At 43.5% G+C, this 288,358-nt stretch overlaps 5 protein-coding genes and 1 pseudogene across 9 annotated transcripts in view; 4 read left to right on the top strand and 2 right to left on the bottom strand.

Moving 5' to 3' along the window:
- The window catches only part of UPP1 (uridine phosphorylase 1), an 18,938-nt gene extending 9,308 nt beyond the window's left edge, over positions 1-9,630 (bottom strand). The window contains exons 1-4 of one of the 3 annotated variants that reach the window (XM_080910088.1): positions 9,472-9,630; positions 9,027-9,130; positions 8,202-8,277; positions 571-636 (exon numbers count right to left, since the gene is read on the bottom strand). In XM_080910088.1, coding sequence (XP_080766214.1) covers positions 571-617 — 47 coding nt within the window. In that variant the 5' untranslated portion in view covers positions 618-636; positions 8,202-8,277; positions 9,027-9,130; positions 9,472-9,630. The remainder of the gene's footprint in view (positions 1-570; positions 637-8,201; positions 8,278-9,026; positions 9,131-9,471) is intronic. The other 2 variants (XM_080910089.1, XM_080910090.1) reach the window with 2 other exon arrangements.
- Positions 9,631-14,338: 4,708 nt separating this feature from the next.
- On the top strand, positions 14,339-14,727 carry LOC308436702 (protein LLP homolog; annotated as a pseudogene). The gene has a single exon. The product of its transcript is annotated as a protein LLP homolog (transcript).
- A 23,801-nt stretch (positions 14,728-38,528) lies between these two features.
- LOC308423573 (uncharacterized protein C7orf57 homolog) lies at positions 38,529-58,898 on the bottom strand (the record flags this gene model as incomplete). Its single annotated transcript, XM_080920326.1, has 7 exons — positions 38,529-38,575; positions 45,214-45,440; positions 46,708-46,805; positions 50,574-50,730; positions 53,025-53,133; positions 54,619-54,804; positions 58,844-58,898. 7 exons carry the CDS (start codon positions 58,896-58,898, stop codon positions 38,529-38,531), a joined length of 879 nt encoding a protein of 292 aa, XP_080776452.1.
- Positions 58,899-68,685: 9,787 nt separating this feature from the next.
- Positions 68,686-88,659, top strand: SUN3 (Sad1 and UNC84 domain containing 3; the record flags this gene model as incomplete). Its single annotated transcript, XM_080921843.1, has 9 exons — positions 68,686-68,740; positions 73,887-73,990; positions 75,192-75,232; positions 75,991-76,162; positions 77,486-77,570; positions 82,495-82,610; positions 83,735-83,902; positions 86,937-87,029; positions 88,540-88,659. Exons 3-9 carry the CDS (start codon positions 75,204-75,206, stop codon positions 88,657-88,659), a joined length of 783 nt encoding a protein of 260 aa, XP_080777969.1. The 5' UTR covers positions 68,686-68,740; positions 73,887-73,990; positions 75,192-75,203.
- Positions 88,660-95,045: 6,386 nt separating this feature from the next.
- On the top strand, positions 95,046-105,317 carry HUS1 (HUS1 checkpoint clamp component). Of its 2 annotated transcripts, none has more exons than XM_080919146.1 (8): positions 95,046-95,103; positions 95,515-95,642; positions 95,722-95,898; positions 97,752-97,859; positions 98,808-98,882; positions 102,488-102,587; positions 103,600-103,722; positions 105,205-105,317. In XM_080919146.1, the coding sequence occupies exons 1-8, from the start codon at positions 95,052-95,054 to the stop codon at positions 105,285-105,287; spliced, it is 846 nt and encodes a 281-aa protein (XP_080775272.1). In that variant the 5' UTR covers positions 95,046-95,051; the 3' UTR covers positions 105,288-105,317. The 2 variants fall into 2 exon arrangements, with proteins under 2 accessions (XP_080775272.1, XP_080775271.1); XM_080919145.1 differs by having other exon boundaries at positions 97,749-97,859.
- Positions 105,318-114,990: 9,673 nt separating this feature from the next.
- PKD1L1 (polycystin 1 like 1, transient receptor potential channel interacting) lies at positions 114,991-246,849 on the top strand (the record flags this gene model as incomplete). The annotated part of the gene is made up of 58 exons (XM_080920204.1): positions 114,991-115,057; positions 115,328-115,427; positions 117,505-117,603; positions 117,741-117,862; positions 120,229-120,353; positions 120,704-120,792; positions 124,674-124,751; positions 125,915-126,237; positions 137,868-138,038; positions 140,286-140,405; positions 140,889-141,057; positions 141,499-141,738; positions 142,085-142,217; positions 145,747-145,953; positions 148,951-149,132; positions 151,834-152,055; positions 154,076-154,236; positions 156,954-157,307; positions 158,137-158,196; positions 161,892-162,068; positions 164,325-164,402; positions 166,198-166,340; positions 167,541-167,661; positions 174,081-174,192; positions 182,254-182,452; positions 183,503-183,559; positions 185,015-185,224; positions 186,256-186,498; positions 187,634-187,696; positions 193,089-193,199; positions 193,317-193,471; positions 194,765-194,865; positions 196,857-197,049; positions 198,055-198,138; positions 204,083-204,290; positions 206,625-206,731; positions 209,553-209,769; positions 212,254-212,427; positions 213,803-213,922; positions 214,009-214,078; positions 214,626-214,669; positions 215,553-215,709; positions 216,894-217,029; positions 218,100-218,184; positions 218,604-218,780; positions 220,332-220,450; positions 222,934-223,044; positions 227,358-227,496; positions 228,201-228,284; positions 228,812-228,960; positions 229,865-230,099; positions 231,966-232,070; positions 232,640-232,780; positions 236,684-236,818; positions 238,812-239,042; positions 241,268-241,426; positions 242,220-242,390; positions 246,694-246,849. The coding sequence occupies 58 exons, from the start codon at positions 114,991-114,993 to the stop codon at positions 246,847-246,849; spliced, it is 8,499 nt and encodes a 2,832-aa protein (XP_080776330.1).
- Positions 246,850-288,358: the final 41,509 nt, after the last annotated feature.

Below are 288,358 nucleotides of genomic sequence, written 5' to 3'. Positions count from 1 at the left end.
TTACAAAGACTCAGTGGACTTCAAACCCATGCAGGCCATTTGAGATGTGTCTCAGAGTAGACTACACACTCACTACAGCATGCTGAAAACCCTGGATGGGGTGTTCAGGAACGTATACATACACACTGGAATCCGAGAAAGACACACGTTTAGCTCTTTAACAAAGCTGAAACCTAAGAAAACTCATGAAAAGCCCACACTTGAACTATGAAAAACTACAAAGCAGGGAGAAAACCATTCAAGATTCAGGGGGGAAAAAAGACTGAGCTAGGAGATACACGGTAGAATTTGTCTAAGGAAAATAAAAGTCATATATAGAAGAAAACCTGTTAAGACACATAGCTAAGCACTAAACTATCTGCTCTTCTGAGTCACATGTCCTGAAGGTTAAGGACAGAAATGCATGGACCTGAATTTGTAAGCCCTCCAAAGCCCTCATACACTATTCTGAGAATCACATGTGAAGAACTTGAAAAGGTGAGTCTATTAGAGGATGCTTAATAAAACCAGCACTGTACTGCACAGCACAGAACAGCACAGCCAGGTCAGCCCAGCCGGGCTCATTCTTACTTGTGATTGTTTTCGAGGTCCTTTGCTTCAGTTCCTGTAGCTGCCATGGTCTCACTGTAGCAGGGCCTAGGGGACAAACATACAAAATGGCATCAACTCAAAAGGAACTAGGGTAGTGAGGCATCACTTATGTGGGATATCTATAAAATAGAAGCAGAGTTCTTTACATTTATATCATGTACACTATGTAAATTGTATACATGGTGTGTGGGGGAGTGGGTGGGGAATGTGTGAAGTCCACAAGGGTAGACCTTACACTTAAGTTGTTCAGAAATAAAGATCAAGTTTCCTAGGGTCCTAGAAACAGCCAGGATTTCTTTGTCCCTACCAACCACACCCCTCTGCCTAGCCCTACTGGAGTCTTGAACATCCTTTTCCTGTTTATGGACAGCAGAGGTTTCAGAAGAGCTAGTAGCTTCCGAGGAGTCTGTTCAGAGGTCGAACGCTTGAAGCTGATATGGGCAGCTGTAAGCTTGGCTGCTGAGCCTGCAGGGGAAAGCATCATGCACAGCCAGAGCTGTTTCCTTAGGGCTCATCTGGGAGGTGAGGAAAGTGGAACCTTTGGAAAAGCTACAGGTCACAGGCCACTCAGGAAAACTGCAGGCTGTGCAGAGACATTTCCTGAACCCAAGCTGAAAGACCCCCTTCCTGCAAAATGTATTGATAACTATCATATCATAGCAGACTGATCATTTTCAGTAAGGTGAACACCAGGGTGTTAGTGTCCAACCTCGTGAGCCAAAGGAGGGATCGGGTCCTGTTGGGTTTGTTGTGGTGATGCTGGAGGAAGAACCCAGGGAGATAGGTATATGTGCCAGGCAGAAGATCCATCACTGAGCTGCATCTCTATGATGGGAATGAAGTACCATCCCTCAGCCTAAAATCCCAACATTCCCAAGTCAAGCACAGTGGAGGGAAAGAGCACTTATAACTGGCAGAGGAGCATGGGGGTGGGGTGGGGGGGAGCAAGCTTTTCCTAGAAGTGTTGCATGAAGGACAGAGCTATGGGTAGTGAGAGAAGTGGTCCCTGTGTTGTCCATCAGGACAGGACACTGGCTCGTAAGTCGACTCTTTAAATTTTTTTTTTCTTTTCATTTACTGGGGATGAGCATGCCACATTGTATATGTGGGTGTCGGAGAACAACTTATGGGAATAAGTGATCTCCTTCCATTGTGTGTTTTGGGCATCAATCTCAGGTTGTCAGGCTTGGCAGGCAACAGTGCTTTCTTTCCGAACCAACATGCTGGCCCCAGCTATATTATCTTAATGATAGAGTTTGCCTGGGTGCTTTTGGTAACATGGTTGGCATGTACCATAGTAAGAGTAGGAAGCACAACAGTGTGGCCTCAACCAAGGAGCGAAACTCTGTAAACCAGTGCCATCAGCAGTTAGTGCCTGAACCCTTGCCACATGTCTGTGGGGCCCAGCATGTGTCTAGAGTTAAAGCATCTCTAGTGTGGTGGCTTGAATGAAAAATGTCCCCCATAGTCTCAAGCATTTGAACACTTGGTCCCTAATTTATGGAGCTGTTTGGGGCTATTTAAGTACTGAAACCCAAACTAAAGAAGTGGGGGTGGGGCAGGGTCTCGGAGACTAAACACCTCATGCTGTGTGCGCTCTCTCCGCCTCTGGCTGGCCTGGGTTCCTCCCATTGTCTTTCCTCCTACCCCCTAGTATCATGAAGTTAAATAAACTCTTAAGTTAGATTCCTGGGGTCACTAATTATTTTTATCATAGCAGAGAAGTAACTAATATGCTGAGCAATAAATACTGTTGGGATTCAGAGAACCAAGTGGTCTGGTCTGAGCACGTATGATCTCATCTGGAGAGAACCAGAAAGTGTAGCTGGAATCCCTCTCTACAGTGTGAAAATGGATGCTGAAGCTCAGAAGAAATGACTAGCCCTAGATTCCTTCAAATCCCAAAAGCTTGTCTCAGCTCATTCCTCCCTCAACCATTCACAATCTGTCAAAACCGTCTTAGGTTCCTACCCTTGTGGTAATGTTAAGAAGCGGTTGGGTAAACACAAGCCTGCAATTTTTTTTTACACTGCAGTCTTCTCTTTCTGCACAGTAATAAACTTGCATGCCTTTTCTCCTGTCTAAAATTGTTGATTTTTTTTTTTTTTTTTTTTTTGAGGAGACATGAGGGTCATCTCCCTTCCCATCTACAGCATGTGTGGCTGGGAAGGGACGAGGAAAAGAAGACCCAAGACACTGTGAACCTACATGGAGTATGTGTGGCCCACCAAACAAACTAGGAGATGGCATCAAGGCAGGGCAGGGAAGGATGGGAGCCAAGAGAGCATGACCAGGAGCCAGTCTCTGTGAGGGAGTTAGTACAAAAGAGTATCGGTGCTAGAGGGGTAAATTAGCATGCTGTTAGGATATGTCTGTCTCTTAATGCATCCGAACTAGCAGCCAGCCTAGAGAAGAGGTGATACGGCTGAAACGCACAGGGACGCACAGGCAAAAAAATCATCTGAACCTGTTACCACGGACTGCATTACATCACAGTGGCTAAAAGGCCTGACTCAGGAGAAAGCACTCATTTTGGCTCACAATTCAGAGGATCCAGACCAACGCATTCTGGTAGCAAAGGGTCAAGGCATAAATGTTCACATAAAATAAAGTCAGGAAGCAGAGAAAGGGGAGACTGCAGCTTTCCCCTCTTCTGTGACATCTGGACTGCAAGTCAATGTGATAATGTCACCCATGTTCAAGGTAGTCTCAGTACTCCTGTCAGAAAACACCCTCAGGCACAGACAAATGAATGCTGTGCCTCTCCAATCTCCTAGATGATTTGAAAAACAGTTTTTAATGAAGATTAACTATCACTCCTATGAAATCAGATGGACTGGAAAACAACAGTTAGGCCATACGGTCGGAAATGTTTACAGAAGAGGAAGCACTTATAACCAAACCAAGAGACTGCGGTTCAGGGTGACCACCCAAATGACAGAGGATGAAGTATTGTTACTTAGGGAACACCCAAAAAATGCCCTCAGAAGTCTCCGGAATCACACAGGTATCAGACAACCTGTCAGTACAAGATCACAGTGTAATGTTCTAAGTTAAACTGTATGTCACCAGTCCCCACAGCAGGGTGGGATGGGGGTCACACAGACAAGCAAGATGTTCTCAGCTCCTCTCTAGCTTGCTAGAGATCAGTGGTGTGTGGGCTATGACAACATTTGCCCAATTTAGTTCGTAAACACTCAGAGCCCAATTCTACTATAAACACATTTCAGGATAGAAGCCATGACACCCGTCTTTGAAATGTGTCCTTCCCTTCAGCTGCCTTAACCCTTGGATCAAATTCTCAACTTGGGCACATGGACACATGTTACTTACAAGTGTTTTTTGGTTTTGTTTTGTTTTGTTTTGTTTTAATCCTGGGATTTAACACAGAGTTAACTAGGCCTATTGCTGGCTGGCTCAGTATTCTCTAGGTTATGCTTTCTGGGCAGCTGGATACCCAGTCCCTCAGTCTTATCAAGAGGCCCAGGCAGAATCACAAGGGCAGGACATTTATGCAAGACAATACCTCAGCAGTTCCTGGATTAACTTACCACTCATTAGCTTGTAAACCTCAAGGCAAAGATGCTGGAGCACAAGAAGGAAAACATCTTTTGAAACCACACCCCTGATCAACAGACAATTACAAACTCTAGCCCAGCCCAGACAAGAGCTGCTTCTCAAGAGCTCAGAACACTGAATGAAGGCTCATCTCCGTCCAGTCGATACTTGGGCCAGAGCTGAAGCCAGTCAGCTAGGGCTGAGACCTTTCTCGTTTCTAACAAGATTGGTTTCATGCCCCCCGTTACCATGCTGTAAGGCCAGCTGTCTGTGTCAGAGAAGGAACTCTTGAAACAGAAAACACAAAACCCATGAGACCACAGAAAAGAGATCCTCTGCTACAGACAGCCAACAGCTTAGCAACCCAAGAGGCAACCAAGACACAGACAAGAGCTGATCTCCGGACAGTTATGTCCCCTTGAACTCCTGGAGGTGGCAGGGAGAAGGACCCACAGCATTTTGTAGATAGGAATGACAGTCAGAGAGCTGCTTGTCAGATCTGTATGAAGAGGTTCACAGTAAACTACGGTAGTTGCTTTGATCTGGAGATGTCTCCTGAGGGACCATCCCCTACAACTGGCCACTCAGTTGTGGCACTATTGAAAGGTGGTAAAAATCTGAGTGAGAGTCTTGTGGAAGGAAGTCAGGCCATTGAGGATACTGGACTCCTTCCCCAAGTCTCCCCACCCAATTGTTTCCTGGCCACCATAACATGGAACTGGCCTCTTCCACTAAACATTTCCACCAAGATGAATTGTCCCAGCACAGACTCAAACAGCAGGGCCCAACAACCATAAACAAAACCCTTTTAAACAGCAAGCCAAAATCAACCTTTTCTCCCTGTAACTGCGCTTACGTTGGGGTTTTGACACAGCAACAGACAGCTGACTTACAACTTGGCATAAACACTTTGTGCATCTGAGTCTCTGAAATCCCTTTCAGTGAAAAGCAAAACCTCCCCTTACTACGTCCAAATGGCCACTCTTCTGTTTTTGTGAAATCCCACTTAGCCTTTACTATCATTTGGAGTGACAGAAAAAAACGTCATCCCAGCACTCAGGAGGCTGAGGCAGGAAGATTACTCATGTCTGGAGGTACCCTAGAGGATAGAATGACTTCAAGGTCAACCTGGGCTAAGACACAAAACCAAGACCTGTGTGTGGGACGTGCCAAGCACCGTCTAACAAAATAAGAGAACAGCAACAAACAGCAAAACTCACTAAAACACACCAAGACCTGGGGGGCAGGGAGGGGGGAAGTCTGACAAAAGAATGGCAACAACAAAACTCACTAAAACCAAGCCGAAACTATAACAGTTGAAACACATTGTTTCTCCAAAAGCACTTGTTTGTTTCCCTCTTCAGAAGCCCTCCTCCTCTCGGTCCTTCTCATCCCTGTTAAAATTGTAGAGGGTCTCCAAATTTTAACCACTTCCCGAGTCTCCTTTAAACTCCTCCATGACTTGCACAGACGGTAACAACCTGGGCTCTCTAATCAGCCCCTCTCTTCTCGTCTCATTTGCAGGTTTTGGGTGATAGGGTTTAAAAGGATATAGTTTTCTCTCTGACACTTCACTCCAATATGAATTTGAGGGCAGGCAAAGAGGGACAGAAAGAATGTGTGACAGTCACAGGAAAAGCACACTCAGAGAGAGCAGGGTAAGTTCAGCGGGAACAGGGGTGGCATCCTAAGGGCTGACTGACTTCTAGCAAAGATGACCCAAGGACAGTGTTGTTTCCCGTGTACGGGGCTAATGATGGCTCATTTGAAGTAACTTGACTCAGGAACTCGGAAATTGAATAGTGTGACCCTAGACTCACCACAAAGGAGCCTTGAGACAGGAAAGAGCGTTGTCATTGGGAAACATGAGGACTGAACACACCCAAGCTAACTTTCTTAACTCTGTTTGCCTGCCACAAAACCTGAGAACATTCACTAATAATTCTCAGGCTCTGGAACCAGCTTTCTACGAATGGGTGTAACTGGAGGAAACCAGGTGGCCTGGGTAATGATATCATAAGCTAAAAACCAGTCACAGGACACAATTCCTCAAAGGGAACAGTCACCCCTTGCAACCTAAATCAGCAGTCTGTTTGTCTGTCTCTTCTTATGACTCCTCCACCACCATCCCACTGAGAGTCAGATGTGAGTTCAGTGTTCTTGGTCTTCTTGTCATAGCATTAGCTACTTTGCACACTAGCTAATGCTTGCTTCCTAAGTAACAGGACAGGTGGGAACTGGGGTCTACAACCTTGGAAGTAACAATTAGGAAAAGCCCAGAATGAAGACCAAGATCACTGCCCAGGAGAGAGACTGGCCACAGCAAAGTCCACTGTGAAATACCAAAAGATCCAAGGAACTGGAGAGACAGCTCAGATTAAGGACGCTTCCTACGATGCTAAAGAAACCAAGTTCGGTTTTTGGCACCAAAGTCAGTAACTCTGCCTCCGGTGGACCGATCCGATGCTTTCTTCAGGCTTCTGCAGGCACACACACACACACACACACACACACACACACACACACACACAAGTGACGGGAAAAGGCAGTCTAAGATGAAGCGGCAGCAATGGGCATTGTGTGGGAGTGGGGCAGTCCCTGTGCCTCGGTCCTGACTCACAGAGTTGTCAGAACAGATGGCTACACCATCTACTCGATGGGTGAACTTTGATCTTAGTGCCCCGGGAAGACGGGCACACTGCAGCTAAGTTCAGAATGCATTTCCTCCAACACTTGCTCTCCAGTTTCATCTTTAGAGGACAGTAGTCACCTGGCCTCTTCAAGACATCCGCTGCTCCACACACTGACAGGACCTGCTGGTCTGGATTGCCCTGAGGGGCCGGCACAGAACACCAGAATGCAGCCCTAATTGTCTCTTTACATCCTCCTTCCTCTACTTGCTGCGGCCAGACCAACTCACTAATGAGATTTTAAAATTTTGACTTTACTCTTAATTTTTAAGATATTACATTAGTCGTGAGGCTGGAGAGATGACTAGGTGCTTAAGAGCACTGGCTGCTCCCTTCCAGAGGATCTGAGTTCGATTCCCAGCACCCACATGACAGCTCACAACTGTCGGTAAGTTCAGTTCCAGGGGATGCGACACCCACACACAAACATGCATGCAGGTAAACTACCAATGTACATAATAGAAAAATGAAATCCTAATAAAAAGACATAAAGTCAGAAAAATAGAATATTTAGTTCAATCCATAGATTTAGAACTCTTGGAATGGAATGTATGTTAAAAGTAAATTGTGTATTGGTGTTTGATGGAGAGAGGAGAGGAGGGGATGGAAGTTACAAAGTAACTATCCAATGCTTATCTGGAAGAGGAAAGGAAACACTTAAGCTTCTTCTCTTTTTGCTCCAAGTGGTTATTTTGCTTTCTTAAGATAATTTTTTTAAGATGCCTGTCATCAGCAAATAAACCAAAAGGCATATTTTTACAAGCTGCCAAGGTAAAAAGAAAACCTAAAACTCCTAGGGCTTACTAGTACTAAAATATAGCAGTACCAAGATTTAATTTGTGCCTAAGCAGCGCACACGGAATTAAAGATACATGCAGTGATGAGGGTTATGCTGAGACTAGAAGATCCTCTTGGCCTCTGAAGAAGGGAAGAGAAATAATCCAGACTGGCTGAGAGGTGAGGGTGGTTTCGCCCAATATGCAGATGGGGCACAAACTGCACATGCGCAGCAATGGCAGGCCCTGGGAACCCCTCCTTCCGGGCAAAGACAGCTTTACTGAGACCTCCAACCCAGGAAGTCACTGTGTTTTTATTTAAGGACTGGGTTACAGCATAGAATGGACCCAATGTTTTGCTTTCGGTTTTTTGTTTTCCTTTAAGCCCAGATAGCACAGGGGTGGGGGTGGGGGGACTAGAAACTTGAAGCAAGAATGCAAGGAAGGACAGGAAGGGGATAGAAAAGAGAAGAGAGCAGAAAAGTTAGGAGGGAAGAAGTGTGAACTAACATCTAAAAATACCCTTCATTGACTTTATGGGAAGTCTCTCGTTCTACCCCAGATTCAGTGTTAGTGGGTAACTCACTGTCAGAGACCGATGTCCACGTCGCAGGAAGGCTTCCAGAGTGCCAGGGACCACCAGTGAGTCACTTCACCAAGAACTGGGGGGAGAGAGAGGTGAGACTGAGAGGCATGGCAGAGTCCTGGAAAACCCTGCCAGGTCTGCAAGAAGGTTGTTCCAGAAAAGAACAGTAAAGTGAGACAGGTCCCGTGCAAATCAGTGACATTGAATACACCCGAGGGGAGAGTTTCCCGGTTGATCTACAGCCAAACAACTCGGAGCCAATATTTTATGCGATAACATTTAGTAAATCAATTACAAGAAAATCCATGTGAGTGTTCGAAACGAAACTTCGTCCGGTCCTTGGTGAAAAGAAGAGTGTAACAACGCCAGCCAACACCTTCAGCTCGCATTCTTTGGATGGCCAGCGCTGTGCAAGGGTTTTGGTTCTTCCTTCTATGTGTGGGACTGGATACACTGGAAGCACCAGAAGAGCCTGCGAGCAATTCACCAGCTCATCCCTCACCTGTGTTCTCCCTCACCTGTCACCAGCCCAACCTACAGGACCTTCACTGGCTTGCACCTAACTCGCTTCATCTGCGCCCTCTTTCCCTAGTCCCCTGCCCCCGCCACACACACACCGAAGGGGGGAGAGAACTCCACATCCACCCCAGAGTGGCTCCTGCATCTTCATCTCCTCAGGGGTCACCGGCGCACACCTAGCAGAGCATCCCTAGCCCGGTGCTCCCTGAGCTTTAAGCTCCGCCAACTTTCCCGCCCCCCCGACCCCCGCCCCCCAGCGGCTCCCTGCGGGGTCTTAGTAGCGATCCCCAGAGCTTCAGTCCTCACCTATAGGCAGAAAGAACCACCGAGGAGCCCGCGAAGCAAACCACTCACTGATCTGTCCCGGCCGGCCGCGCTGGAGAACTGTGAGAGGAAGCTGCGCGCCAGACCTTTTAAAGGAGGGAGCGGACCAGAAAGGAGAACCTAGCTGACCGCACGCACGCTCGCCTCCCCTGACCTGCCACCCGCAGCCCCGCCCAGGGGTCACCGTCCGGTTTTTCACTCAGCCTGAGGGCTCAGCTGATAGTAGCTAAAGCCTGGCGCCCGGGACACGCCCGGTCCACACCTTCTCCTGCTTCCATTCCCTCTACCCGAACCGGGAAAAAAATTGCCCGGGAGCCTCCACCTTCTATTTCCCTTTAGGGATAGCTGACAATTTTAAGTTATCCCGACCTATCTCTGTAGCTCCATAGCCTCTCTCACTGTGGATGAAATCAAGCTGCTAACTCACCTGTTCCACAGACGAAGAAACGATCTGGAAGCAGCTGTACGGCTACCCAAGGTCACCTCTAGTGCCCGGGCCCAGGTCCATTTGTCTGGAAATGATGAAGGAATGTACCAGAGATGAATGACACTGTGGAGGAGATGAAGAATGCAGAGCTAGGCAGTGGCAAACTGTGTCCTTTCGGGATCTCGGACTAGTTTCTGTTTTCTTTTGACTTTTATTTTCTCCCCCTCTGGGTCCTTCCTGATTCAGGGATATCCTCCGTAGTTGTGGGAAGGCCAGGGGAGCGCTTGCCCAGTAGGGGAAATGACTCATTCATTCAGAGCTATCTGGCAGAAGGCACCTCTGCCCTGCCCTGCACTGTGATTCCCCACCCCCAGCTGCCATCCGGGCCTGACAGTGCCCCCCCCCCCTTCTCACACAGTTCCTAGCTTGGCTTCCCCAGCGAGCTGGCACTCTGGCAAGAGGATAGAAAAAAAAAAAAAAAGGCTTGGGAAGGTGGGGGAGGAGCAGCGTACAGCCAGGCACAATGACTGTTTGCCTCCTCACAAGGACCTGGGTTCCTGAGAATAAGCCATAGCCTCAGGAGACTAAGATCGCTCCCATTCATGTCTAAGAATCCACAAGTGAAACCAGACTCAAAGCCTAACTTCTCAGTCATGAAACTCTGCAAAATGCTCAGAGTGGACACAAATTTGTATCCGCCAGTTTCTATGCCACGCCTGAAACCCCCATCATCAAAGTCTGAGGCAGAGAGCAAAGCTAGCACACACACACACACACACACACACACACACACACAGCCGCCACAGCTGCTCTGTGTAAGGCGGAAAAAAAAAAAAAAAAAAAAAAACAAGGCTCAAAGTTGTCAGTCAGCCAGCCTATTCCAGGGCCTTGGTGGACCTCCATTAAAGCTTTGACATAAACAAGGAAAGGGACTTATCCACGGCAAAACATCACAAGAGAATAAGTCCCCATTACTGTCAAGTTGCAAAATCAGAGAGCAATTTCCAACTACGCCTTAGTCAACGTAACGGTGTTACCGTTACCGTTTCAGACAATAACCGGGCTATCTTCCCTTAGCTGCTGCTCTTTTCCCATTCCTGGGCCAGGGGCTGTAGGCAGCTGCCTCTCCCATGAGTATAAAAGACAGGGGTGAAAAGTCTCAGCCTTTCCTGCCTTTCCCACCTCCAAATCTACATATGCACATTTTACAGGCTGCTGCATTCCCAACTGTGTTCATTGGAATTCCAGTCCCAACAAAATAGAAAGAGATAAGTCATTTTGAGCCAGTTCTGGACAGGTTAGATTATATTCAATGTAAGCTTATGGGGGGGAGGGGTGAAGCTGCTCTCTGGTGAGTTAACTGCCCCCAAGGATAGAGGCCAGATAATTTACTTGGGGGAGGGAGATGGAAAGAGAAAGTGAAAGTGGGCAGGCACAGAGAGAAGCTAAAAGTATCCAAAAGTATCTAAATTATATGGTATGGGGCAGGGAAAGCATTTGGAACAGAGTGTGCCAGGTAGTAGTGACTGCGAGAACCTAGAGGTCAGGTCTGCTGTTATTTGTAAAATATGAACTACAGTCCCTTGTCCCAGGGTCTGAAACTAAACAAAAGGGAAAGAAAAAAAAGGCCCTTCCCCTTCTATCCAACTCTGGTTCAAATGTACATAAGAACTGTTCCTTTTTTTTTTTTAACAAATTTTTGCCTCCGAGTTTATCACTAATTTAGCATACAGTGAACTAGAAATCCGGATGATACCAGTAACTCTGCAGCTTTCTAGAGCACTATTCCAGGGTAGAACAACCCCTCCCATGAGCTCCTTTCTGGGATAGCCCTCACTGAAGGCAGAAATTGGAGAAAGCTGATTTTTCAACAGCCAGGGCCACATTCAGTTGGGACCACCGTGGATAGCAGCCTGTGTTTTTATAGTGACTGTGAAGCCAAAGGAAAAGCTTCCTCTGCTTCATGTGCAGAAGGGCACGTATGTGTGTGTCACACCAAGTAACTTAGGCTGTCTACAGCTGGAGGTGAGAAGACCTTATTACTCAGAGGTCACACCCTGTCTCCTTCCCTGGCTCAGAGAGGCTCACGGCTCAGAGGAACTTTTGACCAATTTCAGGAGACAAGAAACTCCCTGGTCTCCTGTGCCTGCAGTGACTGGCCCTTCAGAGAAATCCAATTAAACTGAGTTCCAGGACTGAATGAAGGTCACCCAGAGAAAGCGGCTCCCAAAAACCGACAACAAAATTAAAATACAACTTAGTTAAGTCTCCCACCAATTCTACATAGATAATCTTCAAAGGTATGCTGATCAAAACTGTGGAATCTGTGGGTGATGATTTCCAGTTAGTTTGGTTTCCGACCCCAGGACTAGAGAAAGAGGAGCGTATTTTACATATCAAAGCAGACCTGACCTCCAGATTCTCCCAGCATTCCTCAGTCCTTCCAAGCTTACCCTGCCCCCAACCCAGAACTTTCTAGCCCAAGGGTTGAGCTGCCCTTCCCCAGAGGCCACTCCCTATATAATCCAGACATTTTAGTCTCTTCTCTTTGTTCTCATCCTCTTCCTCCTCCTCCCCCCATCCTCCTCCTCTTTCTTCTCTTCTCTTTCTTTACATAAGCCCTTTCTCTCTTTCTCCCTCTTCTACTCCCCCCCTTGTCTTCATCGCAACTTCCCTGTCCTTGGTCCTTGGGGTCAATGAACTCAACCACCCAGTAAACTTGCAGCTTCCCAATAAACCTCCCTTTAATATAATCTAATAGGGTTTAAATTGGTTCATTTCACCAGAGGCGAATAATTAATTGGTTAGGGTCAGAAAACTGCTTAGAAAAAATAATTTGTTGGGTAAACTGACTGGCAACCTGTGGCAGAGACAAGTGCTCCGAAGGCTGTTTGCCTGTTGTTGCCATCTGAACTCTTCCAAGATCCGCTTAGAAATTGTGTTAAAAACTGCATGGTACTGGGACAGAGATAGGCAGGTTGATCAATGGAACAGAATAGAAGATCCAGAAATGAACCCTCACACATATGATCACTTGAGTTTTGACAAAGGAGCTGTAAACATTCAGTGGAAAAAGGACAGCCTCTTCAACAAATGGTGTTGGCTCAACTGACACTCAGCGTGCAAAAGAATGAAAATAGACCCTTTTTTATCTCCTTGTACAAAGCTCATCACCACATTAAACCAGGTACACTAAAACTATTAGATGAGAAAGTAGGGAAAACCTTAGAACACATAGGCACAGGGGAAATTTTCCTGAACAGAACACCAATGGCTCCTGCTCTAAAGTCAAAGATTGAGAAATGGGTCTTAATGAGATTGCAAAGTTTCTGTAAGGCTAAGGACACTGTCAAGAAAACAAAACAGCAGCAAACAGAGTGGAAGAAGATCTTTACCAACACCACATCTGATAGAGGTCTAATATCCAATGTATACAAAGAACTCAAGAAGTTAGACACCAGAGAATCAAACAATCCTATTTAAAAATGGGGTACAGAGCTAAACAAAGAATTCTCAATTGAGGAATATTGAATGACTGAGAAGCATCTAAGGAAGCGCTCCACAACCCTAGTCATCAGGGAAATGCAAATCAAAACAACCCTGAGATTCCACCTCACACCAGTCAGAGTGGCTAAAATCAAAAACTCAGATGACAGCAGATACTGGAGAGGATGTAAAGAAAGAGGGACACTCCTCCACTGTTGGTGGGGTTGTAAACTGGTACACCCACTCTGTAAATCAGTCTGGCTGTTTCTCAGAAAATTGGACATAGTCCTACCTGAAGACCCAGTTATTCCACTTCTGGGCATTTACCCCAGAGATGCTCCAACATACAATAAGGGCACATGCACCACAATGTTCATAGCAGCCCTATTTATAATAGCCAGAAGCTGAAAAGAACCCAGTTGTCCTTCAGTAGATGAATGGATACAGAAATTGTGGTATATTTACACAATGGAGTACTACTCAGCTATAAGAAACAATGACTGTAATGAAATTCCTAAGAAAATGGATGCATCTAGAGAATATCATCCTGAGTGAGATAACCCAGTCACAGAAGAACAGACATTGTTGGGATTCTGTAAACCCCACCCCTCAGTTACCTAGCAACAGCCAGGTATACCCCACCCCTCAATTACCCAGCAGTGGCCAGGTATGCTCCGCCCCAGTGACCTGACACTATAAAAGGAGCTGCTTGACCCCTCCTCTCTCTCTTGGCCTCTCCTGCCCTTGTGCTCTTGCAGCCTAGCTCTCCCATTTCCCTTCCCCCCTCTCTCCCACGTGCTCATGGCCGGCCTCTACTCCTCTACTTCTCTCTCTCTGCCTCTACCACCCTCTTAACTCTCCCATGATCTGAATAAACTATTCCGTACTATACTGTTGTGTGGCTGGTCCCTCAGGGAAGGGATTCCCAACATGGACCCCTCAGAGGTATCTCCCTTGCCCTCAGGCCTCGCCGCACCTCCATGGGCCATATGCCCCCCACTCTCTTCATCCTTCCCCTAACATTGGTGCCGTGACTCGGATCGTTATCCTTTCACAACATTGGTGCCCTGTGACTTTTCCTTTCATTGGTGCCCCGTCATCTTTTCCTTACAGACATAATATGCAGTCACTGATAATTGGATACTAACCCCAAAAAGCTCTAAACACCCCAGAAACAACTCACGGGCCATATGAAGCTCAAGAAAAACAAAGGCCAAAAAAATGAAAGCCTCAGTCCTTCTTAGGAAAAAAATAGTGTATAGCACCCTCTCAGAGTGTTGTACACCTGGACTTTAAATCATTAATAATCCAAGAGCTAAAAATACAGCCTTGCCGGTTGGTATCCTACGCGTGGTGTTTGGTCGTGTTTCTCAGGCGAAGGATGGCCAAAAGCTTGCGGAGTAAGTGGAAAAGGAAGATGCACGCTGAGAAGAGAAAGAAGAAGGTGCCAAGGGAGCTCAGCAGGCTCAGAAATATTCTCAGAGTGGACGATGCTATAATGAAAAATGTTGAAGAAATAGCAATCGTGGTGGTGCCCAAACATTGCCAGGAGAAAATGCAGTGTGACTCAAAAATGCAGTGTGACGCAGATGATGAAAAGGATGGCATGAAAATGGAAACTGAAATTAAGAGAAACAGAAAGACTCTTCTAGACCAGCATGGTCAGTACCCAGTGTGGAGAACCAGAGGCAAAGAAAAAGACTAAAGGACAAGAGAGAAAAGAAATGGGGTAAAAGCAAAGCAAAGGCCGCGAAGGGCCTGGCCTGGTAGACCCTTAAAGACTGGAAAGGGAGCCTGGCGTGCTGGTGTGCCCCTTTAATTCCAGCACTCAGAGGCCAGCCTGGTCTACAGTAACTCCAAACAGAAACCGTGTACTGAAAAAGCAAGCAACAAACAAGAAACCAGAAGCTAATTGTTTGCATAGTTTAGTTTGGATTTAACTCTGTAATTCAAACGAAATGACTCATTTGTGTGGGGAACTTGAATAAAGGTCTTTGGTGATGGAAAAATAAATAAATAAATAAATATATATATATATGTATATATAGCCTTGTGGCAATTTTTGGTATTCAAAAGTCAATACTCACTAAGAAAACTGACTGTTTTCATGTTATGTTCTGTCCTACGTGTACTTTATGCTTATGGTAACTAGTGGGATTTCAATGCATGCTACCAAGCCTCTAAAATAATTAAGTATTGACAAAAATATTCATATAGTGTTGTGCCAAAATGCCTTTAAAAATCTGTATATGTATCCCTCTTATTTTAAAATAAAGTTGTAAGAGAGAAAAAAATAGAGTCTTAAAGACTAAAAAAGAAAGAAAAAAGAAAAATAAAGAAAAGAAAAGAAAGAAAACCTCTTGGAACTCATCCTGACAGGCCACCTCTAAAAGCCTCCCCTACCTGGATTTAGCTCACTACCCCACCCTAGAAATTCAAACTGTTTGCATTCCTTTGGTTTGGGGGTTTGTTTGTTTGTTCATTTGTTTGTTGAGAAAATTGTGAGGTTGTAATGAATAATGCAGAGGGGTCTCTTTCAGTCTCTCTCTATTTCTCCTAATGGAAACACCTCACAAACCTTAAGGAGCCGTCACTGGGCAGTAACCCCATCCAGGTTTGCTGAGTTTTCCTATATTCAGTGTGAGATTTCCCACTACACAATTTTGATGCATCTGGGAGGACACCAGTCAAAGATCCTAAAGAGCTCCATTTACAAAGACTCCAGACACTAAAGAGAATCTCTCAGAGCCATTCTTGATTCCCCAGCCCATTTCCTTCCAAGTCCCCTCCCCCACCACAAACCTAAACCCTGCGTTCACTTGCCTGTCCTACATTTGGACAGATCTTCTCACTGTAAACAGAGAATGATATATACGCGAAACTGTACGTAACTTGTCAGAACAGACTTCTCCCTTGTGACTTAATTGGCTAGGGCTCGTCCGCACAGCTGAGCTACGGGGCTCAGCTTCTTCTTCATTTAGGAGCAAAAAGCAACCAAGCTTTTATGCCAGTCCCTTGCTCTTAAAGAGAAGCCTTGTTAGCTTCCAGTTTTAAATTATTAAGAGCAAAGCTGACAGACAGGGCGTAATAGCATGCACCTTTAATCCCAGGCAGATCTCCATGAGTTGAAGACCAGCCAGGTCTACATAGTCAGTAAATTCCAGGACAGCCATTTCCCATTTTCCAATTGCATGTTTAAGGTGTTGTCCTTACTTTTCCTAGGGTTCCAGACTTCTTTCTATATTCTAGATGTGAATTCTACATTCAATCCATTGCTTGCAAGTAGTTCCTCCTGGTGGATGGCTTATTGTGTTATTCTCTTTTTTAGGAACCTTCACAAAGCAAAACATTTTGCCAGTGTTTGAGCTCATTTCACAAACGTTGCCCCATTATGCTTTCATTATCAAATCTAAGAACGCTTTTCCTAACTCTGAGAATTTTGCCACATATGTTCTTCTGAGATTTTAATAGCTGTATATTCTACATTTGGGTTCATGGTCCACTTTTAAGTGATGACTAGGTAAAAATGGCAGTCTGTTCGTCCATTTTGCCTGGGACAATTCAGCACCATTTGCTGGCAAAGGCTGTTCTTCCTCTGTTAAACTGTTTGGCATCTAACTCAGAATTTACTCATACTCACTTACATACGGCTAAATATGTGTATGTGTATGGGGGGCATATTTTCCTACAGTAGCGAAATTATCTACTTTTCCATTCTCAATACTGCATTCTGTCACTCTCTGTTCAGTAGACCTTAATACTGGGAGGAGAGGGGGCTTTCCTAGCTGGCTCTGGAAGAGTCAAAGTTGCATTTTAAGTTTTAATTACTGTGCTTAAGAAATGCATAAAACAAAATGCCTCTACCTGTGAAGCCCCTTGCCCAAGAACAGACACTTCCTGAATGCTGAAGACTGTTTAGGTAAGATAACAAGCCACAAGCTTTGGCTCCCCAAAGTTCAAGCCAAAAACACTGGATGTGCTTAATCACATGTAGGTGAGGTATACGTAGGCAGGAAATAGGTCAGGATGTATGCTGACCTCTGACTAGATGCAGGGAAGAGGTGTGCATACAGGAAGTACATCAGGATATATGTTTGCCCCTGATTGAACTTGGTGGAAAATATATAGCCTTATGGTTTTGCCTTTATATGACTCTACAAAATGTGATTTGTTGTTCATTATCCTGGCCAGTATTTAATTAAAGCTTTCTTCAAATTTAGGTCAAAAATTGTGATGGTGGTCTTATTCTTAACTAGGAAGAGTAAGAGTTCTTCCTTAAAGTTTGTTTTTAATCTCTTCTAGCACATGAGCCATGTAAATTGCACAATGACATTGTCAAAGTGTCAAAACCTATACTAGGGTTTTGATAGGGGCTGTGTCAAACAGGTCAATTTGAGTGGTGTCTAAGACCTCTGGTTTCTTGAGTGCTCTTTCTGAGCAGATCCAGAGCTGCCCATAATGTTCAGTTTGAGCAAGAATCCTGCAGAGTTGATGTCATGTTTAGATATGATTTGTGTCCATGCTCTGTAAGCTTAGTTGCTAGTGTAGTGATGTTGAGGTAGTGGAACTTTTGAGATGTAGAGACAAAGTGGGTAAGAATGAGGCCATGGAGCCATGCTCTTAGGAGGGATGATACTCTGCAAAGTGTTTGGTCTTCGAAGAACAAACTATTCCAAAGCTCACTGGTCCACCATGGTCTCTTGTATCTCTTCACTGTCCTTGCTCTTCTTCATGCTTTCCTACCATTGTGATGGTATTCAGCATGAGAACTTCACCGAAGCCAAGCAAATGAAGGTATCAAGCCCTTATGGGAACTTGAACAAGACAAACCTTTTTTCTTTACAAAGTGATCAGCTCTAAGTATTACTCTAGCAACATAAAATGTTCAAATGTAGTGAGTCCAGCCAAACAACCCTTGATACCTGATCAGATTCTTTATCCCTCACCTTGATATCTTGTCTCCTTGGGCTTTCCTTTAGTTCAAATCCTGTTGATCCAGTTTAGTCAGAATTCTATTACTCTTGGCATTTTCTCTTCTCTACCCTGAGCATATGCCTTGGTTATAAATTTATGATCTCCTACTCTCTTTATCTCTTTTAAACCTTACGGGACAGGTTTGTACATCTATTACAATAATTTAGATAAAGTCTCCTTACAGTAAGAAACAAGAATCATGAGTAATTTGTTAACAAATGACACCTTTGTTATGCTGAGTCTTTTGATCAGCAAATGTAGCCTGTTTGTCTATTCAAACAAATCTCTTTTGTATCTTCTTTCACTTCCCTTTGGTAATTTTCACCAGACACATCCAGCGTTTTGTTGTGTATATGCCTAAATGGTCCATTATCTTAGGTTGATTATATATGGTGCGTTCTAAATTTGTTTCCCTATGTTCATCGTTATATTCAAGTAAATTATGTCTATGTACTAGTCTTGCTATAATTTAGATACATTTCTCCCAAAGGCCCCTTGGTTTACAGAAAAACAGTATTTGAACCATAAGTAAAGAAGGGTCTTCTTGTTCTTTAAGTGTATGCCATTGGCTGATCCATGACTTACACTATCTATGTGTATCTTCTTGCCCTTTATTCTTAGCCAGTCTTTCTAAATAGTTGTTAATTTTATTAACCTATTTTTTAAAATCAAACATTTCATTTTGTCTATTATTATTTTAATTTTGTTGACTTCAGTTCTGATTTTTTCTGTTTGTAAAGACAGGACCCAAGTGAGCCTCAAATTTTTTATTCCCCCTGTCTCAGCCTCTAAAACACTGGGCTTCTCTGACTTTTATTATTTCATCTCTCATTTCTGCTCAGTGTTTATTTCACTGTCCCAGTGCAGTTTCTTAAGACTAAAACTTAATTATGTAAGACTTAGATTCTGATGTAGGAAATAAGTTCTATGAATTTTACTTTCAATGTTTCTTTAGCTACATATGCACATTTGAACACAGTATGTCTTCCTAATGAACTTGGAGTTTTTTTAAACACCAAAGTTGATACCAGGATTAGGTTATTGCTGTGATAGGCCTAACCATACTTTTCTTTGGAGGAATGTAGATTTGGGGACTTTAGATTAGGAAAGCAGTGGAATGCTTTTAGTGGGGCTTAATGGGCCATCCTAGCAGGAACATGGAAAGAGTGTTGTTGAGGGTGATTTGAACAGTTGGGATCTGACTCAAGAGGTTTCAGAGAAGCCAAGTTCCAGCCCCACCAAGCAACAGAACTTGGCAACTTCAGCCATGTGATTATATATGGAGAGCCATTTTGGCACCGCTGGTCAGCTGGTGGTGAAGAAATATTAATTTTTCAGGACACCTTGAAGAGGACCATGGGCTAGAAACTAGCTTTTGTGCTGAGCCCCTTAAGGGCTAGAATTAAGCACATTTGCATCTGAAGGTCAGAGCAAAATGCTTAGGACTGAAGCCCCGGAAAGTATATTTGCATTTGAAGCTCCATGAAAGCAGCTCAGGACAGGGCAGATTCAGTGGCTGTAGGCTCAGCAGTCTCCTTGTCTTTTGAGACCCTCTTTTGTCCCTGATTGTCACACCTGGCCTCCAGAAGGATGTTTACAGGATCTTTGATTGTTAACTTGCTTGTTCCCAGTCTTAGAACCGATGTAATCTTTCTGCGTGCAATTAAAATGGTATATAAGAAGACTAATAAGCAAAGGCTTCACTTAGGCCATGAGGCTTAGGCTTCAAGTCCAGTCAAAGTCATGTTGCAGCTTTAACTAACCATGTCTCCCTTTTCTTTCAATCCTCGCTCCGGCTCTGGGGGGAACCAAGTTGGGTGTCTGAGCTGGTCTCGGACAATTATAGCTTTAGAGTCAACGATGGAATGTGAAATCTCCCTCTGCAACTAAGGAAAGTTGCTGAGGCCATATATGTGGCAGAGATGTCCCTGAATGGGGAACTACAGAGGCCATTATGAAGTTGTACAAGAGAAGCCTGGGGTGGCTTGGAGATCCTAAAAGGTTAGATATTCAAGAGCCATGGGATTCCTTCTAAAGAAAGCTGTTAATAGGAAGTAGAACCAGCCCAAGAAAAAGTAGTGTGTTGCAGTCAACAACATTGAAAGGAGTTGAAGATCTGAAGAGCAATTTGAGATTAGACATGGAGATTGTTAAGGTTTGGTCTGTTGTTATATATTACAATGCTAAATACCGGCCCTGGTTGCCTCAAGGATGAAGAGACCCACATGTACAACAAGTTATCCCTGACTGATTAATGAAGATGCCAACAGCCTATTGATGGGCAGAAGAGAGATAGGCGGAGTTTCAGTTACTTGGCTTGGGGGTCTGAGGAAGAGAAGGTGGAGAGAGGAGATGCCATGGGATTGATGAATCTTGAAAACATGGCCATGAGGGCTGGCCAACTGAAATAGGAGCAGCCCAGACGGAACATGGCAAATTATCACTCGGAGTTACTGATAGGGAGGTAGATACTAATAATTTAGAGAGTAGATATTGGCCCAGCTCTATTGATTTAAAGGCTTACTATAAATGTAAAAGTTTTGTGTCTTTTATCTGAGAGCCAAATGATCAAAGGCAGGATAAACACCTCCAATTGAGGTTAATATTACTACAACAGGAATGTAGAGTTTGGAGTTTGCCCAGCTGGTTTTTGGTCAGGTTTTGGTCCAGTATTTCCTCACTGTGTTCCCTCCCCTACATTTTAGAATGGTAATGCATATGTTAGGCCATGATAGGTTGGAAATATGGGATCTGCTTTTTGATTCTGATTTTATAGTGATTATTAAGAGATTGCATGCATCTCAAAAGAGACTTTGAACTTTGGACTTTTAAACATTGTTGAGACTGTAATAGACTATGGGGACATTTGAAGTTCGGTTTTGCATTATTTTATGGCTACAAGCCTATGGGTGCCAGGGACCAGAATATCATGGTTTGATATAGGCCCCATAGACTCCTGTGCTTGAATGCTTGGCCCATTGGGAATGGTACTATTAGGAGGTGTGGCCTTGTGGGAGTAGGTGTGGTCTTGTTGAAGAAAATGTGTCACTGTGGAGGTGGGCTTTAAAATCTCAGATATATGCTCAATCTATGCCCAGTAATGGGATAGTCCACTTCTGCTGCGTGCAGATCAAGATGTAGAACTCTCAAAGACATATGGGCAGACAGACAGACAGGTTACTTTATATTGCAATCTTTTTACCCTGAACTGCCTAGCCAATTTTTAATCTTCTATTATCTCCTGGTTTTTATCCCCCACCCACAACCCCAAAGAGGATAACTCTAACTGCCGTTATGAAATCTAAATGATGACTGATCTTACTACTGCGAGCTTAATTGTGGTATCAGGTATGGCAGTTGGGTACGCCTCCGTCCTGCCGATCTAAGAGAACTCAAGAGTGTGTCAGCAATTTTACTTATATACTACCTGGGGGCAGAGAGGAAAGAAAGTTCTTACTGGTTTCTGGGAAGAGACATGAGGAATAGATGAAGGCAAGAGTTATTAGTTTGCCTAGTCCTAAGAGGGAAACTCAGAGAAGCCAGCACATGTGGTACTTTGTAGCCGGTGAGATCAACATCTGTCAGAATGTCCTGATGGAGCCAGAAGAACATCTATCCACTGGGCTTCTCCCCAGTTTCCACTTTTCCTTCATGGCTAGTATCTAGAGAAATAAACTCAAGACAAAACCAAGCCCTTTGAGAGCTGTTGCAGTGAATAGAACCACTATGGGGGTCCCTCTTTGATGGCTTTTAGAGAAGGAAAAAGAAAAAAAAATTAGCTGCCACTTAATTTGTAGGTTAAGACAATAGTGGTCCTGCCAGTGTAGACACTTGATGCAGTGATCCAACATCTGAAATTTTTTACCTAGGTAGTATTTTTCTCATGAAAAAAAAATCATTAGTGAGAAATAGTTGCCTAAATAATATCTCATAAAAATGTAGGTCTGATAGTGAGAGAACAATTCCTTGGGCCATTAAAGAAACATTCCAGTCATTTAAATCTTCTCTTTTACTTCCTGTGGGATGGTTAAGATCTTGATGATAGTCAAAATTAATTCTTCTCCCTTTCATCCATTCTCCTTCCACTGCCTTTCTCCCCTCCTACTAAGGCCAGTTGAGTACCTAGTCCTCATGGATCACTTGGGCTCAGAAGGAACATCTGGTTCCTCCAGCCTTTGTTTTTACCAACTGTTTCCGCTATAAGCAGGTAACTCAAAGGCTTTGCTTGACCATGGCTTTGCTTGGAATGCACTGAGAAAAATGTCTCCCTGTGTTACCTCTCCTCTTTGTAGACTGGACACTAGTTAGAGTTCAGTGGACAGGGTCTCCGTGGCCTCCCAAACAGGAGCAAAGGTGACTCCCCACAACTACAAAACATTTCAAGAGATATTTCCACAATCCCTGGGACCTAATTGACCTTGAAGAGCAAAAATACTGTCCCCCATTTAATCTTACTGACCCTGAGAGTAGACGCTTCTAACTATGGTTATTAAATACCCTAAAGTTTGGTTACACCAGTCTAGTTACTTTTAACTACTGTGTAGTATTGAGATAAAGCTAGGACAGAACCCAATTACTTTTAAAGAGCTTTGTTATGACAAACAGACCAGTAATGTCACTGACTTAAGGAGAGGTTTGATATAAAATCTATTGAACTTTGGCCTCAGAGTTAATATTATGTACATAAGCTCTTATCTTTTACATATTTTATATAACTCAATCAAACCATTGTAACATATGCTTTACAACTTTCTTTTGCATTCTTAAAAAAAAAGTTCACACACAAATTTCTTACTAAATATTTCCTCCGCATTCTTACAATGTTTTCTTCTACTTACTGGTTTTCTTAATACCACGAGACATGGAAACATTAACAAATAAAATTATCATCTGTTGTGAGAGTTTAATCCCAAGGGGAACCAAGCAATGTCTACCCCTCCTCATAGGGTCTCAATGACATGCTAATGCTGTATTTCACCAAAGTTCATCCTGAGGAAGCAGTAAGTGTATTGGGCATAGTTTAGGCCATGAATGAGGAGTCACTGACAGGAGAGTAACCAGGAAGCAGCTTCCCTGGAAAGTCTCCACCCAGCAGACGACAGCTTCCCCAGAGCTGAATAGATGAGGCCCCTCCTCCTAGTCTTCCACACTCTATATATCCTAGCTCTTCCCCAAGCCCTTGGGACCACATGGAAATAGGGCAGAATTGTATACAACCAATGGGGTAAGGGACTGGACACTCAGATGGGTGTCCTATGAGCCTCCTTCTCTCTTCTTTTATGAAGGGACACCGACAGACAACAAGCTGTGATGATCTTTTATAAGCAGACATGGCTAGTCTTATGAAGATAACAGTCACTTAGATTGAAGGACAGGGCTGAATTTAAACTATATCCAGGGATAATGTAATAAATCAATGTCACCTGACTACAAACTAATTAATTATGAGGCTTTGTAAGTTACCAGGTAAACCGGAAAGATTAGCTTTGTACAGTATGGTGAATGTTCTCCTATAACCATGCTTTTGGTTTTGAACGAGTGCAAGTAGCAGATAGGGAACCAGCAACACATCAAGAATCATCAAATTGACATTTCCAGCATCCAACAGAACTCAGTCAAGAAGCCCTGTTAAAACCGAGACACTGCATTTCTAAGTGCAATAATTTTCATCATGGACAAGTTCCTCTCTATACTTTCCATGGACTGATGGTCACAGCCTTCACTCTGTTTTATTTTTTACTTAGTACCCACAGTCTAGAAAGTATGGAACACTGAAAACAGTAACATATAAAGGTACTTGAAAAGAGAAAGCATCACTTGCTTCTCTTTTGTTAGAAGACTGTAATGGGAAAGTCAAAATCAAACCAAGGCTACCCAGGGCTTGTTGGGGAAGAAATAAAAGTAGACAGTGCTCGTGGAACAACGGGAAGAATCTTTTATCATGGAGAAAGATGGCCTTGGAGAAGCAATGCAGAAGAGCAGGTTGTGAGACTCAGTAGAGTCTCAATCTACAGCTTCTCACTTAAGCAAATAGATCCCTCTTTGTCTCTGGTGATAGCAGTTACCCACTGGCATCAGACTGCCTATCACTTAGCAACCAATCATCCCTGTATTCTGATGGCTTCTGGGCTTTTCCTGGACCACTGCAAATTCACATGCGTTTCACAGGTATAGCCATTTAAAAGTGTTAGCTTCCATTGTTGACTAGTATTGCAGGCACATGACTGAGAAAAGGCTAAGCCTCCTCTAGCACCTAGATGTTGTGCAAAACAACTGTCAAGAAACAAAAACAAACTAACAAACAAATAGAAATAAAATAAAAAAACCTCTACCACCAGAGAAATCTGGTAATTTGGCAATAAAATCTGTGTTGAACTTTCCTCTGGGTCCCCCAGTTTCCTGGTCAGTTAGGTATCCATGAAGCTAAAAATCCAAACGGAGAGAAGACTGGGACATGTGAAAGAATGACTATGGAACAGAAGATACTAGGGGTGCAGAAACCCTCTGAGGGCTTATTGACACTGAAAAGCTTTAGGGGTGCCACCATTTTGTTTATGCCATCTGGTTGCATTAACCAACATACTGGTAAACTCAACATAGCCTCTACCATCTTTTGTTTTGTTTTTCTTTGTTTGTTATTTAAGAGAGAGCTTCTTTGTATACCCATGGCTGTCCTGGAACTTACTCTGTAGACCAGGCTGACCTCAAACTCAGAGATCTGCCTGCCTCTGTCTCCCAGTGCTAGCTAGTATCAAAGTCATATGCCTCTATGCCTAGTGAACGTCATCATCTTACTGTCCCTAATCAAGGTGGTGGCCGTGTCCCACAGCTGCTGCCTTCTTGATGCTGACACCAGCCAAAACAAAGACACATGTTGTTTGTGGCAAGTTCAGCCCTGTGATAACATGAGCCATCCCCCATCAGGACATAAGTCCCTATGGAAACCATGTAGCTCACAGATTGAATGTGAAGTCACCCCTTTTCTTTAATATTCATATGGTTTTGATACTGTCTCATGTTATTGATTTATAGTCTTGTTTTGTGATAATCTCATAAGGTACAAAAGTACTTTGATTTATGTGTATCTGATAAGTTTGTTTTATGACCTACCACCTAATCAATTGAGAAGAAAGTTTTCATTGGTTGCTAAGAATATGTATTTCATATCTGTCTATCTGTGGTATGATGTATGTATAAAATTTCTCTACTGGTTTTTTTTTTACTTTAAGAATTCTATCCAAAGACATGAGTCTCCTACAATTATATTAAGACCTAGCTGTCCTCTTTTGCCTTTTGGTGTTTGCTTTATGGAATTGGGAGTCCAACTTTGGTGCAAAACTATTTACAAACATTATAATTTCTTGCTGAATTGTTTCTTTTTAAACTATATAGTAGCCCCCCCCCAACCTCTTCTGAGTAGTTCTGGCTTTAAGTTTATCAGACATCAAAATATCTATGCCACCTTGTTTCTAATCCATTTGCCACATAAGTTGACTTCTACCTTTGACCAACATTTTTGGGACATCTTTCCAGTAAGGTGTACTTCCTGAAGATAGTACGTAGTTGGGTCTAGTATTTTAATCCAGGCAAGACCCTGTGTTTGCATTGGTGAGCTGAGGTCTTTTGCATTTAAGGTTGTTGTGGACATGGTTATATGCCTCTTTGTGATTTTGCTGGCTAATTGGATTCTTTCCTTCTATAATTAATGGGGGGGGGGGTTTACTAGATATAATAGATTCCTTCTCTTTGTTGTTCCCCCATTACTTTTATGGATGCATGTTTTTGTTTTGTTTTTAGTCCTGAATCTGTGAATGAAAATTTTTCTTTAAATGCTATTTTTCAGTCCATGCTTAGCTATCATGCATTGTGCCTAAATTTTTGCTTGCCTTGAAATGATCTCATTTGTCTGGTTTAAAAGATAACTTTGCTGGGTACACCTATCTTGTTATTCACAGTTATTGACTTTGGGAGCCTTGACTATATCATTCCATTCTTCCCTGGCTTTTCAGAATATTGAGGAGAAATCTGATATTATTTGGATGTTTGTGCCTTTGTATGTAAGTTGACACTATCATTTATGGCTTGTAGTGTTGATTTTGTTCTGTATGTGTGGCATCTTGTCTATGATATGTTGTAGAGAAGTTCTTCTCTGCTCTCATCTACTTGAGGTTCTGTGTTCTTCAGTGAGGATGTTCATGACTTTTCTCTACATTTGGGAATTTTCTACTGCAAAATCATTTAAATATTTTTCTGTGACTTTAGAGTTTATATCAGTTTCTTCTTTGGTCTCTGGATTCTTAGGTTTAGTCTATTGAGCATATCCAAGAGTCCTTGGAAGGTTTTGGTCATATTTACCAAATTACTCCTTATGTATGTCTGAAAGTGTTATTTTCTCATCTTTGTCCACCACTGCCCACCTGGACTTATCTGTTGACAATACTTTCTGTTGTGTTTTTACTTTGACTGATTCTTTCATTTTCAGAATTCCTGACTTTCCTTCAGAATTTTCCCATGCTTTTAAAGTTCTTTTCTGAAAACACGCCTGACTTTAACCATGTGCATGACTACCACAGTTCTCTTCATTATCATCAGTCTCCATGGGTGGGAAGGACCACCGTCGTCAGGACAGTTTCCTTCCAGATGAAAACAGTGTCTGACTGAAAGCCCCTTTCTGATGCAATTGCCTGGTTTGAGGTACCATTTCCACTTCCTTCCCCAACAACCCTGCACATTACAACCTTGTATCTGGTGTTAGGTCTGAGGGTATGAAGAAGGCTGGCCCTCCTGTGTTTGTTTGCCTCTGTGGCTAGAGCTCATTTATTCCTTATATCTGTCAAGCTACCCCACCAATTTTGCAATGCACTTCCTGTAACCCCACACAGTGTGCTAAGGTGATGGGGGACTTCACTAAAGACTAGATCTTAATCACTATTGATTATCTCTCATTCTAGTAGTTTGAATGAGAATGACTCTCATGGGTTCATATATTTGAATGCTTAGGCTCCAGTTTGGTGGAACTGTTTGGGAAGGAAGAGAGGGTGTGGTCTTGCTGGAAGAGGTATGTCACTAGGTGTGGATTTTGAGGTTTCAAAAGCCATGTGCCATTTCCAGGTAGCTCTTCTTCTGCCTCCTACTTGTGAATCAGATGTAGCTCTCAACTAATGCTTGCTCCTGTGCTAAGCCTGCCTGCCTGTTGCCATGCTTCCTGCCATATCTGCCTTGGATCATAAGCCTCTGGAACTGTGAAATCTCAACTTAGGCATCTCCTTTAATAAGTTGCCTTGGTCATGGTGTTCTGCTGCAGAGACAGAAAAGTAATATATTCTTCCTCAGGTTCCCAAGCCTGCCTTCTGTTTCCAAAGCCTGCTGTGATGCCAGCTCTCTCACCCCATGCTGTATCCAGGCTTATATTTCCACAGACCTCTCTCGAGCTCCCTGTTTATCTGTGCAAGCAGTTCTTTGCAGCTCACTCTGACTCTGCCTGAGCTGTGCTATATAGCTGCCACTTGGTGTTTGTTTGTTAAAGAAACTCCCATGTAGGTTCATCTGTATTTTCTTTTGTTCTAATTTCTGTCCTGTTTTCACCCAATCAGATGGATGCAGCTTCTGACGATACATCATCTTACCCAGAAATCCCTCTGTTCCCTGATGTTTTACAAAGGGCTGTTTTTAGGTGTTTGGAGATGATTTTCTGTCGTACTAAATGTCAGTTTGGCAGAATTTATTCCTGGATCGTATACTCTTTTTATTACTTTCTTATGACTGCTGTCCCATTGGTACCATATATTTGTACATGTGTATGAATGCATGCATATGCCTGGGTGCACACACATATGTCTCGTGTGTATGTGGAGGCCAGAGAACAACTTCAGGTGTCTTCCCCAGGAGCTATCAACTTGACTTTTTGTTGTTGTTGCCGTCGTTGCTGTTGGGTTTTTTAAGGCAGGGTTTCTCTGTGTGGCTCCACTGCCCTAGAACTAGCTCTGTAGTTCTGCCTGCCTCTGCCTCCAGCGCTGAGATTAAAGGCATGTGCCATCACCATCTGGTTTATCAACTTGAATTTTGAGATGAGGTCTTTCCCTAACCAGAGGCTTCCCGATGAGGAATGGCTAAGCAGCTGTGAGACTAGTCTGTGCTTTCCCAGAGCTGCACCCACAAGTTCACGCTACTGAACCTGGATTATTTCCTCAATGTCTCTCTTTGTTTTTGTTTGTTTTATGTTTTAAGAAGAATTTATTTTATTCAAAAACTTATTCAGGAATCATTTTACTGACCAAACCTCCCCCAACCCCCACCCTGTCCTTTATGTTTACTGTTGTTGTTGTTGTTAAGACAGGGTCTCACTATGTAGCCTGGAACTCACTATATAAATCCGGCTGGACTGGGATTCACAGAGATTCATCTGTTTCCACATTCTGAATGATGGTATTAAAGGTGTGTGTTATTGTGCCCAGCCCTGCCCCCCCCCCCCATTTTTACTTTTAAATAACCGTCTTTGTTCATTTTAAAAATGAATTGTGTGTGCATGTGTGTAGGTCTGTGTGAGTACGTGCATATGAGTAAGGCGTCCGCAGAGCTTAGAGCAGGACAGTGGTTCCCTGGAGCTGGAGTTAAAGTAATGGTGAGCTGCCTCGCACACGTGCTGAGAACAGAACTGTGTCTTCTGCAAGAACATTGTGTCTTTTTAACTACGGAGCCGTTACTGAGGTTTACTTTCAGTGAGTCTTACGACACAACACTTTCTTTAACCTTGTAAGTCATTAGATCATTTTAACTTAGAGAGACTAACCACAATTTTTATTAATTAAAAGATCATGAACATGTTTAGATTAGTTTTCCCAGTCCATGATGAGCCCTTTTAAGTGTGTAGATCCCAGTCTTTCGTTTCAGGAAGATTTTTTTTTTTTAAGGTAGAGTTGCAAAATATTAGTTCTGTTTCTTTCCCTCCCCCATGGCTTTTCTTCTGCGGGGAATCTAACTACATGCTCAATCCACTCTCCTTAGCTCGTCTTCCATTTCATTGTCTAGCTGCTTGTTTTGCTGCCTTGTTCAGTGCCTGGTATTACATTTTCATTAGAATCTGATTTCCCTGTGGATTTTTAAACATAGCCTTTAGTTCTTAAATGATTTTCCACTCTTTTTATTCCAAACATGAATTTCAAACATTCCCCTCACTAGGTGGAGAGAAGTGTCATTTCTGATTTCAGCCATATAGTTTGCATGCGTTTTTAATTTTCTAAATGTGGGAAAGCGAAGCGCTTCAGCAGAGGTTTCTTCTGACTTTGCTAGTCCATAGAGGGCTGCCTTCTCACTCAGTGTTCTGCCTTTAAGACTTTTGTGTGCCTCACTGTGCCTATCATGTGGCTTGAGATGTGCCTTCGTGTGCAGGAGGAGGAAGCACACTGTTCCTTCACAGAATCGCTGTAACCGTGGGGAGTGTGGGGATGAGGTCGGTGTTCTTTTCTGTTGTTGTTCTTGCTTTTATTCTTCAGGACTCTCTGCATCCCTCTTCCCCCCTTCTCCTGTCTCCAAGGGCACATCTCTTTCATGCTGGTCTTCCCTAGAGACTGTAGCTCACCTAGAGCCCTCCCTGGAACAGGGGTGTGCATCCTTCCCAGGTCTTCCCTGCGCTGCCCACAGGATTCCTTCTCACCCTAGTCCTTGTCTGTGGAGGGAGAAGTGAGAGGGAGAGCGAGGCACCACAGGCGTCTGCGACTCCTCGAAGTGTCCTGATCCACTCTATGTACGATCTGACATGTGTACGATCTGACATGTGTATGATCTGACATGTGTACGATCTTACATGTGTATGATCTGACATGTGTATGATCTGATGTGTGTATGATCTTACATTTGTATGATCTGACATGTATATGATCTGACATGTGTATGATCTGACATTTGTATGATCTGACGTGTGTATGATCTTACATGTATATGATCTGACATGTGTATGATCTGACGTGTGTATAATCTGATGTGTGTACGATCTTACATATGTATGATCTGACATGTGTATGATCTGACGTGTGTACGATCTTACATGCGTATGATCTGACATACCGATGAGACAACACAAAGGACCCAAGGCCCGGGCCGGGGCTCCTTCTCCTGTTTTCATGGAAACCTCCACGGAGGATTGCCCCTCCCTTACAGGCTCATGGGCCAGGGAGTCAGATTCTGTTGAACACCCCCTTTTGCACCCTGATTTGCCCTTGAATACATAAATATGCCCTAACTGGTTAAAAAGCAATATATAAGCTCATATAATAAACAATAAAGTTAGATCTGCACTCTGATGCTGGTCTCCAGAGTCTGCACCCCAGGCGTCTCAGGCTCTGTTTCCACTCCCCCCACCCCAACTCCCGGTCCCTGTTCCCACACATGTTAATTTCTCACACTGTATGGGTTTTTCTCAAACTCAGATTGCTTTGCATTAAGCTCTTCTCAGTCTGAGTCTTCCTGAATGTTTCCTGAATATCTCTCAGTAGAATATGTGGAACCAACTCTAGAAATGACTGGTCCAGAAAAATGTGTGTTTTGTGTATTAACGGACCAGTTGAAGTGTATGGTGTGCTTATGTAATTGTGCTTGAAGATTGGTCTTAGGGGTCTCCTTTTTATGTTAAGTGATCCTGCTCCATTTGTTAGCTGATATGTTCAGTTTTCAACTGAAGTGTGAAGAGACTCAACTTTAACTAGTTACCATCATTGCAACTTCTAGAAAGTGTCCAAGATACACTTGAAGAACAATTATACAGCTACAGTTTCTGAAGCACGGTGTAGATAGATACTAAAATGTGCATTTTCAAAGAAATAGAAGGTAGGTGTGTGTGTGTGTGTGTGTGTGTGTGTGTGTGTGTGTGAGTGAGTGTGTGTGTGTGTGAGTATGTGTATGTGAGTGTATGTATGATTGTGTGTGTGTGTGTGTGAGTGTGTATGAGTGTGTATGTGTGAGTGTGTGTGTGTGTGTGTGTGTGAGTGTGTGTGTGAGTATGTGTGTGTGAGTGTATGTATGACTGTGTGTGTGTGAGTGTGTGTGTGTGTGTGTATGAGTGTGTATATGTGAGTGAGTGTGTGTGTGTGTGTGAATGAGTGTGTGTTGATATGTGGAAGTCAACATGACTTCCTCAATCACTTCTACACTTTATATTTTTGATACAGGGTCTGTCACTATTTCAGCTAAACTGGCTGGTAAGTGAGCTCCCAGGATCTGTGTCTCAAACCTCTCTCTGACCACCCCCCACACACACACAGCAGAGATTTCTGACACATTACTACACTTGACTTTTTTCCAGAGGTACTGAGGACTTGAACTTATATCTTTACCCACAGAGCCAGCTCCCAGCAGAGTTCTTTGCTACAAATCTTTTACTAATGCCTTTGCACACAGCAAGTCTAATGTTTTAAAAATTCTTTGCATTCCTAATTATCCCTGACCAGATTGTAAGGCAGTGTGTCTCCAGACAGACTTACTACATCTCCACGCTTTAGCGTGTGGAAAAGGCTCCGGGATCAGACTTGTTACGTGCACCATTATGCCTTTTGCTTCACAGAGAACTCTAGCATAAAGTCTAGGCTGAGGGTGGAGACCATGCAAAGCTGCTGTGTTTGGCTCCTAGGATAAGGAGTTGAAAATGTTTTTCATCCTCCGATTTGCTTCGTTTTGTATTGCACTAACTGTCATTCAGACTTAATTTATCCTGTTTTCTTTCTACCATCGACCCCAAGTCACACGTGTGAGGCATCTGTTTCTAGATCACACAGTGTGTCCACCCTTCCTTTTTCCCAACTCTAAGTTCCGTTTCTCTTTCTTAGGAACAAATAAGGCAGTGCTTTATTTTCTACTTGATAAACCTGTTGGCAGCAGTTTTGGGTTTCTAGTAATGATGAACGCATGTTCAGAAGATTCACCCTTTGTCAACATCCTAACAAGAACAGTGAATTTGCTTAAAAAAACAAAACAAACAAAAAAAAAATCAATGGGCCTCCAGAGCTATGTCATCAATGCTTCAGTTCCGGTTTACTCTAGTTCAGTCAGGGCATACATACAATCCATTTTTGTCGTCTAGTAAAGACAGTTTCTAGTTCTGAAATCTATATCCTGCTTACTCAGTCATTCGCCTCAGGTCCCATGACCTTTGACCCTTTGCTTTGTCCAGCCTATCAGGCGTTTGGAGTCCCAGGACATGGAGGTCTCAGGTTAACGTCTCTCTCTTAGAAATATGGATTGGTTACTTCGTTTCTCTTGATGACTGCATGGTTCCTTCCTTCGTGGGCATTTCTAACACCCGTGTGTCTGAACACACCACAGTTTCTTCCCCCAGTCACCTGTCAGAAACATTTTCATTGCTTCTAAACTTCAGCAGTTGTAAGGTCCAGGGCTGTACATAAGCACCAAGGAACTGAGGGCCTGGACCAAATGAAGAACACGTTCAGTGTCATATGACACCACTGACATGTGTTTCATGGTGAACATACATGTGCTATGTATGTGTCTGATGGCTCTTTTAGTGTGAATTTCTCTGATGAAATACCACACTGAGGACCTTGTCTACCTTCCCCAGCAAAGTGTTTATAACCTCTGTCTCTCTTCTATGCTGCTTACTGTCTTCTGTTGAGTTTTAAAGTTCATTGTATACAACATTTGGCAACAGTCCTTCAGCAGACATTCCCCCAGACTGTAACTTTTTAATTTTATTTTATTTTTTGTCTTCCTCTACAGTATCACTCTCTTGAGTGGAACAAATTCTAAAAATCACTTCAATTCTTCCTTTCATAAATCCCACCTTTGGTGTTAGGTTTAAATATCACCAAACTCAAGACTGTCAATGTCTCCTATCATGTCACTTTCTAGGAGTCTTATAATTTCACATTTCACATCAAACCTGTGGTCATTTGAGTACGTTTTTGTGAACAGTGTGTGGTTTATGTCTAGATGTTTTCCCTCATTTGCTGTTGGTAATTCCAGAACCATTTGCATTTGTTTAAACTACCTTTTCTCCATTGATTACCTGTTCTGCAAGTAGATTATATCCTGTGGTCTGTTTCTGGGCTCTCCAATGAGCTAGCTCCATTGGTTGCTGATTCTTTTCCCAGTAATACAGTATCATGGGCTAAGTCTCAAAGTTGTGCAGCATTGTCCTTAGGATATTGATCTCCTTCAGTGTAGTACTGCCTTTACCTGGCCCTTTGTTTCTCTCTAATCATTTGTCAGCATCCATAAAATAGTGTGCTCGGGGTTTAACATATAGCTCTCAATGACACCAACTAGCATCGTGACACAATTTAGTCTTAGTATTTCGTTAGACTTACATATAAGCACTTCATTTTGAGGGCACCCTTGGTGGTTACATTTTAAATCTGCTTGTTCATCCTTGCTAAATAAGCAAGTCATTGGCTTGTGGCATTGGTAAAATTAGCTATTGGTGTTGAGAGCTTCTTATATTTTCTTTTTTTGTAACTTATTTTAGATATATTTGCTTTTTTTGTAACTTATTTTAGATTTTTTCTCCCTAAATTATCACATCATCTATAATCAAAGACACACTTGTTTCTTCCTGTACTAATTCAATCAGACTACTTTACAAACACTATGAGCTAGGTAGTTTATACACAGAAATATTTACTTCTCAAATCTCTGGAGTATCAAAAAATTCCAAGATCAAGGTACAAGAGTGCTTGGTGTCTGACTCCCACGTGAGAGACTCTTCTCTGTGCCCTAATGTGGCGGAAGACACGGTGTCCCTCTGTGGTCTTTTGTAGAAGTAGCAGTTCCACCAATGAGAACTACCAAGCCACCTGGTAAAGAGGCCATCTTGTATTCCCAAAACTTACAATGGAGTATAAACTTTCTCACTCTTAGGGGTATTTAAATTTTATGTTGAACTCCTTCTTTAAAGTATATATTTCCATAGTTTTTGTATTTTTCTTTGTCTGGTTACAATATCAGTAAGTTGGGAATTAATTACTCTCATTCTTTTTTCTGGAAGCATTTCTATAGAGTTGAAATTTCTGCCTTCATTGTTTGATAGCATCTACCTATCATCCCACCAGAGCTTACTCCTGCTTTTTATTTCTGTTTTTCAATTTTATATTCATTCATTCATTCATTTGTTCTTTCTTGTGCATGTGTGTGTGTGTGTATCAGAATGTATTAAATGAGCTTTAAAACAGTAATAATAGCCAAATCATGCCACCTGAGACACAGAGAATCCTGTAGTTTCTTGGTCTTTGAGGCTGAGTATGTCAGTAGTTGGAATAGTTCCAGAACAACTGTCTCACTGGAGGGCACAATTAGTAATCACTCAGTCCACAAAGTATCATGCTTCAGTATCCAAAAATACAAAGTACAGACAGCTCCTAGAGAGCTGGGGTCCTTGTCTGTCCTAGTCAGGGTTTCTATTCCTGCACACATCATCATGACCAAGCAGCAAGTTGGGGAGAAAAGGATTTATTCAGCTTACACTTCCATATCGCTGATCATCACCAAAGGAAGTCAGGACTGGAAATCAAGCAGGTCAGGAAGCAGGAGCTGATGCAGAGGCCATGGAAGGATGTTGCTTACTGGCTTGCTTCCCCTGGCTTGCTCAGCCTGCTTTCTTATAGAACCCAGGTCTACCAGCCCAGGAATTGCACCACCCACAATGGGCTGGGCCCTTCCCCTTTGATCACTAATTGAGAAAATGCCTTACAGCTGGATCTCTTGGACGCATTTCCTCAACTGAGGCTCCATTCTCTGTGATAACTCCAGCTTGTGTCAAGTTGACACAAAACCAGCCAGTACACTGTCCCAGGGTGAAAACGTGGTTACTCTGGTTTTGCTGTCAGGGGAGGAGTCAGCAGCAGCAGCAGCAGCAGCAATAACAAGGCAGAGCAATTTGGTGGTAAGAGGGAAGGAAGGCCAAGTCAGAAAAATGTAAGAAGAAACTTTGATCTGAAATACCAATACTTTCTTATCTGGGCTCCTACTGGAAGATGCCACCCACCATTAGAGTGGATCTTCCCAATTGTTGAATCCAGATAATTCTTCAGGGGAGGCTCCCTACTTGAGTGATTCTAATTTGTAGCACATTGATGTTCCAACTTGCCACAAACCATGATAATAGTCTTTAGATCCATACTGGTATATGCCAAACAGGAGGCTCAGAAAAAGTCAACGCATGCCTCCAACTTTTTGAGCTAAACTTATCTGTAGCTGTGCTGGGCTAAAACTGACTAGACACGGGCCACAGAAGTGCCAGAGGTTATGAAGGAAGGGTATGCAAGTATCTGTGAGTACACCATGCAGGGTGTGTTTTGAATGAGAAATATTCCCTATGGACTTGGGTATTTAAACATTTGGTCCCCAGTTGATGGCGCTGTCTGGAGAGTTATTGGGTAAAGAGCAACCCTGCAGGAGGAAGTTCATTATGGCGAAGGCTTTTGATTTTTCACAGTCGCAGCCCATTGGCTGTTCATTCTGCCTCAGGTTCCTGGTCCACCACCTGGATGCCACTTGTTTCTATGCCTCCCTGCCATGTTGGATTCCTGTCTTCTGCACTATAAGCCTAAACAAGCTCTTCTTTCCATGAATTGCTTTTGCTTGCACTGTCTTAGCACAGCAACAGAACAGAACATTAATGCACAGGGGTACTATGTGTGAACATTAGAGTTGTTTCTAAATGCTTGCTTGTTTTGACCGACAGCTTATATCTAGTATTGTCTTGTGGTAGTTTTAGTTTTTCGAGGAAAGTCGTTTACTTCAGAACAACTCGAAGGAATTGTGAGTTTTCAATTCTCCTACTCTGTGTACTTTTATGGTTGCTGTGAACAAACGAATCCCTGGCCAGAAGGCACTTCAGGAAAGTAAAGGTTTATTTGTGTGTGCACATGTTTATATGTGTTCCTGTGCAACTGTGTGCATGCATGTGAAGACCAAAGGTCTCCTGAGCGTCATTCATCAGGAACCTCCACTTTGTTCTGCCGTTGTTCTTATCTTCTTAATTTACTTTTTTTCAGAAGAAAAAAATGTGTTTGTGTCTGTGTGTCTGTACTCATACATGCTAGACGAGGATGTTGGGGCTACAGGCACAAGCTGCTGTGAGATGCCAGACATAGGTTTTGGGAACTGAACTTGAATCCTCCATAAGAACACGTGCTCTTAACCATCAAGCCATCTCCCCAGTCCCACCCAATCCAAACCTTGTCTTTCCAGGGTCTCTCACCAGGGTTAGGGCTCTCGTGCTCTCGTGATTAGTCTAGGCTGGCTGCTAACCAGCTCCAGGGATCTGCGTGTCTCTGCCTCCGGAGTACTACAGTTACAAGTAAGCACATGATGCCCAGGGGTTTTGTTCTGCTTTTTTTTTTTTTTTTTTTTTAATTTCAGATTTTTAAAAGATTTATTTGTTATATAGAAGTACACTAAGTGTACTATAGCTGTCTTCAGAGACACCAGAAGAGGGTGTCAGATCTCACTACAGATGGTTGTGAGCCACCATGTGGTTGCTGGGAACTGGATTCAGCACCTCTGGAAGAGCAGTCAGTGCTCTAACCACTGAGCCATCTCCCCAGCTCTTGTTTTGCTTTTCTAAAACAGAATCGAAAAATATCGACCTGACTGGCCTGAAATATCATTCTGTAGACCAGGCTGGCCTCACCTCATAGAGATCATCCTGCCTCTGTCCCCCACCCCCAAACCCTGCACTCTGGGATTAAAGATGTTGCCCGCCTGGCAACCATACCCAGTTTAACTTGTATCCTAAGGGTTGAACTTTCAGTTTCCCAGTTCCTCCAGCTCTGCCCCACCCACTGAAGGTTCCACAAACTCTAAGAACAGCAACTTAACCTGGGGACTGGGTATCCAAAGGCACAATCTTGTGGGGGAGTATTTTACACCCAAACTGTAAAAGCTGTATTTTCTGTATTTTACTAACCCTACAGTTACCTGTGGAACTGACCCTGGCTACTCTAAGTGACTTAGGCTGATTTGTTCACCTGTTTTTACTGCAAGTGTGTCTTCTTTTTATATGAGCCACAGTTTTCTGTTACTTTAATAACCTTTAAATATATAGATTTCTATACTATTGATATCTGTTCTTTAATGATCTTGCAGGTAAGTGCGTGTTGGGATTCTGTAAACCCTATCTCACAGTTACCTGACAACAGCCAGGTAGACCCCACCCCACAGTTACCTGACACTATAAGAGGGCTGCTTGCCCCCTCCTCTCTCTCTTGGCCTCTTACCCTCTTGTTCTCTTGCCCTCGCTCTCCCCCTACCCCTCCTCTTTCCATTCCCCCCCCTTTCTCCATGTGCTCATGGCCCGCCTCTGCTTCTCTACTTTTCTCTCTTTCTCTGCCTCTACTACCCCCTTAAGTCCCCTCCCCATGCCCTGAATAAACCCTATTCAGTACTATACCATCCTGTGACTGGTCTCTCAGGGGAAAGGGATTCCAAACACGGATCCCCCAGAGACATTCCCCTTGCCCCCATGCCTCGCTGCACCCCCCCCCACTCTCTTCATCTTTTTCCTAACATAAAAACATCAGTGGGAATGTTCAGAAATAAGGTAGCAAACTAGGCAAGAGAAAGAAGAAGGAAAGGAAAAGAGGAGAGGCAGCATTACAGTGGTATATTATTTTTATTGAATACATATAGTCATTTATATTATTACATATTACATATGTTTTCCCACAGTAGTATCCTTCTTTTAAAGCAATAGAGATGTAAGTGTTCAATTAAGTATTTCAGTTAAAAAAACAATATGAAATTTTGACTTTAACTAAGCGAATGCATGATAAGTTAATTCCAGGAATGACAGTAAACTACTGACCCTATTTGGCTTTCTAGAAAGTTTTCCTGATAAGATTGTTGTTTTATTAATGAATAAAATATGAAATATATTTTAATGCTAATGACTAGCATGGAAACAACAATGAAATTTATAAAACAAGAGCATTCAGTCTGATTATTAAAGTATTTTTGTGAAGTCTATTAAAATTGCCTAATTGAAATTATACATATATGTATAATATATATATATATATATATATATATATATATATATATATATTTACCTAAAGGATATAAAATAATAAGCTTTCAGTACTTCTGGGCTTCAATTTGTGCTCAAACTATTAGCAAGAAATACAAAGTAATATAATGTTTTGTATGCAATGCTTAAAACTTCAAGGCATAATACAATATTGTTACAGCAAATTATATCACGAGACTCTGGAATTAGTAATTTCTGTGTAATGGAAAATTGTTTCTGTAAATATTATCGGACCAAATGCAGAAAAAAGCTGCAGCTTGTCAATTTCTTCCCTTTCAGAGTCTGACACCAACACTCTACACCATCGACAGGATATTAGAGACCAGATCCAGGAAGACTTTGGTCCCAGAGGTCAGCAGGCCAGCAAGGCCACCCCAGAGGAATGTAAGAAACAAAAGTCCACACTTACCCTGTGTTTACTATGGAGATCTCAACTATGCTCAAGGCCAGTTTGTTCCATAAGACTCTGTGTTAATAAAATAGAACGGGAGCCCGCAAACATAGCTGCCCATTGTCACGCTACAGATAGCAACTAAAAAGGTTGTACTACATAGCACATCTGGGGTTACTGGACCTCTGCCGGTGTTGATTCTGATGGGGAAGCTTCTGCACCTGCAATGCAAAGCCAATAAGATAAAGCTGTATTTTTAATAAAATTTTCATTTGTTAATTGTAACACGCATAGAACACATACACACACACACACACACACACACACACACACACACACACACACACACTTCTGGTTCTATTTTTAAGGATTAACCCAAAAGTCGATAAAAATGGAGTATGTCCTGCTACCTTGCAGCACAAATCATAGGTGGGAAACACAGGACTTCGGCTTTGGCTCTGAAGCGTCACACTTTCACATCCCTGAGTCCTACCTACCTACGATGCAAAGCTTCTACTGACAATGCACAGGGCAGAACTAAGCAGTGTGGCTGGGGAGATGTGTGGTATCTGTCTTTCTGCTCCCAGGTCTCATGCCCCCTCATTAACCGGAGACCCATGCTATAGTCTATAATTGGACCTGGGACCTGGGACCTGACAGCCAGCTTTTTTTTATGCTAGCACATCAAGACTGCCAGGCAAAAGAGCATGCAAAATAGCAACAGCCTTTTATCTGGTGGAAGGAAACAAACTTTGATCAGAGCTTTGAGTAAATTCATTTCCAGAAAGTTATAACAACTCTGTGGGGAGGGCTTTAAGGTAGGGAGAAAGAAGGCACCATCTGCTTCAATTGTTGCTGTTTGTAAAATGTAAACTGTGCCAGCCGGAGGAGCAACTGGGGATCAACAGATCAATGGTGGAAAGGAGCCAGGACTTCAGTGGTGACTCTGCCTCCCAACAACAAACCAGTGCCCAGTCCCTTCCACCTGCCATACACACACACACACACACACACACACACACATACACACATCCTGCTTTGCTGTTTATGGGGGTGGTTCTGTTGATTCCAAAGATGAAATGGTTTTCTGATATTAAGCAGGACCTGCTGCCAGTGGAAATGTGGCTACACCAGAACACCTGGGTTAAATAATAGTCGCAATGGCAAGGACTTATTTCCGGAAACCTTGTAAGCTTCCAGCAGTGACAAGTGCTTGCTGTCCCTCTGTTAAGATTTTATATATGTACATATAGATATATGCTGGTGGTGAGTAAATAAACTTCTAATTACTCAAGGATAAAATGCATAATCCTAAAACAGCTTATGCAGGAAGACCTGTGTGCATACTAAAAAGAGAATGATATAAAACCAATGGAGGAAAAAGAAAAGACATAATTTCAGACAAGAATAAAGAAAGACAAATGATACAAGGAAAAAGATGAACAAACTGGAGATTTTTTTTTTTTTAAGTAACAAGATGATAAATCTGCAGCTAAAGTGGAAAATACATAGAACATGCACATCAGAAAGTGAAGGCATGGGACACTGCTACCAAAGAATATGAGAGGTAATGGGAAAGAGCCAAAGGGACAAAGTGGGTAACCTAGACACACGACCTCCTGAGACTGAATCCTGAACAACGTGTGTTCAGACCTAAACCAAGTAAGGGGCTGAATCCGTCTGCGATAAAAGGGCTCTGGGATAGAAAAGGCCTAGAATCTGACAGTCCCTGCTGGAATCTACCAAATATTCAAAGGGTAAATATAATATCATTTTCAAGCTTCTCCAAAAGTTAGAAGAGCTAGAGATGCTTTCATTTTGGTTTCATAAAGTCAACACCGCTTTCATGCCAAAACCAGACAAGGCCACTACAAGAAAAGAAAATTACAGGCCATTATCCTTGGTAAACACAGATGTACAAATCTTTATCAAAATGCTAACAAACAAAAAGTAACCGCCAATTAAAGGGATTATGCATCATTATTAAGTTAGATTTATCCTTGGTAGGCACAGGCAGTTTAACACACTCATGTGCATACATACACACACATGCACTCGCTAATGTGATCCATTGCTTTAACAAAACAAAAGGCAGAAACCAAATGATTACCTCAATGGATATGGTGCAAACATTTCAAAAACGTAACATCACATCTTTGTGGTTTTGGAGAATAAACCAGCGTTCAACACACTAGGTACCATACACTATATAACATGGTATCATGCTATCTATCATAAGATATTCACAGACTCCATGCTATAAACGCCTATCCAAATTCCATTACCATTTGCCACAGGAACAGAAAAGCAATCTAGAATTCATATAGGATTATGAAGTACTAAATTACCAACGCGATCCTGAGGCACTGAATAAAGCTAAAGGCATCAACGCGATCTTATTCTGAAGCATATTTCGAAGGCAGAGAAATCAAAGCAGCCCGGGACAGGCATGCTGTGTCAGGCTGGGCCTGCTCTAAGTTACTCCACACTGTAGAAAACAGTGGCTTTTCATGGTGCATCCTGTCCTGAAGGACTCAGCTTTAAATCAGCGTCTGACCACATTTTGAGAGTACACAGAGGCAGAATGACTCTGCATCCCATCACACGTAAACACCAGCACCTGTCTGGCCCCACCCACAGAGGCACAGAACAATAAATGAGTTATTGCAATCAGTCAAAGGGGAGTTGCCTGATAAGTATATCTGTTTAGACAGAGACCTTATAAATACTCAGGCATGTTAAAAATCCTATCAAGAAAACCAGGCCAAGGGTTTACGGAAGAGTTACAACATTCTCACTTAGACCTCCAGAAGGAGCCATCTAACGCTGCAAAGGCTACTTCTGCCTCCAGCTTGTCACCTGACCACTCGGCATGTGCATCAAAGGATCAACAGGTAGAAATCTGACTTTTGCCAGGGCTTCTGCCAGTTTCTCCCCCATCAAGGATGTGACCTACTCGGATCATCACCTATCCACTCTGGGCCTGTCCAGTCACCTACCATGTGTCCACTTGGACCAGTCCTGACCTTTACATCTTTTGCCTTCAGAGTCCTTCATGCCAATTTGGCAGCTCCACTAGTCCTTGAGGCTGGACTCAACTCTGACCCCAGGTTAGGGATGAAAGAACTTGAGTTTGCTCCAGGCAGCTATCAAAGGACTTAGGACTATTTGGCAAATCACTGCCAACAAACCCAACTGTTGCTTGTGCCTGTGAATGTTACCTGTGAGTGTGTTGTTATCCAGTTCATTCTGTCATGGTAGAAAGACACAACCATCTATGTTTACAACATAATCTGCTTATTACATGACACAACATCGCATTCACAGAACAACAGGATAGGTTAAAGCCCCTGCATTCACCTACAGACTTATATTTGCTTTTCAACAAAGGTATAGAGAACATATAAAAAAAACAGATTTTTCACTAAATGTTACTGGAAAATAAACACCTATAAACAAAATATAAAAGCACTTTCATTTCACACAGCATACCCAGATATGGAGTAAAGGCTTAACAAAAGACCCGTCATTACAAAGCTACTCAGAAAACTACAGGGGGATCCCCCCATGTTGCTTTGATTTCTTTCCTTTTTTAAAAAAAGATATATTTTCTTTATTATTATTAATTTCACTTATGTGTATCTGTGTGTGTCTGGTTCTATGGTGTATGTGTACCACAGGAGTGCAGGTACCTGGGAAAGCCTGCTGAATTTCTTAGAACTGGAGTTACAGCTAGCCATCTGTCAGCTGTCTGGTGTGGGTGCTGGAACTGAGCTTGGCTCTTTGGGTATAGCATTAAGCACTTGACCTCTAAGTCAGCAGTTCTCATCCTGTGTGTAATCTCCCTCACAGGGTTTACAGATAGGGTATCCTACTTACCAGAGATTTACATTACAATTCATAATTATAGCAAATTTACACTTCTGAAGTAGCCATGAGATGATTTTATCATTGGTGATCACCAGAACAGCAGGAACTATATTAAGGGGTCATAGCATTAAGAAGTTTGAAAACCACATCTCTCCAGCCCCGGATACACGTGTATGTATGTTTCCCCAAAACACAAACTATACAAGCAAAATGGTCAAATGAGATAGTATTAAACTAAACAGCAAAAGAAGAAATCAACAAAATAAAAGTATAACCTAAGGAGTAGGAGAGAAACATTTTGAAACGGCTTTTCTGGTAAGGCCTTAGTATGCAAAATGTATGAGGACCTCAAGAAACTTAGCAAGAAAGGAAATAGATGGTTTTAAAAATGAGCAAAAGACCTGGGCCTCGAAGCCCTTAAAGCACGAAGCAGGAGGATTGTCACAAGTTTGAGACAGCTTTAAAACACAGGCAGTTCCAGGCCACTTGAAGAGACATAATAAGACCCTGTCTCAAAATAAAACAAAAAGTGACCAACAAAAGGTAGACAATAGACTTGAATAGATACTTTTCAAAAGAATGTATACAATGGCCAATGTTACATTAAAAACTTGTTTAACATGGATAGTCACCAGGAAAACACAAATAAAAACCATGGTTAAATGACACCTCACATATGTCACAATTATTATATTGTCAAAGATAAAAAAGACAAATCTGGAGAGATTTCTCGGTGGTTAAGGCCACTGTTCTTTCGGAGAACCCATATTTGATTCCCAGCACCCACTGGTGACTTACAACCATGGGTAACTTGAGTTCTCAGCGATCCAGCACCCTCCTCTGATGTGTGCTGACACCAGGAGTATGTGTGCACACATACATGCATGCAGCCAAAACAACTCACATGTAAATAAATAAATAAGTAAATAATAAACAAATAGATAAATAAATAAATAAATAAATCTTTTAAAAAGTTAAAAGATTAAAAGTAGTGCCTTCAAGGGTGTGAGGAAACAGAACTAGGGTACAATGTTAGCAAGAATGTCTGAGCATGACATACAGAACTCAGTGTGGAGGCTCCTCTCACTCTTGAATATACAACCCAAAAGACTAAATTGGAATGTCAAGAGAAAGTCTGCAGACCTCTTTTCACTACAGCACAGTTTATAGTAGCCAGTAGCCAAGAGGGATTATCAGCCTAAAGATTCATGAGAGGATGAATAGATGAGACATCCCCACCCCCCACACACAATTGAAAGTAATAAACATAAATCTAAAATGGGCTGGAGAGATGGCTCACTGGTTAAGATCACGGACTGCTCTTCCAGAGGTCCCGAGTTCAATTCCCAGCAACCACATGGTGGCTCACAACCATCTGCAATGGGATCCAATGCCCTCTAATGGTGTGTCTGAAGACAGCATGCCACAAACATAAAATAAACAAATCTTTAAAAAGAAAGAAAGAAATTCATATTCAAAAGATGAATACAATGTCTATTCTTCTTTAGATAGCAAGTGTATTGGCTCTACAAAGCTCAAGAGCCCCCTTCAGCAGCTGGTCATCTCTGTAAGGATGGAGACAGATTGGCAGAGCATCGTCAACCAGTGCAGGGAGGAGTCAGACATGGAATGCCGCGCTCTGCTCACCAAGCAGTACCACAGTATTTCCAATGTCTGAGCATACTCTGGCTCCTGCCTTCTCCCCCATTACTCAAAGCAGCTAAGCCCTGAAGGAAGTAAGGATTTGTTTTTCAGAAACAAGTTCTCAATAATCATCAGTGACAGGAACCAAATGTGATCTTCATTTGGACGTACAAATAAGCAAACAGGATTAATCTGGAAATGCTAAAGCACTGTGTTCTGGGCATCCCAAATTATTCAGAGTTTAAGAAGCGCTGATAGTGAAGGGATGGTGCTTGAACCTGAGCTTCTCAGAGGACAGATGGTGTTCTGTGAAAGGCTGTCAGAGGGCAAGTTCATGTGGAAGAGCAGAAATGTCCTGTGAGGACTCTTAACATTTGGAAGACTAAAAACCAATACACTACTTCATACCTGGTTGTACCAAAAGGAATATCAAGGTTTTTGATAAATAAAGGGGGAAACATGAAGCCCTGTAAACCATAGCGTTTTTGCTCTCTCATCTGAATGCAAAGGAGAAAACCCAAGCACCCACTATCCTGGTGCTTGGTGCTTACCCTGCACCCTAAGAGCTCTGTGGGGTTTCAGCAAGACTTATCTGCAGATCCCATGGGGAGATGCACCAGGAGAGAAGAAAGCCACCCAATGTCCTCATCACCAAACACAGGCATGTCATGGTAACCCTCATTGACAGGTTATTTCTCCCCTGGTGAAATGAGCCAATTCAAACCAGATTAGATTATATTAAAGGCAGGATTATTGGGAAGTTGCTCTCCGGTGGGCAAATTCCAAGGCCCAGGGGTGGGGGTGGGGAGTCACTGTGGAGAGATGAGGCACGGAGGGGGAAAGAGAAAGAGAGAAACGGTGAAAAGGTGCAGGGGCAGAGAAAGAAGAGAACCAGGAGGAGGAGAAGGGGGAGGCGGGGAGGCAGGGAGGCAGGGAGGCGGGGAGGCAGGGAGGCAGGGAGGCAGGGAGGCAGGCAGGGAGGCAGGGAGGGAGGCAGGGAGAGAGGGAGAGGGGGAGAGGGAGGGGGGGAGAAAGAGAGAGAGGGAGAGAGGGGGAGAGGGAGAGGGGGGAAGAGGGGGAAGAGAGAGAAAGGGAGAGGGGGGAGAGGGAGAGAGAGGGGGGGGAGAGGGGGGAGAGGGAGAGAGAGAGGGGAGAGAGAGAGAGAGAGAGAGAGAGAGAGAGAGAGAGAGAGAGAGAGAGAGAGAGAGAGAGAGAGAGAGAGAGAGAGAACGGGGTGTGCCAGGTAGGAACTGATGCATTCTGGGAGAGGCCAGCTCTGCTTTGATGTGTAAACTATCCACCTCAGTCCCTTTCTCAGGCTCTTGTCCAGAAACTAAACACTCACCTGGAGTTTTCTCAGAGTCTTCAGGGGTCTCTGGATTTTGGGGCGTCTCTGTGTCCGTGTCCTCATTACTTTTAGAGTCCTTTGTGGACTGAGCGGACCCGGATGCCCTGGAGGTCTTTGGAGTCCTCCTGTCGGAATCAGCCTTCTGCTGCCGTAACCACTCGTCCTTGTAGCCATTGCTGATAAGTTTGGAAAAGTTTGTGGGTGAACCGGTTTTTTGACCAGGCCTTAAAGAGAGACGTGCAAATGTTAAACTTGACGAACAGAAGCAGCAGCCAGGAACTTATGCGACCACACAGATGCTGAGCTGCATCCCTCTCCCTGCCCCTCCCCCCCCTCAGTCTCTCTGTCTCTCACCTGCCCGTATCTCTCCCCATTTCAAATATAAAAAAGGCCCCCCACGCATCATTTATGCACAAGTGACTCCATGCTCAGCCCAGTTTTCCCAACTTTTTTTCTTACTCGTTAGCCTACTAAGACCGGTTTTACACAAGGAAGTCCTAAAAAACACCACCTTCCTCCTACTACCAGTGGGTGACTTAGGACAGTGGCTCTGACTTTGATGACTTCTTCCTCATTCTCCACTGCAAGGCTCTCCTGTCTCCTCTCACCTGTCACCTGCTTCAGCTCACAGATCCTATCTTAGTTGACACCAGAGAGTGGCAGGGCGGTAGTGTGAGCCTTCCAGTCAGGCGGGTGCAAAGCACACCCTCGTCCCCTCCCAAGCCACTGGTTTCGGACTTATGAATCATCTTAATAAGGATTTTCCCAAATGCTCCCTCCCCATCTGTCACGGTGTCATTAATGTGATTGTTTACCCCAGCCAATGGGGAGCCATTTAAAGACTAGGTCAGCAATTTATGACATGTGTTTTCTCCCAAACTAGACTTCTGGCAAACACAGTAGCCTCCAGACTTTATTTCTTCAGCTTGAAGACCCAACAGGTGTCAGCATACCTAGGTGCCAGCCTATTTAGGTGCCAGCATACCTAGGTGCCAGCCTATTTAGGTGCCAGCATACCTAGGTGCCAGCCTATTTAGGTGCCAGCATACCTAGGTGCCAGCCTATTTAGGTGCCAGCATACCTAGGTGTCAGCATAGCGAGCTGAAGGCAGAGTCAGAGTGCTTTTCACTCTAGATGAGGACCCAGGTGCTCAGACTCTGATGACAGTAAGTTTTGGGACTGAGTACGTGAGCAAGAACAGGCAGCCACAAACCATAAGCCTCCACCACAAAACAGGATGCAGGAGACCAGACGTGATCAAAGGGTCAAAACTGATGTTAAGTAAGAAACAGAAGTGTGAATAGGTTCTTAGGCCAGGCTGGGCAGGGCTCTGTGGGCAAGGCTGGTGCTGCCATTGGCAAAGCTGTCTCTGAATAGGGCTGTGGCGGGTCAGTGAGTGTCACCAGTTCACAGCCATCAATTGAGAAGAGGACCGAAAATCAACCCAAACCTCAGACAAACAGCATTCATTCTTGTAGGTCGGACACTTACATAGGAGGCAACGACAGTCTGTTCCTTTCAAGGTCTTTGTGGCTGACTGGGGTTCCTGCTTTGCTGGAGTTCTTGGAATTAATAGCTGGCAGCTTGACCTGTGAAGAAATGCAGATCCTTGAGTTAGAGAAAAAGGGAGGTTTCCAAGAGCAGCAAATATACCGTTTTCTGGACTTTCAGTATGGACACGGGCTGTTACAATACAGTCAAATCAAATGACCACTGTGAATTCAGCCAGATGGCTTGTGAACGGGACAGTGTGTGCTTCAAAAACACCCACTGTGTTTAAATAAGGAGGCCACCTGCTCAGGAGGGGAACAGTCAGCGAATGTTGGGGATACCCATATCCTGGGGGATCTTGCTGGAAGGAGGGGTCCAGCAGCCCATAAACAATGAAAATGTCTGTATGGGGAGGTTAGCAGGTGCTGTGGGTTTGTATTTTGACAGTAATGCTTCTTCTTCCAGAGGAGTCACCCTGATGAGGAGTGGGTCACAGTACTGGGGTGACTCCGTGTGAACTTTCTCCCCGTCTTAACTGGTCAATAAAGACAGCAGAAGCCAATCACTACACAAAGGACACGGTGGGATTTCTGGGTCCCAGAATGAAGAGGAGTGGGGAAGGGGGATTTGGACAAGGCTGTGGGGCAGATAGGAAGTCGCAGTCATGTAACTCTTGGGACCGATAGTTTGTAGCCACCGCAGGATGCCTTGTGCAGGCTGAGGATGGGGCAGGATATTCTGTGTCCAGCCATTGAGTTATCTGGCTGGTTTTAAAATATAAAGGCTGTCTGGTGTTTTCCATCCACAGTGACTCAGGTGGGCCAGAGAAAGGGCACTGACTGGGCGGTTGTTAGAGGCTTGGCGAAGCTAGCTGTGGGAGCTGGGTGAGACGGCTGTTTCTGGCACCTGGCAAGGAGCAAGGGTGCATTTTAAAATTACAGGAAACATACAGGAGCTTTGTAATAATCACCAAGAACTGGAAACAAACAAATAAAACAAATACCCACCAAGGAAGGAATAAGCAAACAATACCCGCTCTGCAAAACAACATTACTCAATGAAGCAAAGGGACGGGGTTCTGACACATGGTACCAAATGGCAAAAACAGACTGAAGGAAAGGGTCTGTGGTCACTCGCTCCATGCCACTGACTTGTCACTCTAGAAAGGAAAAAGTTTAAGACTTGTCCTGGCTTAGATTTTGTTGCTGGGATAAACACGGTGACCAAAAGCAACTTCATTTTATAATTCTTAGGTTATACTCCATTCCTGAGGGACAGCAGTGCAGGAACTCAAGACAGGAACCTGAAACAGGAACTAGAGCAGAGGCTATGGAGGAAGACTGCCTTCTGCCTTCTCCCTATGGCTTGTTGAGCCTGCATTCTTATACCATCCAGGACCACCCTCCCAGGGATGGCACCATGGTCTGGGCTCTTCCACATCTGTCCTTAATCAAGAGAATGTCCCATAACTTTACCTACAGGCCAATCTGATGGAGGCATTTTCTTAATTGAAGTCCCTTCTTTCAGACACCCCTGGCTTGTATCAAGCTGTTAAAAAGCCCAACAGGTAGGTGCAAGATATGGAAGGGATCAGTGACTGCTAGAGAAGGGAATTATGAGGGGTTGTGGCAAAGGGGCTGAGGCATCTTAGAGGTGATAGAACTTATCTGTGCCTCAGCATCTCTGGTGTTTACATGAGGTAAGCATTTGTCAAAGCGTGTACCATATGACAAAAGAACTGTGTTCTGTATAAATGGCCTCATGTGAAAGATGAAGTCACCCCACAGAACGCTGACAGATCTGTCCTAAGGACAGGTCAGTGTCTATATCAGGTTGAGTGACATCTAGAACAGGAACAGAACATACAATGGGTATCCCAGCCTCTGCCGGGACAGAGAAGGCAGAGAACCTGTGGTACCAGGACAGACCGGGGAGAATGGCACACCAAAGGCAAAGACAATAGCCAAGTGTTGAAATGATTCTCACGTTAACTTCCTTATTCTGTCTGTGCCCAGTAGTTTTGCAAGACTTGAGAAGAGAGAACAGACACTTAGGGTAGCTTTGTAGCCAGTAGTGATGAGGGGTACTCCATCCCCAGGGCCACTGGGGCCCTCCCTGCCGTGACTTTTCCTGAGTTTAACACCTCTGCTAGTGCACGGTCAGTTGGTATCAGTAATTCGGCCTTCCTTCTTCCTTAGCACCGAGCAGGTGGAAGACAGGCTAGCTTCCTGAATTTCTGCAGTCAGCAGAATTTTGTGTGAGTAATCATTACTTCAGTAACTCAGGATTTTCCAGTGGGGCAGCATCTTGCATTTTACATTTTCTCCAGCTATGTGCTTGGAAACCCTTGTTAATAGGCAAGCCTTCCATTTAATGCTCAAAGTTCAGTGGCACACAATCAGCCACTTATTATCAGGAAACGGGCTAGGTCCTTGGCAGAGTCCTTTAGGAGTGCTCATAGGCGCGACCCAAAGCCTGAGTGAGCCACAGCTGGACACTGGGGCAAAGTCAAGGACAAACACTGCAGCCAACTGAAATTCAACTACAAAGTCCAACAATGAGCTGAAGCCATCCTCCTTCCCCCAAGACTCGGAAACATTAGGTCCAGTGTGCCCAAGACACTCTGGTCTTGCTGAGTAAATGAGGGTGGTGCCCATTCTCCTTCTTAGACTAAAACGCCATCTCTTCGGTCATAAATCCTCATGTCTCACGTGCTCAAATTCACTTCCGACCTGGGTATTAGCAGCGATGTAGAGCCTCTGGATGTGCGGACATGACAATGTTCTCACGGGCCCTACAAAGAATACCGGCAGACAGATCCCAACCCTCCGGCCCTCCTGGCTTCTTTCCCAGTTGCTCAGATAGGTCAAATCTTCTGAAAAGACTTCACCTTTCAGGACAGTTAATACTTCACAAAGTACCACTGTTCATCTCCGCAAAAGAAAGTACTTCCTCTTTCCTTCCTTTATTATCATCAGGGAGCACTGTGGGTAACCTGGACTTAAACAGGGTAAAACTACCCAGAAGCAGGATATTGAACACGTATAAAGGCACTCCTGCTCTACATGCTAGATATGAAGTGTTAGGTCAGCTTTTCCACAAGATTGCCATTAACCGGTTAGACACCTGATAGTAGAAAGCAGTCTTACAAATAAAGCCAACATACACAGGAAGAAAATACGTAGTCCCAAACTTAACATCAAGGCCCAGGGCACAGAGTTCAGAGCATAGAGAACCAAGTACGAGCACAGCAGACAGAGCACGGAGCAGAGAGCGTGGAGCAGAGAGCAGGCAGCAGGGAGCACAGAAATCAGATCACAGAGCACAGAGCACAGAGCTCAGAGCAAAGTGCACGGAGCAGGGAGCACAGAAATCAGATCACAGAGCACAAAGCAAAGAACATGGAACATAAAGCGCAGAGCACAGAGCGGGGGGGGGGGGGGCACAGAGCACGGAGCACAAAGCGGGGGGGGGCACAGAGCACGGAGCAAGGAGCACAGAGCGGGGGGGGGGCACAGAGCACGGAGCAGGGAACACAGAGCAGGGGGCACAGAGCAGGGGGCACAGAGCACGGAGCACAGAGCAGGGGGGCACAGAGCACGGAGCACAGAGCAGGGGGGCACAGAGCACGGAGCAGGGAACACAGAGCGGAAGGGGCACAGAGCACGGAGCAGGGAGCACTCAGCACAGAGCAGGGAGCACTCAGCACGGAGCACAGAACTCAGAGCTCAGAGAACAGAGCAGGGAGCCAAGGCTGCAGGTCTTCCTGTGACAGCAGCAGCTGCACCCGCTTGGTTATTCATGGAGTCACAAAAGCAAAGCAGATGAGGATGATGACATCCACGTTCACTCGCCATCCCAGTTACCTTTCTCTTCACATTTTCAAGTTCTTCAGCCTCTCTTTGCCAAATTGTTTTCCTGTCGAAGTCAAAGGGGCCTTGTCTGGACTCATAGCTGCCATTGGCCTGGTTGGGGTTGAATTCTTCATATACCATGTAGTCTGGAATGGAGACCACAGGGACTCTGCAAGGATGGACAGGACAAGTTAAAACCTGGCACCTGGCACCATGTCACACTCTCTCTCCTCCTTCCCTTTATTCTTCTCTGCTCCCTCCCTCTCCCCTCTCCCTCCTTTTTCATTTTCTCCCTCTTCTTTCCTGCCTCCACCCCCCCTTTTTTCTCAGCCCTCTCACTTCGGCTTCCTCTGTCTCTTTGAAGACCTAGGTAGACCAGTCCGTTCTCCTACTGAGTAAACACATTAAACACTCTTCAAGCTCAGGATCCCCAGAACAACAAAAGAAATCATAGGGTGGCATGCTAAAGTATGAGCTTATAAAACAGATAAAGCATAATTATTTCTTGTAGCCTAGCATTTACTACTTTGTTACCTTTAAAGAGATAAGTACCCAGGTACCCACCAAACCTTTACCATTTGCCATCACCGAAGTTAATAACAACCTGCTGCTCTGTTAGATGGCCGGTGTTAATGTGGCCTTCCCACAATGCTTAGGGAAGTGTCAGCTGCAGGGTCCCTGTCTTTTCTTGCATGCTCTTATACTCTGTCTCTGTTTCTCTCTCTCACTGCCTCTCTGTCTCTGTCTCTCTGTCTGCCTCTCTGTCTCTGTTTCTCTTCTCTGCCTCTCTGTCTCTGTCTCTCTGTCTGCCTCTCTGTCTCTGTTTCTCTCTCCCTGATTCCCTGTCTTTTCTGAACTTAGCAGAAACTACAAAACAAAACAACAGACAAATAAAACCAGGGTCTCACTATGTAGCCCTGACTGACCTGGAACTCAATATGTAATCCAGGCTAGCCTTGACCTCCTCCTTAACCTCACAAAGATTCTCCTGATTCTGCCTCTCTACTGTTGGGATCAAAGCTGTGTGCACAAGCCTGGACTATGAACTATTCACTGTAAGAACATGGTAGGGATTTAATACATACTTTCCATAAGTATGCAGAAGCACTATGTCTTCTTTTTATTTAATGTGTTAAAAACAAAAACTAAGCCAATCTAGTGGTGGCTACCCATTATCCCAGCAGCAGCCGGGAGACAGACAACCATCATGAGCTTGAGGTGGGCCTGGACCTCACATCCTGAGGCCCCCCAAACAGTGTGCGATTTGTTTACAATAAAAAACAACAGAACATAAAATAAAAAACAACTGAAACAAAAGGAACCAGAATCCTGAAAGGAAAACAGGAAAAAGCCCACGTGTACCCAGAGACAGTCAAAACACGCTCGGAAAGGTGCATGTGTCAATCCAGTCTTTCAAGAAAAATAATATAAAAGGCAAGTCTTTAAAAATCAGAAAAAAAAATCCTAAAATTGTTTTTGATGCTTCCTCTCAAACCAAAAGAGGTATCTGACTGGAGTTTGATGGCTACAGTAACAATTGTTAGCCATTGTAACAGGGGAGGGGCCATGGCTCTGCCCTTCTGTGACCATCTTGGAGACTGAAAGAAGCATATGATGCATGTAATACCTTTCATCGACAGTGAGAAGGAAGCTTTGGGGCAGATAGCTCTGTGATAGGCCAACATGGCTGTGGTCCAGGGGACAAAGGCTAAAAACCTGAGGCAACTGGCTAGTAAGTGGCCAAAAGAACCTTATCCTGAGAGGACATGGCTCTGTGTCTCCCTGACTCTAGTTTCCTGTCAATGTATGTTACAAATAGCATGTACTTTCTGCAAATAGTAAATATTTGTAATTTTCTAACTCAGACAGATTTTCTTTTCAATTTTTTTATTCAAATTTTATTTATTTGTGCTCAGCCACACACGTGCCATGGTGGGCATGTGTAGGTCAAAGTACAAACTGAGGTATCAGCTCTTGCCTTCTACAGTTTGGGTCCTAGGGAATTAAGCTCAGCTTGTCAGGGCTTGTCAGCATGCATCTTTATCTGCTCAACCATTTTGCTGGCACTATTTATTTGCATCATATACATATACCCATACCCACACATCATATATATACACATCATCTACATATACATATACATCATATACATTTACCCATACCCATAATTATATACATATATATCACATACATATACATCATATGTATACACATAACACATGTCATATACATGTATATCACATTCATATATATCACATTCATATATATCACATACACATACACCATATACATATATCACATACAACATATATGCACACATACACATATACACATACATATACATCATATACATACACATATACATATACACATACACATACATATAAAGAGGGATATGTAGATATAGATAGATGGATATAGACATGTGAAAGACAAATATGTGGGAGACTCAGAGATACTCACTCTCGCTGGTGAGATGTTGGAGGCTTACTGTGGTGAATATACCAGTCTGGCAGGGAGTAGGCTACTGGGGAGCCTTGCCTGGTTCCAGGGGCAAAGTGCTTCAGTAAATCTCAAGAAGAAAGGGACACAGTTATGAGCGGTTGTTCCTTCTGCCCACAGGGCATGCGACATCACTAATGCTCCACACTGGGAGCTAATGCTATCTTCCCTAGGGTAGCCTTTACACAGGCTAAGAGCTGAGTGTCCTGCAGGGCACTCTGACGAAGACATCCCTCATGCACCCTGTAACTCTCCTGCTCTCTCCCCTTGTGGGTGGGAATCGCTCCTGGCTTGGAGCTGGCATCTGTGACAGTTCCCACTGACACTCCCTTAAGGGCTCATCTCTCCACTTTTGAGGTCTCCAGGGGCTGTGCGCCATGTTCCCCAGCCTTCAGCTACCTCTATGCTCCTCTCCATCTTACATCAGTCTGACCATCTTGGTCCACCACTGTGGGTCTGCCTCCCCTCACGGCTGTTTCCTAAAGAACTGTTTCCCTTCAATCCAGGTTCCCATGTGGGAAGCCCCAGGTGGATGTATCAGTGACTTTGGAGCCACACAGAGAGGTACCCAGCACAGGCTCCTTCCTAACTGGCTCCTCGATCGCTGATGCCTTTCTTCCTCTCATCCCTCCTCTTCCTCCTGCGTGCCAGTATCCAAGAGTAGTGCTGGTAAGAACTAGTTTTGCTATTTAATTCTAACAGCAAAGTAGCCCATAGGATGGTAGCAGCAGAAAATGTACTGACTGAATCCTCTTTGTGAGAAATCTTTAACTTTCCAGTTGAAACTTTTAAAGTCCTTCTGTTGTTAGGATTTTCAGACTTAGGGGGAAGCTGAGAGCATGGTATGAGGTCCCCTCCACTCATAACCCAGACTCTCCACGCATATCCATTTTCTTTCTTCTCTCCCCACATCCCCCACTGGTACCACCGTCATGACCGGTCTCTGTTGAGCGGTGTGTTGCAGGCGCGCTTGTCCCATCATCCTCTGTGCCTTAGCTGCTGCTCACAAAAGCTAGCCCTCGCATGATCACAGCACATCGAAGACACTGTCATAGTGTCTGTCATTGATGGCCTCTGTCAGAGTTTTCTAGTCTCTTAGAACCAAGAGCAAGGAGGTGGATCTAAGAAAAGGCTGCCTTGGTCTTGCCCCTGTATGTCCCTGGTTGAGTCCATCAAGTGGCACAGTCTAGGTTTGGAATGCTCAAGCATAGACTTGGCCACTCTTTCACCTATGACATTCAATGTAGAAACAGTGACAGCCAAAGGGGAGAAAGGAAAACATTAGTCTTTCTCATTATTGAGTGCTCTAAAGCCTGGCTGACATATTTGGGATGTGGTCCCTTTACTCTCTGACCAGTAATTTCCATTAAATTCAACATATCTTCCTTGTTACAAAAGCTGATTTTTATTGAAGATTAGACCCTAACCTCCATAATGAACCCCCCACATTTCTAAAACCAAAGCGCACAGACACCACAGTTACAATCACTGTGGAGAATGTAGAAACCACACCCCCATTTCTGCTCACAAAGCCACTTCAGGGGACTGGGCTTACCAGGTCTGCCACCTTGTTTAGCCAGTTTCACATACTCTGAGTCTGTTTCTTTTATCCAGTATCTCCGAGCACGGGGCAAATTCACATTCGGGGAGTCTCTCAAGTCGCTGAGCCCTGGAATCTGGGATGCTGGTGGGGCACCCACAGGCTTCTCAGAGCGCTTCACAGGGAGGTGGTAATACCAATCTAGACAGGAGGGAGGCCATCACACTGTTAGATGGGTAAGGGTAGGAAGACCCCTGACCAGAAGGCCCTCTACTGCATGCCATTCCCATTTCTGTGCTTATGCCACCGACAGGGCAGCACACACCATGGAGCACACACCATGGAGCCTATACCATGGAGCACACACCATGGAGCACACACCATGGAGCACACACCATGGAGCACACACCATGGATCACGCACCATGGAGCACGCACCATGGAGCATGCACCATGGAGCACACACCATGGAGCACGCACCATGGAGCACACACCATGGAGCACACACCATGGAGCACGCACCATGGAGCACACACCATGGAGCACACACCATGGAGCACATACTATGGAGCACATACTATGGAGCACACACCATGGAGCACACACCATGGAGCACACACCATGGAGCACACAGCATGGAACACATACCATAGAGCACACACCATGGAGCACACACCATGGAGCACACACCATGGAGCACACACCATGGAGCACACACCATGGAGCACACACCATGTAGCACACACCATGGAGCACACACCATGGAGCACACACCATGGAGCACATACTATGGAGCACACACCATGGAGCACACACCATGGAGCACACACCATGGAGCACACAGCATGGAACACATACCATAGAGCACACACCATGGAGCACACACCATGGAGCACACACCATGGAGCACACACCATGGAGCACACACCATGGAGCACACACCATGGAGCACACACCATGGAGCACACACCATGGAGCACACACCATGGAGCACACATTGCCTGCCCTGGAGCATATGTAACCAATCTGGACACCACCAGAGTGACCTGGAAGACACTTTCCAGAGCCCCCAAATCAGCCACTGAAGCAAATAGATAGAATATCACCTCCTTCCTTCCTGTTCTGGTCCAAGTCCCTCCCAAAGCCGAGGGCTTAGCCAATTCCATTGTTATAGCACTTCTAAGAGCTATCAACCCCCCCCATGTCTGTCTTCCTTTCTTCTTGCTCTCCTTCCTTCTCCTCCCTCCCTCTTGCCTTTGATACCCCAGAAAATGACTTAGCAGTATTTCTGGTAATGTTGGGAGACATGCAGACTTCAGTAAATAGCAAATCATTCAAACCACTATGGTAAGCCAGATATTGACCAGGATTTGATAACCTTCACATATTAAGATATTAATATTTGAATTCGCTCACAGACACCCAGTCTGATCAAGCTTGTTTGTCACTTCTACAAGAGCACAAGGAAGTAGGCCAGGGTGTGGTCCAAGAATCCTCACTTGCCTAACAGCTGTGTTGGAAGCCAACACCTGCCTCCCACACCCTCCAGCAGCCAGACAAGCCTGTGTCCCAGTAGCAGCTCAGCTGCACACAAGCACTGTGCTGGAGGCTACAGTGGCCAGTGGAAAGCAACAGACACCTAGACATATCTTGAAAGGAGTATTCACCAGGCCAGAGCAAGTCCTTCACCTTTATGTAAGTCCAAAGATTCTCCTTGGGAAAATGGTGAATGGAGATTGTGACTTCTATCCTGAAGAGAGAACTAGGGGATAGATCACAGGAAGCAAGGACAGACGTGTGGACAGCTTGCCCTCCCTCTCTCCTTCCGCCCCACAAGACATAGCCCTCTGCAGAAATAGGGAGGAGCTGGGCATGGCCCAGTGAAAAGAAGAGGCTTTCATAACTGATGGCATACAGTGGGAGACTTCAGACTGACTTGGAACTATCCATTAACTCACTGAAGATAGATGGGGAACTTCTGTCAAGGGACAGAGGGATTAGCAGAGCCTCTCTCTCTCTCTCTCTCTCTCTCTCTCTCTCTCTCTCTCTCTCTCACACACACACACACACACACACACACACACACACACACACACAGGGGCAGGAGAACCCAGACATACATACTGTAGGCACTGTAATCTACATCAAAAATCAACCAGATGTCAAAATACAAAGAAGAAAACACTATCACATCTCTGGAAAAGTTTGGAAACAAAGTCTCAGAAATATCAGATTAAAAAAATTACAAAAGTTGCAATTTCTGTGGCATGGATGCTGACTGTGCTTCATAGCACTTGCCTGACTGGTGACATTCAGAGTCAGACACAGTGCCTAGTCTTTTGTGGTAGTGTGACGGCAGACTTTAGGGTCTTCTTCCTTGACTCAGCCACAGTATCCAGACTTTATTACAGGGATTGTTCCAGTTGCTTTTGTGAAAGTGATTTAATTATCACTGAAAGCGGAGGTCTTAGAGTAAAGCAGATGATTCTCTACAGCAGAGTGAGAACCACTCATCTGTGGCTTAATAGAAACGGAAGAAGGAATCCTGACTCCAGCCGGACTTTAAACTTCATCTGCAACCTCGGGGCTCCCTTTGCTCTCCAACCTGCCCTGCAGATTCCGTCCTTAACGGCCCTCACTGTCAAGCCACCCAGTGTGTAAAAGAGTTCTCTCTCCTTTTCCAGGCTGCCGAGTAGCTGACCAGTTATGCTGTTCACAGAGTCAGGGAACAGGGAGGCAAACAACACATAAACCATCATAAACACGGAATCAAGTCGCTGCTCTCTGAAGCCAAATGCTCAGATGCCAGTTTCTCCTTAGAACTAAAGCCAGGATTGCTGACTAAAAGGGAAGGTTATTTCACCTGGAAGATTTTCCATCTAAAGGACATTCATCCTCGGAACCAACCTAATCCACTTTCAAAGACTTGCCCAAAGGATTTCAGAGCAATACGAATCAGAATTCGTCAGCTCCATGTTTCCTCTTTTACAGGAGAGCCTTTGGTTCCTGCTTTCTTTCTTTTTTCTCCTCTGGGCGTTGATTACTAATTAATCCACAGAGAACAGGGCATATTCTGCCACCTCATTATTACAGGCTTTGGACAGGCGCTGAGCACACCGAGGCCCTGGTAAACGTGCACACAGGGGCAACTCAGAGATGGAGGGCCCTGCTCAGTAAGCACAAACCACTGGCACCTAGCACACACATGTAGGAGGTTAAGGGGACACAGAGGTATCCTGTTAGCTTTTATCACTGTAGATGGTTTGTACCTGCGTGACACCAGATGAACCACAGTCTGGCAGCTTTTCTCTATTTGGTGCTGTGCTCCTATTTTCTGAATAAGGAAACAGAAGGCATCACACACACACACACACACACATACACACACACACACACACACACACACACACACACACGAGCACAGGCTTCTGTCTTTAGCCTGTACAGTGTAGAAAAGGCCCCTTGGCAGGCATTACTCACTAAACTCAGCATGCCTCATTTTCCTGGTTTCTAAATGGGGTGATGATTTCTGCTGCGGGTGTCATGAAGTTAAATGTGCTAGTATGCACAGGCTTTGTGAATACACCTGCCCATCAGCATGCTTCACAGAGATGAGATTTACTGGCCAGGTCTTCTGAACTGTGTGCAACCCACCCGGGTTCTCGACTGGCTGTTACCAACAACGGCATGGGTTAGCATGCATGGACTATGTGGAAAGGTCACACTCTTTCCTCCAGTGCAGGTGACATGGCTCCAAGTGGAGCCTCCCAGCTGAGCACCAGGCTTCTTCTCTCCCTCTGTCTCCAGCCCGTCTCAGGACACAGAGAAAAGATAAAAATGAAGAGCAATGACAGCGCCAGGAAATGTCTTCCTTCCCCAGTCGGCTTCAAAACTGATGCGCGCAACCTGTGAGCCTTTAGTGGATTCAGCTTTCCCAAATCTAGACACTGGAAATGGGAACATTTGTCCTGGTTGGGGCCTAAATTAGGAGCAAAAGTTAGGACGTCGGTGACAGTCCAGGTGGGTGCTGTCAAAAATGAGACTTTCTCAGGCTACAGTCCGTGGCAAGATGTGGGAGTTATGAGAGTTAACTTGCTACAAAACGAATTTCACTGGGCTCCTTCCTTATGTAACCCTGCAAACAAAAGTCCTGGCTTCAACCCCAGCACGGAAACTGCAAAAGCAGAGGCACCCTTCCAACTTTCACCACCACCCCAACCCTCTCATCCACCCTCACTCACCGCAGGGAGCGTAGCGGTGAGAGGTGCTCTGCACTTCCTTGCTGGTGTTCCTCATGGTCTGGTGCTATGAGCAGGTCCGCGTCGGGAGGAGAAAGGTACTGCTAAGCCCCGGTTCTTTGGTTATCTGGGAGCTGCCAACCGGCCCGATGGGAGCAGAGACGGCAGGGGCAAAGTCAGCGCTCTTGTGGTTCCACCCGCCTCCAGCTGACACACCTGCAGACGCTTCACACCCAAGAGCTGGCACGTCCACTGCGGTCACACGGCAGCACCGTGTCCACGTTGGGCACCCAGCAGGGGCACATGCGACAGAATATACAGCCAGAGCGCATTCAGTGAGTACACCATAGGGGACCAGGCAAGCGGGTAGACAGCACGGGGCACGTTAAGCGGGGTAAACAGCAAGGGCACGTGCACGCAGGGTAGACAGCAGGAGTATATTAAGTGTACTACAGGTCATCACGGGCTGCAGGGTTTGGCAGGCACCGAGGTCACTGTGAGACTCCTGGCTCTCCGGATCTGAGATTTACAGCCCTTGTAGCTGAAGTTCCGTACCAAGAGGACTGGCTCCAAGACCGGCTCCAAACTCTTTGAGAGACGCTGAAACACTGTACCACGCGTCTCCAGGGCAACGGCAGGGCGGCCAACCAGCGTGTGCGGCGCTTGTGCCCAGAGCCAATGAGAGCAGAGTACAGATGTCTGTCAACCGCCCTCTGCCTCCACCTTGCAAGGTGGGGCGGGGTAAGAGAGCAGAGCTGGGCCATGCTGAAAAGCTCCTACAACAGTGATTCTTCCCTGAGCTCTCTACAGAAACTGTAGAAACTTCAATCAGGCAAGAGTTATTTTGTTTCTTCTTTAAAAAAAGAAAAGAAAAAAAAAATTGGGCAGACTGACAAAGGCTTGTAATCCCAGCTTTTGAGATGCCCAGGAAGGAGGAAAAGTTCAAGGTCATCTTGGGCTTCATGCTGAGTTCTAGAAATTGGCTTATGAGTCACTTAAATACATTAAAGAAACAATGATATATACATGAGAAATTCAGAAAACAGACAGTTTTGAGCTGGGTCAATACTCAAATTATCACGCAAAATACTTTTCATGTCTTAGTTCCGAAGAATATTTTTGTAATATGTTTTTAAAGCCAAGCCATCGTTGTTTTTGAAAGCTCTTAACCCTGCATCTACAGCAAGGACTTTGGAGCTACAAACTTTGGTGCCACATTACTCCTGAAGGCTTCACATCACTCTGGATGTAACAACTCACTTCCCATTCCTGCCAGAGTGAAGAATAAATTATTAGAGCCATCTAAGAAATTCTATCGACAGCTGGTCTGTAAGTCGCATGGATTCCTCCTGTTAAATTTTTCTTTAAAAATAAGGCCCTTTTGAAATGGCGGGTATTTGACCATTTGAAATAACTGACCTGCTTCTGTTATACAAGTAAAAGCCTTAGTAATCTAGCAGAAGGCAGAAAATGTACAAGTGAGGAGTCTCCCTCTCCCCCCTCCCTCTCCCTCTCCCCTTCCCTCTCCCCCTCCCTCTCCCCTCCCCCCTACCTCTGTGTGTGTGTGTGTGTGTGTGTGTGTGTGTGTGTGTGTGTGTGTGAGCGCACTTAGCCCGTGGCTGTACTTCACCCTGTTCTAACATCCGACAATCTCAGATATTCAGCTTGCCCGGTCACATAGCCATCAGAGCTATATACAGTACAGCATGTTTGCTCCATGGTCTGTAGGTACTTAGCTTACACACACACACACACACACACACACACACACACACACACACACACGCACACACACACATGTTTTTATTCCTGGAAGTCACAACATCACCTGACCAGAGGGTCATGAGCTCAAGAGAGTTTATTTTTAAAAATAGCTGATCATAGTAACTGGAGCCTGGTGACTAAAGCACGTCTTTCTGATTCTCAATTCTAATAGACGATCTTGGCACACTCCCAAGATGAGCTCATCAGCTGAGTGATGACAGAGACTGCTGATGCTTTGGAAGTCTGCTCTGACCTGTGGTCTGTTACCAAAGTGAAGGAATTTGCAGAGGCCATATCACTAAGACTTCTAGGCACACGCAAAGGAACGCAGCTTAATAGTCGTTTGTACTGAATGACTTCTCAATGTCTCTGTGTTCTGAGCTTCTTCCCACGTGTCCCTGTCACAAAATGGCTTCAGGCTTTAGAGGCATGAGCTATCATCCCTTGTCATGAAATCTCAGATTGTGCGCATGGTATCTAATTTTGCTGGTAGATAGATGTAGACATTTCGTGTTTACGGGCATCTTGAGAAAAGAAAAAAAAATGTCTAAGTGCAAATTCCAAAGTTCCAAAGCCTCTGGCGCTCCTTCCTGCCATGGTCTGTAGGTACTTAGCTCTCTCTCTCTCTCTCTCTCTCTCTCTCTCTCACACACACACACACACACACACACACACACACACACACTGAATGTAGTAAGGACTTTCCAGCTCTCCAGGTCCTTGGTCCCTCCTAGGGAGCTGAAAGGCCTAAATGCACGCCATTTCCCAGCCCTTCGCTCCCACCACAGGCTCCGGCTCTCCCTTTGATCAGGCACCGTGCAAGTCCACTCCATTCTCACAAAGCAAGAGGTTTTATTTCTGTCACTTTCTGCTCTGGGATAATTGAATGACTTTAAAGGTCAAACCCTTTCTTTTTTGATATATATTTATGTCATGTAACAGTTTTGGTTGTCAGCCTTATGAGAAAAACAAAGGGTGTCTTGTCTGTAGCATCCGGAGAAACCCACTTTCTGTAAGCCCTGTCTACAGTGCCCCCCAGGCTGTGTCCAAATCTTTCTGATGAAATCCAGACTGTTAACAAGGAAAACGGGACATTATGTTCCTGTTCAACTTTTCGAAGCCCGACTGACAAACATTGTATATATATTTAGTTTTAGAACATGACATCTAATATATGTGTACATTGTGAAATAATCGCCCCCAACTGAACTAATTACCGTACCCATAGCCTCACACTTGTCCATGTGTGTGGTGGGGAAGGAACACCCCACCTTTAGAGTCTTGACAGATTTCAGGGTTAGCTCTGGTCATGTGCTTCATGCTGGCTCCGCGTGGTTCACATAGCGCTGCCTCACTGAATTTCTTGTCGCCCCTCACCCCTCAGTCACTGGCCACTACCACTTTGCCCTTCTGTAAATATGCGGTTCTACATCCCACATGTAAAGACACAGAGTAGGCTCTGTGTCTGTCCACTGGGCTTCTTTATCTACACTGTCATATATGATTTGATTTCCCACTTTCTATGGATGGCTATGGAAAGAAAGAGAGAGAGAAGGAGAGGGGGGGGGAGGGAGGGAGGGAGGGAGGGAGGGAGAGAGAGAGAGAGAGAGAAAGAGAGAGAGAGAGAGAGAGAGAGAATGTATGTGTTCTTTGTGCCTATATGCTGTGATATATTTTTTCTCACCTTTTCTTATTTATTCAAGTTTTTTCTTTTTTGTGTGTGTGGTAACTGTGAAGCCCACATAAGACACCAAAGTTTAAGTGGCCCGCTTTACAGAGATGATTTCAATAACATGCTGAACCACACTTCCATTTTCCCTGATGTCATCTTTTAATATTTATTTATTTATTTATTTATTGTATGTGAGCACACTGTAGCTGTCTTCAGACACACCAGAAGAGAGTATCAGATCCCATTACAGATGGTTGTGAGCCACCATGTGGTTGCTGGGATTTGAACTCAGGACCTCTGGAAGAACTTTTACATTTTTTTTTTTTTTTGTCTTTTGATATTTGGTTGCCATTGCTCTAGGTTGTATTTTGAGGGTCAGTGTTACTTGATATTGAAGCATCACAAACCTAAATGTCACAATTACTGCCAAGATACAGGGCATTTCCAATCGGTATTTATTTAAGTAGTCTATTTCTCATCCTTTTCTCCTTTGGAGCCCTTACTGTGCACCTATTCATGTTTATGTTGTTATAGAAGTTTTATACACTTCCTTCTTTTAGCACCTCAACCGGATTCACTTCAAATGGACTGTCTGACTGTTTCTTTTCTTCTTCTTACTTATTTCCTAGTTTTAATTTCCTTTCATTATTAGTGTAAAGGAGTGTGAGCCCACAGGCTACACTGTGTGTATGTAGAGAACAGAGGACAATTTTCAGAAGTCATTTTTTTCTCCTTCCACCCTGTCAGGCTCCCACGATCTCCATCCGGCTCATGGGGCTTGCAAGGCGAGCATCTTCATGCACTGAGACATCCTGCTGGGCCTCAAGTGGATGTGGCTCCTTGTTGCTTTCCTTATATGATTGAATCTGTTGCTGAGTCTCCTTGTGGGAAACTTCAGGCCGTAAGTGTGAGTTTGGATCAAGGCTTTCTGGTCACTTCAATATTGTACCTATTTTATTTAATATCATCTTGTTTTGCCTGTGTAGGTTTTCTGACATTTGTCTCATTATCTGTGTTCCCTAGCATTTCACTAAGTGTCCTTAAATTCATCATTTATATTACTTTTTAATCGGGCAATTTTTAGATTTTAATTTCTTTGAAGTCATTTACTTTATTTTTACTATCATTATTTATTTTATTTTATTTTATTTTATTTTATTGGATGAGATCATGTCTGTAGATTGCCTAGAAACCATTCGTATTTTGATGCTAATTACACTTCCCCAAGAATGGCTGCCTAGTCTTGGGGAACCTTCATCAGAACCTTCCCATTTTAATTAGTAAAATAAAGGCGAAAGCCAGTGACTGGGCAGGATAAGAGAGGTGGAGAGAGAGGGTCAGATGTCAGAGGACAGGAGAGGACCGAGAGAGAAATTCCAAGATGGACCTCCGAAAGGAGCAATTAGATCCAGGTGGGCTTAATTGGCGTTAAGTAATTGTGAACATTTTAAGGATTGTATAGGTCTTATATCTCATATAGAAGGGCATTTTGTATCTTTGTCTATTTCATGTAATCTTATTGTGTAGAGGGTTTATGGATTGAGTTTGATATATAAACCTGTATGAAAGGCTATCAAGCATTAGAGTTGTGTTTGTGTTGGGATTTAGAGGCAGGAAAGAAACACCCTGGGATGGAGGCAGTAGGGCAGGCAAAGTAAAACTGCCAGGGAGAGGAGTCATTTGGACAGAGTGAGACCTTGGGGACGGCTCTGACAGGGTAACAAAGTCTGCTCGAGGCTACATAATAGAAGTAGGCTGGTGGAGTAAGACCTCGGGGGTAAAAAAGAGATAAGCCCCTTTCCACTTTTTAATATTTACTGTAACACATGTCTGCCTGGTTCTTTGAAATCCAAAATGTAGTCTTATATGGTATTTATGCCTATGAGGGAGCAATCACTTTCCCTGTCTTTGCAGACTGATTTTAGCCAGTAAAGGCTTCACTCTGTTGTGTCTTTAGCTGATAAAAATGCATCTAGAGAGAGTTTTAATTAAACAACTTGATGGCTGCTGGGTCTTCAGTTGGACAACTTGTTGCTAGAGGCGAAGGTATGTCTTGCACCTCACTGGGTTCAAATGGTTGAAGTATATTGATCAGTGGGATTGGCACTGTGGTGAACCAAGTTTCAGGTCCACAGTGGTTCTTCAGATACAGATCTATTATCTGGTACAGGAACAGATACAGGTCCTGCAGGGTCTAGAAGGAGTTTAGTTTTTTTAAAATGCATGTCCCTGAACAGCCCCTGCTGTCACTTAGGCACAAGTGATAAAGACTGGAAACCAAGTCAAAAGGTTGCTGCTTTGGAGCCCACAAAGAGGACTAAAGTCAGCAGGCCTGCCTCTAGGGGTAAGAGTAGGTTTCTATGTGGGTGCGTGGGTGTAACAACTGCTCTTGGACCTCAGCTCACAGACTTTCTCTTTGGAGCTAGATGGGCATTTCTCTTGCTGTATACCTGGATAGACAAGATCATTGATAAAGCATTTAGAGCTGTCTTACAGAGATAATTCAAGAGCTGATGTTGGATGGTTGACATCCCAGGGGACAGTAAGATGGATGTGTCTCCCCTATAATCCCTGTGTGGCAAGGGATATTGAGATTATTCCCAGACTGTGTGGCTCTTATTTGGTACCAGATGACTTTTGTGTTCACAGGTGGAACTGAGGACAGTATTGTGCAATCAGGTCTAAGTAGAAAGAGTTGTTTCTGGGTCTTTAGCTGGGGCCACAGTAGCTCTGCCACTGGGTAGAATGAGTCTTCCTTCTCATAATGTCCCTCTTCAGTCCAGGGTTCTATAGGCATCTCAAAACTTCCCAACCAGATCCCAAAGCCAGTACAGAGGCACTGTTACCTACAGTGTCCACCAAAACTATTGGCTTTAGGGATATAGAAGAGCAAGGGACCTCTTCTTGAGTCATCTTGATGGCACCAATCTAAAAACTTCAAGTTTTAAAATAGATATAGCCAGAGGCCATTGAATGCTGAGTAAAATAACTGTTGCCCTAGAGTTGTGTGGTCCAAATAAGCCGGGTCACTCTGCCATGCAGCAATTCTGTCTCTAGATGTGTAACCAAAGAGTTCTCTGGCAGACATGCAGAAACAGGCAGTAAACATTGAAAAATTAAGAATACATCTGTGGGGAAATGGGACAAATGAACTTCTGTGTAATTAAATATTATAGAGCGGGTGAAATGACTGAACTGGGTTAATGTATCTCAGGACCTATGAAATTGAAACAAAATATAGTAGAATGCCTTTTATTAATATACATTAATGTATGTATTAATAAATATAACATTATTTGTGGACACATATATACGAAAATACAGTATCAGTTTTTAAGTCACTTATCTACAGAGGAAATGAGAGGAGTGAGACTGGGAGATTCCGTTCTTCCACTGTGTTTCTGGTATCTGTGAGTATGGAAACGGACACGACAAAGCACCCAGAGATTCTGTAGCAAAGCAGTAGGTGCACAGAGGAGCTTTACATTGTTCCTTAGGTTTGAAATCTGGTACAGCAAGACAAGGGAAGCAGAGAGACACACTCGGGCAGGCTTCTGTACGCATAGCCCCTGCATGGGTGTGGTGACCCGTTGGCCATTGTGAGGCGTCACCAAGAATGATGCAATAGTGACTCACTGGACTTCTTCAACCTTTTCTCGCTCCTAGTTTGGGTCTTGGCCCGGAAGCATCTATAAGGAGATATAAATCGAAACCCATACGTATGGTTTTCAGCTCTTCGTAAAACCAGGATGAGAAAACAAATGGTGTTCTCCCCTCTGTGAGCGCTCTGTAACTTGTGGGAAGAAACGAAAGTCCAAAGCAGAGGAAAGATCAACAGCCCTTTAAGAGTTGTTCTGAAGAATCCAGCAGCACCTCAAGTGTTAATGTCCTGCTGTCAGGGCCAGAACTCCCAAACATGAACGTGCGTCACTTTGCAGAATGACTTCCTTTTGCTCTTGAAGACAGGCCCTCACACCATAGCCCAGGATGACCTTACATTATAGCAATCCTCAGGCCCTAAATGCTGGTATTATAGGCATGCACCAGCATCCCTGCTGAAATCTACCGCCATTTGTGTGCACTGGTGACCTGTCTACCTGTAAAATAACCCAACAAGTCATCTTCCTTCTTGGAGAAAATCATTTCCAGTTTCCTCTGAAGCTTCCAACCACAGTACTCCTGTGGCACACCAGCCATTTGCTATTGAATATGGAGTAATCACAGTGGACAAGCAGAAATGATTAAGACAGGAGAGTCATGTTTTTTGGAAGAATGAACTGTGGCAGTGGTAACAAACCATACAGATGACATACTCTGTGCTCACGGGTTCATTCAGGCTCTGGGCTATCCAGAGCTTACTAGCCTTTGCTCACTAGGCCAGAGAGATTTTTACTGAACCCTTGGCTGTGAATGAAGAACCTAGGGGTTGATGCACATTCTGAGCTAACAATGGTGCATCCTATGGTAAGAACACATTTCCCAATAAGGAAAGGGAGCCCTGTCTGATGGGTGAACCAAACCTGCTGTCCCTGTTGTGGGGGGAGGAGGGTGAAAACACTGCAATTGCCACCATTAGAAACAGAGAAAGCACCCCCACAGGAGCAGTGCTGCCGTTAGAAAAAGACGACAGCTGAATGGCCTTATTTGAGAAGAGCAGCCTCGAAAATCACAGTAATGACATGTTTACGCTAAGTGACAGAATCCCCATGAACTCATAGATTTTCACAAAGCAGAGCCTGACAGCTGATTTTTCTCGTTTTTTTTTTTTTTTTTTTTTTTTTTTTAAATGGGAAAATACAGGAGTACAGTAATTTTAATTTAATTCAGTCCACCAGAGGTGTGATTAATACCTAAAACAGCCCTCTCTAGAGAGTAAAGCCTCCTCCACTCTGTGGTTTTGAGAAATGCTACCTCTGAAGGAAAGGGAGGGGGAACTCTCCTCTTAGTTGCCTTTAGCACTGCCTAAGTTCTGCCACCGAGCTCTGGCTGTGGCAGAGCATGATCAAGTAGAGGGAGTCAAGCTGCTCAGGTTCTGTATCCAGGGAATTGAAGTTTCTCTTTGTGAGCTGTGGTTCACAAAGCCCAGTTGACATCATACTTGTTAAGGTGGTTTGGTGAGAGACCTCACTTCCGACACCCTTTGGACAACGAACTTGCAATGTAAGTAATCTGTTTACCGACTGCTGAACATAATGACAAAAGAGTAAGTTTTAAAGAAAAGTGGGTGTCAGTATATAGATTACATCACTTCCAGATGAGGTCACCCTCTTAGACCTCCTTTAGAACCCTGCCTTTCGGCTGATAGAGTTTAGTTCAGAGCCAAGAGATGAAAAACTGAGAGTAACACTGTGGAATGATGTGACATGCTGGGACAGGTATCACTGGTCTTTCTGAAATTCTGAGTCAGGAATTCTCCTGTAGCATCTACTTGCCACCTTCAGGTAACAAATGATCCATCACTATCAGATTTTTCTAACTCTTAAAAATTCATTTTTAGCCTGGCAACCTGGAATACTCAAACAGCGTTATTATTCTTTAAGAACTTTTTTCTTAAAATTGAATTTGGGAAGTTGGGTTTTAGCTCAGTGGTAAGGCATTTGCCACTCATAAGAATGATAAGCCACAACCACATACAACAGTGTGATGCTTTACAAACATAGTGCTGAGAGAGGAAAGTCAGATGGAGCTAACTCCATATGCCCATTCTCAGAAGTACAAAACTTGACACACCTCATGAGCAGGGATGGAGCTCAGGCAAGAGACACTTTAAGAATAGAAGCTATAAACTCAAGAGGGTTTGTTTGGTGGATTTTTCTCTTGGGCTGAGGTAAAAAGCCAAAGGCTGAGAGACAAAAAATGACATTGATTTTTCTCACCGTTTGGGAACCAAGGAAGCTCAGAGTCGATGCTTCTGCAGACCATGGCTCTCAGAGATGCTCTGCCTGTCACAAAGACACTGACCTTCTCACCATGTCCAGATGGCACAACGACAGCAGCTTGGTCTTTTGCACTCACATAAGGATACCAGTCCTGTCATTTAAGGGCAAGTCTGGTGGACTCACTTAACCTCAGTCATTTGTCATTCAGCAAATTTATCAAGTTTGACTTCCAGAAAAACTTTGTTTCTTTACAAGCACTTACTGACCATAAATAGGAACCCAGTGGCACCAGAGTCACATGTGTGTGGAGGAGTGAAAATGTATTTGTGCCTGTGCCATCATGAAAATTACTTTCCATCAGTTTCAAAGATCACAGACCAGAAATAAGTTCATGGAATTAATCCAGAGCAGTAGGGGTGAGACAAATCATTTGTTGTCTCGGATGCACTGATTAAAGTCCAAGTTAAAGGTTAATAGCAATGGATTACATTGTTAAATTCTCAGTCTTCTTCATCATTCGTAGGTTAACTCGATCATGGAAGGTTGTCCTAAGTACAGTGTTTGCATCAGGTTTTCTTCTTGTTGGTAAGTCTTAGCGGGAATGGTTCTTAAACTGATGCGCACACCATGTGGTACGAGAGAGCTCAGTGGACTGATGCATGTTGGTCACACTGGAAGTCACCTACACATTCTTTAAGCTTCTTTCCCTTTTCATGTCCCACTTTAAAAGTAATATAAGCTCTTCTTGAGTAATTTGAGGAATTATCTTTCTGTAAGTATTTCAGTTTTTTTTTAATTTAAAACAAATTTTTCTAATACAATACCTTGTGATTAGTTTCCCCTCCCCCAGCTCCTCTGAGATCCTCCCCACCTCCTCTCTTTTCAAACTCCATGCCTGTTTATCTTTATTTAGAAAACAAATAGGTATAAAATAAAGAGCAAATAATAATAATAATAATAATAATAATAATAATAATAATAATAATAATAATAATAATAATAATAAAAGTCAGAGAGGACCAAACAAACGAAAAAAGCATGAGAAACATAGATGAAGATACACACATGTTTATATACAGGAATCTCATAAAACCATAAAACCGGAAGTCCTATATACATGAAAAGGAACACAGAAGTTGCACAGATGTTAAGAGCCCCTAAATTTGGGTAACCAGGCAGTGGTAGCACCTGCCTTTAATACCAGCACTTAGGAGTCAGAGTCAAGCAGATCTCTGTGAGTTCAGGGCCAGCCTGGTCTACAGAGTGAGTTCCAGGATAGCCAGGGCTATACAAAGAACAGAAGAATATGAAGCCAGTGAGATGGCTCAGATGCTAAAGGCCCCTGTGACCAAAGCTGATAACCCAAGTTTGGTCTCTGAACTCACAAAGTGGAAGGAGAAACTGACTTCATCAAATTGTCTTCTGACTTCTATAAAAAATACTGTGGCATATGCATACTTATCCCTTTCCCAACACATATAGAAGACAGACAGACAGATAATATTAAAAGGAAAGAATCCCCAATCTGCTTCCCATAGAAATATCCGATATTTTACATTTTCTAAATTTGAGTGACTTGACTTCGGGATTTTTTTTTAATTTAAAAATTTTTTTATTCTCTTATTAATTATATATGATAATATGTTTCATCATGGCCTGTTGATACATGCATATGCTGGTTTTGTTCTATTTATTTTAAATTTTAACTATTTTGAGAATTCCATAAATTCATAATGAAATATTGACCATATCTTTCTCCCATTTCCCTTTTCCATCTCTCTCATGCCCCACCCCCAACTTTATGACTTACGATTTGAAAACCAAGTCCAATTACTGCTGCCCCTATGCATATAGGTGAGGGACCATCCTACCACAAGATGCACGGGAAACCTACCAGTCCTCAAAACAGAATGATCTCCCCTCCCCTAGCAACCACCCACTATCAATAATTCCTTAGCAAGTGGTGAAGCCAGTGGACTGCTTACCCCATCGATGCCAGAGGTTTGGTTGTCTTGGTCTTGTGCAGGTCTTGTACAGGTACTCACAACGGCAGTGAGTTCATGGATGCAATCATCGTGTCCGGAAGACTACTAGCATTTCACAGTGCTCCTCTCCATCCCACAGCTCTATGTGTGCTACCTCCTCTTCTTCAACACTCCCTGAGCCTTTGTGGGATTCACACAGATATTTAGGGCTGATCACGCAATCTCATATTCTCATTCTTGCTCGATCAGTTAGCCATCTCTCCACTGACTGTTGTTGAATGCAGAAAGAAACTTATCTTAGCGTGGCTGAGAGCAGCCCAGGTGGGTGGGGGTAAGCATAAATATTTAAAAGGCATTTTGACAGCACGACTATATAAGAAATAGCTTTTACCCTAGAACCCATGACCTCCCCAGCCATGAACTTATGAATAGAATTATAGTGCCAGGTATGAAATTTTCTCCTCTGGGCAGGTCTCAAGTTCAATGAGAAAGTGGTTATCTCATAGCTGTCAGACCACCGCTGATCCAGTGGCCACATCTTACCTGGCTGGCAGACTAGCATTGTGTGGTCTCAATGTTCCCTTCAAGAGCATGCTTCCAATGACATAACCACCTACTAAGCCACACCTCTTCAACATTCTACCACCTCCCGGTACTGCCAAGTGCAGATCAAGCCCTTGACACACTAGCCTTTGGGCTATACTTGTACAACTATGTTGTCATCTTTTAAAGATATTACATTGAAGTCTTTATAATGGCTACAAAGTGCTTCTCTGCACTTCCTAACTTCAATCTGGTCAACTTGCCAATGGATGTGCTAATTCAGCTTTAAACACTGATGAATATGAATCTCAGAAGACTTAAAGTGGCTACTGTTGTTTTTGTGCTCCATCAAACTGAAATGGTAATTGGGTGCTATTGGGGGTGCTGTGTTAAGCAGTCATTCTCTTTACTGAGGTACTGCAGGTATCCACTGCTCCTAAAGGAAACTCTTTGTATTCCAAAGCAACAGCTCCTGTTTTCTCTCTGTCTTCACCACAAGTCTGCATCCTGCTTCTTTACCTAGCTCAAATCATGTGACAAAATGGCAGTTTTCTTGGATGTTTGCTTTCATTAATCCTAATGTTTAAAGGGTTTTTTGTTCATTTCTGTGGCCCAGCAATATTGTATTGTGGTTATATATACCACATTTTCAAATCTTTGTGTCCATTGGTGAACACTTAAGACTATAGACCTTTTGGTCTATAAGGTATAAACTTAATACCTTTTGGGTCTTAAGGTTAGTGCAGCTATAAAAACGAGCGTGTGTGTTTGCGTGAACATTTAGATTCTGTCTTAGCAAACACCTAGTAGTGGCGATTCCAGGAGAGAAGTGGTGGTGGTTTTTCACAGTGGCCACCCCACTCTTCATTCCCATCATCAGTGTGTGGGGAGTCTGATTCTCTTTACGTTGTCACCATCCCTTACCATTTCCCTGTTTAACTAGAGTCATTGGTAGCTACAGACTGGTCATTGTGGTTTTGATATGCATTTTCCTAGTGACTAATTTGCATGGGCTTATGGGCTCTGGGCATGTATGTGTTGCCTGGAGACCGGTCTATTTGTCCTTTGTTCATTTTTACCGTATTTGCCCATCTCTGACATTTGATTTTAAAATACTTTCTTTCCTCCTGAACACTGTCTTTTCATTTTTCACTTCATCCTTTGGTTCATAAATGTTTGTAATTTTGATGACATTTTGTCAAGAACTACATTGTAAATTCCAATTGCCCACTAGTTTGGATTTATGATGTTTTCTGTGTTTATCTTTTAAAACATTTAAGAAATTAAAGCTGACTTAGCATCTGTTGTAGTCTGAATAGAAAGTGTTTCCCACAGGGTCACGTTTGACACTTTGTCTCCAGCTGGTAGGACTCTTCTGGAGATTGTTGAGCATTTGGGTTATGCAGCTAGGAGATATGGAACACTGGGGTGGACTTGAGGGTTATCACTCTGCTCTGGGCCAAGAACTTCTCTTTCTGATCTAGTACAATGTGAACAAAGCCATGCCATGAGCGGCCTCCCGTTATCATGTGTGATGCCACTGTAGCAGCCACACCCTTCCGACTGTGGTACAGGGTGACCTGTAAAACGGAGCCAAAATCAATCAGGTAGTCTCCTCCTGTAAGTTCCTTCTGTCGGGTTCTTCTGTCTCAGTGATGAGAAGAGTAATTAGCACACTGACCAACGTCATTATAATTCTGGCTTTTAATTTTGTTACCTGAACAGAACATCTTGGTTTCTTCATAGGGCATTCATTTATTGAGCTGCCCCACAGAATGTCCTCTTGCTTAGTCTGAAAAACAGCAACTAATCCAACAGATCTGTACGATGTGTTTGAGCCTCCCTCTCCCTCCCTTCTTTCCTCCCTCCCCACTCCCTGTCCTTCTCCCAGTCCCTCTCCCCTCCCCCACTTCACTTGCAGGGCTTTAGTCTGCAGAATGTGACATTCTCTGATACATCCATAGTCCTCTCAGAATGTCACACACCTCACCCCACTGCTCTGTGGCTTCTATACTTTCTGATGAGAAACCAAATGACAATCCTGCCACAAGTCGTTGTGCACACCAACATATTTGTTTCTGGCTGGTTTCTGAGTTTGATTATATGGTTCGGTGTGGGGCATCCGTAAGTTTGTTCTCCTTGGTAGCCATTGGGTTTCTTGGTGGACAGATTTGTTCTTTTTATCAATCTGAAAACCATTCAGCCATTGTTCTTTTCAGGAGCCCCTCTCTTTTCTCTCTTTCCTCTCTCAGGGTGGAATGTGTTGTCCACATAGTGTGTATCTCAGTCTGTCCCACAGTCTTGGCTGATAGCTCACTTTTCTTTGTCTTTCTGCTGTCTTACAGACTACAGTTGTTTTGCATTTCAGAGCTGCTGCTGACCAGTCTTAGATTCCACAATAGTTTCCCCAGTTTCTCTCTTTCCCCTCCCTCACTCTATCCTTCCCTCACTCCTTTTATCCTTCCCCCCAACATCTACCCTTCCCCCTCTCTGCTGTGGTGGTTTCTATGGAGAACTAGGCATTCTCCTTCACCATTTTCTATAAGACATGTAAAAAAAAATCTGGTCCTGTCTCTGTGCCCTCCTCAGCCTGTGCATGTGCATCTGTATGTGTGTTTGTGGGATGTATGCATGTATGTGGACATGTATGCAGGTGTACATGTACCCCTGTGTGCATGCACAAAAACTAGGGGCCAATGTCCCATTGTCATCCCCTGTTTAGCTCCATCTTATTTTTTGAGACAAGGTCTCTCACTGAAGCTAGAATTCCAGGTAGCCAACAGTTTCAGATACCATCACCTCGGCAGAGCTGGGATTCTAACATATGTGACTACATCAGCTTTTAGGTGGATGCCAAGAATCCAGACTCAGTACCTCTTGCTTGTACAACATGCACACCATTGCCCTAACTTCCTGTTTTTCTGTAGTGCTGGGGTTAAACATGAGGCAAATGCTCTGTTGCCAAGCCCCAGCCCCAGCTCCAGCCCCAGCCCCAGCCCCAGCCCCAGCCCCAGCCCCAGCCCCAGCCCCAGCCCCAGCCCTAGCCCCAGCCCCAGCCCTAGCCCTAGCCCCAGCCCCAACCTTCTACTCCTAATTTTTAAAACGATCTCTCTCTCACAACCACAGAAATGATTATTAATACATATAAGGTATTTTGTGTTTCTAAATAAGTTCTTTGATCAGAGTTTTCCTTTTCCTTGAAGGACTTCTAAATCATCAGTGGCTTAAAGAAACAGAGTTTCCTCAAATCCCCAGACAATTTTATACTGTCATTGCAGAATATGGTTCCCGGCTCTATAATTACCAGGTAATATTTCATTAAATTATTGTTGCCTACCACTTGTTTAAAACTGAGTATGCTACAAGGTAAGTTCAGCTTGTGTTACATCATCTTAGTTTTGTGAGGATAGCTTACAGCAAGTGGAGTTCTCAGAAGAGATTTCGTGGTGAAGAAACTTCACAGACTCCCCATACCTTCTGACTCCTGGAGACTCCCCCAGGAGACACTCCAGAAAAAAAGGGGAAAAGGGCCAATGACTCCTTATGACCAGCCTTCCATCTCTAGCCAGCATAGATAGTATTCTCCTTTGCCTGGAAGCTCTTGATATCTCAGTGAGATTTTCCATTCTTCATTCCATGGCACTTCCTTTCTGACTGGCCTGGTTTGCTTTCTATAGCCATGATAAACAACACAGCCAAAAGAACGAGGAGGAGAAAGGATTTATTTGGTTTATACTTCCACATCACAGTTCATCATAGAGGGAATCAAGGCAGGAACTCAAGGCAGAGACCCAGAGGCAGGCACTGAAGCAGAGGTTGTGGAGGAGTGCTGCTTATTGGCTTGCTCCTCATGGCTTGCTCAGTTTGCTTTCTTAGACATTCTAGAACCTCCTGCATAGGGTAGGCCACGCCCATAGTGGGCTTGACCCTTCCAGGTCAACTATTAATCAAGGAAATACCCACTGCTTACGTACAATCTAATTGAGATATTTTCCCAATGCAGGTTTTCCTTTCTCAATTTCTTTCAAGGTATCAAAAACCTAACCAGCACACAAACCTTGGTCTTGGGCAATAGGTCAACCACATAAAACCCAACAGGTAGAGTTTGCCTGAAATGACTTCTACAGCTCACGGTCATCAAGGTCTTGGTCTTGGACCAGTAGCTGGTTCGGGTCCTTAAATCACCCTCCAGAATACAAATGTGCATCCACAGTGGGAACCACACCTTCCTGTCCCTTCCTTCTGTCTGTTCTTACCTTTCCCACCTTTGGAAATAGCAAATAAGGCTTACATCTTGGAGTTCACATTAAATATCACTTTCTATTAGATTTGTGAATTGGCCACCTTGTCAGACATTAACATGCCATATGTGGCAGGCTGGGGAAAACACACATGTAAGGTGCTCTTATGTCCTGTGCTGTATTTCAAGGGTCAAAGTGTGGTTTCAGAAGAAAGACAAAAATGAGTGACGAGGCAAGATTCAGAGTTATTTCTCTTCTTCATTCTAGGCCAGACTTCGAATGCCTAAGGAGCAACAGGAACTTTTAAAGTGAGTAGGATTTTGACTATGTCATTGTAGGCTGTGACTCCTAGATGAAATATTTGGTTTTTTTTTTTTTTGAAATTTATACAACTAAAAGAGCTTTCTTATATTATTCCTTTTATACCATGCCAGTCAAGAGTGTGTCCACCCCTTCTCCCCCGGCTGTTTCCTCTCAACCAACACAAAAAGCCAGATCTGTTTTAGTATTTTAATACCATATTCCGCTGAGCCCGGCATGTTCCTATAATTTTAATATTCAGCATGCTGAAACAAGAAGATTTTGATTTTGAAGCTACAACTGACGAGCCTGTCTCAAATAAAAATGAATAAATGGGAGAATAAATAAATGAAGTCTCAAATGTGGACACTGCATGGGTTGCCAGGCTACAGCTCGACAAACACTTCTCTTGAAATGTAGGACATCCCATGTTGAAGGGGATGGCATTGGGACTTAGCACTCCCCTGCAGGAAGTCACTTGACCAGGGAGACAGGCTGCGTCCTGTCTGCTCAGTGTAGCACAAGCCAAGCAAGGATTTGCCCTGGCCCTCGTCTTCTGAGTGTCCATCCACTTTGCTTTCCTTGCACAATGAACTGTAATGAGCAGACAAATGGACATCCCTGCTTTCCCATCCCTGCTTTCCCATCCCTGCAAATCTATTTCTTCCTCCCCTTAAGCTGACTCCTTTGTCTATTGCTGGCCCTGACACGGTTGTCAGGAACTTTAACATTTTCCTCTTTCACCTTGTGGTTCTTCTGTGTACAGGAAGGAAAGCCAGACTTTGGAGAACAATTTCCGTGAAATTCTGTTTTTAATCGAACAAATAGATGTTCTGAAAGCATTGCTTAGAGACATGAAGGACGGCGTACACAATCACAGTTGGCCTGTCTACCGAGAGGCTGTGCAGGACCAGGCCACTACTGAAGTTCTAGATGAGGCAAGGCGGGCTGGGGCATGGCTGGGGCTTGAGATAGCCATGGGATGGATGCTCATTCCATTTCTTCTCTTACATTTCAAAACTTTATGAACCTGGCTTTCTACAAATAAAATATACGTTATTTATATACATATATTTATTTATATATAAATGTGTAGATAGATATTTTTTATTTTCATATATTTATATACAACTTATTTTTATTTAAATCTGTAAATATACATATATTTATATATATGTATGTGTGTGTATGTATACATATATGTATATATATATATGTAATCAGCATGGCATGGTTATCATGGTTTCACTTCTACCAAGTAGATTTCCTCTAGACCAACTTGGTGCCAACTGACATTACCTTGTCCCCACTGGAACTGCCATTGGCTTCCTTCTACTAGTGCTGTCCCTAGGAATCGACGCTGCACCAGTGCTGTGTTACAGAGAGGATATTATGTTGTGATACAACTTACTTCCTACAAAGTAACCGGCCAGTGACTCAGAAACGGTGCTTTCTGAACTTCCATAGCAAATACTTGCTAGCAAGAAGTTTCCACTTAAAAACTATGCCTCTGGTGAGCTCCAGACTTGGGCAGGAAGCCTCCCTGTGTTGCTTTCCCTCTTCCTGGACATCTACCAATTTCTCCTCCTCAAGTCTATGTTTGAAATGTGTAGAAATCTAACCCTGGCCTTCCACAGCTTCCAGGCTCCATCTTGTGTTTGTAACTGTAGCTCAGTGTCTGAGTTAGCTGATGATAACTCCCACTGTTAGGCCTGCTCAGGGTACTTGCTTGTTTTTGAACAAGAGAATTCTTCAAAGCTCAACACTCACTGAGGTGAGTGAAAATTTGCTGTTATGGGCAATTTTCTGGCCTTTGCAAGCTGCCTGATTCTCAGATAATTATAGAATATCTCAGTCTTTATTGCTGAGTATAGGACATCAGTGAGGGACACAGTAAGGAGCATGCACAGCTGCATCTCATCCACTGGGAGGGTACCACAATGCAGTGGGCAGCTCCATCTCATCCCATGGTGCCGTGGGAAGGGCTTAAGAGGGGGCCCCAGATCCACTTTTCTGTGTGACTGATCTCAATCGTATGTTAATGTCAGCTCTATCCATGTCTGAGAAGGGTTTCTCCCACTGAGCCATGGATGAGACATCTAAGTGTGTCAGTGGCTGGCTTTGAGAGCAACTGAGAGCTGTTCAAACTGTTCAAATTCTGCAGATTAGGGAGTTCGGGTCCACATCCATGAAGCAAAGGGTAAATGTTCAAGCAGTTGGTAATGATTAATAACAGAAACCTGTTCTTACAATCTTTACAGGAAATGTCAAACTTGGTACATTATGTACTTAAAAAGTTCAGAGGGGACCAAATACAGTTGGCTGATTATGCCCTGAAGTCAGCTGGTAAGTGCAGGGGGAAAAAGAAAAGATGAATGTGCTTTTTAAAAAAGGAATGATTAAGGACCGTTTAAAATTCTTTATTAGAAAACGACACACATTCTTATGATATCAAGAAGGGGCAAAATTAACAACTCTAGATACTATGGAAGATTCTAGAAATGACTGTCAGGGATTGCTTTCAGGAATCCATCCGCATGTGTTTAAAAGGACCACAGAGAAAGCTGAGATGCCACAGGAAAGTCAAGCAGGTTAATTGTTAAGCTTAGCAGACAGACAACACAGTATATTATTATGGACCATAATGACATTCCTTATAGAGATGCTAAGGGCATTATTGCTGATTAAATGCTGATGTTTAAAGGTGGTTTACAAAGTAATATACTCAACATCTCTCAACTGAAGTTAAACCCAGGAGCTTTTTTGAACGATAAATTGTAATCTCTGTGGTCAATGGGCAGTGCAGAGGGGAAGAGGGAGGGGTAACATGAGAGACAATGCTGGTGAGTGGAATAATTTCTTAAAATGTACAATCAGAAATCGTTAAGAAGTGGATAATGATGTGCTGATTAGAGAAATTGTGTACTTAAGACTTTTCTAATAAAAACTATGTCTAGGGCTGTAGCTAAGTGGTGGAGTGCTTGTCTGGTGTATACAAGGGCCCTGAGCACTTTGATAACTGGAATATGAAACAATCAACAGACAGATACATACATAAATAAATACATAGATACATAAATAGATAGATACATAGATAAATACATAGATATCTACATAGCTATAGATAAGTACATAGATGTAGACTAATACATAGATAAATGTATAGATATGTAGATACATAGATGCATAGATACACAGATAGATACATAGATGCATAGATAGACACTTTGATAGATAAGTACATAGATAGATAGATAGATAGATAGATAAATAGATAGATGATAGATAGATAGATAGATAGATAGATAGATAGATAGGTAGGTAGATCGAAGCTTAAATGGCTCCATTTTCTCCTTTTAAAACTATAGTCTTTTAATTGTTTAATCAGCATAGAAAAGCAGATTTCACTTTCAAATTGTCAAATCGCTTCCCAAATATTTGATAAACAATTCTACAGGAGCAGAACCCTTAGGGATTTGACTTAGAAGAGAGATCTTGAGAACAAGCTTTTATTTCAAACAAAACATTTGTAGCTGATGGAATTGTCTCGTAATGGTCAAGAAGATGCACACATTAATGGGATGAGTAGCATCATGATAGTAACCACCAAAGGGTATTTCCCATGTGCATTTTCTGCATATATTGCTAAAAAGACTAGATGCCCAAGATGTGCCTACATGGTGTGTGAGTTAGTAACACACATGGATTTTAAAGGATTTTAAAAGTCAGTAATAAAGTGGTTCATGTGTGTGTGTGTGTGTGTGTATGTGTGTGTGTGTGTGTGTTCCCTCTCTCCTCCCCTCCCAGTCCCTCTTCCCCACTTCCTCTGCCACTTGTCCTTTGTATCATTTGTAATGTCTTTTGTTTCTTTGTTTCCTGAGGCAGGGTCTCACTATGTAGTTCTGGGTGTCCCAAAATTCACGATGCAGACCAGGCTGGCCTCAAACTCACAGAGCTCTGCCTGTATCTGCCTTCCATTAAAGGCATGTGCCACCACACCTGGCTTCAGGACTAAAAGGCGTGTTTATCTTTTGAAAATATATCTGCATAGTTTGCTACATCAATACATTGACAATCTTGTCATTGAGTGACAGAATTAGATAAAATCATTTACCAACATTCCACTCATGATTAAACACTTTCAGTAAACTGCAGAGATTTTCTCCAACCCGATGAAGGATTCCTACATAATGCCTTATCTTGACACACAGGTATTTATGAAGACTGGAAGGTTTCTCCTAAGATCAGAAACAGAGTTAAGAATGCCTATTCTTACCTTTCCTAGTTAACATCACCGCTGACGTTTAAACTCGTGTATCCATGCAAGAAATAGAACAACACATGCTCAAACAGGCCAAAACTGTGGCATAGAGCTCTAGTCTGGAGTGAGTCCACAGGAACACTGTGAACTTGGTGCAAAGCAGAAAAGCCAAGTCAGAGGTTCTGGTGCAAAGGATATTGGCTGCAAAATAAACATTAGCCATCGCTCACACTGACCACAAGTTAACCTAAGTGAGTGTGAAGCAGGAGCTTTTATAATTTCTAGGACAAAAGAGGTGTGTAGTTTTTATTCATTTTGTTGCACTGGGGATTGAACTCATGGCCTTTTGCATGCTAGACAAGCACCCGACCACCGAGCTATGTCCCTACACTTGCCCTAAATTTAAAATTTTGAGGCAGGGTCTTGATAAGTTGTCCCGCTGACCTTAAACTCACATTGCAGCCCAGGTTGGGCCTTGAATTAACAATTTTCCTTTGTCAGTCTAGGAAAAAGCATCTTATAGAAAACATCAAAACATGATCCAAAGGAAGAGAAGGGAGAGTTTGGGCCTCATTAATATTAAGTTGTGTTCTAGAAAGGACACATGAGAGCGTGAGGGGACAATTCGCAGGCTGGAGAGAGAAAATTTGCACACAAGTTTAGCCAAGCACTTGGATCTAAAATTTATGGAAACTTTAAACTTTGGTAATAATAAAACAGAAAACTCAGTTTTAAAATGTAGGGAAAGGTCATAAAAACATGTTATTTAAAATTTCAAATGTAAACAGAAAACTTTTAAAAATTGGACATTATTATTCATTAGTGAAATGAAAATCAAAGGCACTGTGACACATCAGTACACATCGATCCACGTGGCAGACAGTTGTGCCAAGTGCCAAGTGCTACAGACACTGGGAAGCCCTGGGCCTTTGTCCACCGTGTGTGTGTGTGTGTGTGTGTGTGTGAGTGTGTGTGTGTGTGTGTGTGTGTGTGTGTGTGTGTGTGTGTGTGGCTATTAAGTGGTACGTTTGGAAAGCGGCCAGACAACTGCTTCTCAAGTTAAATATAGCCCTAGTGACCCTGTGGTGGCATCTTTAACTATTTACCCGAGAGTTAAACTTTACATTTACATCCAAACACTGCGAGTATAGCTCGGTGGTAGGATTGCCTGCCTGTTCAGGATGCAGAAGGGCTTGGGTTAGAGCCCCAGCAATGCCAAAACCCAGACAAAAACCCATATGAGAATACCCGTAGCAACAGACTGATCCTCATCAAAATTAGAAGTGCCCACAAAATGACTCAAGCACACTGTAGGCAACAAAAGAATCACTACTCCCAGGAATCTCAAGTGCTTTATGTCTCGGAAACTGCATGCAGTAAGCATCAGACTTTGCTACACTGCAAAGGGGAAGTAAAGGAATGTCTGTATTAGGGAAGTGTGTGAGGAAGATTAGTCTGGACCAGCGGCCGATAAGGAGGAAAATGGGGAGGACTGCTCCTCACTACAGGCTTCTTTTGGAGCAGACTAATTCGAAATTTACTGTGGTGCTGGCCGGCACGATTCCTAAATGTGCTTAGGCAAGCAAGACTGAACTGTACCCTTTAAATGGGTGTATTATTTCTCAGGAGAGCCAATGAAAATGGAAAAATGGAATGAATGAGAAGAATGGAAAAGTGTGAGCTTCTTCAGCAGGAGAAACCGTTCAATTTTTGTTTTCAGGAAAGGATTATGAAGGGTGTCAAACTAATATACCTTAGTATGCAAAAGAGATTTCCTGTCCAGTTAGTCCTACAGGGAGGAATAGTAACTGAAAAGATAAAAGATGCCTGCTTTAATTTCACTTTTGGACAGATGGCAAGTAATTGTAGGGTAAACATGCTCTAAATATCATATGGCATAAGACTGTTATGAAAATATTTTAAGATAAATTTTAATTGCATGCATGTGCATGTTTGTGTGTGTGTGTGTGTGTGTGTGTGTGTGTGTGTGTGTGTGCGCAGTGTTTATGGAAGCTGGAGTAACTGGAGTCCCTGCATCTGGAGTCAGTAGTGACTGCGAGCTACCTGAAGTGGCTGCTGGGAATGAAACTCGGGCCCCGTGAAAGAGCAATACACTCTCTAAACCACGGAGCCATCTATTCAGCCTCCTACATTTTATTCAATATCTAAATTACAGGTTTACGTGAGATGATTGTATTTCCCATTGTTGTATGTGGCAACCATGGATCTGTATTTAATGCTTCACATTGTGCTAGCCAAGAAAATGTGCAGAACTTAGATGCCTGGTCAGTGTGACCGAAGCACAGGGTCTTCAGTGTCACATAAACACCTGGGCTCTGTGTTTTACATTGCGCCACTCAAGTGAAATGTGAAGTGGTTTGCAGTTTTTAAATTTCTCATGTCTAAAATACATTTTCCTCCTAAGATAAACAAACTTAAAGGGATAATGTTCAGTAAATACTTTTATAACTTGATTACAATTAAAGTTGCTACAGAAACTTGAAGCCTGGTGAATTTACATAATTACTGTTACTAATGTAAGGTGAAGGGTGTGAAGACTTTGCTGCTGTCTCCATTTTTGAGCTTCTGGATGATGGTAAATGTAGCATACACATTCGTTTTAGCTTTGAAATTTCTCCAGTGTTTCAGATTTTTCTTATCACGAAGTAGTTTCAGAAATTTCGGGAAACTAGGAAAAGCAAGCAAAGCTTTCCATCTGGATGTGGTGGTGCATATCTTTACTCCAAGCACTTAGGAAGCCGAGGCAGGAGGACTGTTCCAAGTTCAAGGACAGCCTCAGTACCTAGTGAGACCCTATTTCAAAAACCAGCAGAAAAAATAAAAACCTTTTGGAAAATGACAGGATATCAGTAGCCCTGGCCCAACTGAATTCCAACGGTAAATTTGACTTTGTAGTTTGTCCAGTGCTAGCTTTTCAGGAACATAAATAAAATCTAGATGTTGTGTGTTACGTGTTATGTGTAAATTTAAAATATGTTGCAATTTCAGGAGCCTCTGTCATTGAAGCTGGAACCTCAGAAAGTTACAAAAATAATAAAGCCAAACTGTACTGGCATGGGATAGGGTTCCTCAACTATGAGATGCCTCCAGATATGATTCTTCAGGTAAGTGCTAAGTAGGACAACACCACGTCTACCTTAAGAAGTTGTTACAAAACATCATGGCTGTTTGTTTAAAACAAAAGCAAGAACATTCAATTTACCTACAAAACCCAGACACTTCTTACATTTCCATGCTATTATGCTGTACAAATTATCGTAGTAAACTATTAATTATTACACTTGAAACATCAGAAAACTAGACTTTGTTTACCAGAACATCTTATTCCATACCTTCAGTTCTCGTTGATAATGTAACTTCCTTTGCTCACCGAAAACTTCAGGCATTTAACAGACATTTGTTAAAAGTGGCTGTCCTGCTAGTGCCAGTCTGGCATTAAGTGGTTGGTTATAGTAGAAATTTCCAGAGCCTTTCATTCACGTGGAAAGATCATGACAGCCAACACACTATGAGCCACACGTCAGAAGTTGCTTTCAAATTAAAAAGTATATTCAGAGTCAAATCTCCAATATCGCCTTGCCAGGCTACAATTTTACGTCTCGTCAAAGAACTATATTTTGGTTTTCTTCTTTACCGCCAAGACTCCATCATCATCATCATCATCATCATCATCATCATCATCATCATCATCATCATCATCATCATCATCATCCACAATTATCATCAACCCTATCAACTATCAATAAGATCACCCTCTCATGCCATACCACCATCACTCTCAGCTCTGCCACCATCATTACCTCTACCATAAATCCCATTGCCTCCCCAGTCCTCATCAACATCATCAATCACCATCACCATCATCAGCACCATAAACACCATTGTCTATTCACTCATCTCCATCATCCCGACCATTAGCACGATTGCCACCATGAGTCACCACCAGCACTTGAACCTCTAGCTGCCTGTTAGCTCTCAGTCTAGTCTAGCAGTGAAAGGAAACACTCTGCATCTCTGAACAGACGCATGCAGTGCTCTGGATGAACAACCAGACCTAGGCTGTTTAAGAAGGTCTCCCGTTTGATCTGTGTCCCGGAGGCTTCATGGTCTTGTCCTAAGAGCCTTACAGTTGCTAGTGATGAGGTGCTCAGTATGGAAAGGCTAGATCTATATGCCCAGAAAAGAGATTCATCTAAGGAAAGAGATTCATCTAAGGTTTTCTTTCTAGCCAGATGTCCACCCTGGAAAGTGCTGGGCCTTTCCAGGTTCCCAGGGCCACATCCTGATTAAGCTCGCCAGGAAGATCATCCCAACAGCAGTTACCATGGAGCACATCTCAGAGAAGGTGTCGCCGTCAGGAAACATCACAAGTGCACCAAAGGAGTTCTCTGTCTATGTGAGAAGCCTAATCTAAATCTGTCATTCAGAAGGTGTTGATGTAGAAGGAGTTTGACTGGGAATAAGGGGCAAGCTTGACATCTTTGGGGACTGAATCTAGGACCAAGCTAGCACCCTGCTAGTCCTGGACTCACCTTTTAATTGTACACTAAGTGTTTGTGCTTCTGACTCCTATAGCTTTCTTGTTGTTGTTTACAGACATGATTTTACAACTAAAAAGCTACATGTGTATGTACACCTGAAATGTTGGCTATTTATATAAATATCACAACTCACTGTAGCAATAGATATTTAAAGGATCTGTTCTATGTTCTCGGCAGGTGCCCGTGTGGCTCTGCACCTGTCGGAGAACTCTGGATTCATGAATGAAAGACATGCATACACATGCACACACATATACACACACACACACGCACACATACACACACATGCACACACATACACAAATGCACACACACACACTCACACACACACACTCACACTTAATTTTTATTATGCTTTAACAGAGCACTGGCCCAGCTTCTCCCTAATTCCACCCAGCTAACCCACTTTCCCCTCTGCAGACCCAATTGGGTGAGTGGTCCCTGGACCACTGTTCCAGATTCTTACATGTCAGCAGGTCTTTAAGTCTGATCTCTCTGCTTCTCTGTCACAGTGATACTGCTCCTTCTTCTCCCCATCGTCCATCCTTGTCCTTGTCCATAGAAATCTAAAAGTCCCACCTCCTTCTCTGTGCCCAGCCATTGGCTGTTAGTAACTTTATTGACCAATCAAAAACCACTTGAAGACAAGGACCCTCAGCATCTGGACACATGGATTCCTGTGTGATTTTGGGAGCCGAACTAAGGCAAAGCATTAGAACCAGTTCCTAACAATCCACCTTCCTACTTCTCTCTGATCCCAATCCTTTCTGTCCTGAAGCTTTGATTCGCAACAACTTCATCTGTTAATGTGACACGTGCGGCAGCATTTACTTTTACCACCATTTCTTGACTTTTTTCAGTGTTGGCTATTATTTAATGGCTTCCCTCTAACTAAAGATGAAAATCACCTCTTTCCTGTAGCTCTGTCCATCCAATATCTCTATCTTTAAAAACAGGTGCATAGGGATATTTGTGCAGAGCACGTGACCCTCTCATGATAGGGGATCTTCTGTCTCTAGGATTCACAGTTATGTAGCCACCACCAAAATTTTAGAACATTTTGGTTGCCTCCCAAAGGAGCCCCTACTATGGTTTATTTTTTACCTCCCTCCCATCTGCATTAAATGCTTAGGCCTTGGCAACCACTAGTGGACTTTGAGGTATAAATTCTCCTGTTTTGGATGGCACCTTTATCATATGTGCTCTCTAGTGACTGCTTGTCAGAGGACTTCCAAAGTTTCACTAAGTTACAGTATTTGACTTTTTTTTTTTTTTTTTAAACCAAAGAATGTTTGAGGCTCTGAGGGGATTTGTGCCTTTTTGTTCATTTGTTTCGGGCAGTGGCCAACTCAGCTTGCTTGCTGTCAAGCTACTTTCTTTACTGTTCACATTTTAAATATTTCCAAAGGTGGTTGTCACCTGTTTGTCTGACTTGCTCGCTTTGGTGCTGTTTCTAAGGCATTCATCAGAAGTGCATGCTCCCGTTGGGACACTTCCACAGTTTAGCCTCCATCTAATGATGGCAGATGAGCCTTGTGTACTGTTACTGTGGGGGTCTCATTCCTGCATCCTGAAGTCTGTTTCTCATGTACCTTTTCTGATCTTTGTTCCATCTCTGAATCTCATTTAACTCTTACATAAAAAGTTTCATTCCTTCCATCATAATTACACTAAAACTTTGGCTTCCCCAGATATTGCTTATTTAGAGTCTAATCACATTCTTTCATGTCTACAGTATAGTCTTTGCATCTGAAAATACTAATTGACATCGGAGTTTTGCTTCAGCTCCTGATTGTTTACAGGGTCTCTGTTGATCTTGTAAGTCGCTTTCTTTGACTGTCTCCATGCTCCTTTGGAGCCCAGGCACATAGTCCAGTTGATTCTGAAAGGATTCCTTCCTAAGGCAAGTGACAACTTGGCTGGTTTCCTGACTCCTGCTGGGGAGGAACTGTACTGTCCTCAGGAGGAGAGCTCTGGCATGGGCTGTCAGTGGGCAAGGACTGCTGTGGACTGAGGGCGTCCAGGGATTGTGGAAATGATTGACAGCCAAGCCTCAGCTATTAGTCCCTCCTCTCCATGTCCTCTAGCATACTATGGCCCATATCCTGAGCCTTTCTGGGCTCACAGCCTAAGTCTCTGTGGTGCTAGTGCCACCTCAAGCCACAGGAATTTTGTCTGCTGCCCTTTGACCTTCCCCATGGATTTTTGTCTGTCTGCTCCTATTTTTTTCCTTGAAGGCTTACCTCTGTGCTTTGATATCATGGGCTGGAGGAGGGTATGGCCCACTTTCTGTGTCACCTGATGCTTCTAATTCTATGTTAATGAGGCTTCTTGACTCCAGCCCCTGATGCTCACACGCCTGGCAAAGTTGAGTTAGGGATGACTTTTGACTGGCCCTGCCTGCCTGTGTTTACACACCACTATTCCTGATTTGCAGGTATTCTGGCTGGTTCTTCCAGGCAAAAATCATTTAGCAGTAATGAGTTCTTCCCCTGTTTCTTCTGTATTATAAAATCGATGACCCAGGGGCTTCCTCTGTTGCCCTTTGCTCTTGTCCTTAATGCTATGAGGCATGGTCTGCCACTGAACTGGAAACTTGTCATCTTGGCAAGGCTTGCTGGCCAGTAGGTTCTCAGGTTCTATCCATCTCTGACCCCCGATGTTCGGGTTACAGGCATAGGTAGTCCTGTCCAGATTTTCACAGGGGTGCTGGGGATTTGCACTCAAGTGTTCAAGCTTAAGTAACAAGCAATCTTAACCACGGAGCCATCTCTCCAGCTCTCGCATGTGCAATTTCAGGTGAACCATTGCTACTCGAGCATCTGCATCCATTTCTTTCCACCAAGAACCCACTTATTACAGCCTCTGTACTGGTTGTTTCCTTTGCAGGGTGTTATGAAGAAGTGTGAAGGAGAAGAAATGTTCCTCGGTCAGTTCACTTATAACAAAATGGAAGCAACCATTCAAACATTTGAGCTCCAGGTAATTATCCATTGGGAAATGCTAAGTTATGTCTGGCTTCATCACTAAGAGGGATTTGCTGGAATTGCTGCTGAAGACAGCCATGACATAAGCCCAAGCTAAATGAGGGCATCAGAACTTCTGTGCTTTGCTTCAAATGCTTGCATGTATTTTAATGCACACCATTTAATGGCATGTTGTTGGTGCACAATTCATTGTAAGACAGGAACAATTACAAAGACAATTTCTAACCCATTCTCCCTTGTTATTTCTCCCAGATATATCACATTTCTCAGTCCTTTTTTTTTTTTTTTTTTTTTTTAAATAGTGCACCCGGCACACTCGCAGAAGCAATCTACCACATGCACAATTCAGTTTGCTAGTGACTGCCTCATCCACCTTTAGTAAACGGTTTGGCTTTGAAGGCAAAATATGAGGTTGAGAGAGGAACTCAGTCAATATTTAATGCTAGGCAACATAGGTAAGATTTCTCTTGCTAAGCCATGAGGGAAAACACCAACTGCTAACTGATAAACTCCATGAACTGCACCAGCACGTATAAGATATCTCATCATTACTTATGGCTAACCACAGGAAGCAACTGGAGAGGCTGAGAGAGTGTCTCATACTCCATAAGGATAAGTGTTTGCAATACTTCTTGGTCAGCAATGAAATGGATCTGAGCTCCCCCTCCCCCACCCCCACCGAGTGCCCAAACAGCTCTTTATATACAATGATCTCACACACAGAATCACACCATCAATGGGAAAAAAAAATGTTTTGAAGAAACAAAACACTGTACTAAGCACATACAGACTTTCCTTGTTAATGTGTATTAGACACTGCAACATAGTGGTTATGTACATAGCATTTGCATTGTGTTCAGGATTATGAAAAGTCTTGAGCTGGAACTACCTGAAGAGTCAATCCTGACCTGTAGGCAAATGTGCCACTTTATATAGGGGACTTGAACACCCAACAACAGGAAGTCCTGGATGCCATTCTTCTAGATACCAAAGGATGACTAACTATCCTAAATTAACACATTTGTCCAGCTTTATGTCTGGTTCGAATATTCGTACATACTTAGGTTCATATTTAGCTTTGGGTTTTGTTGAGGTTGAGTTTCTTTTTGTTTTAGATATTACTTTATGAAACAGTATCCTGCTTACGATAGCCCAAGCTAGCCTTCAACTCTTGCTTCTTTTCCTTCAGCCTTTGCAGTTGGTTGTAAAGGTCTGGTTTTCTCAGAACCCTCCCTGCAGTAGTACAGCAGTAAGTGTGAGAAGGAGAGACAAAAGCACTGAGAGCCATAGCTGTCCCCGGACCTGCTGCGGATCTTCCTCCCCTATACTTACCTGTTCCTGGGGTCTTTCTTTCCAGTGATTCATTTCCCCACCCATTAGAGCTCTGTTTGAATGTACCTGTGTTAGGAAAGAAAGAGGGTTAATATATATATATATTATATCAGCGTTCACTGGGATTCCTCAAGAGTCACCTTATAAGTCATTTGTGTTTTCTTTGTTTACAGAATGAAGCTTCTGAATCTTTGCTATGTGTGAAACTTCGAATCCTTAGCAACTGGGGGCATCCAAAGTACACTTGCTTGTACCGATTTAGAGTCCACGGCATCCCCAGTGACTACACTTAGAAGGTGGTGCAGAAGGCAGTGGCTGTGCAGCCAGAATGTCCAAGGATGTTTATTATTCCCTTATGTCATATTGCACCCCTAAGAATCAAAGATTGGGAGGGGGAGGGAAACCCCAAACTCATTCCTACTAGGCAGTAAGAAGTGAATGAATTTTACTAATAAAAAATGAAAGTCAATCCAACACCCTTTGGTAGTTCACTTTGAGTGTCAAGAGGTGACTTTGTATATAGAAGCAGGTTTCAGTAGGAAGTTCACCACAGCTTAGTTATCCATCCCCTACATCAGGCACAGTGTCTACTGTCACCACCGTTACCAACCCCGAGCTGCAGGGTTAGGGTAGTGAAAATAGAGAAGCCACAGATAATTTTAAAGTTAGAAATAAAAGTCAATGACATGTTCTGGCCCCAAATATTTGAAGATAATTTGACGGACTCCTCAGAATCTGGTACTGTTCTTTTAAAAATACAGAAGGGTTAGCTGGGTAGCTTGGCTAGTAAAGAACCATTGGGGACAAGCCTGATGATCTGAATTTAGTCCTCAGAACACACAAGACAGAGAGAACCATGTCCCCCAAATTGTCCTCTGACCTCCCACACTAAATAAACATACCTTAAAAAAATAGAAACAGTTAAGAACTGTGCTCTCTGTTAGATGTGAAATTGCTACATGTAAATCAAAGTTACAGATACAAACAATGATCAGATCGAGGACACAATTTACAAAAGTCATACCAAAGGCCATAAGCATCAGGTAAAACAAGGAGAATGTGTATTGGGAAAGGTCCCATGCAACATAAAATGATTAAAAGCTTCAATAGATGACATGCCTGACTCAGCTGTAAAGACATCAGTTCTTTCTACAGTAATTTAGGATCATAATGGTCTCAATTAAAATCAGAAAGTTATAGTAATTATAGGCAGTAATGAGTAAAGCAGCTAGCCTGCAGAAAAGTGACAGACAATGTGGCTAGCACGTGCAAGTCCTTGGGTTCCAACACTACCAGTGAAGCAATAAGAATTATTTCCAAAATAATAATTTGATAGTTTCTGTGTGAAAAATATTATCACCTTGTTTTAAAAAAGAATTATTTCTGTAGAGTCAGAACACCTGGAATTTCAGCATTGGGGAAACCGAGGCAGAAAGAACCTGAGTTTGAGGTTGGCCTGGGATTAATTAGACAGACCTGTCTCAAATCAGAAATGTGCTTTGGCCATCAGGATGAATCAGCCAGTAACAGGTTGTAGGCCTAGATTTTTCAAAGCCTACTTTACTTAGGGTTCTTTAAAGCATTAACCTCCCTTCTAGTCCACTGCCCAAAGGTAACTGAACAAAGGTAGGGAAGAAAGATGGTCAAGGCCAAGGGGAATGTGGACCTGTTTAGAAGTTCTTTGCAGCAATTCCAATCTTCATTGTCAGGATATCAGCATGCAGTCTAAAACAGCAAACACTAATCAGAAGTTGAGACTGAATCCAGAAGAAAAACCTCGAGGCTCTGCCAAATTGACAAGAGTCCACGTGTCAAAAAAGCAGCTGGAATACCATGAGAGATTCTTTGGGACATTTCTCTCTATGAAGTCACAACAAGTAAAGACCAGCGAAGTGTTATAAGGCGAACCAATGCAAAACCCTTGTTCACTGTCTGTTGGGTTCTACTTAAACTCTTCCCAAACATCGCATGTCCTCTCAAGCATCTGTCTCAGCAAGACATATTCCCACATGTCTGCTTCAGCAAAAACATACTCTCATAAGACAGCTTCCAGGAAAAAAAAAAAAATCACATGCCACAACTGGGTCTCCAAAGAAAACTGAAATTTCCACTTCAACAGGCACTGGCTACGAACTATGACAAGGAGAATTTGATCCCTTGAACCCACATGGTGGAAGAAGAGAAGTGTGTTAGTTAGGGTTTCCATTGCAGTAAAGAGACAAATGTGGCCAACAACTCCTAAAAGGACAACATTTAATTGGGGCTGGCTTACTGATTCTGAGGTTATCATCATGGTAGGAAGCACGGCAGTGTTCAGGCCAGCATGATGCTAAAGGAACTGGAAGTTCTACATCCAAAGGCAGACAGGACCAGGCCGCTGTCTTCCAGGAAGGAGGGAGGCGGATCTCAAAGCCAACCCCACAGTGATGTACTTCCTCTAACAAGGCCACACACCTACAAGCCACACTTCCAATAGTGCCACTCACTGGATTGAACATATTCAAATCACTACAAGAACCTAAGATTTCCAACCCCATCCCCCCAAATCATGGCATGTAGACCAGTGCATACATGCTGAAGCATGCATATACACATACAACACACAAATCAAATATGTGGAGAAATACTTCCTGTGTCATTTAGCAAACGGCTCCCGTTTTAAACCAAAACATTCTTTACTTTTGACTACTATTTTTAAATATTCACACGTGGAGTGATGCATCCTGGATCTGGTTTTAAATTCTGTGAGGGAAGAAAAGAAGCAGGAAGTTGGAGAACGGAGGTGGGTGTGAAAGGGTCACTGATGTGAATACAGTTACCCCACAGGGATTGACTGTCAGTCTCTTCTGTCTTCATATATGACGGTATTCTAATGTTGATCTGGCTTAGGAAGAGCAAAGTATGCATGCTTTTAAAACCTCAAAAGTATGTAGTAGACTATCTTGATTCTAAATCTCATAACATTGCATCTGTTTTTTTGGGGGGGACCCTCTTAGAAAGAACGGCTTTGGTAACAGTGGAAGATATGTTCCATCTCATTTTGGATCTCTTTGCGATATTTATGGAAACCTGAGAAAAACATCAGATGGAAAAGTTCTGCAACAAAGGCTTTAAACAATACTCAGAACCATGTGGTGTTGGCACATGGATACATCTGTGGGGCAGACAAGTCCAAGACCAGAGTCATAGCTGTGTGGGGACCGTGTATGCAGTAAGTGCAGACATGGAGTCTTGGATTCCTCTTGCTGGCATAACACCACCACAGATTGGTAAATTATAAGCAAAGAAAGTTTATTTCTGCCTGTGGGTCTGGTACAGTTTCAGAAGGATACAATTGTCAGTGGCTTTCATCCTGGCAGTCTCTGACACTGAGAAGAGGGAGGAGCTTATAAGACCTAGCCATACTAGCTTTTCTGTCCGTCCACCCTGGTGATGACCCCTAAGCCACTAACCATTTGAATGGTTAATAGAGAGCCGTGCTCTAATCACCGCTTAGTGCTCTCACCCACTAATATTTATAATAGGAATCACATGAGGGGAGGAGCAAACCATGTAAGCATACCATCTGAGCGAAACAAAGCAAATGGCTCGGAGCAATTATCTAGCCATTAAGAGAATGAAATTGCTTCTTTGTTCATTACTTTACAATGTGATAAATCCTAAATGAAACACAGTAAAATATTTACAAACAGGCAATGAAATCATAAAAAAATCTTAATAAACCCAGAGCTGATTCCTATATGATATTGGATAGAAGAAACTACAAAAGCACCAAAATTCTACATAAATGAAAGCATTGCTTTTAAAAAAAAAAAAAAGATTTATCTTATTTTCTGTAATGTGAGCACCCTGTTGATCTCTTCAGATACTGGAAGACGTCATCAGATCCCATTACAGATGGTTGTGAGCTGGGAATTGAACTCAGGATTTCTGGAAGAACAGTCAGTGCTCTTAACCACTGAGCCATCTATCCAGCCCTGCAAACAAAATCTTAAGATGGAAGGCTCCACCTTCTAACACATCCTTAAAGCAGCAACACTAATAACCAATTGTGGAAGTTTAAAGCAGTGAACGAATCTGCAGAATGTTCAACATAGGTGCACTTTTTCTGCTAACACGGGTTCACATATTCCATACCCATGCTGGTCTATTTCCTCCTGGGTTGGATGTGATTCTCCTCTTGTCTTCATCCTCTGCGCTTTGCCTAAGCATTCTAACATATTGCACAAGTGCAATCTTTAAGACATACAGAATTTATGACGTATTTTTATTTGGCATACACAAGATGAAGAGTCAATTGAACAACTGCTTAAGCAGAAACACACTCCTTAGGTGACGGTGGTCCTCAAAAAGACATTGGCTCGTGCTGCCTCTACAGCGTACGTTTCTGATTCACAGTTTTCGTGTGTAAAAATTAAGACAAATACTGACTTCCTGAATTGCTGTAGAACCTCTGAATGATGCCATGTCCTTTCCCTCTGGGACAATTTTTCCAACACTGTTAACAACCCTGCAAATAAATTAGTCACTTCCCCCCTGAGACTAGTGAAGATGATCAGACATATGACAGGCACTGCCACCCCAACTTTGGGTGACCGTAAAAGCATGCAACTAACCCAGGTAGTAGATCTCCGTAGCTCTGAGGGTCCCCCTGACCTCTACTTGTATATACTGAATAACATTCTTGGCGTGATGTATTTCCTTTCCTAAGACAAGATCAGGTATGATGTTTTCCTCCTCCATAAGTAAACATAACACCAACATTGTTCTGCAGATTCTCATGTGACTGAATTGCTCACCCTGGAGGTTTGGCCTTTATAAAATCAAAAATCCATTTACTAACTAGATGGAAAATAACAAGCAGATATTGCACTTAGGAAATGCTCTGGTTTATGTTACTTCTTGAACTCTCTAGAGTGATTTTTTTTTTTGACAAAGCCAGTAGGAAAGAAAATATGAAAATGTCAATATATTTCATTATTTTCTTCTATGAAAAGATTATCAGAGCTTACTTATATTTTTGTTAAGTAACATTCTTATATTACGTGAGACTTGTCAATAGGAACATACCATCATCATTATGCACTTCTCAGGAATGTTTTTAAAACTGTGCTGCCATTTTACTACATAGTATTAAGGGATTTAAAATAAAGATCAGATATAATAGCCCTACTTACAAAGTTTATTTAAATACAGTCTTTAGGAACTGGGGAGATGGCTCGGTGGGTAAAGCACTTGCCTTGAATCACAGGAAACCAAGTTCAAATCCTCATTTAAAACACACACACACACACACACACACACACACACACACACACACACACACACACTCAAGTCAAATTGATTTAGCAAATACTTGTAATTCTATTGTTCCTATGGTGAAATGAGAGACAGAAATAGATGAATCAACCAGGAGCTATGTTTCAGCTAGCCTGGGTTATTCATCAGCTGATAGCACAGAGACCCTGACTCAAACCAGGTGGAAGTTAAGTACTGAAGCCAGAGTGACCTTCACATGAGCTCCAAGGCTTGGATGACCCTGTGTATATGCATGCACACACAAACAATACAGCTTGTAACCACACAATATATGTAACAACTACCATACTTCATGTGATATTTGATATTTCAAAATTAATGACACTTGGTTTGGCAACTACTTGTACGTTAAGAGGGTAGACTACAGCTTTGTGTAATATATATTTTTCTATTTTCCACTTTTACAGTAATTTGCACTGTCAGCTGTTTTATTAATATCTAAATTCTGTGCATCAAGTTAAAGACAGTTTTTAAAAAACATCTTTATTTATTGTTTTTGTATGAAAGTGAACATGTTCACTCCATGGTGCACATAGAGAAGTCAGAGAACAACTTTTGGAATTATACCAGGTATTCCAGGGCCCAAACTCAAGCCTTCACGCTAACTACTTTTACAAGCTAAGCAGTCAGAATATGTTATTGCTTGGATATGTGGTGCGTTGGAAGAGTGCTTACCAAGAAAGTGGACAGGCTGGGTGAAGGGATGGAAGATTAATCCCAATACCATTTTAAATTTTTACAGGTGTAATCCTTGATAAACCAAAATATTCTATTCTGGGTTTAAAATTCTTTTAAAACAATTCTAAGACTACTACAATAAAAAGGCTTTTGTTTGTTTATGGTACTAGTATTAGTGTAAAGGTTACAATCCTTTTCAGCAAGTGTGTACTCCTCTTCCTCCTCCTCTTCTTCCTTCTCTTTCCTCCTCCTCCCTCCTCCCTTTCTGTTCCCCTTCCTTCTTTAATTTTAAAATATATTTTGTAGGTTCTGTTCAATTTCTATTGAGACAAAGGTGCAGAATTATTACTTCACTACATCTGTTTTTAGAGGTTAACTACTAAGTACAGTATTCAAAGTTTAAAAAAAAAGTTTCAAACAATTTTCAAAACCTTAACATGCTACGTTGCCAGGTAGCTAAACTTCTGGGAGCCAGTTCCCTGCAGCCGCCCCGGGGTGAGAGTCCGGGTGTTGACCGGGTAGGCTAGCAAGCGTCTTCCTTTGTCAAGGGCCAGCAGCGGGCGGACCTCTCTGGCCGCACCGTCCCCCGCGGAACCTCTGTGCGTGCGCCCGCGTTTCCCCGCCGGGACGCTCGGGGAAGGACTTTTGTCGGCCTTACACTGCCGCTGCGGTCCGCCTGGTATCCGCCATGAAGTTTCGCGCCAAGATCGTGGACCTGGCTTGTCTGAATCACTTCACACGTGAGCTGGCAGGGCTGCGGGGAGCGAGCGGAGAGTGTGGCTGCAGCTCCTGTGAGAGGACCGGCGGGGTGAGGGCAGCCCTGAGAGGGAAGGATGGTAGTCGGGGAGCTTCCCTTTGAAGCCCTCCCTCGCTCCTCCTTCCGCCCCGGAGTAGGCTTAACCTTGCCAGCAATTCTGTGCTGCAGTACCCGGCGGTTTCTGTGGCATGTACGCCTGGCCCCCGGTTGTCAGTTATTTTCTTAGACTTTTTCTGTATAGAACTCTAGCGTTATGGGCTGTCAGTCGTTCAGGGTTGTTGGGAGACTGGCAGAATATCCGAGCATGATCTGTGAGCTAGAAGTTATTTCTGCAAGATGACCTGTAGGAACACTCAGTATGCTGCTTAGTTAACTGTTTACCCCCTCGCTGTAGGAGTCAGTAACATGATAGCCAAGCTTGCCAAAACCTGCACGCTCCGCATCAGCCCAGAGAAGCTGAACTTCATCCTTTGCGACAAGCTGGCCAGCGGAGGTGTGAGCATGTGGTGTGAGCTGGAGCAGGTGAGCAAGAGAGCCTAGGGACCCTGAGCTCCAGCTAGGAGTGCTGGAAAGGCCACAAATGTGAGTTTCTGTCCTGCAGGAGAACTTTTTTAGTGAATTTCAAATGGAAGGAGTCTCTGAAGAAAACAATGAGATTTATTTAGAATTAACGTCGGAAAACTTATCTCGAGCCTTGAAGACTGCCCAGAATTCCAGAGCCTTGAAAATCAAGCTGACTAACAAACACTTTCCCTGTCTAACTGTGTCTGTAGAGCTGGTAAGTGGGAAGAAAAGTATTTTTGATTTTTTTTTTTACAAGTGCCTTGTTCTAGGTGGTATATAGAAAGCTACAAGCCTGAGCTTTCACAATATTCTTAAGAGTGAATTGGTTTTATTTAAAATACAAGATCTGAGTCCAGAATGGTGGTACATGTCTTTAATGCCAGCATCCAGGAAGCAGCAATAGAAAGATCTCTGTAAGCTTAGGACTGCATGGAGACCCCGTCTCAAAACAAATTAAAATAGAAGATCTGGTTGATAACTTATGCATGAGAAATATACATTGTCCTAGTCATTTTTAAACAGTCATGATGGCATAATGTTCTATGGGATACTGCTTTCCCCAAACAATCCAAGTGCTAGCTAGCACCTCTTCTAGGGTGTCACCTTGACTAGATGTTTTCCATTTCCACCTTAAAACTGCCCCATCCTATCCGGTCTCCTGTGATATTCTTAAACAGACCTCATACTTCAGGAACACATTTGTCTTAGATGCTGCTACCAGATGAGTTCAGTGCACAGCCTCTCCTCAGAACACACAGAAGCACGTGAGCAAGACAGACATTTTCACAGTCTTTCACATGTGGTTCAAGCTATTGTGGAGCCAGATCACCAATGACCCACTTCTGAGTGCCTCTCTGGGCATGTCCTTTTTGCCCAACCCCCAGACTGGTGACATTGGTTGAGCTTTCCATGTGGAGTTTCTCTCCAGGACTCTCCCTTTCTTTAGTGCTCTGCCCCAACCCATTTGGGTCCTCCTCATCTCTACAGCTTTCCTTTTTTACATGTGCTCTGCACATCTGTGAGCCAGCACTGCACTTGTTTTCAAGCTGTCAATTAATTTCAGGAAGTTAAATTTCTCCATAATAATAAATCATGCCTTGGTAAGTTGTATGTGTTCTTAGAGCATTCTGTGTAACTGTAAGTTTGGATTTATTTAGTTCTTTTGTTTGGTTCGGTTTTTTTTGAGATAAGGTTTCTTTGTGTAGCCTCGACTGTCCTGGAACTAGCTCTGTAGCTGGCCTCAAACTCAAAAGATTTGCCTGCCCCTGCCTCCCAGATATTAGGATTAAAGGTGTGTGTCACTGCTTGGTGGATTTATTTAGTTTCTTAAGAAAAGGCAAGATGGTAACATGCAATACTTTTCTAAGTAGGAATGCAAAATATTTTGGTTTAGTTTTGTTTGTTTTTGTTTTGTTGTTTTGAGACAGTCTTAGACTTCACTATGTAGACCAGGCTGGCCTTGATTTTACAGAGATCCACCTGCTTCTGCCTCCTGAGCACTGGGATTAAAGGTGTGTGCCACTGCCCAGCAATACTTTGTTTTTTGAGTTTTAGAAATGCTTCTGGTGATAAACATGGTTTACCTTTTAATGTTGCAAAGCTGCAGCATACTGAGGGTGTGGCACACAGTGGCCTGGCAGATTTGCTTCTTTCTGTCTCCCAGATTTATGAATGCTGATACTGTTCCTCTGCCTGAAACCCTGTCACCTCATCTTCAGCTCCTTGACAGTCATCTGCCTCTCTAGTGTTGATGTCCTCTGAGGCAGCACCTCAGAGGTGCTCACTCCTCCTCACCATCAACTCTGGCCTCCTCAGCCTCCTCAATGATGTGTTCTCCTCGGGCTGTGATGAGTGTCTGGTACAGCTGTGCTTGCTTGCTTTCTTATCCACCCATCTTGTCTCAGTCCCCACACTGCTGAGAGACTCACAGGGCAGAACAGGTGCACCACACCAACAACACTGGTTGACTAGAGTTTGAGTGAATGAATTAAGAGCATTCTAGTTGGCACAGAAGATCTTATGTTTTAGCGTCAACAACATAAACTGTTGTGACTTTTTTTTCAGCAGTTGTCTTCATCAAGCAGTAGTAGAATCGTGGTGCACGATATCCCCATAAAGGTCATTCCGAGAAGACTGTGGAAGGACTTACAAGAACCCTCTGTCCCAGACTCTGATGTAAGTGTTGCCTGCAGTCCAGTTGTTCAACACAATAAAGGGCAGGGATTGAAGTCTAATGCTAGTTGTTGCCTTACAGTGTGTTTTATTTGAAGTTGTGTAGTTTCTGAAAAGAATGCGAGTCATTTAACAAGACTCCGGATGTGAGTATGCGCCTTTCATTATATCTGTAAATCCCGTAAAAGAAACTGATACCCATTTAGAAATGCCACACTTCGGTACAGAAGAGCAAATTACCTTTGCTCATTGATGGCCTGTATACATAAGAAAACTGAGCCTAAGCTATACTTTGGAAGACAATCTATTTATCATGACTCTTGGCCTTAAGCACAAATGTTTCATAGGCTTTGATGAAAGAGTGGGAAGACACATTTTGTTGACTTGAAGTTTAGGTTTGCTATGGCTCTTCTAGGAACCTCAGAGCCGCTGCTAACAAAGAGGATGCCAAATGCTCCTTTGTCTTGCATATATGAAAGGAAATTAAACAGGTACTGAATGAAATGTGTAGTTGACTGTCACTAGAAAATGTTTGTATAGGTTTGGGAAAAGCCAGCATTACATGCAGCTCTGTTGGTAACATCGTTCAAATGAGTTGTGATAATGTCTGTCTGTAGTCTTACACAGAGTACACAGAAAGCCCTTGAGTCCTATAAAACATTTCCCAGAAGAAGACTTCTTGCTAAGCACCTGAGGTGTATTCCCCTTGGACCTGTATATGGGTATCTCAGCTGAAGTACTGTGTGCCTTCTTGAACCATAACAATGCCCTCGGGGGGTATGGTCACCATGGTAACCAGAGCTAGGTATTCAGGTATCTTTACTTGCTTGAATAAGTTAGTGACATTTTTAAAGCTTTAGAGAAACTTTACTTGGAATTTTTTTTTTTTTTTTAAATGTGATTCTGAGTTTTGAAATACTGAGGCCTGTGATTTCTCCTACTCATTTTTAGGTGAGTATTTATTTACCAGCCTTGAAGACAATGAAGAGTGTGGTGGAAAAAATGAGAAACATCAGCAATCAACTTGTAAGTTATTACTCCTTTAGAAAAACGCTGTGAGTGGCTTAGCCCTGTGCTTGGCTCGTCCTGGGAGGTAGCTTCACTGTAGACCCCAGGCACTCCATCATCACCTGAGACACAAGGTTTCTCCTCATTGAGGCCCCACTGGGGAGGACAGAGCTTGGCCTCTAGGGACCTATTCTAATGCCTTTCAGCTCTCACTGGGGAAAGCTTTCAAACTTGCCTTTAATCCCTCGTGTTTATAGTATATCAGGAATGTAGTCAACAGTTCTGGTATTTTGTTTCTTGTAATTTGGACAGAACATTGCAGGTTTTATTACTATTATTAATTCATTTATTTATTTACATCACATCCTGATTACATTCTGTTACATTGCATTACAGTACAGCTTCACCTCCTTCTCCTGCCAGTTCCTCCCTGTCACCTCCCCTCCTCTTCATCTCCTGCCTTCTCACTTTCAAAAAAGGGGAGATAGTGCCTGGATATCAAGCAGCCTTGACATGTCAAGTTGCTGTAGGAGTGGGTGCATCTTCTCCTGTTGAGACTAGACAAGGCAGCCCAGTTAGGGGAAAGGGATCTAAAGGCAGGCAGCAGAGTCACAGACAGCCCGTGTGTTCACAGGAAGACCCAGTTGCACAACTATTACATATGTGCAGAGGGCCCGGGTCTGTCCCACACATGCTGTCTAGCTGTTTGTTTAGTCTCTGTAGGCCCATAGGTTGGTTGATTCTGTGGATTTTCTGTAGCATCCTTGACCCATCGGCTCCTTCGGTCCTTCCTTCCCTTCTTCCACAGGATTCTCCAAGCTCCACTTCAAGTGGGTCTCTGCATCAGTTTCTATTAGGTGCTGGGCGAGGCTCTCCGATGACTGTTATGCTAGGTTCTTGTCTGCTAGTGTCATTAATAGTGTTAGTGGGCTCCTTTCATGATGTGAGTCTCAAGCTGGGCCAACTATTGTTGGCCCTTCCCTCAAATTCTGCTCCATCTTTTACTGTAGGCAGTACAAATTGTGGGTTTTAGGTAGGGTCATTCTCATAGATTCCTAGGAATTTCCATTGTCCTAGGTTTCAAGCTTGTCCTAGAGATACCTCCCTCCAATCCAGTTGTCTTTTCTAGTACTCTCTCCCTCTGTCCTTCCCCCATCTCATTCCTCCTGTTCTTATCCCTACCCCCTCCCCAGTTCCCTCCCTCTATCCACTCCCAATGTCTAATCTTTTTCCAGTTCTCAATGAGATTCTAGCATTTCCCACCCTGGCCCCTTTGGGCCCTCCTTGTTCGTGGTTTTTGGCTTGAGCTCTGGTAGGAATCTTTATATCACAAAAGGCATTTGAAACCTAGGAAGTGTTTTGTGTCCTTAGTCACCTTTCTCTTAAGTTCTCACTTCAGAGCAATGCTGCCTCAGAGCTTGTCCAACTGAACTCTCCTTAGCCTCTGTAGCTGCCATCTGAAGGGAAAATCCGTTTCCCTGGAAGTGGCACACACTGTTCACTGCCACTGCCATGGTATTGCTCTGGTTGCCAGGCTGGCTTCCTCTAAGGCACCCTGGAACTTCTAGGAGGTTCAGGAGGCCCAGGTAACTAATTGAGGTATCCATCTGCTTGATGTTTCTGTTCTTAGGAACAAGTCAGCAAAGTGGAGAATAAGAAGGGGGCTTCGGTGAGAACAGTGGTAGCCATTTCTCTTCTATGCTGGAAAAATGCTAACAGGAAGTTACTGAGCTAGAATGGCCAACTGCTTAATGAGATTTTTCTAGATACCTGGGGAGCCAGATTCTGAAGAACTAAGTAGATGTTTCTAGGAGAGGCTGCATATCTTAATAGTTTGTGGAATAAAGAACTTGCAAAGTTAGGGAATCATCTTGGTCCATCTTCACATTTATCGTGAAACTCACAAGTGTACTGACAGCCATCAGTAGGGGATCATGACTGAGTCCTGTACAAAGGATACTGCATAAATGGTAGCTGAGGCCAGACTTAGGGGCACTGGCCAGGCTGCTGCTGTAGCAGGACGGAACAACCTGGGGAGAGGACTCAAGACTCTGACACTCACCCTTTCCCCACAGGGCCCTCTCTTCAACTCCTGTTCTTCCTGCCCTGGTACTGTTGCCACAGCTCATGGGAATCTCCTTTCTCCTTAAGTTCTAACCATGCCCATCCTGATTCTTGTATCTGAAAGGAGATTTGCTAACCTGTTCAAGGAACACTCAGTTTCTGGTTTATTGGTATCTGCCTACCTGGTCTATAGAAGGGCCCCATGCAGTCTGCTGCTCCTGACTGGTTCTTCCCTGTTCCCTGGCCCCACAGTCTCCCAAGCTTGTTCCTTAAAAGTTCTGAACTCCAAATCTTCCTCATTCTAGAAACAAAACAGGTTAGGTTCTGTGAAGTCAGATAAGTTCTTTTTTTATTTTTTTATTTTATTTATTTATTTATTTATTTATTTTTTGAGCTTTTGATATGTACCGAGTTCCCCGAGCTCACAGCCTTCTACTCAAGTAATTTTCTTGGAATAAGAAGCTTTTATGTTAATGCTTCTTTCAGTAACCCAGGAAATTTAAGTTGCAGTTGTGTGGACTATTGTGCACATTGATGTACCCAGTTTTCTAAGCATCAAGATAAGAGCTTACGTTTCCCAGCAACTGGCTTAATTTTCGCAAAGTGCCATTAGTTGACTACTGACTAATTTGTTCTGATACCCACTGTAAACAATCTCTAAATTTATCAGAGCAATAAAATGCTTGTGACAGCTGGGATGCTGCCCCATTAGAGATAATAATGTCTCCAGCACCAGGTTTCACTTAACCCAAGGATCTGACATCAAAGGCTTCCCTTCCCACCACATCTCAGTGTTTCTCATCCAAAATCTTTCTTAGTTCTTCAGTAAGCTGGTCCAGGAAAGCTGTTTCCAGTATCACATCTGAAGTCACCTCCAGTGGAGTACATGTCATTGAACACTGTTACTGGATGTGGTGAGAAGACAGGTAGCATTAACAGGCCCTGGAAACTGGTCAGAAGTATGGAGCCTGGGTACACGCCTGAATCCTGCACTCCATCTTGACCAGATCTCAGGGATTCTCACTCACAGAATGTGAGGATCGGAGCTCTTCTTGCAAGAGCCACATACACATCCTACCATGTCAGTTGCTTCTTGCATTAAATGAGTAAGGAGGAGACAGGCATCTCTGAAGGCTTGCATATTTTGATGATCCAGACTCTAATCCATCCTTGCATACCTCTCCCAGATAGAAGGTTCTTCCTCTCAGCTGCCAGAGCATTCGTCCTATTAAGTTAGGGTCCTTCATTCCCTCCATGCTTGCTATAAGGGAGCCCTTGCCTCTACTCCACCCACATTACTTTGCTGGGGCCTTGGCAGTGTCCCAGCAATGCCCTTCCGATATTGCCAAGATGAGTTTCCACTAGTGGGTATTTTTGTTTTAGGGGATTTCTGTGATCTGGGTTCTCAGAATTTCTCTCCGTGGTTGATGCCTTAGGGGCTTCAGTACCCTGTGAGGTGTTCCAAGGTCTGTGCCACTGCCTTGTTACCTGGCTTTTGTGGAAGCTAGCACCACATTGTTGTTTTTCCCTTTTAATATTGAATTGTATTCAATTTGCAGGTTATTGAAGCAAACCTAAAAGGAGAACTAAATCTAAAGATAGAAACCGAGTTAGTGTGTATAACAACGCATTTTAAGGATCTTGAAAACCCTCTACTACGTGAGTTTTCTTAAGGGTTATATTTTGCTTCTAATATATTGGTTCAATGAACACGTTGAAGTTTGGTTTTCCTTGTTTCCCACTGAAAAGGGGCTAAGATTATGCTCCCTGTCCCTGTGACATCGTGGTGTAGTTAGCACTAGGCAAGGAGCCAGGTGGTGTGCAGAAGGGGGCTTTCCTCCTGGGGATTCAGGTCAAGACCAGTGACTCCCAAGCTCTTCATTTGTCACTGTGCTATGAGAGGTTAAGATTCTCATGCAGAATGGAGTCACAAATTGTGTCTCGTTTTCTTCTCTAGTCAGTTCAACCATTTCCTTCAAGTTTAGATTGGCAGATACAAAATATGGTGCAGATATACCTAGTCACACTTATCATCTCATAACGGCCAGAAAGGAATGTGGAACCCGTTCAGTGAGCCTTGAGGGGAGGGGTGGTGAGCAGTGAGCCCAAAGTGTCCTCAAATAGAGAAGCAGCCAGAGGATCAGAGGAAAAGTGTCTGGAATAATGGGATATGCATGTGTTCTGATATACATGTGGCCAAAGAAGATGACTCCATGACTTTTAGAGTATGATTGGTTTTTCCAGATTTGCTTCCACATAGGCACAGATGTTACTGTCAGCCCAGCAAGAAACATTCACTTAGTAGTGAGGAGCTCATTGCTCCAGCAAAGTGAAAGGCATGAAGCCCCTGACAAAGATGTGCAGATCACCTTGGTTTTCTTGGTGATGTGTGTGTTTGTTCATAATACATAGGAGTCTATGGCTTCTGCATACTAGGGAAGTGATCTGCCACTGAACTGCCTCCCCGGCCCTGACATGAGTCATTTAGGTGTCAAATTACAGTATTTTAACTAGTTCAAATGTCTGCTGAGTGAGTAACATTCACAAGTTGCAGTCTGCCAGGCTGCTAAAAGGAGCTGTAGGGTCTATCAGTAAGTAAACACACCTTGCACATTTCTGAGTTCCTTGTTATGGGGATGTTAGACTTAGAAAAACATTCATGTCTTTGCAGCCTCTGACAGTGTCTCTCAAAACAGAAGACATCCAGAGGACATGGCCAAGGTGCACATCGACATAAGGAAACTCCTCCAGTTTCTTGCCGGACAGCAAGTGACTCCCACCAAGGCAGTATGCAGTGAGTTCGCTTCTCCATTACTCACTTCCTGTGTGACATGTATGCATACAGTCCTATGTGTGCAAGTATGCCTGCTGCTGGGAGCTCGAGCTCCCTGGGACAGTCAGGCTTCAAAGTTTCCTCAAGGTACCTAGCGATGCTGGAGAAGAGTGATGCTGAGCAGTGGAGAGCCAGGAAGCCGGTAGCCATGCTGGACTGGCCGTGGGCTGCGGCCCCTGCCTGTGGAGCTGCCAGGACAGGGCAGGTAGTCTCACAGCAGCCAAGTCTATGAGGTTTCACATAATCAGTCCTGTATATGCTTTTGCTTAGATCAGAGTCTCAGCTCAGGCTGGTTCTCTTCATTGCCCTGCTACCCTCACTCACCAAAGTCTCCTCATTGGTTGGTTATTCGTGCCTTAGGTCTGGCCCTGACTGAGGTTACACACGGCTTTCTTCTCTTCACCTGCTCACCCCACTGAGCTAGGCAGTTCATCAAGAGCTCTCAAGACTTTGTGTCTCCTTGGCTTTGTGTTTCTTTTTGTTGTCTTAAAGAAAGGCATAGCAAATGCCTGAATGTGACATCCTTCCCTTTATGGAAAACAGCCAGGCTGACCTCTCTCTCACCCATTAGTTGACAAGGCTGAGAAAGATGACCTGGGACTAGACCATAGAATAATAAAACAGAAAGTTCTGGGTAGCTCTGTCAATAACTAAAAAAAAGGATGTGTCCCAGTTAGGGTCACCATTGCTGTCATGAAGCATCATGACCAAAAGCAGCTTAGAGGAAAGGGTTGGCTTATACTTCTGCAGCACTACTCATTGTCATAGAAGCCAGTACAGAAACTCAAACAGGGCAGGAGCCTGGAAGCAGGAGCCGATGCAGAGGCCACAGAGGAGTGGCTTGCTCCTTAAAGCTTGCTTAGCCTGCTTTCTTATAGATGCCAGGACCAGGAGCCCAGTGGTGGCACCACCTACAATGTTCTGGGTTCCCACCCATTAATTACTAATTAACTGCCTGGAACCCCATCTTACGGAGCCATTTTTTTCTCATCTGAGGCTCTTACCTCTCTGATGACTACCTTAAATCAAATTTACATAAAGCTAGCCAGCCCAGAATAAGAAACCACAGCAGAGACTCTTTGAGAGGCTATGGGATCATAACAAGGGAAGAGTTGTGTGGTTTGTGGTATAGCCTATCACAGTGTGCACAGGGGCACAAGCACTCGGGCATTGCCCATATACTTTGGTTACCTCATGGTGAGTACATGCTTTTACCAGGAAGGCTAATTTGGTTAAATCGGCCTAATTTTTCCCCTAAAGTCTGGGCAACTTCATTCTTCACCTTTTATCCTGTCCCCAGTGGGTGGCAGTGGCCTGTGCTGTGACCCTCAGGAGCCCTCAGAGGAAAGAGATACCAAACATAAGAGGTGCCCGTGGCACATAAGCCTTTGCGATAGGTGGGGATGATGCTCCGTCTTTAACATCTGGGCCTTTTCCTTCTAGATATTGTGAGTAACAGAACTGTTCATTTTGATTTGCTCCTGGAAGACGTCTCCCTTCAGTATTTCATCCCGGCCTTGTCCTAGCACCATCTCAGCAGACTCGGGAGCACAGAGCCCTTTGTCGTCATGAGAGAAGCACGGGATGATATGGTCAGTCAGCTGCCTGTCCGCACGGTACCGCACATTGGTGCTGGGCTCATTTCTCCTCTCTGCTGCTTTAAGCACACATGGAACTCATGAAGCACAGTTGGATAGTCATTCCTTCATATTACTCAATAGCAACCCTTAGCCCTTAAGACATTAAGCAGAAAAGAGAATTTATTTTTTATGGAGTTTTTGTTGTTTTGTGTTCTTTTGGTGCTGGAGATGAGACCAGGGCCTCGTGTGCTGAGCACGTGCTCTGCCGCTGAGCCGCCCCCCATTCCTATCTAAACTGCGAGCAGCGGTTTCTCACTAAGGTTGCAACAATTATCATGTGTAGAATTCACGTTGCAGTCAGAATTCACAGGAGTACTACCCAGGTCATTTCCAGCTCATTCCCTGGTACAGTACAGCTGTTTGCTTTCAGACTTTAGCCTGCTCATTTCTCCCACCCGCTCATCTGGATCTCAGTGCAAAACAGACAGCCCCTCTGTCCCTGGTTTCTCACCACACTGAGTACACAGCTACAGCATGATCTACTGAAGATCCAAGTCCACTCACTTCCTTCCCACTGCCTGCCGAGACTCCCAGCCTGGAGACCCAGAAACCCACTTCAACCCACACAGTTCTCACGTTGAACTTGTCCTTTTTGTATTTTTTTGCCTGAGCCCACTTTGGTTTTAGGCTGTAACTTACTTCCCTGTAAGATCAAGCCCAGGACTGGGTACACGCTAGGCAAGCACTCTGTGCCAGACTGTGTCTGCAGCCTTCTATGTCATAGTTTGTGTAATTCTTCCACAGTGTCAGATCTACCCTTCTGTAGAGCACATTGTGTTTTGCATAAAGCAGTCTAAGCTTGGCTGTCTTATCTGGGAAATGATGAGGATACGTCCCGCTTCTGAATTAGAGCTGGCTCACCTTAAACAGTGCAATTTCCCATTCTCCAAAAAACAGCAGCTTTCAGGTGTCCCATGAGGTGGCATTATAAAGAGTTTTCATGCCACAAAGTTAAGGCCTGAACTGCCTAGGATAAGGTTTTAAAAGAAAACGGAAAATTAAACAAAAAGAACATTTCCTTTTTTGGCTTTTTCAAATTATTTAGGAAAAGTAGTATTTCTCAATGGCTGTTCGGATTATTCTTTGTAGTTTCCATTTTTATCGGGAAGTCAGGCTGGACTCAGATGAGCTGTTCGTAGATTGGCCCGAGCCTCCCACCTCCTGCTCCCAAGTGTTGTGATGACAGATATGGGCCATCACACCACTGTCTCTTCTGCTATTTGATAAGCTATGTTTAAAGTAACATTTAAAATTAGGGATCCTTTAACTGTTAAAGCTTGTAACAAAATCAGCCAAAATCATGATGCAGATAGAATTTCGGGATACTCCCTACACCTTGTTCCTTGGGCTTGTCTTTTTGCCTGAAGTACCAGAACCTCACTAGTCACTAATTTCACTGCTGTGCCACATACCTGATGCCGTTGACTTTACAGTGACCCAGCGTGAGGGCGAAACAGCTTCCACTGGCACTCAAGGGCTGTGGTCTTTCTGGTTCTTGTGACAACTTTCTGCATAGTGTTCCTTTCATAGCTTATGTCTTAAGGAGCTGTAGTCAAGGGAGGGAGCTGGGAAAGTGCCAGCCTATGAGAGCTCAGAGCTGCTTTGATGAACCCCATCCTGAGGTGGATCCTGAGACTGGAGACATTTTACTGTGAGGAGCAAGTTGTCTAAGGTTTAGAGGTTTGGAGAATACTTCCTTAGAGATGAGAGCCAGTAAGATATCCCCTGACATTGCCTGCCAGGACTCAGAACCCACATCCCTGCTAGGTATGTCTTGAACTGAGATTTTAAGATTGTCCTGAGACAGTCAGGAACGCAGAAGCATTCCTCATGCAGTCACATGTGCCAGAGTCCAAGTGGGCTCGTTATCCTGTGACCCTCCCTTGGTTCAGCAGGCACCTTCCTACCCATCAGGTCTCTAGACTTTGTCCTGCTGTACATCCTATCACAAAGAATCCTGCTCTTGGAAGCCTGAAAAGCAATTCAACATTAGTTCTGGGGCAGGAATTCTGGTTCTTCCACCAAGTACAGTGTCTAATGACATTCTTGGTAAACGTTACACAATTAGTGGAGTATCCATTGTTTTTAAGACATACAATTCTGTACTTTTTAACTTTAAAGATTTTACTGGAATATCAGAGTGTGCAACCTGAGGATTGTTAGGTGGTTCAGAGTTCTATAGCTGTCACTCAATCCACACTGTCGTCCCCACCTTTCAATCTGTGCCGTCTCTCCTGGGCACCTAGTCATTTACTCTCGGTTTCTATACTTACCTGCTCTGGACAGCCTTTTAACCTCCTCCCCAGCACCCAGGCCTCTGGAACTACCTCTCTTTACTACAGCTGTGAGAATCTGAGCGCTCTTGACTCTGTGGTTATATTATCAGTATGTGTATATTGAATGTATACTGATCCCAGCCTTCACAACCTGGCTTTTGCCCATGTCCATTCTTATCCAGTAAATCTGTCTAGAAATTCTGTATTTCTGCAGTCATTGCCATTTCTACAAGGGTGCTCTCCCAGCATTCATACTTTGATTGCTCTGAGGCACATTTTATATTCTTTTTAAATGGCCTTATGTAGGCTAGCTCTGCTCTTCTCACACTGTCTTATGTGAACAGAACAAACCAGACTCCTGCAAAATCTCAGAATATGGGGAAGCCAAATGTCCATTCCTGTCTATTTTTTCCACTGTGTAGTCAAATATGGGGAATATCTCCATGTGTGGTGCTATGAGCAGCTCCGCCTGCCCTGGCGCTTCTGCCCCGGCGTGCTTCTTTACCCCACCGCCCGGCACAAACATGACTCCAAGGCCCAATAGCCTTTCATACAGGTTTATATATTAAATTCTCAATTCACAAACCCTCTACACAGTAAGATTATATCCAATAGACAAAGATACAAACTGCCCTTATATAAGAGATAAAAGACCTATAAAATCCCTTTAAAATATTCAATTCTACCTAACACCAATTACGGCCACCAGGATCCAGGTCTGCTTTCTCCAGCTTCATCTTGATCTTCCCCCAACTCTGTTCCTCTTCCGGTTTCCTATCCTTTCTCCACCTGCCTCTCTACTGTCCAATCATATATCCACCTAACATGAATCTATATGTCTGCTCATAGTTTTGCATTTCTCTGTGGCCCAGTGGATGGTACAGCATCACACTGGAGTTTGGAGAATTCAGGGCAGTCATATTGCTGCTGGAAAGTAAAAATACATGGGGACCTGAAGAAGATTCTATTCCACCATTTTGCTAATGCCATACTCCAGTTCTGTGCTTTTGTGTGGATTCTGACAGTGAGTCTAAAGGGAGCTTGAGTTCATCGATTTTCTTCCAAAGAACAGTGTTCAACCAGGAGATGATAAATTAGAATCACTTGGACATCGATGGTAGGAGGGTTGTTAGTACAACTGTCCTGAAGGTCACTTTACTATCTGTGGGAAAGCTCTAAACTGTTCCCGTTCATTTAATACTTATGCTCGTAAGAGTTATTACATAGGTTATAATCAAAGCTTAGCACTGTTATAAATAAAAGATTCTTAATTTGAATGAAAGGGAATTGGTCGGTGGTCTGTGCTGTGATGTGTGATATACCCTAATGCAATACGATGAAGTACTGTGTGTATGGTAACGGAACCTGTGGGATGTTGGTGTCCACTTGTGACGTTAAAGACCAGGAAGTATTCATCGAAACCCAGTTATCTCTGTTTTTTACTTCAATCTTTTTACATTTGTGTGTTTTCTAACAATTTCATGACCAAACTTGTAATGAAAATATTTTTATAGAACGAAATAAATATTTACAATGTAACTGTTACATGGAATTTATTAATGCACGTATTTATCTGGCAACTTTAATTTTCTGAACATTAACCTTGTACTTAATTTTCATAGCACATCCTTATTTACCAGAGTAGGAAGTTAGACTTTCTGTCATGTTGAATTTGTACTGAGTTTATAGTACTGGATTAATAAGGCCCTCTTACCTCCATGAATTTATTCTTTGTTTTAAGATTTATTTATCTTATGTATGTGACATGCTGTCTTCAGACACACCATTAGAGGGCATTGGATCCCATTGCAGATGGTTGTGGTTACTGAGAATAGAACTTAGGACCTCTGGAAGAGCAGTCAGCTTCTATCCAGCCCCAATTAATTTATTGTATCATGGGCCCAACATGAACAAATTAGCTAGCTGTCTTTTATTGTGACAAAGTATAAGAAGAAAGGTTGAGGCTGGTAAGATGGCTCAGTGAGTAAGAGTACTTGCTGCCAAACCTAATTACCTGAGTTTGAATCTGAGATGTACACTGTGGAGGGATAGAGCCAACTTCTCAGTAAGTTATCCTCTGATCTCCACATATATGTATGCAATGGCACACATTGCATGTGCACACACACACACACACATAACTACTCAATGACTGTAGGGCCCACTGCCCCTACAGCCTTCTATTCCTAAGTTTGCTTGTGAGCTTATGCTTTCAGAGACTCCATATGCAAACACACTAAGCACTTCTACCATGCACATGTTCATGTAGTTGTCTGACATCATCTTTCTTAAGACAACATTTTTTGTAGCTCATCCTGTGAGGGGGGAAATGCAGATGACCAGTCAGAAGCAAGAACAAGGAGTTGAATTTCTGTACTTTAATCTGAACATTTCTTTAATGGTTTGCAAAGGATGCTGCCGAAGGGTGAGAAATATAAGAAGCCCTTATAGGTGGATAGCATTGAGTGTCCTCAACCATTTCATGTTCATGCTGGGACTTCCCCGGACCCTGGAGCATGCTGCATTTTCAAATCAGAAATGTGATGCTCACAGTGACTTCAGTGTTTATGCTTCTTACATACCCAGTGAACCTCCTTGCTGACTGAGCAAACTGCAAGTACCCAGGAGAAAAAACAGCTTGACCCCAGGTCTTGGGACGAGAGAAAGGCCATGCACCAGACACCTCCCTAGTCTGCCTTTGCACTGTGGATCTATAAAGTCTGTGTATGATCTGGATTTAAAAAGGTATCACAAGTGTTTCGAATGACATTATACATGCATATGTGTCCAGTATTTATAACAGCGTATTTATATTAGTATAGGTAAAACACTCCAGGTAAAAGAAGGAGTGGATGCAAGGTTGGGGATAGACACAGGAAGCCAGTTGTATTGTAATCAGTGAAATTATCCTAATATAACCCTAAGGATACAGTAGTGGCACACATAGTTATTTGATAGTCAACAGGTCTCTAATTGGACTTAGGACCACTCAACAAGAAAAAGATCACTCCCCTCATCCTGGAAACCTAGCCCACTATTCAGTGCTAGTGAAGTCATGGATCTTGGAGGAAGACTGTCACTTCAATAAACCAACATAATTCCTAACTACATTCTAAACCACAGGTTAGTAGTTCTCACTCCTCATCAAAGAAACTTTACCTTGCAATAGACAGTACAAGTTATTAAAATGTAGAGTTCTAGAGTCCAGTCCACATCAAAATGACACCTAAGGTTTAAGGACCATTGCAGAAGAGGGGACAGAAAGATTGTAAGAGGAGTAGGAAGCTCATTGTGAGATTACATCTCCTAGAAATGTCAGAGAAGCTATGCATGATGTGAACAAGTACAAAACCAATAGACATGCTAACATGGATAGAAGAGAACTCAAGAGGCTTCAGCCCTAGACAAAGAACTAGCAGCAACCAAAGCAAAAGTCTTAGAGTGGGAGATACAGTCTTCCCCAGGGAAGAGTACACCAATCTAACACCAAATAATCAGTCCTGAAAGCATACACATACAAGTAATGTTATATAAAATGAACAGGTTATAGTTATATATTTAGAAGTGTGTGTGTGTGTGTGTGTGTGTGTGTGTGTGTGTGTGTGTGGTGTGTGAAACCTTCCTTTTAAAAAGTACTCAGGAGGCAGAGGTAAGCAGATCTCTGAGTTCAAGGTCAGTCTGGTCTACAGAGGGAGTTCCAGGACAGCCTGGGATACACAAAGAAACTGACTCCAACAAAACAAAAAACAATCATGAATTTGAATGAGACCAAGGTAGGAGGGGTTGGAGAAAGAAAGGGAAGGGGGAGAAATGTATCTTACAGTATTGTATTACCAGCTGAAAAAAGTTTATATTATTAAAAATATGTACTAATAAATTTCCCCTGAAAATGTATGTGTTCTGTGCTTTTCTTAAAAGTGTTGAAACAATTCAGACACGAAGGTGGTCATGTGGAGTCCCTGTGCTCACAGCAGCTATTAGAGAAATCACAGTGACCATCAAACCGTACAACACTGCCTTCATCTCTGTGATGATGACTTATGCTGCCCAGACAGAACCTTTAGGGAATGCTGTCCTCCCTTTCTGAGGCAGCATATTGAGACATTTGTGGGTTGTACAGATTTTGATTTTGAAGTAAATGAGAACTATGGAAGATTATAGAAGAGAAACACATCCTTTGTAATTCAATTATGGGGGCAAACTACCTCTCCTTCTTCTCCTCCTCTCCTACATCCTTCTTTCTCTAGAGGGAAACTGAACCCAGGACCTAGAAACATACTCTATCACTGAATATACCTCCATCCCTAAAGGTCCCACTGTTGGTACCAGATGTAGTAAAACTGTTGTTGCTGCTGCATTGTTTTGTTTTGGTTTTTCACTTCAAGAGGACCTTAAAGGTGTATCCTGACCTGGCATTACAGATGACAGCCCACCCTGCTATTCTTCACAAAGCCGAGGTACTTTTAATACTCTGTTTCCTTTAGTGAGCCACTTGCTAATCTCTGTCCTTTTAGGACAAACTCACCTTAGAGGAAACAGCCTTCTAGCTGCCATGCGCTCCTCTGTGCAGGATGTTTGGGGTGTGTGTGCAGGGGGACTTGCCATTGGCTCATTGCCTGTAATATGTTAATGAGGAGCAGGGAAGATTCACTGCTCTGGCTCCTAGGGAGGGAGGGCCTGGCCTGCCTCTATCAGGACCCTTCTGTGGCTATTCTACCAGTACTCCACTTGTGATCCTTATACTGAGCAGAAGACCCCCTGGGAACAGTTGCCCGAGAATGTGCTGGAGGGTACTCATCACAGCCTGGGCCCTGTTCTTAGAGCATCCCACTCCAGGAATCAGCTCAACAAACTGTGAGTTTCAGTTCTATCATAATCATAGTAATCTACCCCCAATCCCACACTGCACCACCACAATTTACTGCAATCTGCCCAGACACTGTTTGTTCTATGCATGTTGAGATCCAGAGGGTGGCTGGTGTTGGGGAATGGTGCTTTAAAAGATGCGGAGTATCCAAAGATAGGCAATGGGAGACATCTACAGGCAATCTCTAGGAACAGAGCAAAAACCAATACTGGCAATTTTGCTGCCTTCAAAAGGACACAGCAGCCTGTGCTTTACTTATGAGGACTGGAGTGATGCTGGATCATGCTTTGCTACCTTCCCAGCAAGCTTGGGGTGAAGACAAATGTAATGTTAGCCATGGGATAATCCTAGTCAGAATCTGGGCTTGAGATCTGGGATTCAAAGCTGACTGCTCCTCCAGTTGTCCTTCTGGAGTTATCTTCCCTGTATCTTTTGTTGGGCACTTAACATAGCTGCAAATATGTTATTGCCCAGATCTGAAGGAGGTGTTAAATACCATCCACAGCATCTTAACATAGAGGGACTGTGTCTTGGGAAGTGCTTGTGCCTTTGAAACAGCAGCCGTTCTGCATTCTTTATACTCTGAATCGTATAAATAAATGTTTGCCATTTTATTTAGTCTGTTGGATTTTTCAGGAGATGCAACTTGCACTCAAGTATCCATTATTGTTTGCATTGTATACAGTTTAAATACCTTAACCCTTTTTGTGCAGTGAGAAGGAGCCCGGAAATTATTATCTAGCTTCAAGGTTGTATATTGAGTCTGAACACAGAATCTGTGGTTTCCAAGAATGCTTCCAAAGACATGGCTTTTGTTCCAAGCTTTAAAAAGGCCAATGGGAGTTGGGTAGCTGTTTTCATTTTGTCTCTTCCAGAAGATTCTCTTGGGGCTCATTCCAGCAGGGTTTCTGTCCTTACATACTAATTGCATGCAAAGAAATTAAGCCATCCCTTCTTTTCCTCATTTCTTTTCTTAACAAGAGCATCTAGGACCCTGCCAGGCTCTTTCTGGCTCCTCAGTGAGGAGCTGAGGTATTGGCTTTTCAGTGGAGTGTCTTGAGAGGCTACTGCATTAATCACATCCAGAATGTTTGTGCCTGGAGTAGTGTCTAGGGTGTCACCTGGTCTTCTCCTGCTGGCCTGATCTCAAATGGTTGTCAACACGGATAGAACATGCCTCTGCCTCCACTGTGGGTTTCCCTGTGCTCTGCTCCATATCATACTAGTGAAGTGCTCAGCGGATCCCACGCCACGGGGAATCAGGCTGACAGTGTGGGACACCAGTGACTCCACTCTTTAGCCAGATATGGGCAGTTTAAGAAGACAGCACCCACATGACTGTAAAGAGAGAGACAGAGACACACGGAGAAAGGGGGTGGGGGGAGGGGAGAGAAGTGCTAAGCACAGGTCACCAGGTGGCTCTGTGGCTATGGCCATTTCCTGCTCACTGTAGTTGAGGCATAGTATCATCGTCTAATGATGGGGCAGCTAATTCTTCATTTTACCTCAAGTCTCACTGGCTGTATATTTCACATTCTTAACTCCTATCACTTCTGGAGCCTTTGGTTAGCAGTGAGGACGCCACAATCTTCCAATTTGTCATCTTCGTTACATCTGGTCCTCCAAAAGGGCAAAGGTGGCCAGCAGTTCCTGGTGTTGCATGTGGCTGTCTGCCAGCAGACCCAGTGGCAGGTGTCTTTGCTCTGGGACTTGAGGTGTTAGATCTGGCACATCTTCCTTCAGTGGTGTGGTGTGGAGAGAGAAAATGTTGTTTGCTTACAAACAAGTTACAAATTGAATCCTACTCCTTCCTTGGAAACAAATCCACTTTGACTTACTAATAAAGCTGCAGAGTACACAACAAACACAGAATGGAGAAAATAAAAGGAATTCACACACACACACACACACACTGGGGGGGGGATTAAAGACCACCACCAGCCAGCTCTTCTTAGAAAGACTTGGTGTCAACAGAGGGTCCTTTAGCCTCAGAGAGGCCTAAAGGCTCTGTTTACTCAGCCTGCCGAGTTGAAATAACTCCCAGCAAACACAGGATCCAGGTAGATTAGCCAGCCCAGCAGGCCCTTCCCCCATGGTTCCTTCCCTTTCCCATCTGAAAAGGAGCTTTGTACAGGAAAAGCGTCTCCACCCTGCTGATTAAAATTTTCCTTTTGAGGTCAGTGCAAACTCCTAGACAGTTCTAGAAAGGAAAGACCTCCTAATTTCCTGAGTCAGACAAAAATAAGACTGAGTTTTATAGACTCTCTTTGGGGGTTGAGAAGTTTCTGTAAATCAGGATTAGGAGAACCCAACTCTTTCATAAACAGCAGGAGGTTGCTTTCTAACCACAAAGGATCCGGTCCCTACTTCTGAATGGCCAAGTAAGAAACTAGATGACACCTATCCAGAACAATTCATCCTTTGGATCCCCAAGAGAACGGGTACCATGAGAGAGAACACTGAGGAGCCCAGGATGCTCCCCAGAGTCTGTATAACAGAGATGCTTCTGGAAGGTAAACTGCCTGATGAGATGCCTGGGCTTATTGGCTGGGACTTTTGCTGCCAGATTTCTCTCATTTCTTCTTCGGTGGCTTGAGAACAGTCCTTGATCTGTTCTGTGCAGTCAGTCACACAGAGATCCCCATCTAAATAAGCATGTGAAAGTTTTCTGATTGGGGAAGTCATGCCACAGTCTCTTTCCCCATGTATGATGTGCACCCGGCGTGAGTTCTCACTACAGAGATTAGAGGCCTCAAGTGCCTCTGTCACCTTGTGTCTTCCAGTGAATGAAGGAAGCGGGTGTACTTACTGTTGTAACCAGGACCAGCTAGCACATTGCATGGCTGAGGCAAAGGCCAAGGACAGTTTTGAGGACCAGAAAAGGTGAGCTGGCTTGGGTGGGGGTGATGAGCTGAACTGTAAGCTCTGCCTGCCTTCAGAAATGTTTTTTTCAAAAGCTCACTGTCTACTTCGGTGTCCTGGCCACACTTTCACCAGGGACACCAAGAGGCAAGAACAATGGGGGCTGTCCTTGATGCTACAGGAAATGCCTCTGTTTAACATCATTGCTGCCAAAGATCATTTGTTTTGGCTGCCTATTTTCTCCGTGGCTCTTTAAAATCACCTGCCCTTTTCTTCCAAAACCCTCCTCCCACTGACTCACTTGCAATCAAGAGCTCCAAGAAATTTCTCTTTTGCTGTGGGTAGCTGTCTCTCAGCATGGGCTGTGGTGTCTGCACAACGCACAGAAGTTAGGAGCCTGTTTGAACAGTCTTCTGCCCTCCAGAATGTGGTTTGCTGGTTCCACGGCTGTCTTCTTGTTTATGCCTCTGTCTTCTGCCCTTGAAAGATGAAAATAGGTAGGGGTGGACATCACTACCCTGGCAATTACTCAGTAGTTTCACAGAGGCTATCCGGACCTGCTGTCTGTCTCCCTCTTGAACATGTTAGGCTAGCTAACCTCTCCTGACTTCTCCCACCACTGTTCACCTACATAATGTCCTCGTCTGCCCCCTGGTGGTGGCTATTTGGTTATTGCTTCAAGAACCAAGCTTAAGAAAATTGGATAGAACTACCCAGTTTTTGTTTTGTTTTGTTTTTCTGTTTTGTTTGTTTTGTTTTTTTATTCATGTAGAAATTGAAATACATGCACCCTCTACATTCCATAGGCATCCAATAAAGGTAAAATACTTATAGATTTAAATGGTTAAAAAAATCCTACAGAGCTTGTACACATTTTCACAGAAGTAGAATCAAGCACCAAAGGATCATGCTAAAAGCCTAAAGTGTAATGGAACAGCACAGGTGACCCTTTCTGGAATGGCGATCCCAGCACCAGCCTTGTGATACAGGCTCCTTTCTCCTTCATTGAATCAGAGAAAGAAAGAAAGGGAAGAAGAAAGAAAAGGAAGACGGGGAGGGGGAAGAGGAAGTAAGAGGAGGTAGAGGATGAGGAGGGGGAGGAAAGGCGGGGAGGCAGGCAAGAGGGGCTGCGGTTTAGGAAGAGGCACCCCATTTTTCAGGAGCTGGGAGATGGACAATGATTTCCATTGTTCCACTGCTGCCCCGTTCTGTGGCCAGTAACCAGTGTGAACGTGAAACCCAAATAACACCATCAACTGTCAGAGTCAAAACTGGAACCCACAGTCTAGTTCCACATCAGTTCATCTACTGCTCTTGGCTTGCTTTGGACAGTCATAGTAGGTCAGGTATTGAGGAGTCATGGTCTGAAGGGCAAAGTCCAAGGCCTCTGGAAAGGCCACGAAAGAGTATGTGGGAGGTCTCTGAAGTGGAGCCAGGCAGCAGCTTTCGGTACCTCCAGAACCAGTATGAGCACTGGCTCAGTGTGAATGCTGGCTATTCCATTTGCCAGTGGTGTCAGCATTTCCAAGTCAATGTAGCTCCTTCTACTTCCAGGGTCTCACCATATAAAGTAACTATACCAGACCCCCGTGTATACCTATAATTACTGTAACCAAAGACCTGAGACAATCATCTAACAACGACCAAGCATGTGTGTGGACTCACAGCTTGGATCCATTTAGCCCACAAGAGTTGGCCTTGCTGATTAGACCTACAGAGAAGTAACACCTGAGGCCACAAGGCTGTGATAGAACAAAGCCATCATTCATGGCCTAGAGGTGGAGAAAGGTCCACAGGTGCCCACAATCCCCCCAGGAGAGCAGATCTCCCCCTGCTCCACCTCTTAAAAGTCCTGCTACCCCCAATACCATCACTATGGGGACCACGCTCTTTACATACAGGCCTCTGAGACCCACAGCATGACCCGAGTTTCTGTGGAGACTAAACCGGAGGATAACAGTAGTGTAAGGTTCACATCGGCGAGTAAACTCCAGCCTCAAGGGCTGGAGAACAGCCAGAGAGGCAGGACATGAGATGCAGAGGAGGAGGCTCAAAGCCCAGGACTGAGCTTGAGTGTCAGCCCCATCTATCTGAGCAGGAAGCCAGACCCAGACTTCTGCATCAGCCTGATGGGAGATGAGTTTAGTGAACTAGAAACAGCCCGCAAACGTGAAACTAACGTGCCAAAGCCACAGAAGTGAGTTACTTACTCTTTGCCTGTGTGACAGTCACTCAGTGCCTGATGAAGCTGTGACAGAAATACAGACATGGGTGAGGGATAGCATGGGGTGGCTGTGCACAGTGTGGCACTAACTTCTCTGTTCCCACGAATAGGTGTTTCCAGCTGGTTTGCTCTGTTTCCTCAACTGGCGAGACCCAAGCTGGGGCCGGGGAGAAGGCGGGTCATCAGTTTCGTAGCTGCAGCCTCAGAGCCTTCTGCAGTGGAGTGCTCACTGGTAAGGCCTAAGGAAAGGGGTGAAGCCACCACAGCCTGGCCCCTGGCACCCATGTGTTGACAGTGTTGTATTTCACACACCATCTGCCCTGCATCCTGTCAGGTGGTTTGGAGCCTAGCTTTTGTGCTCACCCCTTTATCGAATGCAGGTTGAAGGTGTAGAAACAACAGGCTTCACGTCTGTCCTCAATGGGTCCCTGCAGGGTCCACAGATAAAATGGCATATGATAGATGAAGAGAAGGGAAAGGCAGATCCAATGCAAGTGTTATGTGGTTCAGAAGCCCACAGAGAAAAATGAAGACAGAGTAGTCCTGAGTTAGATGAATCATGGTAAGCTGGGTGAAAATGTGATAGGGCCAGGCCTGGGCTCTAGCAGTTTATCAGACAGAGAAGCAACTAAGAAGATAAATGTTACTTTTACATTGACTTCCTCCGGCTTCGACTTCTGATTCTTGATAAGAATGCCACACTGTTCTTCTTTTTTTTAATTGTATATATTATATTTACATTTCCAATGTTATCCCCTTTCCCAGATACCCCTTCATACTTCCATCCTATCTCCCCGCCTCGCTTCTATGAGGGTGCTCACCCACCCACCCACCCCCTCCTACCTCAATGCCCTGACATTCCCCTACACTGGGGCATCGAGCCTTGGCAGGACCAAGGTTTTCTCCTCCCATTGATGTTCAACAAGGCCATCCTCTGCTACATATGTAGCTGGAGCCATGGGTCTGTCCATGTGTACTCTTGGATAGTGGTTTAGTCCCTGGGAGCTCTGGTTGGTTGGTACTGTTGTTCTTATGAGGTTGCAAACCCTTCAACTTTTTCAATTCTTTCTCTAATACCTCCATTAAGAGCCCTAATCTCAGTTCAATGGTTGTCTCTGCCTTTGTCATGCTCTGGCAGAGCTCTTAGGGACAGCTATATCAGGCTCCTGTCAGCATGTACTTCTTAGCATCAGCAATATTGTCTGGGTTTGGTAACAGTATATGGGCTGGATCCCCAGGTACAGCAGTCTCTGGATGGCCTTTCCTTCAGTCTCTGCTCCAAACTTTGTCTCTGTATTTCCTCCTGAGAATGTTTTTGTTCCCCCTTCTAAGAAGGACTAAGGCATCTGCACTTTGGTTGTCCTCCTTCTTGAGCTTCATGTGGTCTGTGAATTGTGTCTTGGGTATTCTGAGCTTTTGAGCTAATATCCACTTATCAGTGAGTGTATACCATGGTTGTATTTTTGTGATCACTCAGTGATATTTTCTAGTTCCATCCATTTGCCTAAGAATTTCATGAAGTAATTGATTTTAATAGCTAAGTAGTACTCCATTGTGTAAATGTACCACATTTTTTGTATCCGTTCCTCTGTTGAAGGAAATCTGGGTTCTTTCCAGCTTCTGGCTTTTATAAATAAGGCTGCTATAAATATGGTGAAACATGTGTCCTTATTGTGTATTAGAGCATCTTTTGGGTATATGCTCAGGAGTGGTATAGCTAGATGTTCAAGTACTACTAATTTTCTGAGGAACTGCCAAACTGATTTCCAGAGTGGTTGTACCAGCCTGCAATTCCATCAACAATGGAGGAGTGTTCCTCTTTCTCCACATCCTCACCAGCATCTGCTGTCACCTGGGTTTTTGATCTTAGCCATTCTGAGTGGTGTGAGGTGGAATCTCAGGATTGTTTTGATTTCCATTTCCCTGTTGACTAAGGATGTTGAACATTTCTTTAGGTGTTTCTCAGCCATTTGATATTCTTCAGTTGAGAATTTTTTGTTTAGCTCTCTACCCATGTTTTAATAAGGTCATTTGGTTCTTCGGAATCTAATTCTTGATTTCTTTGTATATATTGGATATTAACCCTCTATTGAATATAGGATTGGTAAAGATCTTTTCCCAATCTGTTGGTTACCATTTTGTCCTATTGACAGTGTCCTTTGCCTCACAGAAGCTTTACAGTTTCATGAGGTCTCATTTGTCGATTCTTGATCTTAGAGCATGAGCCATTGGTGTTCTGTTTAGGAAATTTTCCCCAGTGTCCATGTGTTCGAGGCTCTTCCCCAGTTTCTCTTCTATTAGCTTAAGTATATCTGGTTTTATGTAGAGGTCCTTAATCCACTTGGACTTGAGCTTTGTACAGGGCAATACGAAAGGATCAGTTTGCGTTCTTCTACATTCTGATGGCCAGTTGGACCAGCACCATTTGTTGAAAATGCTATTTTTTTCCCCACTGTATGGTTTTAGCTCGTTTGTCAAAGATCAAATGACCATAGGTGTGTGGGTTCATTTCTGGGTTTTCACTTCTATTCCATTGATCTACCTTCCATTCTCTGTACCAGTAGCGCACCGTTTTTATGATTATTTTCTCCTCTCTAGAGATCCAGGCTAAACCAGAGCTCTGTGTGAGTGACAAGCAGAACATCTGTCTTTCATATCATCCAAAAAGGACAGCACAAGACCCAGAGTCACAGATGCCATCTTCACCAGCTCCCTGGGAAAAGGTGACCTTTCCTCCTAAGAACTGTGTGTGTGTGTGTGTGTGTGTGTGTGTGTGTGTGTGTGTGTGTAGAGGCTACAGCTCCAAATACCCCTGAATTGAGTTTCTCAGGTACCCGTTACAGCAGGTGAGCAGAAGAAGTACACATTTAAGTTTTAAAGCCTTCATTCTGTCGTGAGAAAGACCAGAAGGCAGAGGAGCCTGGGCCTCAGGGGCAAAGTTCATCAGTCTGTCTTCCCCTCTGCCCTCCCGAGGGAGGACAGTGCCTGGCGCACAGGGACGGGGGCTGCTGTTCTTTATGAGTAATGCTCCTTTTCTGAGTCCTCTCACACTTCTACTTTCTTTTCCTTCTAGAATCTTCTGAACACAACTAGTGAAGGAAGGCCAAGCTTCATTAACAGAGAAACACAGGCTCTTCCAGCTTGGGATGAAGGTACTAACAGGTAGGCTACAGAAGCCCAGGCTATTCAGCCTTTCAGACTATACAGACGGCATGGGAATCCTGAGCAATGTCTCAGATGCCAACATCAGGGTCGGTCCTGTCACTCCAAAGTAGATTTGAACCTCTCAGCACTAAAGGGAAAGAACATACGGTAAACCCTGAATGATGGAAGTCACACAATGTGGCACCAGATAAGCATCCTCCGGTCACTAGTGTGAACTCTACTATGAGTATGCTATGTCAGAAACACAGATGGACAGACACATTGTGCCTTCCCACAATGGTAAAACTCCCTGGGTTATGATAAACCCATGAGCTAAGTTGGTTTTGTTGGCTGCATTCTGCTAATTAATCCTGATTTGCCTGAAAGCTCGCTGAGACAAACACAGTTCCTCATGTGTTGCACGTCACACACTAATTATATCTCTACACATGTAGGTCAAGTCATAGAGTAGATGTAAAGGATTAAAGGAGCTGCAGTGGGGCTCAAGGATTTCAGGGAGGCCTTCCTGGAGACAGGGAGAGAGCTGTTAGGGATGCTGCAGAGATCAAGTCATGGTGTCAGGTGGTGAGCCACCGGCGACACTGCCTCAGAATTGAGTCCAGCTGCAGAGCCTCAGGGCCCTGAAGGCAATGGGCAAAATGTGGAATGAGACCCAGAGAGATGGAAACTTGCCTCAGCTGTGGCAGAGACCAAGATGAACTAAAGCCCCAAGGACAGCCAATAGCTTTCTGCCTGCTGGTTCCTTGATGTTTATAGTAGGTATTCAGATAGCAGGTAACTAGCAGGGAGAGTGTCCCCATTGCAACATTATGTTCCTCTTCCTGCTGGGGTCCAGGTAAGAATGCAGCCACAATGCTGAGTCTGGTGTGTTTTGTAAGTTCTAAGTTGGCTGACTTGCTTCTTTTCTTCCTCTTCCTCTCCTCCTTCCCTTTCTCCTTCTTCTGTTCCTTTATCTTTTTGTTTCCCTTTCTATATAAATTGTGCATGTCTCACATCGGCCAATTCTTTATTATTATTATTATTATTATTATTATTATTATTATTATTATTATTAATAGTAGTAGTAGTAGTAGTAGTAGTAGTATTGTGCATGCGTGTGTGTACGCGCACTCGAGAGCGCGCGTGTGCGCGCACACACACATACACACACATACAATGTTTAAATAAGTGTGGGCACTTGAAAGCCCTGGTGGAGGTGTGGAGATCAAGTTACAACTTTCAGAAGTGGTCCTTTCCTTTCAGTATTGATGCTACTGCTTCTGGATTTTCATAGGTTCTAGGGTTTGAACTCAAGTCATCCAGCTCCCATGGCCACCATTTTTATCTGCTGAGTTATGTAGCCACCTCTTGGACCTTTTCACCCATGTGCTCATATGCTAAACTGCCTTGATACATTTCTCCATGATATTTTGTTGCATTTATCATGTATCTGTCTGTGCCTTAGGATGGCAAGAGAGAAGTTGGTGGTGTCTGCACACATAGTAATTCTGTGTCTGTGTTTGTACTCAAAAGGGAGCCAGATGCTGCTTTTAAAAATGTGAACTCCCTCCCTCCCTGTCTGTCTGTCTCTCTGTCTCTGTCTCTGTCTCTCTCTCTGTCTCTCTCCCCTCTCTCTCTGTTAGCACTGCCTAAAAGTTCCTGCTGTATATACTATGTTGTAACTTAGAACAAGGCTGGTGTAATCGCAACATCAGGACCAAGCTGACAATACTCAGCAGGGTATGTGAGTGCAGCTCATGGAGTTGGAAACAAGACTGTTGATGAGACCTTGAGGACATGGTGCTTTGTGAAATGAGCCAGTTGAAAAAGGGCAAATGTGTTTGTGCTGTTCTCACTATCAAAATCTCAACCATGAATGCAAAAGGAGTCAAGGGGTAGCCAAGGGGTGGGGTGACAGTGGGGAGAAGCTGGGGGTTGTTTAGAGTTCCCTAGGAAGTAAAAGTACTGGATACTGGTAACAGTACTGTGAATATACTAAGATTGTTTAACTCCTCATTAAACACATTAACCATGTATAGTTTATAGTTTTTGGCTTCCTTTCATTCTTCCTCCCTTATCAAAACATTACACAACCAAATATTTGAAGTTTGGGGATAATCAGTGCTGGGAGCTTTGGACACCCACCCGCATGCTGTTAGTTTATGAACCAAGTCATGGGAAGGGTGAGCCCAACACTATGACCTTCCTAGATTTCACTTAGCTAATGTGGGATTCTTGGTTGGAAGGGATTTGTCTGTGTGTGCCTGGAAGTCTGACAGCTCAGCGCCTTTCAGTTGCTGTTGTCTCTGCTACATGTTTTATTATCTTAGCATAAAATGCACCCTTGTGTTTTACTGGCGAGACTGGCACCTCACCCCCAAGCCTATGCCAATGAACGTGTTCTTTCAGGCTTGGATAAAACAACCCTCTCCAACATGAGACTCAAGCACTGAAGAATTTCACAGCTTATTTTAAATTATTTAGGGCTTGGGAGAGATAAAACTGTTCAATTAGAAGGAAACATTCTCTGGAATTAGCATTCCCTGTGGGCCATTGGGGAAATGCCATTCTTTTCTCTACAGTGAATGGATGTGGTACAAGAGGAAAATGGGGGCTGTCTAAGGCACAAGCCCTGCGCTCTGTTTCTCCTCCTGCTCCCAGCATGCGGTCTGTCTGCTGCCTACAGTAGTAGCAGAGAGATCAGGCTCTGTGTTTGGGCAAATGGGAAAGCCCATGTGTTTTAGAAAGAAGATCCTCTTCATGTTGTGTAGACTGAGCTAGGATTTAGGGATGTATCGTAGCTTCTAGATTTTTGCTTTCAAAAGCATCACTATGTTAAGAGGTGATGCTATAAGGAAGTTGGGGTACAAATAGTCAGAACTGGGGCTCATTTTGAATGCCCAGAGTAACTTAGGATGTCCTTGCCAAGGACAATAATGCAGGATAACATGCCAATGGAGCTGGTTCTGCCAATGAAGGAAACGGTATATGTTTTCTGTACCACGAGAGAGGCGAGTGAGGGGGCACAGCAGCAAGCCAAGGACCAGACCATGAAGTTAACTTCATGCTGCAGTTCCCTGTCTCCATAAGGACGAGTCTGCTGTGGTCAGTGGGAGACATAGCACACTGTGTGTTAGCCACTGACTAGAGCTCAGAACCAGGACTTGCTTTTCTGTGCTGGGACATAGCTGTATGCCACAGTGCACACTGACGAACCAGCATGTGTGGTACACATTTTAGGAAAAGGCTTTAACTGTGCTCCCCTCTACCATAAAGACTTTTCCCTGACTCTGCCACAGCCCTGAGTGGGTCAGTTTACAGCACATGCAGTCTGTGGTGAGCCACTTCATGGGTTCCCAGAAACAGGGTTGGGACACAGGGAGGGTCTTTAGATCAGCCTGAACACTTCCCAGTCAAGTATGCCAAGCGAGTGACAGAGCCTCTTTGTTCCGCTGTGATCAGAAGCAGGACCAGCCCCAGCTCCCGTCTCAGGTGGCTGTGTGAGACCGAAAGAGAAGAGGAATCGTTCCCTGGTCTGCAGCAGGTTAGTGTGTCACCCCGGCCACTGAAGTACGTGTCACCAAGCTCACTGGTGACCCTTCCTTTGCCTTTCTTAACTCTGCAAGATGCCAAATGCTCAGGCAGAGTCGCAATGCATCATTGCAATAAAAAAGAAAATAGATGTCACACTATCATCCTATGATGTCATCCTCTGGCTGCCAGCAAATGATAGGTGAGGCAAATGATAGGTGATCGTCAATGTTCCTGATGACACCTGTGTAGTTCTAGGGGTCTCCCCAGCCGGGGGTTCTCTTGGCTGGAAACTCTCCTATTTCATTCTAAAGGCAGTGACATTGACAAGTTGATTTGCAGGGTGTCTCCTCTGCGGCCCCCTGCAGCCTGAAGGAGGTTTTCTGCTGTGATGAACAAGGAGCACTGTGCTCTGGGGAGGACTTGGCCAAGATGCTGCTCCTAAGGTCAGTCACCATGACATCCCCACAGACCAGCAGCCAGGCACCTCTCAGGAGTCTGACTTTCTACTCCCCTATCACTTCCAGAAGGCGGAAGAAGAGTGATAGAGGCCACACCCATCTTTTCTTACTTCTAGGGCCATCCCTTTAGCGGCTGTCTAGAAACTGGGATTAGCACCCTGGATGCTGAGGTCGGCTACTGGAGCACAACCGATCTAGTTAGAGAAATAAGGGTAAAATTTATTGTCCCCGTATCACTGAAACATGGCAATTTGAGACTCTTCCTCCTTGGATAGCCCAGCTGTGACTGGGAGTATGCTAGGTCACTGTGCTTCTAATGATATGATTGCCTGCCCCTTGCCATTTGCATCCTGTGTCACATGGTCCCTTTATCTTTAAAAGCAGTCAGGAATTCAGACCTCAGCCTGCCTGTCTGTTTGGCTTAGGGGATAAGTACACAGAGAAGGGAAAGGGAGAACTCTGGAATGTCCATGAGAGCATTCTCTTGCCTTGAAGGGCTCTGTTATTTATTCAGATAGCTAGTTGCCTAAGTGCCGTGATCAGTGTCCCCCTGCAACAGTTTCCAGCAAGCCAGTGATGGAAGTCCCGTGTTCATGGGAACTAGAGACTCAGAAGTCCAGACTCTTTCTAGCCCCCATCTCCCAGCACTAGGAGCTACATGTGGAAAGAAGGAACTGGTGATTGTGGGTCAAGATAGCAATATATAAAAACAGCAGGTGGTGATTCATGAAAAAGACTGGCTTTCGGTTCATAGTTTCAGTGATAAGAGGACAATGAATTTTACCCTTATTTCTGTAACTAGATCCGTTGTGGTCCAGTAGCCGACCTTAGCATCCAGGGTGCTAACCCCAGTTTCTAGGCAATCGCTAAAAGTATGGCCCTAGTCTCTAGGGAGAATGACTTCAGTCCCCAGGGGCTTGCTCCACACTCAGTGTCTAAACCAGTGTTTCACAGTGACTGTCTCACAAGAAGCCAGTGATTCTTGTACTGCAGGCTGGGATCCCACTGTGAGCACCAGGGCCCTTCTTCAGGGTCCTCACCCCTGTTCCCTGAAAGCTACCCTAGATAGTTTATTCATCCCTCCTGGCACCCTCTGTGTTCCTGGACTCTATATATGCTGAAGTCTGATATCTGCTTCATTTCCTTAGGCTCTCAGACCCTCTTCTGGGCATTTCTCACACCTGCAACCTCTCCATTTCCTGGTACCATCCTGAGAGTTCCTGTCCTCTTACTCAGCATCCTCCTGTGGCCATCTTGGTGACACAGCCTGAAAATGCTGGGCACTTTGCCATCTGCTGCTTCCCAGAAGCAGATTCTCAGGCACCTCCAGCTCTGGGAATTGGTGTTCACGTGGCTTTCGGAACAGCTCTTTGTCTGCTGCTGGACTTCGGGGACAACTGTGGGGCTGAAATGAGACTGTGTGCAGGGACAGAGACAGCTGCTGTGACTGGCTACCACCAGTACAGGACAGGTATGATGCAGTAAGTCCTCCAAAAGGTTGGGAAGGAGTTGCTATCCCAGGACACCAGCAATGTTCACATGCTGGCAGGGAGCAAGTCACAGTTCACCCTCTGGAGCCTTTACCAACTTGGTGGCTCCTGGATGATAGAAGACCACATTTTAGACTCTCGAGCCTTTGTATACTTCAGCAATTTAATCTTTTCCTCAAAACTGTGGGATGGGAGAATGAGGTTGGGAGACGATTTCTGGGGGTGGGGTGTCACACAATCAATACAGGGCCTCCTTCATACACATAGTGACATCCTAAATCACTGAGCATACCTTACATTCCTCTTTAAGAACCCACATGTAACGGGGCACACTGTTACTTTTGACCTGAACATTTCAACACTTTACTTTTTTATCAAAATAATAACAACAGTGACCAATGTTTGTATGGACATCTTGAGGTGAGTTGGGTACTGCTAAAGCCTTGGAGACTGGTGCAGAGTGTGAGTGGAAAACTTAACTTTCCTGAATAATAGAAGGCTTTACTTTCTTTTTCTCTTTTTAAAAAATGACCTTTTTTGAACATGGTCTAGTCTCTGTGCAGGCCTACGCAGCCGACGAGAGGAGCAGCCAAAGTCCTGTTTTCACTAACTCAGGGGCGATCATGTCCGCCACCCCACACATCTGTGTGCAGATAAGCCAGCATCCGGGCTCTCCTCCCTCCTGTAGATGGAAGTGCACTCACTATGCACAATCTCCAGCTTTCTGCCCTCTTAAGTACACATAACCCTCCTAGAGCAACTACACAGTCCAGGTGGAGAAGACTCCTCGACCTTTCTGGGCGACTGCCATCCGTTGGCTTAACAGCCAGGACTGTTTAACTGGATTTTAGTGGTGGATAATGAGATGGTTTCTGATATTATGAGGAACCTTGCACAAGCAATTGTGTTACACACCAGTTCATCTCAAAGAGGTCATTTGGCCTCAAATGCTACGTCCAGCAGCCATTTGCTAGTTATTGCTACCTTTGTCTCCCTTCGAGCTGTCTGGTCGATGCCCTGTGAACAGTGCAGCTGTCAGTCCGATAGATGGAGACAGTCTCTCTCTGAAGCTTCATGCCTTACTCTCTTTATCCATGGTTAAAGTAACTTTTAAAGCCCACATTTGGCCAAGAAGAGCACGTTTGTGGTTCTACATAACATGGGGGTTTTGTGAGCACTTTTCATTACTGAGAAAATTAGTCTTTTTATTATGAGTGTGATGAGTTGAAAGTATTTGTTTCTTGTTGTGTTTCAGTTTTGCTTTTGATGTTTTCCCATGAAAACACTGTTTATTTATTTTGTTATCTATTTACGAAGGTATTAGAGACTGAACCTAGCTTCATGCATGCTAGGCAGGTGTTCTACCACTGAGCTATAGCCTAAGCTCCAGTTTCTGAGAATTACATACTAGTTAAAACTGTGTTCCTTACTCCAAATTTATAAAGCAATTCTCTCATGTCATCTAGCATTTTAATGATTGTATTTGGCACATTTAAGTAGGTGGCACATTTAACTCAATATTCTGGTGTGAAGCCTGATGCATGCTTCCTTTCCTGAGTTCGGAATGTCTGCTCACGTGGCTCAAATGATTTTTTTCTTTTTTTAAGATGGATCTGAGGACTCTTTCTCTCTCCGCCTCTGTCTCCCTCCCTTCCCCCCTCTCTCTCCCTCTCCCTCTCCCTCTCCCTCTCCCTGTCTCTCCCTCCCTTCCCCCTTCCTCTCTCCTCCTCTCCCTTGCACGCTGGGTTGCTCTCAGGACATTTTCAAGCTTTCTGTTCCCTTTTACCTGCCCCAGCTGTGCTCCCTCAGGTCTCACACTGTGGCCACCACCCCTGCTGCTTTCACTTTTCTGGAATTATTGTGCTCATATTTCCTTGATGATCTTTCCACATGAACTTTAGACCCATATTGACTAATAGAAAGATATTGTTCTGGCAATTTTATCTGTATAGTGTTTGATCTAAATGTTAATTTATGTAGAAGCTTCATGCTCCAAGTCTCCTCTTTCATAGAATGCACCCCGTTGTTCCTTTCTAACTCCCACCCCCCCCCACACACACACATACACATTTGGAAACATTTATAGTTTTTCTCCATATAAGAAAGGCTACTTCTATAAATTGCACACATGTGCACAAACACACACAATGTAAAAAAGCATTTCTTGTTTTTATCTGTCACTTACATTACATGGCAGTACATTTTTTTTTTCTTGTCACAAATAGACATGGTTGCCATGGCATGTAGAAAGGTGAGGAAGTTGCTCTTTGTTTTGCGGCCTCCAGTGTGAGTGTTGACACAGACTTCTGCATGCATTCTCTGGTGTTTTCCTAGCTGTGTAAACATGGTGTTTGCAAATGCTGATGTGTCACCTCCCATCTCCAGTGAGCACCTCACAGACCCTTCCTCCACTTGTCTCACAGTGTCCCACATTTTCAGAGTTTTGTGGGCGACATTAGCAGATAATGCATCCAGAACTTCTGCCACTTTTCCACCTCTAAACTTCATGCTAGAATTCTGATAAATTCAGTTTATCATGGTGCAGACTTTTTTTTAATTAAGGACTTAAACAAATAAAAGCTAAGAGTTGTTGGATTTGTCAGCTCCTTACAGCATCTGCCACTTGAGATGATTTTATGATTGGTTACTCCTTAAGAACTCTCAGGTCACCCATTACATAGCTCAGCACTGACACTCCCAAGTTCCTGGGAGAAGGAAACCATACGATTTTGCCTTATAATTGTTAAACGTGTGGTTGAATTTAGTTTTCTAAATCCTACTCATTACACTGGTGCTCATGAATAGGACCGGATTCTAGTTATTGATTGGTTTTTGTTAATTAGCCTTAGCTTTTCCAATCAGTGATGGATGGAGAACTCTATACCTCGGTCATCCTGGAACTGCAGAAGCAGCAGCAGAGACAGTTATTGTCTTCTCAAATCTACATACCAATTGTCCCACTGGTGCTTTACTCTTATTGCTTAGGACGAGCTTGTTGACACCTTTCTCCATTGACACTTGCTATTTCCCACATAGTCAACTCTTTAGAAAAATGTGCTCTTAATACAAGTCTTCAAGCTTAATTACATAGACAACAGCAAAGTAGGCCCCTCTGGTTCTTTAATTTTCATTGATAATTTAATTTAATTCCCATGCCTTTTCTTCTGAATCAGATAGTTTCTTTAGTTAAGGAACCAGTGTGGAGTGTGTGTGTGTGTGTGTGTGTGTGTGTGTGTGTGTGTGTATACACATATAATTTTTAAAATTTTGTTCATTTTGATTTTGGTCTTTGTTTCTTGCTTTTTGTTATTCGGGTTTTCTCCCCCTAATTTCTGTAGCATATCCAATGTGGCCTATAACCTTTCTTTGTTTCATTATTAATTTCTAGTCATAGTTTACCATAAATATTTTTCTCTAATATTCTGGATCATTTTTTAAGTTTTGAGATTGTCTTTGTAGTTTAAATTGCAGTCAGTGCTAGAAATGAGAATTCAGGACTGCATAAAAAGTTACAGTGAGTTATACTTTGTGCCCATCTTGAAAAACCAGGCTTAATTGGCTCTAGAATCTTCCCAGAACTGAGTTCCTGAGCTATGTTCCTTCCTGAAATTCATTACCATCCAACCCCACCAATAGAAAGAGTAAGAAGAATACATCAGAGTGTGAGACAGGAGGAGGAGAGAGGAAGAGGAAAGGGAGGAAAAGGAGGAAGAGAGGGGAAGAGGAGGGAGGAAGAAAAGGAAGGAAAGAAGGAAGGAAGGAAAAAGAGAACATAAAGGAGGAAGGAAGGAAGGAAGGAAGGAAGGAAGGAAGAAAGGAAGAAAGGAAGAAAGGAAGAAAGGAAGAAAGGAAGAAAGGAAGAAAGGAAGAAAGGAAGGAAGGAAGGAAGGAAGGAAGGAAGGAAGGAAGGAAGGACAGGAAGGAAGGCATACATTCATACAGACAGCTCTTGAGCAAGATAACACTAAAGGCTCAGTAACTAGATGTCGTGACCCAAAAGGCTGGCACCCCATCCTACTAAGTAGGATGATCAAAGTCCTCTTTACCACCGAGAAAGGATAAGGATATAAGTATATTCCCTTTTCTCCTTCCCACCCCTCATTTGTCACAGATGTCAACCGCTTCCATTATCTTTATTAGTCTTTTTCTTCATGACAAGGAACATTGAGTATTTGAAAAGACCTTGGTGACAAGGTGTGCTCAGCAATGGACTGAGGTTACAGGGACACGAAGCAGCAGGTCACATTTCCTCCACGCATACAGAAAACAGACAGAAGATGCTGGAACTCACTTCATTTTGTCTTTGTTTGGTTTTCTTTCTTTAATTCAGTCCAGGATACCAAGCCATAGAATGATGCAGAGCACATTCAGCTCAAGTCTTCCCCCTGTTGAACATTTCCAAGTGGGTTACCATGGTGCTTCTAAATCCAGCCAAGTTGACAGTGATGTTTCACCATGTTGCTTTACAACGCCCACCAGCCATGCCTTCCCTTTTAATGTCAGCTATGCAAATTCTACATTTCCAGGACCTGGTGCTGATGCTCTGTCTACCACTTGCTGACCACAGATTGTTTGCTCTGGTTCTAGTGTGACAGCTTCTGTTCTTATTCCTAGTCCTCCAGAGCTCTTCTCATTTGGCTCGCTCAAGTTCAGCCTCCAGCTCACTGACTTGTGGGGAAAACTCACAGATAAAGCTTAAGGTCAATGCTGGTGTCTTTATGTGACAGTGTGCTGGACTGTCAATTCTTGGACATGTATTGTTTTGAGGGCCTTACTCAGCTCTCCACTTGAGTCCTTATCATAGTGGTGGTTCTCCATGCATGGAAAGTTTCATCATCACCACCACCATCATCATTATCATCATCATCATCATCATTATCATAAAAAACCAGCAGAGTCTGTTTTATAATACAGATTATTAGGCCTACCTCACCCTCCAGGTCTCTGACACCAATGTTTCTCATATGTGGCTCTATTCTTTCTTAGGATGTGATAGTTCCTCTCAACCCTTAGACATGCCTCAACTTCTTTGTTTTTCTTTCAAAACAATTGTTTTTACATATGTATTTTCCATGAGCCTCACCAGAATACACATCTCTCGAAACTGCCCATTCTAGGTCAACGTTTTCTTGTATACAGTACACCTTCTCATGTGTAGACATATGTTACCCTTCAAGGGAAATTTATTTTATCATATTTTTGAATCATTTTCTGTTCAAACATTTTGACTTTGATTTGTGAGAGTCTGTTACAGAGCTCTGTTCAGTCTCCTGTTTTTGTTTTTCTAATCTTGTTTTTCTGACATTTCTACTTTCTTTTGTTTGTCCCTCTCTTTTCCTTTATTTCTCTTCCTTCACACTGAGTGGTGTCAGTTCTCTGAGGTGAGCTGTAAAATACTCTCGCTTCTTCTCTGGTGTCATGCAGGACAGAAGATAATGATTCCTCGGTTGTTTAACCCTTCCATCTCCCTTAAACTGTGTGCTTTTTGCTGGAGAATAATCTTCATATCACTGAGGATACTGCAGCTTTCTCTCATGGTTTCTGAATGTGTTTCATCCGTCCTTACCTAGCTTTTCTTCTCTTTCTTGGCAGCATTCCTCCTAGTTTTCTCAGGACGGCTGTCTGTAGGTGATGTCATTTGAGACATGTACAGTCACCAAGCTGTTAACATTCTTTCTTTACACATCTTCGCTTTCCCAGCTCTGCCATGGTTCCGGCCCATTCGTGCTTGATGTTTGCTGCTTTGGGCCGCTCTTGTATCTCTTTTGTGTTATGAAAATGCGTGTCTATCTCCCATCACGCTCCCAAACTGCTTTACTTTAGTTCCTTCTGACCCCTTTGCCTTTGCAAAATCCCTGCAAGGCTAATCACATCTACATCACACTCTCAAGTCAGAATATGTTCTATAGCTGCTAAACACCTTTGTTAATTAAGATGGGTGAACTGGTGCCATTACTGCCTTAGAAATAAACTGTTTGTCTTAGTTAGGGTTTCTGCTGCTGCTATGAAACACTGTGACAAAAAATTAAGTTGAAAAGGAAAGGGCTGCTGGTGTTGCTCCACCTCTCACAGCTTCAGTTTGGGCAGGGCTGAGCCAGCAGGAGACTTGACTATCCAGTGGGAGGGGTGCAGGGGAGTTTCGAAGGGCATGGCTCTTCCCCACACTGCAGTCTTACAGCTCTCATGCCAGAAGGTCTCAGACAACGGAGTGATTCTTGTACACCTTTATTCCTTCTGGATAGGATTCTTATACACAGTTTTGGGGTGGATTAGGGTCTGACAGCAGGTACTTCCTATTGGCCTGACCTGAGAGCTTGGGGATACCTCATCTACCTATGGGAGGGCATGGTCCTGCTTCTACTGATGGCCACAAACCTCTCTACAGGGGCCTGTGGGAAGACTGTAGCTATGTGAGAGGGGCCTGGCCTCCCGGGAGTTTTAAGGAAGTGCCTATTGTTCCTTAGGGTCACCCAGGCTTTGACCTTATCTCAACCTGGAATCAGGATGCATTTCTCAGCCCACAGTCCCCACAGGGTTCTGCTTATTGGCTATTCATCATGGTTTTCTCAGCCTGCTTCTTTATAGAACCTAGGACCACCTACCCACAATGGGCTGGGCCCTTCCTCATCAATTGCTGATTAAGAAAATGCTCCACAGCCTTGATATTAAGGAGGCTTTTTCTTAATTGAGGTTTCTTTCTCTCAAATAACTTTACCTTGTGTCAAGTTGACATAGAAGAATCCAAAACAAAATTGGTATTCTACCATTTCCTAGCAGTTAAGTTTAAAAGGTGATTTGCAAATCTTCTCCTAAGGTCTGGAGCCAAATCCTGAGTCCAGGCACAGGTCTTTTTAACTATTTAATAAACCAGCTTCCTGATGCTGGACTGATGAGATTTGCCTTTTAAAATAAAAGGTGAATGGTATGCTGATTTGTCAATAACATGGCGATTTATTTATTTATTTATTGTTTATTGTTATATTTCTTAAATTTAGCTTACATCTCAATCACCTCTTCCCCTCCCTTCTCTCCTCCTAGTCCCTCCCTCTCATCTCCCCTGTAGCAGTGAATTATTAGTCCTCTTAGAGCTCCCAGCTCTAAGGTGATTGAGCTTCTAGCCATCCACCAGAGCTCTCTGGATTCTTGAATGAAAGACACACACATGTCAGCTTAATTTTTAATAAACCTAACTAGTTCCAGTGGCTTGTCACTTCTACACCTTCCCATGGCTAGCACACACTCACTTCTGGTATTCCTGAATGGCCCCTGGGGCCTATTCACTGGATTCTTACATTTTTGCAGGCCTTTAATTCTGATCTCTCTGCATCCTATGCCCCTCTCATGGTAGAATCCCTTTTTCTCCCTCATCCTACTTATCCAGGAAATCTAAAAGTCTCACCTCTATCTCCTTGCCCAGCCATTGGCCACTGGCAATTTTATTTCCCAATCAGAGTGAACTGGGTGAAGGCTTCCTTTAGCCTTCAGACACTGCAAACAGGGTTTTGGGTAACACAATTAGCATTAGAACACACTGCTACACTTCCCTTCCCATATCCTCCCTTTCTCCCCAGAAAAGGAAGGGGCTTCCTGTGGCTATCAACCCATCTTGGTCTGTCAAGTTGCAGTAGAGGTGGGTACATCTTCTCCTATTATGGACAGACAAGGCAGCCTAATTAGATGGAAGGGACCCAAAGGCCGGCAACAGAGTCAGAGGCAGCCCCTGCTCCTGTTAGGAGTCCCACATGAAGACTGAGCTGCCCAACTATTATTGCACATGCGCAGAGGGCCTAGGTTGGTTGTATGCATGCTCTCTGTTTGGTGGTTCAGTCTCTGTAAGCCCCTGTGGAACAAGGTTAGTTGATCCTGTGTGTTTTCTGTAGTGTCCTTGACCTCTCTGACTCCTTCAATCCTTCCTCCCATCTTCCACAGGATTCCCAAGCTCTGCCTAATGTTTGGTTGTGGGTCCTGCATCTGTTTCCATCAGTTGCTGGGTGGGCTCTCTCATGACACTGGTCTCAAGCCAGACCAGCCATTGGATGGGCATTCCCTCAATTTCTGCTCCATCTTTTTACTCCTGTACATCTTGCAGGAAGGACAAATTGTGGCTCTAAGGTTTTATGTCTGGGTTAGTGTCCCACTCCCTCTGTTGGAAGTCTTGCCTGGTTACAGTAGATGACCACTGCACATTCCATGTCCCCATTGCTAGGTTTCTAGCTGGTCCCAGGGATGTTCCCCTACTGATTCCAGTTCTCTCTCCCTATACTCTCTCCCTTCGACCTCCCCTCCCCCCGTTGATACCTCCTGCTCTCCTCTTCATTCTTCCCTACACTCTTCCCTCCCTCCTTTTGTCCCAAATGTCTATTCTACTTCCTCTTTTCAAGTGACTCCCATTGGGCCCTCCTTATTTAGCATCTTTGGGTCTGTAGCATGGTTTACTTGTACTTTATGGCTGATACCCACTTATAAGGGAGTACATTCTGTGTTTATCTCTCTGACATATCATTACTTTATTCACTCCTGGTCCCCATGGCTGTGAAAGCTGGCCTATTGTCAATTTCATTTCCTATTTATTAATCCATGTGCAGATCTCCTTTGGGTCCTGTTATGAGAAGCAATACTTGTTTTGTAAATGTGGTAAAGCTATGAATGATGTTTCAGCACTTAAGGTAGAGCCACCACAAGTTGCAAAACTGTATTTCTTAAAAAGGGCTTAATTTTAAATTTGTGTGTGTGTGTGTGTGTGTGTGTGTGTGTGTGTGTGTGTGTGTGTATACAAGTGAGTGCAGATTCCTACATAAGTAGAAGCAAGCACTGGATGTCCTAAAGCTGGAGTTACAGGAGGTTGAGACCACTCAATGGAGGTGCTGGGAATCCTCAGCTCTTTGCAAGGACAGTACCTGTGTTCTTACCTGCTGAGCTGTCTTCTCCATTCTTACAAAGGTAATTAAGCTTCTGTTCAGTGTAGGCTACTTTCTTTGGGCCTCTGCTCAGCACACTGCTTCTCGTTTTCTTTTTTATTTTAATTATTTTATTTATTTACATTCCAGCCATTACTCCTTTCAGCCCCCCCTCCCACAGTTCCTCCTGTCCCTTGCCTCTGACAGGATACTTTCCCCACCACCAAGCTTCCCCCTTCCCTGGGGCCTCAAGGTTTTCGAGGATAAAACACATCTTCTTCCACTGAGGCCAGACCAAGTAGACCTCTGCTACATTTGTGCCAGGGACCTCAGAGCAGCCCGTGTATGTTCCTGGTTGGTGGCTCAGTCTCTGGGAGCTCCCTGGGGTCTGAGTTAGTTGAGACTGCTGGTCTTCCTATGGGGTCATTCTCCCCTTCAGTTTCTTCAGTCCTTCCCCTAATTCAACTGTAGGGGTCCCTGACTTCAGTCCAATGGTTGAGATTCTGTCCTAGTCAGCTGCTGGTAGGGCCTTTCTGAAGACAGTTATGACATCATAGCATAGTAATGTCAGGCCTTGGTCCCCCCCCCCCACCATGAGATGGATACCAAGTTGGGCCGGTCATTGGACCTCCTTTTCTTCAGTCTCTTCTCCATTTTTGTTCCTGCTGTTCTTTTAGACAGGAACTATTCTGAGTCGGGAATTTTGACTGTGGTTTAGTAACCCTGTCCCTCCACTTGAGGGCCTGTGTATCTACTGACCATGGACTCTTTCCAAGTGCCCTTTCCCCAATGTTGGGAATTTTCCCTAAGGTCACCCCCCAATGAGTCCTGAGAATGTCTCACCTGCCGGGTTTCTGGAACTCTCCAGAGGGATCTCCCACCTCCCACTCCCCAAGACTGCTTATTTCCATTTATTCTCTTGGTTTCCTGTTCACCCATATCTGATCCTGTTCCCCTTTTCCCCTCCTCCCCCTCTCCTCTCCTACCCAGTTCCCTCCCTCCCTTCAGCACCCCCCCCATGATTATTTCCTTCCCCCCCTCTAAGTGGGGTTGAAACCTTCTCATGTGGGTATTTCTGCTTGGTATATGTCTTATCATCTGTAGGTTGTATCCTAGGTAGTCTGTACGTTTTGGCTAATACCCACTTATCAGTGAGTACATACTATTCATGTCCTTTTGGGCCACTCGGGATGATATTTTCTAGTTCCATCCATTCGCCTGCGAAATTCATGAGTTTTCTCATAGATGGAATTTTTCCTCTGCAAAGTCTCTTTTTCTCTGCATGTATTATGTTCCCGTCTACTGCTCCTTGGGACAGTAAAGGCTGCACTGATTCCTAAGGAACAGCAATCTCTGGGCCCTGAGCTTTGTTTGTTTGGCTTTGGTTTTCCATCCTGTGAAGTGTCTTTGGTCATTTCATAAGAATTTATTGTGCATGTGCAGAGCGAATTGCAATGACCTTCGGGGGCAAAGAAGACAAAATAGGGTGAGCTTGGAAATGGCACAGCACAAAAGCTGTGGGTGATCACCAGATAGAGCCACTCCTGCCTGATTCATTTAAAAGTTAGCTTCAACGTTTCATTATGGATCTTTAGGCAGCTACCAATTAGCTAGTATACTTGTTTTCTGGAGATACCTGCCTCCTTGGAATAACTGAGTTTTGGGACTTTTTCTGCAAGCTGCTTCCCATGATAGCAGTGACCAGCTTAAAGACAAGGGAAAAGGAAAAAGTTGGACGGAATATGCAAGTGAACATGAGACTGGCACCATTCCAAAGAAGAAGAGTATATTTACCACGTAATGAAATATTTAAAGTCACAGTGACATTATAAAAACCTCAAGAAACAGTCAGGGTCAGAGGCCATTTATAACTATCATAATCCTTTGATACATACCATTGGATGTTTATTCAAGCCAGATTATATACCAAATATATACCTGAATTAACCTAGCTATCCTGAGATTAGTGACACATATATTACTGTGTTGGACTGTTATATGCTTGGCCCAGGGAGTGGCACTATTTGAAGTTGTGGCCTTGTTGGAGTAGGTGTGTCCTTGATGCAGACTGTGGGTATGGGCTTAAGACCCTCACCCAACTGCCTGGAAGCTAGTCTTCAACTAGCAGCCTTCAGATGAAGATGTAGAACTCTCAGCTCCTCCTGCACCATGCCTGCCTGGATGCTGCCATGTTCTCACCTTAATGATACTGGACTGAACCTCTGAACCTATAAGCCAGCCCTAATTAAATATTCTCCATTATAAGAGTTGCCTTGGTCATGGTGTCTGTTCACACAATTATATATATATATGTGTGTGTGTGTGTGTGTGTGTGTGTGTATGTGTGTGTGTGTATATATATATATATATATATATATATATATATATATATACACACACACACATATATTCCTGATGCACAGATAGGCTATATCATTTTTAAGGTCTGGTGGAAAACATGAACACTGAGTGTTAAAAAGTATTAAGAATTTCTAGATAGCAGAACATTAAGCTCCACCAAGGAATGCTGAGTGTAAGACTGTGCGTCATATGCCCATGAAATGCCCCTGTTGTTGCAAGGAATTTTTTTTAAAGATCTCACTTAGTATCAATTCCCTGGCTAGTCATCCCATTATGACTACCCTGAAGGTGTTTTGCTCCTCTGTCTGTTAAAAAAAAAAATCATATGTCCATTTTGCCTTTTTTTCCCCCAGAAGGAGTCTATAAGCTCAAGATTGTTGTCTCTGACTTTCATGGAGCTGCTGAGAGACTGGGTCCCTATTATATAGACATTGGCCATGGGAATGTGTCTATATTCATGAATTCCAGCTCTGTCCACAATAGCGAAACTCTTTCCTTCGCTAACTCCCTCCCACAGCAGAAAGGTAAGACCTGTGCATGGGAGCTGAGCATCCAGATCTCTGTTGCACACACAGCCAGACTCCATTCTAGTTGCTCAAGTTTCAGCCACTCTATTCAATACACTGCCAACACTCGTTTTTACCTCACATAGAAAATTGATACTATGGAATATTGTGTTTCCTAGGAGATGAGGTGGGGTCCCACAGAGATCCGACCTTGGAGAATTTATAATCCAATAAAGATATCTGGATAAGTGTATAAAAAATTAGAGAAAGAACTTACAAGTCCTGAAGGGGAGCATAGCCCTGGGGCTAGGAGGTCCTTTAGAGAGGACACTGTGTGTCACCGTGGGACAGGTACAGTGAGGCAGGAGTTGATACAGTGAGATATGAGGAGTGGTTACGGGGTTATTCTGGCAGATGGCACAGCCATAGCCCAAGGTATGTAATGCTGAGGGACTCACAGTGTGTCTAGAGCTCTCCAAGTCCTGCCCCCTCACCCTCGCCACATAACTAACTGTAGCAATCTGTTCCCCTTTTGCCAACTTGGGAGAGGGGACCAAAAGTTCACAGTCCAGGAGTCAGAAGAGGAGCTGTGATCAAGGGTCTGAAGGAAACAGTTGGGGCACATTCTAACAGAGCCGGCCGGAGTAGATCAGGACAACCCCAAAGTGTTCACCTCTAGTAGGTGATACATGCAGGCTTGCTTTACTCTAGAAACAAGGAAAAGGAACCCAGTGGGAGAAGCATCCCCAAAAACTCATTCTTCAGAATCTGCACTACTTATACCACACATGAACAGTATTTCCCTACAGTCTTCTGGGGGAAACTCCCCAACGAAGCATTGCACAGCGCAGAAGATTGTTAGCCTGCTAAGTAGTGATGAGAAATAGCCAGCTGACCATTCATATTGACTTGTCTTGTCACCGGCCCTGTGGGTCAGGGGGTTCTGTGCTAAGATTTAGAACTGGATGGTCTGAGTCTTAATCCTGTACCAAAGACCTATCACCGGACACCCTTGTACAATCCCATTTCCTTCCTCACACGTAACACCACATTGTGGGGAAGGTTGAGTTTTAGTTATGGTTAATGAGAAGACATTACTCTGATTCTATGTGTGGGGCACATTTTAAAATAATTTGTATCCACTCTGTTTTATTTACACTATAAATAAACATTTTTCTCTTTATGAAGAGAAAATCCATAGAGAAAAACACAATAATAATGTAAAAGTCCATATCCCCCTTTTCTTCTGAAACCACAGTTTGCCTTATCTCCACTCCTCCCAGCCCCCCATCCACTCCGCCTCCATTTTCCTTCAAAAAAGAGCAGGCCTCCCACAGTAACATAAAATATAATAAGACTGGGCACAAACCCTCATATCAAGGCTGGTTAAGGCAATCCTGTAGGAGGGAAAGGATCCCAAGAGCAGACAATGAAAGAGTCAGAGACACCCCACCCCCACCGTTAGGAGTCCCACCAAGCACCAAGATAACAGTCCTAACACACATGCAGGGAACACCTGGCACAGACCATACAGGCTTCTGGTTGCCACGTTAGTCTTTGTGAGCCCCTAGGAGCTTAGTTGATGGATGTGGACCATGTTCTCCCACTGTCCTTAATCCCTCTGGCTCCTAAAGTTCTTCCTTCTCTCTTCCATGAGGTTCCCTGAACTCTGGGAGAGGAACCTGATAGAGATCTCCAGTTTAGAAAAGCCCATATTCTTTTAATATCCAAAATGAATTGATTCAAACCTTTCAGACATCATAATTTTAATTGAATAGACACTCAGTCTTTGGTATTTACCTTCTATTATGTGTATATATGTTTACATGCACACACATGTACATAGAACACTGCATTATATTTTAGAAGATTTAGATGGATCAGGCTTATTGTTGGGCCCCATTAAGAATCTATACAATGTAGAAGTTGTTTAAGATACACATATAGGAAAAACATGTTTAACATAAAGCCAGCTAGCAAAGGAACTAACATATTGCAAAGGAAGTAATGAATTTATTACTATGTAGATAATTTTCAGTAGAGAAAGAAATCATTTAAAGAAAAATCCTGTGCCACAATTTGTTTGCCCCCTACATCAAATGTATGCTCTATATTTCAGAATTCAAAGAGATAAAAGTTGACAATGAGGAATATTGGTGTGAGTGTGTGTATATGTGTGTGTGCATATGTTTATACACATGCACATGTGCACACATGCGTACTTAAAGTGGATTAAAATTTCTCCCACCTCTCTTCTTGTTTCAGGCACAGTTGTGGTGCATTGCTTTTCACCTGTTTCTTCATACAATGTGTCCTTTATTTCTCAGACCCAAGTGGGCAGCGGCCAGGTCTGGCGCGGTGTGACTGTTGGGTATAAGATGCAATGTGAGTCTCTGTTTTAATTCTGCATGTAGTTCTTCAGTGGTTGATTGCCGAGGCCTCTGCTGTCAACTCAGCCTGGGATCCAGATCACTGCCCATTCAGCACTCTTGTGCACCTGCATTTTGTTCTGGGACTTTTCTAGAAACCATAGGCTCTGAGGTTCCCACCAGAGTATAGGAGATGGGGGACTCTCATAAAGTCATCTGTTGTCACCATGTGACTGCCACCTTCATCCCATTCTTTCTAAGCACAGTTCCCAAAAGGTCATGTTGCCTTGCGCGCCATTACTGATGACTTGGGCTGTACCTTCATTTTGGGTCCTGCAGCTCCTCTTGCCCCCTGGCTTTGGTCTACACTCCCCTTCACAGGCTTATTCATTCTCACTGCCATGCCTTGGTTATGTGGCAGTGGTGGTGGTGGTGGGGTCCTCAAGTGGCTTCCAGCCCTTTGTGCTGATGGAATTCTACCTCCATCTCTTTGTCACAGCTGTGTCTGTCTACACCAATGGAACTGTGTTTGCTGCAGACACAAACATCACATTTGTGGCTGTCACTAAGGAAACTATACCCCTGGAGTTTACTTGGTATTTCGGAGAAAACCCACCAGTGATGACAACTTCCAGAAGCATTAGAAGAAGGCTGAGCATCCCTCAGTGGTCTGTCAATATGGTCTTTGGTGTTCATGCAGCCAACGCTCAGGATAAACACCCTGGCCCTATCGCTATAATTTTAATGGTGTTTACATTATGTCCAGCCCCTAAGCACTTTTGTGAATTGAGCTTAGCCATAAGCTGTAAAAGAAGAGGAGGCTCACCTCCCCACAGTTTGCACTAAGTAACAAGGTGATCCCAGGTTCAAATTTCACCTCAGCCCTCAGTGTAACCCAGATTTTGCTTCATATATAGAAGAGCTCACTTCATTTAAAGATGTGAACTAAATAATGAGAGAGGGAATTAAGATGAATGTTCTCCACTTCAGATTTGATACTGTCTAGCTGGATAATACCCACAACTCAAGCTCCTAGCTCTGTCTGTCTGCTGAGGTGATTCTCTCCAGCCTTGTGTTCTCTCTCATCTTACCATGTACCCCACACGCAGGTACCACGTGATGGTCAAGGCTACCAGCCGGTTTGGCAGCGTGGTCTCTGAGCCCCACCTCATCAGGGTACAGAAGAGAGTCATGGCCAATCGGCTCGTGTCCACTGCCTCTGCCCTGGTAAATACCAATGTGTCCTTTGAGTGCAGACTCAACTTTGGCACTGATGTAGCCTACCTTTGGAACTTTGGAGATGACACCATTGAGTTGGGCAGCAGCTCTTCCAGCCATGTCTACAGCAGGTGAGCAATAAAGGACAGGTGACAGCTGATGGCGGGTATGCACGTGGGGGCTGCCTCCTGAAGGATCAATACATTGTACCCCACAGTCAATCTTGCAGGTGATGCAGATAACACATGAGTGTCTAGTCTTCATGGCTGCCAGAGATAAGCATGGAGCTCGTGCAGAGGAACGTTCTAGTGTGCAGAACGCTGTTAGTTACTGTCTGTTGTTGTGACAAGTACCACAACCAAAAGCAATCTCAGGAATAGTATGCTTGGGTGAGGGGTCCTGGGGTTATAGAGAGGGCCCGAGGGGTGATGTACAACTTTGCTGTCTCCGTGTCTCTGCTGTCTTCCACCCTTCCAGGGAGGGAGAATTTACAGTGGAAGTCCTCGCCTTTAATACCGTCAGCTCCACCACCCTGAGAAGGCAGCTTTTCATCGTGCAGGAGCCTTGCCAGCCACCCCCAGTGAAGAACATGGGGCCTGCAAAGGTGCAGGTAGGGCCGGGCTTAGGGAACCGTTCCTCCTGCCTCATTCCAGGCTGCTTCCAAGTTGCCGAGCTTACTGGAGAATGAAGGAGGCTTTGTTAGGTTTGTTCGGCTGCACTGGGGACAAAAGAATCCCTGTGAGGGCTTTGGAGCAAGGAAAGACTGCCCTGGGAGGGAAGCCTGGCTTCTGGTGGTTGAATTGGTCTTTTATTTGCCTAATAACTCTTGACGTTCAGCTCAACTTTTTTTTTTTTTTTTTTTTTTTTTTTGTTATACACAGGATGATAGCATTTTTAGTCAAAAGAAAAATTTGACACCAAAATTAAAAGAAATGACCAATTATATGCTGAGTACTAACGACAGAGTAGGAAAAATAAGGCTGCCTTTTATTTCTTCTATTCCTTTGAGGGCTTTGGTTTCAGGCAGTTTTACGTTCGGGTCAAAGGTGTCTGGCCTGACACTTGGGAAGGAAAACTCAAAGCTGAATGTTTGCCAAAATGATATCTCTAGTGGATCAGCTGCAGGCCCTGTATATCTCAGGTCCCAGCAGCCCCAGAGTGCAGTGGATTTCAAAGAGGGGTTGGGATTGCCCCAGGCAGGCCTCCCAAGTGTCCGTGTCCCTGGAGGCAAGACCTCTGAAGCTCTCAAGGCCAGCATTCCCTGGTGTCAGGTTCCTCTGTGTGCTCTGTGGGAGGGATGAGGGATGGACCAAAAATCAAGGGATCCAGGAAAGACTACAGCTTGCAAGGCTCTGGCTGAAAGTCTTGCTCTGATGGGAAGCTGATGCCGTCCCTTTGCTTGATATTGTTTTAACAAATATTTTCTTAATGTCCTTATCTTAACTCATTTATTTTTATTTTATTTTATTTTATGAAAGATTGTGTATCACAATGTAGCCCAGGATGTTCTGTAATTCACCCTGCTACCTAGGCTATCCCAAAACTCTCAGTTTTTCTGCCTCGGCCTGCTACATGCTGGAATTACAGGCTCCCACTCCCACACCTGGATCTATTGTTTATTTGTTTTAATTTATACTTACTTTCCCTGGGTACATATAAGCCAATACTGTACAAATAAAAGAGCTAAATTTTTAATCTGAAAAACATTTTAACTTGAGCTTTTCTGTAAGAAAACGAAAACAAATAATAATAATAAAATTTCATGCAATTATAGAAAATGTGGAGATAGAAGAGAACACTAGGCCAGTTATTTTGAACAGTTCCCCAGAAAGGTCAGATGAACACCAAGCCAATTGGGTTTTTATTAGTGTTCGTAGACTTATAATTAAAAGATAGCTGTCCTGCCAGAGAATATGGTTTCTTGTTTTTGCTGGATTTTTGCCATAGCAGGCTGACTAGTTTTATCAATCTAATATTACTGATAGCAAGGTCCATAGAAATGGATGTGATGGTATGTTTTCTGAAGGTTAGATCTGAGGATACAGTTAGTAGCTCCAAGGTCTTATGTGTAATGAAATTATACAATCTAAAGATCCTGAACAGGAGAAAAACTGCAGGAAGCAGAACCAAAACTTACGGTCCACCCGACCTCTGCCAACTGGTCTCTGTGAGATAAAAATAAATGACTGAGTTAATCCTCAAAAAAGAAAGAAAGAAAAGGAAAACAATATTGATGGCTCCATTTGTTTTGTGTATTTTCTGTGTTTTCTAAGTGTATAAAAAGTGGAACTGTGTGAAATCCTGACAGCAGGATGTATTTATTTATTTTTTCTGTTGCCTTAAAATGGATTTATATTTATTGTTTTAAAATCCTGTGGGGGTGCAGATGTGAGCACACGAGTTCAGGTGCTCACACGGGCCAGCAGAGGGCACCAGGTACCTTGGAGCTGGAGTTCCAGGAGGCTGGGAACCAGGGAAGAAGACTTAGTTCCCCAACCCCCACCCCACCCCCATGCAAGAGGAGAAAGCACCTCACTCACCTAGCCCTTTCTCCAGCTCCCTGCTACTGGTTTTTATATGTGGATTGGGTGTGTGAGTTTTTTAATATGTGTGTCTATCACAGAATCTGAAATATAGCGTGACCACTGTCCTTTTGACTACATGATTTTTAACAGTGGCATATGTACAAATTCTACACCATTTCCCAGGTTCCTCAGTATGGAACTTTGATTGCTCTTAATTTTCTGTTACTACAATCAGCACGTGGCACTCTGTGCACATATTTTTTAGCATGCAATGCCCTGTTCATACATCTTTCTCCATATCCTTGGCCTCTCTGTGTTCCAGAGCTGCTAAGGTCTACTGTGCGCCCATTCAGAGCCAACTCGCACTCCGACGGAAATGCTATAGTTTAATTCATGTTAGTGTGTGTGTGTGTGTGTGTGTGTGTGTGTGTGTGTGTGTGTGGTCTGAAATTTGAGAATATTACAACTTTCCATTTACCATGTTAGTCCAGTGGCTTTGTCACAAGTCCTATAATGAAATCACATTCAGAGTAGAAACAGTGAAAAGAATCGTACTGTAATTTAAATGGTAGCACCTACAGGATACAAAAGGTAAGTTTCCCAGTTATAAGACTATAAATTCTTTCTCCTGTTTTTCTTGCTGTTCTAGTCTTTATATCATTTGTGTTTTCTTAATAATAAACTGTATTTCAACTAAAATTTAAAATTAAATGTTCCAGTCAGCAAGGGGGAGAAAGGCAACTACTACCTTCTTTTACCTTTAAATACATTTTATTAATTTTATATAGTTTGATAATATTCTTTCCTCTCCCTCCCCTCCTTACAGATCTTCCCAACCTCCCTACCCAACTTTATGTTCTTTCTCTCCCAAACAAAAATAAGAGAAACATCAAAACTCAAAACAGATAAACTGAAAAAAAAAGAGAAAATCAATAAGACAAATATTAAACCAAAACAAAAAACTCACCCACAAAAATATGAAGTCTTTTTTATATTGGCCAAGTACTCCTGAGCATGGGACTTTCCCTGTAGTGTCATGTTATAAGGAGACAAGGGGAAACAAAATAGGATTAAATGAGAGACAGGAAGGCTAGGTAAACTAACACTAACTTCTCCAGTTTTCTCATTCTAATTAAACAGAACAGCCTCCAGGGGGCGCCCTTGATCTTAGCATCAGCCCCAGAACTGGAAGGGTCCCTGGCCAGGCAGCAAGGCTATCAAACCCAGAATGCTTTTCTATATTCAGGGACAAATACCAAAGTCAGGCCAGGGATGCTGTCCCAGAGGATGGGGAAGGGCATAAAGTGCTTGGGAAGAACAATACAGCGGTGAGTTCCATTATAAATATGCAAACAACAAACAATTAAAAGACATTGTAATTTAATCAAATCTAGTAACCTTTTCCTTTGACATTTTCCATTAGCTTCTTGATTAAGGAAAAGTAAATATTTACATTAACATACTATAGCAGGGAAAACAAATTATACATACAGCCCCAGGTCTCATCCTGCTGTTATGTAAGCCAATGGCCAGAGATTTACACTTTCCAGCAGCTTGCTGTACCATTAGGGTTGGTGGACATTCACTGACATGACCTGTCTTGTCAATTCCCAGATATGGCGGTCTCAGCCCCTGAGACTAGGAGTGACGTTTGAAGCTGCCATCATCTGTAACATTTCCCAAGGGCTTTCCTACACCTGGAGCTTTGTGGACGCTGAGGCGACCGCGGTCACCCTCCCTGCTGCTGTCGACACGCACGGACAAACCATTGTGCTCCCCAGCTACACACTGGAGTGTGGGAACTACACTGCCGTGGCCAAGGTCGGCTCCTTCACCGCTCCCCAAGCCCCGACAAGCCAACCAACCCTTGCTACAAGCCCTAGAGAAAAACCTCTTCTAGCCAACGAGAGGGAGTTGTTGGTGAAAGTGTGAGCAGGGTTTTGGACGAAATCTTTCATTTCAGCTGGAAAACTGGCCCACTGAGGAAGACTATTCATTGTATAAGCATAGCAATGTGCACACTGGTAGGGGAGGTAGAGACAGGGGAATCACTGTTGAGGTTGGAGCACATGTGAGCACACATGCACACATGCAAATACACACACAATCTTTTCAATCCCAGAGAATATATGTTCTAATTTTGGCCAAGTAATCAACGAAAAACCATTTCCACTTTTTTAAAGACACCTTGTCTGTGCATCTACTTTGAATAAGCCCCATTCTGAGAGAGGAATAGAAGAATATCGGGGCTGCCATTTAGGGACAAAAACAGAAGGTGTCCATCAGAGGCCGTGAGAGAGGTGTCCACCATGACCCCAGCCAGTACTATGCTTAGAGCTGGGAAAACGTTATAGATCATGTGGGCTAGAAAAGTGGCTTCATGAAGGAGGGTCCTGAACAGTTTGCTCACAGGTGTGGAAACTGAGGCTGCAGGTTAGCCTTGTGTAGTGACCGGAACCAGGAAGATGGTCCCAGGTCAGACTGTAATGAAGTCAGAAGACCAGGATGAAGAAACAGTTTTGGGGACCCAAATCTCAGCAGCAGGAATGGGTGTTTTCACTATGTGGGGTACCTGGTTCCACTGAGGATTAATCTTAGCCCAGGAAGCTTATCAGAAGGTTCCGGAACACCCAAACTGTCCCTCAAAGAAATGTGGCTACTGGGCCCTGTTGGGCAATGTGAACAGAGGCTGACACTGAATACTCTCACTGCTCCTCTGCTGATCTCAATAAGAACCAGACATTTGTCTGTTGTGCCCGAAGGCCATAGTGTGTACTTTGAGGGGCACTGTGTTAGTCTCAGGTCGTAGGAAAATTCTGCTTCTAAGATATTTCTCTTTGGAAAGATTGACTGAGAGGTAGCAGATTTCATTTTCATGGGAGCAGAGTCCTAAGGTGGTAGTGTTAGGTCATCCTGATCCTGTCAGTCGTGAGCAGCAGTTCTCGACCTGTCACTGCAACCCCTTTGAGGGGGTTGACCTACTCTTTTACAGAGGGCGCCTAAGACCATTGGGAACCACACACATTTACATTGCAGTTCAGTAGCAGAATGGCAGTAATGAAGTAGCAACGAGAATAATTTTACAGTTGGGCGTCTCCACATAAGGTACGGAAGGGCTGCAGTATTAGGAAGGTAGAGAAACACTGGTGTGGGGGATGATCCCCGGTCACGGTGGGAACACGTGACAGGTCTTGGTGCCCTAATAGAAGCATGAGAAGGTCGGGAGTGTTCCTAGGTGGTACCTGCTCATCCTTGCAGACAAGTCTCATGCTGATGTTAGCTTGGCTTTGCAGAAGGCTTTTAGAAGACATCACTACTATGCCGAAGGAAAGGCCAGTGAGTCTAAGAGCTCCCCCTCCTGTACACTTCGGGAGACTCTGGGTCTGGGATTATAGTCAAAAAGATGGGGTGAAGTCCTGAAAGGATAAGCCCAGGCACTCATAAATTGGCTGGAAGGGTGAGTGGTCACTGCTAGGGCCAAGTATTCATCTTTTATCACTGTCTGTTGGCACATTTGACCCTTCTAGCAGGGCCCTGTCTGTGTCTAGGCCTTGGAGACCTCTGATGAGGTGGCGTTTTCTGTTTGTGTGTGTGTTTGTTTTCTGATTGTTCTCATTGGCATAGCTTGGGAGTTAGGCCTTAGGTTCCTGCTGCTGACAACACCACCCCTTCCTTGGCAGCTCTACACTGAGCTAGTGTCCTCCACAGACATGGCACCTGATCAGAACTTGCCTGCAACTACAGTGTGCAGCAGGTACCTACCTAGAGAAGTTCTGACTACACATTAGTTACTTTTCTCATTGTGACAGAGTACATGACAAAGGTGACTTAAGGAGGGCTGACTGGGCTCTTATATTTCATCTTTCGGGGAGGCATGTGACAGGAGTGTGAGGTGGGTGGTATACTACATCCTTTCTTGGGAAGCAGAGACAGTGAAGCTCACCTCACCTTCTCCTTTGTGTCTATCTAGGATGCTAGTCTATGTCCTGCCCACACTTCTCAAAAACCATTTTGTGTTTTACCCCATCTCCTCTGCTCCCCAACACCCACTGTTGCCTTAATTGTATAGAAGGGGGACCTCTTGACCCCATTGTCAACCCCTGTCTTTCCTATTAGATGTAATAAGGTAAAAGGAGTCAGCAGATGCCAAGAGAAATGCGCTGTTTACAACAGAGGTTAAAAAACTGTCAGCCATGTGTGCACATGGGTATTTAAACACCTTGTCTTACTTTGCTTTCTATTGCTGTGATAAGCACCATGATCAAAATCAGTGTGGGAAGGAAAGGGTTTATTTGACTTACATATCCTGAGTCACAGTCCACTGAAGGACACTAAGGCAGGAACTCAACACAGAAACCTGAGCAACAACTGGAGCAGAGATCATGGAGAAATGCTGTTTACCAGCTTGCTCTTCCTGCCTCATCCAGTTAGTTTTCTTCCATAACCCAGGACCACCTGCCTAGGGATGGTACTGCCCACAGTGGACTAGTCCCTTCCACACTAATCACCAACCAAGAAAATGATCCACAGGTATGCCCTACAAAAAAGTCTGACAGGAACATTTTCTCAGTTGAGATTCCCTCTTCTCCAATGACACTAGCTTGTGTTAACTTGACAAAATACTGACTAACACACACCTAGATAACTGAACATTTAGGTAGACTTACATATTAATAGATCCATGCTCTTCCCTCCAGCCTCATCCTCAGATGAATGCTGTAAGTGAGCGCTGTAGAGCTGAGGACCAGTGCCACATGTATAGATCCAGGAAGCATCTGCTTATTCTCATGTGACAGCCCCTTGTCTTTTGTTTCTCAGGTTCAGATCAAGGGAAGCATGGTGTATAGCAACTACTGTGTTGGTGTAGAAGTTCGAGCTAGGGCACCTGTCAGTGTGATCTCTGAAGGCACACACATCTTCATCTCTAAGGCTACCTCAACCTCCATCATCATCAGAGGGTCCCAGTCCTATGACCCTGACAACTCAGGGGCTGCTCTCAGGTAAGAATACTGAAGTATGAGACTCTCTGGTTCCTACTTCTTCTAACCCTGGCTCAGGAATATTAGGAGAGTTAGTCTGGGAATTCTGCCAAAATAGTTGGAGACATTTATGTGTAGCCTCTTTCTTTAGTTAAACTGCTTTATTCATTATCCAAGTGTAAGCCAATATAGGAAAGGAGAGTAAAGTCTGTGTAGTGTTTTTTAAGGTGCTGCTTAAACTGTGATTTTTGAATGTGCATTGTAAATGCTACCCTTTCATTAGGGCTCCTTAGTCAGATGCCGGGGTGCGGGGGAGGCAGAGATCTGCCTGTTAGTGAGGCTCAGCTCTGTGGTCACGGGCTCTGGCCCAGACAGCCCAGCCTGGCAGGCCTTTCCCAGCCTTCTGCTGATCCTCTACCTCCCAGCAAGCATTCTCCACTCACACTGTTGTACCCTATCTGCTCTGTACTGTCTGTCACCAACACTTTTGTGCCCCTTTCCTGGGCTTCAAATTACCCAGCCACAAATCCCACCTTTTCCCACTGGCCTTCCCCACCTCTGTCCACGAAACAAGTGTTTTTTTAATTGAAAATTAACTTTTATACAATATATTCTGATCATAGTTTCCCTCCCTCTTACCATCCTAAATCTTCTCCACCTCCCCACTCCCCCAACTCTGTGCCTTCTCCGTCTCAGACTCTCTAGAAAACAAATAGGCTGTTAAACAGAATAACAAAGAAAGAAAAACAAAGCACAAGAAATACACACACTGACATATCAATACACACACACACAAATAAAATTTGTAAAGATCAAAAAAACCCCAAAACAAAACAAAACAAACAACCAAACAAAAAAGCCAAAAAAAAAAACCCAAAAGCCCCAAAAAACCTCCCAAAATACCATGCAGATTATTTTGCCTACCTACAGCTGACATTAAGTAAGGTTTGTATACACACTGAGAGTCCATTGAACAAAATGCAGTTTTTCTTTTTGGGCGTTTCTCAACTGAGAATTTCTCAACTGAGCATTTCTCAGTTGAAGATAGCCTACTGGTTAGGGCTGGGGGGCTCATGTCCTCTTGCCCCTCTGAGGTCAGGGACCCTGAGGAAACAACTCTTCCAGTCGCTCAGACCAAAACTTCCTCAGTGTCTTTGACATTTCATTCTCTAACACTTCATGCCAGTCAGGAAATCTCATTAGGTCTCCCCTAGACACAAATCCCTCATACTTCCCCTGCATTGCTTATGGCCACCCTCAACCACAGCCAGTCCTCCAAGACAGGATGGAGTCTTCCAAGACAAAGCCAAAAGCCCTTCCTTCCCTACTCTGACCTTCTACACAGCCACTGAACTCAGAGGGGAAGCCAGTGTCCTTGGCTGTGTGTAGTTAGCTACACGCATTCCTCAGTTACATGGCTTGTGTTCACTGTCCTCCGGCCTTGAGTCTAAGTTCAGAAGAGCAGGGCTCTCACTGGATATATTCCTGTGCCTGCCACATGGTCCCTATTCATAAATCAATAGAGGCTCCTTCATCATTGTGACCCTTCATGTCTGCTCAAATGTGGAATTCGGTGTTTCATTACTGCAGTGGAGGCGAGAGGTATCCTTTCCTTAATTCTACCTGTATGCATGCTGTAGACACAAATGTCAGCTAGCAGTTTTCCACAGGTCCAGGGGTGCTAGCGTGCACACACACACACACACAGACACACCTGACAGACAAAAACTGTGTCTCTGTCATTGTCACACTGTCTACTACTAGGAGCCATCACAGCACCTGAAAACGAGAGCTCTGTGTCTGGGCAGTAAGGAATCTTCTGGGTGAATCATGGGGCAGCTTCTGTGCACAGCTTGCGAACTATACCGTACACTGAGTTCTCTTGTGCCTTAGGGATGCTGCTCCCCAGTGGAGGATGCCAGGCGGCTGCAGTGCCGCCTCATGCAGCTTTGTGAGCAGAAGTTACTAGAATGCAGTGCCTGCAGGCTAGACAGGGAAATGGGCTTTTAAGGTTCAGGTTTAAGTGACACTTACGGAAGCAGGTTGCTGTGATTAGAGAGGCTAGCCCAGCTTGCTAGTGCATTTCCATAAGGTTTCCTGCTGGTCACATGCCTGTTTACACATGTCTCTCACTCTGGATTAAGATCTGCTCACAGCTGGGATGATGCTCTCCTCCCAGTCCACCCTGATGGTGCTACTACCTTTATCTTGTGGCTCATGCAGTATCATCTTACAGAAAGATGGTGAGATGGAAGGAGAATCATCTTGAGTCTCCTCCTGGCCCCACATTTTTACCAGCTCTGAGTGAAACAGGGCAGCTCTCCCAAGGCCTCTGCTAATATGTTTTCCTCCTAAATTGGGATAGTGTGACATTCCTGTCTTGCCACATGGAGCTGTCTCAGAGACAAGATGCGGCATTGGCAGAGTGGCTCTGAGGGAGCTTTCTAGGGATTGTGGAGCCGTGTCACTAATGAGCAGAGGGGCCCACCATGCACAGGGAGGGGAGTGACAAAAGCAGCTCCAGTGTCAAGGTACATGATACAAGTCAGAAGGAAGCAGGATCCTACGTGGAGTACAGTGGTCTGTGTCCAGTGAGTGGGAAGACAGGACCAGATCCTGCACCACTGATATCAAAAAGAAAGAGGTATGGCCTCTTCCAAACTACATGAGCCTTCAACACTCAGTGATGGTAACCATGCCTCCCCAATGGCTTCTCCAACAGTTATCACTGGACTTGCACAGCGGCCAGCTCACCAACGTGGCCCTGCTTTGATGACTCTACTCCATACCAAGTGGACACTCAAGCTCCTGCCATTTCCTTCCCAGCAAAATGGCTCAGTGAGTGCTGTGACCAGTTCCTTGTGACACTGACCGTCTCCAGCAGGGGACAAAACTCATCACAGGCCTTGCTGTTCCTGTCCACCCGCCATGACCTGGACTTCAGGTACCCTTGCCCTGGTCAGAGCAGCTGAGCGCTCTAGCTGATGGTGGCAGCCTGAAAGGAATCTGTGTTCACGGGGCAGTATGAAGTTAGGCTGTGTAGGAACCACACCAGTAAGGGAGAAGAAGGTGGTTGCCAGGGAGGGGCTAGCTAACAATGACACAGCAGCAACTCTGAAGGATGTTGCCATGATACCAGGAGGTCCTTCCTGTCATAGCATCCATCCATAAGATGGAAAAGCCCAGTGGTTGAGGCTGAGATCAGAAGGCAGCAGGGCCACCTGATTTCCAGACTTGGGAGCCTTCTAGGGAGTACAGGACTGAAGGCTATGTAAGTGTGTGGCCATGAGGGATATAAAGGCAAAGGAGTGCTATGAGTCAAACCCACCAGCTCATCATCACCAAGGCTACCAGAGTATGCTATAGCCCCCATGGACCAATTGTAGGACTTGAGCTGAGCTGCCCGGATGGGCAAAGACTTAGAAGGTTCCGGATGCCCCCTTCAAAGGGCTAGGTATATGTGACTGAGCAGAGGGTAAATTCTAGGGGAAGCAAGTTTGTGGATGGCACAATATTTTATATACTCCTGAGAATGACATACTTGGACATTTACCATCAGTTTGTTTTCTGGGATTTTTTCCATTTAACATTTCATACCTTGGTTGATTGCTAGTAACTAAACCTTAAGACAACAGCTACTGCAGCTATGTCCACATACAAATGCAGAAGGTACACACATGCAGGTGATAGGCTGTGTGGTTCCCTTTGAGAAAGCTGCAGACCTGCCTCGCCATGTCCTTTTTGCTCCCTGCATGTGATGTTACATGGTGAAGCCATGGTTTGGCATGTGGCTGATAGTGGAAGACAAAGGGAATTCTATTGCTTTGTAATACAGCTTGAGGTCAGGGATGGGGATTCCCCCAAAAGTTCTTCTGTTGTTGAGAATAGCTTTCATTATGCTGGGTTTTTTGTTGACACAGGTAATCCTAAACACAACTTTCAGAAGTCTTCTCTGTACTTAGCCTTTTAAGGGTCCTCATGTCATATAGCAAAGGAATTCATGTGACAAAATGCAACCTAGTCTCTCACACCACTTGATGATGTCCTAAGGAACCCAGAGTTCATGAAAGGCTCTCTGGGAAGCACCCCTATGTAGATTTATGTTAAGGCAATACATGATTAGACAGGGAGAGGAGGTGGGGAAAAGGAGAGGAAATGAAAGAGGAGGAGTCAGAGGAGAAGGAAGAGAGGACAGATCAGGAACAGGAGGACAGGAGGACGGCAATGAGAGGGATTTCTTAGGAGGGAAATAGAGAGCGAGTGTAATGGTAAATCTGCCCAAAATAGACTGCAGCTTGCTTTCCTAATCACTGAGTTGTGTTTTCATTGAATGGGTTTATTTGGGTTGAAGAGGAAAACTGCAAAAAAATTGGTGATTGGGTTGAAAAGGATATTGCAACAGCCCTAAACCAGTAAAGAACCTGGAGAAATTTCCAGATGGTAGCTATGGTGACTCAGAAATGTGTGTATAAAATGTGCAAGTTAGGGTCCCTGTGGGCACTGTTGGACATGGAACAGCTCATGATCCAATAACCCTGCCCAGATGAAAGACAGAACTGAGCCAGATGGCTGTGGCAAAGACAGATGGCTAAGGAAGGCCCGGGTGACACTGGCATCACCCATGTAGCTATGAAGGTAAGCATGTGGGAAAAAGGGTGGAGAGATCTCGCAGGCACTGACTGACAGGCTGGACAGCATAGCCAAGGCCAAGTCTGAGTGACAGAGGGACTAAAGCCCAGGGCTATTGACACTGAGAAAGTCTCACAGCTTTGCTGAACTTGGTGAGCAGTGAATGTGCTCATCTGGTGTGTTAGGTCAGATCACACTGTGTGAAGTCTGGAAGCTGGTCACATGGTCCTCGCTCCCCAACTTGGGCTCTGATGCGGCCAACACTGGTGGGTCAAACATGGCCAGCCCAAATGAATGCAGTCCGAGGATGCTGATGGTATGATTGCCCATTCCAGATTCATCCACATCTCACGGGTCAACTTCAGAGACATCTCTATGAACTGGAACGAAGAAGTGTCTCTGCAAGCTGTGTGTGAAGACTGTGGAGATATCCCGGACCTCACTTATTCCTGGGACCTCTTCCTGGTCAACGCAACAGACAAGAGTGCAGTGGAAGGTAAGACTGCTACTCAGTTCTGCTGATGAATAGGAACAGCTCATGGTTGTTCTGTGGTTAATGAACCATCATATCTCACCTGCCCACAGCTGGGAATTCTTCACACTTCAGCCCTAGACACTAGGTGATAGGCCAAAAGGGGTTTCTCACATATTTGCTGCCTGAAGGCTCCAGGAAAACTGTTTAGAATTATTTGTTTAGAATCACTGGAAGCCACTGCAAAGGATCTGTGATGAAGCTCGCTGTCTTTGCATATAACAGCTATGATCTACTTCCCTGGCATACAGCTCCTAAAATCCAAGTGCTCTTCTAGGTGATCGCAGTTTTATCATGCTAATGAGATGGCTGGCAGCCACTGAGCATCTTCAAGATGAGGCTCCGTTCTCCCAAACACTGGCATGTCTATGTAACAAAGCTTCTAGTAGAGCCCCAGAATGACAAGGATCACTGACAGTTCTAGAAAGGGCTGGCAGCTCAGGTCTCTACTCTCACACCTCACCCCGTGAACCTCTTTATCTCTCTACTCTGTCATTTATATGTGACCAGTGAATGTGTGTTCCTAAATTATATGAGCTTCTCTAAGAGAGGATTATTGTTACCTTTGTTTAGAGTCAAAGAAATCATAAAACCACATGGGCATTGGGAATTGGGACAGATGGCACACCAAGCCCTCAGACTGTTATTTGATGCAGTGCCCACGTAGACAGCATGGGGACTGAATTGGAGGACACCAGCCAGCGATGGTGCGGAATGGCTCACTCATAGTGGGGTGGAATACCCATATTTTTGGGCATCAAAGAAACCAGATGTGTAGTGAAACTAGATCAGTTGAATCTGAGCCAGTTTTGTCTACACACTCCCTTCTGACCTGCCTCTCTGAAACAGATGCCCAGTGGGACCTGGCTCTGTCTTTTAGTCCATACTTCCAAATAAGGATGGAAAGCTCCTCTCAGATATTCTGCTTGTTTGGGTGAATGATAATGATTCAATCTGTTACTCTATGTGGGAAACTGAGGCACACTGAGCATGGAAAAAGAGTTTACTCAAGTCCAATGAAAATGGCCACAGCACAGAAACAGGAGCTGCAATTGTACAGCATAGGCATTCTTGAAATGACACCACAGGGATTGCTGTGCTCATAGCCCAGGGCAGGTCTTACATAGCACACTGGTTGCTAGAATTATACTGGTCAGTAGGAAAGCACAGGATATGGAAGGAAGGATGGAAGGACAGAAAGACAGAAGAGAGTGAGGAATGGAGGTGAGAGGGAGGAATGGAGGGAGGGAGGAAGGGAGGCTTCTACAAACTTTTAAAAGCAGATCCTGGAGTACAGCTGCCCCCTGACAGGGACATTCAGTGAGACTGGGCCCACCACAGGAGACAGTGTTCTGAATTCTGAATTTAAGACCAACTAGACTTCCTGAATCAAAGACCAAAGCACTAGTGAGGACCTGCAGTAGTGACCCTGACAGTGGTTAAGCTTCAACAAGGCTAGTGCTGCCTGAGAGAACTCTGAGTAGGGTCCCTAACTTCCCCTCTTATAGCACCTCACCAAACTCAGGGGAACAAGTCCATTAATTCGCTGTAAAGCACACTACAGAGGACAGAGGTCTGCCCTGGTCAACAGCAAAAGCTGCCTTTAATGGAGTCATTTCTATATCTGTGCATTTTTCTTTCATCATTACTCCTTTATCATAACTCCTAGGTGTGCCTTTCGGAATTGCTTACTGGATCCTCATTGTCAGGGAGAAATGATGATTAGAAGAATTTTTTTTTTTCCCCGAGAAAACAGAGTCATCCAAACAGGGGTTTCATTGAACCTGATAGGGTGACTCTGTAGTCTAAATATAGACTGGGGAGAGCAAGTTTCAGAGGAATAGTTTTGAGGGCCTTTCCCATTTACACATGTTTAAATCATGTACTGGCCTCCACACCACCAGACCAGAACCATATGACAGAGCCTAGATCTAGGCATCAAGCTTCCAACTCATATCAGGTATAAGTAAAGAAGCATGATGTGACCTTTCCTGAAAAGATGTGAAAGTGTTTGTTCACCCCAGGCAAGGCTTGGAGATGCAGTGAAAATGAGTCTACTCAGGTCAGGGGCACTGTTGAGGAGTCAGGGACAGGAGTTTGGGTGCCATAAACATAGTTTGTCACCCCTACCACAGCATGAGTAATGAGTCGTGAAAGCTGTCTTTCTAGAACCCACCCTATTCACTATGGTGTCTTTCCCCTAGACCACATGTAGGTAGGGACAAGGAGAAATGTCTACAGTCTTAGGTGAAAATTCCGAGACCCTCTCCCTGCTTCTTCTAGGGACCATTGACAACCAAGTCCCCACTGTCTCTATCGTTTTTGCTTCTTTGGTTTCCATGACTGTGTAGGTTGCTGACTGCAGCAAGACCCTCAACCCCATGATGGCAATGGTTACACCAAACACTTAGAAAATATCTTTATCCACCAAGTAGACATGCTTAATCTGTATATGCTTGTGTGTGTGTGTGTGTGTGTGTGTGTGTGTGTGTGTTAGATAGATGTGCCACGGTGTGTATGTGAAGGTCAGCCACCATTACAAAACCTCTGCGTATCTGATTAAAGTCACCAAGTATCTGCAGCAAGCACCTTTTCCATCGTCCCACAGCCTATCTGTCTTAAACAACATGTGCTTCAGATTTTCAGTTCAGAATTTTAACCCTGTCACATCCATGCTTAAGTCCCCTTCTGTAGCACTGTGGGGCTGCTGGGTGCCTCAGCACTCGGGGCCGGTCCGAAGTCATCTGAGTCCCACCAGCCATTGAATCTGAGAGCAGCACTGACGCCACACTCACTGGAGCCGTCACCCATGCCCCTGGGCTGGACGGCTCTTTACAACCTGAGAAGCATTTCTGCTGAGTCCACAGCTGGTGGCCACCACGTTCTGGCTTCAGGACCGGTGGCAGGCTCAGGAGAGCCTATGGAGGACTATGGCTCACCGAGTTCAGTACCAGGTTCCCTGACTGAGGAAGCCCTGATGATGGGCAGCCCTGAGGGAAGCTGGTCCTCCCCCAGCTCCTCCACTGCCTTTGATGGTAAGTGCCGTCATCTCTACACATTGATCCTTCTATCTAGGCACCAGGCTCACCAGGGAAGGAGTAAATCTAATGGGTCAGGTTTGATGTCAATCCCACCTTTGCCCCAAGTTTAAGAGTACTGTGTTTGAGCTCAGGGCAGAGCCCAGCTTCAGCCTCAGGGTAATAAAATAGGATTTTGTTTTAAGATATCTTGAAACAGGTTCTAATGTAACCCAGGCCTCCAATTCACTATGTAACTAAGCCTGGTCTCGAATTCTTGATCTTCTTGCTTTCATTGCTTAAGTGCTAGCATTATTGGTATATGCCATCATGTTCCAGGTTACACATAGTTTGTTCTTAATCCAGATATGAATGACAGTATTTCAGGGGCAGATTACCCTTAATAATGTGTTCCACAGTAGAAGAGGCTACATGATATTTTATTATTTATACAATAATGAAAAATTATATCAAATACATTGGCAGTGTCTACCAATTGATAGTTTACAGTCAAGTGGGGATCGGGTCTATAGGTTTTGGACCAACAACACTTTTAGCTGTGGATTGTAGTAAATAGTTCTCTGCTTTGAATACATTTTAAATGTTTTGCTAATAGTCAAAAAGAGGTCACTCAGATGTGGGAGTGGACAACAAATGACAATTTAAGGGTACCAAAAATGGTATGGTTCTGATCTGCAAAATTCTAACTTTCCACAATGAAGAAATTCTAATCCTACAGCCTTACAAATCTTTCTCGGGGGCATGGAGGGGAGCAGGTTTTAGTTACAGATCTAGCACCCACTAATCGTGTCTTCAAATGAAACATATTTTTTTCCATTTCATATAGATTTTGAAGCCTACTATAGTGACATCCAAGAAGCAGTGCCATCCCTAGGAAGACAACCAGGTGACTACTTTCAGGACTGTTTCCCTGAGAAGGACTGCATCCAGGCTCACTGAATACCAGCCCTCCTGAATTCACTGTGTTTGTTTCTTACATGAAGGCCCTATATCAATCTCCCAGGGAGTTTTCTAAAGGATAATGTGAGCTCCTCTGCATGGCACAGCCTGGCACTGACCTCACTCCTTGATCCCTTACTGGTGTATATCTTGAGCTTGGTGATCCCAAACTCTTAGCAGGCTAATAGTAGGAAATTCAGATCCAAGATGCCTCGTAACAGGTCTCCCTCAGTGCCCTTCTCAACTTGCCTCCTTGCTGATCATGCTTCTGGCAGGGTCCCTCTCCTGCCTCACTTTGTAGTCTCCCTCAGCCTTCCCCATCAGCTCACTGCTTCCACCCCTGCCTACTCTAAGCTGGTGACTTCTGAACCAGTGATGTGTTGCTTCATGGACAGATTACTCTTGTGTCCGCAGAACCATCTTGATTCTCAGTGTGAACACAGGGTAATCGACTTGTCATATAAAGTAGATTATCAGTAGTGATCTATGTTTCTGCACTTGATCTTAGCCAAAAGGCTGAGAAGTGATGAACTTTGTTTCTGAAGAATTGACAGACAAGGAGAGAACACTGGCTCTATCGGAAGGACTCTGGCCAGCTTGAAAGTGACAACACGGATCCATCAGGCTTTGCCCTTCTTTACCATTCCTCTGCCTTGCTAAAGACTGTTATACTATATTCCTAAAGCTAACCACCAATGTCTGTTCCCTTATTTGGCTACTTCCTCTTCCAGAGGCTTACTACTAAGGTCAGCTATCAAAGTATTAAAGTCCGGCAATCAAAAGCCCCCTTTCACTCATCTAATTAACATGCCCAGTTAAATTAAACACCCCATCCTAACACAGGGTGTCTTCCTGTACCTTTATAAAACACTACTTTCCTATACACTATATTTGTTTCTGTTCTATCCAGAGAGTCCTCTGTCCCCAGGACAAACACCCATTTCCGTCTCCCTTGCTTCCTTTCTCCTCTCTGCCTCGTTTCCATCCCCCTTTCTCTCATTCTCTACCTTCTGCCCCTGTCTTATCCCACACCAGTGCCATAGGGCCACATGGCACTGCGGGGTATCTTTACCACGCCGTCTCTAAGTACTCGCAGACCCCAGCTTCTTTTGACTCGGACATAGATCACTTCACCCGCCCCAGCTGCTTCTGTCCCAGGAACAGCTGCTCCAGAGTGTTGTTTTCACTCACTTTCCCCTGGCGTGTTGTTGCCAAGCCTTGCACACACACATCTCAACTCCGTGGCAGGTTTTGTGTGTCCCACCACTACACCCTCCTTGAACTCAATTATGTCACCACATCAAAGAACATACCAAAATACTCTGATCCAATTGGTATGATACGATTTGCCCACCTAGGTAAGTCGAATGATCCTGTATAATTCCATCCCTTATAAAATATTTATAACAACCTTATCTCTATAGAGATGCACTGAGAGAAACATCCACGTCTGCCTCTATGTTGTTCCTTCTTAAATCTCCCGTTTTCTCCTTCTTGTATGTCTTACCAAAACTCTATTCCCACCCACTCTCAACTGTCAAATCATGTATTGCCTTGACATCAACCTACATTGTCTCTTATTTTCTATCTTTTGTCCTCTGGGGCCAACAGATCTCTTTTTACTGATCCTGACCCGATAATATCTTATACTATCTGTCTAGAGACTGAATGGATAATTGGAGCACTATATTGACCAAATGAACAGGCAGGTGATTACTTTGTTGAGTGAACATGCAGTCAGTCTGTTTGATTTATCTTTTGCGTGAATAAATGGGTAAGTTAGAGTGTAAGTTTACTGCAGCGTTTTCTTAGATGTTCCTCTCCAGGTGCCCCTGAATTATGATTCCATCAGCTCCACATGCTCTCCCCTCTGTGTCATACTTCTTTGTATGAGCGAGTCTTCACGGGTGTTCATAGGAGGGAGCAGAAGAGAGTGCTGGGAAAACAGTGTTTCATGGCCACAGGTTCTAGGAACAGAGATATGGCCTACCACTTGGGGCCTTGTGAGGAAACCTTTGTGAGCTCTAGCTTCATTAGGGTTCCTGAAAGAGGAATGAGACAGACAGTAGGTGCTTTAGGATCCAGCTGTCTGTGTAGTTCTTGTGGGCTATAGATAGTGAGGTGATTCCTAGTAAAGGGTTGGTGACTGGCCACCTGTCACCTGGCCCTGAGATGAGGATGGAAAAGACTTGCCCAGAGTGTACAGCAGGACAGAGAGGACCTGCCTGGCTATGGTCAGATAGACCTGTTCCCGGCTAGGCCTTCCATATCACTAGTGATGGGATATATCAGGAGGAGTAACCTCTTTCTAACCAAAAGGTGCCTTTTTCCTGCCTTTTTATTTATTTGTATGATACTGAGACACAACTGCATTGATTGGCTGTCTTGTTGCTGCTTTTTTTTTTTTTCACTCAGGGTTTCAGAGAGTTTGAGTATAGTCACTTGGCTCTGTGCTCTTGGGCAGAAAGTCATGTCAGAATAAATGTGTCTAAAAGGAGTTTTCACTTCATGGTGGACAGGAAGCAGAGGGCCAGTCAGGGAGAGACTGGGATAAACACACCACCAAGAACCCACCCACAGTGAGTTTTTCTCAGCTGTTTTCTGCCTTATAAAGTTTCCATAACCTCCCAAAATAGCACTGCTGGCCGGGGACCATGCATTTAGCATGGACCCATGAGGATAACTTCATATGCAAGCATAAAAATCATACAGAAAGAAAACAAAATTTGTAATATATGCACAGATCTGTTTCAGGGCTTGTGCTTAGGCACACAGTAGGTGCTGAATTAATAATAGAAAATGGACAAAGCAGACATTGTCATATCCTGTTCAGAGCATGACTTTCAAACAGGAGTCATCCTAACTCCTCCAGGTTTGTTGCTACTGTATCTTGTGCCTATGGCTTCTCTGAAGTCTTCATTCAGCTCTACTACCATCCCACACCATTCCTCCCCAGACTGTGCAGTGGCTTTCTGATTCTGCCACTGTGTCTGCTGCCTGGAGTCACCCTTCTACACAGCATCCAGAGGCCTTTCTAACACAAACCGGATGGTTAGTTTCCTCTGGCTGCCAGTACTCTTGACTTCATTTGCCCACATTCTGGTCCCCACTCTCTTTCTTTAGCCACCCATAGGGGATGGACCATTCCTTCTCCACTCCTCCCACAGAGGTTGGACCGTTCTTATCACACTTGGTTTCTACACAGCCTGGAAACTTTCTCTAGATCTTCACTGAATTCATCCTTTGTTTTGAATCCCTGCTCACTGCTTTTTTCTGTTCCCCACTTTGCTTTCCCAGTGATTCTGCTGCCTTTTTCCTCTGTCATTTATCATTAGCTGACCTTACATTATAAAATTCCAGATCACCAGGTAGAAGGAAGAAGTGGAAAAAGGCACAGAGAGAGGGAAGAAGGGAGGGAAGTAAGGATGGAAGGAGAAGGGAGGGAAAAGAAAGACACTATAGGGTAGCTGATAAGACAATAAAGCATATTGATTGAAAATTCATACTTACGCAAAGTATTGTTTCAGAAGTGTAATATTCAGTGACCATGAAAATTAATATTAACATCAACTCTGAAGCATTCATGTTTCACAAGACTGTGGCCGTTCTTTTTCTATCCCATGATATGATTTATCTTCCTAGGTACCAGTACAAACTTCCAGGAATCAGGACCAAGCCTGCATGCTGAAGAGAGTGCCAGTTATGGGGACAGCCTGCTGGGTCCTTTCCTCCACACAGGCAAAGCAAAGCCAACCCTCATGATCGACTGGCCCAAGGCCCCGGTCAGCCAAGCTGTCTTCCATGGCTACACCACATCAGGTATGAACACGTTCTCTACACCCTGGAATTCATAGCCATTTCAGAAGAGTTTGGGAATCGGCCCTCAAGTTTTCCCAAGTCTTCTGTCTTAAGAGATGAGTGAAATAATCTAGCCTTTTCTATTCATGTTTGTCCTTCTATGGACTATAGCCTATGGCTCTGTCTCTAAGGATGAAGCTAGCTTCAAATGTTTCATAGGAGTCTCCCAGGTGCAAATCAGCAGGGAGCTTCAAATCTGGCTGGCACCCCAACACATGGTGTCCATCTATCTCTATGGCCTGGAATAGAATGGATGAGTCATTTACACAAATGAACCAAGTAGAGCTGGCCCTGTGGGGAAGATGAATTGCTAACCTGTCTCCCTGAACATAGGTATACTAGTTTGTATGCTCTGGTGGGTCACTATCTTTCTGAGTACATGTGAATACATCACCCCCATAAGCTCCTTAGGGAAGCAATAAATTTCATACTATTTTTAAGGAATTTTTTCTGTTCTTTCCAATCATCTATCTTGTGTCTTGGGTCTCTCCAAATTTTAAGGAAGACTAAGCTGAATGGGTCAGTTTACTGTTACAAGGCAAGAGTTAAGAATTTTTCATAACAAATATTCTACAAAACGCAATCATACTTTTGTCAATCATACTTTAACAGATAAATCAATCTTATAAAATAAAAACTCAAACACTGAGCTTACTGTAAAGTCACAGAATGAAATCTTACCAGTGTTCTATAGTTACTACAGAAATCTACCTCATTTTTTGAGCTGAGAGTGTCTGGTCCACCTCGATGCTGATTCTGTTATGGTGGGGATAGCCTGGATTGGGAATTTAGGCTCCTCAGAAGGCTGGTAACCAATAAACTAGTGTCATTCCCAAGTATGAGCAGGATATGTAACTGGTGCTAGGGACCTGCCTTTACAGGTATTACCCTGGGGCACAGCATCGGACAAAGATCAAAGATTGATGAGCTCTGGTCTTATAACTCTCTCTTGCTATTCTGGGGGCCAGAAACAATTAACTTCTGGGAAGTGAACTCTCTCTGGCAATTAACCCGTGATGTTAGCAAGCAGTGGGAGATCAGGTAAAGACGTTTTAGTTGCTAGGGCTCTTTTCTCTCTGGCTCAAGGACCCCTCACTGGCCAGCCCAGAGACTTGGAGTTCATTAACTCTTTGTGAATCAGAGGGGAAAAAATGAAAGAAGGAAAAGAAAAACAATTCACACAGAGAGAAAAAACACTTACTCTGGATGGAGCAGAAAAAGAAGCTCCAACCACCTTTATTTTCTGTTCTCAGTATATATACTATCTCTAAAAACTTACCTTATAAAACTACCAGACAGAAATGTTGCAGCAGGATAATTGATTATATTATTTTTCTAAATACTTTTACATTCCAGTAAGTTCATAGTAAGCTTAAGGCAATAATTCATGTCATAAATGGATAAGACTTAAGCAATAACAGCGGAACTGTTTACATGTCTTTCCATTAAGACTTAGCATCTCACTAAACATTGTTTAAAGCAACAATTTTTATGCTACAAGTTAGCACAGTTTTGTCAAGAGACAAATATGCCTGTGTCTTATTAGTTTTGAGGTTTTTATAGATAAACTAGTCAATATTTAATTTTTTGTCCTTACACCTATAATTTTTGACCCTTAGTTACCTGGTAATGATCTCATAGCTAACCTAGAAGGAGTGTTTTCCTTGATTGTAAATTTGTTCCATCCCTGTTTTCTTTTTCTAGTACAAATATCGTTTGATACCTGAAGATTTACAGTGTTCTCATTTGCAGCTTTTATACAATATAGGACTTGAAATTACTTGTATACATTTAGGAATTCTATAAAATCATTATTAGTAATTATGAAATCATCAATTTATCAATGTACCATTACTATATGAGAGTACCTCTTCATGTTGATCTGCAGAAAATCTTCCCAACAGGGTGGGCTAATATCCAGGAATCATCAGGCCCTATAATAGTGACAGAAAAGGCATATCGGTAGCAAGAAGAAGCAATCTTGGGATGAAGTCTCTTGAGACTTTGACTCATAGAGCTCACTCATCACAGGCCATCCTCCTCCCCCCAAATGATGAGCTGTTTCCAGAAGATTCATTTTATGTGTTTTTTTAGCCTTTCCTAGATGGCTTCTGAAAAACCCGGGTATTATTTAATATTGCACCCCTGGAGCAAAGTGGGGCCCACTTCTGGGAGCCTGCTGACTACCATTTCATGTAGACACTTTCCCTTCTGTAGGTATCATGGGACCAGCTGTGACAATAAAACCATTCTCACTGAGCAGTGGCAAGATGTATGTCTTACAAGCTTCTGTAGGTAGGTCAAGGTAAAATTGGATGTGGCATGGGCAGTCATGAAGGCTTGTGTCATTATTATACTTTTCCCTAGGAGTAATAGTGACTCTCTCCTGTAACCTTTTGCTCTGGGCCCCTCCTCTTTCTTCTCTCCTGTTGCCACCAACCACCCCATTATTTGTTACTGAGATTAGTTGCTGTGATGGTCTCCTCCCTAGTGAAATCAGGTGCACTAAGACCAGGTAAATGATGATCAGCTACTGTCCTTCTTGTATATTGGTTTTTGGCGAGATACCCGAGGAAGTCAGCTTCCTTGCATTTATTTACTCACAACAAGGTGACTCTGACATTTTCTTGAGTGCTCACTGTGGGCTAGAACTTATCTATAGGGTTACCTTGCCCAGTGCTCCCCAACTATTCCTGCACCTTTATGACTAAATATGAGAGCATTTAGGAGGGTAACTTCTAAACATTCTCCTATTTCTAGAGACTCGCAGTCCTCTTTAACAAGCATGGATAATTAAATCACTATTCCAGATTGATTCTTTATCCACATTTTTGCTCTGTGTCATGAGCCAAGCATAGTGACCCAGCTCTAGCAACAGCAGTTTGGAGGCAGAGAGATGAGGGCTGCATGTTCAAGGCTAGACCCTACCTCAAAACAAAACAGATAAACAAAACTTACTGTGCACTTACAGTTTTGCCTTCTGTGTTTGGATGTACATCACCTATGGAAGAAGCACAAGGCAGGTTATCTTCTGATAATTCATAGAGAGGCCCTTCTGGATTCTCAGTGCTGCTGTGAGCCTTTGCTGGCCCTGTTCATATACTAAGGCCTGGGTCCCTGCTTCTGCCCACACAGAGACAATGCTGGCTTCTGTTTTAATGGATGCCTTTGTTTTTCAGTTGCTCCTGTGGTACTACTCCCTCCATCCCTGACACCCCTCTGCCCCCAGTTTTCTTTTAGGCCATATCTTTTCTTGATTCAGGAAATCCCTGAGATTCTTCCAATGATCCCAGGGTCCTGTTCAGTGTCATCTGCTACTTGGGAGAGTTGAGCTCAGGCTCCAGGTGTCTTGCTCAGGTATCTATCAGTCGGCCCCCACAGGACCTCTCTAACAGCTTCGATCGCCTGTGGTCTTTTCATCACACACACATGGTGCAGTATGGCTGTCTTTTCCTGTGTTCTTTTGGGGAAATGCTCTTGTTCCTGTGCCCCTTTCTTAACCCTGTATGCAATTCATGCCTGCAGTTGTTAGCCTAAACTGCATCTTCTTCTCCAAGGATTTGCCTGGTCATAAAGGCAGAACTAGTCACTCCATCCTCTTGGATTTTTCTTGGGTTAGAGGACTTGCTTTCTGTGGTTGAATGGTCGCATCACTGTTAAGAAAGGAGCACAGGCAGTGTTCAGCCTACCAAAGGCTGCATGAACAGTTCCCCACAGGACCTGATGAGGATTTGTACAGTGTGATATAGAAAGCCCCAGCCGAGAATTTATCCTGAGAATATGCTACTTTTAAAATTTTACAAATGATAATAAGCATTGTAGATTGATTAATAAAGCAGAGAATAGACCACATGGTGTTTAACTATGGGGGAGTAATAACTATACCTGTTGTACCTCTGTTCTAAGAACTTTTAGGTAGATCTTTACAGCACACTCTAGACACAAGGTAAGGACATGGGAAATTGAGTGTGTGTGTGAGTATATGTGTGTGTGTGTGTGTGTGTGTGTGTGTGTGTGTGTGTGTGTGTGTGTGTATTCTTCACTATTGCTCTTTATTCTAGCAGGAATACATACCCTGTCTTTCTCTTAGCTTCAAAGCATGTTTTACTGGGCAAGGCTCAGCTCTACTTAACAGTCAACCAAGCTCCACAGGACGTGTCTTGTCAGGTGCGACCTCACCGTGGTATGGAGGCCCATACCGTCTTCAGTGTCTTCTGTATGTCAGGAAAACCGGTATGTCAGACCTCTTGTCTGTCCTGAAGAGTACAGGCAACCATAACTCTTGGAAGTCACAGGAGCTCTTTACTTGGTGGGCTCAGAGGCTGGGCCTGTCCTGCAATGTGGGGAAGTTGCCCCTGCATGAATGGGAGGTGTCTCCTACTAGCGAGAGCAGCCTCCTCTTCAGAAAGAGAGGAACTGTGGCAGGGATTTACCAGGAAGTCAGGGGGCTCTGTTGCTGATAAGCATACATGTAGGGGGTAGAAAACTCATCCTGAGTCCTGACCCTGTCTCCATGACATGTCTCTACAATTGACCACTTTGTCCTAATTTGGGCAATGAAGAAATCAGTGTGAGAAGCTTTGAGGAGAGTTGGGGGTGAGGACTTGAGGCTGCCTTTGAGGTCAGGTGGCAGCACAGTAGGAAGCTGTGGATTTTCAATTGCTGTCCTCTGGCTATGGACAAACTCTACCTGCCCTGCTCTGCTCAGGTTCCTTCTCAGAAACATGCCCTCATGCACAGGGAAGACAGGCCTGAGCCTTCTGTAAAGATTCAGTTCCTGGTACCTCAGCCCCCACCACAGGGCATCTTCATGCCCCTGCCTGAACCTCATGCCTTCATCAAGCTTATCTTTGGAAAGCTGAGGCACAGACTGCTGTTACCATGAGGGTACCCTAAAAGTCTGCTTTGCAACTGTTATGGAAATGGTTCTCGACCTTCCTTATGCTGTGACCCTTTAATATGGTTCCTCATGTTGCGGTCATCCCCACCCATAAGATTATTTTCATTGCTACTTCATAACTGTAATTTTGCTACTGTTATGAATTATAGTTAAATATTTGTGTTTTTCAATGGTCTTAGGCAGCCCCTGTGAAAGGGTCATTAAACTTTACAGGGGTCATAACCCACAGGTTGAGAACTGTTGAGTTAGGGGGTTCTAAAAACAAAATGAGCTAGCTGGTGCAAGTGGGGAATTCTGCTTCAGGTAAGAAACCCTTTGGCTTAAGAACAATAGAGTCCCACAGTGCCCTGAAGCATCTCTTGTGTGCATGGAGGAGGATACAGGCATCTTGGTCTGGGTTGCAAAACATGACCAACAGTGGACATGAGGGCACTAGCATATGAAATTGGTCAGTGATTCCACCCACAGTATATTCAAGTTTTCATTTTTTTTTTTTTTTTTTTTTTTTTTTTGCTCCCATGATTGGATCATAGGATTTTCATTATGAATTTCGTTACTGGATAGGAAACACTTCCTCACACACTCTGTACCGTGGACAAGATACCCAGTATTATTTTTTATTGCCAGCAGGTGATTCTTCAGACAATTACAAAGGTAAGTACTGTATTACTAGATCTGCCTACATATCACTCCAACCTTCTCTCCTGTTCCTAAAATCTACAAATGATTTAAATGGCCTAGAACTTAAGATAATCTATTACCTCAGTAAATGTAGCCCTGTTGCCTGTCTTCCAATATAGAAAAAACATTAAAAACATCATCAGCAAATTGGGATTCTTTTTTAATATCCTAAATTACTTTTCATTTTTGGTTTCTTTTTTTTTTTTTTTAACAAGACCAGGTTTCTCTGTGTAGCCCTAGCTGTCCTGAAATTCACTCTGGCCTTGAACTAACAAAGATCCACCTGCTCTGCCTCCTAGGTGCTGAGATTAAAGGTGTGTGCCAACATCACCTGGTTTATATCCCAAATTTCAATCAAAATATAGAAAATAAATACCAAAGGAAGCTCTTATAAGTGATTTAAGTATGTAAGAATAGGGTATTACCATTTACTAATTAAATTGTTCATACCTGCTGAATTTTAAATTTCTTTTTTTCTTTTTCTTTTGTAATGGATAGTTTATGTATTTTCATTTTAAATGGTATCCCCTTTTCCATTTCCCCTCTTCCATGTCCCCTTCTCCTGCTTCTATGAGGATGCTCCCCCTTACCCCCCAACCCACTCCCACTTCAACACCCTTGCATTCCCCTGCACTGGAAAAACAAGCCTTCACAGGCCCAAGGGCTTATCTTCCCAATGATGCCAGACAATGCCATCTCATCGGTTCCCACCCATGTGTACTCTTTGGTTCAGTCCCTGGGAGCACTGGGGAGTCTGGTTGGTTGATAATGTTGTTCTTCCTATGAGATTATGAACCCCTTCATCTCTTTTTGTCCTTTCTTCAATTCCTCCACTGGGGTCCCCGGCCTTAATCTGATGGTTAGTTGAAAACATCTTAATCTGTATCAGTAAGGTTCTGGCAGAGCCTCTCAAGAGACCATATCCATATCAGGCTCCTGTCAGCAAGCACTTCTTGGCATCAGCAATGGTGACTGGGTTTGGTGACTGCATACAGGATGGATCCCCAGGTAGGACAGTCTCTGAATGGCCTTTCCTTCTGTCTCTGCTCCAAACTGTCCCTGTGTTTCCTCCCGTGAGTATTTTGTTCCCCCTTCTTAGAAGTACTGAAGCATCCACATTTTCGCTTTTGTTCTTCCTGAGCTTCATATGGTCTGTGAATTATATTTTGGGTGTTCCAAACTTTTGGGATAATATTCACTTATCAGTGAGTACATACAATGTGTGTTCTTTCGTGTCTGGGTTATCATACTCAGGATGCTATTTTCTATTTCCACCAATTTTCCTAAAAATTTCATGTAGTCACTGTTTTAAATAGCTGAGTAATATTCCATTGTGTAAATGTATCACATTTTCTGTATCCATTCCTCTGTTGAAGGACATCTGGGTTCTTTCCAGCTTCTGGCTATTATAAATAAGGCTGCTATGAACATAGTGGAGCATGTATCCTTGTTATATGTTGGAACATCTTTTGGGTACATGCCCAGGAGTGGTATAGCTGGGTCCTCAGATAGTACTATGTCTAGTTTTCTGATTTCCAGAGTTGTTGTACCAGCTTGCAACCCACCAACAATGGAGGAGTGTTCCTCTTTCTCCACTTCCTCATTAGCATCTGCTGTCACCTGAGTTTTTGATCTTAACCATTCTGACTGATGTGAGGTGGATGAAAACAAATTAAGACATGTCCTCCATAAACTAAAATGTAGGGACAAAAATTGAGAACAGGTGGTGACCCTGTAGTCAGGTTTCCATTAGGAACACCCGAGAGCAGTGAGCTTTAACATTTCCTCTTTGTAAAAAGGAAAAGTTATCTTAGCTTCCTGTTGGGGAGGGTTCAGTCAACAGCTGATTACAGCGCTTGTGTTGGGCCTGCAGCAAGTATAGCATATCATGATGGGATGTTGTAAAGGAGACCTGTGTACTGTACAGCTGGGTGAAAAACTAAAGAATACAAAAGAAAGAAGAGGAACAGCCAAGGTCTCTGTGTCCCCCTTGATAGAGTGCTTCTAGGACCAGAAGATCTGTCACTAAGTTCTGTCTCTCAAAGGTTCTGCAAAAAATGGTTCATAACAGTATGAAGGTAAACGCTGACCCTTTGATATGTGGCCCTCTGGGAAATGTTCCAGATCTGAATAGCAATTTCAATCCAAATGGAACCTGTGGAACCAACAGCATTTTATCCCAAGCCCTGTCCCATTGTTCTTGACCAGTTCCAGTTCTGTACATTGTTAAACTGGGTTCATAAGAGAAGAGGCCATTTGACACAAGGTCTGGTTAAATCAGAATATCTGGGAATAATCTGGGTTTTACTTTTATTTTTAAACTTCTGTATGATTCTCATAGGCATTAATGAAAGTCGATAATGCAGAAGTTTCTTTTTTATTTTTTTCTTTTATTGGAAATTTTCTGCATTTACATTTCAGATGTTATCTCTTTCCCACAATCCCATCTCTCCTCCCCCTCCCATTGCCTCCACGGAGGTGCTTCCTCTCCCAACCACCCTCTCCCACCTCAGCACCTTGGTGTTCTCCTAAACTGGGAAAATGAGCCTTCACTGGACAAAGGCCTCTCCTCCCATTGATGTCAGAAAATGCCATCCTCTGCTGCATATATATGTACCTCAGGCCATGGGTCTTTCCATGTGAACTCATTGGTTGGTGTTTTAGTCCCTGGGAGTTGTGATGAGTTTGGTTAGTTGATAATTTTGTTCTTTCCATGGGGATGCAGACCCTTTCAGCTCCTTCAAGCCTTTCTCTAAATCCTTCATTGGGGTCCTCGTGTTCAGTCTGACAGTTAGCAATGCAGAAGTTTCTTTGACTTGAAATAGTAAGATGATATTAGTTCAAAGCCTGAACTAGTTCATCTAACTCAGTGATTTTTAATCTTCCTAATGCTATGGCCCATTAATAGAGTTTTTCATGTTGTAATGACTCCCAACCATAAAATTGTTTTTGTTGCTCCTCTAAAAGTGTAATTTTGCTACTGTTATGAGTTGTAATGCAAATATCTGTTTTCCAGTGGTCTTTCAATCCCCAAATGGGTCACAACTCACATGTTGAGGACCACTAATCTAACCGATACACTTGCATCTCCTTTCCTGTTAAAGTTAACAAAGCATTTTCATTCTGACACCTTTCCTATGTCCTCCAAGTAGAAGCACATTCTCTTGCTTCTATATTCAAGTCACTGAGTAAACTTCTCTGAGAATGTTTCTCTGAGCTTTATAATCATATTCTGATTGGCATGATGATGCTTCTGTATTTGTGTCTGAACTTGAGTTTCCCAAAGCCAAGTAAGCAGAATTACCACCATAGTAGACATTGCTGAATAGTAGACATGTGCCTTCTACCCATATGCCTTTTGATACTAAAATTGCATTCACCTGCTTCTGGAAATGTTTTTCATAATGGCTACCCATGCCAAGCAACTCTACTTCTTGGTAGTAGCCATTAGGCCATTGTAAGAGCTGAGTCAAAGTGGAATTTGCTTTAGACAAGGATGCTCACCCTCACTAAGCATCCCTCTTATGATGCAGGTTACATTTAACAACTGACATGTCCCTTACCTGAGAGATGGAGGTTGTGGCATGAGTACCTCTTTCTGCTAGACAGCCATAGTTCACAGGTCTAAACAGATGCGTAAACAGAAAGCTTCTCAGCACCATGTTGGAATGAAGAGTATTTTTGACATAAACCTATAGAACCAAATTTTAGGTCACAGGCCTAGGAGAATATCAATGAAATGTTGCTCAGATCCTTCATGGGATACATATTGGCAACTGTTGTCTCATTAGATCCCAGTGAATGCCTGAGTTCACAATTACAACAGAATAAATATGAGCAACAAAGCAAACATAAATTTATTAGAGTAGATCTTTAATGTTTCTCACCTTGTCCCATCTTTTGCATCAGTGAATATAGCACAGAGTTACTACATCAAATTAAATGAAATCTTACCCAAAACCTACTCCCTTTATCCTATGATCTCCTTTTTGGCAGTGGGATACTTATTAAAACTGGAACCTCCAGGGTTCCACAAAATCACTACGAGATCAGAATCTTGGGGGACAGCAGAGCCCAACATTTGAGCTTCCCAATGCACATGGCTAGTGCCCATGTCCTAAGGAGTGACATTCAAGTTAAGTCTCCAACCTTTAGCACTGGATTTAAGGTTGAGTCGCCTATGTAAATACCCAAGGTTCACATGTGTGCTGATCTTCCTGTGTGGTACACACAGCTGTACCTGTGGGTATCACCTAAACCCAGTGACACCAGCAATGTTCCTCATCACACTTTTGAGCAGTGGTTCTCAACCTTCCTAATCCTGTGACAGTCCCCCATGATATGGTGACTCCCAACCATAAAACTATTTCATTGCTACTTCATAATTATAACTTCCCTACTGTGTGAGTTATAATGTAGATATTTGATATACAAGATATCTGATATGCAATGCCCAAAGAGGTCATGACCCACAGGTTTAGAGCCACTGCCTTCTTTCTGCCTTTGTTACTGAGAGAGTTCCCAGATCCATCAAGTAGTCAATTCTTGCTAGATACATACAGATGTTTTTATGTAAACCTACTCTCAGAATTATTCTTTACCTTTTCCTATTAAATCTGCCTCTATCATTTAGGAACTAATTAAAATATGAGAGTCTGGACTACACTCCCTGTGTCCCTGGTACCCCATTTCAGGACTCCTTATGTTTTCAGTGGGCAGCAACACTCTGGTTGAGATGTGTGTGCAGAAATAGTCCTGCCTACCATGATCTTGTGAATTGATGATGACTTACCCCTGCTTCCTGCAGCTCATGGTTATGACATCTGCCTGTCTGACCTCTATGATGATGAGTGTTCACTGGTCTGTCCATCCTCTATGACTCCCTTTCATCTCTCTGTCTAATGAACATTCACTGGTCTGTCTGTCTTCTTGGATACTCAACTGACCTTACTTTGGTGCTCAGATCTTAGGTTAGGCTGTGAGATCTCATAAGGACAGAAGAACCTTCAGGTCTTTTTACATACTGTGCTTTATTTTTGAATCCCTTGTAAACAAGCCACTTATCGTGGAGCAGGAGAGATATTTCAGTGTTTAAGAGCTACTCAGGTTAGAGAAGACTTGAGTTTGGGTCTCGGCACTTAGATCAGGTGGATTACAATTGCCTATAGCCCTAACTCCAGTGATCCAATACCCTCTTCTAGCCTCTAAGAGCACCTATACTCACTTGAAAGTAACACTGACACAGACATACAGACATACACATAAGTTAAAAAATCTTTATGAGAAAAAACCCACCAAAAATACTATATATTTGGTCATCTACTCCTGGGCATGGGGTCTGCCCTTAAATGTGGTTTGTATATTCAAGGAGATTCTATTGAACTAATTTGTCCTTTGCAAGTTATCCTTTGGAGATAGCTCCTAAGCTAGAATCTGGCTTAAATTCACACAGGTTATGTGTATGCTGCCACAGTGAATTCATATGTGCGACAATCCTGTTGTGTCTAGAAGGTCTTGTTTCCTTGGTGTCTTCCATCCCCTCTGACTCTTATACTCTTTCTGTCCCCTCTTCTGCAGGGTTCCCTGAGCCCTATGGGGAAGGATTTGATGGAGACACCAACCTAGGACTGAGTGTTCCTTGGTCTCTCACTGTTTTCATCTTGCCTGGTTGTCTATTTGTTCCAACTAGTATAGGAGGAAGCGTCTCTGTGTGACTGACTCATTACTGGGTATAGCTTTGGGTGTTTTTATTTTCTTTTCTTTTAATGTTATAGGTCTTTTGCTTACATATGATTGTTTTTGGTTTTGTGTTTTGATAGGACATCTCTGTGTGCAGATGTGTATTTCTTTGGCTGTGCATCTGTATGTGCTTCTTCTGCTTTTTCTTTGGCTTTTTATATCTGTTTGTTTTGCCCTATTCAGATTTTCTGGTTTCATTTTTTCTTATCATTTTTTCTTTTTTCTTTTTCTTTTTTCATTCTTTTTAAAGATACATGTTTCTGACAAGAGAGAGAGCAAGGGTGTGAATTGGGTGGGGAGGATCTGAGAGGAGTTGGTGGGGGTGTCAATTGTAATCAGGATATATTGTGTGAAAAATCTATTTTCAATCAAAGTAAGTCTTTAGAAGGAAAAAAAGGAAAAAGGAAAGAAGAAAAGAAAAGAAAAAAAAAGAAAGTCATTATCACCTTAGCTCATGTTTTGCTTGACAAAGATTCTATTTACTGGTTTACTGTATCCTCACTGTACATAATGTGGGAAGGAGAGCAGCCTGCCCGTGTTTTGCCTGCACCCTGTCACCATCGCCTGTACTAGTCAGCTGCTGTTGGTGTGTGAAGACACTTCTCCACAGCAATGTGTCTGGGATGACCCTCCTCTCTCACCTTCCTTCACAGTCATTGTTTCAACTGAGATCACAGATGGCCGAGGCTCCAAGGTGCAGCCATGCACGGTGGCAGTGACTGTGCTACCCCGTTACCATGGAAACAACTGCCATGCCGAGGACCTGTAAGTAATAGGGTGCAACACAGACACCCTACAATAGAACTTGTCCTGGAGAGGTGGCAAATGGCTACTAAAAGAACAACAATCAGCTGGCCTTGTCATGCTGAGCAAGGTTTTCCCACAACGGGTCGGTTAAGAACCACTTGCATGACACTGTGCACGTTCCAGGGTCCATGATACTTTCTTGTCTCTATCAAACATGTTATAAACCATGTTTTATTGCTAAACAATATTTCTTGAACTGCCTCATTTTGTTTATACATAGGCATGTATAAAATAACCTATATCTTGTCTGTAGTCAGTCAGTATCTTAGTTGAAGTTTTATTGTTGTGAAGAGACATACCTCTGCCTTAGTTAGTATTGTACTGCTGTGAAGAGTCACCATGACCAAGGCAACTCATATATAAGACAACATTTAATTGGGGCTGGGTTACAGTTTCTGAGTTCCATCATCATAGCAGGAAGCATGGCAGTGTCCAGGCAGACATGGTATTGGATAAAGAGTTGAGAGCTCTACATCTTGATCTGAGGGCAGCCAGGAGGAGGGTCTGGTCTCAAAGCCTACCCCCACAAAAGCCTACCTCCAACAAAGCCACATGTACCCTAACAAGGCCACACCTCCTAACAGTGCCCTTCCCTGGGCCAACTGTATTCAAACCACCACAGTCACGGTATTGAGAAGATTCTCATGCAAGTTTTTGTGTGGGTGAGCATCTTTATTTCCTGGATGTGGAGTCAATGGGTTATATGATATATCTCTCTCTTTTCTTTAGCAGTATAAACTTACTTATACTTCCTAAACTTGTTTGATACAAAAGCACTTAAAAACATTTTGTTCAGCATACAAGAAAACTTGTTACTTCTTGTCTGTTACATAAGTTAAAGTCTGTATAGATCATAGAGGGAAAGTTAGGTCACAGGAAAAAAATCTTTCATATTCAGTAACATTTATATAAAGTTTGTAACAAAATTTATGTTCAGTAGGGAATTTAAACAAATGTAGCTTTTGCAAGGCATGAGGACTGCAGTGACTTCAAGCAGCTGTTTGTTGAGTGCCCAGTCCCATTCTCTAGTCTCCTGTGAACTGGTACTTTATTTCCAAGTCATGACTGGAGAAGGAAGCTCTCTTCTGGTGTACATACATATATATTTCCTTATGTAACATAGCAGATGAGTATTACAAGTTTAGTTCTACTTTCAAACTTAAACTACTGTTAGACCACACAAAATTTTGTTTAAGAATTTTATTGTAAACCTTCTTTAAATTTTTAGAGAGATTCTATTATGATTTTTAAAATAAAATCAAAAGGCATGACTTAGAATGCCAGTCTCCTCTTTGTGTGCACATTCTTCCATGTGTATGTCAACTTTCCTTTTTCCCTTGATTGGCAGACTAAGTATGACTTCTGGTGACCAAAGTGTTACCTAGTGGTTTGTTACTTTGTGTACCTTCAAGCCCTTCTACCAACTAACCATCTCCTTTGAAATTACCTAAGCTATGGCCACACCAGCCAGCTGGAACAGGTTTTGATGTAAATAATTTGTACTAATACTACTCATCCATAACTGTTTGAGAGAGCAGCTTTTGCCCTTTTATGTCCATTAGCAAGCTGGTGTTTGGGGCATGGTCTGTTACAGAGATCATGCTTGTCTCAGTACTTCCTGCCATGCCTTTTTGGTATAAGACAGTTTGCTGTTTTAAATCCTAAAGAAATAAGCAAACATCAGCAAAACCCACTGATGACCTGAAGTTAGACTTCCTTGCACCATAACTTAGACAAATAAATATACATTGCCCATTTTTTATAGATGATGTTAAAATCTAATTGTTAAAAAGTTCTAAAATGATTCTGTTTTTACTGGTAACCTCCAAGGAACTAGCGTTCGTTTTATTATCTTTGTATGTTCTAAAAGTTAAAAAAATATTATTCAAAGTACCAAGTCTTATGGAGAACTTATGACTTGTTTCTTTGCCAGATTATTTTTCCCCTTAATGTTTAAAATAGTAATTAAACCTATATTTTGTGATTGTTTTCTAGTCTTGTGTTTTAAATTTTCTTTCTCCCCTGAGTTTCATTCATGAAGATGTGCTTAGATACTGTTCGACACTGAATTAAAGACACAACTAATCACACTGCCCGTATTATGAAAGTAGATTTAAAAAATAAACAATTTAAAGTAATATAATGATCATAGATTAATATATAGACACTCTTAAGCACATGGGTTAAGTTATAACCCCAAATCATGACCTTTCAATTTAATTAACTGCCACATCTCAAGTCACTGGTACAAGGTCAAGAGTTATTTAACCCAATCCTAACATTGCTGTGGCAGCGAGTGCACCCCCTTGTTTTAGAATATAGAAGATGGTGGGACTCCACACCTGAGCTCACTGAGAGGACAACCCAAGGGAGTAAAAGCACTTGAGTTGTGAAATGTTTTTACTTTCTCTCAGACTTTTAATGTTATATTTTATGAATTTAAACACTATCGTATTTAAAATGTTCCACATTTTAGGATTAGTGGCAATGAGATGGAAAATACTTTACAGGTACCATCAACTACTCTGGGGGCTTTCCAGGTAATGACATACGTGTATTGCTGCGTACCTCGTCCTTCGGATGCTGTTGTGCGCTTACTACTCAGTCACTACATTTTATTAACACATAACCCGCGATGCCCTAAACTGAAGACCAACTGTAAAATTGGGCAGTGTTTTATTTTCCTTTACCATTTAATAAATACTTGATAACTGCACATGGCGTAAGGCTGCTTGGTGGTTCAGAAAGATCACAGCAACGGTGTTTTCCTGACAGTGTGTAGTCTTTGGTAGTGAGTGGAATGACTTGTATGATGTCACTGTCAAACCAGCAACAGAAAGCAAACTGGGACTAATCTTAAACATTAAGGTGGATTTCTTGAGTCTCATTTCTTTTTATTTCACAAATCTGGATACCTGACCATGATACTCTCATGCTGCCTTGATTGCTGTAGTTTTGTGATTCCCTCCCCCCCATATTAGGTATTAAACCCAGGGCCTTCTTCATGATGGCCAAGCATTACACCACTGAGCCACATACAGTCCCTTGTAGTATGTGTTAAAGCTGACCTCATTAAGTTTTTCCTTCTGACATAGACTCTTCCAGTCTCCTTGTCATTCCATTTGACTTCTAATGTCAACTTGTCGATTTCTGTGGATTTAAAGCAGAACTTGCATGGTGTGGCCGGCCTTGCTTTGTCTTAGTCTGTCTCTCCCAGGGCTCTAGGCAACTGCTGAACAGGATACAAAAATCAAAATACAGCAGAAGCCAGCGAGGCTTTCTACAGGCATTTTGTTGAATCTCTAGGCCAGTTTCAGTAACATAGCTCTAAACAATATTAACTCCTCCAGTTTATGAGCATAGGATACCCTAACTAGATTTTAATTTCTTTCAACAGTATTCTAAGTTTTACTAGTTATTATTTTGTACTTCTTTTGTTAAATGTTAAAAATATTTATAAATATTTCCTCCTTCTTTTAGAAAGGGCTTTATTATATAGTCCAGGCTGATACTGAACTCACTTTATAGCCCAGACTATTCTCAAACCGTCTGTCCCTCTGCCTCGACCTCCCTTATGAGATGACAGGCATATGACACTACACCTAGCTCAATTTCATTATTTTAATATTATTATAGACAGAAAGTTTTTTTAAATTTTAGTTTTGGATTTTTTTAATTGTTCATGCATAGCCATACAATTGCTTCTGTACGTTGGTGCTTTATGTGTGACTACTGAATGTGGGCAGTAGCTTGAATTTAATTTTGTTAAGTATTTATGTTATACATTAAGTAACAATAGTTTAGTTTTTAGTGCACCCTCTGGGATTTTCTATATATAAAAGCTCTATCATCTGTAAATGCAAATAGCTCTACTTCATCCCCCTTGTCAGATTGCCTTTAATATCTTGTTCTTCCTTAGCTAGAACTTCAAATTTAATGATGAGCTGAGAGACAAGAGTAGAAATCCTGGCCTGCTTCCTGTTTTAGGGACAGTACTCAGCCTTTCAACCTAAAGTATGGCACGAGCTATTTGACTTTCACAGTTGTTCATGACTGACTTGAGGAGATTCTATTCTGCTCCTAGTTTCTTAGTGATTTGAATCATGGGAGCATGCTGGGTCTTTTAAATGCCATTTATAAACCTAATGTGATTATGCTGGATTTTTTTTCATTTATTCTGTGAAGATGTTACTGTCATTTGGGTATTTTTATTCTCTCTGAAATCCACATTAAAGTTTTCTTTCCAGATATCAAATTTATGTCAAAGTATCAATGTAGAACAAGTCCAAGAGAAGACTTTCCCCTCATAAATAGAATTACTAACCTTGCAAAAGGGGTTAGAATGACCAAGCTAGCCCATCTCAGCTCTCATCTGCTGCAATGTAAGACTAGACTCTTCCCCCCAAAATAATGCAGCATCAAGCTGCCACCTTAAGAGGAGAGAACAGCTCTCACCAGATATAAAACCTGCAGGTCCTCTCTTCACAATCACAGCCCCCAAGCTACAAGAAATGAATTGTCTCTTAAGTTACCAAATTACAAATCTTTTGTTCTAACTGTACAAACACATAAGTTATAGTAAGTCATTAGTTTTTGTATGGAGTCAATTTTGTGTTTCAGGAGTAAATCCCATGTGGCCATCTAACACATCTCTGTATTGCTAGACTTTGGAGGTTTGTTCTCTCTTGACTCTTGAGAAATTTTATGTCTCTGTGCTGCCGAGATACTGGCCTCTAGTTTTCTTGGGTTGTCTTTGTCTAGCTATAGTATTAGGGGAAGGCTAGCCTCAATCAACCTGTAAATATTCTGAGTTGTAATATCTGGAAGATTTTTGTGAATGGCAGTTACTAATTCTGTAATCATTTAATAGAAATTGCTAATAAAATCAGTTGTGTCTGAGGGGTTCTTTGTGGGTTTTTATGAATTTAACCTCCTTATTTTTTTGTTGTTTCTTTTTGAGTCAATTTGAGTCATTTGTTTCTTTAGGAATTTTTTCATTCTAGTATATCCTATAATATTTTTTGTGTACAGGATTTTTTAAGTGATAAATATTTCATTGTAATAGTTTTATATCTACTTGGCAGGTAGTACTTCTTTAAAGTGACACCCCTTTATTTGTTCAGCCTATTTCAGGCCTTGAAATGTCGTTAGAGGCCCCTGGTCCAAATAGTGTACCTTTGATTCTTTAAGTAATTTATTTATTTCCTCTTCACCTCTGTTTGTCTAGCTATCCCATCTATGCTAGAGGTTTTCTTGGCTTACTCTTGTGTAAGTCTTGTACAGCTGCTGAGTTTACGATTGTGACAGTCATTTGTCATATCCAGAAGACAGCATTTCACTGCACTCTCCCCATCCTCCAGCCCTTATGTTTTTTGTAACTCTTCTTTCAGTGTGTTGCCTAAACCTCCGTGGTGGTGTGGTTAACGCAGGTGTCCTGTTCAGGGCTGAGCTCTCATTCTCTTGCTCTCGGCACATTGACCAATTATATATTTGTAGCATTTACTTTTCTGATGGCTTGGGCCATTTTATTATTAGAAAGTCTTCCTCTGGATCATTAAAACCTGCTTCTTTCTTCTTCTTCTTCTTTTTTACATCCTGATGTATGTGTAACCATTTTTGGTGCCTTACAGTATCTGTATGCACTGATGCCTCTTTCTTCCATAAACTTTCAATCCAGTTTTATTCTTGAATGTAATGTATGTGTTCACTCCATGAAGACAGTTGAGTATGATTTTGGTACAGTCTTATCTCTAAGTTTGGTCTTGTATGGCTCCAACATTATCATTACATGGTTGGGTTATTCATCATTTGCTCTTCTGCATCTCAAAATGATTCTGCTCTTATTTTTTTCCAATAGTACCTTTTTTCTCTTGAATGAATGTGGTCTAATGTGTGCTACATTAATATCTTTCATCATTTTAAAATATTTTCTAAAGTTTTATTTAATTGTCGCTCTAAGTCTTATGATTTCCACCTTACCTTACTAAAAACTACAATAATTTACTTAATTTCCATAAAATACAGAAATTGCACTCCTATGTGGCCCTATTTCTACTTTTATGGAATTTTTTTATTATAAATATAGATTATATATACATATATGTGTGTGTATATATATATATTACACAAACAAACAATGCATTGTATGATGGTTAGTGCTGTCAGCTTTATAAAATCTGGGAGATGGGCCTCTTGTTGTGTCTGTGGGAGATTACCTTAATTACACTAATCACAGGGGGTGGCCCACCCACTGTGGGAGGCATCATTCCCTAGCTGCGAGTGGAGGAGCAGCAGTATTCATTGCACCTACTTTCTGATTGTGCATATGTTTCGAATAGTTGCTTTAAGCTTTTGCTACCTTGATTTTCCCTCTAGAATAGACTGTACTGTTTAACTGTGAGACAGAATAATTTTTTTCTCCTTAAGTTGCTTTTATCAGAGCAACAGGGAAAGAAACTAAGACACAATTTTATAATTATTATTTTATATAGTCTACTATTTTTTTTAAAAAAAATAGAAAAAAGGAGTGGTGTAGTATACATCAGAGGCAATGTAAAGTATGTTCATTTTTTTCTTGGTTGTGTTCAGTGGATTTCACTTGCCGTACAGAATCATTTTGTCATTCCAAAGCTTCATTCCCAGATTTCCTTACAGGCTGTGACTATTATACTACACCTCTGCCATAGACTCAACCATACATTTTATATACATGACTAATGAGTTTGAGAAAGAAAAAAACTATAATTTGTGACCTTGTCATCCAGCATTTCTACACATCTCTGCTCATCTTCCTTTCTTCCTGCTTGTTGATACTTGGCTTTATTGTTCTGTCTCCAACTGTCTTTCTCAAATTTACTTTTCAGACTCTATAGTGAATTTCATTATTGCTATTGTACCTATAGTGCCAGAATTTTCCTTTGATTTTATAGCAAATTTATAGCTTTTCTTTATTGCTATTATATATTTTATTATTCACCATCGTACTTTTATTGAATCTTCAAAATTAGTTTTCTTTAGTTCTTTGAACATATGATTCCTGCTTTGAAGTCTCTGAACAGTCCATCATTTGGGTCCCACAGGAAGTTTCTCTTGTTTGTTATTTTTCCTATATTAGGCCGAACTTTAGGTTTCTTTGGTAGTACCATAAGATTTCTTTGAAAACTGGATCTCTTATATAATATAATGTGACTCTCTGGGTATGGGACCCTCTTCCAAGGCATTACTGTGGCTGCTTTTGTTTACTTGGTGTTTTGTTTGAATGTTTATTGACTATGAAACATAATTCCATAACTGTACAATCTGTGCTGTTTCTGCTCAGACTCACTTGTGTGGTTCTCTATGTTGCTTTCTACAGTCTCTAGTCATTAGGATGTCATCTGTGTTTAGTATGTGGTTCATTGCTCACCGAGTATTTTTATTTAGTTGGAGTTTGTTTTACCTTTTGAAATTCAGGCTGAGTTATTCAAGTAGATGATGTCTTGCTGTTATAGGACAAGAACAGAGTAGAGCAAAGGCTAGAAGAGGTGTTGGCCTTATGCACAGAGCTCAGTTCAAGACATTAATGTTGTATTCATAAATAAGTAAAATTTCTAATCATTAAAATCTGAAGATATAACTTGTGATCTTACACTGAGCTACAAATATGTTGTCCATTTCTACTCTAATTTGAGTCTGTACACTATGAGCTCTTGATGGTTCAGCTGCCTGCTCTACCTCAGCCAGCTCTATCTAATGTGTCCTTGGCTCTGGGCCACATAATTTCATTTGTTGTGATGCTTGTATATTGGTTGGTACCTAACTGATATCTTGTGTTTTTTCAGTTCCAATTAAAGGTGATTCATTATTAGGATTTGGGTATCATGTCTCATTGTGTGTTTTGTTTCCCTACACAGACCGCTTGTCCCTCGCATCATTCTCCTTTGGTTCAGACCTACTCAGGAACAAACTCCATTTCCCCTTTGGCAGAGTAAAGTTTTACAGTGTTATAAAATCATCATCATATTTCTATGTTTTCTTCAGATATAACTCCACCCTGGAAAACCTGTCTACTCTCCAGCTGATGGGAAGTTACGTGGAAATCAGGAACTACATCATCATGATCAGTGAGATCCTGAGCCACTTGTATATGGAGAGCAGAAACCCTTCTTCATGTAGTCAATGGTCACAGATACAGGATGTACTAATTTCTTCAGCATGCAAAGTACCTTATACAGATCAGGTAATGGCCCTCAATAGGGCAAGGTCATTGTCAATACATCTAGACAGCAGCAGGACCTCTGAATAGTTGTCTCTTCAGCAAGGGCTCCTGCTCACAAAATCCAAGCAAGGAAGGAAACCAGGTATGCAGGCAGCTAGCCTGCTCTGGGTGCTTCTGCTACAAAATAGAAAAAGTAATGCAAGTCAGTTATTACATATAATTCTCCTATATGTTTCTGTGAATAAAATCCTTATAAATCTGATTTTTTTATTCTGTTAGCAACCATAATCAAATGGGTACAGTCAAAATTACATGCAATTTCTTTTTCATGAGCATCATTTTTTAAGTTTTAAAAGATTTATTTATTTCACAAATATGGGCATTTTACCTGTGTGTATGTGCCTATGTGCCACATGCATACCTGGTGCTCATAGAGGCCAGAAGAGAGTATGAGATCCCCTGTAATGGGAATTGCAGATGGCTGTGAGCCGCCTTGTGGGTGTTGGAGATTGAACCGCAGTCCTCCAGAAAATCAGTACACTTAATTAGTGAACCATATCCCCTGTTACAAGTACAACTTCTTATAAACGACCATTAAGGGCTATTGCCGTTACAGAATTTCTGCAGCTTTGCTTTATAACAGCCACCAGAGATCACTCGTGTCTACAAAGAGTATATGTTGTTTCACTAGAATCATAAGATACTCCTCTAAACCCAATCATTTTCCTTTCTTACATGTTTACATTTTCTCTACCCCTTGTTCAAAGTTCTCCTTAGTTTTATCTCTTCATTTCAGCTTCTGTTATATCAGCTTCTGACAGGGTCTGGTGTGGCTGGCCAGAGGCACACCAGAGCAATGTTGGACTGGAAGGATACTCTGAAACCAAGGTCATGGTCTTGGTCCAAAAGGGCGCCTCTTCATAGAAAACACAATATATGCTCCATTTCTTTGTAAGCAAGCTGCACTTGAAATAATATGTGTCTCTTTGTCTCTCTGTCTCTGTCTCTCTGTCTCTGTCTCTGTCTCTCTCTCTCTCTTTCTCTCATTGTTGGCTTGTTTTTGCTATTTAGGAAGCTATGGTGGATTCTATTCATATATTGAGAGACCTCATAAGCTTCCCTAATAAGGTAAGTTCTACTTTTTTCCTCAGTATATTTTCCTAGAGTTTGCATGATTATAAAGATCATGATTAGGAATTGATAAATGCTATTTAGAATTGTATTTTGACACTGAAATTAGAGACACTCTCAGCTTTCTTTCCTGGTGGCCCCCTCTTGCTTCTTAGTCTTAAAATCAATGTGATAATATCAGACCGTGGATTTAACGCCCTCAGCCGAGTCCTCTCTCAAGTGCTGCAGGTCTGCCCCTCATTTCCAACTTCAAAGCCCCTCATTTCCCTCCTGCTTCCTTTGGCTCAAGGCAGAACAGTACTGATACTCAGAGTCAAGTCAAAACACCCACAGTCACCTGAGCGTCCTCTGTTTTCTGCACCATCAAGTATAGCTGAACTAGTGAGTTCTTCCTTTAATAAAATAAATGTGACCAGAATCTCCCTGTCTTCCATCTCTCCTGTTCCACACTGACCCATAAGCTGACCATCTTTCATGTGGGCTGGATATCCCGGTGAACCTTAATAACACTTGCCACAGCAATAGTATGGGAAAGCCTGAATCAGTTACTTCCTCTCTCTTAAGAGGATTGTAGCTTTGTGTTACACATTTAGTAGCTCAGACATCTCACCCTGACCCTCATGCTTTGGTTCCTTCTGACGTATACTATTGCCACCTTTTCTTTGTCTCCTTCATCCAACCACACTCTTGGGTTATGGTAGCCCATAACTAGAGTAATTTTCCTTTTCTTATGCTGTGCCTTTGGGGGTGGTGGTAGGTGGATCTCAAATGAATTAGGTAAAAGTTTGTGTCCAGGGATATGATCAAATTACATGGTACTCATATATAAAATTCTCAGAGAATCAATAAAATGCTGCTGGTGAAGGATAACTGTTGAAAATGGGCAACTGTTGAAGTGTAGTGACATTAGCCTACTTTCTCTGTCTTTACAAACATCTGGAAATTTTATATAGTGGAGATGTATAGAGAGAGAGGCAGAGAAGGATGGGTTTGCTAGGCACACAGAGAACAAAGACATGAAAAGCAGAAGAGCACGTGTGATATTGAGAGAAAGCCTTGGTTATTGGGAGATGATAAAAGTCCAGTATGGCTTGAGCATGGAGCCCGCAGTGGTGATGGCAAGAATGAAGACTATGGAATGATATTGGGGCCAATCTGTCAAATGATTTATGGCATAATTTTCTATTTAAGTGCATATTGTCTAAAAACCCAAAGGGCTATAAGGAACCCTTTGTTTCTGATTGGTCATGGTATGAATGGGGAAGTTGAACATCCCAGAACAAATGGGTGCTGGAATTGTTGTTCACTCATCACCTAATAGCAAGCATGAGCTGTACTCTGCCACTTCAACCCCATGCTGAATCATTTCAATCCCTACTAATAGGGAGAGACGCAAACCTTCACACGCTCCATGCCAGGAAACATCTGACCCCATCTCCTCTTCCCATGCAGTTGAGCTTGATGAGTGCTATGTGCATCTACAAATATGCTCAGACGTTCCTTGCTCAAGGTCAGCTCTCCAGGAGGTTGCTGGCCAATGAAAACTTAAGAGTTGAATTTGTCCTTCTCATCTCTGGAGTCTGGGAAGCTGCCAAAGAGGACACGAAGGATGGGGACTATCTGCAAGAAGAAGGATTGAAGATCATCTCTGACATGCTACTAGTAAGATAGTCTATTCAAAGAAATGCAACAACAGGCCTGGGTACACCTCAGTGGTAGAACATGTGTTTAGGATACACATGACCCTTGGTTCCATCCCCAGCAGATACATACACACACACACACACACACACACACACACACACACACACACACGCACGCACACACGTACATACACGTGCACAAACCTAAAGAGTTTCTTCCCTTATCTCTTACTTGCTAGCCTATGTTGTGTCCCTTTTCCCAGTGAAAATTAGAGCAAAACCCTAAAGAGTTGAGCTATGGTTCTGGGTGGTAGCGCCAGCATTTGGAAATGTTCATTTAGAATGTTAAGTATTTTGTGGTGGTAATGTTGTGTGTTCAGAGTTCGGATAGATTTTCATTTAGGGATTTTGGGACATACTTTGTCTTCTTCTGAATATCATGAAATCACAAAAATGATTGCTTGTATACATTAAAAGTAGCCTTGCTGATGTATGACTGCCAAAACAAACAAACAAACAAAAAACCCACCTAGATGTCTATTTCATCTATTTCTGCTACAATGATTTAGTTACTTTATTTTAATCTTATGCCCAATGTTCTCAGGAAGCCATGAGTTAGTAGTAGATGTTTTTCTCTCATTTTCCCCATCTTCTATACCACCTAAGTTTGCTGATTTATTTAACTAATAGCTACCAAAACACTTTGGAAAATATAGAGCGAATAACACTGCATTTAAATCTGCAAGTTGTCATTATTGTTGCAGTGCATCAATAATGTTTTGTATCTGAACCTGTACTAAAGCCTTAGGTTTTGCACACACCTACTGATGTAAGGGTCTTTAGCAGTAATCATATGCATCAAAGTTCTTCTTAGGAACTAGGAAGCACCAAGGAGCATAGCAATCATTAAAAACCAAATAGAATGCAGTGCAGAAGAACCAGAAAACAGGAAAAGTCTACTGTGCTTTTAGTGTTATTACCTTTTATGTTCTGTATTAATTTTCTCCATCACTTTACAAGCATACTGCTCACCATGACCTCTGTTTGCAGGCCTGTCTGTCTTTGAGCCACAAGCATGAGATTCACATAAGCACTGGGCAGATGGAATTCCAGACTCTTCTCCATCATAGCCCTCAGAGCTCTATCCAGAACCTAGGCTTCATCCGGGTACAGTTCCCCAGTGATCTGGCCTTGCACAGTCCTACGCAAGAGGAAACACAAAGCCCATGCTACATCAGCCAGCTTATGTTCTTCATGAAGAGTCCATATCCAGGGGAACAACCTCCCGGGCAGGTACAGAACAATCACATACGTCTTCTTTCTCCCCATTTACTTTACATCCCAGTCACAGCCACCTTTCCCCTGATATCTCCTCCAAGTCACCACCTCACATAGCCCCTCCCTCACACCCTTTCCCTTTTCCTCTGAGAAGAGGGAGGCTCCTCCTGGGTACACACACACTGTGGCACATCAAGATACTGCAGGACTATGCACTGAGGATAGACAAGTCAGCCCAGCAGCTAGGGGGAAAGGATACACAGGTAGGCAACAGTCAGGAGCAGCCCTCACTCCAGTATTTGGAGGACCTGCATGAAGACCTAACTACACATCAGCTACATGTATGCAGGAGACCGAGGTCTAGTCCATGTGTGCTATTTGGTGGCTCAGTTTCTAGAATGTAAGTAAAGAAAATATTCAATTTAAAAAAGATAAAAAATATTCCATTATGCAAATGAACCATATCTATTCCTTAGTTGAGGGACAGGTAGGTTGTTTCCAGTTTCTACTTATTATAAGCAAAGCTGTTATAAACATAGTTGAGCAAAGGTTCTTGTGAATCATCTTTTGGATATATTCCTAGGGGTGGTATATCTGGGTCTTGAGATAGAACTATTCTCAGTTTTCTGAGAAACCAACAAATTGATTTCCAGAAGTGATGGTAAAGTTTGCATTCACACCAGCAATGGAGGAGAGTTCTTGTGCCACACCCTCACCAGCATAGGCTGTCACTTCAGTTTTTGATCTTAGACATTCTGATGAGTGTAAGGTGAAATCTAAGAATTGTTTTTATTTGCATTTCTCTGATTACTAAGGACACCGAACATTTCTTTAAGTGTTTTTTTTTTTTTTTTTTTTTAAAGTGGGGAGCATTAGACATTCCTCAGTTGAGAATTCTCTGTTTAGCTCTGTACTTCATTTTTAAAATTGAGTTATTTGGTTTATTAGTGTCTAACTTCTTGACTTCTTTATATATTTTAGATATTGACCCTTTGTCAGATGTAGGGTTGGTGAAGAACTTTTCCTATTCTGTATGCTGCTGTTTTGTCTTACTGAAGGTATCCTTTGCCTTACAGAAGGTTTTCAGTTTAATGAGGTCCTGTTTATTAATTGTTGATCTTACTGACTGAGCTATTGGTGTTCTTTTTAGGAAGTTGTCTCCTATACCAATGTGTTCATGGCTATTTCCCGCATTCCCTTCAAGAGATTTAGTGTATCTGGTTTTATGTTGAGATCTTTGATCCCCTTGAATGTGAATTTTGTTCAGGGTGATAAATATGGATCTGTTTGCATTATTCTACATGCAGACATCAATTTAGACAAGACGCTTTCTTTTTCCCCCATTGTATGGTTTTGCTTTCTTTGTCAAAAGTTAAGTGTCCATATGTGGATGGCTTTATTTCTGGGTCTTCAATTCTATTTCATTGATCAGCCTTTCTGTTTCTTTATCAATACCATGAAATCTTTATTAACATTGTTCCATATATATCTTAAAACCAGGGATGGTGATACATCCAGAATTTCTTTTATTGTACAGGATTGTTTTAGATAGCCTGGGCTTTTGTTTTTCCATATGAAGAATTTTTCTTTCAAAGTCTGTAAAAAATTGTGTTGCGGTTTTGAGTAGCAGTGCACTGAATCTGTAGATTGCTTTTGGTAGGCTGGCCATCTTTACTGTGTTAGTCCTACCAATTCATGAGCATGAGAAATCTTTCCATCTTCAGATTCCATCTTCTGCAGTTTCTTTCAGATACTGAAATTCTTGTTATACAGATCTTCACTTGCTTGGTTAGAGTTACAACAAGATATTTTATATTATTTGTGACTATTGTAAAGGGTGTTGTTTCCCTCATTTATTTCTCAGCCCATTAATTGTTTGTATAAAGGAAAGGTACTGTTTATTTTTTTTTTTTTAGTTAATTTCATGTCTAGTCACTTTGCTGAAGGTGTTTATCAGCTGTAGGTGTTCACTGGTAGAATTTTTGAAGTCACTTATGTATTCTATCATATCATCTGCTAATAGCTATGTTTTGACTTCACCTTTTTGAATTTGTATCTACTTGTCTCTTTTAGTTGTCTTATTGCTCAGCTAGAATTTCAAGTAGTATATTGAAGAGATAAAGAATGGGTATCCTTGTCCCTGAGTCTAGTGTAATTGCTTTAAATTTCTCTTCATTTAATTTGATGTTAACTATTGGCTTGCTATATATTACTTTTATTGTGTTTAGGTATAGATCTTGTATCCCTGATCTCTCCAAGAGTTTTAACATGAAGGGTATTAGATTTTGTCAAAGGCTCTTTCTGCATCTAATGAGATGATGTGTGTTTTCTTTTTCAATTTGTTTATGTGGTGGATTACACTGATGAATTTTCATATATTGAAACATTTCTGCTCTTCTGAAATGAAGCCTTGATCATGGTAGATGATTTTTTTTTCATGTATTCTTGGATTTAGTTTTCAAGTATTTTATTGAGTATTTTTATATCAATGTTTATAAGAGAAATTTGGTCTGAATTTTTCTTTCTCTGTGTGTTTTAGGTATCAGAGGTGACTGTAGCCTCATAGAATGAGTTTGGCAATGTTCCTTCTGTTTTTATTGAAGAATAGTTTGAAGAGTATTGGTATTATCTATTTCTTAAAAGTCTGGTAGAAAAAAATCAAGTACTGACAAAAATATATTCATATAGTTTTATGTAAAATGCTTTAAAAATTTGTACATGTATCTCTTTTTTAAAAATAAAGTTGTAAAAAAAAGTCAGACAGAATTTTACACTAAACCCATCTGTCCCTGGGCTTTTGGGGCTAGGGGGGAGCTTTTACTTACTTCTTCTATTTTTTAAAGCATTTTAGATATATTTAGATGTTTAAATGGTCTTGATTTAACTTTGGTAAGTAGAGTCTATCCAGAGAATTGTCCATTTCATTTATTTTTTCAATTTTTATGTAATATGGGATTTTGAAGTGAGATCCAATGATCCTCTTGAATTTCCTCATTTCTGTTGTTATGTCCTTTTTTTTCATTTCTAATTTTATTCATATGAATATTGTCTCTCAGCCTTTAGTTAGTTTAGCTAAAGGTTTGTCTACCTTGTTGACTTTCTCAAAGAACCAACTCTTGGTTTAGTTGATTCTTTGTATTATTCTCTTTCTATTTTATTTGTGTGAGGCCTAAGTTTTATTATTTTCTGATGTCTACTCCTTTTGGGTGTGTTTGCTTCTTTTTATTCTAGAGCTTTCAGGTATGCTGTTAAATTGCTAGTATGACTCTCTTCGGTTTCTTTATGAAGGCACTTAGTGCTATGAACTTTCCTCTTACCACTGCTTTTATTGTGTCCCATAAGTTTAGGTACATAGTGCCTTCATTATCATTGAATTCTAGAAAGTCTTTAATTTCTTTATTTCTTCTTTGATGCAGTTCTCATTGAATAGAGAGTTGTTCAGTTTCTATGTGTTTGTAGGCTTTTTTGTTATTTATATTGTTGTTGAAATCTGGCTTTAATCCATGGTGATCTGATAAGATGAAAAGCGTTATTTTAATCTTCTTTATCTGTTGAAACTTGCTTTGTGACCAAGTATATGGTCAATTTTGGAGAAGGTTCCATGATGTGCTGAGAAGAAGGTATAAATTTTTGTATTTGTGTGAAAGATTCTGTAAATATCTGTTGAGTCCATTTGATTTATAACCTCTGTTAGTTTTATTATTTCTTTGTTTAGTTTTTGTTTTGATGGTCTGACCATTGATGAGAGTAAGGTGCTAAAATCTCCCACTTTGAATGTGTGATGTTTAATGTGCAATTTAAGCTTTAGTATGTTTCTTTTATGAATGTGGCTGCACTTACATTTGGGACATAGATGTTCAGAATTGAGACACCATCTTGTGGATTTTTCCTTTGATGAGTATAAAGTGGCCTTCTCAATATCTTTTGTTTACTTTTGGTTGAAAGTCTATTGTTTTTAAGTATTAGAATAGCTACACCTGCTAGTTTCTTGGACCCATTTGCTTGGAAAAACGTTTTTTCTCTGTCCCTTTTCTCTGAGGTGATGTTTATTTTTGTTGCTAAGGCATGTTTCTTATATGTTACTTGGTCTTTTTCTGTGGCAGCTTTTAATAGTCTATTTTTATTTTGTACATTTGGTGTTTTGATTATTATGTGGTGGGAGGATTTCTTTTTCTAGTTCAATATATTTGGTGTTCTGTAAATTTCTTATATATTTATAGGCATCTCTTTATTTAGGCTAGGAACTTTTTTATATGATTTTGTTGATATTTTGCTGGGCCTTTGAGCTGGGAATCTTCTCTTTCTTCTATTCCTATTTTTAGGTTTGGTCTTTTCATAGTGTCCAAATTTTCCTAAAAGTTTTGTGCTAGAAACTTTCTAGATTTAGCATTTTCTTTGACTGATGTATCAACTTTCTTCTATTATATCTTGTAAGCCTAAGGGTTTGTCTTCCATCTGTTTTATTCTGTTGGTGGTGCTTACATTTGTAGTTTCTGTCTGCTTTCCTAAGTTTTCCACCTCCAGAATTGCCTTGGTTTATGTTTTCTTTATTGCTTCTATTCTATTCATAGCTCTTGAACAGTTTGATTCATTTCTTTTGCCTGTTTGATTGTATTCTCCTGTATTTCTTTATATTTATTTGTTTCCTCTTTAAAGGTCTCTACCTGTTTGATTGTATTTTCCTTTATTTCTTTAAGGGATTATTCATTTCCTTTTTAAAGGTCTCTATCATCTTCATAATCTATCATTAGATTTAAGGCCAATTTCTTTTGCTTCAGGTGTGTTTGGATATCTAGGACTTGCTGTAGTAGGATAGCTGGGTTCCAGTGGTGCCAGATTGCCCTGACTTATTGATTGTGTTCTTATATAACTCTAGATATTGTTTGTCCCTGGGGTTGGCAGGTCTGGTAGTTCTTGATGGAAACAAGCCTCTGAGACTGCAGGTAGAGCTGGTTGTCCTAGGTAGCAGCAGGCTCCCAAGGATGCAAACAGAGTTGGTAGTCCCTGATGGCCTTGGGCCTCCAGTTTTCCCAGATGGCAGCAGGCCTCCAGGGATGCAGGCAAAACTGTGACTGGTAGAATAGAGTATGGCACACTTCTAATGGTGATTTCAAAGTCTCAGTGACTGGACTTTCATGCCAAAAGGAGAGTAGGTCAGCATGCTTGCTCATTGTCTTAATTTCAAAAGAAATGTCATTTAAAAGTGACCAAAGACCACTTTTGATGTATCCGAGGTGACTTCTAAGTAGCTGGTGACAAACTGGTGGGAAATGTATTTTCTTAAAACAAGACTTGCTAAACTACAGCAGAAAAGGCACTGTAGGCAAGTCTGAGGGAGAATTGCTTGGTCTTACCTCACATTTGTATGGAGTCCATTTCTAGATAGGTAGACAGGCTTCTCACAATCTTGTTAATTACTATAGATTCCAGTACAAGTCATTCTTTTTGACACTGCTCACTTGAGCTCATTCATTTGATTCCATGGGCAATTGGGAATTAAGCTCTAGTTGTTTCCATAAGATTCCCCAAGTCTCAGGCTCCAGGTGATGATGGCCTGATTGTTCAAGTATCAAGTATCTTGGTTTCTGATTAGTGGCTCCATCAGTATTCACCTCAGGGTTTTCTTTTTTTAAGATATGAGTACACTGTAGCTAGATGGTTGTGAGCCACCATGTGGTCGCTGGGAATTAAATTCAGAACCTCTGGAAGAGCAGTCAGTGCTCTCAACCACTGTGCCATCTCTCTAGCCTACCTCAGGGTTTTCTAATCTGTGTCAGGAAATGCAGGGCTGGGACATGTAATGGAGGGGTTACCACTCAGGCAGGTTTCACTGTTCTTAAAATTAACATAGAGTTAAATCAGAACAAAACATGAGAAGGGGCGTCTGAAGAAGAGCCACTGGAGCTTTCTGTTCCTCCATAGTAACAGAGTGTAAGCGGGCCAGCTCTGGTTAAGGTTGCAGAAGTCAGGAAGAACTCCCCAACTCTTTGAACTTTGTATGTGATCATCATCATCAGATGTGGATACTTTCAGCATCCACAAGTGCTTTTGAGTCTGTGGATCACATCGATCAGGAAAAACAGAGAGGTAGCGTGTACCACACTCTTTAAGTCCTCTGCCCTCCTATCCAGCTCAGCTCAAAGGGCACCCTCCATCCTCCATCTCTTTCTCCTTTTATAAAATTAAGACAGGGCCTTAATATGGCCATTGGGATTACAGAGACTCACCTCTCTGCCTCCTGGGACTATAGGCTTGCACCAGCATACCCTTCCCAGATACTTTTTATAGGAATGCTGGAAGAACATTATAGTTCCAATTACATCCTGATTTCTCTCTCTCTCTCTCTCTCTATCTCTCTCTCTCTCTCTCTCTCTCTCTCTCTCTCTCTGATTTGGTTATTGAGACAAGGTATGTACAAGTCCAGCTATCCTAGAACTCACTACATAGATAAGGATGGCCTCCAACTCACAGAGATCCATCTGCCTCTGCCTCCAAGGGAGTGCTGGGACTAAAGGTATGTGCCACCATGCCTGCCTCTCTTTTTTGGGTCAACTGTTGACTTTATTTATTTATTTATCTATTTATTTATATTTTTGTTTCCCAAGTTGGGTGGTGTCATGAGCCCCAGGCTCTACAGCTGCAAGAGCAGAAGACCTATCTTTAGAGGACGGCTGGAGACACCTGTGACTATGGAGTTTGGGGAAGAAGACCACCTGGTAAAGATGGCTGTCCCACTGCTTCTGTTTCATTCAAGCTGAGCTGGCTGCTTTGTAATGTACTACTTACTTTTCCCAAATCAAACTTGGCTTGACTTGTTTTCTTTCCAACAACAGCACAAGAGAAATCCAGCCATGTTTGTGTTGTTTCGGGATGAGGTGAATGTCCACCAGTTCACCGGGCTTTCAGAGAACTCCCAGGAATCTTTACAGATACACATCGAATTCTCTAAGCCTGCTACAAGAGCCTTTCCCATCATACTGTTAGTAAGGTGTGTGGAGGTGGTAGCTACAGTGGAAGTGACATCACAACATGATGGGGTGTCCCGATGGGGTTTTGTGAACAAGAGTGTATTAGTCTTAAAGAATGATGAGGGTCATTGTCTAAAGAAATTTTATATGTGTGTGTGTGTGTGTGTGTGTGTGTGTGTGTGTGTGTGTGTGCGCGCGCACACATGTGTACTTAGAGCTATCATACTGTATTGAAAGCTGGGTTCCTGCCTGTTGACTAGAATGTGAAACACCTGGGCGTCAGTTATGCTATGGATGACGGCATTTTGAGGAAGTCTGATGACACAGACCTGGGCCAGAATTATTCTCCTGTTCCCTCCATCACTTGTTTCTTTTCTCCTTTTTCTCAAGGAGTAAACATGTTCAAATTTATATTCCCAAAGAGACTTAATAAATTAATCCTCTTTCCCGGTGATATTGAGTATGTGAGATTAAATTGGTCTCAATTAGCAGCTATGTGGAAAGCTACTGGAGATTCTTTGGACTCTGAAAACAGTGCTAGAAGTCACCTTAGTGACTGACTAACAGGTTGGGGGGCGCCGTGTTTTCTGGGAGCAGCAGCCCTGTGTCTTTCTGTCCTCAGAATCTCCATGTGTTTGGGCAGATGTTAGCTTTTCCACTGTACCTGCTTGACCAGGTGAGCCGCTCAACTGACTGGAAAGGACTCAGGAGCAAGGGTGTGTTATGTCTTTGTAGGACAGATAGGCTCTCCACATAGCTGAGTTTCCATTCACTGGCTTGACTCTATCTGCCAAGGGAGCTAAGCCATTGGATATCTAAAGGTTTCTGTTTGTCTTAAGAATCTGGATTTTTTTTTTCACCCAATTTTTCAAAGTCACACACAAAAGGCAATTCCTTATCTGACTATTTTGAGCCTCTCTGCCTGCCAATTCTGAATTCCTGACAGTAGGGCAAAACACTGGCACAGATAAGTACACACATGTCCTGTTTCTTGGCATGCAGCCATGTTTGCTCTCATTCCGTAGAGAATGCTACTTATTATTCTTGCTTTTTCCTGAAGTAGATTTTGTTTGGTTAGGTTGTTTTGCATTGTATTGTTTTGTTGGTTTGTTTCTTACAGATATAAGGGATAAAGTATATGTGTGTGTTGGGGGGGTGATAGTAAGAGGGATTATCAGGGAATAGCCCACACTGGTTCTTTTTAGCCTGATAAGCTCCAGCTATCCCTTTCTAAAGCAAAGCATGTTTGTTACAAAGAACATAAGTGTACAGAGAAGAAAAGCTGCACCTCACTCCATCATGTTGGCCCCTAGGTTCTCTGAGAAAGCCACACCTTCTGATTTTCTTGTGAAGCGGGTCTACTTCTGGGATGAGCAGACTGTGCAAATGTATGTACCTGCTGGTTCTTGGAAAGGTCAGTGGATGCTAAGCCTTTGAACTCTCCATACAAGTCCGCACCACCATACAAGCTCAAAACATTTTAAATGGTAAAACCAAGAAAATTAAAACGTTTAATGGTAAAATTTATTAGCTTTGTTTTAATTAAAATTATATAATTTCTCCCCTTATTTTTCCTCTATTCAATCTAGCCTGTGTCCCTTTGCTCTTTCTTCAAATTATGGCCTTATTTACTGTGTTATACACACATACACACAAATGCTAAAATACATAAATACAACTTGCTCAATCCATTTAATTTCGTGTGTGTGTGTGTGTGTGTGTGTGTGTGTGTGTGTGTGTGTGTGTGTTTCAAGGCTGACCACTGCTTCGTACTGGATAACCAGTTAGATGGCTCATCCCTGGGGAAGATCAATTCCTTCATTGTTGTTATTTATTAGTGGCCTGTAGTTCTGTATCTAAGCACGGGGTCCTGTGAGACTGTCCCATTTCAATGTATCAGTCTTTTGGTGCCATACTTCTTCATGTCTAGTTTAAGCAGCCATGTTACTGAAGTGTGGGTGATGCTCCCCTGCCATTTCTAAACAACACATCGCACAGTGGATTTTCTGGTTATCTGGCTCTTACAGTCTTCTCAGCCACTGTTGTGCAATGTTCCTAGAGCCCAATGTGCAGGACCTGTGTTGTAAATGCACTGATTGGGACTGGACACCCCACCATCACTTCCTCACTGCATGTTGACCATCTTGTCTCCATCTGTTGCAAAGAGGAGTTTGTTTGATGAGGAACAATGGCCTCTTAAATTTGAGGCCAGTGTTAGAAATCCATTCCTTATATCTGAGTTTTAAGAGAAATCATTTACATATCATTTACCACTGGAACAATGTCAGTACTTTAACATTTTACATCTCTGGCTTATTTATTGTTGCATATTGTATGAAGACTGGCCAAAACTTTATTCTTTTATATATTTATTCACTTAATTATTTATTGTGAGAATATGTGGTGTCCATTTATGTTGTATGGGGTGGTTTATACACACATATGTGGGCAGGTGTGCAATTGCATATTGTATGAAGACTGGCCAAAACTTTATTCTTTTATATATTTATTCACTTAATTATTTATTGTGAGAATATGTGGTGTCCATTTATGTTGTATGGGGTGGTTTATACACACATATATGGACAGGTGTGCAAATCTGTGTGTGTGTAAAAGAAAGAGAAATATGTCTAGTGTTCTGCTCTATCCCTCTCCACCCTATACCCTTGAGACGAGAGTTCGCTGTGAACCTGAGACTAGACCAGCAGCCAGCAAATGCCAACGATCATCTTGTCTCCGCTCCCCACAGCACTAGATTACAAGCAAATGCATGACCCCATCAAACATTTTATGCAACTTCTGAGGATTTAACTCATGCCCTGATGCTTGTACAGCGAGCACTCTTACCCACCTGCCATATCCCCATCAATTTTATAGTTTCACAAACAACTAATATCTAACTGGTCCCAAACTATTTATTTAAAAATCTAAGGAGAAAATTTTATATAAGTGGAAGTTAAGTACTTTTATTTTAAACATTAAACTCATCAAGAGATGATTGGCTAAACCCAGTCTACGCGTTATCTCCAGAAACACAGTATTTGACAAAGTTGCTAATGGTCTGAGAAGAAACAGAACAGGCTTGAATGGTAGCTACAGAGGAGCTGAACCGTCTCTGTCCACACCAGAGAGGAATGGCCCTTTTGTTGGGATGTTATGAAAGACTTAGAACATGGTGGCACTGGAAACACTTTTTCTCCTAGGCACTCTGTCTCTCACAAATGAAAGTCTGGGTGTGTTTAATTCATTGGAAATTCCCCCAAATCAATAAATGGCCATAATATGACAAGCCTTTCAGTCCTTCCCTCTTTGTCTCTCTGTCCCTAGCTGCCCTTCCACTTGCACTAGAGATAAAGTATGCCTCTTGCAAAGTTCATATGATTATTGATAGCTTTTTCTTTCTAGGAGCCAATGTGGGATATTTATCCCTATTAGATGCTGATTATGACAGAAAACCTCTAAACAAATACCTTGCTGGGGCTGTAAACTATACAGTGCATTTCCAGTGGATCCAATGTGTGTTTTGGGACAAGACAGTGTGGCGATCTGAAGGTCCCTATCCACAGCCAGGAACTTCTCCTGAAAAAGTCAACTGCAGGTAGGGGTACACTACTGCTGTGGGGAAGCCCTGGGAATTCTGACAACTGACTCCCCTTTCTTCTGCATCTGTGCCAGTCACTAGGGTCTCCCATGAGCAATGTCCTCTCACGAGAGCTGAGCCATCTTGATAGATGCTAGCCTAGCAGAATGTGCCTGCTACACCTGTCTGCAAGTCCACCTTGTGGCTCCCAAGGAAATATGCTGGTGTCTGCTGGGCCCCCGGCCTGAGCCACCTGTAATTGCTGGCATGTTACAAGTAGTCGGTGCCCACTAAGAAATGTGTCGGCAAAGGAGTGGCACATGTACTTACCAGACTTATGTCTAGATTCTTTATTTCAATCCATTGGTCTCCATGTTTTGCTTGTGTGTGTGAGTGCTTGCATGGGTGTGTAAAAACACCATATTGTTTTTATTACTATGGCTTTGTGGTATCCCTTTACAATGATGAGGTGCAAGTTACTGATAATGTTTTAGCAGTCTTCGCTGTTAAATTATACATGAAAACAGTCCCGTGTTCTCTACTACATAGTACTCTTTCACCTCCAAGAGCCAGGGTCACAAAGGAAGAACATGTAGAAACTATCTTCATGGTGATAAAGGGGAGGCAACTTTATGTTCTAAAAAATAGTATTTACTGTAGTTATCATGATAGGCTTGGCAATGATGGGATATCTGTAAGACCAGGACAGGTGCTTAAGCAAAAGTCAGACCACATGAGGCTCTAAACTGACTCTCATGTAAGAATGTGCAGTAGTTAGTCTGCCTATAGGACATAGTGTACCCGGATGCCTGACTTTTGAGGACAGTCTCCATGGGAAGTGATTCCTAGTACCAGGCTTGAGGCTCTGTGGTACATCAGATAATTACAAATGAAGACATGGCAAACTGGCCTCCATCATAAGAGTGGAAAAGTGGCACTTCTTTTTATCCACCTTCTCACTGTCCCATCCCACGCATCTCTACCCACCCGATGTTTCTATTCTCTTGTGCTTTCCCCTTCTAGCTACCATCGCCTTGCACCTTCCTCTGTCCTAAGAAGACAGCTGAATGCCACTTTTCACGTGGGCAGCATTTCTGAGTTTCAGAGGTGAGTGCCATTCTCTAAAGGAAAACGTCATTCTGTGTGTTCTGGTGACCACTTAAGAGACGCCCATGCTCTGCTGACTTTCTACTTAACACTTACGTAACATGTTTTTTCTGGAGCACGGATACTAGGACTGCTGGTCATGCATGCTATCTTACTGTTTATATGTTACAGCCAGGAAGAGCCTTAGGAAAACCAGGAAGCCAGTGTCTTTCTTACTTTTAAGCTTAGCTATAGTTGAGTATAGACTGAGACAATTATTGCCAATTTAAATTAATATCTGCAGCAATAAAGAGTGACCCTCAGTTTGCTTACGTTCGGTTTACTCATACTATCTTAGCCTCATTTTCAATAAAAAAACCTCTACCCTAGTTAAAATGATAATTTTAGTAGCCAGGGGGCAGAGAGATCTCTGCCGAGTGTGTACGGAAAGCATGCCCCTGCCCTGCCTGACCCAGGGACCAGGAACCCAGCATTGGGACCTCTGTTCCCACCTGGTGGCTTTGGGTCACAGAACAGGGCCCAGACCATCCGCCACCTAAACCAGCGGAGATCCAGGGACACAGGCCAGGTACAAGGGAAAGGCAAGAACATATCACTGACAACAAGATGGCAAGAGGAAAGCAAAAGAGCATATCCCAGGGAAACCAAGACAACCTGGCAACACTAGATCCCAGCTCTCCCATCACAGAATGTAAAACACTCCAGAAAAAGAAGACTCAGACATGAAATCCTGCCTCAAGATGATAATGGAGATCCTTAAACAAGTACAGGAGGAAAAGAATAAAGAATTAGAAGCTTTTAAAGAAGAAACAAGAAAAACACTCAAAAAATTCAAAGAACTAGAAGAAAACAGAACCAAAGAAATGAAGGAATGGAAAAAGGAATTTAAAACAGAAATGGACACAATAAAGGAAACACTAAAAGAGACAACCCAAGAAGTAGAAATCCTAAAAAAAAAAATCAGGAGTCACAGATGCAAGCATTTCCAACAGACTACAAGAGATGGAAGAGAGAATCTCGGGAGCCAAAGACAACATTGAAAACATAGGCAAAACAGTCAGAGAAGATGCAAAAACGAAAAAGCTTCTAACCCAAAATGTCCAGGAGATCCAGGATACAAGGAGAAGACTAAACCTAAGGATAATAGGAATAGAAGAGGGAGAAGAATATCAACTAAGAGGCACAGTAAATATATTCAACAAAATTGTAGAAGAAAACTTCCCTACCCTTAAGAATGAGATGACCACGAGCATAAAAGAAGCCTTCAGAACTCCAAATAGGTTGGACCAGAAAAGAAATTCCTCCCGACACATAATAGTCAAAACACCAAGTACCCAGAGCAAAGAAAGAATACTAAAAGCAGTAAGGGGAAAAGGTCAGGTAACATACAAAGGCAGACCAATCAGAATCGCACCCGATTTCTCAACAGAGACTATGAAAGCTAGAAGAGCCTGGACAGACATCATGCAGACCCTAAGAGAGCACAAGTGCCAGTCCAAGCTGCTATACCCAGCAAAACTATCAATCATCATAGATGGAGAGATGAAGATATTTCAAGACAAATCAAAATTTACACAATATCTGACCACAAACCCAGCACTACAATAAATTATAGGTGGAAAACCCAATACAATGAGGGGAACTACATCCTAGTAAAAACAAGAAAACTCCTAAGCAAGAAAACCAAAAGAAGAAAGAGACACAGACACAACTCAACCTACAAAAGCAATAATAGCAGGAAACAGAAACCACTATTCCTTGATATCTATTAACATAAATGGACTCAACTCCCCAATGAAAAGACATAGGCTATCAGACTGGATGCATAAACAAAATCCAGCATTTTGCTGCATACAGGAAACTCATCTCAGAGACAAAGACAGACACTATCTCAGAGTAAAAGGTTAGAAAAAAACTTCCAAGCAAACAGCCCCAAGAAGCAAGCTGGAGTGGCTATTCTAATATTGAATAAAGTAAATTTCCAAACAAAAGTTATCAAAAAAGATAAGGAAGGACACTTTTTACTCATTACCAGAGAAATCTGTCAGGAGGAACCCTCAATCCTTAACATATATGCTCCAAATACAAAAGCACCCACATTCATAAAAGAAACCCTACTAAAGCTCAAAAAATATACTTTACCCCACACAATAATAGTGGGAGACTTTAATACCCCACTCTCACCAATAGACAGATCATGGAAACAGAAACTGAACAAGGACACTGTAAAACTAGCAGAGACTATGAACCAACTAGAATTAATAGATTTCTACAGAACATATCATCCTAAAGTAAAAGAATACACCTTCTTCCAGCACCCCATCGCACCTTCTCGAAAACTGACCACATAATTGGACACAGAATGAGCCTCAATAGATATAAGAAGATTGAAATACTCCCATGCATCCTCTCAGACCACCATGGTCTAAGGCTAGTCTTTAACAACAACAAAGACAACAAAAAGCCCACATACACATGGAAACTAAACAATGCTCTGTTAAAGGATAGCAGGGTCAAAGAAGAAATAAAGAAAAAAATTAAGGATTTTCTAGAATTCAATGAAAACGAAAACACAACATACCCAAACCTATGGGATGCAATGAAAGCAGTACTGAGAGAAAAACTCATAGCTCTGAGCGCTTCCAAAAAGAAACTGAACAGAGCATACATTAGCAACTTGACAGCACAGCTGAAAACACTAGAACAAAAGGAAACAGAACACCCAAGAGGAGTAGACAGCAAGAAATAATCAAACTTAGGGCAGAAATAGACCAAATAGAAACAAAAAGAATCATCGAAAGAATCAACAAAACCAAAGCTGGTTCTTTGAGAAAATCAACAAGATTGATAAACCCCTAGCGAGACTAACTAGAGGGCAAAGAGAGAGTATCCAAACTAACAAAATCAGAAAGGAAAGGGGAGACATAACAACTGAAACTGAGGAAATTCAGGAAATCATTAAATCCATCCTTAACAACAAGAAAACATCTGCAGGAATCACTATCCCTGACCTCAAGCTATATTACAAGGCAATTGTGCTGAAAACTGCATGGTACTGGTACAGAAATAGGCACGTGGATCAATGGAATAGAATAGAAGATCTAGAAATGAGCCCTCACATATATGGTCACCTGATTTTTGACAAAGGAGCTGTAAACATTCAATGGAAAAAGGACAGCCTATTTAACAAATAGTGTTGGTCCAACTGGCACTCAGCATGCAGAAGAATGAAAATAGACCCTTTCTTATCTCCTTGTACAAAGCTCAAGTGTAAGTGGATCAAAGATCTCCACATTAAACCAGATACACTGAAACTATTAGATGAGAAAGTACGGAAAACCTTAGAACACATAGGCACAGGAGAAAATTTTCTGAACAAAACGCCATTGGCTCAAGCTCTAAGGTCAAAGATTAACAGATGGGACTTAATGAGATTGCAAAGTTTCTGTAAGGCTAAGGACATTGTCAGCAAAACAAAACGGCAGCCAACAGAATGGGAAAAGATCTTTACCAACTCCACATCAGATAGAGGCCTAATATCCAAGGTATACAAAGAACTCAAAAAGCTAGACACCAGAGAATCAAACAACCCTATTTAAAAATATAAGGTACAGAGCTAAACAAAACGTTCTCAGTTGAGGAATATGGAATGGCTGTGAAACATCTAAGGAAGTGCTCAACATGCTTAGCCATCATGGAAATGCAAATCAAAACAACCCTGAGATTCTACCTCACACCAGTCAGATTGGCCAAGATCCAAAACAGGTGACAGCAGATGCTGGCGAGGTTGTGGAGAAAGAGGAACACTTCTCCACGGATAGTGGGGTTGTAAACTGATACAACCACTCTGGAAATCAGTCTGGCGATTCCTCAGAAAATTGGACATAGTACTACCTGAAGATCCAGCTATTCCACTTCTGGGCATATACCCCAGAGACACTCCAATATACAACAAAGATATATGCATCACAATGTTCATTGCAGCTCTATTTATAATAGCCAGAAGCTGGAAAGAACCCAGATGTTCTTTAGTAGATGAATGGATACAAAAATTGTGATACATTTACACAATGGAGTACTACTCAGCTATCAGAAACAATGACTTAACCAAATTCTTAAGAAAATGGATGCATCTAGAGAATATCATCCTGAGTTAGATAACCCAGTCACAAAAGAACAGACATAATATGCAGTCACTGATAGTGGGATGCTAACCCCAAAGGCTTGGACTGCCCCAGAAACAACTCATAAACTGTGTGAAGTTCAAGAAAAAAAAAAAAAAAACAAAGAAAATGATAATTTTAAATGTTACCATGTGTTCTTAATTGCCGTTTTATACAAACAACTATATTTAAAGTATGGAAAATAAGTGCATTGAGGGAAAGCCATTTTGGAAATTTTTTGCACTTACATTGGTAGAATATGAAATATGGTACTTGTGCATGGTACTTAGATTAGTTAGAAGACCTAATATATAATATCTTAGGTAGGGTTTCTATTTTTGTAAAGGAATACCATAACTATGCAACAATCATAAAAAGTATTTAATTTGGGCTAGCTTACAGTTCAGAGGTTTGGTCCATTGTCATTGTGGCAAGAAACATGGAGTACATAATGCTTAAGAGGTAGCCGAGAGTTCCACATCTTGACCCACCGGTAGCAGAGAGAGCAGCATTGGGCCTGGCTTGGCATTTGAAGCCTCAAAGTCCATCACCAGTGACACACTTCCTCCCAACAAGGCTACACCTCCTAATAATGCTATTTCTTATGAGCCAATGGGAGCCATATTCCTTCAAACTACCACAGGTAGCTAGTAAATCATTAATTCCTAACAAAGGATGCTACGCCAGAGCAGATTTTTCAGCCAGCCAATTCTCAGGGCTTAGAGTACAGTAGTGCCGGTCCTGGTTTCTGCAACACCAGTGCTATTTGTGAGCAAATGATGAGTGTGACATTTGTCTACCACAGACAGAAAGGAGAACCCAAAGTCACCCAAAGCACTGGTGACATCTGGGAGGTTCCAGGAAGTAACCAGAGGATAAAAAATGTGGGCCAGAACCAGGAGGCTCTGAGTTCATGATGTGTGCTTGAAAGCAAGTGTGAACTGATTCTGCTCTAGAAGAAGAAAGAAGAATTCTGGGGATCAAGAGCACATCCTAGTTCTTAGGCAGAGTCCGAGTAATGAGGCAGGAGACCAGGAAGGCAGTATTCCCACACAGCATAACCCCTCCGAGATTTGTCAAGTACAGATAAAGCCCAAGTCCTGGAGATGCTAAGGTTCTGGCTGTAGGAACTTTAAATGGGTGACTCTCTGTAGGTCTACAGAGAGGAGGGGGCTGAATGCTTGCTCTCTCAGGAAGACTTGGTGCATCGGTAGCAGGGACCAGGTGAGTGTAAGTTGCAGGTAGAGAGCAAGCGGCCTCCCTCATGGGATCATGGCTGTGTAGAAGAGGTACATTGGAACATCTGAGCTTCTGTCTTGCTCTGCTAGGAGGCAGCAGCAACAGAACCAAAATGAGACATCAATATTATGAAGCATGCCTCACATAGGGACATTCTTCTTTCTTTTCTTCTCCTCTTCCATGTTTTTTCATTCATACTAAGGATTAAACCCAGAGCCCAGCATACGACTACCAATGAGTCATATACTCTGTCCTGCCATTTTTTTTCTATTTCGAAGTCTAAGTTTATTGGACCTGGCAGGGTGCAGCTTTACATCACACCAGCTAGATCATCACAGGTCCCTTGTGGCTTCAGTGTAGGTTGTGGGGTATCTGACATTTGTCATGGGCAACTCTGTGTTTTCACTCAACCGGTGTGAGGTGCTTGGAAAATATGTCCATGATGACCAACGAGAGCTTGTGAACTTTTGAAGCGCTAATGTGTCTTCCTGAATGCCAGTTCCTGTGAGGAATTCCCTTAATTTCTCTTCCTTTGTTTACAGTCACCCACACAACTTGCTTCCCAGTATTTTCACTGTGTTGTTTTTGGTTCTTTATGGATTTTTGGTGAGTAAAAGCAGATGTGTAAATCATCATGAGAAAAAGAATCCTGGGTATATTTTTCTGGAAGAAGTTACACCACCTGGCCACCATCTGTATGCAGTCGTCATTGACACCGGCTTCCGGTCACCAGCCAGATTTACCTCAAAGGTAACGTAAGCTCCTAGCAAAAACTTTAGTGAGGTCTCAGGGTGTGGATGACCTAATAGTATGACTTCACAATGAGATGACATAATCCCCTGCCTTCCTGCATATTTGTATGGGCAAAAGGCAGAGCCCTTGCCTCCTTCCCCCAGGATTCTCATTCCCCTTTCTCCCTTCCTATGAAAATGAGCATCAGAGATGATTTTCTTCTGGTGGGTCTCTGAGATTCTGAGAATTGTGCTGTATTTCTCTGAGTTAACACTGAATGCATGGCCCACCAGAGAAGAATCTATCAAGAAAGGGATATGAAGTTCCTAGACTAGCTTTTGAGCTAAGTGGGAATGGGGCTAGATTGGGAGTTTGGGGTTAAGGGCAAAGTTCCCTAGAGAAGCAAATAAACAATGATGTGGCAGGAGGAGAAGAAAAGGAAATGATAGGAAAGAGGAAGACAACGAAAGACCAGCCTAGCAGCCCAGGGAAGCATCCAGGCCAAGGTGGGCTATAGAAGATAGGTCTGCAGGGGCATGTGCTAGCAATGTGCCCCGACAAATGCACCAGGAAGTCTGCATGCATGCTTGACACATACTCTATTTTTCTTCAAAAAAAAAAAAATGTCTGCTTTATGGAAACCATAGGACCAGAGGCAGGGGAGTATGGCCTCACCTAGAAGCCATAAGATATATCTATGTGCTTTTGATATGCTTATATAAAAACAATGTAAAATAATTAGGCCCAATGAGATGGACAAGCCTGTTAGATTCATAATTGGGGTGGGTGAACACACCACTCATCTACGGTGACTTTCATTATACATAAGTGAAAGTAAGATCTTCCTCATCACAAAACATTGAGAGCCTGAAGGTGAGTTCACCTAACACATATAGGATCAACAGGGAAAGAATTTGCTCAATATTTATAAAAGAACTAAGTAAATAGGTATCTTTATACAATGTCTAACACAACTAATTTTCCCTTGTAATAAATCTTTAGGACTGATGATAATGTGAATTGATCTATTCATATATCCATATTACTTGTTTTATTGGAGTTTCTTTTGCAAGGACTATAATTGTTCCCAGACATTTTTCAGAACAGCTTCTCTGGTCTCTTGAAACACACATGAGTCATTTTGGGGCTATGCAGGGGAAATAGGGGTTTTGGTTTTGTTTTGCTTAACTATTTGTCTGTTTGTAGATGCAGGAGCCCACAATATAACCCCAGCTAGCCTAGAACATCCTCTATGGACCAGGCTGGCCTCAAACTCAGAGACACTCCTGCCTCTTCTTCCCAAGTCCTGGGGTAAAGGCATGTCAACATACCCAGCCACAACACTATCTGTTTTACTGTAAACACACACACACACACACACACACACACACACAACAACAACAACAACAACAACAACAAACCTAAGACATAAAGAGATTAAAGCCAATGAAGTCAACTATAATTTCAGAAAAATGTCTAGCAGAATAGGAATTACTGATTGTAAAGTTCATGTGGAAGAGAACACTAGTGCCCAGGAAAATAATAAGCCTAACAACCTAAAAGAGAACAGGGTTGACTTTTCCAGACATCCAGGCATGAGCCATCACAGTGTATTATCTTATGGGGTTGGCTAGTAGACTTATGGGACAGCTAGACACCTTAGAAATGACCCAAATATGTGCCTAGGTCTTATAAACCAGAGAGAATATTCAACAAAATATCTCAGAGCAATCACAGACTTTGCAAAAGAAAGTAATTTTAAATCTTTAATTGACATTATATACAGGCACAAAAAAAATAATTCCAGAAGTCTAACAACAGACAAATAATTTTATAAAAAATTCAGTAACTACTCAGAGAAGATTACTTTGGAGTGGGATTTCAAAGACAAGATAGTGATACTTTCTTAGTAAAAGGTTAAAATTATACCACACCAAAGCTGAAGATTCCTGTGTGACAGATGCCAGGGAGAGTAGTAAACACAATCCTAGAGTTCTCCCTATGGACATCAGTACCCAACCCACCAGCCCTGACCCCACTCTGGTATCCTGCAGGCCTTTCCCAGTATCCTACCAACATGCCCAGGGTATAAGATGGTGCCCTCCATGGAGTCCTACCCTGATGAGGAATCCCACAGGGGGTCTTACTTTTCCAAAAAAAAAAAAAGCTTGTAAAAACTGTCTAATCAAGGAGACTCTGCAATGAAGGATGTCAGCCTGGGCCTGTGAAGGCTCTGTAAGCCATGCAGGCCCCACAGCTGGAATCTACCAGTTCTGAGCTGAAGTGAGGCCAGGCAATACCTCATAGCCTCTGTGACACATCCTTGGCTCTCATATCTGCTTCTGTCTTAAGGTTTTCATTGTTCTATGTGGTGAAAATGGATGCTCAGAAACCAAAGAACTCTGCTGTCCAGAGAAGCCCTTGTTTGGAAGGAATTCCAGGCACACCTTCATCCTGAGGTATTGATAAGTACTGCAACCATGTGTCTGGGAAAAGGTGCTGGTCAGAAATGGAGTATCACAAAGACACTGAGCCGATAACATTGGATTTCTAAACACCATCCTAAGATAAAGTTTGCTATAGATCTCAACAGGTGGTTTTCAGATGACATACAATCAAAAACCGAGATATAAGTCAGATACAGAATCATAGTCTTTCAAGATAGATAAAAGCGTGCTTTATTTAATAAACAAAATTGATAGACTAGATGTTACGGCTGTCTTATACTTTATAAATTGTAAAACTGCAACAGTTATTTTCATCTTATAGTTGGAAAACAATGTTTTAACTGGACAAAAAGGAGGAAATGTAGATTATCCTGAAGCTGTAAGTATTTTAATGTTAATTCCACTGCCCTAAGAAGGGCTGCCTACTCATATGACTCCAAATAAACCTTCCCATTTTAATTAGTAAAATAAAGGAAAGCCAGTGACTGGGCTGGGCGAGGGAAGTAGGGAGGGCTGAGATGTCGGAGGAGCTCAGAGGAGGTCAAGTGAATAAGAGGGAAGATCGTGGCAACATGGAGCTTCCCAAGGACCAGCCAGTCCCAGGTAGGATTGATTGGTGTTATAAAGCTATGAACATTAAGGATTTTACAGATCTAATATCTCATATAGAAGGGCAGTTTGTATCTTTGTCTATTTGATGCAATCTTGTTGTGCAGAGGGTTTGCAGATTGAGAGTTGAATATATAAACCTGTATGAAAAGCTAAAAAAAAAAGATAAAGCTTGCTGATGAAACATAGAAATCACTGGCTCACATACATTTCTAAGAAGATACTGTTTTTGCTTTTGTCTTTTTAAGGTAAGGTCTCACTATTGGGATTCTGTAAACCCCACCCCTCAGTTACCTAGCAACAGCCAGGTATACCCCACTCCTCAGTTACCTGGCAATAGTTCCACCCCAGTGACCTGACACTATAAAAGGGGCTGCTTGCCCCCTCCTCCCTCCCTCTCTCTCTCTTTCTTTCTCTCTCTCTCTTTCTCTCTCTCTCTCTTCTTTCTCTCTCTCCTCTCTCCCCCCTCTCTTCTCTCTCTCTATCTCTCCTCTCTCTCTCTATCTCTCTTCTCTCTCCTATCTCTCCTCTCTCTATATCTCTATCTCTATCTCTCCCCCCCCTGTCTCTCCTCTCTTCTCTCTCTCTCCTCTCTCTCTCCCCCCTCTCTCTCTCTCTCCTCTCTCTCTCTCTCATCTCTCTCTCTATCTCTCCCCCCTCTCTCTCCTCTCTTCTCTCTCTCCTCTCTCTCTTCCCCCCTCTCTCCTCTCTCTCTCCCCCCTCTCTCTCTCCTCTCTCTCTCTCTCTCTATCTCTCCTCTCTCTCCTCTCTCTCTCTATCTCTCCTCTCTCTCTATCTTTATCTCTCCCCCTCTCTCTCTCCTCTCTTCTCTCTCTCTCTCTCTCTCTCTCTCTCTCTCCTCTTCTCTCTCCCTTACCTCTCCTCTTCCCTTTACTTTTCCTCCTCTCCTTCCACCTTCCATGGCCAGCCTCTACTCCTCTACTCCTCTATTTCTCTCTTCTCTCTCTTTCTGCCTCTACTACCCTCTTATCTCCCCTATGACCTGAATAAACTCTGTTCTATACTATATCCTGGTGTGGCTGAATCCTCAGGAGGAAGGGATTCCCAACATGGATCCCCAGAGGCATCCCCTCACCTCCAGGCCTCACTGCACCTCCACAGGCCATATCCTCCCCCCCGCCTCACCCCCCCACCCCCGGACACACTCTTTTCATTCTTTTCCTAGCATTGGTGCCGAAACCCAGGACATCATCTTTTAACAACACTCACTATTCAGCCATGACAGGTCTGAAATTCACTATATAGTCCAGTCTGTCCTTGAACTTGCAACTATCTTCTTGCCTCTGCCATCTGGGGGTTGGAATTACAAGCATGTCTAATGTATGAAATATTTCTACTCTTTGGCATTAGAACAGCATGGTTTGTAAGCATGAGGGTGAGAATAAAGGTAAGGGGAAAGAGTTGGAGGCTTACTAAGCTTCTTTATTAGAATAAATGGTTTTTTTTTAATGTCACAAAACCTGATCAAACTTATTAGTGCCACCACCCAAAATTAGGATGGGCAACAGTGTATGGCATCACAAAAATAAAGAGTCATGGGGAGAGAGATGATTTATCAAGGTAGAAGTGTAAATATCTGACATTCTTAGAAAACATGAAACTACTGAAGCCATTTTTCCTTGTAAAAACTTTCTATTTACTATAATTCATTTATAATGTTTATTGGTTTTGGAACAAGTTTTTACAAAGACAGTAACAGTTAACTTCAGACTAATCCCCATCAAACACGGACAGATGAAGAGCTGAGATTTGAAGTTATAGCCATTCCCTTTCCCAGAGATGTGTTCTAGGCTACACGGTCGATCCCAGAATGAAAGAAGAGCACCGAACCCTGGACCCATTTGATTGTTGTTTGACCTCCAAACCTGAGATTAAAATATGAGTTATTAATGAGGTGAAGCACAAAATTATCTGCCAGTAAAAATAAAGTAGATTCACTCTAACAACACAGTGCAATGAAACTTCAAAATTTAGGAAGTGTTTATTTTTAGATATTTTTGTTGGTATTTTTCATTTGTGTTTGATAACTAAAATCATGGTAAGTAAAGTGATGATGAAGGGGACATTAGAGTCGATCCTGTGTGCCCCTACCAGTCACAGGGCTAATCAGGACTCACTGTTCCTAAGGGCCATGTCAGAGCTGTTGAGATTTTTATAGGTGCTGAATACACATGGCTGATAAGACATTTCTGTATGTCACTAGCACTCCTAACCAACTGGGTCCACTCCAGAAGATCCGCCTCTGGCACGACAGTAGTGGACCTTCGCCAAGCTGGTTCATCAGCCATGTGATAGTGAAGGAGCTGTACTCAGGACAAGCCTGGTTCTTCTCTGCTCAGTGCTGGCTGTCTGTGAGCAAATGGGGTGGCAGTGTATTACGAGAGTTCTTCTGCCTGAGCCATGGTCTCAGTTTCTGGCAGGTAGGCTCCATGCAGGTGACCCGTGATATATTCTTTGGTGCCCACTTCTGCTTCTCTTTCTAAAGTTGCGATTTGAACTTTCCTAACATAAAGAAAATGGTTGAGATACCCATGTCATTTAACTTCTGAAGAGAATGTGAACAGAGGTCTATTCACCCAGATAGGAACTGATAGCACATCAAAGAAATGATCCCATCCAAGCCTATCTTGGTTAGTCAGTTGGTTTGTGGATTACTTACAAGGATTCAGTTGACTCCATAGAAGCTACATCACTAGGAAAGCCCACCCCAGAATGGTTGGCAACCCACTAACACAGCATCCCTGAAGCTCTGCCCTATTTGCAGGCAGCAACCAGCCTCTACATAGCAACTGTTTACTGTTTTCCTAACCTTGTAGAGGATGTGTGTGAATCTCTTGTTTTGGGAGTTCCCTGTGTCTTAGCACTACCCTTCTCCTCCAGGAGGGGACATTTCAGTTTGAAGGAGATAGCTGCAAAGTGTTACTCCTCTGGTGATGCTTGCATCAGCTAAACAGCCGGTGTGCATTAAAGCCTTTGCCAGTTAGCAGTATTTACCATAATTCAGTTCTTCTTTTATGTGCATCAATAATAAATTTCTAGAACTTCTGGCTGCTGGTTATCTGCAGGATCCAAGAGGTCCCAAATTAAGGACTTGTTGCTAACTGGTATACCATAACCAATTCCACTGTCACAGAATGTAGACATGTCATGACTACAATGTCAGATGGTAGATAATTCCCAATAAGTGACAAAAATGGTCTCACATACTACATATGAATTTTTGTTTCCTGGATGTTCCCATTTATTCCCTGTTGATGGGCATTGGCTCATTTGCAAACATTTATACTTTATGTTCAATGTTTTAGAATAAATCTCTGCCTGAATTTTGTTTTAGATAACTTAAAGGCCCACTGTGCACAGCTATTTGCTGAAGCTACCTGTTACACAACCACAGTTTTCCTTCATTTATTTATTGAAACAAAATGTCACAAGAGACACTTCTTTGAGACTTGTGTTTCTGAAGATTTCTTTTTTTAATTGTTATAATATTGTGTGTGTGTGTGTGTGTGTGTGTGTGTGTGTGTGTGTGACAGTCCACATGTAAAAGATAGAGAACAACTTACATTAATTGGATTGGACTCAAGTCAAGTCAGCAAGCTTGTCAGCAAGCACTTTTACCTTCTGAGCCATCTTGTCTACCTGACTTTTCCTGAGCATGGGGTCTTGTTCCTTCCATTGTCATTGGAGTGAGGAGTACCTGGTGTTGTCAATTTAACATAAAGCATGGTTAAATATGAATGGACTTGAATTTGAAACAATAATTTCCAAATAGCCATGGAACATAGAAAAAATTAGCACCATAAACTAGAAGCCTGGTTTAACTATAACATCCCCTGGATAACAATATCCATGGTTGTTTCTCTAGCTATTGTGCTTGAGAACCTTAGGTGAGAAATATAATTAGACTGACGTAGTCATCTGTGAGCATATATGGGTGGGTCCCAGGAATCAATGGTCACATGGGAATTTATATGCAAAAGATATATCCTCTGCCAATTAAACCTGTTTTGTTGGTGTGTGTTGGTTATTTTGATTATGTTTGTAATATCATCATTACAAATTATGTCTGTTTCTGTTACATAATTACAAGTTCTGTCCATAAATACTCTTTCCTAGAATGCTTAATACCAAATATTATTTAAGTTGAATGGAAATTTTTATTTTTTATTGGATATTTTATTTATTTACATTTCAAATGTTATCCCCTTTCCCAGTTTCCTCTCTGGAAACCCCCTATTCTATCCTTTCCCTGCTTTTATGAGGGTGTTCCCTCAGCAACCTCTCCCACTTCTTTGCTCTGGCATTTTTCTACACAAAGCCCACAACCAAGAACCTCTCCTCCCATTCCATGGAATTTTTTTAAATCCAGTGAAATTATCCAAGATATTATGACATGCTAGGGAGTAGATCTTGTAAGACTACTGAGTAGAAGGCAGGTCAGTCCCAGGTCTCAGTGCACCCAGAGCTGGTGCCCTGATAAAATATGACTGTGTTTTTGTGGAAAGTGCTGAGCATGGGAATATTTAGAAAGTCCTTTGGAAGCAGAAAGGAAAGAGTTGGTAGGGGGCCAAGACAGGAGGTCTCTGTGAGCCAGCAGGAGAGAAGCAGAGAGCTAGTTGATACTAAAGCTTCAGAAGCATCCAGAGAAGGCTGAACTGGGTCAGAGTCCAGGTGGTAAATGTGTGGCCCTGTGAGATACTGCTGAAGAGGTGGTGGGTAGGGAGAAAGGAGGCAGAACAAGTTACCACGAGCATCTACCTGCACCCACCCAGCAGCCAGGAAGTGTCCAGCTTTCAGATGAAAGAGAAAAGCCAAGAAATGACATTGACTCATTCTACAAGTCAGGACTTCGCTCAGCTCACACATGTGTGTATCTAAGGAAACATCTGTGGTTTCTGTTTCAGCTTTTCTATTCAAAGTTCACGGAGTACCTGGAGGATTTCCACATCTGGCTCTCGATGTACAGTCAGCCCCCATCCAGCAGTTACCCACGCACACAGCGCCTTTCTGTGTCCTTCTGCCTGCTGTGTGGCTACTCATGCCTCACTGCCCTGTTTACTATGGGAGGCCATGAACAGGTGGGAGGCAGCAATTTCCCAGCAATAGCTTCCTAATCGTGGGTGTGCAGTTTATTCTTTTAACAAGCAGAACCCAGAGCTCCTGGACAAGGGCTTAAACTGGGGGAACAATCTAGCAGTGTGCAGAGTGGTGATACACAGGCAGCAGGAAGACAGTGAGACTAGGCCTGGCTTGAGCAGCTGAGACCCCAGAACCCACCCCTAGTGACACACTTACTCCAACTCCACACCTACTCCAACAAGGCCACACCTCCATTTACTATGGGGCCATTTTTATTCAAACTACTACAGATGCTAAAACCGGGATTTCACTGAAGCCTTTCTGTGTCTGTGGTCTGGTCACAGTTGGATCCAATGAATAGCTGGATCCTGATTTCCATGCTCCAACAGGTAACATGGCTGGGATCAGAGTTGAAAGGGTCAGTGAGTCCTCAACAGACTTATTGCTTCCCAGTGAGAATTCGCACCCTGGGTGCCACACAACATGGCAGTCAGGGTAAGGAGAAACAAGCTAATCTTTTTAAAGATCCATTTACTATTTTTATTATGTATGCATGTGTTACAAGGAGGGTAAGAGTGTGAACTTATGAATGCAGGTACCCTTAGAGTCCTGAGGAGGGGTCAGACCACTTGTGGCTGGAGTAACAGGTTATTTCATGTGCTGCCTGACGTGAGTGTTAAAAAATGAACTAGGATCCTCTGCAAGAGTAATATGTGTTCTTAATCACTGAGCCATCTCTCCAACCCAAGGTTGCTTCCTTCGATACATTCATGATCATTCTTGGGGCCAGCCCCCAGGTTCGAATGGTCCTCCAGACAGCTGGACAATACAGTGACAGTAGCTATATCAAGCTTAAGTCCTGTCATCGGTCCTAGGACAACAGGGTATAGTGAACTCTTTATGTGGTAGCAGATACCCACTTAAATACACAGAGTTTTAAAGTATAATAATATGCTGGTGGAGCTTATAACAAACGATCAATGGTGAAGAAATGTCACCAAGTGATAAGTGGGGACCTGCTATGCTCTCTGGGGAGTTTGACTTCCCTGGAGGCCTCCGGTGGTTTGATCCAGGATGGCATCTCCTCTTCTGCTGGGGGCATACTGAAACCTCTTGGCACCTCCCTTCAGGATTGTTGTCAGAACTTAGTCAACTGAGAGCAGATCTTGTGGGTGTTTGGCAAGCATCTGTTTGGCTCGCAAGATGTGTTTAGGGGGGAAAGCACATTTTGTCTTGCTCAACCCCTATAGCGGAGGCAAGGCTTCTGGGAGAAAGGGCTTTAGCTAAACAGGAGTCATACTCGTATTGAACACATTTGGAAGTCTGTGCGTTGGGCCCAAAAGACATAACTGCCGTGTATTTGAACCATTGCAGCGCCCCCTGGATGTGGGTCCCACGGCTAACACTCTGGAATCCTTCAGTCTGGCTCTGCTGTGCACCCTCCTGGCCTGCCCAGCTGCACAGCTCCTGTCACTGCTCTTTAGGTGCAGCAAGGTACAGCAGCTGTGTGGCCCTGGGCTCCTGAGATCCCCCTCCGTGTGAGATGCCCCTATCAACTCTGTTCTGTCTTTGCTTCCCAGGAAGCCAGAGGGCATCTATGGGCTTCACCACAGTGGCCTCTAAGAAGCGTGAAGACGGAAGTGCCTCAAGGTATGGCAAACTAAAAATAGAAGCTACGCTGGCTCCTCAGCTAGTCTCTTAAGTAGGCAGTATGTCCTGTGATTTCTGTTTATCTTGTTCATTAAAAATAAACATCACCAGATATAGTTAAAATCAGTTTTTTTTTTCTTGGAACATCATCCCTTGTAGACAATAATCTTGTAGCCACCATTTCCAAAATAATATGAGTGGTAGCCAGTCAGCCTATGGCCAGAAAGCACAGCTGTGTGAGGAGCAAACCCCTTCTCCCAGATCCTATTCTTCACTTACCTTTTGCAAACCTATATGGCCACATGCATCACTCTCTCCTCTTATAGCTCTTTTAATTTTTCAGCTACACAATTTTCTCTGGCTCTGTGGCTTCTGGTGAGTAGCTCTGGGTGGTTGAAGGCTAGTCCAGGCCTATATCAGGATGAAGACATCTCAGCTCTGCCTAGTATCTCAGAGACACCCTGATATGGACAAGAGAGAAACATCTCCTGTAGTACCACAGCTATTCCTAGTTCAGAGTCTTACGTTTGTTTTTTTCTCCCATTAGGCCCTGATCCCAGTGGGAGACCAGACTCGAGGCAGCCCTCCCCTGTAAGTAGCATGACATACAGTTGCAAATTCTATAGCATAATTCTATAGCATAGTCAATGTTTCAATGCTGTAAAGAGACACCATGACCAAGGCAGCTCTTATAAAGGAAAACATTTAATTGGAGTTGGTTTACAGGTCAGAGGTTTAGTCCATTGTTGTTATGGCGGGAAACATGGCAGCTTGCAGGCAGACATGATGCTGGAGGAGAATCTGAGAGTACTACGTGTGGATTCGCAGGCAGCAGGAAGACAGTGAGACACACTAGGGCTGGCTTGAGGAGCTGAGACCCCAGAGCTCACCCCTAGTGACACACTTACTCCAACACCACCACATCTACTCCAACAAGGCCACACCTCCTGATAGTAGCATTTACTATGGGCCTATGGAGCCATTTTCCTTCAAACTACTACAGCTGGTAAAACTTGGATTTCACTGATGTCTTCCTTTGACTGTAGCCTGGCCATCGTTAGATCCGGTGAATAGCTGGATCCTGATTCCCATGCTCCAGGCAGTGGTTTACTCTCCTCCATAGCTCACAGCACCTGTTGCTAGGCAGGGCACACTCAGGCCCTCTAGCCCTCACCCTCCAACCTTTCTTCCTCCAGTGGGCTTTGTAATCTAACAGTTTGACTGCCTGAAGCTGCCTGGAGGCTACCAGCATTGGCCCCATGGTAGGAGGATGGAATTAAAGGTTAGGAACAAGGGAGCTGGGCCAGAAGCAGAAATTGGCATCCTTGAAAAGCTATCTGAGGCCTGTGCTTGACCAGGCCCCCATCTGACCAGGACTGTCCTCACAGTTGGCTACAATGGGCCCTAGTATTTCAAACACAGCAGAAAAATTGGCATTGACCTGGCCTAAATTATAACCCTGTCATAATTTCAGTATCCCATATCAGACCTTCTCCCCGGGACTGACCAAGCTTTGAGGATGACAGCCAGCAGCAGTGGTATGGTCTGTTCACCGTTTTCACTGGAGGCCTGCAGGGATAAACATTTTGCTCTGAGAGAGAAGAACCACTACTCTCCTCCCAGTTCACAAGGTGACATCACCCTTTGGCCATACTGAGCAGTCCCTGTTCCTGCTGACAAATCAGTAGTCTGTGCTCATCTGGAGAGGCAGCACAAGCAGAATGTACTTGATTCAAATGACACTAACCATTCTGGTCTCCCCTAAAATCCAGGCATGGGTATGGACCTAGGCCTATCTAAAATCATAGCATTTGGCTTCAGTCCAATTCTGGTGAGTTTTGTTTACAAGCTTGATACAATCCTTTTTCAGAGGCACGGTGAGACCCTACACTTTAAATATTCCGAAATTTAAAGCTCCATTCCTTTCTATGCAAAACAGAATGTTAACTTCAGCTTCAAATTATGGCAGATGACCACTGAGCTGGAAGCGGGGGTGGGGGGGTCATAGGGAAGGCCATTCCATAGAGTCAGGAGTGAGTTCCGCTGAAACCCAGGTCCTAGGAAATGATGTCATCTGCTCTGATCATTGGGATTGAAGGGCCTGATGATCCTGGCTTAGTAAGAATGTCAGAGTATTACTTCAGGTCTCTGAGGCCACATACTATGTGGATAAAGAATCAACAGAGGCTTTGGGCAGAAGGTAGGCACTGCTCTATAGACAGTGTTCACCAAGTAGCCAACTGTGCCTGGTCTACAGTACACACTAGGGGAGAAGAAAAAGGTCATGTCTATGTGTAAATGAGCACTCAGTAGACATGATTATAGCAGCAGCACCAGTCCTGGCAGGGTGTCCAAAGCTTCCTATCTATATGTGCTGGACAGAGAGATGGGCTTGGAAGCCAGAACACAGAGATGACAAGTTCACTGTAGAATATGTAGAGAAAGTACATAGAGCTCAGATGACCCAGCTATATCAGCCAACTCCACATTGCTCGTTGCCCATTGCTACCTCTGCTCTTCAGACAAAGTCAACTTCAACGATTATTATCAAGAGGAGCTTCCTCTGTGCCCACCTGTTCTGTTTAGATTTTATCCAGTTGAACGAGGCCCACCCACATGGGGAGGGCTATCTGCTCAGTCCACTGGTTCAAAGTTTATTGTCTGCTCTGGATCTTCATTACAGATACACCTCAGATTATGTGTGACCATATATCTGGTACCCTGTGGACCAACCAAGGTGACAAGCCCCCATCATATTGTGGTTGGGAATGAAAAGATCTGCTAACCTGCCATTCTCCATCTTTCTCTTCCTTAGCTCCCAGCAGTGGTTTTAAAGAACTTGGGCCCCAGCAGTCAAGGGTCTGTCTGCTATGGTCAAGCTCTGTGGCCTGGGCCATCTCTGGCTCAGCTTCCCTGGCCTGTGGCTTGGGGACAGGATTCCTAGGCTACAGGTGAGTATTGAGGTTTTTAGGTATCGTCAGGTGATTGATAGATGTCTAGGGTCAATGAAGAGACTAATGCAGGGGGTGGGGATGGGAACAGGGCGGGGTAAAGGGATAACATCTCAAATGCAAATACAGAGTATCTAATTTTAAAAAAGAGAGAGAAAATAAAAAGAGACTAATGCATTTTAGGGGAACTCATTCAGTTAGCAACATTACTTTTTTTTTTCTTTTACTCCATCCCTTCTGAAGGTGAATTAATCATATACAAATCCAAAATGGTCACTTGGCCTTCAACCGAATTTCTATGTAGACAGAGTCCTGGGTACAAAACCAAAAGCATGGGGGAAGCACTAAAATGGGGGTCTTCTGACTCTAAGGTTTTATCAGAGAAAAATCCCTGGCCAAACTCAACCATTTGTTGCTTGGTGTTGTTTGAAGAAAGAAAGGAAAAAACAAAAACATATAACATTGGGCTTGGCTATGACACATATGTCACAAATCCTAACCAGTCCTTCCTCTTCATCCCTCTTCATCTGGCTCCTGTGTTTGGGCCACACTGAAGACTGGAGGGCCACGCCCTTGTGGCTCTGGAGAAGCCCACACCCATGAAGAGGGTAGCCACCCAAGGCCCTTTCTTCCTGACAACATCCCTTCTCCCAACTGCATTGCTGGTCACTGTGTGAGGACAGGACAGGCACCAGAAGTTTCTTCACACCTCAGTTTACTTATCTGTAAAAGATGGACAACTGGGCATTTTTAATCCAGAGTCATGGGGATGAAATGCAAAGTTGATACAACAACCACCTACATTTCCCAGCTCCTTGTCTGTAATCTCTCCTGTCTTTACTTCAGGCTCTCTTACTCTTGGTCATGGGCAGTTTGGGGGAGGTTGGTGTCCCCTCAACAGGGACGGACTCTGCTTTGATGTGCAGACAGACCTGGCACCCATCCCACAGCCCCTCCTCAAGCACCCTGCCATGTCTCCCAACAGTGAAGGCATCATTGTCTCTGTGTATAGCTGGCTTCTTGGGTAGCTTACTCCCGTGAAGGTGCTGATAGACCCCTCTCCCGGGCAGGTTTGTGCCGGCGCAGTGTATGTGGTGGCTACACCTGCTGCTTCTCTCTCTGGTCTGCTGTGCATTCGTCACCCAGCCACTCATGGTAAGAAACTACACTGTGGTTGGTGGAGGTGCCTTCATCAACATGGGACGGGGGGAGGGGGGGGCTTTGCTTTTGGTGGTTTGGTCTTCTCTTTAGAGTTTGACTTAGATGTGATAAGAAAATCTTAGAACCCGGGCTAAGAAGCTCCATTTTAACCTGGTATCCGGAATCCTTATTTTTAAAAATCCCAAAAGAGGTGAACCACTTTGTTTCTATTTTCAGTTTATGAATCTGCTCCCTAGAGGCCCCAAGTAAGTGTCTTGGTGAAGGCCACACCTGGTGACTAGGTACTGGGGATTTCAGGGTAGTGGCTCCTAGAATCTATTTTGAAGTGAGATAAAGTCAGTTGGCAGTGCAAGACCAGGAAGATGGCTCTGTGGGAGGGGCACAGACACTGACGGTGGGCACCTCTCTTCCAGATCTGTTTAGCAGCACTGACCTTTGCTTGGAAACGGAAACATGACCACGAGTTTTTTACTGAGTCTTTACGAGATGCGACCAAGGGTCTAGATTTGGAATTGGAAGAACGTTCCAGAACCCACATTCCTCTTTCTCCTATCTCCTATAGTCCTGACAGTGCTGAGGAGGCTGAAAGGGTGAGCAGGAAAGGGGTCATTCAGAACTGCTGCTTCCACCATGAAGATGAGAAGTCAGACCTTAGTTCAAATTTGGCTGTGCTTTTGGAGCCCCACTCTGTGTGTGTGTCGTGCATGGTATGTGTGCGTGTGATTTGTGGTGTTTGTGTGTGTGTGAATTTTTTATGCTTCTTTTCTTATATTTACTCCAATCCTAGTAAAATCAGAGCCACGAGGAAATGAGTACACTTTAAAGCTTACAGGTTAGTGCCTGGAGAGATGGCTCAGCCGTCAAGAGAAATGGCTAGTTTTCCAGAGGACTCCGGTTTAATTCCCAACATCCACAAGGCATCTCACAACCATCTATAACACAAGTTCCAGGAGAATCTGACACACTCATCCAGATAAGCACATGGGAAGAACATCACTGCACATAAAAGAAATACATAAATAAATAGGAGTCATTAAAATTTTTTTTATTGCTTTTAAAAAAGGGGAAAAAGAGACTCTAGAGGCTAATGAAAAATATAATTTCTGGCCACAGTTTCAGAGGACTTTTACATCATTTGCTTTTCAATGCCTTCATATGCACAGCCTCCCCTTCTCCTCACTTCTGTACAGACATTAGCAGACTTCACATCCCAACTGTAAGCCCACCACTTCCTGCCGTTTCGACTCCAACCTTTAATACCAATTCTGGACACACCCACAGGCTTCCTTCTTCCAAGGCCCTCTTCCTGTGTCAGCAGGGGCACCTGGTCCAACCCTGAGGCCATCAGCATGGTTCTAATCCCCTTTGAGGAACTCAGTCCTCATCAGTCTTGACTCTCCGACCCTGGGTCTGTAATTGCCTTAAAGTCCTGATGAGTCTCCCATGCACTCAGCCACAGTGTACAGTCCTCAGCACATAAGGATATCTGAGCCACAAGCCCAGCCCCCAAGGTTCTTTACACCATTTGCTCTATATTTCTTAGAAACCCAGCAGCTCTAGGAGGGACTGAGGAGCCCAGGGGCTGCTCCCTGAATGTGCCTAGAATGGCTAAGCAGATGAGTGAGAAGTGAATGGGTGACTATTTCCCATGGGTTTACCTCTTAGCTACTGTTAGTCCTGCCCACGAACGAACACGAGTAGCTACAACATGGAAACAATAGTGCTTTTATTACACAAGGTAAACAAAGATCATTCATGCTAAAACAAACTGCTTTAAAATCAGTTTTCCAGTCTTTGAAGGTCTCTAACAGGAACTACTATGCAAATGCCAAGGGCAATTACTCCTGTGACTGGGCAGCAGTGAACATGCCTCTGCTGTGAAGCGATGCTCTCTACAGGCCCAGATGCAACCCTTGCCAAAGGAGCTGGCCTGGGACATGAGCAGAGTTTTCAAGTGGGTCTACTTCATCTTGCATCGCCTCCCCAACAACACAGTGTGTGTCAGGGGCACAAAGTCCCTCTTTGTCCCCTGAATGCATTGCAGAAAGCAATGATGACAGCTCTTGGGTTGGCAGGGACTCCAAAAGCCTCTCGTTCTCCAATGATAACCCCAGTATCATGGTGCTCCCTTTCTCTCACAGGTCTTAGCTGCCCGACAACGAGAACGCCACCTGCGCTGGGCTCAGACACCATCCAGAGCCAAGTTCAGAGTGACCAGGGAAAGACTGAGGAGAGAGAGCCTCATGCAGGCAGCCCTGAGGTAGATTTGGCCAGAATACAATGGGCTTCCCCTGGCCCTGCCTTCTTTTAAGAGGGAATGATAGGAGATTCTACCCTTGGGAAAATCCTCTCCCAGATCTCAACCCTTGCGAGACATCACTGGACAGAGACACTGCACTGAAGGAAGGAAACTGTTCTGTCATCTGGCTGCAATCCATGGCCCAGAGCTCTGAGCTCAGCTCCCTAAGCCATGCAGACTCGCATGTTTCAGACTGTGCCCAGCACCAGACCTGGCATTCTGCTCCTCCAGCTGGATACACAGGGCTATGAAAATCTAAGAGCAAATACTGTACCTCTCCATTCATTGAGCCCAGGGACCAATATTTAAAAATAAGTCAACAGTACAATTTACACAGACATGTTCTGGAGATCAACACAAAGTCCATGTCAAATTTTTAGATAAAGCATCAAAGTTAGTAACTATGATAATGAGGCAAACCTTTTCAAATTCAACTTTGGTCATGCTTCTTTCTGTCAGTGGTACCCATTCCCCTGACAGATATTAATAGTGGTCCTTTGGGGAACCTTCTGCAAGGACTAATCAATGTATGTCTTCCAGATCTGAATTCTAGATTCCAGACTTTTGAATCTATCAAGAATCTAGAAGCTCCAGATGTTTTCCCAGAAATGATGCTGTTAAAGTATGGAGTATCACCTCTAGTTTATCATCTCTCATAAAGATCCTTCCTCAGACTCCTTCCTCATCACCCACATGCACTCAACTCCTTTAAGTAAAGAATAGGTCCTGAGGTTCTTTTCCAAAGAAGAGAGCCATGGCATTATTACAATGTCAAATTTAAAGTGGATGAAAAAGGAAGTCTGAAAAGATGAGGCACTGACAAAGACTTTTATATTTGTTCAATCTTCCCATAAAAACAGGGATGGTACTCTGAATTAAACCCACCAAAGCCATGAACAGCACACACACACACACACACACACACACACACACTGAAGTCACACGGGTATGCTAAGCACTGTGTAGTCAGTGCACTGCAGTACCCACTTTGCAAGACCAGGACATGAAGGGAACTGTAGGTAGCGAGGCATTTGAGAACAGGGAGATCAGAAGCTCCTGAAGGGTCACCCCAGGAACTGTGCTGCCATACAACCCCAGTCACGGGCATATATAATGTCTGGAACACTGGATAACTGATGCCAACAGAGTTTACTGAGCTGAGAAGAGCAAAGCTGAGAAATCCAGCTCCTCAAGCCAAGGCTTCATGCTGAGAGAGCCACAGGCAGTATCTATGCCAAGATGGGTTCCCAAGAACACAGCTAGACACAACAGGTCCAGAAGGAGACAAAGATAACTTTTTGTAGATGTCATTAGCCAAAGTCTGGGAAAATCCCACAAAAAAAAAAAAAAAAAAAAAAAAAACAAAAACAAAAACTAAAAACAGACAAACAAATGAATAGGCAATGTGAGAATTAGTAAAGTAGCTAATAGTAAAGTTAAGCATCAAGAGCCTTTGTAAGTCAAGTAAGATGCAACACTCCACTCTTCAGCACAGCGAAAGAGACAGCTGCTGTGGTGTAATCTCAACGGGAAATGCATAAAACAGTCAAAAGAGCTAAACCTAAACCGTCTTCAGAGATTGAAATGTAGCCTGAAAGCAGTGGGAATGCACCAGTGCCTACATCCAGTGCCTGTCACTCTTCAGATTAATGACTCGCTGTGGGATAGGGCACACAAGCAACTGCATGGTTGTCTAGTTTGTCATTGCTGCTGTCTGTGAAGAGAATTGTCAGTAGCAGGAGAGAAAGGCAACATGAATTCTAGCTCAAAAATACCAAAATCCTGTAGTCTTCAATACCTAGAATGAATGGAACAGAAGAGAGAGCCCAGGAACAGCCAATGAATAGGCTCAGGCAGTTTTACTGACAAAACCATGAAGACAATTAGATGCACAAATGAATAGTCTTTTCAAAATGGGGCTGGGAAAAGCTGGATGTTGATAACGAAAAAGAACAAAACCAACACAGAGGTGTTAAAATCCCATCTCAAGCTAAAGAGCTATTGGCAGTTGATAGCTAGGGGGAGAAAGAGATACAGTTTTCTTAAGGGTGTGGCCAGGGTAGGTCGAACAAGCTACAGTGGAAGGCCATGAATTGCAGAACATAAGGGCAGCAAAATTATACTTGATTTGTTTTTTTTAAAGAAAAAAACAATAAAGACAAAATTGAATGAGTAGGGAAGGTGGGTGGATCTAGAAGGAGCCGGGTAAGGAGGTGAATATGATCAAAGTACTTTGTGTAAAGTTTTCAAAGAACTAATAAACACTAGGCAGGAGTCTTTTAAAGGTACAAAGAAAAAGCAGTGTTTAATCCATCTCATGACTTATGCAAAAACTTCCCCACTGGGACATAGATGCCCCACTCCCTGCAATACTTTCCATGAGAAGAATGGGTACATGGACACACAGAGTCTCCAAGGACGCTAACTCCAATCTCTCTCCCCAGGGATGTGACCATGCACAGCGTCATGTTACTGCTGCTTTTGTTTATAGCATATGGGAGATTCAGCCCAGATGAATATCCTCTCAATCAAGCCATCAGGAGGACATTTACAAGGTAGGAGGTTGGGGGAGAGGGTCTTAAAGGTCTGGAGAGTGTTGCACTAGCTCATGGTCTTTACACTCATTCCCAAAGACAACCTCAATCTCTGGGTTCAGGATCAGTTTCCTTCACCCTGTTCTAGAAGGGGGAGCCCTACAGATGCTCTACCACACCTTCTGTCCATTTCACCAGTACAAGACCGCCTGCACCTAGAGAGAGGTCTTCGTCACAGCCTGTGTAAGAAGTCTGCAAAAGGCTAGTAATTACCATGTTAATGGAGGGCTCCACTTGCAGACTGTGGCAGTTGTTTAGAAGTTCTTGGCCCTAGACGGTCATACCGTCTATTTTGCAGAGAAACAGCACTGTTCTTCAGTCAAAGGTTACAGTCACAATTCCTGGTTCCTGATACCCAATTTCAAAGTGCGCTTCTCTGTCAAGCTCTCTACAACGCTCCAGGTGCTCATTGGTTTGTCCCTACTTTGAACTGCAGCAGATCTGCATCATAAGGAAACACTGGCCAAGGGAACAGTCTAAAGCAGAGGCACAGTGCCATGCTTTTGACATGTGGGTTCCTTTTGGGGGTCTTGACACCCCTGAGATTTAGAAGCCCAAGGAGACAAGTGAATACACTTAGTAGAACATTCTTTTGTCACCAAAAGTTACCAGCTGGGCAGTTTCTTCAAGGCAGTTTGACTCTAGCGATATGAATTATTATAGCTTACATTCTAGTGACAGAGAATATAACAACTTTACACATTCGGGGATTTCCTCTCTCTTCCCTTTTCCTTTCTCTTCTGTACAGAATATTTTAATGCTCATTCTGTAGCATTTTTATGAATTTGTTGCCTTTGAGTCTCATTTGGTTTTATATAAATATACTTATTACATTATTTTGGCAGGAGAGGGCATTAGATCCATTTCATCGTTTTGATTTAGGGACATATTTTTAGATTCTGTAAGACAGAGGAACACTGGCACCCTGCTGGATGGTGACTCACAGATGTCATACCCTTTGTTCTTTTTATCTTATTCCTCTTTAACAATGTACTGCCTGGAAGGCCCAGTTCTTGAATTTGCTATGGCTCAATAGTCCCACTGCAGCTCTAGAGAAACTACATGGTAGTTTCTGAGCCCCATTTTGCAAAGCCACAGTTAGCTCCTACTTTGACAGCTTAGTTCTTCTGTATGAACAGGTGCATAGATTATGCCAGGAGGGGGCACTGTGAGCAAAACAAAGTGACTATGTGAGGGCCTTCTTCCCCCCCCCCCCCAAGACATGGAAATCAAAACATAAACCCCACTGATTTGGCTAGTTTATTTTTATCTCACATTTCATGAATTCCTTTTTATTCGGCATTTCTCATATGTCAAATATGCCAGCTGAGATAACATCTGTAAAATCACTGTGCTCTTGGGCCTGGTACACTCAGGTAACCCTCCCAAATGTTGACCCAGGTGGGCTTAGAGCCCTCATGTTTCCCACAAGAATAGAAACCCCACTGCCACTTGTAGCTCTGGAACACAAGGCAGGGCCATATTTATATATCATGGTTCAAAATGAAATGTCTAAAGCAGTCTCTCTCTTCCTCTCCCATCCCCCCAGTACCTATGCCTAAAAATCAACAAGTCCTGAGGGGCTGTTATTTGTAGCATACTGGGCAGGGCAAGCCTAGGAAAAGTGAATCATATGGAATCCAAGGGGGGCTCTCTTGGCTCCCTCTGGCCAGCATTCCTTCGCTCTGGGCTGCCACAACATCCTCCAGAAAGTTAGGAGGATGAGAGTCTAGATTTTTGTCCCCAAAAAAATAAATAAATAAAATTAATATCAGATTGTGTCTCATTTAATTTGTATACTTCTGAACTCAGAGTCTTCAGGAAATCTCAAATCAACAAAACTAAACCTCAAATGAGGGACCAGTACCTAGAGGTAGGGCAGAAGCCCAGCTCCATCCCAGTGCCCTTCAGAGATGAGCACTAATGCTCTTTCTCCTCGATGGGCGGTGCTGTGGGCCCATCTGATGTAAATGCTGTAATTAGTACACGAAGGGCAGGGCATGCTTGGACCCTTGGTCCACCTCTTGCTCTCCAGTGTGCCAGGGAGGACCAGGATGGTTCCTTTGTGTAGAAGATGTGTGAGCTCTGGGTCACAGCAGGTGTTCCTTGACAGTTTCATTACTGTGGTCCCAACGGGGAGCAAGTATGGCAAGTGATAACATTTCTGTAAATTATGCAAGCTTGGGCTAGGAGTGCAGTTCAGTGGGAGATCACATGCTTAACGTGAACAAAGACACCTTGGTGTTGATTCTCCAGCACCTCAGAAACTACGGCGGGGATGTGGAGAGATTGCTCAGTGGTTAAGAATACTGGCTGCTCTTCTGGTTCTGTTCCTGAAACCCATATAGCTGCTCATAACCATTTTTAACTGTAGCCCCAGGGGATCCAATGCCCCCTGTCTGGCCTCTGAAAGTAAGGCATACATATGATGTACAGACATGCATGCAAGGAAAACACATATGCACATAAAAATAAATAATTTTTAAAGAACAGTTTAAGCGTTGTGGGAACTCAGAATGGATACTAAGCATTCACTAGTTTATTTTTTTCAAACAGACATGGGCCTTACTTAGTGGCAGGTGTGTAGTCAGGTTGTCTGAGATATTCTTCCCTGTCTCCCTCCCTTCGGTTGTCTTTATGCTTTCTCCCCGGGGCTGTGAATATTTTCAGGGCTTTTCCAGCTTTATTTGTGCCCTGGCTGACTAGCCTCCTTTCTGGGACCCATTCTGATTCTCCATCACAGCCTCTACAGATCCCTCTAGAGCAACTCTCCCACTTGCTTGGAATTTGACAAGAAGTTTGGCCAACTTTTCAGAAAAATGTGGAATTGAGAGCTAGCAGTCAGTAGAAGGCCTGCATAGATCAGGGTCCAAAGCAACACCACCACACATATGTGGGTGGGCAGGAGACAAACTCTACTCAAGAAAAGGGAGTGGGGGTAGAGAAGGCTCTGTGGTTAAAAGTGGGTAGTGCTCTTCCAACAGCTCAGTACTAACTGCCTGTAACTCCAGCTTCAGGAGGTCCAGTTCTCTCTTTGGTTTTTGCAGTTACCTGCACACATCTCCCTCCCTCCTTCCCTCCCTTCCTCTCCTCCTCCTCCTTTTCTTCTTCTTCTTCTTCTTCTTCTTCTTCTTCTTCTTCTTCTTCTTCTTCTTCTTCTTCTTCTTCTTCTTCTTCTTCTCTCTCTCTCTCTCTCTCTCTCTCTCTCTCTCTCTCTCTCTCTCTCTCTCTCATACACACACACAGACATACACACGGAGGCCTAAATAAAAATCTTGAAGAGGAGAAGGAAGGAAGAAAGGAAGGAAGGAAGGAAAGGAAGGAAAGGAAGGAAGGAAGGAAGGAAGGAAGGGACTACTAAAACAAGTCAACTCAATAGCTCCTGGGCTATTGCTCACATAAGTTATAGACATTTTGGACATGTGTATATTCCATGTGTATAAATTTCCGATAGGGATATTTGTTTCTCTATTAACAGATTTTGAAGGCTTTTCCTTACCCTTGGGTCCTTTTGGATTAACTTGTCCAGCTTTCTTAGGTGGTTGTGAGGTGTTACAGTCCTTAAGGAGTCCCTCCCCACACCTGGAGAGAGACTGTCGGACACACTGTCTGAAGCACCCTCTTGCCAGCTTCAGAGGTGTGAATTCTTCCACTTCTGAGGTGTGAATTCTCACGACAGAGGTCATGTCCCTGAACATGAAGTTAAGAGATGCCTGTCACAGGCTTTCTGGCTGCCGTGCACTGGCTCAAGTGACCTTCTCTTTGAAGCTCAACTAGCCAAAAGCGCTCAGGATTTTCCATCTGCCCGTAGCCGGTGACCCAAGGCAAAGCCTACTTTGTAATCAAGCGTTGAACATCTCGTGGAATTGGATATTGTACTACAAGTGAAAAACAGAAGGGCTGGTGGTGAAATTTTTACCATGGTAGGGTTAAGAGATGGTCAGTTTTAACTGTTATTGTAGACTGCACACACAGAAGGACAGGGATTTGATCGTGTTCTCAGTGTCAACAAAAGTGCCTGGTGCTTAGTAGTTGCACAGTAAAGTTTGTTGAGTGAATGAATGAACGTTGTTCCCCACTATTTCTTTTCCCTCTGCCACTGAGGAGCAAAGTAAATTCTGGAGTTGGACCTCATCTTGCAGATTGCTTTGGCTTAATTCCCACAGAGTGCGTAGAATATGGGGGTGGGGAACAATGGCAACCTTTCCCTCTCACTTGGAATTGTTCTTAGGGATTCATGTATACTCTTTTGTCGTTGTTGTTATTGAATTAAGAAATGCCCGTCAGTCCTTGGGGGACCTCAGCAGCACGGAAGAGTGGTGGGACTGGACGCTGAGCACCCTGCTTGATGGGCTTCACCCAGAAAGAACCTCCTCCAGAAGGGTTGGTGGTGAAAGAACCTGGGCGGCTCAGGTGCGGCCCTTTCCTGTCTGTCAAACCTATGTGGTAGCGAGAAGTTGCAGTGCAGTGTCGAGGCTGCTCCATGGCGCCGTGGCAGGCAAAGAACCTGCTACTGTCCTCGCCTGGACTCTGTGTTAAGCTAGACACATGCCACATGTGTTAGGCTAGTCAATGTCAGCCTGTCCAAGCAGGGCTTGGATACTTAAACAGGGGTTCAGGGGGAGACCGAGGAAGAGACTAGCTCACTGCTAGCACAATGGAGGCTCAGGAGACCCCAGAGCAGAAAAGGAGCCAACGGCTAAGGCAGCATCACTAGGGAAGCTTCCAGAAAAAGGCAAGGTTGGTCCAAAGTTTGCATTATCCAATCCCTTTATCATTTTCCACTGTCTTTCCTTTTTTGAGAAATGTAAGATCTTTGTCTTCTGTTCCTGAAACATTTTGTCTCACGTTGTTTCCTTTTATTGTGTTCCATGAGTTGAGGAGGCACCCGGGTCTTTCATATGAGGTGAACTTCCATGAGAAGACATCTGAAGGCTTTTCTTCTCCTTAGAGGAGGCTGGGGAGGGAATGATGGTGGCATCCTCTGGGTCGTCAGGGGAATGAACCTCTGATTCTACAAATGCAGTGGCCTGTGCATCCCCAGACTTGTCGGGGATGCTTTGCAGGCGGCAACTGAAGTTCATAGCCCTTACCTGTTGACTCTCTTTGTCTTTCAGCCTGGCACCCTTGGAGGGCAGTGCCACCTTATCGGCCCCTCGGTGATTAAGCAGCTGAAGGTTTCTGCTGACACAGCATTCGCGGTAAGCACACTGGGAGACTCATGGACAGGGCTCAGCGGATCAGTTGAGCGCCTCGGACAGCTGGGAGGTGGTGCGAGGTTGCCAGGGCAACCTTCCTTCTGCTGTGCCCTGTATTCTGCCCAGGATTGTTTTCTTCACTTGTAGAATTGGTATTCTAAGCAAGAGAAGGCTCTTTCTTCTTGGAGTCTGAAACTAGCATATTCTTGTATTGTTTTCTGATGGGGAAGGGTGCCCTGAGACAGCATTACTCCTCAGTGTTCAGTGCAAAGTTCTGCAGACTGTCCAGCCCCACCTACCTCACCCCTCTGCTGCAGCCTTCAGCAGGAACAGTCTGGATCCTTCTAGTTTGAGCTAGAACTGAGAGATCATAAAGTAGGTGCCAGAATGAATGGTCCTTGAGAGCAGCAGGGTCCCTGATCACATCATTAGACTGTCCTATGTATGGATGGAGCTTAGGAGCCCCACAATGTAGATGGACGTGGGGACAGGGATTGATTGGGCTGCTTGATTGATGGTCTGTGCTCCAGCCTTCCAGGCCATTCTCAGAACTCGTGGAAGATGTACTCCCTATGCATAGTCGTGACCTTGACCCTGAAAACCAAAATGTGACTCCTGATGGTCCTGAGACCTGCGGTGTGAAGAAAGAGAGCTACATGCATAGCCTAGGAAGAACAAGGTCAGTGAGCTTCAGTAAGTGTGGCTCCCAGGCCCCATGCTGCTGGGTGAGGCATGTCTTCTGCAGCCTCAGCTTCCAGGCAAGTTGAAAAGGGCCAGCATTGCTAAGTTCAGAGCAATGGTGTGGAGGAACTCAGACTCAAGTGTTGAGGCCCATGTGCATAGAGGAGAACAGAATGGAACATTCTTTAAAAATGGCTGCCAGAGCCTGCAGTCACAGGGTCAAGTGAATCTTTCTCCTTTGCTTACTGTGTGCCAAGCAGGGTGCTCACATGGCCTTGACTGTCCCTCCCCTAACTCCTATAGGAGCACAGAAGCTTCCTGGAGCTGCAATGAGCGAATAGGGAGTGGAACTTCCAGTGTGTATGGATACAGCATGTACATACCATGCTTCCTGTAGGCCAGACTGTAGTCAGGTACCCTGTCAGGTCCATAGCATGCCTAGGCCATGATGATGGTACAGCCTTCCTCTTAGAACGGGGCTTTACATGGGAATCAGTCTGAGAGTTATAGTAGTGCACTTGGAGAATTTAAAAAATTAGGACATGATTTGGTACTAAATATAAATTAGTAAAATGTGGTTTCTTTAGATCCTTGTAGTCCACAGTGAAAAGTCCACTGTGAGGCCTTAGGGAAGGATGCTGGGTATCTCTGCCTCACAGTGCATAGGTGAGGGGTAGAAGCCATTTGTTGGCTGAAATTATATCCTTGCTGCTTCAGGGAAAGGAAGAGAAGGGAAAGAGGGTCAGTGGGCTCCTGGTGGGGATTCCTGACACATAGGAGGACTGTCTGTCCCCATGAAGGCTGGCGTCAGGTGTTTTGGACATAGTGCCACAGATGGGATTTCCTCTGGGACTCCCCAGCCTCGTTCCCTGCCCTCCCTCTGAACCTGGGCTGCTTTCCAGGCATGAAGCCCATGCAGCTCTGACTGCCCTCAGGGCCGACAACTGGATCGACCACAGCACCAAGGCCGTGTCTGTGCACTTCACTCTCTTCAACCCTCCAACACGACTCTTCACGAGTGTGACCCTAGGCGCAGAACTTCTCCCCACAGGAGGTCTTGTCCCCTCAGCCCTGGTTGAGTCCTTCAGCGTTTTCTACAGTGACTCAGCCCTGAAGGACCTTCTTATGCTTTCTGAGGTGAGGTTGCCTGCCCTGGGAATAGATGGACACAGGGAATCTAGGCTTCACCTGGGCTAAATACCTCCACAGTATGAGACTAGGGCCCTCTCATTGGCCCACCCCCCACAATTCTTATACCCCTTTTATGCTGTAGGAGCCATAGAGAACAGTGTTAGAGCTGAAGACAAGGGAGATCCCCAATGGGGAAACCACCCATCACAATGTTCTAAATCCATTGTGGAGTCTTAACTTCAGACACCATAACAAAATACTGTCACCCCTCATTGTCCAACATGTAAATTTCTATAGTCAACCATGATCTGAAACTATGAAATGGAATGTTCCTGAAGTAAATAATGCCTACATTTTAAACAACCTTATAATGTATCCAGGTGTAATTACAGTGTGTTGTTATAACTGCTCTATTTTATTATTGATTATTACAGTTAATTGGTTACTAGATGTAGAAATTAAGCTTTATCATGGTTATCTGTGTATAAGAAAGTTATAGTACCAAAAATACCATTGAAATTTCAGGCAGTCACCAGGGAACAGCCACATACCCCTCAGGCAAATGGGATCACATAGTGCTCAATGGCTGAGTGGCTTAAACAACAGGCCTCTGTTTCCAAAGGTCCAGTAGCTGCAAGCCTAAGAGCAAGGTGCCCGGAGAGCTGGGCTGTACTGAAAACTTCCTCTCTGGATGGTGGAAAGCCACCTTCTCTCTGTCACTGTATCGCTGTGTCATGCAGCCTGGCTCCTTTTCTGTGTCTGTGAACAAAGAGAAAGTATTATGCTTTTGGCCTCAGTATGTATATAAACCCCAATGTTATAGAAGAAGCAGCATCCCCATGCCTGCATTTAGCCTTAACGACTTCCATCGAGGCGAGGCCTGCCTACAAATACAGAAACCATGGTGTTTGGGGTACCAAAATATTAATTGGAGGATATCAGCCTCGTAGTCCATAGTACTAGGTGTTAGTGGTTCACATTGCTTCACTGAGCCACCAAAAGCCTCAGCAGCCACCCTCCGCTGCATGCCACTGAGTTTGTGTCTTCTCATTTCAAGATCCTTTCAGAAGGAAACATGTCCTCTTGGTCAGGCAAGTCAAATATACTTGTCTTAAGGAAGGGAAAGAAGTCTAGGGACTGTTAGAGACAGCCAAGGCTGAGACTGGAATGGAGGATAAGTGTGAAGGAGAGGTGTGGACTACTGGGAAGGGTAGAGGATAGGAGAGGCTCGTGCCTTAGCCACTTAAAGTAAATAAATAAGTAAATGAAGAAATAACAGTCAGAAAACAAGATAAATAGTATTCTAGCACACTATCTTAGAAAATCAGGAGTCATACAAAAAAAAAATGAACTCATGTTGAACAAAATGTCAAGAGTTTAGAAGACTGGGTCAGTTTCTTTGCCCTTTTATTTGGCTCTACGCTACAGAGAAAGCAGAAACACTGGCTGGAGGTAACTTCTCTGACACAGTCTTCTGTATGGAGAACAGTAGCACTAAAGTATGTCTACCTTAAGAGTGGACCTACCAGGCCTAATTTACACAGCTCCAAAGACATGGAGAATACACAAGGCAGGCATGGCGAGCTGGTAGTGGCCGTGGATAACCAAATGCCTTATTCCTAGCCCTCCAGGGTCAATACCAGGTCTTGAGGCTTCACATGGAATTGGGTCTCAGAGAGATCTCAGTGTGAAGTGAAACCAAGCTGCCCAGATGCCTACAGCAGGGCTAGTTTGACATCTAATGCTGCCAAGACAGAAAAAGGCTTGTGCCATGTCCCCTGGTTGAGCAGAGGCACCAGCCAGAAGTTTAGACCTTGAACAAATGACCCAGCTGGTCCTTCTGTTGTCTTACTTATTTCTGTCCCCTCTCAGCTGCTGTTCCTGGTACTCAACATGGTCCACCTCTGCTTCCAGCTCTGGGGGATGGCAACCAAGGGCGTCCTCCGCTACTGGAGGAAACCAAGACACTGGCTGGCGGTAACCTCTCTGATGTGTTTTTCTTGAACAATGACGCTAAAGTATTCTTATCTGAAAGGAGAAGTACTTTTATCAGGAAGTCTTATACATACTAACTCCTCTCAAGGTCACTGCGGTTCCCCCACTGTGGAAAAGAGGCAGAAAAGCATTTAAAATCAGGTTTTCTTGACACTGATGATGGTGGTGTGGCAGTGATGTGTGTGTGTGTGTGTGTGTGTGTGTGTGTGTGTGTGTGTGTGTGTGTTTATGCTCATATGTGTTTTGTGCATAAATACATGGAGGCTAGGAGACAATCCTGGGTGTTACTTCTTAGATAGCACTCATTCTTTTTAAGACAGCTTCTCTCCCTGGCTGGAAACTCACTAATTAGAATAGGCTAGCTGACTGGTAAAACCAGGAATTGACCTGTGAATCTCCTCCACATGGGGATTACAGGCATGTGCTACCATGACCACAATTTTACACATTTCTGGAGATTGAATTCAGCCCTGTAGTTACCCTTTACCAAATGAGTCATCTCCTCAACCACCAACTTAATGTTTGACAGGACATTTCTTCCCATCTTGCAGCTCTCTATGGTTGGTGTAGCACTGGCCTACCATGCAGCCTCCGGCCACCTCACTACTCTTGCTGAGAACATCACTGATCAGTTCCACGAAGGACTTCATCAGAGGTTTGTGGACGTCAGTTTGATGGTGTCATGGAATCAGGTACAATAGGGGACTCAGGGCTACCCAGAAAGAGGCCATGATTAATGTTGCTTGATGACATCAGTCACATAAGGAGAGGGTTCAGGGTGATAAATTTGCTCTGTTGGGTGATTTTGCTGTAAGCTCATAGATGGTGGCATTGACAATAGTGAGTTTTGGAGAACTTCAGACATGCCCACTAGTTGGTCATCCATGCCTGCTGTATGGAGCCAAGTTCATGGACTTGCAGCAGCATGAGAAAGCAGGTGTCAATCTACATCATTTATAGTAAGGAGGCTGGCACTAACATGCTTAGACACGTCATGTCTGTCCTCTCTTTCTATCTGGTGGCAACGGTCTTAGAAATATTTGTAATAAGTGATTACCCTCAGGCTCAGGGAAAGACTTGGGGGATATAAAAGGGAGAAATACTCCCTCTAAGTCCCTGTATATTCATCCCACAAATTCCCTAAGCCTTTTTTCTACATACCTTGAGATCTGTCAATGCCCCAGAACCATCCTGTACCTAGAATAAATACTCTTACACCCTGGGCAAGCTGCTCCTGGAACAACCCCAAAAGAGGGAGGACTTGTTTCCCTCTACCTACAATGTTTCCAGCCGCACCTCCTCTCTTTAACTTCCCTCTGCTTCCCCGTGTGATGTATCCTGGGCCCAGCTCTCCTTTCTGTGGTGTAGTGAACCTTAGAAGGCACACAGCTGGTGGTCTTTCTCTACCATAGCTCTAGCCTTCCTTTCCTAGATAAGTGGTTCCACTATTGTTCCTGTCTCCTCAGAGGTCATATCAACTCCTACCCATCTTCTCCTCTGCCTTCTCACCATCCATACTCTGGGTAATCTTAGAGCAGAAATGCAACAGTATTCCTGACATAACCACTAGAGCTGGGGAAACTTAAGGCCAGAGAGTGGAAGGACCTTCCTGTAGCCAGAGTGGCCCAACTATAGAAGCACCAGAGACTCTTCAGTCTTGGGGGAAGATGTGCATCAAATATCCCAAGCAGAGGACAATCTGAACTTCTTCAAGGACAAGAATAGATATCCTCTTCTCATTGCAGTTGTCACTAGAACTGTGACTTTATAAATCAGGCCTGCCCCTTCCATCCCAGCTGAGGAATGGGGTCCTTGCATAAGGGAAGCCCTGAGGCTATCCTTACTACTCATGGCTGTTGGGCTCCATAAGCACTCATGAGTCCCAAGGCCAGGCACAAACCAGGTAGACATCATCTTCACATCATGAGAAACTGGCATTTCCTTACTGAGCCTGCTTATTACCCCTCTGATAATTTATTACATTATCACATACTGTGAAACCTATTCAGTGTGCACATTGTTGATGCAAATAGGGACTTGCTGCATAGAGGACAGCAAAGGCCACCTTTGGGTTAAGCACCAGGATCAGGAAGATTCCATACACTTCTATATAGTAGATGGTAATTTCTACAACTAGTAGAAATCTAGTGTACCAATCACAAAAATCAAGACACTTGTATTTTTATCTTATTTTATTTATTTATTTATTTATTTTACCTACACAGGCAGGAAGCTGGGGCAATGAAAGGCTAGAAGTCATAGTAAGCCGATCATCCAAGGCTCAGCAAAGTTCCCTCAAACAAAACATCATTCATAGTTGGGAGAACCATGGGAGCAACTTCCTGGGGTTCCATAGGCTGGGGGATCCATAGACTTTGGTGTTTGAAGGCTCCCTGTTTTAAGACCAGCAGGAACAGAGCTCAGGCTGTTCCGAATGGCTTTTCTTTGTCTTGGGATGTTTTGTTCTTAGCCACTCTAGGATCTTCTTGCAAAGACTTTGTATCTACTGAGATGTGTGTGCTACAATATTACTTGGCTCTCTCTCATACACCAAAGGGACAGAGCACTAAGAAGTAAGTTTACCAGCTTGTTCCCTACTGTTCCCCAGCACCAGCATGGGGCCTCACTGTCCCATCACTGGTAGGCCTTCTGGTCTACCTTTCCCGTGTGCCTATGTTCATTGTCATTTCTTTTCTGTCAGGGAGTTTCAGCTCACTCACTGTCTACCCTGAGACCACAGCTATGCATCGCCTGGATTCTAATGACATTATAGCCTAGTGTTTCCTCACCTGTGTTGGAAGCCCACTGGGCTGGCTTTCCTGAAACACTCTGTAGGATGCTCTTCTCTCTGAGGTGGGCAAAGCAGCTCTTCTAGGCATGTAGTGAGAAGAAATGGGAATCTGTCAGCACACTCTCAGTGAGCACTGGATCTCTGGTATGGGTTCACCTTTCACAGCCCGTTTTCCTCATAGTGTGCTACCATCCTGATCAGTTTGCTGCTGCCAGAAACTTGCCTGGAATGACTTCCCTCGGGATTCTTTTACAGCTGGGTACCAATTTCTGGGCCTTCACTTAGCTCTTGAGTAAGAGCTGTCCTGGGAAAGCTTTGTCCTGTCCGTTACTTACCTCAGTTCTCTGGCCCTGTATCATTTGTCCTGGCCATTTAAAACACTAATTTTTATTTTCACACGTGTACCTGGGATACAGCTCAAACTGGTCAAAGCTGGGTTCCTCTAACTCTCCATGAGGCTCAGTCTGACAAACTGTAATGGAGTTAATAAGTGTGGTATACAAATTGCCACTTTATACATATACATATCATTTTACATATATTGGTCTAAGTAATACACAGAGTAAATTTCCCTGCTTATTTTCACCTACTAAATTGCAGCTACCATGAAATTTACAGTTCTGCCCAGAGCTCACATTGTATTTCACCTCACCAGTGCTGGCTACAATATCAGTCATCAGAGCTGGGTCTTACTCTCTTGAAGGGACCACAGGTGTGTTAAGCATATTTCACAGAAACATCTATCCATCAAGTAACATACTATCAAGTAAAACAGGTAACAGTGTCCCATGTATACCACGAATGACCCCTCCTGTGCTCCAAGAGGGTGAGCATCACAGTCCACTCAGAAGCAGCACTGCCAATGGCCTCTGATCTTGGAGCCATGTACCTGAATAGTGAGCTGTGATGTATGAGAGGCTTCAGAGCAACCTGTCACTGTCTGAGACCTGATGACCTTGTAGCTGCAGCCTATGGCCTCAGCCTCAGCTCCTATTTAACTGTACAAGTGGGCGAAGTTTTAAATACATCTTCCAAAACTGAAGGTGTTTTCTAGGATAAGAGGAAGAATATACATGTGTGTCTCTCTAGGCACATGTTATATATCATATAAATAAATATGATAACAAAAATAGGTATGCCGACCTCTCCCAATTTCCCTGGGCCTCAGTTCTTACAAACACACGGAAACCTTGGTCCTTTGCTCACTTGGTCTAGCTCACTCTAGTACTTGGCATTTATTTCTTTCCTTCTGCTGGGGAGATGAGATCAGGTCATGTACAGAAAGCATTTCTGCCGGCACTATGCAGGTACACAGCTTTCGAGGGACCCAAGGGCTGTGAGAACCTGTGTTGGCCCTGGACTCTTGAGTGTGTCCCTAGGCCATCCTGCTGTGCATCTTTCATCTTATCTCTTTGTTTATCTGAGCCATAGACTCCAAAGTTGCCATGTGGAACCCTTCTAGTTACCACACATCTTCAAAGGACACACTAGTAAGGTGTGACAGAAAGAGGAAGGTACACTCTGTCACTGCTGCCATGGCCCTGTCCTTAGAGCAGAGTGTACTGAGCCTTAGACCTGCCCTGTCTGTCTCTACCAGTCTGCCCTCCTGAAGACATCTTATGTGTCCTGAAACCTGTTTCTGACTTGTTCTCCTCTGCAGACACTGTCACATGGAATCCCCACGAGACCTGTGGTCTAAACAACTCCTTAAATGTGTGTTTCAGCGCAGCTCATAGGCGTGTGCCTGTGTCCTGTGCAACTCCTTATGATCAATGGAAGACTCACTGCTGTGTTCTTCCCTTAGAGGGTGCGATGCCTCCAGGGAATCCTCCTGTTCCTCTGGATGTTGAAATGTGTTCATCTCTTCAGCTCTCTAAGTACCATGGCACGCTTCTCAGCAGTGGCCTGTTCCTCTCTCTTCAGAGTCTTGATGCCAATGGTAAGAATCTTCTCCCCTTCTCTAGTGATTTTTCCTGGTCATCCAACACATTGGCTTACTCTGGCCAGCTAGGGAATGGCAAACTCCTCATGGGGTCACACACCATTGAGAATTCTAGTCACCAAATTTGTAATGGTGGCATTTAAATGAGGAATAAAAGTATAATAAATTACATCTGTGACAGCAATAGCTATGGTCTATTAAGCACTGGATTCGTGCTATGCTTTCCCACAGCTTATTATCATTATTTCTTGTGGTCATTACCACCCGCAAATCTCTCTCTAAGTGCCAGGGATGGTGTGGAGGGCCTCTTGTATGTGAACATGCTCCATGATCACAAAGGGCTGCTTCGGGAATGGTGGTTTTATCAGAAGATGGAGCAAGGAGCTGTGAGAGATGAGACTTGCCTTGGGACTGGAATTTTCAGGTGCTTTGATAGCCACATGCTGCTTCTATTCTGTTCTTCCATCATATGGGTTCTGGGGCTCACAATGAGGTCATCAGGCTTAGCAACATAAGCAAGGTCACTGTGAAACCACTGAACTGGACCCACTCTGGGAAGTGTGGCTGGGAAGACAGATTTATTTGGAAGAAATTCAAACCTTCCAAGGCTATATCTCTTTGGGGTTCAAGAGAATAGCAAAAGGTAGGAAGAGTCTTGACAGTTTTAATGGTGATTAGTGGGAAGGAACATGTAAGCAAGAACAGCCTGGAAGTTAGAGTTGAGGAGGTGAGGTGTGTGGAGTAGAAGAGGTGGGAGCTATCACAGGGACTCTGGTCTGTCACAGGTATGAGTTAATAGAGAACTCGATGCCCCTGTTGCCACAGGTAATCAGCTATAGGAGCCATCTACTAACAGTCCTCTGTCTATGACTTGGTCAAGGTCAAGCCTGAGCTGAACCCAGACTGTCATTCAGAACATTGTCAGTAGCACTGCCATTTTAGGGGCAGCAGGTGGCTTTACCCACTGGGCAGAGTTACCATCCCATTTTGTTGCCTTTCAACACAAAGTCTTATGTAGCCTAGCCTGTTCTTTAGCTAGCCAAGGTTCCCAAAGTTCCTGCCTTTACCTCAGATCACTGAGACAGCGGGCATGTCCCACCGCTGCCTAGACTGTGCTTTCTTTCTCCATAGTCCCATGGAAATGTGTGCCAAACCACTTCAGAACCAAGGGTACTCAACAAGTGCCAGGCAAGAGACAAAGAATTCTAAATGCAGAACCATGGAAACAAATGGAGCCCAGAGGTTCCTGAGATAGATAGCAAGATGACTGTGTGTCATTCAGCTGAGAATGTGTGTCAGACCCAGAGATCGTTTTAGTAGAAAGTGTCACATAGACTGGGCCATTGACACTACAACTAAGACCCAAGGCCCTGTCTCTAACAAGCAGACCACAGACTTAACCAGAACCAGGTTGCCTCTAAGTAGCCCTTCCTAATTCTTCTTAAGTTATTACCATTACATAGCCCCTGCTGGGGACTAGACACATGGGCAAGAGAATATCATAGTAGTAGTAGCCCCATGTTGAAGTATACAGGCAAGGTGCTCATGGCCAAAGAGTGAAGTGGCAGGTCACTGATGTCAAAAACAGACAAAAGGTGAGCCTCCTTACAGCTAGTCGTTCATCACAGGCCTACATGGCTCGTGCACATAAACTCTGGTTGGTCATCAGATAGTCTCCCAAGCTTTAGTGGAGGAAGGATGAGGGCATAGTGTTGGAAGAGCTCTGGGAACAGAGAAGGAAGCTCAGGCACCTTTCAGAACTACTGGGTAGCTTGCAAGATGATGATATGGGTAGAAACACAGAAAGAGAGCTTGGAGGGGCAACCCTGATGGAGGCTGGCCTCTTTGGAATGAGAGCCCAGACAAGAAAGGCTTGAGCCACAAGTTTCTCCGTTTCTCTTAATGACTTAAAATAATTTAGAAGTCTCTATATAGCCCTCTTCCTTAAAGAGAGATAACTGGCCTGTGTCCTGTGGCTTTCTCCCTGCAGCTGGTGGGGGCCCTGTTGCTGGTCGCCCATTCCCACTTGGACCAGTTTCTGCTCTTCACCCGGATACTGTCACGTGGCACCTCTACAGAGGCCTTTCCTGGGATACCGCTTCAACTTCTGGGAAGAAATCAAAAAGACTCATGGCACAACCATTTGGAGTCTGACCATGGAGCTGTGCATTGTTCCTATGGGACCCTCTTTTTGTTGCTGGCTACTCTGGGTTTCGGAATGGTATGTAGATGCATTGATGAATCCTGGACTTTAAAGTCGCAACTTGTAAAGGTTCAATCTGTTATGAGGACAAAAAAGAATTAGCCCAGAGGCCAGGCATGGTAATGCTTTCTGTAATCCCACCGTGCTGGAGGTGCAGGCAAGAGTACCACAAGTTCAAGATCAGAAGCTGGGTGTGTGGCTCAGTGGGTAGAGTACTTGTTTTGGGTAATCCTCTAAAACACACAGAGAGACAGGGCCATGCTGCCCTGGCAAGATCTCTGTAGATCCCACCAGGATCTACCTGATCTGCCTTCAGCAAGGGACAGACATAATCTCCCTTCACTGAGAACAGACCAGCAAGACCACAGCTACCAGGACACTGCCTTCCCAGCCCTCAGCTGCTGACCCAAATCTTTTCTTTCTCCAAACTGCTCAGGCTGCTTCTACTGGACCCCTTTCCTGTTTATCCCTTCACCGTTCTCCTTTTTATAAAATTGTGTTCTGTGAGGGTCTTTCCCAGCCAGCAGGTTCTCTTAAACTCTAGATAGTCCTTTCTGTCTCCCTTTTAATTCTAGCCACGTTCCAAGTGGGTATACCAAGAACTCAACCTTTCCAGGCTGTTTTCTGGCACATGGTAAAAACTCATACAAGTTAAAGCAATTGGTTCATACTTTCTCAGTGATGTGTTCTATGTTCCTTAGAGGTCTGTCAATGTTCTCACTAACAGAGGTTAAACTAGAAATGGCTGCATGTGCTCACACCCTGACACACTCAGGCCAGAGCTCTTAGCTCCTTCCAATGATCCACATTCTCTGCTCACTACTTTCCCTTCATCTATCCATCCTTCATTTCTTCCTCAACCCTCAGGACCTACACTCCCAGGCAACTATCCTTATTTAGGGTACCCATTGTTTACCTCTTTACCCATCAATACATTCACTGGTCCATTTATTTAACTTTCTTTCCATCCAACAAGTTTTAGTATAGGATAAGAAGTACAGATGAGAGACATAAGGCCTGTTATTCAAACATAAGGCTTCTTATTGGTCTAGAACCCACCAAGTAAGCTGTACTGGCTAGTCAATAAAACCTAGAAACTCACCTCTCTCTGGCTTCTAAGCACTGGAATCACAACCCTACATCATCACACCTAGTCTTGTTTTAGTTTGCTTTGATTTGGTGTTTTTGAGACAGGGTTTCCCAATGTAGCCCTGGCTATCTTGGAATTCACTCTGTAGACCAGGCTGGTCTGGACCTCACAGAGATCTGCCTGCCTCTGCCCCCCAAGTGCTGGGATTAAAGACCCACACCTGGCTTGTTTTGTTTTTCACATTAGTTGTATGGTTCACCATCACCCTCAGACCTGCAGATAGATATCTGTGTCCATCTGCCAACTGCCCAATACTCCCCAGTTCTTCATGTCTTACATAGTTCTGACAAGGATTGAACAGATCTATGTGATGATCCAGAATAAAGTTGTGGTTATGAGAGTCAATGACACATTTCTAAGAGTTGTTTTTGACATGTTTCTGAATAAAAGTCCCCTGCACTGTAGGACACTCCCATCTGCAGGCTACAGCAGAGTCAAGTGAAGGAAGTCCAGAAGAGAAAGGGAAGAGGGGTCTGGGGGAGGGATACTGACATGTCCAGAAGGAGTAGAGGGAAGGGGGGTCTGGGTCAGGGAGTTTGCAAGCTTTGGCTCCTAGGGCCTTTTAGCCCAGCTTTGTCATTTTAATGGACAACTCTGCATGAAGTTCTATGGGGTGTACAGAGCAGACACACTCTAAATGACTAAAATTTTGCTTTTTTGAGCTATACTTTAAAGTAAATTGGGTGTGAACTAAAAGGCTTCAGCCAGTAGTGAAGGAATAAATAACCTAGACACCCATATCTAGGGCACAGTTTGGGTTGTCTTATAGCACACATGAAGACACGGTAGCTTTCCAGGTCTCAAACGCCTCCCCATGTCTCAGAGACAGGCCCAATAGAAGCCGAGAGTGTGTGTCATACAGGAAACGACACTAAGACAACAATAGCATGTTTCATAGTGAGACAGACTCGCACTGCAGAGCTCAGTCTGTAGTTTGCTGATCATGTCTCACCAGGCAATGGCTGAAAAGTCGCTAAGCAGAACAGTACCACCAGCAGCTGATATAATGTCCACTTCATAGTTTATCAGATCCACAAGGTCATGCCATAGCTTGCTAATACAGAATGTGTCTATTTTTTTTTCTCTCCTCTAGCTGAGAGCTGCCTTCTTGACTCTTTTCCAAAACAGAAAGCCTTTTCCCAGAAAATCTCTCATGACATTTAAAGACGTTGGGGTTTACACGTGGCATAAAGTCCTCACCCTTCTGGGGCTGGAAACAACTTCGGGAGAGACCGAGGTGGCTACGGACCATGTAAGCTATGGGACAGTAGTATGCAGTGGCCCACTCAGGCTGCTGTCTCTACCACCCAGGCTCACTTTCCGATATGAGAGCACTGTGGGATTCCAGTTCAACTGTCACTACAACAGCTCAAATTAGTTCTCAACCCTGGTGGGCCTCACAGGATCTTCCCTTGAATGCTAGAGAACTCACAGGGTTAGCAGGCTCACCCTTCTCTGCTTACCACATCCCTATAATCACCTTGTACCTTGAAAAGAGAGAGTCTCTGGGTTTTTTTTCCTTGGGTTAGTCACTTGATTTGGGCATTTGTTTTCAGACCCAGATTTTCACCCAAGCCATGGAGCCCTCAGTGTTTTGGATTGGGCACTCCAGACACTAATGCAAACAAGTCAAACCTAGGTATTTTCACAGTGAATTCTCCGCTGTCATCCATGACTGATGTTTACATAGCACTCAGTGCGACCTTGAAGCCTGTCAGAAGCAGTCATGGTACTGTGTGTTTGGATAGGGCTCACTGCCCGTCATGGGCCCATTACTGCCTTTGGATTCATTCAATGGTTCTTTGTCAAAGCATCATTAACTGTAACACTTATGAATGAAGCGGTGCATGCACACCATCAAAGAAGGAGCCCAGGCAGACAGAGAGAAACAGGCCCAACTCTCAGGTCTTGTAACTTCTGGGCCCAGAATGTTTTATAACACAGGGAAAACTTTCTAAAGTCAGCATCACTAACAGTTCAGATAATGAGAGGAAAAGAAAACCATGGCATTTCAGTTTGCATTTACTAATATGTCTTCCCCTCAGATTTATTACCTGGATGAATTTTCAAGTCTATTAGATGAACTTCTGATGAAGATTGATGGTTTGTCTGACAGTCTAGAACTTTCTATCCTGAAAAAACAATGGAGGAGGACAGTGGAGCTAAGAGCAGAGGACGGTCCTGCAGTTGGCATTTTGGAGTACCAAGCTACTGGGGTAAGACTGTACAAATTATTTTTGTAAATGTTCTACACCGCTATTTTTATATTCTAAAATTGGTTTGAAATCATGAGGTAGATTTTTATAAAAAAAAAACCCTCTAAGAATAATTATTAGTGGAAAGATGTGCTCTGGCCAGAAATGGTTAAATTATTTAAAATGGAAGGCAAGACTTGAAGTTTCCATTGGTAGTGTAGATCCATCCTATCATTTCCAGTTAGAACTGTAATCAATAAAGAGACTGGGAAATCTGATTGGAAAGTGCATCTTCCTGAGATGAAGGATGTCTGTGAACATAGAATGTGACTATGAGGCTTTCTGGGTGTGCTGTGGATTAGAAACGAGAGAGAAGCTGCTACATGCAAGAGCATCTGCAGGTCTCCAGATTAGCATATCTGAAGGTGCCAATCAAAGGAGAGGGCAAAGGGGCATACCTCTAAAACCAATCAGCACAAAAGGGTGACAAGTGCAGCAGGGAGTTCCCTCATGGAAAATAATTCAGTGAAAAAAATTCTTTTTTGAAAGTAGAATGCAAAGCTAAGAAGAAAAAGCACAAAGATAAAATTTTTAAGAAAAATTGACAAAAATGAGTAATAACTTATTATATATCCAAAGTTATAAAAAAAATGCACTTCTACACACAACGAGGAGAAAGAAAAGGAGCAATAGATTTGCAAGAAAAGAAACAAATGGCTCAGCAAAAGTAACTTTGACATATTTTTAAGAATCATAATGAACAGAGAAATCTGAAAGAGACAGCTGTATACAAGTCAGAACAGGGATAAATGTTTAGACCTATACAGATGTTTGCCCACTGATAGCAGGGCACATCCTAACTTGGAACACAGTACACAGAAAGGCATTTGGTCCAGCAGGACTGCTGAATGGCAGAGTTAGCAACACAGAATGGTACAGGACCAGGTCCATTGGGTTTAATCAGGATCTGCAACTCTTGAGTATAGCCTCTACAGAATGTACCAGTGTTTCTTAAAAGATCTATCAATCTAATATCTCTTTATCTCTATCTATCTACCTACCTACCTACCTACCTACCTATCTATCTATCTATCTATCTACCTACCTACCTACCTACCTACCTACCTATCTATCATATACCAATTATCCATCTATCAGCTATTTATTTATCAGGGGTATGTGTGGGGGTGCATGTCCATATGTGTTTATGTGTACCATGTGTATGCAGGTGCCCTCAGAGGCCAGAAGAGGGCATTTACAGTCAGATCCCTTGGAATCCTATTCATAGGCATTGTGAACAATCAGATGCTGGTGCTGAGAAATGAACCTGAGTCCTGTGCAAGGAGCCTGCTACCTCTTACTCTTCAAAGTCTGAACTGCAACCTGAACACTGGAAAACTGTGGTTTAAACCATCATAAGTCAGGAACTAACTATATATCTAAACAGGAACCCTGTCCCAGGATTAAAAAGAATAGATTTAAATCTGTTAAAATTAGACAAAACAGCAGAGTTAGTTTCTAGACTTAAAGTATTAACATCATTCTATTGCTGTCTAGATACTGTTACTGGCTTATTCTACATGATCTAAAATTTTAAAAGCTGTAATGTTTTATTTGTATTATTAAAGTAATTTGAATGCTCATGGGATAGGGACTACAATAGCCAACTGCACTCGAAACTTAAAATGCAAGAATATACATATGTAGGAAAAAACAAGTATCACTTGACACCCTGTGTCTTGATAATACACTTTTAGAAGAAAGAGAAGCATGAGGATGTCTGTAGCATGTGATTTGAGAATAACAAAATCAGAACCACACTCGATGTGTACTATTAAATCAGTACTTAGAGGAAAAGCTACATGAGAGGAAACAGAGTTTATACTGAACCCAGTTCGCCAGCAAAATTCACATGAAGCACAACTGAGCAAAATCAATAACCAAAATAAAGTGATCCAATAGAGGCAAATGTGTAAGCTGTTAGATATCCTACAGCCAAATATGTGTATACAGACCACTAAGAGTACATCCGATCCCTGTGTATACAGATGCATCCCACTAGGAGCATGTCAGATCCTCATGTATACAGACCACTTAGGGATCCATCAGATCTCCATGTATACAGATGCATCCCACTAGGGTTACATCAGATCTCCATTTACACAGACCACAAAGGGTACACCGGATCTCCATGTACAGACCATGTGTGCAGATTTTCATTAAGATTAAGGAAAAACCAAAAAGTGTTCAATCAAAAATTCCCCAAAGACAATATTAAACGGTTCTGGGCCTCATACTAGGGACCTCAACTGTGCTTGACATGCTTTTGTGAAAACAGTTAAGAAGACCTCTACCTAGAGCTGTATCTCCAGCTCCCATTGGAACAATTCTAAGGCATAAGCTTCTTCCCTGAGCCCACTGTAAGCACACTTCTGGCTGTCTGTGTCATGACTCTTGGGATCAGAATTGCAAGCATGTCTGAGTAAGTTTCCATGTGCATAACCTGCGCTCTTGTGAGCCCTTTCATACTTGCTATGCATCAGAGTCCTTGTTGATTTAACACTCCCCAGTGTTTATGGCAGTGACTGCTAAGGCTCACACTTGTGGTGTGTGCTCCAAGGACAGCAGCCTTACTCCCCTCCCATTGAAAAACACAGTTCTTTCCCGAACAGTCCATTTATCAGAACTGTATCACACAAAAAGCCATCGTTAACTGGGTTTGCCAATGCCAATAACACCCAGCTTCCAAGGCACAAGTTAGCTGTCCTGCCGGGAAGGAACTGGGTGTCAGTGGGACCTGAACAGGCCAAGCCCAACTGGGTTTTGCAAAACAAACTCCTCTTTGTGTGATGAAAGCCAAGGTAAGGGTCCATTTGATTTTCCTAACTCCCGGGCACTTGTTTTTTCATCTTAACCAATAATAATTAAGATTGGTATCTCTCTAAACTGGCAGGATAGACTGCCTGGAGCTATCGCTAACCACCTGCAAATTGTGTTGTTCTTTGTGCTGAAGTGACTCATAGCAAGAGAACGCTGTGGCTGCCAGGCCCACCGCCTCTTCTCGCCCCTGGCTCATTGCTCATTCTGTGATTCTTGGCTCACCCTTGCCTCTTAGCTACCCTCCACCTAGAGTCAAATGAAAGACCCTTCTGTACTTGCTGTGGCCCAGGCCTCTGAACACTCAACTTGCCTTTTCTCTCCAGAAGATAGCCAGGCCTGAGGCTGCAGGGCAATAGAAAGATGCTAGGGGGGCTCTGCCACCCAAAGTTTCCTCTTGACTTGTTTTTGTGAATACAGTTAGGTCAAGATCAGTCAGCCAGAAAAGGGCACAGCTGGCCTGTTCAAGCGGGGTGCAGCTCCTCCGTAGAACACCTGTCCAGGACCCATAAGACCCTGGCTTTCATCCCTAATAACGGAAATGATTTTAAGTGTAATTACCTAATCTCCTTCTGCCAGGATGGAAGTACAGAAGTTTTTTACAGGTTGAAAATCTGGGTTAGCAGTCTGCATCCAGGGAACGAAGCATAGACCACCTGGATTTACAGAGAAGCCTCCTGTGCCAAGACCAAAGCTTCTGTTTCCAGGCTAGTCATCCAGTGACCTTGAATTCTGAGAGTCACTGTCCATTTCTTATAGCTGCTTCCCTTATCTCTGCCAGTTTGTGAGGTGCCCTGGAGATGATTTCAAACATCTGGCTTTCCACTGGACCATCAGTGAGCCTCTGCACAGACACTTTGTGATTGTCACTGGCTTCCATAACATCACCCTTCCACCGGGCAGTGTTTTCTGATGGGTGGGTGAAAGGTAATTTAACACACTGAGGTGGCATCCTGGAGTGTGAAGCAGTCTGTGTTAAATCCAGCCCAGACTTCACATGAGGAAAACTGAGGACTCCGAATGGCCTTGCTCCTTCTGACATAGGCATAGAAGTCTCAGGGTCCCACTGTTGACCTACTGTTGATGGTGACTCACTTGTAAAGACAGAGTACGGACATCGGGTACATGCAGTCTCGTGCCATGTGACCTCCTTGGGACAATGAGTGCACGGTATCACTCCCCACGGGACAGCTGAGCACAGCAAACGGGGCTAATGTGGACATCTTCTGTTTCTATGTATGGGTTTAATCTAGACTACTAACAATGAGTGACAGGTTCATTCCTGTGGCTGCCACCACTCTGGGGACTGAGGAGGCAACGGCGAGCAACACTGAGACCCTGCGAATGAACTGTGTCCACTGGGAAGATGTGATTCCCAATCCCAGGAAATAAGAACCTCAGAAGGATGAGCAAAAATCTGGGCACCTTTTGTGCTCGTTCTGATCAGGGTGTGGTGCATGTGTCCCATGAGGCAGAAAGGGGCCAGCGAGACCTCTGGGAAGATAGTCTTCTGCCGTTCTCAAGAACCAGGGCCACTGTGTTCCTGGATCTGAGAAAAATGATCTTCCCACCTGGATTCCTGTCCCAGCTCTGCCCTCCCTAACAGAAGTTACATCACAGTCCGTGTTCTCTACCACTGTGCTTCTGCAGAGCACACAGCCAGTAAATGCTTAGTAAACTACCAGGCAGAAAATGGTAGTGCCTGTGGCCAGAGAGAGCCCAGGACTAAATCAAACCAAGGAAACGGTTGCTGGGAAAGTTTGAGGGTAGGATTTGTGAGAATTTTGGAATTGTTCTTATAGCCTTTTTTTTGTTTTGTTTTGTTTTTGTGAGTTTGAAACTATTTCCCACTGAAAAGCTTTTTGAACATCTCTTGTGTTGCACAAGCCCAGAAACCACACAAAGACAGGTCACCACAGTGAACAACAGTTTTAATAGTTCTAAGAAGTTTTTTTTTTTTCTCCTTAAGCTTCTCTATATTTTAAAGTATATCTTGGTGTTTTTTTTTTTTTTTTTCTTGGAAGAACATCACAAGAAAAGCTTGTTAAACTTAATAGAACTGCTTAGATGTGATTTACAACTATTGGGTGTATCAGGAGTGCCAGAAATGTAACACCCAGCCATTGATGCCGAGACAGGGGGCCTTCTGAGATAAGCATTCTCAGCTTCCACACAGCGTCTGCTGAGACGGCTTAACCGGGAGAAATGTCCTGTGGCTCCTGATTTATCCTCTTCTGGCACACAAGAGCCTGCAATGTTGAAATAGTGGTACCCACATCCCCTTTCCTTAGATGTATGCAAGCCTAGCATTCGTGACACTGGATATAAACCAGGGCTTCTGTGTCACAGTGAGCATGGAATTTATTTACTAAAGCCGAATTTCCTCTAGTTGGGGGGAGGGGAAGGGGAGTGTTACAGGCCTGGAATCTTTTAATTTTCCAGGATTAGAATGTGCTATCAGCCAATTGCTTTTTGAAGCAGTTTCTGTTTCAATAGCTTCAAGCCAACTTTCACAATGATTGCCCTTAAATCCAAGAAAAGCGGCTGTATTTGTTCTCTGGAGTACAGTAACACATATCAGAATCAGAAATATGATGTCTCACAGTCTGGAGACCTGGAGTCCATGGCCCTAGAAAGAGCTTGCCTGGCCTTATCCCAGCTTCTCAGCGCTCCCAGGCTGGGAGCGGCCTGATTCTAATTGGCATGCTCCCCATCTATGTTTCTCCATGACCCGGTTTTCTCTTTCTAGAAGAACGTGGTTGTGCTGGATTAGAGCACATTGCAATGACCACATCTCAGTTCCCACAAAGCCTTAATTCCCAGGCGTTGAAGGTTATTAGCATGTCAATGTTTGTTTCTTTGGGGAAGAGATAACTCATCACACACAGTTGTGCAACTGTAGCTCTCTAAAGACTAGGGTCACACAGTTTCACATTAATTCCAGTTTTCCTTGGAATTCCAACAATTCGACAAAAGTAAAACAAAATATTTTACTTGTTTTTCACTTTCTCCTTTTAGTTTGTAAGCCTTTTATAAAAGGGATACTTGGTACCAGCAAGGTATCTATCTCAGTGGGTACAGTCTTGCCTGCTACCAAGTCAGGCAACCTGAGTTCCTCAGCACCTCCAGGTGGGAAGAGAGAACCAACTTCTGCAAGTTGTCCTCTGACCTCCCCACTAGAGGTGGTACATGAATATACATATGCATTCAGCATGCACACACACATACACACACACACACACACACACACACACATACACGTACACTAAAAAACATACACACATACAGTGGTCTTTACCCTAAGCACTGCATAGTTGCCAAAGAGTATTCATAGTGCCTCAAAGGTAACAGAACAAAGGAATGTATGTGGTGGGCCTGTGAGGTTAGGATTCTTAAATCACATGAGATCCCCAAGACACACCTCAGCCATGTCAACAACACAACACAGTTGGGAAAATACTAACTCCATTTCACTAGCAGTTCAGCAGCCAGTGTCCATAGTAATCAATAGAGCCCCAGGAGTGTCTGCACTGATGTCAGTGCTAATGGGCAGGCCCAAAACAATTTGCTATCCCATGGCATGTTGGTGATTATTTAGTTTTAAATAGAACCAAAAAAGGGGGAAGTCTGAGCAGATCCAAAGATTTCCCTAGTCCTGGGGCCTTGCACACTCACCCAGCCCTATACTGGGTTTGTCTTAAGAGGAAAACAGAGATACTCCAGGGTACAGATAGCAAACATAGAGATGCCCCAGCCACAGCCAGCACCAGTCACTGAACCAATTTTATCTACTTTTCAGAATTTGGGGAAGTGTAGGATGAAGTTGTACAAACCTATTTAGACTCTAGGAAGGAAGCCTGTCCCAGCCAACAATCTCTTTGGCTCCTCTCATAACTAAAGGTTTTGCTTTTAGTAGAATTAGTTAAAGTTATGACTATACTAGCCCTTGGCCTTGACCAAGTAGTGACATCAGAAAGTCTTTCTCTGTTGGTAGGCATGAGTTGAGGACATTCCCTGTAGTCCCTTCTTGCGTGCTTGCCCAGAGTAGTGCATACTCTCCAAATCATTCTGTTCCTGCTGCCTGACTAGAGCACAGAAACCAGGTTGGAAAGTTACTAATGTGTCCTGGGCTTTGAAACACACAACACCCTTTGCCCTGCAAGGCCCACATTCTCTTGTTGCAAAACCTCTGGGTGACACAATTCATGACTCTTACAGGTATCTGGTTCCTTGGATGCTGAGTCAGAGTGAAGAGGGAGGAAACCGGATGGCTGCCTGGCCCAGGAAGGATCTGTACATTACATCTAACCACAGTAATGAAGACTGTGTGACATTGGCAGCGGGAAAGATACTGGTCTCAGGGTGTGCGTGCGTCTGTATGCATGAGTGTGTGTGTGTGCGCGTGCATGCATGTGCACCACATGTCTGCAGTCCCCTTGGAGGTTAGAAGACAGCAGCAGATCCCCTGGAACTGGAGTTATGGAAGGTTCAGAGCCACTCCAGCCTGGTACCAGCAAGAAGTATTAGTAGGGAGGGATTATATTAAATGGGAAATTGGTTTAGAATATTCATGGTTTTCTCAGCAGACAAGGGAATGATAGTAAAAAAACAAGATGTTCTATCCATCAGACCCTGCCTCCAGCTCCTAGCCAGCCTCTCTGCAGCTGTGTTTGCAAGGTGACCTCTCCACACAGGAAGCCTGCTGAGCCCCTGCAGCCACTGGCCATCCTGAACTGCTCTTATTCACCTCACGAGATTCCAGCCTTTCGCGTGGGCCTGAAACATGTGTTTCCACTTTCCATGCTACCGAGCTCTCGAGCAGAGGAGGGGGACAAAGCTTTGTGCTTGCAGATCCTATAAGCCGAAATCACCTTGGCAGCTTCAGAACCCTTAAATTCTTCAAGATCCCAGTAATATGTCTGGATCAGTAGCAGTGTCTCCTCTCACGGGCAGGCTATGTGACAAGCTGGCCCAGGCACAGAGACACAAGTTGCTTGACCTATAAGCTACCTTCAGTGACATTGTGATAGAGTAAGCTAACAGCTTGCTCACTAAAGCACAATACATTTCAGCATCATTTTTTGGTCCATGAAACACTTGGCAGTGTTTATGCTGACTGTATCCCATAGATACACAGGCATAGGAAACCCAGCCAGCCAGTTGCTGCAGAGAATTGTATTAGCAGCACATACTGCCATTGTGATTTGACCTAATGGGCATTCCTGGACAGAATGAGGACTCCAGCTGCCTTGCTATAAAAACACTGGCAAAATGTCTGCTATCAACAAAGTCTAAGTCCCATTCCTTCTGAATGCACATTTGCCGATGAAGCCTGAAAATAAATGGAAACATTTGTGCTGGGCCAAGACCATGGTCTGTTTTGGGTTCTCTTGTGTTCTCCATTGACCTAAGGCTAGGAAAGAATAGGTTTTCAAAGACTTGGGATTCTCTCCACAGGACAAGAAGTCCTGATTTCATCACTTAAAAAGAACTTGTTCATTCAGCACCTTTTGTTGTTGTTGCTGTTGTTGTTGCTTTTGTTAAAAATGAGGTCATGGCTGGTCTTGGGTAAAATTTTTAAGTCTTCCCCTGCAATCAGAGTTGGTCTGCTTCAAGAAGATAGTATAGTCTTGGCAATCAGGGGAAGGGTCCATTCCTGTGAGATCCACAGACTCAGTGGCCAACTTTTACAACACAGTAGCCAATCCTGAAAGTGAAGACTGTAGATAAATCAGCCATGTGGTTGCCTGTCTCTGTTGCAGACTGACACACACTGAGCACAACTCAATCTTGAGTAATAGCTGCCCAAAGTAGGAAACAAATTACAAAGTTCTTCAAGGGCACGAAGTGAGCATTCCCATGGGGGGGGGGGATGAGGGAACAACTCAAGACAGGGTCAAAGTGATACCAAAACTCAGCAGGACCAACACCAAACCATATAGTCTCACACTCTGCACCCAGTATTCATGATGACATCATCTGGGCTCTAACAGGCCTGCACCTATGTTTCTATTCCTGCAACACACATGGGACACTCTCTGAGACTGGATTCACATGAATCTTGACAGTGGTCCATGTTTCTGACATCTCCAACATCCTGGGATATACATTGCAACTTAGGTTTCACCTTTACGACTTCACACGGTGACCTCTCCTGGCCTCTTTGCAGGGAATCTGACCTTGCTATATATCACAGAGCCTTGCCAGCTTTTCCTGAGTTCTCACCAGAACTCAGATTAAACACATAGAACAGTAACAATTCCACTATGCTGTTTTGAATTTCCTCCATCAATCACTTTTGAATTCATCTTCACACGTTAGATCACAAGAAGTAGGTAGTTAGATTCTGTGCCAGAGTGTAACACAGTGGCCCCTCCTTCGATTGTCAGTAGAGTCGTCACGTCCCTTCTGAAGCCCCATGAGCCTTCACTCCCACAATGCCACTTTTCCTTCTTGCTTCCATCGCCACTTTCATTTGCTGGATCCAGTCTATTGTAGAAGTCATTTTGGTTTTGTTTTTAATTCATGGAAATGTATTTCTATTTGGGCTCCATTCCCTTACTGACTCTCTTATGCATGCTTCTACCTTTCTCCTTTGCATTTCTGACTTTTTTTCTGCCCTGAATTGATTTCCTTACTCCAGTCATCTGCCTGTCCATATCTTATCAATGGCATTAATCACTTGCTAAATATTTCAATTATCCATTTAATACTCTGTCCACTGCACAGACTTTAAACTCAGTAACTGAGGAACTGCAGTGTGTTGAAAGACTCATACTGGCTTGCTTTGTATGTGTCTGTGTGTATTTCTGTGCTGTAATTTGCTCTTCTGTTGCTTTGACTCTATCTGCTGGTTCTTCCTGAGATAGATAGCTCTTATAGAGCTGCCCTGTATTAAAGGCCCAATTCCCAGCAGTGCCCTTCTTCAAGGAGGAGAAAAGAAAGCATAGGCAACACCAGCAAGCCAAACAACATCCGCAAATACCCTTCCACTCAAACAGGACCGAGGGGGAAGTTTGAGGGGGGAGGACCAAGTGGGATACATCAAATCCCACTAACATACCACTACTGACCAGGAACATGAACTGGAAAAGATGAAGGAGAGCATGATAAATTAAAAAGTATGAAGGATGAAGGTAGAGATATTATATCAGTGAAATGAAGGGATGGGGAAATGAAAAAATTAAAGTTATATAAAAGAAAGTCTAAATTTAAAAAAAAAAAAAGCATTGTGAAGACGCAGAGGAAAAGACCAAGAAATTTTAAAGAAGAGGAAGGAGAGGATGAGGAGAAGACAGGGAACACACTGCCGAAGAATGAAAAGTTAACAAAATTAGATAAAGGAGAATCAAATTTAAAATTTTAAAGTTTTGGAAAACAAAAATCAGAGACCTTCCATGTAGGCTAGTGGAACATAAGCTACTTCCCTGTGACCTGGTTAAAAGGAAGAGTCAATTCTAAGAAAGAATTGACCATTTCAGAGAGAAAAACAATTAATATCCTGGGCATTCACAAAGCTGGCAATAGACACCAACCAGTGAAAAGCATTAGTTGAAAAAGCAGACATGGTTCCAACAGTGGGGCTTCCAGGCAGAGGTGGGGAGGCACCAGCCCCACCCAAGAGATAAGAATAAACCAGAGCCTTCACAAGCCCCAGATGCAGCTGCAGGCTTCAGTGAGACACTAAGTCCTCAGGCAAATGAGTCAGCCGCAGAGGAACAGGGCTCTGTCTTTCTATGACTCAAGGGGCATCTGCCAGGCTTAAGCCCAAGAGAAATCCTATTTTGGAAAACAAAGCTACCCTGAAGGATGGAGACAGCTGAGTTCTGCCTGCCACAGCCCCAAGTTGTGACACAGCCTGTGACACGGATGAGAGCAGAAGGCCAGGGAATGGTCAGAGGTGCAGCTTCTGGGAAGTTGTGTTCAGATAGTGACGAACAGGACCCCACTCTCAGTGGCCAAATGCCAATCTTATTAGCTAAGATATCACTGGATTTTGTCAGCCCTAAGCCTAAAGTGGATCGACTTGTAGAGCCGCCATCTCCCTTTCAGTGCTGTAGAGCATGAGAATGTAGCATTTCTTCAGCAGAGTGAGCAACACTGGGGAAACCTTCTAGTGGATAAATCTGGAAAGCACAGTATTGAACAAGGTGACCCAAGATACACAGATTTTCCCTCAAGTGCCTACTATGTAGATGTGTGCACATATCAACAAATGTAAGTGTGAGGAACACCTAAAACACCAGAGAGGAGACCAACAGATGAAGAAGAATGGTGGAACTTAAAAGTGGAAAAGAGCTGGGTGGTGGTGGTGCATGTCATTAACAACAGCACTTGGGAGGCAGAGGCAGATGGATCTCTACAAGTTCAAGGCCATCCTGGTCTACAGAGTGAGTTCCAGGACAGCCAGAGTTACATAGAGGAAATCCTGCCTTGAAAAAAAAGGAGGGAGACTAGAAGAGGTCAAGTGTGGCAGAGGATGAGGGGAGGGAGAATCATCACATAAAATGCCCTAATATTATCTAACTCCTATGTTAATTTTAATTATTAACTTAAAAAGAAGTGACAATAATTATGACCCAGAGGGCAAAATAGATTGAATGAACTATACGAGAAAGAATGAGAGACCCAAGTAAAATTAGAGATACAAGAGAAGTTACTACAGGTTCCAATGAAATTCAGAGAGTTTTTAATAGTTCAAAACGTATCTTTAAAAAAAATGGAAATCTCAAAGAAATAGGTAAGTTCTGAGATACTGTGGCTTATCAAAGTTAAGCTAAGAACATATAAACAAATCAGTTTACAATAAGCAATGAGGAAGAAGTAGTAATAAAAAGTCCCCTAACAAAAAAAAAGGCCCATACTCAATGGATTAGTGCACACATTTACCAGGACTTTGAGGAAGAGCCAACATCAACACTCCCCAGACTGTTCCACAGAGTACAACACCATAAGCTCATTATATCCCGATGGCATAACCAGATGTTAATGCTACATAAGGATACACCAATGTACCTGAGAATGCATTAAGATCAAACACCATGACCAAGTTGGCTTCATGCCAAAGATTCAAGGTCATTTAACATATGAGAAACAATGTTGCATGTAAGTAAACATGAGGACAGAAGTCACCTGATTATCTCAAAATACAAAGCTTAATATCTTTCAACAGAAGTTCTAGAAGGCAATGAGGACCATACTTTACATAATGGCAGCTATGTAAGGCCATTATCTATGTATTGTCATTGAACACACAGCATTTTAGAGAGCGGGAGAAAATTGAAAACATTCCTAAAGTCAGAAATACAAGAGTGTCCTGTCTCTCTGTTCTACTTTATTATAGAGCACAAAGCATCAGCCAGAGCAGTAAGGCAAGAACTAAAGAGGAAGCAGAGTAGCTCAACTGTCCCTATTGCAGACAGACATGACCTTATACTTAACATCACTGAAGACTCAGTAGGGTGGCACAATACAAAGTCAGCGCACAGGACCCAGCAGAGTAATAAGGGGAGCCAGGCGGTGGTGGCACGCCCCTTTAGTCCCAGCGCTCAGCAGCCAGAGGGAGACGGATCTTTGTGAATTTGAAGCCAGCCTGGTCTGCAGAACAAGTTCCAGACAAGGCTACACAGAGAAACCCTGTCTTCACAGCAAAACACGAGGGGGGGGGGAATAAAAAGAAGAAAATCAGCAACTGCAAAATGAAACAAACAAAATGCCCTCAACGAACACAACGAACAAGGTGAAAGATGTCCGCCATGAGAACGAGGAACCTGAAGAGAGAAGCTGGAGATGCCAGGAGCATAAAGACCACACGTGATCGTGGACTGGCAGAATTCGTGTCGTAAAACAGCTAAATGCCCAAAAGTAGTTCAGGGACATCTCTATTAAAATCTGATAACTCTCCTCACAGAACAAGAAAAAAACAATCCTAAAATGAATATCAAAGCGCAGAAGTCCCTGGGTAGCCAGAGCAAGCCTGATGGGAAGGAGCAATGCTATGTGTATCACAATAGCCAATTTTAGTTTTTACTACAGTGCCGTAGTTACAACCACAGATGCACGGTACTGGCCTAAAGCCAGCCATGTATCAGGAAAAGACAAGTTAAAGCTGCTTTGAAATTACATCATAATGGTTCTCACCAGGCAAACAAGGACTACAAACACCAGCAAGAACGTGGGGCATAAGAAACCATTATACCCCGGGGACTAAAACACCAACCAATGAGCACACATGGATAGACCCATGGCTCCAGGTGCATATGTAGCAGAGGGCAGCATTGTCTGACATCAATGAGAGAAGAAGCCTTTGGTTCAGTGAAGCCTTGTTTCCCAGTGTAGGGGAATGCCAAGGTGCTGAGGTGAAGAGGGTGGTTGGAAGAGGAAGCACTTCGTGGAAACTAGTGGAGGGGGTGGGGGTGGGATTGGGGGGAAAGGGAATAACATATGAAATGTAAATACAGAGAATATCGAAAAAAACCAAAAAAGAAACCATTACACGCTGTTGGTGGGAGCATAAACTTGTGAAGCCAGTACAGAAGTCAGTAGGAAAATTTCTTAAAACTCTAAAATTGGAACTACCATGTGACCCAACCACAATGCTCACAAGCAGTTCAGTTAAGGACTTGACTCCAAGTCAGTTTTCTGCAGAGGTGTTTGCAGGTCTGTGTTTACTGCTGCACTGTGCACAATAACTAGAAAACCCATCACCGAGGACTAGATTAAATGTGGAGTGTGTATAAAGAAATATTTCAGTCATAAAACTATGAAATCGTGGCACTCAGTATGACATCATAACACTCGCAGGAAACTGGATGGAACTAGAGATTATGAGGTTACTCAAAATAAGCTACTCTTAGACAAACACCACATTTCTACCTCTTAAATGCAGAATCTAGATGTGTGTATGAACCTGTGTGTGTGTGTGTGTGTGTGTGTGTGTGTGTGTGTGTGTGTGTGCATCCACACACATGTTGTCTTAGGGTTTCCATTGTATGAACAGACACCATGACCAAAGCAACTCTTATAAAGGACAATATTTAATTGGGACTGGCTTACAGGTTCAGAGGTTCAGTGCATTACCATTAAGGCAGGAAGCATGGCAGTGTCCAGGCATGTGTGGCACTGGAGATGCTGATTGTACTATATCTTGTTCCAAAGGCAAACAAGAGAAGACTGGTTACCAGGCAGCTTGGATGGAGGTCTTAAAGCCCACATCAAACAGTGACTCACTGACTCCAACGGTGCCACTCCCAGCTCCAAGTAAATACAAACCACCACACACGTGCTCAGGAAAATAGAAAGGGGACTATGAGGCGTAAGGGAACAATCAGAAGGGAATAGAATGTGGGGGTGGGGGTGGGTAATGGAAGTTACATGACATGGAGCAGAAGGATGGACTATGAAGAAGGAAGCCAAGGAGAGTAGGACAGGGGAGATGGGAGAAAATATCAGGAGAGGCGCCAGGAACGAAGTACAGTGAAGTACCCTGTGAGCAGGACGTGTAGAAATCCACCCATTGTTATGCTGTCGACAGGTGGAACAGACTTTTAAACACTGCTCACTGCAGAGTCTGCAAAGAACACAACAAACAAAAATTGGCTGGACCTGCCATCCCAGCTGTTTCAGTCTTCAGTCTGCTGGGGTGTTTGGTTTGGTTTGGTTTTTGTCTGTCTGTTTTCCAGTTTGGGTAGGAAGGTGATGTCTCCTCCCACTTTAGCTGGAAGCAGTTCATTAAAATGTAATGATCCGGCCAAGCCTACTGGCCCAGGCCAGTGACCCCACATGCCTGTAGAGCAGAGCAAAGGACATATGTGGTGGCGAGACCTTCAGGTCTGGCCCTGAATCATCAGCGCTCCTGGGTACTCACCTGGCTGAGGAACAGCCTGCTGAAGAACCCGTGAAGGAGGCAGACTACACTTGGACCCTGGGGTCTGAAGCTTACTACTGAATTGTCTCCTGCACCACTTTCTTCTGGTTCCCCCAGCCTCTTGGGAGACAGTTTCTCCTCTCACAGTGGCTCACCCGCACTGAGGATTCTCTCATGATTAGGTCAGTCTGTGACAACTCACCAGACTGCTACTGAAACTCACTCTAGTAATCACTGAAGTTAAACATTTATGTGTGTTTGCTGATCATTTTCAAATAAATGAATTATCTTGCACATAGTTACCCTATTTATTGATCAGAATGTGAACCTTTGGCCTAATTATTATTAGTTAGGTAGGTAGGTAGTTAGATTGTTAGCTAACTAGTTTAAGACTCTATTCTAAGGGGTCATGTTGCTATATAAATTAGACTTTTAGTTCTAGGACCAGGTAAAGGCAGAGAAGTTTGTAGTTTCGGAAGGTGGTGGTTCTGAGTTAGGACCATGTCTTGGTGACACCACAAGACATGGTGACCATGTCTTGGATTGGTCTACAGCACATTTATGTCAGAGAAACTTGGAAGCAGGAGCTACCTCAAAGGACCCCAGATTGCCTGGGCCCTGAGCACAATGTGACTGTATTTCTGCCCCACTATCAGGTAAGGTGGCTCAGACAGCAGCTGTTCTCAGCCTCGTTGCCAGGTAGTGGGTCAGTTCTCCTTCACAAGCAAAGATGCCCTCCCAGGCCTCAAGCATTCCACATCTAAAGAATGTCTCTGCAGTTGGGAAGAATTGTGAATGAAGTAGTAGCTCTTGTGTTCCTTGGGAGTCAGCACCCTCACCCCCAAAACAGCAGACCTGTCATATTTTAAGATTTTTCTACAAATAAAATTACGAGGAGGCTGGAGAGATGGCTCAGTGGTTAAGAACACTGACTGCTCTTCCAGAGGTCCTGAGTTCAAATTCCAGCAACCACATTGTGGCTCACAACCATCTGTAATGAGATCTGATGTCCTCTTCTGGTGTGTCTGATGACAGCTACAGTGTACTCAGATACATTAAATAAATAAATCTTTAAAAATAAATTTAAACTAAGTCTTTTATAGAGACATTTTTGTTTTGACAGCTTATATTAGTGATTCTCTCTCTCTCTCTCTCTCTCTCTCTCTCTCTCGTGTATGTATTTGGTATTTACTACTAGAAGCCAAGCATTTTTCTGAGTTCTTTATGATCTTAAGATCTTAATTACTCTGAAGTAGGTTGTATATTATCACCGTTTAAAACAGAGAAAAGTGAGTCCTAGGCCACCAGCTGGGTAGCCATTTCTAAACCGGGGCACATCGACTCCGGGATTCACGCTAACCACTGTGCTCCATGGCGTCTTTGTGGGGGTGGGAGCCACCTTCTGACATTTTACACATACATATTAGTTGATTTTCCCATTGCTGTGACACGGGGCAGTATAACTTAGGAAACCGAAGATTTATTTGAGCTTATGGTTTTAGGTGATTTTTGTCCACCCTACAAAGAAAGGCATTCAGAACAGCCATGCCCCACATAGCAACTAAACTGGAAGCCAAGCTCTACCCTCAAGGCTCACCCTCTACTCTCTACCTTGTCCAGGCAGATGCTGAAAACTCTCAAAGCAGTACTACTGGCTGAGAATCAAGTGTTGAAACTCACAGTCAACACTACTACATAGCTTTACCTACCATCTCACTTTACAGGTTAGAAGAGCTGAGGTTTGAATAAGCTGTTAATTGCTCAGTTCAGACAAGGAAGCCAAGGTGAAAATCCTGGTTTGTGCGTCATTCATCCATGACCCATGCTCACGGTTCGTAGTTTGGCTTTTCCCGAGTGTTTCGTTTGCCAGTTTCCTTGAGCTGAGCATGCCTGAATTCCTGTTCAGTTGGTTTATGCCTCTGCCTAATGTTGAAAGCCTGAAATCTTATTTTATAGGCTCTGTTCTCCCTGTTGAGTCTGTTTCTGAAGTTATCATATAGATCTAATAATGTGCTGAGCAAGACCAGAACAGAATCTACTTACATAAAATCTCTGAAATAAAGTCCTATTTTGTAACATGAACAATAGAATGTTTTTAAGTTAATAGCTCTCTTTCTCTCTCTCTCTCTCTTTTTTCTTCGCTTGACTAATTCAATATAAAATGGTTACTCAAACTCAGCTTTGAAGTCAGTGAGGCTACTGTGTTTGAACTCATTTTTAAAGTCCACATTCCCAGATCAGAATTTGCTAAGGAGATTATTAAATTTGGAGTACAGGCCCATATTCTTGGCTATTCTCTAGTTCTGAAAAGCCTGGTATATTGTGCATGTGCTGGTAGAAACAGATGAACCGTGTAACATTACCAAGAATCCATCTCTGACCTGGCAGAAAGGACAATGGGACGTTTTTACAGACAACAAATTTTAAATGTAACAAAAACTTCTGATTTACAGGGAAACTATAATGCAAATTTAAATCATGAATCTCAAACAGTATTTATAGCAAATTTTGTGTTTTGAAAGATGTTTCTTTCAATTCAGGAAAGTTTGACACTAGGCAATTTTAATATTGAGCCCAAGAAGCTATAGGGACACAAAGAGAATAGCTGTAAAGAACGTGGAGGTATAAACGTTACAAACGTAGGCATTGAAACTAGTAAGTGGAAAACAGGGGACCAATAGAAAGATGACACCAAAGAGTGAGGTTTTGAAAAGAATGCCAAGGCGTGGAAGTCTGTGGTAGAGCTAAGAATCAGAGGTATCTCATGTCAGTAAGACACAAAATAAACAAAAGACAAATTTACCCCATCATCAAAAACCAAACAAAAACTCATAATAAAGTAATACTATCTATCATCTTGAGCATAACACTTAAGGAAACATGAGTTTTCATAAAATGAAATGAAATATGAAAATGACCCATTTTCTAGAAACATGCAATCAATTTTGTAGGGAAAACAGGAAATCTAATTCATAAACATTAAAGAAATATCATCAGAAACCCAGTGGTACTCAAATTAAGAGAGTTATACTAGCAGTCTCTATGGGACCGGCATTCAGGAAGCAGCTGCCCCATAATACACACATTCGTCTGCAACTTAAAAATAGGAGGGCGATGTAAGAAGCCTGTTTCATGAAAACAGAACAAGCCTGAATTTTGCAGAGCAAGTGGCTGAGTATTTACAGAAACTGAAAACATAAGAGCAATTGCACTGGGCTGAGGGATTGTCGGGTGGGGTAATAGAGCATCTGTCCAGCCAGAAGAAGCCCTGGGCTTTGTCTCTGGCACTGCAAACAACGGCAAAGACCATCTCGCTAATTAATGCTCCTCGTTTCAAAAATCTAAAGTAAAACACTAACACAATTCAGCTGGCTCTAATGATGACATGAGAAGTGGGTTTGTCCTGGAAATGGATCCGAGGTTCCGTGGAGAAAAACAGATTAATGTAATCTATCGCATCGCACAATGAGAAGAAAAGGCAATGAATAAAATTCAACCCCAGTTCATAATAAGATCACGCATGCTGGTAGTGAGGGAAATGGGATGCCGATGCTAAGCCAATGGTAAGCATAACTAACCACACAGAAGCATTCCCATGAAAATGGACATGTGCGCTTCTTGCCTCTGCCCTGCAGGTAGAAAACCCAGGGCTGAGAGATGAAGAAAGCCCTGGTCTAGAGGGATATGTACAGGAGACCATGAACTCGAATGGCACTCAAGCAATGGAGACCTGATTGCTCATTCTCCTCCCCAGATCACGAGAGTCAACTGACAAGATACCTTAGAAGACCAACATACCAAAAATGACTGTCCACATGTCATGAACAGAAACTCTGACCACCTGTAGTCTAGCAGCTGAGGAAGTGTTCTGTGAAGGACCAAAGGAATCCATATGACCAAGGGGAAAGGACGGACACCTCCTAAAAGGTGCAAAGGCTGAACCCATGTCAAAATAAATCAGAATTACTCCTCAGACTACAGGACCTCGAGATCCCAGAGTGTTCAAAACTTCATGGGAAAGAAAAGAAAAACAGATATTTAAGGAAAATAGGGAACCATTATTGTTTGGTAATTGTTTAAATGTAGGAACTGATTTCCTACATGAAAAGCACAGCAAATTACCCCAGGCAACTGTGAAAGAGTTAGAGTTCCGGACCTACATAGAGCCACTCCAGCCAATCAGGAGCAAGCATGTCTGTAGCCAGATAAATGATGTGAAAAGGCAAAGGGCAGAAGGATGCAGAACACCCAGTCCTGGTCATGACAAGCCGCTGCAGCTGTGTGCGATCAAGGAAACGCTTCGTAAATGGCTACCTCGTCACTCAACACCTTACAGCTTCTTCAAAGGATCTGCAACACAAGAGGTAGCCAGGAAACAGAGGAGCAGAAAGATTCCCAGATGGAGCAGGGGATTCAGAGCCCTGGGACTGCTGAGAAAAACAAATGGGCATGTCACAGATCCACTTCTCACATACGTGGGGAGAGGGGACAAATGTCAGGTGGCTGTACACCAAGAGATCTGGCTCCTGCACAGGCTTCCTGGGGGGGGGGGATGGAGACTGATAAGCTTTGCCTGTTCTTTCCTGGGGAGGCCAATCAGAGTGAGGCTGCATCTTACTCTGGGAGAAAGCAGGGGACAGAGTGTCCTGTTACCTGCCAAAAGCCCTCAGGATCCCCAGACTCAGGACCTGGTCTGTCACTTGACCTGCTGTTCATGATGGGTCCTCTGAGAACTCCAGGCCATGGTGTGGACCCTGAGTCTCAGGGGACCAGGGGACCAGCCTGTTCATGTCAATACTACTGCAGCCTTCCTTGTGACGGGGAAGAGATTCTGGAAGGATGCTGTGTCTACACATCGGGAAGTATGATTGACAACAGTGCATTGAAGAGGGAAGTTTGGAATGTTGCAAATCCAGAACCAAATTATTTGGGGGCATCTTTAGCCTCCTTAATCACCATTTATTGGCTTCTTTTGTATGTGATATGTCACCCTTTGTTCCCCATTGGGTAAATCTTTTGGAATGTATGAATAGACCTCTTGTTCCCACCAACAAAAGCACTAAGACTGCTGTTAGATAGTACCTCAAGCTTACAACCGAGTTTCCCCTGCTTTGCTGTAGCCCATCTACCTGATGTACTCACCGGTGTATTTGAAAAGTGGGTCGATTTATTCCTCTGCCTGTTCTGCTGCTATACCAACAAAGTTCATGAAATTGATACCGCATTGCAACACCGTATGTGTAGAGCTCTGCATCCGTGTGCCCTGACTGTTATTCACATTTGGCTCCAGAACAAACTACTTCTTCTTTTCCTTTGTGGCTAGAGCTGTTTCTCTCATTGAAATGATGTCTACCTTCTCTGCCACAGGAACCCTGCATCTCCTGACATCACGCCTGAAGCTGGAGCACCCTGACGTGTGAACCAGTAGAGAGTGAAGTCTCACACCCGTGTGGCCTTGGCAGCAGCTATCACCAGCCACAATCCTTGGGACTGGCTTCTGAGGAAATAAAAGGCTGTATGCTACCTGAATGTGTGGAGCCTGGTCTGCTAATATTAAAACACATGATCACAGACTTCAGTGGATACAAACTCTCTGGAGTGAGAGTCACTGAACGGTCACAGTAGATTGGATGTATTCATCTGAAACAATAAGATAGTACCCTCTGGGAACCAGAAACTTCCATTTAAAGACAAGGACCTAATGAGGTTCCATGGTCTCTGTACTTTATTATTCGGTAACTACTAGAAACACACACACAGAGACATTGGATTCTTGTGGGTCAGCCATGAGCACTCTAATGTTATTTTTCATACCACTCTGTGTATTTCAGAATGCCAGTGAACTGGTTCTCTCAACTTGGGACCATCTGTTTGTCTTACACTCATAAGATGGCCACGTATTTCTGGAAGCATGAATCTTGGCTCTCACAGGTAGAACATAATATTTCTGGAGCGGAGGAGATACTCAGTAATGTTGTTGGTATGTTTTGTCATGTGGTAGCATGATGCGGCAGGAGGGGGTGACTCAGCGGGCTCATGCTGAGGCATCTCCCCCTACACACACGGTACCAGCCACAGGATGGGTTTAGTATAAAATGAAGTTTATTTGGGGCATGAGCAGTGGGGGGGGGGGGAGGGAATGGAGGCAGAGAAAGAAAGGGAACAGAGAAGGACAAAAAGAGAGAGGAGAGAAAAAGAAGAGGCCAGCAAAGTACATTTGGGGGCAGACAGAGAGAGGGAGGGAGGGAGCTGAGAGGCCACAGAATGAGAGGGAAGGAGAGAAGAAGGGAAGAAGAGAGGGAGGGAGGGAGGAAGAAAGGGAGAAGGTGGGTGGAGGCCAAACATTCCTTTTATAGCAAGCTAGCCCCTTACCTGGCTGTTGTTAGGTAACTGTTAGAAGAAATCAGTTTTGGTCCTGAGTTTGGACCCTCAGAACCCACATAAAAAGCCAGGTGCAGCAGCACACATTTATGACGTCAGCACGGGAGAACAGGGAACAGAAGGTTCCAAGGAACTTGCTAGACAGCTAGTCTGGCCAATCAGAAAAATTAGGTAGAAAGGCCATTGTCAGCCTCTGGTCTTCGTGCACGCGCACACACACACACACACACACACACACACACACACGCACATGCACGGGGTTGGGAGGGGGATGTTTACAAAGCCAGAAATATATTTTTATATGAAAACATCTTTCAAATTAAAACATTCCTCAAACCTGGGAAAAGCACTAGTAATTAGGCTAATAACAAGAAAACGGGAGACACCTTCTAATTACTTCTTGTTTCCTCCTGGGCTCGGTCCTTGTTGGCCTCTCCTGACCCAGACAGAGTGCACAAAGTTGACTGATATGTACACAGCTCTGTGTTCACATGGCTTTGATTTGGAAGAAAAGATGAATCACCCCGGAGCTGGTAATCTGATCTTTGCCCTTCTGCTGGTAAACAGTTAAAAGATGCTCAGTGCATTCCCAACCTCTTGAAATGAGAGTAGCAAACAAAAGAGACCAGGAGGGGCCTGGCTCCAGGAGGGGAAGCCATTCATCACCTTCATGGAAAGGAATGTAAATAGGTTCAGATTTAGTCTCTGGTCCTCCCTAAGCAGAGGGGTTGGGGGGTACTCAGAAATACTCACCTTATTTTGGTGAGTGGGCTAAGGGTCAGAGGTCAACAGGGCTGCTCCAACAGGGCCACACAATGAGAAGCTGTTTAAAATCAGAATTCTTTTCACTAATTTTCCAAAGCAAAGGAGTGAACCCAGTGGCTGAGTTCTGGTGGGGTCCTCTGTGTGTGTCCTGCCTCTTTGTCACGGGACAATTCCAGCAGTTACAGATCAGGGAACACAGAAGCTGTCTCCAGGGTTGTCGACTCCAAGTGGCCAGGTTTCCCATGCCATCGTTACCAAGGGAGGCCTCTCTACCTTGGAAATGGCTGAGGGTAGACAGCTGGTCTGCAGTTAAATGGACATAGTATGGTTCATTTCACATGCCTGAAATGTGGGCATACTGTGGGCAGGACAGAGACTGCTGGCTAGCCCTTCTGTGGTCTGCACTGAGACTGGATACATCTGGTCAACCTGTGGCTTGAAGTTTGGACATTGTCATTAGAGGGAGATTAAGGAATCTGGACACCTAGCTCCTTCCAGGACTATGACAATAGTACCACCTCTGCCATCACTGATGCAAGCAGGGACTGTGGTCACATGGGTACCACTGAAATTTCCAAGGGTTTATGTGTCCTTAAACAAGGATTTCTATAAGAAGTGAAAGTAGGAATAGACAGAGAAATAGTTCACTGACCACACTTCTGAAAGGGGAGAAAGACCAGGGCTGGAGAAAGGTCAGAAGCTCACAGGCACAGTGCCTGTCACTGGGACACTAATAGAGCTCACACTTATTCTGTATGTTCTGTTCTATGTCAGCTTCAGTAGAGAAGAGGTCCCAGTCTGGACTACTGTATATGTTAATTTTGACCTCATTCTTCTCCCAAAGCCTGCATGCAAACCTCAGCCCCAGCTGTGTCCAAGAGCAACATCCAGCAAAATGAAAAGTCACTTCCCAAAGCTGAGCGCAGCTCAGACACCTCCAGCAGCCTCTGTTTCTGGAGTTGTTAGGGGTAGGGCCTGGGTCCTGGCAGCCCTAACATCCTAGGCTTAGGCACCTGTCTTCAATGTATCAGTTCAGGAAATAAGTAATGGGAGGGTGGGAGTTGTCTTGGTGGGCACAGTGCTCACTGAACAAGCATGACGATCTCAATGCAAATCCAACCACCTAAAAGCCAGGCACCTATAGGCGCGGCTCTGGGAGCTGAAGGGCCAGTCATCAGCTGAAACAGTGAGCTCAGGTTCAGTGAGAAACTGTGTCTAAAACACAAGGTGTTGAGGATGGGAGGATAGTGACACGGCTCATCAGGTACAGGAGCTTGCAGAACAAGCCCAACAACCTGAGTTCAATCCCCTAAATTGACTCCACAATGTACTTGAGTACCATGATATGCTCATGGACACACACACACACTCTCTCTCTCTCACTCTCTCTCTCTCTCTCTCTCTCTCTCTCTCTCCCCCCCTCTCTATAAATGCACACAGCCAACTATAAAGATGGAAGTGATAGAAGATGATATTCAATTTTTACCTCTGGCCTGCATGGGCAAGCATATATGTACACACACACACACACACACACACACACACACACACACACACACGGAGGGGGGGGAGGGAGAGAGAGAGAGTTAGTACAAAGCTACAAAAGATTTATTTCATGTGGCCACAATGGGAAGAGGAAAAAATAAAGTGATTCAGCTACATCTTCCTCCCCCTGTCTTCAAGATCCTGACATGAAGCTTAGACTTAAATATCTAGCAAGAAGCACGCAGAGCTGAGTGGTCCTGCCCAGCAGTGAGCATCGTTGTCTCAGGCCCTCTTCCACATGGGTACTGATAGCGAGTTGTTAGAACTATGAGAGATATCTTTCAAGTCTCTCCTCTGCTGACATTTTCCTTCTCTTAGCAAGGGAGCCTGGGGAAATCCTAATTTTGGGGAGAGCACTGTTTTACTAGACTGATAGCCCAAGGCTGGCCCACAGTCTTTCTCTAGAATACTTTCCTTCCTGCCAGGATGGTTAGAGATGGCTTTGCTGGCAGGGGATAAGAGGGGGGAAGGCAGACAAACTGTCTCCTGACACCAACACTCAGACTATAGAACACTGGGAAATGAGCCAGGGTCTTGGGAACTTTTGAATTGTCTGATTGCATATTAAAGGAAAACCCAATGAAATGTACTTTTGTCGGTAAATAGGACGCACCGTTTCCTAAGTGGTCACAGGCAACAATGGCCCAGTGCCCCCATGATAAGCATCTTAGCATGTTTTACACGGTTTGCTGGGACAGATGGGTAGGGTGTTTAACAAAGTGCCACAACCCACAACACACAATTCAGTCATGGTTCTGGATGTTTGTGTTACTGTATGTCTGTGTCCTAAGTCTTCCCATTGTACAAGGATATCTGGCACACTGGAATAGGGTCCAGCTCCTCCAGCTTGATCTTCTCTTTGCTTGATCACATCTGCAAAGACCCTCTTCCTGAAGGAAATCATACTCAAAGGACCTTACAACACACAGCAGCCACCGCATTTTTCCAAATTGCTTTTTGGTATTGTAAGGGTAATTAGCCTTCTTTGAAATTTTTAAATAATTATTTTAGACTTACTATTTTGTATGTATGAGTGTTCTGCCTGCACATATGCCTGTGTCCCACACGTGTGCCTGGTGCCTGAGAGCAGATGAGCTCCTGTGTGTGTGCTGACAATCTCAAACTCAGGTCCTTTGCAAGGATAACATGCGCCCTTACCCACTGAGTTAAAAGCCTAGAACTAACCTTCTAGGGAGCCCTGTATCCCAAGCAAGAATTCATCTAAATTTCCCACAGTGGAGTGCCATTTTAAAATAATAACCATCATCTTTTTTGGCTTATAAGTGGATTTTTTAACTGAAAATCCATTATTTAAGTTATATATACTACGTCCTCCTTATATTATACACACACACACACACACACACACACACACACACACACACACACATATATATATATATATATAACATATATAATATACGTTAGGATTGTGTGCCAAAACTTACTAATGACTCACCCCTTTGTGATCCGAAATTTACTGAAATGCTAATAAGGACACAGATTCAAGGTCTCTGTTCACTGCAATACTGGTTCTCACTGTGCCGAATGCTGAGAACCTTTAATACAGTTCTTCATGTTGTGTTGAACTCCAATCATAAAATTTTTTTTGTTGCTACCTTACAACTGTAATTTTGTTACTGTTATAAATCGTAAAGTCACTTTTTAGAGATAGTGGTTTGCCAAAGGTGTTGCAACCCTGAGGCTGAGAAGCACTGAACTAGACACACCCTTGGTATGGTCGGTCTCCAGCCCACTGTGAACATCTTCCTAGAGGAGGATGTCATGAGCAGGTGGAGGTAACATATATTTAGAATCAAGAGCACAGGGTCTGAGCCTCCACATGGTCATCTCCTTAATGTGTGACTTTCCCAGCCTCTTAGAGATTTTGTGTAACACACAAAATGGACAAGAGTTGTTTCTGAGGAGTAAAACCAGTGCTAACATATCCCATTAGGCGGTGTGTTGCAGAGTTCTGCTGTGTCCATTGGTCCTAGGACACCCTGGGGAAAGCAGACTGCACACCGTGATGGGAAGCAGACAGTCAGGATCTGCTTGGATTAGCAGGCACTGTGTAGAGGCAGAGGGCTCTGTCATGTCATTACTAGCTTCGTGTGTCAGAATCAAATCAGCTGCAGACCTGAAATTCAATTACTTGTCCAATCGTTTCCTCCTTTCCTCAGTAAATTTAATTTTTTTTCTCTTTCTAATGAAGCTCTTAGGGAAAAAAATAATTGAATCATTGCTTTATTTTAATGAGCATGATTAAGCAGTGAGGGATAAGACCAGCAGGAAGGCAGGTTCAGTGGACTCACCTTAAGGAAAGAAATAAGGGCTGCACAGTCTTCCCCAATGAAGTGGTAAAATGAGACCAACATTCCTGAAGATGTCTGATCAGCTGGGAACCTACATGGACCAGGAAGGCAAGACTGGAAGGATATACATCACTGTACCCTGTTTTAGTCAGGGTTTCAATTCCTGCACAAACATGACCAAGAAGCAAGTTGGGAAGGATCAGGTTTATTCATCTTACACTTCCATATCGCTGTTCATCACCAAAAGAAGTCAGGACTGGAACTCAAACAGGTCAGGAAGCAGGAGCTGATGCAGAGGTCCATGAAGGGATGTTACTTACTGGCTTGCTTCCCTTGGCTTGCTCACCTCTCTTTCTTATAGAACCCAGGTCTACCAGCCCAGGAATGGCACCACCCACAATGGGCTGGGCCCTCCCCCCTTGATCACTAGTTGAGAAAATGCCTTACAGCTGGATTTTGTGGAGGCATTTCCTCAAGGGAGGCTCCTTTCTCTGTGATAACTCCAGCTTGTATAAAGTTGACACAAAACCAGCCAGTACACATCTACATCTCAAAAACAAATAACAGCTCAATCACAAACTTCAAGGGCTCTCTTCAAAGCAAAGCGAAATCCATCTAGAGGACAATGTATCCCATAAGAATTTATTCCAATGAAACACATGATTTCAAATTGCCACAGTATTCCTCTCTAGACAAAGCTCGGCTTCATCACCTCTCTCAATGCCTACATAGATGAGGCTTGATGTGACAATGGCCTTGCCCAGGCAGGTACTGGGCACTTCCTGAGCTCTTTAGCAGTGACTTCCATGTGCCCTGAGCATGATGAGCTAGAACTGCCACTATATGATGTGTGCCCACAATAGAGGTGTGGGTAGTTGAGTGGTTCGGTGCTGGGATAAGTACATCTACAAAGTGGCAACCAAGGTCTGACCACAGAGAGGGAACTCTTGCTTTATTGGCCTTTCAGAAATACCCGAGGTTTCTGTGGTCTCATTATGTCCCTAAGATGCTACTCCAGGGCACCTCTGTCTTCCCACATTTCTGTGTCTGTCTCTCTTACACACACGGATCCAGGAAGATAGACTCCTCTTTCCACTCATCATCCTCCCCAAAAGTGGTAAAGATCTATTTTATCTACTACCTTAATGGCTCCCAGGAATTAAAGAAACTTCATTACAGAAGCCATGCCTTTTCAGACAGTTGCTGTCTCTACAAGTAGAGATCTCATGCTCCGGTGGAGCAAAGGGGCCAGGTGGGAGCAATAGGGGATGGTAGTGTGAAACAGAATTTGCCTAATTCCTGGAAAGGTTTAAGAATGCTAACCCTCCACCCTATGAAATGCCCGTGCTTCTGGTATTGCTCTTGTTTGCAGGTAAGCATGACAGCTCAGTGACCATTGTGACAGCCAGTAAAGAGCTCTATTGTCCTGGACAGATAAAATGCCTTGACAGGGTACTGGTGAGAAACCTGGTCAGAAGAGAAAAACCTTCCTTTCAGCTTTCTGAGCAGGGAAGTACTGCGTCTGGGGCCTGAGGGACAGAGGAAGAGAAGCATGGGGCTATTCCTCATGGACTACATGCAAGGTGCCTCTGTGTGCTTCATAAAGCTTCCTGGTGTGGTTTGGATCTGAAATTTGTGTTTGTCTCCTGGGCTGGAGTTCTTGATATATGGCAGAGTGTGTGGGAGGGTGTTTGACCTAAGCTTTGGAAATATGTGAGTAACTGTGACCTTTCATGGAAGTCCATTCTGATGTAACTGTGATGCCCCCTGTTGCCTGACTGCCCTCTGCTCTGGTGTCTCCTAGCTCTCCAGCTCACTGAAAGATGCTTCACAAACATCACAGTGCTTGCTGGTGTCAGTTTCCCTGTCTTCAACCTCAGTAGCTAGACATTTGTAAGGCCATGAATAGTACACACTGGGGCCAGGCCAGGAGATCACACTTTGCGAATACACACTTACTAAGGTGTTAACTCGGGAAGAATCAGGATGTCTGTCTGTGTAAATAGTTTTATAAAGTGTGCTTGTGTGAAGGGGGTAGCAATAGAGAGACAGCGGGAAAGTAGATTCATGTCAACTTTGGCTGGACTCACGTGAATGGCTATGGTTGTGAAATATAGTTAATATTTCATCATTTTATAGGCTTCAAAATGAAAAACTTGAGATAAAATCAACACTGAGTCCAAGTCTTCCCTGCAGAAGGAAATGAAGTGGGGTGGAGCCCCATGGCTGCAATTCCATCTGCCCAGTGGCCCAGAGGCCATGATCATCTAATGGCCCACTAGAGCTGATCTGAACAGCTCCATGCCTCAATGTCAGCTGAAGGCAAGCCACAAGCTGGAGACATGTGAAAAACTGAGTTTCATGAAGTTTCCTCCATGCATTAGAAAAGGCCCCATGAGGCTTCCTCCCCCCCGCCCCCCCGCCAGGTAGCACTAAAATGTGCTCTCCACAAATTTCCATTTCCCAGAGAACAAGGTTTGTGTCTGCAGTAGAGACTGTTGCTGTTCCAAGCCCCAAGCTGCATGGCCTCCCAGACAAGGGGACCAGGGAGCCTCTTACTTCATGTGACCTAGAGAGATCCCTGGGAGACTTGGGTCAGATGACTATTCGTCCTGCATAGTGCAGGGTCCACTCCCACTTTTTCTTAGGGTTCACTCTGCTTCCTGCCACGGCCATTATTTATCTCTCCCCATGACAGACCTGTGCCTCCAAGATGAGCGGGTAGCAAGGAGTGTCTGCCCCGTTTGTAAAATATAGGCCACCTAAGTCCCAGTCAGGGGCACATTACTGATAAATCAATTTCTGAAAATATTCATCCAAATGTTGTCTTTATTCCACAAAATGTCTTTCATCAAAATAATGCTCTCCTCAACAGAAATGAAAACTTCTCTGCCTTTATATCATTGTGAATTATTATTTACATCACAATTATTATCATTTACGTGAAAAGTGTCAAGTACCAGTTCCCATGAATTGTCACCAGTATTTAGGGGTGAAGATTTCTCTACTCTAAAATGACACTCATCCTGATCAAACCTTGTGCAAATTTCAGATCAATGTCCCTTATGAATTTGTTGCTGCTTGAAACACTTCCTAAAGAAACACCCCTAGACCTAGGGTACCTTCTCTGCCACTGGCTAGAATCCGGTAGATACAATCAGTTACTCTGTTCTCTCCTGGCAGGGGATGGGGAGGAACATCTACTGCTTAAAACCTGAGCCTTGAGCAGCAACACAGAGAGGAAACGGAAATGAGAGGAGCCATGACCCACATTCTTACATCTCATCTCTTCTCTGAAACTGTACAGATTTGTCTTGACCTTGCTTCACTTCTCCCGGGCATCATCATCTTTATTTCTAGGTCTACTCTCGCTATTCCAGTAGCATGATCTCTCCTGGAGTGTTCTTGCTTTCTTCCTTATCCGTCTCAAATCTCTCAGCATCCACTGAATGAAATCAAGGAATGAAAGTCAGATTCCCACACTCTACCATCTTTCCATAGTTAGGCATGGATCCCTCTCTTTCTTCTATGTTGCTCCAGGAAGCAGTCACACTGAGCAGCCTAACTACTGACATCACCATTTCCCTTCCTGTATGTATGGTGTGAACACACACAGTAGGTGCAGAGTGTGCATCTATTGTGTGCTTGATGCTGGTGTGTAATAGGAACATAATAAGAGTTTCTATCACTTAGAAGGAACCTTCTAAAAGAGAGAAACAAACAACAGAAATACAAGCCAACTAACAAACAGTTCGGGAGATTGTGTATTTCATAAAGAAGGCACAATGAATAATGGGACAGAGGTTTTCTGATGGAGGCTACCCACAAGGACACAGACATAGTTAAGTTAAAGGTTTTATACTGAGAGTTGTTAGCTAAAGACCAGGAGTTGAAGTAAAGCAGGGAAATTTGAGGAAGACAAGAGAACTAGCAATGTCCCCTTCCACTTGTCAGTGGCAGCAAGACCTGCGTTGAAGAAAGCCAAGGAGCAGGGAAATGCACATCGATGAGATTGTGTGGAGTCTGGAGGAGGGGGTCAGGAAGGGGCAGAGGAACAAGGCTAACCGCTTGGTAACTGTTCCTAGAGTCTAGACAAAGGACAGACGTGGACATGGCTGTGCCTCCATCTGAGATGTGCTGTGCAAGCAGAACTCAGACGGGAGGATTAGCTATGGTAGACTGTGGCCTCTCGGGAAAGCCTGAGCGAGGCCTAGGGGAGAGCTTGCTACAGGAAAGCCTATGACTGGAGGTACAGTGGGCAACAGAGTCAGACATGGGGCATGACTGGAAGAAGTCCTCCCGGGTGAGGCTGAGTGTCAAGAGGTAAGGTGACTTGAAATCTGGATCACTGAGGAGGGCGACTGGCAATTGTGTCGCTAGCTGGGGTAGAGCAAGAAATGAATAGGTGGGGTGTGAAGTAAGGATAAGACACAGATAGAGGAGCAGGAAATACTCTCAGAAACACCACTTCTGGAAAGTGTTGCCTAACACGCATGGCACTCACACATACAAAAACACACAGACACATACACACACAGATATACACACAGACACACACACATACAGAGGTACACAGACAGACAGACAGACAGACAGACACACACACACACACACACACACACACACACACACACGGGATTGATCTATCTGTGTGCAGCTAAACCCCTACTTGCTCAGTGGTAGGTGTGATTGACAGACTCAGCCCAGTGTTGGGCTCTTGACACCATCTGAACCTGGACCTGACTCCTCCACCTCCACCTCTGTCAGCATTTGTCCTACAAATTAGACAAAGCACTCCAAAATATATGAAGAACTCTCAAAACTCAACATAAGTCACATTAAAGAAAATAAATTTGGAAGGGCTTGGGCACTTCACGGGAGAGAATATACAAATGATATTTAGTCACATAAGAGGTGATGAGCATCAGTCACTAAGGGAGTTAAAATGGAACGTCATAATGTAACTGTCGGGAAGGCTGAGGTCAATGCTGTTGTGTATGGTGAATATCAAAGACTGAAAAAGGGAGCAGACAGCGATCTCTCCTGACATCGCTAGTGGGAACCCAAAACAGTAGATCCATTCTTAGAAACAAGTTATCCCTACAACCCAGAGAATCCTTCAGCAGTTGAGGGGACACAGGGAACCTTAAACAATGGGTGCTATCAAAGACAAAAGAGAATGGACTATTGATATACACCACAGAATGAACCTGAAGAACCTAACGCCGTCTGAATGAACCCAGTCTTAGCATGAGTGATTTTCTTTACACAACCTGCTGAAAGGACAGAAGCGTACAAAGGAGATTAATGGCTGCCAAGAGTTGAGGTGGGGAGTAGGGTAAGCAGGATGTACAGTGAAGGGCAGTGAGGAATTTGGTCTGTGTCACAAATGTCACATAAACCCATGAACAGGTTAAAATTCATAGTAAAAGGTGTACACGTAACTCAGTATCAGTAGACTAGGACAGCTTAGTCCTCATCAGAGAAGCCTCTCTGTGCGGTGCCTGGCTGTAAATACAGAGACTCAAATGACAGTGTAGAGCTTAAGTGCCCATGGAGTATTCGGCCATAAATAAAACTTCCCTATCACACTCCTTCTCCCCAAAGCTTAGGGAAGGACGTGATAGGTTGACCTTGCTCCAGTGGATGGAGCCAGTGGAGAGCTAATTGGATAAAGTAAGTTATTAAAGAAAATAAAGAAAAAGGGCAGAGGAGGAGAAGGGGTGGCTCTGGAACAAGTTAGGGAGGAGGAGAGGGTGAATGTGATCAAGACACGTTTTATGCACATATGAAATTCTCAAAAAACAAGTAAGGGCATTAAAATCACAGTGAAATACAAACTTTGCAACTGCCTGTTCAAACCATCACTTGCTGAACAGATGGATGTATCAGATTTATCTCAGCTTTCCCTCACTTCTTGCTATTTTGCTTCATTGCAAACAAAATACTTGACACTTTTGCACTGCACAGGAAAGAGTCTGCCTCTGTGCCGGAATGCTGGTGGGACAACAGCATGCCCTGAGTTCCTGTGACCTCAAATTTAAAGTCCCAGGGTTAATGAACCCAGGATAGTAGAGTATCCACTGGTACATGAAGCATTCCCCCTTATGACCATACATGGCTCCTCTCTAGTTCTGAGATGGTCAGCAAAGACCCCTACTGGGACTCAGCTTCCTAACAGGTACAAGGATTCCTATTGCACACGGTGGTTGCAGGGCCCGGTACACATGTAACATGTCTAACATGGGTATTATTCTCCGTCACATAGCCAGTGGTCTCCTGTGCCTTTCATCACACAGCAGCCCTTGGAAGGCAGGGTCTGCCTCTCCCTACAGCCAGCCCTCCGGCAACACATCTTGTCTGAGCCTGTGCAATCTGATCTCACCATAGGAAAGGGTCTGGGCACAGTGTTGGTGCATCACATTTGGGTTTGATTAATGAGGCTGTGGAGGGTCTTTGGGCCAGCATTCTCTGAGACATTCTTTCCAGCACTAGAAATGCCAACTATCTCTGTTTGTCTTGGGGGAGGAGAGAGGAAATGGTCTGCAGCTAAAAACAGAGACTCACTTATTTTAATAAATTGTCATGAAAAGTAAAACAAACGTGACCCAGATCATGAAGGGTGAGCCCGAGGCAGGAGGCGCCAGCAAAAGGAAAGCGCAAGAGAAAAAAACAAAGCATCTCTCCACAATGAGGCCAGTTACCCAGGCAGCTTTGGGGGATGCCTGTTTTTTGTTTTTTGTTTTTTTTTATTTGAGGGAAATCAGTCCATCTATGCTGCCGCATACTTAGCATTAAGCAAGGACACATCACAGAGAGTGGAAAATGTTACATATGTAGCTCTGAGGAATTACAAAAAAAAAATAAAAATAAACTGGGCACTGAGGAGGTGGCTCCCTGTGTGATGTGTCTGCCACACAGGCATACAGACCTGAGCTTGGTCCCCAACATGTAGCAGGGCATGGCAGAGGGAGCCTGTAACCCTAGCACCAGAAAGGAGGAGACAGAAGGTCCTCGCTGGCTGACAGGCTAGCTAATCGGACCATTCTAGCTAGGTTCCGTGAAAAGGCTTGTCTCAAAACATAAGGTGGAGAACATTAGAGAAAGTCACCTGACAATAACTATTGTCCTCCACAGGTATGTGCAAACACGTACTTGCATAATCTGTACACACACACACACACACACACAAATATAGAGAGAAGAAAAACACCGAGGTGTTGTCTGTGGACACTGTACCAGGCAATAGCACCTTCATACCCGTTGATGAGTCTTCCGGGAGATCAGTAATTCTTGGAGTCCACAGGTGTGTCCCTGGCGCCTGTCTTTTGTGCCTGCTTCATTTCACTCGATTCAATGACTAGTAATCAGGTAGCTGCATCATATGACACTTCTACTTGAAACTTTCTGCCAACGCTGCTTTTCCATAATAGCTCTGCTAACGTTTGCTCCCTCCAGCAGCGAGCAAGTGCAGCATTCTATCCTTGACAGCTCTTGTTCTCATCAGTCTCCCTGATAGGAACCATCCTAACTGATTTTAACTATATTTTAAAGTGATTTAACAATATGGTGCACATTGATTTTAAGGGAAAAAGGAAGAACAGGAAACAAGAGCCACCTGTCAATGGGAAAAGGGATAAAAATTTCAAAGAAAGAAGCAAACAGACCCAGGAATACAGGATGTGTGGTTTCTCGAGGACGCCAGGCAGAAACATGGCCCAGAGAGCAGCAGGCAAGAGATCTCTGCTTTCTATACAGGAGGAATGGGTTCTATCCCAAGCTAGACAGAGACACGCTGTGGCCAACCAGAGTGCAACTGGCCTTTCTCAAAAAATACAATTGTGACAAGCATTAGTTAAAATAATAACAATAACAATAACAATGATGATGATGATGATGATGATGATGATGATGATGATGATGATGATGATGATGTATGTATGTTCAGTAGCCAGGGCAATGCTTGCCTGAATGTCTTAACCATTTTTTTTGTCCTGTAAGATGTGAGATGTGTATGTGTTGGGAGGAGGGGTCACTTGGTAAGCCAAATGCCCATTGTGTCAGAGTCCTATAGACCAGTCAAGCCAGATTCCCATGTGAACTGAGAACTGTACGAGAAACCCGTGCTTTTTAGATTCCTTAGCCAGACTTCTGTGTGAACAAAGCTTATTAAGACAAAACAAAACAAACAAAAAATCATAACGCACAGAAAAATGACCAGGAGAAACAACTCTTAATTAAAATTCTGTGTCCAATGCTACCTATCACAGTATGTATAGAAATAACCCAACATTTTGGGATCTTTCAAACCATTTAAAAAACACTTACCAGGAGCTACAGATGCCTTGGCTAGACATTTATGGTCCTGTGTTTAATTATTTAAAAAAGTATAGACTTGTTTATATAGAGTAGGTTTAATTGAACAGTCATTAAAATAGAGTTGAAAGAGATAGGAACAAAACAGCCACTGTCACACCTTAGCCTTAGACATGTTTAATGTTTTCTTGCCTTCCTTATTTGGCGCTGCTAATATTTTAAATGCAAGTGTGCCTTTAATGGGAAAATAAACACAGAAGGGGAAAGGATGGGCTCAGTTCTTCAATATCACCCCTCTGGCATCTACCACTTTCTGGGGGTTCGTAATCACTCTTGAGCCTGTTAGTATGGCTGACCAACATGACCTCTGCGTGATGACCTCCTCACATTTGTCACTCTGAGTGAAGAGCCACTTCCTCTCCCTAGAAGACATCAACATATATTAGCTGATCACTATGCCCAAGCGCCCGGCAGGATTCCATAAGCCAGGGGCTCTGCTGAAAGACTTTAAGTTAGAACTATCGGGATCCAGCCAACAGACGAAAGGCAGGAAATTCTAGCTACTGTGAAATTCCCACAGCCAGTTGCTCATGCCTAGAAGCCTTCTGAAGGGAAACTCACACGTGAAACCTCGCTGACACATTGGATTTGTGGGTGCCAAGGGAAGGGTAGTGCGGACACAGGGGAACTTCAGCCTATGATATGGAAATGACTCTGTGAGACAGTGTGCCCAGCCAAGCTGGGTGGAGGTCAAGGCCACATATCTCTGCTCTCGTTCTAGGGGTGGGTAGTCTCAGCAGCATCAGTAAGTCAAAAATACCATTGTCACTGCAGCCACACTGGGGTCTTCCCCTACAACTAAGAGAATGTCCACATGCCCTTGTCACTGTCCTATACACAGCAACAAAGGTCCTTGCCCTTCACTGTTTCCCATCCTCTATCAGCCTGTTGGGTTTTGCTGATCTGAAGAAGATATTGGAAGACAGTGAAGGAAAGACCAAGTCAAGCTGAGAAATGAGAAGCTTGTTGGTGTGTAAGTTCCAGCCAGAACAATGTCTTCCCTGGTGCTCTGTAGGCCAGAGTTAACATCTGTAGTTCCAAGTGACTATTAGTGCCTTATGGAAGACATTCGAGTACACTGAATTAGCCGGACAGCCTTAGGCCCACTCTGAATCATGAACAGAATGGTGGGGGGGGGGGGGGCTGGTACTACCTCGTGGTAACACATCTCATCCTAACAGACTTCTCGTTCCTTCAGCAGCCAAGTTAGGATGTTCTGGAGACTTTTACCCACTAGTCTCCCTGAGGAGTATCACCCAGGGTTGTAGGAGGCTTCTAGTGGGGTGTTTACACCTGGGCTTAGTTCAATAAATAACTCATCTCCTCAGAAATAGCTGACATGTGCTCTGCGCCAGATGCCAGAAAGTATTTGTGGACATAGACGCACAGGAATCACATCCTTGGAGCTAAGGCACCAGTCTGGTGCAGCAATCAATAACTCCCCTGGAAAGTGAACTTAGGAATGGGAAAATCCTGTGAAAAGAATGAAAATACTGAAAAAAACAAAGGAGGATAAAGGATGCAGAAGAGAGTGGGGGAGGCAGCTGTAACATTGAATGAGAGGCTCCTAGAGACAGCAGCCATCACAGTAAAAACTTAGGAGAAAAGATGTGTGGGGCTGTGGACTGGACAGGAGCCCGAGGCATATGAAACTCTGGAGACCCATCAACAACCAGGAGAAGGTAAATGAACCAAGAGAGATGGAGAGAGACTCCATCAAAAGGACTCTGTCTTTACACTGAGTGGACAGGACATTGTGTGCTCTGAGTGGACAGGGACACTGCGTACCCTGAGTGGACAGGGACGCTGTATATCCTTAATGGACAGGGACACTTTGTTCCCTGGCTAGACAGACACAGCACATACTGGAAATAGCATCACATGCAAGTGCCCTAATAAATAGTGGGGACGATCAAATCCCATCTCTGCCATCCAAATGGGACTTGAGGCCTCCCATGTGAAGCATTATCTTTGGGCCTTGCTTTCCTCTGTGTAGAGGAGGCTATTAAATAAGGTTGGAAAATCCTTAGCCTTGTGTGTCAGATACACTGAGAAGCTGATGAGTCAGAATGTAGCGGTTGAACTCTACGTTACACGGGAGAACACAGTAATCTCCATACTAGAGCCAGCAATCACAAGAAGAACGCATAAGTGCCACCTTATCTACCTGTGGGCATTGGGCTCTCCTTCACCCATACTTCACACCCCTGAATCCTGACAAAGCAGGCTGGAGGTGGGTGGGATTCCCCAGAGGGGCTGGCACAGGTCTGTGGGTGGTGCCTTTGGTGCACCCCAGCCATGGCTCTTTCTATGTCCCAGGCCTGAAGAAAGACACAGCAGGGCGGGGAGCAGGCAGGAAACTAGATGTTTCTTTTGCTTCCAAATGTCTTGTGTACATAGACCTCCATCACCATTCAGCAGCTCAGAGCAGGAGTGACAAGTGACAAAACTTTCTGTCTCCAGACCAAACAGCCTCCCTCAGCTCTGTCATCACCATGTTTAATGTGCCCACATCTGGAAAGTGTCCTCCGAAGGTTCACACTCACCCACATGACCATGAGCTTTGCGGAGGGCCTTGAGTGTGGTTTCATCCATCACTTGGTGACTACAGAAGGGGCTCAACACAAACAGACTCTGGATTAGGGGCCAGCTCATTTCCAAGATAAAACTTAGGCTATAGCATACAAACACACAGTTGCACATATTTTACATGCCCAGGACCTTAGCACAGCTAAGCCCAGCATATACATACATACATATATATATATATACCAAATCTGAAGAGTGATATCAGATCAGGCTGTCACTGGCCCGTGTTACAGTCTCTTTTCAGTTCAGAGGACAAGGTATGTGGAATGGTCCAGCACCTATGAGGCCTCTTCAAGGTAAACATAGTCCCTGATCTCAGAGTCTGAAGGAGGGTAGACGGTGGGTGTACAAACATGGGCAAGTAGTGAGTGTGCCCTGGGGACTCACTCATGCTATATGCTGAGCACTGAGACAGTATGAGACAGGCCTGAGGGTTGCTGGGTGCCAGCCTTCCTTGCCCTGGAAATCTGAGGAATTTTGCCCTCCCCGTTCTTCCACTGAGAAATCTGCGGTGCTGTTGCATTTCCACAGTCAGCCTGGTAGGAATAAAACTTAGAGGTGAGGAATGAAAGAAGAGATGGGGAAGAAACAGTTTAAAGGAAGAACTCTGGGGACAAGAAGCTGGTGTGCCACGGAGAAGAGAGGTGCTGACTTCTAGAACAGTCCTTCCTGCACCTGGCATCTGCTTCTCACATGGAAGGCTGTAGCGTGTAATGCACATGGCTACTCTCTCTCCGACGGTTGGAATGGAGGAGCTTCCCTGTCTTCCTGTGCTCCCAGCCACTCCTAGGCTCGTGACAACATCTTTCAACCTCCGCTTCTTTCTCACACAGTCTCCTCCTGACTGTGCTCAAACTTCCCTCTTCTGAGATCATGAATCCAGTTGGATTAGGGCTCCCCTTATCACTCCATCTTAACTTAATTCTATCTGTAAAACAATTTATTTTTCAAATGAAAAGGCTTCCGTGGCTGTGGAAGAGTTGACTTACCATATCTCTCTTTTTGTGTCTGAATTGGGTGTCAGTTCACTTGCTAGGAACTACAAAGCTACACTTCTTGCCCAAGCCACACATAATTTCAAAGGGATGAAAGACTTCATCCCACAACTCTGTGGGTCTGTAGAGCAGAAATATCAGCTTTCATTTTTTCAAGACAAAGGACAAAGACTTTGCCGAATGGTTGATCAGCATCTTTAAATCCAGGTGCAAATGTATGGCTTCCTTTAATGATTCTCTATGGACCACTGCTAAATTGTCTCCTCGATCAATTAACGCTCATGCATAAAGACACACACTGACCATATGAGCAAAGCATCATCAGGACTTGACTGTCCTCAGTCTTCCAGGTTCTGAGCCCCACCTACGCCACTCTACCATTGCATAGAAAAACAGACCTGGTTCCAGGGTTTGATGACAGCTTAACACTGTCTGCCAAAGACTCACATGCTAGAAGTTGAACCCCGATGTAATGTATTGATTAGATGGTGGGGGGCACTATGCTCAGGATGAATTGGTGTGTTTCCCAAAAGACCACTTAGTTCCTACAAGAGTGGCTACTTACAGTAGACTGGATCTGGCTTGCACCACCATACTCTGTTGTCCTCAGTCTCCGTGTGAGCACTTACCAACACATGCCTGCTGTTGTGTCACAAATACAGCTGCCATGCTTTATGGTCATACACAGGGACCCTCATCAGAACACTGGCGCCATGGGATATCAACCCTCCAGTTCCCAGAATCGTTAGCCAAGGAATTCTCTTTTAAAAAAAAATGCCCCACTTTGTGTGTTTTTACAGGAGCACAGACCCCAATTGTCAGTGTTCAGGAATTCTTACAAAGCTTATCTTCGGGGAAAACATTGTCAAGAAAGCCATGGCCCGGGCCCGCTATGCTCAGAGTCCAGCTGGTGTAGACACTGGTAAAACAAACAGAACCTTGAGCTAAGTTAACGTGCTGCCCTTGGAGATAATTAGGTGAAATCACTGTGAGTTATGAGTAGGAGAGACTATAAAATTAGGGATACTGAACGCACACCAGAGGAAAAAAGAAATGTATTGGAAGAGGTGGAATACATTGCTCACATTGCACAGATCACAAAGACACAGCAGGCCCAACCCACTAATGTTGAGGATCCATGGTAGATGTTTTCTCGTAGTATTGAAGGATTGCCGAGTGAGGTTTTTGGTAAAGTTTCAATACAGTTAGGCTACTTATTAATGAAACCTGTTTTGTTGTGATCCTTTTTAAAATTATTGTCACATCTCAGGTTAGCATACAAAGTAATACATTCATTCCATTGTGTATGTCTCAAGTCTTGCGCTAATCTACCGCTGCCTCCTCCACACACTCCCTCCATCTGCAGCTAGTTCCTCTGCTTGTCTGTTGGTCTCCCTTTCCACCTTCTACTTATTAGACTCATGAAGAACTGTGCCAGTTTTTACTAGGGTTGTATAGAGTTCAGTTGATTCTTCTTCTTTCTGTGGTCTCCACAACCCACCAGCTCACGTGCACTAATTTCACAGTAAAAGCTTCGAGGTAGAGAGTGGCAGGATGTATTCTCCTCTGCCCCCTTACTCCCCCCCCCTTAAGACGTGTTCCTCCCATCCTTTGATCCCCTTTATCTTTTTGACCTGCAAACATATTAGTGGGGGGGACGGGAAGGGGGAGGGTAAGAAGGGGAGGGGAGATTTTAAATCTAGGTACCAAATAGATAATTTGTCTTTCTGAGTCTGGTTGGCTTAACACGATTTCAACTTAAATTTATTTTCCCAGATTCCAGAAAACTGTCATGACTTCAGCTTCCTGTATAGCTTCGGAGAATTCCACCCTGTGTATGCAACACATTTTCTTTATCAATTCTCTGTTGGTGGACATCCAGGCTGGCTCCATTTCCTGGCTATTAAGAGTCGTGGAGCTGTAAACGTGGGTGTGAGGCATCTCTGTAACATGTAACTGTACACTCACTTAGGTAAATACTCCACACTCGCTACATTATATGGCAGATCTTCCTTCAGGTTTGTAGTAAATCTGCCCTGCCCTCCACAGTGGCTGTACGCTTTCCGTTCTCAGCAACAATGAACTGTCTAGCCCACCGTTCTCTTTACCCTGGAGCTTTCACTGCAAAAGTAGTGGGCATGGCCCGATGGGACATGAGGTTCATAGAAAGAAGGGGAATCATCTGAACTCACATGCATCCCTAGTAAAAGCTGGCACACCTCTTCAGGAAACTCGTGAGCAAGAAACTACTCACCCTGAAGTTACAACTAAGGACCCAGAAGCCATGCAAGGTAACAAGATGCATGCCATCTGCATGAAAGACAACCCATGAATATTCTTACAGTGGCATGACGAGTAAAAACCAAGGGGACCAGAATGACCCACACATGTCTGTGTTGATGCAGTGCAAGGCCACAAAGAGGAGTGAACAGCCGAGCAGGGGCAAACCTCACCCATGTGAGACCACTCCTAACAGCCTGATCAAAGGCCTTCTCAGTACTTAATTTGCATGGCAGGAAGTTCACAGGCGAGCAAACTCATTGCAAAGCAGCAGAGGGCAGCTCCAGCAATACGCACGATGCTGACATCTGGATCCCCAAAACTGAAGGTTTCCCTAGACACAGTCACAGACCACTTATGAACAGTGCGTGCACGGCGCATGTGAACTGTGTAGCTACTGAAATTCAATTCTCTTTATCTGCTTTGCTCTTGTTGTTTACAGACAGGGTATCCCTTTGTAGCTCAGGCTGGCCTTGAACTCACCATGTAGCACAGGCTGACCTCTAATGTAGTAATCCTCTTGCTTCTGCCTTCTAAGCCCTGAAATTACACCACCACGCGTGGCTCTAAATTTCAATCTTTAAACTGGGCTTTAACTGTTGGAGCCTAAGACCTGGCTCCCAAGATGCCTGAACTGCAGTGGGAAATTTGTTTGTACTACAATTATGCTTTTTAAAGAGGGCAAAGTTGCCTGTTGTACAAAATTCAAAAGCTTTTTCTACAAAGCTTTGAATTCATCCTTAACTTACAGAATTGAAATGCCTCTAACTTATAAGTAGTTTGATTCCTTCCTAAGCTCCAGCCACATTAAAAAGAGACTTATGAGACCTTCATTTTTTAACTTAAAAACTATTTTTAAAACATAAGCACATCTGGATCTTTTCAGCTTAAGCAGTTCCTTTTTAAAATTGCCTTTTAAACATCTTTATTTCCCAAGAAAGGAACTGGATCTCTTTGTTGACTTTAACATTTGGAGAGAAGATGTTGAGTTAGCAATTCTCAGTGTATCTAGATATTTATTTTGTGATTGTAGTTCTCTTTACTGACCCTTCAGTCCCTTGGCATCTAACAACAGGCTTGTGTGTGTGTGTCTGTGTGTGTGTGTCTGTGTGTGTGTGTGTATGTGTGTATGTATGTATGTATGTGTGTGTGTGTGTTTTCCCGGAATGTGCAGATGTGCAGAGTTACATGTGGGGGGGGGGCATCAAGGAAAAGGGTAAAGAGCGGTGGAGACAGGAGACAGAGCAGTGCAGAGAGTAGTGGAAGGAGAGAAAGTTGGTTCATATCTTCCCTGACTCCGGGAATGAACTTCCCTTCGGAGATGTTCTGTACAACCAGTGTGTCTGATGTTGATATGGTCCTTCAGGTTTTCACTGTATTTCTTCACCAGTGCTCAATTTGAATGTGCTATTTTGTTCTTGCTGCTGCACAAAAGCCCTCCCTACTTTCTGTGTGAATCCAAGATTCTGCATCCTGTGAACTAGTTTCTCCAGGTCTTCTGGGTGTACCTCAGATGAAAGAACCTTCATCTTCTTAGCCCCACAGTCAAATCGATGCTGTTCTGGTCTTCACCCCACAAGAAATCTTTTCCATTAACATTTACTTTGGAAGAGGTAGCCAATATTTTTAAATCGGTATGTCATATACCTAGGTTCTATCTTTTAAACTTTTTTTTCTTTATTTTCATTATTTCTGCAGCTGGGTTGTTGAATAAGACATAATAAATCTCAGCTCCCTGGTCTGAAGAAAGAACACAACTAAGAAATAACTACAAAATCTTTGACTAGATTTTATTATCTATAGCCAGAGATTCTCCAGAATCTGTGGTGGGGCCACACTTACCCCACAACTACCCAACAGCACCTCACCTCACTGCACAGTTCTTTTTTTTTTTTTTTTTTTAAGATTTCTTTATTTGTTTTATGAGTGCACTGTCACTGTCTTCAGACATACCAGAAGAGGTCATCAGATCCTATTACAATGGTTGTGAGCCACCATATAGTTACTAGGAATTGAACTCAGGACTCTGGAAGAATTCTTAATGCTCTTAACCTCTGAGCTGTCTCTCCAACCCAGCACAGTTCTTGTTATAGAAAATTATAATGGATTTACTTCCTTATTCTGTCTGCCAAGTGTAATCAAGAAGTCTAACCACTTTAGATAAAACATAATAGGACCCTGCAGTTGAAAGAAGATGATTGGTTAGTGTAAGATCCTGGGTCATCAGGGTGAATTCCTTGGAATTTCTTCTTGCCTGCTACACGCCAGGCAGGGGAGTGGAGAAGGTTCTGGGCACAGAAAAATAAAAAATAAAAAATAAAAAGTGACCCAAATGAGCTACTCTCTGTAGACAAAGTACTGTTGGCAAGGTAGATTAGCAAGAAAGAAAACAGAGACTTTCAGGTAATTATCATACAAATATTTCATTAAGCAGTTGCCTAATGTACTCAGGAGAAATAATAAAAATAAAAATAAAACAAACAGAAAGCCACAGAAGAAAGTAGAAGACATAAAGAACCAAACTGAAGGTTTAGAACAGAAAACTACAATTACTGAGATTCAACATCTTACAGGTGAGTTCCAGAGAAGGCAGAAGAATCAGTGAGCTTACTTACCCCCCCCCCCACCAGAAACAACTCTCATTGTATACAAAGGTTCTGTGCCCATTGCCAAGGGAAACAACCAATCAGTGATCCCACAGCTGTAAAGAATGGCTGGCCTGGCAAGATGTCCTCGGAGGTGCAATAGTAGCACTTTTATCTCAGTGATAACCAACAGCTGTCTAACTGGACTTAAGGCTCACTCAGTAGAATAGAATTCGTGCCTGGCACTAAAATCCTAACCAACAACCATGGCTAGAGAGGTCCCAGACCCTAAAAGGGAACCAGCTACTGTTATTTTCCTAAACCAATATGACCTCTTATTGTATTCGAAATACTTATCTTTATTCTCCCAGATAGGTTTCTACCCCTGCTTTTTTAAAACAAAAAAGGGGGGGGGGCATCCTCTGTTTGCAAGAGATGGAGACTATTAACTTTACAGTTAACAACATGCTGACAACTGATCAAAATGTAGAGAACAAGTGACCGCTCAGCCCCAGTTGTTACCTTCACAAACAAGACCTACACTTAAGGCTCAAGGAACATTACAGAAGAGGGAGGAGGGAACAAAGACTGTAAGAGCCAGAGGACCAGAGTGCTAGATAGGACAGAGAAGCTACATACATGAAAATTCATCCATATGATCACCTAAACAAGACAAAACCACAGTGGCGTGCACCATGACAACACCAGTTGTCCTGCCAACATGGATAGAGAAATTTCACAAGGCCCCAGTGCCAGTCAAAGATCCGTAGTCCGCCAATGACTGCTGAGGGAGGAAGAATCTGTTTTCTCCATGGGTGAGCTGCATGATAGGTTACCTTTTCCTAAATGATCAGCCCTCAACACATTTGTGGTCCTAAGAGAAAAAGCAATGAATACATATACGACCTACATTACATCTCTATTAAAAATGACATTCTGTGTAACCAAATGAAAATATCAAAACAATTTTTATATAAAAAATGAATAGCTATCAAAAGGGAGTAGGATCAAACTCAACACTGAGGCTCATATCCCTGCCTGGCTTTGCTCCACTCAGTAGTAATGGCTGGTGAATGCATGGAAGTCAGTTCTCACCTCTGTCCCAGCCATGTGCCTCATATCTCTCCATGAGGATGTTACCGGAAACCTCAGTGCTGTTTTTCTAGTTACACTGTGAGTGATGAATCTCATTTCAGTCTATCACCCAAAAAGGAAGATAAATGGACATTCTTCTTCATTGTACCCATCACAAAGTACTCCTGGGAGAGCATCAAAAGCTAGTGAACCTAGAATTCCAACTAATGGTTCATCAACATCAAAAGGAAACCCTTGGCTACTGTGAAACCAAGTTCTAAATGTATAGCATAATAAAACAGAGGTGGTAGAGGGGGAAGAAACAAAGACATTCAAAGCAGTTGTCACATGAAAGGTTAATAAGGATTATTCTCAAACACACTAGGAAGAAAAATGAAAAGCAGCAAATGAAAATAGAAGATACAAAAACAGGCCAAAGGGAATTTTTAGAACTGAAAGGGAGGCTAGCTGAAATGTAGGCTTGCTCGGGAGTGTTCAAGGGAAAAAGTGGAAAAGAATGAATTCGTGAACATAAAAGCGGAGGCACAAGGGTTACCCACCCAAACAACAGAAAAGCAGCTTCAGCAGCCTCAGAATCCTCTAAGGGTATAACCAAAGAGCTAGCCCTCAAGTCATGCCGAGTGAGAGAGAAGGGCAGCCATCTGCCACTTGTGCCTGTGATGCAGACAAGAATTAGAATTGCTTCTGTGGGGAAGGAGAGCTGTGAGACCTGCACTACCACCAGATAGCTTCGGTCCTTCCCATAAAAACCACTTACCTATGAAATGACAAGCTGTGCTCTGACTGCTACCCAAGCCCTGCTTCCATGCTCCTTCCCTTCCTTCCTGCTGCCAGGAGTGAATTTCCACCACCCCTCCTGGGGGCTGGAGGTAGAAGAAGCAGTAAATGCTTGAGAAGTAACCTGGCATCTCACAATAGCTCCTCAGCTAAAATGGGCTCGTGCACACCCACTCACTATAATGAATGCGATACCTAGAAAGATAAGCAAGTAGACAGTAAGAGAAACAAAGAAAACAAGACAGAGATAGGATTTGGCCCAGGAGCAACATGGTTTCAGCTCGTAATCAACCCTGCATGTTTGTCCCATCTTAGGACCTTCATGGGAAGTCACAGAATGCCATATGCAGAACTGAGCACTGTTTACTACAGTGAGAACAGAAAAACAAGTCCATTACGATCCCAATAAAAGTCTGGTTTCTGTGCTTAATGTCAAATAACAAGTTGATGCTGCCTGGTTGTTGTTCCAAATACTGGGGAAATGTGGTCCCCTTACACTTTCCTAATGAGATTTCCTCCTGCTAGTCTATGACTTGTTAAGTAGAGCTTTAATTTTAATTTCCTCCTAATAGGGACATGCAAGAATTTACCAGGTTATAGAGGGTTGAGAACCAGTTGGGCTGTCAATCCTGACTCAAATTGTGCTCCCTACAGACCGACATATTAATGGAGATCATTACATCTTCCCAAACCAGAACAGCATTGCGCAGAGTAATCGGCTTATCCTGTACCATCTGGCCAGAGTGTCTCCAACTGGTTCCAGAGCTGTGGATGTGCCTGGATGGATGTTAAATTGCCCAAGCAACAAAACCCAAGTTGGAAAATGGATTGTATTTTGGATGGACTTTCAGTGTTCTCTGGTTTAAGAAAACAGATCTAGACAGCAGTGCTGGTGTGAGCCAGAAGTTGCTTAATCCTGTCTCCATTTTCCTGTGTCCCACAATGGGTCTCTGGCATCCCTACCTCCTACACAGGGGTGCTCATGAATGTTATGCACTGCCCTAAGGGTTGGGGCATTTTACCTTCCCCATCTCACCTAATCCTCTGTCTTCCAATGTAGGGAAGACAACAGTAATATTACAGAGGACAATAGAGTTTTTTTTATCATCTAAGTCTCTCAGTTTGGGCTCTAAGCAGCACTGCATTTTAACCTTGTTGTTGTTGTTATACTTTGCAATGCCAACTTTTGATCCAATGCCAATGTTTATCTCAGTAATTTTTTTTAAATCTTCCATGAGAGGAAGGGTTAAACTAATGTCTTTGAAATCTACTAATCCAAGGTCAGCTTACATGTAGACTTCTACAGACCTGTCCATGGATTCAAATGTCTTCATCTTCCTAGAGGAACAGTAGAACATGTCAACAAATTTGATAGGGTGTAATCTGCACTATTCCTGTACTGCACTCTACCTGCTATGTTCTGTTCTGCTGAGGTCAGATATGCCCACAGAAGTGTTACCAAAGAGGTACAGAATAGTTATCTCATTAGAAACAGACAGCTGGCAGCTAGAGAGCTTCCCCCGTTCTGAATAGCAAATCCAAG

The sequence above is a fragment of the Micromys minutus genome (genome assembly GCF_963924665.1).
Source record: "Micromys minutus genome assembly, chromosome: 1".
Lineage (NCBI taxonomy): Eukaryota > Metazoa > Chordata > Mammalia > Rodentia > Muridae > Micromys > Micromys minutus.
This window is presented reverse-complemented; position numbering and strand designations above follow the sequence as displayed.

Bases quoted from the DNA above. Each gene is read 5' to 3' on its own strand.
- HUS1 (XM_080919145.1), top strand. From the start codon at position 95,052: ATGAAGTTTCGCGCCAAGATCGTGGACCTGGCTTGTCTGAATCACTTC. The intron at 97,860-98,807 runs GTAAGTGTTGCC...ACTCATTTTTAG, and splicing joins CCTCTGTCCCAGACTCTGAT to GTGAGTATTTATTTACCAGC. The intron at 102,588-103,599 runs GTGAGTTTTCTT...ATGTCTTTGCAG, and splicing joins TCTTGAAAACCCTCTACTAC to CCTCTGACAGTGTCTCTCAA.